This window comes from Mesoplodon bidens (assembly GCF_964165515.1).
Source record: "Mesoplodon bidens genome assembly, contig: HAP1_SCAFFOLD_116, whole genome shotgun sequence".
NCBI classification, from domain to species: domain Eukaryota; kingdom Metazoa; phylum Chordata; class Mammalia; order Artiodactyla; family Ziphiidae; genus Mesoplodon; species Mesoplodon bidens.
Window position 1 is genome coordinate 727,351 of NW_027672444.1, and position 288,358 is coordinate 1,015,708.

The following is a 288,358-nucleotide window of genomic DNA, read 5'->3' on the forward strand; positions in this document are numbered from 1 at the left end:
CCCTGCCCTCAAGTAGCTCACATTCTAGTGAAGATAAGACATGTGAGCACATAGAGTATATTCACAACACAGAAGAAGAAGAGCTATGCCATGGACACATATACACCAGCAAACATAAAATAGATAGCTAGTGGGAAGCAGCCGCACAGCACAGGGAGATCAGCTCGGCGCCCCGCGACCACCTAGAGGGGTGGAACAGGGAGGGCGGGAGGGAGGGAGACGCAAGAGGGAAGAGACATGGGAACACATGCACATGCATAACTGATTCACCCTGCCACAATGCAGAAACCGACACACCTTTGTAAAGCAACTACACTCCAACAAAGATGCAAAAAAAAAAACACAAGAGCTATGCCAGAGGGATGAAGCATGACTGTCTTCATAGACCTAGAATGCACAGATGCAATTATCCTGGTAGAGAGGGCCTGGGCAGAGAATCGCAGGTAGGTGAACCTGTGTGCACAGAGAACATGGTATGTATGAGAAGCTGCAAGTTTTCAACATCCGTGGAGCAAAAGAGTTCTTGAAAAAGTAGTGGGAGACGTGGCTGAAGAAATTGGTTGAGGATGAAGCATAAAAACCCCACTGAACTGTGATCTTTTTTTCCTGAGGAGGCATGGGGGAGCCATGGAAGATTTTTAAGCTGTTTGAGAACATGGTCAATGCTCTGGGTTTCAGAAAAGTCCCTCTGGAGTCTGGGATGTGGTGAAAGTTGGGCTGGACCTTTCACCACTGGGCATGCTCAGTCGCTCAGGAAAGGTTTTCGCTCTGCCTTGGGAAATTTTTCACGCCGCTCTGGCAGCGGAGCTCGCCCCGCCCACGGCTTCTCCTCACTGGATTGGTTGAACTCAGGGAGGCTACCAGGAGGCCCAGTTGACCTCCCAACTCCACACCCCCGCCCCCGCCCGTTAACGCTCTGCGCGCGCGCTGCCTTCAGCTTTAAATAACAGAAACCTGGATGTGGGTAGATGGTAAAAATTTGGAGCCCCTCCCAAATGAACTCTAGCCATGTGGCTTGCTTTGTCTGATGAGATGTTGGCAGACACATGGAAGGTGGAGACTTGAAAAGTGTGCTTTGCGGCTTTCTCTCTCCTGCTGCTCTTGGAAACCTGTACCCACCACACGTGGCCTGGTCTGGCCTGCTGGGTGATGAGGGACCACACCAGGCAGAATCAGACATCCCAGCTGAGGCCTTTCTAGACCAGGGCTTCTCATTCTCGGTACTATTGACATATTGGATCAAACAAGTCTTGGTTGTGGGCAGCTATTCTGTGCACTGCAGGATGTTTAGCAGCATCCCTGGCCTCTACCCCTAGAGGATAGGATCACCCCCACCCCAGTTTAACAACCAAAGTGTGTCCAGACATTGCCCAATGCCCCCTGGGTGGCAAAATCGCCCCCAGGTGAGAACCACTGTCCTAACCCAGCTTGCCTGGCAATGACCAGGCAGGCATGTACACGAAGCCACCCTAAACTAGCCCCAGCCAAACCAACCAGACCAGTACAAGGGGCCAGCTTGATGCCTGGAATCATGAGAACTAATAGTTGCCATTTTAAGTCACTAACTTTTGAGTGATTTGCTCCACAGCACAAACAGGTACATCTGACCACAGTGGCTTAAACTGATAGGATTGATTTATTTATACAACAGGATGTACAGAGGTAGGCAGTTCAGGTACAGTGCAGAGCACAGTGATGCCACTAGGCTCCCACCCAGGCTTTTCATGTCTTTCCACTCCACTGTCCTTTGAGGTGGGCTTTGGTCTCTTGCTTGTTACCTGGTGATCCCCAACATGGCTGCTCCAGCTCCAAGTCCGAGCTCCAGGAGAGGAAAAGGAGACAAGGCAAAGGGACAAAGAGAAAAACTTTCTCCTAGCAAAGCCTTGCCTTTAATTCCAGAAGGGAAGCCCTGCCCAGGGCCTTCACCTGCATGTCACTGGCCAGAACTGAACAACACAGCCAGGTCTAGCTGCAAGGGAGGCTGGGTAATGAGGGCATTTCACGTGCTGCTTATACAGTAGAGGGAGGCAATGACTAAGGGGCTTGTAGTGTCTGATGCACTGTCTCTCTGGGGGTCGTCTTGGTTTCTTCATCTTTATTTTTTTTTTTGCCACACAGTGTGGCTTATGGGATCCTAGCTCCCTGATCAGGGATTGAGTCCGGGCCCTTGGCAGTGAAAGCGCAGGGTGGACGGCCAGGGAATTCCCTGGGTCTTGGTTTCTTGTCTCTACCTGTTGCTTATCTATCCTGGCCATCTCTTTCTAAGACTGGCTTTGTTTCTCCAAACACAGTGGGAGAAATGGCCACCCCAGCTGGGAACTGCATCAAGACTTTCAGCTCCGGACCCTTAATGACCTGTGTGGTAACTCCGTGTCCCACTTCCAAATATCAAGGGCACAGGTGCTGATTGGCCCAGCTTGGGTTAGAAGAGAAACCTGATTGGTCTGGCTTGGGTAGAATATCTACTGATCAGCCAGTCAGGTGTGGCCAAGAGAGCAGCAGTAGGTAGGGTAAACCTGGTTGGGGAATGTGCATTCTCAGGGAAAGGGGTGTGTGGCTGAGGAGACACCTAAAGAACCATCTAGTTCAAGGAGTGAAGAAAGGACATTGCCATTGTGGGTTGCAATGTTGATACGATAAAGATTAACACGTCCTTTGAAAGACCTCAAATACAGTGGAGTCACATAGGCATTACATTTAACTTATGTAAATTCAAATATTTGTATTCAACCAAAGTATTTTTTTTCCCACACAATTTGGCTTCCAAACATGAGCCAGCTACTTAACTACTGCCTGACCAAGTGATCTTTTCTGGTGCTGGAGATTTTGGGGATATGGTACAGTATAAGTAATATGTTCTTTATGGAAAACTGCTGGGATTTTCAAGATTATTTTTAAGGTCAGGTGATTCTCACCCTTCTCACTGTGTAAGAAGCACCTTTAGAGGAAGATCATGCAAATCATTTTTCCCATTTCTTCTAGTTTTAATCAGTATAAAGAATGCATTTGGTTTTAAAATATCAAAATACTTTTATTGTGGCTATTTAAAAATAAAAAATAAATGATATTCATGGCTTCTGGCTCTTCCTCCTTTTTTTTTTTTTTTTTTTTGGTGGTCTCTGGCCGTACAAGAAAGGCAGGGAGAGAACAGATGGCTGGAGAGAAGGCAAAAATGAGGGTCTCTTCAAACACCACGGGAAAGGGGTGTGTCCACCTGGGCAGTGTGTGTTCTTTGATGACTGGGTACTTGGTCTGTCCTGATGGCCTGGGACTTGACCTACTGGGCTGTCTTGGTGCGGCAGAATGGGCAGCGTGAGATGGAGTTAGAAACCTGGGTTCCAGACCCAATTCTTGAATTTACTAGCTGTGTGACTTTAGACGGGCCATTTAACCTCTCTGGGCCTCAGCTTCCTCATTTGTAAAATGGGGAACATAATGCTATTTACCTCCCAGGGCTTGAGAGAGGATTAGATGAGAAGTGTTTTGAACACCGCAGAGCGCCATATAAACATGACTCACTGTTATGGAAGCGATAAAACTGGTGGCTGTTCACATTTATTAGAATCAATTCAGATATAAATGCACTATACCATGGCCCCAACAGCCCTGAGGTTACCATTCTGTCCTGTGGCCCCAGTACACGCCCTGGGTTTTCTCAACTGCGGGCTTCTCAGAGCTCCTTGGAGGTGTGACATTTGGGTTTGTCACTACCCAAACACATAATTGCATCGACCAGGCCTAGGAGTCTGAATTTCAAACTTATTCTTCATATGCCTGTGTATGTTTACATTCATAATATCTGTGAAAAGAACCCCTCTCCTCACACACTCCAAAATACAGTACTGTGCAAAATACCAGTCTAGGAAGCAACACACTAGGGTAGCAACCTTTAATGTCCTAAAAAAGCATCTTAGTAGTTTGACGCAGAAGAGTTACACCGACTCACAGAGGATCATGCGAGGCCCAGCGGGGCGACGTTTCTAGTTCCTTACACCAGGTTTAGAAAACAGAAGGCTCTGGCTGGATTTGCTGGACATTTCTCTCTTCAGCATCTCCCTTCCTTGGTCCATCTTTGGGGTGCCTTTTCTGGCTCCAACCTACAACAAGCAAGAGCAACAAATGCCCAAACTCTATAATTGTAGGGAGATCCCCAAATATTTCTCAAATGGCATTTTTTTTTACTGAAAATAAAATCTTTGTTGTAAAAAGTATTTATATACACACATAGACGTGAGCAAAACGAAGGTAAAATGATCCACCATTATCACACTACCCACAGGTAACCTTATTCACATTTTGGTGTACACTCTTCCAGATACACAGATAACGTTTTCTTCTGACATTTGCATCTTTTTTTGAACCAGGAGTTTCTGATGATAGGCAATTTCATTGGGATGGACTTTCTCTCGAAAAGCTGTTACTGAACTGAATGCCTTATGTCTCTGATGTCTTAGGAGGGTAAAATGCAGCATACTCTAGGGGGTCTGTCTAACCCTTTTCTGAGCACTACTCCTGGATCCAGGCAGCCATGTGTGTGACTCTGTCCCTGGTCATAGCTAATCGGGCACTTGGCACGGGCTGGGCTTTTAAGATCGTCACTCCCAGGATTTGGGCTTACGGGCTCTAAGATGCTACTTGCTTCCTGGGCTGGTCCTTTGAACTGGGGGACCATGAGGTCATTCCTTCCTGTCATATGACTGGAGAGAGCAGAGATCAGGGGAGCCACACAGAGACACAGAGAGGAGATACGGCCTGTGTGTGCGTGTGCGCATGCTTGTGCGTGTGAAAAAGAGATGATGCCTGAGATCTGATGGCTTACCAGTTCTATTTCGAGGCCAGGCTCTCTTTCAGCTCCCAGTTTTTATGAGGCACTCACCCCTATATCCTTAAAAAAGCCCCCTCCCCCTCCCTTTTTTTTTTTTGCGGTACGCGGGCCTCTCAGTGTTGTGGCCTCTCCCGGTGCAGAGCACAGGCTCCGGACGCGCAGGCTCAGCGGCCATGGCTCACAGGCCCAGCCGCTCCGTGGCATGTGGGATCTTCCCAGACCAGGGCACGAACCCGTGTCCCCTGCATCGGTAGGCAGACTGTCAACCACTGTGCCACCAGGGAAGCCCCAGGTGATTCTTATGGGCCAACTTGGGGAAAACCTTCTTCTAAGACTTTGTGGCTGAAAATGTAGTCTGCAGAGCTGTGCTATCGGTACCAGCTGGGAGCTGTTCAGAAATGCAGAATCCCAGGCTCCCCCCACCCGAGACCTGCTGAGTCAGAATCTGCATTTCAACAACATCCCCATATGATCCGTGGACACCTTTGAGTTGAGAGGCGCCACTGTAAACTATCCTCTAATTGGCTGGTTTCTGGAAAAGTAAGTAGCCGTTTTGGCCATGTGTTTCCCCTGATATGCATGAAGAGAAAGCAAAAGACTGAAATACTATTGGTTGGTCTTGCACTCACTTACACACAAACCAGGACCCGCAGTAACGACTGGGATTTGTATCAATAAAATCAGCTGCGGTATATAAACAAAGTACCATTTCTAGACATTTCAATAACCTTGCCTCTTCAAGTTGATCTTCAAGTTGATCTCTGAGTTTTAGGATTCAAGCTTCATGTTAATTCCTCCTACATCATTCACCCTCTTTAATTAATTTAGCTCCCAACAAGGAGTTGCTGAGATTCCTCCATCTAAGTACGCGCCCTCTGTTTCTCATAGGAAAGCCCATTTCATCAGTTTCCAGTAGTAAAGAGAAGGACGGGGAACACCTTACCGATTTCTCTGCCATTAGCCGCTTGACTCTGGCTTTCAGCTTCTCCTCTTGCTGTAGCCTTTCCTCGGTCAGCTTCTCCTTCTCTGCCAGATGCTGCCGTAACTCTTCTTGCAGCAAATACTGCTGAGTTTCCCAAGAACTGTTGATCTTCATCTGAAATGAGGGGAAGGGGAACTGCAGCTGATGGGGGACAGGACTAACGCAGGAGTCATTTCCACTACCTTTGGGGGCGGGACAAAGGTTCACGAAACTTTCTTCAAAACACAGAAAAACGATGCTTAGCTTAGTAACTAATAGCGAAGTAGTAGAGCATCGTGGTTAAGAGCTCAGACTCCAGATCTAGGTAGACTCTCAGCTCTAGTTCTTTCTAGACACTTCTTCATATAGAAAAGAAGCGGGTGAACTAAGGCAGGCCGTCTTCCTCCTCTTTCATCCCTGCCGGCCGCTTGGGTGCGGGATTCTGTGGAGAGCACGGGCCCGTGAAGGGGCTCTGCAGCACGCCTACCTGACCTACTGCCCTTTCCAAATTGGCTTTAATGAGGTTTTCTCTGTTCCTCATTTCTTGCAGCTGAAGCAATTTCCTTCTGGAATCCTCCCGAAGCTTCTCTTCCACCTGAAAGGATGATGAAACCGAGGGCTTGCTGCTAATGTGACCATCATGCCCTCTGGGGAAACTCTTCTGGGGGGGCTAATGGCAGTGGGGGAGTCCCTGAGGGGTAGGGACAGCTGCAGCCCAGCAGCAGGGGTCACAGGCATGCACAGGGTGGAGGCAAACTCACAGGGAGTTGCCCCCTACGGGAAAGGGCCGAGCTCTGCACCCGGGGCTCAACTATGTTCTACCGCACACTCCCATCCCAGCTCGGTCCCTAACAAGCCGTAAGACACTCGGAAAGTTATTTCACTGCTCCGTGACTCAGTGTCCTCATCTGTCAAATGGGGATGATGATACTAGTGTCACTGCATAGAGTTATTGTGGGCATTCAATGTTTGGAATAGTGCTTAAGGGCTCTGTGAGTGTGTTAAGTACTGTTGTAACCTATGAAAGGTGGACGGCAATGTCCGCCGTACAGTCTCGTTCTAATAACTCGTGATGGGTACTTGGAAATGTTATGATTGGGTTTATTATCATAACTGTTTGTCGTTACCACTTTGAGCACACTCACTGGTGGTAACCTCTCTGGAGGCTTGCTAAAGCAATGTCTATTAAGAATTGCAGCCTACCAAGGAAGGCATTTAAAGTGGAGAAGCTTGCCTAGTTTTCCCCCCTTGCTTGGGTAACAGTCAACGCATGGTAAGCTTGGGAGTGCTCCACGCTACCCTTGGCTGGCCAGTGTAGGCCTCGCAGCTGCTCAATTCTTGGATGCACCTGCTGAGCCCTGGGCTCTGGCACTAGCAGGAAATGAGGCAAACTCTCATAAATAAATGGAAAGTGTTTGTGCTGAAACAAATTCACAGGCTGTTTTTTTAGGGATCTGAAGAGGGGGATCACAGGGATGTAATAAAAGACCCAGAAAAGCCCTTAAGAGCTTTCTTCTGAGTAGTGTGGTCCAGTGGAAGAGCCTCTACCCAGCTCCGTTACCTTGGAAAAGTCATCTAAGCTCTCTGGGCCTTAGTTTTCTCCCAGGTCTAAACATGCTCTGACTTCTGTATCAGCAGCCTTTTTCATATGCTGCAAAAGCCAAGTCCAGCCTTGGGCTCTGCCCTTATCTGTGCTCTGCATGAACAGCCCCCGTTCCCGTCCCCAAGTCTCAGAGTCACCTTCAGCGGCCGCCCTGCTCCCTCTCTCACACTCAGTGGTCTCACGCCTGTCCTCCAGTCCCTCTCACATGCTAGCTGGACTGTGACAACTGGCCTCCTCGCCTCTAGTTTAGTTTCTTCCAGTGCAATCTTAACGGGACTGTGAGAGTTACCTTGCTGTAAGGCAGCTCTGTCCAACAGAACTTTCTGCAACGGTACAGGTACTCTGAGCGAGGCTGTGTTGTCTAATACGGCAGCCACCAGCCACATCTGGGGATCAAGCACTCGAAATGGGGCTGGTGTGACGGAGGAACTGAATTAAAAATTTTAGTTAATTTTTATTAATTTCAGTGAAAACAGTAGCATGTGGCTGTTTGCTATGCCAGGGTCACTGAAGTCAGACGAACCTGGAGTCAGACAAAACCGACTGTGCCATTGGGCTAGTTACTTTACTAGTAACTAGTAGCCTTGACTTTCTCATCTGTAAAATGGAGAGGATGATTTCTAGATCACAGCGCTGTTGTGAAGATGAAGAGATGAAATGTTCAGGGGAACGCCTAGTACCTGAGAAATTGTAACTATCATTTTCACCCTTATTACTGTCCACGAATGTCTTTCCATCAGTCACTTGTTTAGAAGCCTTAGTAGCTCCCCACTGCCTGTGTGGTACAGAGCCCAAGCGCCTGAACTAAGGCAAAACACCAAGCCAGGGATTCAAGAAGCCCCTACGAACTCTGAACGAGGTAAATAAAACTGAATCCACACCTAGATAAACCATAATAAAACGGCTGGAAATCAGGGGAAAAGACAATCTTAAAAGCAACCAGAGAAAAAGACAGGTTATGCAAAGGTACAACAGTTAGGCTTACAAATGACTTCTAAATAGAAATAATCGGAGCCACAAGACAATAGTGACATATCTAATGCTGTATCTAATGTGCTGAAAGAAAAGAATTGCCATTGTAGAATTCAATACACAGTCAAATGTGTTTTAAGAATGAAGGTGGGCTTCCCTGGTGGCGCAGTGGTTGAGAGTCCGCCTGCCGATGCAGGGGAAACGGGTTCGTGACCCAGTCTGGGAAGATCCCACATGCCGTGGAGCGGCTGGGCCCGTGAGCCATGGCCGCTGGGCCTGTGCATCCGGAGCCTGTGCTCCGCAACGGGAGAGGCCACAACAGTGAGAGGCCCACATACTGCAAAAAAAAAAAAAAAAAAAAAAAAAGAATGAAGGTTAAATATACATCTCCAGACAGACACACAGGCACATTTGAGAATTTGTCATCAGTAGAGTCACAATGAGGGAAAACATTAAAGGCTATTCTTCAGGCACAAGAAAAATGAACCCAGGTGGGTGATCAGAGATGCAGAAAAGACAAGCAACAGTAAGGGTAATGTGTGGATATGATACTGACTATAGAAAAACACTAGTAATGTCTTGTGGGGTTTTAACTATCAAGAGGAGTTTAGAAAATGACAGCAATGGCTTATAAATCTGGAGGGGGTAAGTGAAGTTAAGGTGTTTGAAACTCATTGCACTGTCAAGGAGAAGGGCATAATTATCAACTACTCTTGCCTCTTGGGAAGTTAAGAATGCAGGGCTTCCCTGGTGGCGCAGTGGTTGAGAGTCCGCCTGCCGATGCAGGGGACATGGGTTCGTGTTCCGGTCCGGGAGGATCCCACATGCCGCGGAACGGCTAGGCCCGTGGGCCATGGCCACTGAGCCTGTGCGTCCGGAGCCTGTGCTCCACAACGGGAGAGGCCACAACAGTGAGAGGCCCACGTACCGCAAAAAAAAAAAAAAAAAAAAAAAAAGAATGCATATTGTAGTCTTCAGGATGACTACTAAGAGAATAGTAGAAGAGTGAAAAACTTAATTAATGTGTGATTTTGGTGAGTCAAGGATGAATGCTATTGTCTTACTATTACTAAAAGAATAGTAAAAGAGTGAAATATTTCCAAGCTAATAGAGGGCGAAAGTGGAATAAGAGAAAACCATCCACTCAGAAGGAGGCAAGAAAGGAGAGAAAAAGGAACATAGCACAGATGGTACAACTGGTATTGAGCAAGAAGGTAGATTTAAACCCCAGTACACGAGTAATTACATAATATAAATGGACTAAAAGTCAAAGATTGTCAAACTGGATTTTGTAAAAATGATACGCTATTTAATGGCATATGTCTAAACCTTAAGACAAAAATTGACAGAGAACATATGAAAAAGATATGGTATGAAAACTCTAACCAACAGAAAGCCAGTGATGAAGCTAAATGACAAAGGAGACGTTAAGGGAGAAACACTACTAGAGATGAAAAGGGACATTTCATGATGATCTAAAGTTTTGCTCTACAGGAAGTATTAGGATTCTAAATTTATATGCACCTAGTAACACAGCCTCAAAATATATAAAGCAAAAATCGTTCATATTAAAAGAAGAAACACACAAATGACAAACATGTTGAGATTTTTAAAAACATTCTCAATGATGGAACAAAAAGACAAAAAAAATCAATATGAGAATTTAAGTTGGAACAACATCATTGGCAAACTTGATTTAATGGATCAATTCTTTCTTAGATAATTTCACAATTAAGATCTGAAGGCAGTCTAGGGTACTGGTTACACACAGGAGCTTTGGAGTCAGGCAGACCTGGATTCAAGTTCTGCCACAACTACTTTATGCAAGTGAACTTGGATAACTTCCTTCACCTCTGTGAGCCTCAGTTTTCCCGACTGTAAAGTGGGGTGAATACCAGTATAGACCGCATGGGGTCATTGTGAGGATGAACAGAGATGATGCAGGTGGAGTGCTTGCCCCAGAGTGGTTCCCAGGCCGACCTGTCCCTGCCATACCTTGCTCTTTTCCCACAGCGTCATAGAGATCAGGCTCTGCTCGGTACTGCTCCTTTTCAGCTCCACCCTGAGCTTCCTCATTTCTCTTTCCATGTCATGGATTTGCTGAAAGAGTTCCAACAACAGGGAAGTCAACTTCAGAACTCATTTCATCCGGTTCATTAAGGCAGAAACCGAGTCTGGGATTCGCTTAACTCCTTCCCTTGGGGGACAATTCCACATCTTTGAGGCAAAGTAGACTTTCTTTCAACGGATGCAATGAAAGGGCTGGGTGAGGGAAAATTTGAGTTTCTTTTGAAGATCAGCATGGATCCTGGATTAAACAGTACAAGATACCTATCCACTCATTAGAGTCTCTTTCCTTGGGGTATATTTTTGAGTTCAATCTAAATAAGGGCTGTTTGGAAGACACAATAGGCACAGTTTGGAAGAAAAGAACAATGATATTTTTCTTTTTTCTCATTTGAGGCAGAGAAGTGTGCTCCTGACAGAGAGAAGAACACACGTCTCCTCCCCCCGTCCCAGGCACCGTCCTTCCCAACGGATGGAAAACGTATGCCTGGTGATGTGCACGAGTGTTCGGGCTGGTACAGGGGGTGAACATTTACATTGAGTGGTCATCTTTTCATTGTATTCATTTTTATGTTCACCTTCCATACAAGGCCAGTGATACATTTGCTTTTTACTTTGTTTTTATGAATTGTTGTAAAATTGAATGTATTTAAGCAAAAATACTTCAAGAAGAGTTGTGTTAATAACAGTGTTCAGGGCTGTGATAAAACTTGTGACAGTGGATCATGAAAGTCTGGGCATCACAAGTCCAGGGGTAGGGACCACGGTGAATTTCTAGCAGCATACGGTGGCCACTTCCCGTCCCTTTCCCCAGGGGAAACCTGATGTGGGGCCTTGAGCCAACTGCCCAGAAAATCTGGGGAGAGTGTGTTTTCCATGGTCTTTTCACCCATCTCTTTGAGGCCAGCAAACCAATTAGGAGACTACATTAACAGACAAACACCCAGAAAGCCCCAGAGCTTGTGCTAGCTAATGGGCCAAGGAACCCCTCCAAAACCCTCAAGGCCACAATCTAGGCTTTCAGTGGACACCTAGGGGGCAGGAGGTTCAACGCACGGTTTTGCAGAGTTTTAACTCTTTCTCTTGGGCTTCCCACTTCTCCTTCTGGGCATCTTCCTTCTGTAACTCTTCTTTCAGCACTGAGCACTGTGGAGAAAAAGGACAAGGCCACGGGGGCTTGGCAGGGGTTCCCAGTACCTGTGTTCACGCCCAGGAGTGTTTCCTGCTGTATAACCCAATCACACCTCTGAATTCTGAGAGGCGAGACCATTTGTGTGATGGGAGCACGGGATCCTGCAGTCATTCCCAGTTCACCCCTCTCATGAGTTCTGAGGAATAGAGCATCTAAATTCCTCTTCAAGAGCCAGCAAACTTCACTGCAGGCGAAATCCAGCTTTGTAGAGTCTGGGTACTTAGGGTGAAGGAATTGGGATGTTTTCACGCTGTGACCGGTGAGGGTGGAGGGGGCCGAGCCAGTGAGCTGGGGTCCATCTTAGGGCTTTTGTGCAGGTTGCATCTCAAAGACACAACTGCCCTGACTGGTGTGGAGGGGAAAACGGAGCTGTCTTGCCCGAGGGCGGCTTGGCAACAGGCATTAAGGGCATAAGGATGGATGTGCCTTCTTTTGACCCAGCAATTCCCACTTTAGGAATGTACCTTAAGGACAATGACTGGAGAAATAAGTAAATTTGTAGTTTCAAGGATGCTCTTCACAGAATTGTCAGTAACAGTGGAAGAAAAAAAAAAAAAAAGAGGAAACAACCCAAGTGTTGTTTAGAACAGCAGACCACTTTATAACACTGGGTACATCCAGGAGAAAGTATGTAGCTTTTAAGACGAATGATAAGAGCGTTGATTTATTAGAATGGGAAAATAATAAGTATTTAAAAATTTAAAAAATGTGCATAGTATAAATTCACTATAAAATGATTGATTGATTGATTTCTAGGCAATATATAGAAACAAGACTGGAAAAACAGACATGAAAATATTAACACTGATTTCTCAAGGTAGCATTTCCTCTCCTCTCTTTTTATTTTTTCTTCTCAATGTCATCTACTTATTTTTCTAAAATTAACACACATGATGTATGTCATTAAAAAAAAAGGCATCTCAAATGTTCACAAGAGCAGTACCCTTGGTGGTGACGAGCCCTTGTGCTACTGGCCAGCACAGTCTAGAGGAGAAGGGACCTCACTCCAAGGTCAATGAGGAAGGGGAAACGGGGACATAAATCATCCAAATGCACTTCAGGAGGTAGAAGAGCCAAGCAGGTGCTGTCTTTGCAGATTCCTTCTACTTAGCACCAGCTCTGCATCCCCTTCCCGTCCCCAACACACACACACACACACACACACACACACACACACACACACACACACATACATAAAACAGCTATAGCACATGCCTGGGAAGACAGTCTGCTTGGGAGAAACGAATGCAGAGGGCTTGGCCAGGCAGCCAACCTCGGGCAGAGGCAGAAGAGCACAACGAAAACCAGCCCCCCACTTCTCAGAAAACGATTTTGTCATCCCCATTTCACAGATGGGGAAATGGAGGCCAAATAAGTTACAATAAAAGAAAGCTCTGGGATTGGACCCTGGTCTGTTTGATCCCAAAGCTCATGCAGTGCCTTTCACCAGTTCCAAACTGGGTATGGTACTACGTACCAGGTATTACCTACTGTGCCTTTTCCTTGGAACCTCAAGATCTGTTCTCATCCCACCCCCATGCAGACCTAGCTATCGGGTAGCCTCTGGGAATCTCTGAGTTGCCACCTGAGATGAAAGCTTTGAGGTTTTACCTTGACTCACAGAAACAGGCACATCATGCAAATACTGAGAAATCTTATCCTATAGAGTCAGGATTCTAAAGTTAGCATTGAAGGCAAGATTTGCAAATAGTCAAAGTTACATGTAAAAAGCTCTTTGCTTGCCTACCACGTTCATCTTCCATAGAGACATTCTACACACTAAAGTCTAAGGAAGAAATGAGAGTCTGCGTGTTTGCATCTGGACCTTCAAACGTTCTGCTTTGAAGACAATTATGAGAACCAGTGGTGCTGGGACCACGATGCAGCCGTGTGGTCATCCTTGCTCACAGAGAGATCGTATTCTGCCATCCTTGCTCACAGAGAGATCGTATTCTGCTTAATATTAAACTTTGCAATGGCAGTATATGCTCATAGGTGTGTTTGTTGCTGGGATTAAACAAACTCATTTATAATAGGGGTTAGAAAATGTTTGCTGGATTTGAAAATATATTATGCTTATTCTGAGCCACATACATGCTGTTCTTTGAAAGGCTTCAGAGAAGTTGGCCACCTGCCCAGCAGCTACCCTCCCTGGGTCCTTGGGCACTGGCCTCATCTCACCACCGTGTGTCATGTGACTCCACTGTGTCTGCTTTTCACAGCTACAATTTGCTGATGACCCGACACTCACTCTGGAGCTGAGGGCTTCGAGCTGGTGATCCTTTTCTTTGTTCTCACTTTTCAGTTGATTCACCTCCTGTTGTAGTTGTTGAACTTGACCATCCTTTACTAACACGTCTCTTTGCAAAGATGACACCATCTCTGTAAAAGAACCAAACCAAACCAAAACAAAAGACTCATGGAGGTCAAAGAGGCAGGAAGGATTGTTGGCAACACCATGGCTGTCAGCCAATGTTCGGACAAGACCTTCCAAGCCTGGGCCACCACCGGTGCCCGCCTAGAACTGGGGAGGCTTTTTCCAAGGGTCCCAGAGCAGGAATGGGAATGAGAGCAAAGTCCACGGAACAGGGTTTGAGGCTTCAGTGAGAATGAGGGGCAGTCAGCACCAGCGAGAGGAGAAACCTTTGGGGGCCCCTTGTGAGCACAGGCCAGGCAAAGCTGGGAGGAGAGGCCACACCATGGGCCTGGGGAACAAAGGCCCAGCACAGGGAAGGTCCAGGAATTCTTCTCCAGAGGCCAGGAGACGGGTGTGTGGCAGAGGGCACTGCTGGACGCTATTGATGGGGTGGTTGGTTTCACAGTCCTCTGAGTTTGGACCCCTCTCTACCACTTATTAGCTTCATGGTCTTGGACAAGCTATTTCACCTCCCACTGTCTGTCCCACACAGATTTATTGTAAGGGTCAAATGAGACGGTATGTCCCAAGAACACAAAGTGGCTAAATTATGTTTGTTCCATGGCGCCTATTATTATTCTCGGCAGCCAGCTTCCAAAATGGCCCCAATGATCCCTGCCGCCTAGAATTCATGCCCTGTGTAGCCCCTCCCACCCTGAATAGGGCTGCCATGGGTAACCAATATGATACTGTGGAAATGACGAACTGTTTCCTCTCAGGCTGAGTCATAAAAGACACTGTGGCCTCCTCTTTGCTCCCTCTTGAATCACTCACTCTGGGGGAAGCCAACTGCTGTGTTGTGAGGACACTCAAGCAGCCCAAGAGAGAAGCATGTGTGCTCAGGGACTAAGGCCTCCAGCCAATAGCCACATGAGCAGCCATTCGGAAGGGGGATCCTCCGGCTCCCCCTGAGGCTTTAGATGACATGACTGATGCCCCAGCCGACATCTTGGCTGCAACTCATGAGAACTAAGTCACCCCCCGCTCAAATTCCTGAACTACAGAAACTGGGGGAGATCATAAATATTGGTTGGGGTTTTATCCATTACATTTTGGGGTAACTTGTTATGCAGCAATAGATAACTACTCCATTACTGTAGTATCATTTTTTTTAAACATCTTTATTGGAGTATAATTGCTTTACAATGGTGTGTTAGTTTCTGCTTTATAACCAAGTGAATCAGTTATGCATATACATATCTCCCCATATCTCTTCCCTCTTGCATTGTAGTATCATTTTGAATAAAAGTGGGAAGAAGGGTGCATAAATGCAGTGGTATTGGGTTATCTCCTACGGTTCTTTTCTTGAAAGAACATCAGGCCCAGTTTTAGTGGTAGGTATCAATCAAGAATGTCTATGAAATAAAGCACAAAATGCTCCAGAATTTCAGTTTAAAAATGAGCTTTGCCTCCAGGACACAGTTCAGTTACTTGGAAATCCCTCTGGGGCTTGCCACACTTTGAGTGGGTCCAGCCCATCTCAAGCGTTATCCCAACCCAGGTCTGTCCGACTCCCTGATCGGAGAAGGTGGGATCTGAGACAGGCTTGATGCTTGGATGAGGTTTCACTGGCCGACATACGGGAGGAAGGTGAGGACCAGCGAGTTCATCCTTCCATTCCTGGTGCCCAGAACAGCACCTAGCCTGGGGGAGGTGCTCAGAAAATATCTGAGGACATCCCAAGTGAGGGAGGAGCATAAGCAGAGACCTGGGGGCAGCAGGGGGTGGGGCTGGGTGTGATTAAGTTGCAGAGTGAGGCAGAAGAAAAGCACGGATTCATACAGAGATGGGGATTCACGTGCGACTCAATGCTATGTCTGGCTTCTACAGCTGTGGGCATGTTTCCTGTTACGCGCTGGCTGCTTTCAGAGTGATGTGCCCCTCCGAGGCTCACTGCCTCCTCCCTGTCACCTGCTTCTCTCCCTCCCCTCGTCTGTGAGTGGTCCCATCCTCTTCAGGTCTCTAGGCATGTCAGTTTCTGCTTAAAAACCTCCACTGGATTCCCAACACCCTTGGAATAAAAACCCAGACCTCCCGACCCTGCCCAGCCCCACAATCCCCTGTTCACTCCATGCAGCCTCTCTTGCCCTTGGCTTGTCCTTGCTCACGTGAAACAGGTCCTCTCTAAAAGAAGGACATAGCCGTGGAGGATACAACATAAACTGGTTAGAATCAGCTAGGTCCAAGGGGGCGTAAGATACGACTTCCAGGGGGACTGGAGCCTCATTACAGACTCATTGTAATACATGAGCGAAATGACACACCCACCAGTACCAGGACAGTTCCGAGGCTGACCATAAAGGTCAAAAAGTGGGTGGTGGGGCTTCCCTGGTGGCGCGGTGGTTGAGAGTCCGCCTGCCGATTCAGGGGACACGGGTTCGTGCCCCTGTCCGGGAAGATCCCACATGCCGCGGAGCGACTGGGCCCATGAGCCATGGCCACTGAGCCTGTGCGTCCGGAGCCAGGGCTCCGCAACGGGAGAGGCCACAGCAGCGAGAGGCCCGTGTACAGGAAAAAAAAAAAAGTGGGTGGTGGCCCAATTCCTGGAAATCCCCGCCCCTTCCCCAAAATATTAGAGTTGTCACAATCCTCCCACTCATTAGCCAATAAAATTACCCACCCCGTAAAAACTAACCACCCCATATTTAGGGGCCTCTAGCCTTCTGAGATGGCCCACACTCTGTCTGTGGAGTGTGTTTCTCTCTAAAGAAATCCACTTCTTACTTTGTCTCTCACTGAATTCTTTCTGCATGAGACATAAAGAACCTGAGCTTTATTAAGTCCCGAGACCACATGCGTGATCTCGATTAAAAGATAGTGGGTTCTGACTGGGTTCGAGTCCCAGCCCACGGGTTCAAGTCCCACCTGAGTTCCATGGTTGCACACCCACTAAGCTGGTCCCCCTTGGCCTCCCCGCTTGAGGCGCTGGCCACCACGACACACAGTTTATTTTCTCCACAGCACCACTGCTCTCTGAAGTGGGCTTGTTTATTCATCCGTTTACTTTTATTGTCTGTCACCCCCTCCCGAATCTGTGAGTACAGGAATCTGACTGTCTTGCTTGGCTCTCCCTCCCCGGAGCCTGGAATGGGGCCTGACACCTAGTAGGAGCTCAAGAAACATGTTGAAGCAATGAAGGAATCCAGGGAATCAAAGCTCAGCCACAGCTGTGCGTTGGCTGCCCCTCTCCCAACCCAGGCCCTTTGTCAGGTAACCACCTCTGATCAAATTAGAAAATGGTTTCCCTTGGGCCCAAGTGCACTCGGCTGAAATGGGTGAGACCATGGGTGCCTTAAAGGAGTGACCCCATTTTGTCCACGCTCTAGTTTGCACTCAGGCTGCTTTGTGGAACCACCCAAGCCACAAGGCGACCTGTGTTCTCCCTGGTGGGGCCAGTGCTCAGGAGACCTTGTAGCCAAGAGATACCATTCTCTCAAATATTTACCTGGCCCTGCCCTCGGAACTGGGCGGCAAGAAACCTCCACTGAGGGAGAACTCTAATGCACCGACACGGGTGATCCCTGAGGCTGCACCCAGGTCACGGGCACAGGTGTGCTGGTTGACTGGTGATGTCTGCAGGGGGAGGGCAAAAGCTCTGAGGCCTGAATGCAGAAGGGCCTCACCTGACGTAATGGCGGTCTCCCTCCTTAAGTTCTCGGCCTCGTGCTTCAGGGAGGTGATTTCTAAGTTTCTCTCAGACAGGGTCTGGCACAGCACCTGGTTGTAGCCTTGCTGTAGGGCACTGATCTGTGGAAGGAGGCAACACACAGTCAGAGGGGGCCAGCCAGGCCTGCAGGACACGCCGGTACTTCTCCAACATTGGGCAAAGAGTCGGGTTGATCTTGGATCGGGGTGTTGGGGAAACCAAAGTTTTCAGTTGTCACTAGTGGAAGGGGCAGGAGGGGGCCTGTTCCTTCAGTGACCACCATGTCATCGGTCCTCGAGACATGGACCTTATCTTTGTGGCCACCCAGGGGCTCCGGTGCTGCTGTCTTCCTATGACCTGTGGGTTTTCAGCCATAAATAGACCAGCTGTTGGTTCCAGATCATCCAGCACTGACTGGATGCACAGCAAAGTTCAAGAGCCAGGAGCAGGTTATGAAATGAATTCCCTCTAATGAGAATAGAGGGTAGTTTATACCTCACAGAACACTCCAGAGTTTACAGAGCCCCTTCACACATGCTACGCTGTTACTCGTCACAGCGTTGCTGAAGGCTGACGTTCCCATTAAGGGAGCCAGGTTGAGACTCAGAGAGGCGAGGCCCCCTGCTCGGGATCACGTGGCTGGTCAGACGTGGAGTCTGATTCAAACCCAGTCTTTAGTTGCCTGGTTCCTCCTTCCCAGGTGGCTCTAGGAATGAGCGTGAGAAGTTGGAGGCTGTAAAGCATGGCATGGACTCGGGAGCCGGACTGTGGCCTTCAAGTCCTGTCTCTGCCAGTTAACGGGCTTTGTGAACACAAGGAGGACACCATATTCTGTTTCCTTTTGTTCAGTCTGTACGCAGGGTGATGGTAGTCCCAACCTGATAGGATTGTTAGAAGTATTTTAATAAGTAAGCATGTGTACAAGTGCTCAGATCATGCCTGGCACACGGCTCAGGGGGATGAGCTGTGACCGTCCTCTCCTCTGACTACCCACGGGGTGTTTTTTTTGTTTTGGTTTGGGTTTTTTTTTTTTTTTTTTTTTTTTTGCGGTTCGCGGGCCTCTCACTGTTGTGGCCTCTCCCATTGCGGAGCACAGGCTCCGGACGCACAGGCTCAGTGGCCATGGCCCACAGACCCAGCCAATCTGCGGCATGTGGGATCTTTTTGGACCAGGGCACGAACCCGTGTCCCCTGCATCGGCAGGCGGACTCTCAACCACTGCGCCACCAGGGAAGCCCTCACAGGGTGTTTTAGCTTCAGCTTCCCTCTTCCATCTCTGTGGAAGGTAGTTGGTAATCTTTATGTGTGCATTTGTAAGCCTAGCCAGGCTCACTTAAACGCCAGTGTGGTTGTTATTAAGAGGAAATACAGGTGCCCCAGTCCGGGAGGATCCCACATGCCACGGAACGGCTGGTCCCATGAGCCATGGCTGCTGGACCTGCGCATCTGGAGCCAGTGCTCCACAACAGGAGAGACCACAACAGTGAGAGGCCTGCATACCACACACACACACACAAAAAAATTAGGAAACTCCATTTTGCTGGTGTAGAGAGGAAGGCTCAGAGGGATCCAATTATTTGCTCACGATCATCCTTCTAGGAAGCAGCAGTGCTTGGATTAAAACAAAGTCCTCCCCAGTTGAAAGCCCATCTCTCGCCCTCTGTGCTTGCATACAGAACAGGGGCTGTCCTTTTGTACCTCCACACTTAAATACTCAGCACAATTTGTCCTAGGAGCTAAATGGGCCTGGCCAGGGCCCTTAAGGCAACAAATGAGACCAGTAATCCTCAGAAGGGCTCTTCGTGTACTGCCCATTTATGGCCTGTGGTTTGATTGATCCATCCATTTCCAGGGATAAGGCTGTGTCCCATTTTCAGTTTTGCTCCACAGTTGTGGGTTTAGTTTAGATTTCCCATCTCACACATGTTCATCCAGAGCCAAGGCGTCTCAGAACATTTGGCATCAAGCAACAGAAACCCACTGCAACTCGTTTAAGCATAAGATAGGACTTTATTGAAAGTAGCCTGGGGCATCCTATAGGACAGTGAGTGAGGCCAGGCTAAGGAGAGCCCAGAACTATCTCTTTCTATGAAGGACTGTTTTCTCCGTGAACCTCTGCTTCATGAGTCTCCTCTTGCAGACCAGCTTTCTCTGTGCACGTGGCTCCCTGGTGGCTTTCAAGTTGATTAGATCCAGGGCAAGTAGCCAGTCCAAAATGACCATGGTCATTGTCACCCAAGGCCACGGGACCCACTTTGGGAAACACTGTTCAAGCAAGGACCCTTCCCATGGAGAGAGGGGCTTCATGCTTTATCCCCAGAACCCAGAACAGTACCCTGGCACATATCTGTGGAGCTCCATACTTATCTGTGGGTGGATGCAGCTGACTTAGCTGCACACACACACCAGGCAGCGCTCTGCACTGCAGTCACAGTTGTGCTCCAACACGATCTTTTATCTCAATCATCTGCTTGTGGCTCCCCTTTTCAGAACTGTAACTGGTCTGAGAAAAGTGAAAATCAAAATTGAGACCAGGTGGAGTATCCACTGTGGGCCCAGCACTGCCTGATATGATGCAAAGGCAGGGCCCGCCTTCAAGGACATGGACTACATTTAGGATCCGACCTTAAAAGGGGAATTTATTGGGAGGACACAGCATTTCTTGTGGAACCCAGGGGCAGAAGTACAGCTGGGCTTTCCAAGGCATCAGGACCAAAGACCAGAAAGTCATCAGGACACAGCTATGTCTGAGGTCTCATCTTCATGTCGGCCTCTTTCAGCAGTCACCTTCTCTCTGTGCTGAGGTACGTCCCCTGCTTCACTCACCTGTGGCCCCTTAATCCCTGATACCACATTGCCCAACCCAGGACCTGGGAGAGATGAACCTAGCCCAGCCCAGCTTCTGATTGGTTCTCCTGGGTCAGGTGAACACATAACTATCAGCTGTGACTTGAGAGGGTGGAGGTCACATGGCACCAATATGGCTGCTGAGATTCCTCCTTTTGGGTGGGGTGGGAGTGCTGGGGGAATTTTCTTTGCTCTTTCATAGCCCTGGGGCCAGTTAGGGCCCAAGAACAGGTGAGGTGGGTGGCTTTTGATTTTTCTCCCCTGTCTCTGCCTTTCTTATATTTAGTCTAAGAACAAAAACACGGCGGAGAGGAAAGGAAGGGCCAGGGTCTTTCTTCTGGTTTTTACCTTTTTAGCTTTTTCTGTAGTGAAAAGAGAGAGAGCTCTGAGAAGTCTGAACCAGTGAACAAGCAGGATGAGTGTGCCTTCGGGAATTTTGAGGTGAAAGTGACCTCCTGCTTTGGTTTTAATTTACTCTTGCAGATAACTTCCTTGTCTTCCTAGGCACTATTCAGGGCTCCAGCCTATTGCTACCATTCCCAGCTAACATTCTCCCTGCCTTCCTTTTAGACGGAGGTGCATCCATGCTCCATAGTTTACGTACTAAACATCCATGAGCTATTCTCTGAACAACGTGAATAATTTTCTACTTGATTGTTTCCACACATACAAAACAACTAAGGTCCTTTGTGCAATTCCCACAGCACTCCTGCCGTATAGGAAGAGTCCAGAAGTGTTCAGATCAAAGTGGGGGGCTGGTCTCTAATGAGTTGAAGATTGAGCCCCGTGTTGGTTTGCTAAACACAGTGATGAATTCCCACAAGCTTAGTGGCCTAAAACAACAAACGTATTCTCTCATGGGTCTGGGGGCTGGAAGCCCCAAATCAGCATCAGCTGGGCTGCAATCAAGGTTTTTCAGAAGGACCAAACTCCCTTGGATGCTCTAGGGAGGAGTCCATCCCTTGCCTCTTCCAGCTCTGGTGGCTGCTGGCATCCAAGGAAGCCCCGCCCTTTCTTTTTTCCTCCTGTTTTTCCTCAACAGGGGGAAGCATTAAGAGTAAATGAGGGGCTTCCCTGGTGGTGCAGTGGTTAAGAAACCGCCTGCCAATGCAGGGGACACAGGCTCGAGCCCTGGTCCAGGAAGATCCCACATGCCGCGGAGCAACTAAGCCCGTGCGCCACAACTACTGAGCCTGCGAGCCACAACTACTGAAGCCTCCATGCCTAGAGCCTGTGCTCCGCAACAAGAGAAGGCCATGGAATGAGAAGCCTGCACAACGCAACAAAGAGTAGCCCCTGCTCGACACAACTAGAGAAAGCCCGGGCGCAGCAACGAAGACCCAATGCAGCCATAAATTTTAAAAATAATAATAATAATAAAAAAATAAATGCATTAGCAGATTTTGGGTTTCCTCTCATCGTTAGTGTAATGCTTTCATTCCTAAGACGCTAAAAAATTGGAAACCACTCCACTTACCAGGAACACACTTTGCAACATGGATCCAGGGGAAGCTGTTTTCTTCCGTAGACACTTCATGACCCCAGTTTCCACAACAGCAGGCACTGCTGGCTCTGCCAAGTTGCTGGAGAAGGGCACCTTATCTGCAAAGTCACGAATCCAAATGGGCCCCCATTGCCAAGGGTGGAAGGAAGTTGTTTGGCTTAGCTTCTTGGGGGATCAGAAAATTGGGAGTTCTGGTGGGGGGACTGCAGGTACCTTGCTGTCCCTTGGTACAACGTCAGGGGAAAGAAAGGTCGCTGGTAGCTTCAAAGAGCTACCAGTTGGGGCTGTGCAGAGCGTCTTAGTAAATGCCATTTTGGTTGCAAATAACAGAAACTCAAACCGGCTGAAGCAAAAAAGGGGACATCTACGGGGAAGAAAAGATGGCTCCTGCCTGTCCAGACTCCTCCGCTTTGCTTGCCCGTTGATTCTCTAACCTTCCGCATTTCCTTTCAGTAAACTCCTTTTCTCTTTAAGTTAGCCACAGGAGATTTCTGTTGGTTGCAACCAGAGAATCTTGAGTGATACAAAAAGTCCTAGTGGAACCCAAGGGCAGGCATTGGAATGGGCCTTTCCAAGGAAAGAAACCAAGAACCAGAAAGTCATCAGGAATCAGGGCAACTTTCTGCATCAGTTGGAATGCCTTCAGCTTTTTTTTTTTTTTTTCCTTCATGGAGCTCATAATCCATTCATTTATTCAATAAGCAATTATTGAGTGTCTATCCTGTGCCAGGCACCCTGCTAGGTCTTAGAGTTCCATACAGGTATAAAATATGCCAAGACCCCTGCCCTCAAGTAGCTCACATTCTAGTGAAGATAAGACATGTGAGCACATAGAGTATATTCACAACACAGAATAAGAAGAGCTATGCCATGGACACATATAAACCAGCAAACATAAAATAGATAGCTAGTGGGAAGCAGCCGCATAGCACAGGGAGATCAGCTGGGTGCCCCGTGACCACCTAGAGGGTTGGGACAGGGAGGGCGGGAGGGACGCAAGAGGGAAGAGACATGGGAACACATGCACATGCATAACTGATTCACCCTGCCACAAAGCAGAAACCAACACACCATTGTAAAGCAACTACACTCCAACAAAGATGCAAAAAAAAAGAAGAGCTATGCCAGAGGGATGAAGCATGACTGTCTTCATAGACCTAGAAAGCACAGATGCAATTATCCTGGTAGAGAGGGCCTGGGCAGAGAATCGCAGGTAGGTGAACCTGTGTGCACAGAGAACATGGTATGTATGAGAAGCTGCAAGTTTTCAACATCCGTGGAGCAAAAGAGTTCTTGAAAAAGTAGTGGGAGACGTGGCTGAAGAAATTGGTTGAGGATGAAGCATAAAAAACCCACTGAAGTGTGATCTTTTTTTCCTGAGGAGGCATGGGGGAGCCATGGAAGATTTTTAAGCTGCTTGAGGACATGGTCAATTCTCTGGGTTTCAGAAAAGTCTCTCTGGAGTCTGGGATGTGGTGAAAGTTGGGCTGGACCTTTCACCAGCGGGCATGCTCAGTGGCTCAGGAAAGGTTTTCGCTCTGCCTTGGGAAATTTTTCACGCCGCTCTGGCAGCGGAGCTCGCCCCGCCCACGGCTTCTCCTCACTGGATTGGTTGAACTCAGGGAGGCTACCAGGAGGCCCAGTTGACCTCCCAACTCCACACCCCCGCCCCCGCCCGTTAACGCTCTGGGCGCGCGCTGCCTTCAGCTTTAAATAACAGAAACCTGGATGTGGGTAGATGGTAAAAATTTGGAGCCCCTCCCAAATGAACTCTAGCCATGTGGCTTGCTTTGTCTGATGAGATGTTGGCAAACACATGGCAGGTGGAGACTTGAAAAGTGTGCTTTGGGGCTTTCTCTCTCCTGTTGCTCTTGGAAACCTGTACCCACCACACGTGGCCTGGTCTGGCCTGCTGGGTGATGAGGGACCACACCGGGCAGAATCAGACGTCCCAGCTGAGGCCTTTCTAGACCAGGGTTTCTCATTCTCGGTACTATTGACATATTGGATCAAATAAGTCTTGGTTGTGGGCAGCTGTTCTGTGCACTGCAGGATGTTTAGCAGCATCCCTGGCCTCTACCCCGAGATGATAGGATCACCCCCACCCCAGTTTAACAACCAAAGTGTGTCCAGACATTGCCCAATGACCCCTGGGTGGCAAAATCGCCCCCAGTTGAGAACCACTGTCCTAACCCAGCTTGCCTGGCAATGACCAGGCAGGCATGTACACGAAGCCACCCTAAACTAGCCCCAGCCAAACCAACCAGACCAGTACAAGGGGCCAGCTTGACGCCTGGAATCATGAGAACTAATAGTTGCCATTTTAAGTCACTAACTTTTGAGTGGTTGGCTCCACAGCACAAACAGGTACATCTGACTACAGTGGCTGAAACTGATAGGATTGATTTATTTATACAACAGGATGTACAGAGGTAGGCAGTTGAGGTACAGTGCAGAGCACAGTGATGCCACTAGGCTCCCACCCAGGCTTTTCATGTCTTTCCACTCCACTGTCCTTTGAGGTGGGCTTTGGTCTCTTGCTTGTTACCTGGTGATCCCCAACATGGCTGTTCCAGCTCCAAGACTGAGCTCCAGGAGAGGAAAAGGAGACAATGCAAAGGGACAAAGAGAAAAACTTTCTCCTAGCAAAGCCTTGTCTTTAATTCCAGAAGGGAAGCCCTGCCCAGGGCCTTCACCTGCATGTCACTGGCCAGAACTGAACAACACAGCCAGGTCTAGCTGCAAGGGAGGCTGGGAAATGAGGGCATTTCGCGTGCTGCTTATACAGTAGAGGGAGGCAATGACTAAGGGGCTTGTAGTGTCTGATGCACTGTCTCTCTGGGGGTCGTCTTGGTTTCTTCTTCTTCTTTTTTTTTTCTTTGCCACACGGTGTGGCTTATGCGATCCTAGCTAACTGACCAGGGATTGAGTCCGGGCCCTTGGCAGTGAAAGGGCAGGGCGGACTGCCAGGGAATTCCCTGGGTCTTGGTTTCTTGTCTCTACCTGTTGCTTATCTATCCTGGCCATGTCTTTCTAAGACTGGCTTTGTTTCTCCAAACACAGTGGGAGAAATGGCCACCCCAGCTGGGAACTGCATCAAGACTTTCAGCTCCGGACCCTTAATGACCTGTGTGGTAACTCCGTGTCCCACTTCCAAATATCAAGGGCACAGGTGCTGATTGGCCCAGCTTGGGTTAGAAGAGAAACCTGATTGGTCTGGCTTGGGTAGAATATCTACTGATCAGCCAGTCAGGTGTGGCCAAGAGAGCAGCAGTAGGTAGGGTAAACCTGGTTGGGGAATGTGCATTCTCAGAGAAAGGGGTGTGTGGCTGAGGAGACACCTAAAGAACCATCTAGTTCAAGGAGTGAAGAAAGGACATTGCCATTGTGGGTTGCAATGTTGATACGATAAAGATTAACACGTCCTTTGAAAGACCTCAAATACAGTGGAGTCACACAGGCATTACATTTAACTTATGCAAATTCAAATATTTGTATTCAACCAAAGTAGTTTTTTTCCCACACAATTTGGCTCCCAAACATGAGCCAGCTACTTAACTACTGCCTGACCAAGTGATCTTTTCTGGTGCTGGAGATGGCTGTTTTGGATTTGGGGGATATGGTACAGTATAAGTAATATGTTCTTTATGGAAAACTGCTGGGATTTTCAAGATTATTTTTAAGGTCAGGTGATGCTCACCCTTCTCACTGTGTAAGAAGTACCTTTAGTGGAAGATCATGCAAATCATTTTTCCCATTTCCTTCTAGTTTTAATCAGTATAAAGAATGCATTTGGTTTTAAAATATCAAAATACTTTTATTGTGGCTTTTTAAAAATAAAAAATAAATGATATTCATGGCTTCTGGCTCTTCTTCCTGTTTTATTTGGTGGTCTCTGGCCGTACAAGAAAGGCAGGGAGAGAACAGATGGCTGGAGAGAAGGCAAAAATGAGGGTCTCTTCAAACACCACGGGAAAGGGGTGTGTACACCTGGGCAGTGTGTGTTCTTTGATGACTGGGTACTTGGTCTGTCCTGATGGCCTGGGACTTGACCTACTGGGCTGTCTTGGTGCGGCAGAATGGGCAGCGTGAGATGGAGTTAGAAACCTGGGTTCCAGACCCAATTCTTGAATTTACTAGCTGTGTGACTTTAGACGGGCCATTTAACCTCTCGCGGCCTCAGCTTCCTCATTTGTAAAATGGGGAACATAATGCTATTTACCTCCCAGGGCTTGAGAGAGGATTAGACGAGAAGTGTTTTGAACACCGCAGAGCGCCATATAAACATGACTCACTGTTATGGAAGCGATAAAACTGGTTGCTGTTCACATTTATTATAATCAATTCAGATATAAATGCACTATACCATGGCCCCAACAGCCCTGAGGTTACCATTCTGTCCTGTGGCCCCAGTACACGCCCTGGGTTTTCTCAACTGCGGGCTTCTCAGAGCTCCTTGGAGGTGTGACATTTGGGTTTGTCACTACCCAAACACATAATTGCATCGACCAGGCCTAGGAGTCTGAATTTCAAACTTATTCTTCATATGCCTGCGTATGTTTACATTCATAATATCTGTGAAAAGAACCCCTCTCCTCACACACTCCAAAATACAGTATTGTGCAAAATACCAGTCTAGGAAGCAACACACTAGGGTAGCAACCTTTAATGTCCTAAAAAAGCATCTTAGTAGTTTGACGCAGAAGAGTTACACTGACTCACGGAGGATCACGCGAGGCCCAGCGGGACGACGTTTCTAGTTCCTTCCACCAGGTTTAGAAAACAGAAGGCTCTGGCTGGATTTGCTGGACATTTCTCTCTTCAGCATCTCCCTTCCTTGGTCCATCTTTGGGGTGCCTTTTCTGGCTCCAACCTACAACAAGCAAGAGCAACAAATGCCCAAACTCTATAATTGTAGGGAGATCCCCAAATATTTCTCAAATGGCATTTTTTTTTACTGAAAATAAAATCTTTGTTGTAAAAAGTATTTATATACACACATAGACGTGAGCAAAACGAAGGTAAAATGATCCACCATTATCACACTACCCACAGGTAACCTTATTCACATTTTGGTGTACACTCTTCCAGATACACAGATAACGTTTTCTTCTGACATTTGCATCTTTTTTTGAACCAGGAGTTTCTGATGATAGGCAATTTCATTGGGATGGACTTTCTCTCGAAAAGCTGTTACTGAACTGAATGCCTTATGTCTCTGATGTCTTAGGAGGGTAAAATGCAGCATACTCTAGGGGGTCTGTCTAACCCTTTTCTGAGCACTACTCCTGGATCCAGGCAGCCATGTGTGTGACTCTGTCCCTGGTCATAGCTGATCGGGCACATGGCACGGGCTGGGCTTTTAAGATGGTCACTCCCAGGATTTGGGGTTATGGGCTCTAAGATGCTACTTGCTTCCTGGGCTGGTCCTTTGAACTGGGGGACCATGAGGTCATTCCTTCCTGTCACATGACTGGAGAGAGCAGAGATCAGGGGAGCCACACAGAGACACAGAGAGGAGATACGGCCTGTGTGTGCATGTGCGCATGCTTGTGTGTGTGTAAAAGAGATGATGCCTGAGATCTGATGGCTTACCAGTTCTATTTCGAGGCCAGGCTCTCTTTCAGCTCCCAGTTTTTATGAGGCACTCACCCCTATATCCTTAAAAAAGCCCCCTCCACTCCCCTTTTTTTTTGCGGTACGCGGGCCTCTCAGTGTTGTGGCCTCTCCAGTTGCGGAGCACAGGCTCCGGACGCGCAGGCTCAGCGGCCATGGCTCACAGGCCCAGCCGCTCCGCGGCATGTGGGATCTTCCCAGACCGGGGCACGAACCCGTGTCCCCTGCATCAGCAGGCGGACTCTCAACTACTCTGCCACCAGAGAAGACCCAGGTGGTTCTTATCGGCCAACTTGGGGAAAACCTTCTTCTAAGACTTTGTGGCTAAAAATGTAGTCTGCAGAGCTGTGCTCTTGGTACCAGCTGGGAGCTGTTCAGAAATGCAGAATCCCAGGCTCCCCCCACCCGAGACCTGCTGAGTCAGAATCTGCATTTCAACAACATCCCCATATGATCCGTGGACACCTTTGAGTTGAGAGGCGCCACTGTAAACTATCCTCTAATTGGTTGGTTTCTGGAAAAGTAAGTTGCAGTTTTGGCCATGTGTTTCCCCTGATATGCATGAAGAGAAAGACTGAAATACTATTGGTTGGTCTTGCACACACTTAGACACAAACCAGGACCCGCAGTAACGACTGGGATTTGTATCAATAAAATCAGCTGCGGTATATAAACAAAGTACCATTTCTAGACATTTCAATAAGCTTGCCTCTTCAAGTTGATCTTCAAGTTGATCTCTGAGTTTTAGGATTCAAGCTTCATGTTAATTCCTCCTACACCATTCACCCTCTTTAATTAATTTAGCTCCCAACAAGGAGTTGCTGAGATTCCTCCATCTAAGTACGTGCCCTCTGTTTCTCATAGGAAAGCCCATTTCATCAGTTTCCAGTAGTAAAGAAAAGGACGGGGACCACCTTACCGATTTCTCTGCCATTAGCCGCTTGACTCTGGCTTTCAGCTTCTCCTCTTGCTGTAGCCTTTCCTCAGTCAGCTTCTCCTTCTCTGCCAGATGCTGCCGTAACTCTTCTCGCAGCAAATACTGCTGAGTTTCCCAAGAACTGTTGATCTTCATCTGAAATGAGGGGAAGGGGAACTGCAGCTGATGGGGGACAGGACTAACGCAGGAGTCATTTCCACTACCTTTGGGGGCGGGACAAAGGTTCACGAAACTTTCTTCAAAACACAGAAAAACGATGCTTAGCTTAGTAACTAATAGCGAAGTAGTAGAGCATCGTGGTTAAGAGCTCAGACTCCAGATCTAGGTAGACTCTCAGCTCTAGTTCTTTCTAGACACTTCTTCATATAGAAAAGAAGCGGGTGAACTAAGGCAGGCCGTCTTCCTCCTCTTTCATCCCTGCCGGCCGCTTGGGTGCGGGATTCTGTGGAGAGCACGGGCCCGTGAAGGGGCTCTGCAGCACGCCTACCTGACCTACTGCCCTTTCCAAATTGGCTTTAATGAGGTTTTCTCTGTTCCTCATTTCTTGCAGCTGAAGCAATTTCCTTCTGGAATCCTCCCGAAGCTTCTCTTCCACCTGAAAGGATGATGAAACCGAGGGCTTGCTGCTAATGTGACCATCATGCCCTCTGGGGAAACTCTTCTGGGGGGGCTAATGGCAGTGGGGGAGTCCCTGAGGGGTAGGGACAGCTGCAGCCCAGCAGCAGGGGTCACAGGCATGCACAGGGTGGAGGCAAACTCACAGGGAGTTGCCCCCTACGGGAAAGGGCCGAGCTCTGCACCCGGGGCTCAACTATGTTCTACCGCACACTCCCATCCCAGCTCGGTCCCTAACAAGCCGTAAGACACTCGGAAAGTTATTTCACTGCTCCGTGACTCAGTGTCCTCATCTGTCAAATGGGGATGATGATACTAGTGTCACTGCATAGAGTTATTGTGGGCATTCAATGTTTGGAATAGTGCTTAAGGGCTCTGTGAGTGTGTTAAGTACTGTTGTAACCTATGAAAGGTGGACGGCAATGTCCGCCGTACAGTCTCGTTCTAATAACTCGTGATGGGTACTTGGAAATGTTATGATTGGGTTTATTATCATAACTGTTTGTCGTTACCACTTTGAGCACACTCACTGGTGGTAACCTCTCTGGAGGCTTGCTAAAGCAATGTCTATTAAGAATTGCAGCCTACCAAGGAAGGCATTTAAAGTGGAGAAGCTTGCCTAGTTTTCCCCCCTTGCTTGGGTAACAGTCAACGCATGGTAAGCTTGGGAGTGCTCCACGCTACCCTTGGCTGGCCAGTGTAGGCCTCGCAGCTGCTCAATTCTTGGATGCACCTGCTGAGCCCTGGGCTCTGGCACTAGCAGGAAATGAGGCAAACTCTCATAAATAAATGGAAAGTGTTTGTGCTGAAACAAATTCACAGGCTGTTTTTTTAGGGATCTGAAGAGGGGGATCACAGGGATGTAATAAAAGACCCAGAAAAGCCCTTAAGAGCTTTCTTCTGAGTAGTGTGGTCCAGTGGAAGAGCCTCTACCCAGCTCCGTTACCTTGGAAAAGTCATCTAAGCTCTCTGGGCCTTAGTTTTCTCCCAGGTCTAAACATGCTCTGACTTCTGTATCAGCAGCCTTTTTCATATGCTGCAAAAGCCAAGTCCAGCCTTGGGCTCTGCCCTTATCTGTGCTCTGCATGAACAGCCCCCGTTCCCGTCCCCAAGTCTCAGAGTCACCTTCAGCGGCCGCCCTGCTCCCTCTCTCACACTCAGTGGTCTCACGCCTGTCCTCCAGTCCCTCTCACATGCTAGCTGGACTGTGACAACTGGCCTCCTCGCCTCTAGTTTAGTTTCTTCCAGTGCAATCTTAACGGGACTGTGAGAGTTACCTTGCTGTAAGGCAGCTCTGTCCAACAGAACTTTCTGCAACGGTACAGGTACTCTGAGCGAGGCTGTGTTGTCTAATACGGCAGCCACCAGCCACATCTGGGGATCAAGCACTCGAAATGGGGCTGGTGTGACGGAGGAACTGAATTAAAAATTTTAGTTAATTTTTATTAATTTCAGTGAAAACAGTAGCATGTGGCTGTTTGCTACGCCAGGGTCACTGAAGTCAGACGAACCTGGAGTCAGACAAAACCGACTGTGCCATTGGGCTAGTTACTTTACTAGTAACTAGTAGCCTTGACTTTCTCATCTGTAAAATGGAGAGGATGATTTCTAGATCACAGCGCTGTTGTGAAGATGAAGAGATGAAATGTTCAGGGGAACGCCTAGTACCTGAGAAATTGTAACTATCATTTTCACCCTTATTACTGTCCACGAATGTCTTTCCATCAGTCACTTGTTTAGAAGCCTTAGTAGCTCCCCACTGCCTGTGTGGTACAGAGCCCAAGCGCCTGAACTAAGGCAAAACACCAAGCCAGGGATTCAAGAAGCCCCTACGAACTCTGAACGAGGTAAATAAAACTGAATCCACACCTAGATAAACCATAATAAAACGGCTGGAAATCAGGGGAAAAGACAATCTTAAAAGCAACCAGAGAAAAAGACAGGTTATGGGCTTCCCTGGTGGCGCAGTGGTTGAGAGTCCGCCTGCCGATGCAGGGGATACGGGTTCGTGCCCCGGTCTGGGAGGATCCCACATGCCGCGGAGCGGCTGGGCCCGTGAGCCATGGCTGCTGGGCCTGCGCGTCCGGAGCCTGCGCTCCGCGACGGGGGAGGCCGCGGCAGTGAGAGGCCCGCGTACCGCAAAAAAAAAAAAAAAAAAAAAAAAAGACAGGTTATGCAAAGGTACAACAGTTAGGCTTACAAATGACTTCTAAATAGAAATAATCGGAGCCACAAGACAATAGTGACATATCTAATGCTGTATCTAATGTGCTGAAAGAAAAGAATTGCCATTGTAGAATTCAATACACAGTCAAATGTGTTTTAAGAATGAAGGTGGGCTTCCCTGGTGGCGCAGTGGTTGAGAGTCCGCCTGCCGATGCAGGGGAAACGGGTTCGTGACCCAGTCTGGGAAGATCCCACATGCCGTGGAGCGGCTGGGCCCGTGAGCCATGGCCGCTGGGCCTGTGCATCCGGAGCCTGTGCTCCGCAACGGGAGAGGCCACAACAGTGAGAGGCCCACATACTGCAAAAAAAAAAAAAAAAAAAAAAAAAGAATGAAGGTTAAATATACATCTCCAGACAGACACACAGGCACATTTGAGAATTTGTCATCAGTAGAGTCACAATGAGGGAAAACATTAAAGGCTATTCTTCAGGCACAAGAAAAATGAACCCAGGTGGGTGATCAGAGATGCAGAAAAGACAAGCAACAGTAAGGGTAATGTGTGGATATGATACTGACTATAGAAAAACACTAGTAATGTCTTGTGGGGTTTTAACTATCAAGAGGAGTTTAGAAAATGACAGCAATGGCTTATAAATCTGGAGGGGGTAAGTGAAGTTAAGGTGTTTGAAACTCATTGCACTGTCAAGGAGAAGGGCATAATTATCAACTACTATTGCCTCTTGGGAAGTTAAGAATGCAGGGCTTCCCTGGTGGCGCAGTGGTTGAGAGTCCGCCTGCCGATGCAGGGGACATGGGTTCGTGTTCCGGTCCGGGAGGATCCCACATGCCGCGGAACGGCTAGGCCCGTGGGCCATGGCCACTGAGCCTGTGCGTCCGGAGCCTGTGCTCCACAACGGGAGAGGCCACAACAGTGAGAGGCCCACGTACCGCAAAAAAAAAAAAAAAAAAAAAAAAGAATGCATATTGTAGTCTTCAGGATGACTACTAAGAGAATAGTAGAAGAGTGAAAAACTTAATTAATGTGTGATTTTGGTGAGTCAAGGATGAATGCTATTGTCTTACTATTACTAAAAGAATAGTAAAAAAGTGAAATATTTCCAAGCTAATAGAGGGGGAAAGTGGAATAAGAGAAAACCATCCACTCAGAAGGAGGCAAGAAAGGAGAGAAAAAGGAACATAGCACAGATGGTACAACTGGTATTGAGCAAGAAGGTAGATTTAAACCCCAGTACACGAGTAATTACATAATATAAATGGACTAAAAGTCAAAGATTGTCAAACTGGATTTTGTAAAAATGATACGCTATTTGAAGGCATATGTCTAAACCTTAAGACAAAAATTGACAGAGAACATATGAAAAAGATATGGTATGAAAACTCTAACCAACAGAAAGCCAGTGATGAAGCTAAATGACAAAGGAGACGTTAAGGGAGAAACACTACTAGAGATGAAAAGGGACATTTCATGATGATCTAAAGTTTTGCTCTACAGGAAGTATTAGGATTCTAAATTTATATGCACCTAGTAACACAGCCTCAAAATATATAAAGCAAAAATCGTTCATATTAAAAGAAGAAACACACAAATGACAAACATGTTGAGATTTTTAAAAACATTCTCAATGATGGAACAAAAAGACAAAAAAAATCAATATGAGAATTTAAGTTGGAACAACATCATTGGCAAACTTGATTTAATGGATCAATTCTTTCTTAGATAATTTCACAATTAAGATCTGAAGGCAGTCTAGGGTACTGGTTACACACAGGAGCTTTGGAGTCAGGCAGACCTGGATTCAAGTTCTGCCACAACTACTTTATGCAAGTGAACTTGGATAACTTCCTTCACCTCTGTGAGCCTCAGTTTTCCCGACTGTAAAGTGGGGTGAATACCAGTATAGACCGCATGGGGTCATTGTGAGGATGAACAGAGATGATGCAGGTGGAGTGCTTGCCCCAGAGTGGTTCCCAGGCCGACCTGTCCCTGCCATACCTTGCTCTTTTCCCACAGCGTCATAGAGATCAGGCTCTGCTCGGTACTGCTCCTTTTCAGCTCCACCCTGAGCTTCCTCATTTCTCTTTCCATGTCATGGATTTGCTGAAAGAGTTCCAACAACAGGGAAGTCAACTTCAGAACTCATTTCATCCGGTTCATTAAGGCAGAAACCGAGTCTGGGATTCGCTTAACTCCTTCCCTTGGGGGACAATTCCACATCTTTGAGGCAAAGTAGACTTTCTTTCAACGGATGCAATGAAAGGGCTGGGTGAGGGAAAATTTGAGTTTCTTTTGAAGATCAGCATGGATCCTGGATTAAACAGTACAAGATACCTATCCACTCATTAGAGTCTCTTTCCTTGGGGTATATTTTTGAGTTCAATCTAAATAAGGGCTGTTTGGAAGACACAATAGGCACAGTTTGGAAGAAAAGAACAATGATATTTTTCTTTTTTCTCATTTGAGGCAGAGAAGTGTGCTCCTGACAGAGAGAAGAACACACGTCTCCTCCCCCCGTCCCAGGCACCGTCCTTCCCAACGGATGGAAAACGTATGCCTGGTGATGTGCACGAGTGTTCGGGCTGGTACAGGGGGTGAACATTTACATTGAGTGGTCATCTTTTCATTGTATTCATTTTTATGTTCACCTTCCATACAAGGCCAGTGATACATTTGCTTTTTACTTTGTTTTTATGAATTGTTGTAAAATTGAATGTATTTAAGCAAAAATACTTCAAGAAGAGTTGTGTTAATAACAGTGTTCAGGGCTGTGATAAAACTTGTGACAGTGGATCATGAAAGTCTGGGCATCACAAGTCCAGGGGTAGGGACCACGGTGAATTTCTAGCAGCATACGGTGGCCACTTCCCGTCCCTTTCCCCAGGGGAAACCTGATGTGGGGCCTTGAGCCAACTGCCCAGAAAATCTGGGGAGAGTGTGTTTTCCATGGTCTTTTCACCCATCTCTTTGAGGCCAGCAAACCAATTAGGAGACTACATTAACAGACAAACACCCAGAAAGCCCCAGAGCTTGTGCTAGCTAATGGGCCAAGGAACCCCTCCAAAACCCTCAAGGCCACAATCTAGGCTTTCAGTGGACACCTAGGGGGCAGGAGGTTCAACGCACGGTTTTGCAGAGTTTTAACTCTTTCTCTTGGGCTTCCCACTTCTCCTTCTGGGCATCTTCCTTCTGTAACTCTTCTTTCAGCACTGAGCACTGTGGAGAAAAAGGACAAGGCCACGGGGGCTTGGCAGGGGTTCCCAGTACCTGTGTTCACGCCCAGGAGTGTTTCCTGCTGTATAACCCAATCACACCTCTGAATTCTGAGAGGCGAGACCATTTGTGTGATGGGAGCACGGGATCCTGCAGTCATTCCCAGTTCACCCCTCTCATGAGTTCTGAGGAATAGAGCATCTAAATTCCTCTTCAAGAGCCAGCAAACTTCACTGCAGGCGAAATCCAGCTTTGTAGAGTCTGGGTACTTAGGGTGAAGGAATTGGGATGTTTTCACGCTGTGACCGGTGAGGGTGGAGGGGGCCGAGCCAGTGAGCTGGGGTCCATCTTAGGGCTTTTGTGCAGGTTGCATCTCAAAGACACAACTGCCCTGACTGGTGTGGAGGGGAAAACGGAGCTGTCTTGCCCGAGGGCGGCTTGGCAACAGGCATTAAGGGCATAAGGATGGATGTGCCTTCTTTTGACCCAGCAATTCCCACTTTAGGAATGTACCTTAAGGACAATGACTGGAGAAATAAGTAAATTTGTAGTTTCAAGGATGCTCTTCACAGAATTGTCAGTAACAGTGGAAGAAAAAAAAAAAAAAGAGGAAACAACCCAAGTGTTGTTTAGAACAGCAGACCACTTTATAACACTGGGTACATCCAGGAGAAAGTATGTAGCTTTTAAGACGAATGATAAGAGCGTTGATTTATTAGAATGGGAAAATAATAAGTATTTAAAAATTTAAAAAATGTGCATAGTATAAATTCACTATAAAATGATTGATTGATTGATTTCTAGGCAATATATAGAAACAAGACTGGAAAAACAGACATGAAAATATTAACACTGATTTCTCAAGGTAGCATTTCCTCTCCTCTCTTTTTATTTTTTCTTCTCAATGTCATCTACTTATTTTTCTAAAATTAACACACATGATGTATGTCATTAAAAAAAAAGGCATCTCAAATGTTCACAAGAGCAGTACCCTTGGTGGTGACGAGCCCTTGTGCTACTGGCCAGCACAGTCTAGAGGAGAAGGGACCTCACTCCAAGGTCAATGAGGAAGGGGAAACGGGGACATAAATCATCCAAATGCACTTCAGGAGGTAGAAGAGCCAAGCAGGTGCTGTCTTTGCAGATTCCTTCTACTTAGCACCAGCTCTGCATCCCCTTCCCGTCCCCAACACACACACACACACACACACACACACACACACACACACACACACATACATAAAACAGCTATAGCACATGCCTGGGAAGACAGTCTGCTTGGGAGAAACGAATGCAGAGGGCTTGGCCAGGCAGCCAACCTCGGGCAGAGGCAGAAGAGCACAACGAAAACCAGCCCCCCACTTCTCAGAAAACGATTTTGTCATCCCCATTTCACAGATGGGGAAATGGAGGCCAAATAAGTTACAATAAAAGAAAGCTCTGGGATTGGACCCTGGTCTGTTTGATCCCAAAGCTCATGCAGTGCCTTTCACCAGTTCCAAACTGGGTATGGTACTACGTACCAGGTATTACCTACTGTGCCTTTTCCTTGGAACCTCAAGATCTGTTCTCATCCCACCCCCATGCAGACCTAGCTATCGGGTAGCCTCTGGGAATCTCTGAGTTGCCACCTGAGATGAAAGCTTTGAGGTTTTACCTTGACTCACAGAAACAGGCACATCATGCAAATACTGAGAAATCTTATCCTATAGAGTCAGGATTCTAAAGTTAGCATTGAAGGCAAGATTTGCAAATAGTCAAAGTTACATGTAAAAAGCTCTTTGCTTGCCTACCACGTTCATCTTCCATAGAGACATTCTACACACTAAAGTCTAAGGAAGAAATGAGAGTCTGCGTGTTTGCATCTGGACCTTCAAACGTTCTGCTTTGAAGACAATTATGAGAACCAGTGGTGCTGGGACCACGATGCAGCCGTGTGGTCATCCTTGCTCACAGAGAGATCGTATTCTGCCATCCTTGCTCACAGAGAGATCGTATTCTGCTTAATATTAAACTTTGCAATGGCAGTATATGCTCATAGGTGTGTTTGTTGCTGGGATTAAACAAACTCATTTATAATAGGGGTTAGAAAATGTTTGCTGGATTTGAAAATATATTATGCTTATTCTGAGCCACATACATGCTGTTCTTTGAAAGGCTTCAGAGAAGTTGGCCACCTGCCCAGCAGCTACCCTCCCTGGGTCCTTGGGCACTGGCCTCATCTCACCACCGTGTGTCATGTGACTCCACTGTGTCTGCTTTTCACAGCTACAATTTGCTGATGACCCGACACTCACTCTGGAGCTGAGGGCTTCGAGCTGGTGATCCTTTTCTTTGTTCTCACTTTTCAGTTGATTCACCTCCTGTTGTAGTTGTTGAACTTGACCATCCTTTACTAACACGTCTCTTTGCAAAGATGACACCATCTCTGTAAAAGAACCAAACCAAACCAAAACAAAAGACTCATGGAGGTCAAAGAGGCAGGAAGGATTGTTGGCAACACCATGGCTGTCAGCCAATGTTCGGACAAGACCTTCCAAGCCTGGGCCACCACCGGTGCCCGCCTAGAACTGGGGAGGCTTTTTCCAAGGGTCCCAGAGCAGGAATGGGAATGAGAGCAAAGTCCACGGAACAGGGTTTGAGGCTTCAGTGAGAATGAGGGGCAGTCAGCACCAGCGAGAGGAGAAACCTTTGGGGGCCCCTTGTGAGCACAGGCCAGGCAAAGCTGGGAGGAGAGGCCACACCATGGGCCTGGGGAACAAAGGCCCAGCACAGGGAAGGTCCAGGAATTCTTCTCCAGAGGCCAGGAGACGGGCGTGTGGCAGAGGGCACTGCTGGACGCTATTGATGGGGTGGTTGGTTTCACAGTCCTCTGAGTTTGGACCCCTCTCTACCACTTATTAGCTTCATGGTCTTGGACAAGCTATTTCACCTCCCACTGTCTGTCCCACACAGATTTATTGTAAGGGTCAAATGAGACGGTATGTCCCAAGAACACAAAGTGGCTAAATTATGTTTGTTCCATGGCGCCTATTATTATTCTCGGCAGCCAGCTTCCAAAATGGCCCCAATGATCCCTGCCGCCTAGAATTCATGCCCTGTGTAGCCCCTCCCACCCTGAATAGGGCTGCCATGGGTAACCAATATGATACTGTGGAAATGACGAACTGTTTCCTCTCAGGCTGAGTCATAAAAGACACTGTGGCCTCCTCTTTGCTCCCTCTTGAATCACTCACTCTGGGGGAAGCCAACTGCTGTGTTGTGAGGACACTCAAGCAGCCCAAGAGAGAAGCATGTGTGCTCAGGGACTAAGGCCTCCAGCCAATAGCCACATGAGCAGCCATTCGGAAGGGGGATCCTCCGGCTCCCCCTGAGGCTTTAGATGACATGACTGATGCCCCAGCCGACATCTTGGCTGCAACTCATGAGAACTAAGTCACCCCCCGCTCAAATTCCTGAACTACAGAAACTGGGGGAGATCATAAATATTGGTTGGGGTTTTATCCATTACATTTTGGGGTAACTTGTTATGCAGCAATAGATAACTACTCCATTACTGTAGTATCATTTTTTTTAAACATCTTTATTGGAGTATAATTGCTTTACAATGGTGTGTTAGTTTCTGCTTTATAACCAAGTGAATCAGTTATGCATATACATATCTCCCCATATCTCTTCCCTCTTGCATTGTAGTATCATTTTGAATAAAAGTGGGAAGAAGGGTGCATAAATGCAGTGGTATTGGGTTATCTCCTACGGTTCTTTTCTTGAAAGAACATCAGGCCCAGTTTTAGTGGTAGGTATCAATCAAGAATGTCTATGAAATAAAGCACAAAATGCTCCAGAATTTCAGTTTAAAAATGAGCTTTGCCTCCAGGACACAGTTCAGTTACTTGGAAATCCCTCTGGGGCTTGCCACACTTTGAATGGGTCCAGCCCATCTCAAGCGTTATCCCAACCCAGGTCTGTCCGACTCCCTGATCGGAGAAGGTGGGATCTGAGACAGGCTTGATGCTTGGATGAGGTTTCACTGGCCGACATACGGGAGGAAGGTGAGGACCAGCGAGTTCATCCTTCCATTCCTGGTGCCCAGAACAGCACCTAGCCTGGGGGAGGTGCTCAGAAAATATCTGAGGACATCCCAAGTGAGGGAGGAGCATAAGCAGAGACCTGGGGGCAGCAGGGGGTGGGGCTGGGTGTGATTAAGTTGCAGAGTGAGGCAGAAGAAAAGCACGGATTCATACAGAGATGGGGATTCACGTGCGACTCAATGCTATGTCTGGCTTCTACAGCTGTGGGCATGTTTCCTGTTACGCGCTGGCTGCTTTCAGAGTGATGTGCCCCTCCGAGGCTCACTGCCTCCTCCCTGTCACCTGCTTCTCTCCCTCCCCTCGTCTGTGAGTGGTCCCATCCTCTTCAGGTCTCTAGGCATGTCAGTTTCTGCTTAAAAACCTCCACTGGATTCCCAACACCCTTGGAATAAAAACCCAGACCTCCCGACCCTGCCCAGCCCCACAATCCCCTGTTCACTCCATGCAGCCTCTCTTGCCCTTGGCTTGTCCTTGCTCACGTGAAACAGGTCCTCTCTAAAAGAAGGACATAGCCGTGGAGGATACAACATAAACTGGTTAGAATCAGCTAGGTCCAAGGGGGCGTAAGATACGACTTCCAGGGGGACTGGAGCCTCATTACAGACTCATTGTAATACATGAGCGAAATGACACACCCACCAGTACCAGGACAGTTCCGAGGCTGACCATAAAGGTCAAAAAGTGGGTGGTGGGGCTTCCCTGGTGGCGCGGTGGTTGAGAGTCCGCCTGCCGATTCAGGGGACACGGGTTCGTGCCCCTGTCCGGGAAGATCCCACATGCCGCGGAGCGACTGGGCCCATGAGCCATGGCCACTGAGCCTGTGCGTCCGGAGCCAGGGCTCCGCAACGGGAGAGGCCACAGCAGCGAGAGGCCCGTGTACAGGAAAAAAAAAAAAGTGGGTGGTGGCCCAATTCCTGGAAATCCCCGCCCCTTCCCCAAAATATTAGAGTTGTCACAATCCTCCCACTCATTAGCCAATAAAATTACCCACCCCGTAAAAACTAACCACCCCATATTTAGGGGCCTCTAGCCTTCTGAGATGGCCCACACTCTGTCTGTGGAGTGTGTTTCTCTCTAAAGAAATCCACTTCTTACTTTGTCTCTCACTGAATTCTTTCTGCATGAGACATAAAGAACCTGAGCTTTATTAAGTCCCGAGACCACATGCGTGATCTCGATTAAAAGATAGTGGGTTCTGACTGGGTTCGAGTCCCAGCCCACGGGTTCAAGTCCCACCTGAGTTCCATGGTTGCACACCCACTAAGCTGGTCCCCCTTGGCCTCCCCGCTTGAGGCGCTGGCCACCACGACACACAGTTTATTTTCTCCACAGCACCACTGCTCTCTGAAGTGGGCTTGTTTATTCATCCGTTTACTTTTATTGTCTGTCACCCCCTCCCGAATCTGTGAGTACAGGAATCTGACTGTCTTGCTTGGCTCTCCCTCCCCGGAGCCTGGAATGGGGCCTGACACCTAGTAGGAGCTCAAGAAACATGTTGAAGCAATGAAGGAATCCAGGGAATCAAAGCTCAGCCACAGCTGTGCGTTGGCTGCCCCTCTCCCAACCCAGGCCCTTTGTCAGGTAACCACCTCTGATCAAATTAGAAAATGGTTTCCCTTGGGCCCAAGTGCACTCGGCTGAAATGGGTGAGACCATGGGTGCCTTAAAGGAGTGACCCCATTTTGTCCACGCTCTAGTTTGCACTCAGGCTGCTTTGTGGAACCACCCAAGCCACAAGGCGACCTGTGTTCTCCCTGGTGGGGCCAGTGCTCAGGAGACCTTGTAGCCAAGAGATACCATTCTCTCAAATATTTACCAGGCCCTGCCCTCGGAACTGGGCGGCAAGAAACCTCCACTGAGGGAGAACTCTAATGCACCGACACGGGTGATCCCTGAGGCTGCACCCAGGTCACGGGCACAGGTGTGCTGGTTGACTGGTGATGTCTGCAGGGGGAGGGCAAAAGCTCTGAGGCCTGAATGCAGAAGGGCCTCACCTGACGTAATGGCGGTCTCCCTCCTTAAGTTCTCGGCCTCGTGCTTCAGGGAGGTGATTTCTAAGTTTCTCTCAGACAGGGTCTGGCACAGCACCTGGTTGTAGCCTTGCTGTAGGGCACTGATCTGTGGAAGGAGGCAACACACAGTCAGAGGGGGCCAGCCAGGCCTGCAGGACACGCCGGTACTTCTCCAACATTGGGCAAAGAGTCGGGTTGATCTTGGATCGGGGTGTTGGGGAAACCAAAGTTTTCAGTTGTCACTAGTGGAAGGGGCAGGAGGGGGCCTGTTCCTTCAGTGACCACCATGTCATCGGTCCTCGAGACATGGACCTTATCTTTGTGGCCACCCAGGGGCTCCGGTGCTGCTGTCTTCCTATGACCTGTGGGTTTTCAGCCATAAATAGACCAGCTGTTGGTTCCAGATCATCCAGCACTGACTGGATGCACAGCAAAGTTCAAGAGCCAGGAGCAGGTTATGAAATGAATTCCCTCTAATGAGAATAGAGGGTAGTTTATACCTCACAGAACACTCCAGAGTTTACAGAGCCCCTTCACACATGCTACGCTGTTACTCGTCACAGCGTTGCTGAAGGCTGACGTTCCCATTAAGGGAGCCAGGTTGAGACTCAGAGAGGCGAGGCCCCCTGCTCGGGATCACGTGGCTGGTCAGACGTGGAGTCTGATTCAAACCCAGTCTTTAGTTGCCTGGTTCCTCCTTCCCAGGTGGCTCTAGGAATGAGCGTGAGAAGTTGGAGGCTGTAAAGCATGGCATGGACTCGGGAGCCGGACTGTGGCCTTCAAGTCCTGTCTCTGCCAGTTAACGGGCTTTGTGAACACAAGGAGGACACCATATTCTGTTTCCTTTTGTTCAGTCTGTACGCAGGGTGATGGTAGTCCCAACCTGATAGGATTGTTAGAAGTATTTTAATAAGTAAGCATGTGTACAAGTGCTCAGATCATGCCTGGCACACGGCTCAGGGGGATGAGCTGTGACCGTCCTCTCCTCTGACTACCCACGGGGTGTTTTTTTTGTTTTGGTTTGGGGTTTTTTTGTTTGTTTTTTTTTTTTGCGGTTCGCGGGCCTCTCACTGTTGTGGCCTCTCCCATTGCGGAGCACAGGCTCCGGACGCACAGGCTCAGTGGACATGGCCCACAGACCCAGCCAATCTGCGGCATGTGGGATCTTTTTGGACCAGGGCACGAACCCGTGTCCCCTGCATCGGCAGGCGGACTCTCAACCACTGCGCCACCAGGGAAGCCCTCACAGGGTGTTTTAGCTTCAGCTTCCCTCTTCCATCTCTGTGGAAGGTAGTTGGTAATCTTTATGTGTGCATTTGTAAGCCTAGCCAGGCTCACTTAAACGCCAGTGTGGTTGTTATTAAGAGGAAATACAGGTGCCCCAGTCCGGGAGGATCCCACATGCCACGGAACGGCTGGTCCCATGAGCCATGGCTGCTGGACCTGCGCATCTGGAGCCAGCGCTCCACAACAGGAGAGACCACAACAGTGAGAGGCCTGCATACCACACACACACACAAAAAAAAATTAGGAAACTCCATTTTGCTGGTGTAGAGAGGAAGGCTCAGAGGGATCCAATTATTTGCTCACGATCATCCTTCTAGGAAGCAGCAGTGCTTGGATTAAAACAAAGTCCTCCCCAGTTGAAAGCCCATCTCTCGCCCTCTGTGCTTGCATACAGAACAGGGGCTGTCCTTTTGTACCTCCACACTTAAATACTCAGCACAATTTGTCCTAGGAGCTAAATGGGCCTGGCCAGGGCCCTTAAGGCAACAAATGAGACCAGTAATCCTCAGAAGGGCTCTTCGTGTACTGCCCATTTATGGCCTGTGGTTTGATTGATCCATCCATTTCCAGGGATAAGGCTGTGTCCCATTTTCAGTTTTGCTCCACAGTTGTGGGTTTAGTTTAGATTTCCCATCTCACACATGTTCATCCAGAGCCAAGGCGTCTCAGAACATTTGGCATCAAGCAACAGAAACCCACTGCAACTCGTTTAAGCATAAGATAGGACTTTATTGAAAGTAGCCTGGGGCATCCTATAGGACAGTGAGTGAGGCCAGGCTAAGGAGAGCCCAGAACTATCTCTTTCTATGAAGGACTGTTTTCTCCGTGAACCTCTGCTTCATGAGTCTCCTCTTGCAGACCAGCTTTCTCTGTGCACGTGGCTCCCTGGTGGCTTTCAAGTTGATTAGATCCAGGGCAAGTAGCCAGTCCAAAATGACCATGGTCATTGTCACCCAAGGCCACGGGACCCACTTTGGGAAACACTGTTCAAGCAAGGACCCTTCCCATGGAGAGAGGGGCTTCATGCTTTATCCCCAGAACCCAGAACAGTACCCTGGCACATATCTGTGGAGCTCCATACTTATCTGTGGGTGGATGCAGCTGACTTAGCTGCACACACACACCAGGCAGCGCTCTGCACTGCAGTCACAGTTGTGCTCCAACACGATCTTTTATCTCAATCATCTGCTTGTGGCTCCCCTTTTCAGAACTGTAACTGGTCTGAGAAAAGTGAAAATCAAAATTGAGACCAGGTGGAGTATCCACTGTGGGCCCAGCACTGCCTGATATGATGCAAAGGCAGGGCCCGCCTTCAAGGACATGGACTACATTTAGGATCCGACCTTAAAAGGGGAATTTATTGGGAGGACACAGCATTTCTTGTGGAACCCAGGGGCAGAAGTACAGCTGGGCTTTCCAAGGCATCAGGACCAAAGACCAGAAAGTCATCAGGACACAGCTATGTCTGAGGTCTCATCTTCATGTCGGCCTCTTTCAGCAGTCACCTTCTCTCTGTGCTGAGGTACGTCCCCTGCTTCACTCACCTGTGGCCCCTTAATCCCTGATACCACATTGCCCAACCCAGGACCTGGGAGAGATGAACCTAGCCCAGCCCAGCTTCTGATTGGTTCTCCTGGGTCAGGTGAACACATAACTATCAGCTGTGACTTGAGAGGGTGGAGGTCACATGGCACCAATATGGCTGCTGAGATTCCTCCTTTTGGGTGGGGTGGGAGTGCTGGGGGAATTTTCTTTGCTCTTTCATAGCCCTGGGGCCAGTTAGGGCCCAAGAACAGGTGAGGTGGGTGGCTTTTGATTTTTCTCCCCTGTCTCTGCCTTTCTTATATTTAGTCTAAGAACAAAAACACGGCGGAGAGGAAAGGAAGGGCCAGGGTCTTTCTTCTGGTTTTTACCTTTTTAGCTTTTTCTGTAGTGAAAAGAGAGAGAGCTCTGAGAAGTCTGAACCAGTGAACAAGCAGGATGAGTGTGCCTTCGGGAATTTTGAGGTGAAAGTGACCTCCTGCTTTGGTTTTAATTTACTCTTGCAGATAACTTCCTTGTCTTCCTAGGCACTATTCAGGGCTCCAGCCTATTGCTACCATTCCCAGCTAACATTCTCCCTGCCTTCCTTTTAGACGGAGGTGCATCCATGCTCCATAGTTTACGTACTAAACATCCATGAGCTATTCTCTGAACAACGTGAATAATTTTCTACTTGATTGTTTCCACACATACAAAACAACTAAGGTCCTTTGTGCAATTCCCACAGCACTCCTGCCGTATAGGAAGAGTCCAGAAGTGTTCAGATCAAAGTGGGGGGCTGGTCTCTAATGAGTTGAAGATTGAGCCCCGTGTTGGTTTGCTAAACACAGTGATGAATTCCCACAAGCTTAGTGGCCTAAAACAACAAACGTATTCTCTCATGGGTCTGGGGGCTGGAAGCCCCAAATCAGCATCAGCTGGGCTGCAATCAAGGTTTTTCAGAAGGACCAAACTCCCTTGGATGCTCTAGGGAGGAGTCCATCCCTTGCCTCTTCCAGCTCTGGTGGCTGCTGGCATCCAAGGAAGCCCCGCCCTTTCTTTTTTCCTCCTGTTTTTCCTCAACAGGGGGAAGCATTAAGAGTAAATGAGGGGCTTCCCTGGTGGTGCAGTGGTTAAGAAACCGCCTGCCAATGCAGGGGACACAGGCTCGAGCCCTGGTCCAGGAAGATCCCACATGCCGCGGAGCAACTAAGCCCGTGCGCCACAACTACTGAGCCTGCGAGCCACAACTACTGAAGCCTCCATGCCTAGAGCCTGTGCTCCGCAACAAGAGAAGGCCATGGAATGAGAAGCCTGCACAACGCAACAAAGAGTAGCCCCTGCTCGACACAACTAGAGAAAGCCCGGGCGCAGCAACGAAGACCCAATGCAGCCATAAATTTTAAAAATAATAATAATAATAAAAAAATAAATGCATTAGCAGATTTTGGGTTTCCTCTCATCGTTAGTGTAATGCTTTCATTCCTAAGACGCTAAAAAATTGGAAACCACTCCACTTACCAGGAACACACTTTGCAACATGGATCCAGGGGAAGCTGTTTTCTTCCGTAGACACTTCATGACCCCACTTTCCACAACAGCAGGCACTGCTGGCTCTGCCAAGTTGCTGGAGAAGGGCACCTTATCTGCAAAGTCACGAATCCAAATGGGCCCCCATTGCCAAGGGTGGAAGGAAGTTGTTTGGCTTAGCTTCTTGGGGGATCAGAAAATTGGGAGTTCTGGTGGGGGGACTGCAGGTACCTTGCTGTCCCTTGGTACAACGTCAGGGGAAAGAAAGGTCGCTGGTAGCTTCAAAGAGCTACCAGTTGGGGCTGTGCAGAGCGTCTTAGTAAATGCCATTTTGGTTGCAAATAACAGAAACTCAAACCGGCTGAAGCAAAAAAGGGGACATCTACGGGGAAGAAAAGATGGCTCCTGCCTGTCCAGACTCCTCCGCTTTGCTTGCCCGTTGATTCTCTAACCTTCCGCATTTCCTTTCAGTAAACTCCTTTTCTCTTTAAGTTAGCCACAGGAGATTTCTGTTGGTTGCAACCAGAGAATCTTGAGTGATACAAAAAGTCCTAGTGGAACCCAAGGGCAGGCATTGGAATGGGCCTTTCCAAGGAAAGAAACCAAGAACCAGAAAGTCATCAGGAATCAGGGCAACTTTCTGCATCAGTTGGAATGCCTTCAGCTTTTTTTTTTTTTTTCCTTCATGGAGCTCATAATCCATTCATTTATTCAATAAGCAATTATTGAGTGTCTATCCTGTGCCAGGCACCCTGCTAGGTCTTAGAGTTCCATACAGGTATAAAATATGCCAAGACCCCTGCCCTCAAGTAGCTCACATTCTAGTGAAGATAAGACATGTGAGCACATAGAGTATATTCACAACACAGAATAAGAAGAGCTATGCCATGGACACATATAAACCAGCAAACATAAAATAGATAGCTAGTGGGAAGCAGCCGCATAGCACAGGGAGATCAGCTGGGTGCCCCGTGACCACCTAGAGGGTTGGGACAGGGAGGGCGGGAGGGACGCAAGAGGGAAGAGACATGGGAACACATGCACATGCATAACTGATTCACCCTGCCACAAAGCAGAAACCAACACACCATTGTAAAGCAACTACACTCCAACAAAGATGCAAAAAAAAAGAAGAGCTATGCCAGAGGGATGAAGCATGACTGTCTTCATAGACCTAGAAAGCACAGATGCAATTATCCTGGTAGAGAGGGCCTGGGCAGAGAATCGCAGGTAGGTGAACCTGTGTGCACAGAGAACATGGTATGTATGAGAAGCTGCAAGTTTTCAACATCCGTGGAGCAAAAGAGTTCTTGAAAAAGTAGTGGGAGACGTGGCTGAAGAAATTGGTTGAGGATGAAGCATAAAAAACCCACTGAAGTGTGATCTTTTTTTCCTGAGGAGGCATGGGGGAGCCATGGAAGATTTTTAAGCTGCTTGAGGACATGGTCAATTCTCTGGGTTTCAGAAAAGTCTCTCTGGAGTCTGGGATGTGGTGAAAGTTGGGCTGGACCTTTCACCAGCGGGCATGCTCAGTGGCTCAGGAAAGGTTTTCGCTCTGCCTTGGGAAATTTTTCACGCCGCTCTGGCAGCGGAGCTCGCCCCGCCCACGGCTTCTCCTCACTGGATTGGTTGAACTCAGGGAGGCTACCAGGAGGCCCAGTTGACCTCCCAACTCCACACCCCCGCCCCCGCCCGTTAACGCTCTGGGCGCGCGCTGCCTTCAGCTTTAAATAACAGAAACCTGGATGTGGGTAGATGGTAAAAATTTGGAGCCCCTCCCAAATGAACTCTAGCCATGTGGCTTGCTTTGTCTGATGAGATGTTGGCAAACACATGGCAGGTGGAGACTTGAAAAGTGTGCTTTGGGGCTTTCTCTCTCCTGTTGCTCTTGGAAACCTGTACCCACCACACGTGGCCTGGTCTGGCCTGCTGGGTGATGAGGGACCACACCGGGCAGAATCAGACGTCCCAGCTGAGGCCTTTCTAGACCAGGGTTTCTCATTCTCGGTACTATTGACATATTGGATCAAATAAGTCTTGGTTGTGGGCAGCTGTTCTGTGCACTGCAGGATGTTTAGCAGCATCCCTGGCCTCTACCCCGAGATGATAGGATCACCCCCACCCCAGTTTAACAACCAAAGTGTGTCCAGACATTGCCCAATGACCCCTGGGTGGCAAAATCGCCCCCAGTTGAGAACCACTGTCCTAACCCAGCTTGCCTGGCAATGACCAGGCAGGCATGTACACGAAGCCACCCTAAACTAGCCCCAGCCAAACCAACCAGACCAGTACAAGGGGCCAGCTTGACGCCTGGAATCATGAGAACTAATAGTTGCCATTTTAAGTCACTAACTTTTGAGTGGTTGGCTCCACAGCACAAACAGGTACATCTGACTACAGTGGCTGAAACTGATAGGATTGATTTATTTATACAACAGGATGTACAGAGGTAGGCAGTTGAGGTACAGTGCAGAGCACAGTGATGCCACTAGGCTCCCACCCAGGCTTTTCATGTCTTTCCACTCCACTGTCCTTTGAGGTGGGCTTTGGTCTCTTGCTTGTTACCTGGTGATCCCCAACATGGCTGTTCCAGCTCCAAGACTGAGCTCCAGGAGAGGAAAAGGAGACAATGCAAAGGGACAAAGAGAAAAACTTTCTCCTAGCAAAGCCTTGTCTTTAATTCCAGAAGGGAAGCCCTGCCCAGGGCCTTCACCTGCATGTCACTGGCCAGAACTGAACAACACAGCCAGGTCTAGCTGCAAGGGAGGCTGGGAAATGAGGGCATTTCGCGTGCTGCTTATACAGTAGAGGGAGGCAATGACTAAGGGGCTTGTAGTGTCTGATGCACTGTCTCTCTGGGGGTCGTCTTGGTTTCTTCTTCTTCTTTTTTTTTTCTTTGCCACACGGTGTGGCTTATGCGATCCTAGCTAACTGACCAGGGATTGAGTCCGGGCCCTTGGCAGTGAAAGGGCAGGGCGGACTGCCAGGGAATTCCCTGGGTCTTGGTTTCTTGTCTCTACCTGTTGCTTATCTATCCTGGCCATGTCTTTCTAAGACTGGCTTTGTTTCTCCAAACACAGTGGGAGAAATGGCCACCCCAGCTGGGAACTGCATCAAGACTTTCAGCTCCGGACCCTTAATGACCTGTGTGGTAACTCCGTGTCCCACTTCCAAATATCAAGGGCACAGGTGCTGATTGGCCCAGCTTGGGTTAGAAGAGAAACCTGATTGGTCTGGCTTGGGTAGAATATCTACTGATCAGCCAGTCAGGTGTGGCCAAGAGAGCAGCAGTAGGTAGGGTAAACCTGGTTGGGGAATGTGCATTCTCAGAGAAAGGGGTGTGTGGCTGAGGAGACACCTAAAGAACCATCTAGTTCAAGGAGTGAAGAAAGGACATTGCCATTGTGGGTTGCAATGTTGATACGATAAAGATTAACACGTCCTTTGAAAGACCTCAAATACAGTGGAGTCACACAGGCATTACATTTAACTTATGCAAATTCAAATATTTGTATTCAACCAAAGTAGTTTTTTTCCCACACAATTTGGCTCCCAAACATGAGCCAGCTACTTAACTACTGCCTGACCAAGTGATCTTTTCTGGTGCTGGAGATGGCTGTTTTGGATTTGGGGGATATGGTACAGTATAAGTAATATGTTCTTTATGGAAAACTGCTGGGATTTTCAAGATTATTTTTAAGGTCAGGTGATGCTCACCCTTCTCACTGTGTAAGAAGTACCTTTAGTGGAAGATCATGCAAATCATTTTTCCCATTTCCTTCTAGTTTTAATCAGTATAAAGAATGCATTTGGTTTTAAAATATCAAAATACTTTTATTGTGGCTTTTTAAAAATAAAAAATAAATGATATTCATGGCTTCTGGCTCTTCTTCCTGTTTTATTTGGTGGTCTCTGGCCGTACAAGAAAGGCAGGGAGAGAACAGATGGCTGGAGAGAAGGCAAAAATGAGGGTCTCTTCAAACACCACGGGAAAGGGGTGTGTCCACCTGGGCAGTGTGTGTTCTTTGATGACTGGGTACTTGGTCTGTCCTGATGGCCTGGGACTTGACCTACTGGGCTGTCTTGGTGCGGCAGAATGGGCAGCGTGAGATGGAGTTAGAAACCTGGGTTCCAGACCCAATTCTTGAATTTACTAGCTGTGTGACTTTAGACGGGCCATTTAACCTCTCTGGGCCTCAGCTTCCTCATTTGTAAAATGGGGAACATAATGCTATTTACCTCCCAGGGCTTGAGAGAGGATTAGACGAGAAGTGTTTTGAACACCGCAGAGCGCCATATAAACATGACTCACTGTTATGGAAGCGATAAAACTGGTTGCTGTTCACATTTATTATAATCAATTCAGATATAAATGCACTATACCATGGCCCCAACAGCCCTGAGGTTACCATTCTGTCCTGTGGCCCCAGTACACGCCCTGGGTTTTCTCAACTGCGGGCTTCTCAGAGCTCCTTGGAGGTGTGACATTTGGGTTTGTCACTACCCAAACACATAATTGCATCGACCAGGCCTAGGAGTCTGAATTTCAAACTTATTCTTCATATGCCTGCGTATGTTTACATTCATAATATCTGTGAAAAGAACCCCTCTCCTCACACACTCCAAAATACAGTATTGTGCAAAATACCAGTCTAGGAAGCAACACACTAGGGTAGCAACCTTTAATGTCCTAAAAAAGCATCTTAGTAGTTTGACGCAGAAGAGTTACACTGACTCACGGAGGATCACGCGAGGCCCAGCGGGACGACGTTTCTAGTTCCTTCCACCAGGTTTAGAAAACAGAAGGCTCTGGCTGGATTTGCTGGACATTTCTCTCTTCAGCATCTCCCTTCCTTGGTCCATCTTTGGGGTGCCTTTTCTGGCTCCAACCTACAACAAGCAAGAGCAACAAATGCCCAAACTCTATAATTGTAGGGAGATCCCCAAATATTTCTCAAATGGCATTTTTTTTTACTGAAAATAAAATCTTTGTTGTAAAAAGTATTTATATACACACATAGACGTGAGCAAAACGAAGGTAAAATGATCCACCATTATCACACTACCCACAGGTAACCTTATTCACATTTTGGTGTACACTCTTCCAGATACACAGATAACGTTTTCTTCTGACATTTGCATCTTTTTTTGAACCAGGAGTTTCTGATGATAGGCAATTTCATTGGGATGGACTTTCTCTCGAAAAGCTGTTACTGAACTGAATGCCTTATGTCTCTGATGTCTTAGGAGGGTAAAATGCAGCATACTCTAGGGGGTCTGTCTAACCCTTTTCTGAGCACTACTCCTGGATCCAGGCAGCCATGTGTGTGACTCTGTCCCTGGTCATAGCTGATCGGGCACATGGCACGGGCTGGGCTTTTAAGATGGTCACTCCCAGGATTTGGGGTTATGGGCTCTAAGATGCTACTTGCTTCCTGGGCTGGTCCTTTGAACTGGGGGACCATGAGGTCATTCCTTCCTGTCACATGACTGGAGAGAGCAGAGATCAGGGGAGCCACACAGAGACACAGAGAGGAGATACGGCCTGTGTGTGCATGTGCGCATGCTTGTGTGTGTGTAAAAGAGATGATGCCTGAGATCTGATGGCTTACCAGTTCTATTTCGAGGCCAGGCTCTCTTTCAGCTCCCAGTTTTTATGAGGCACTCACCCCTATATCCTTAAAAAAGCCCCCTCCACTCCCCTTTTTTTTTGCGGTACGCGGGCCTCTCAGTGTTGTGGCCTCTCCAGTTGCGGAGCACAGGCTCCGGACGCGCAGGCTCAGCGGCCATGGCTCACAGGCCCAGCCGCTCCGCGGCATGTGGGATCTTCCCAGACCGGGGCACGAACCCGTGTCCCCTGCATCGGCAGGCGGACTCTCAACTACTCTGCCACCAGAGAAGACCCAGGTGGTTCTTATCGGCCAACTTGGGGAAAACCTTCTTCTAAGACTTTGTGGCTAAAAATGTAGTCTGCAGAGCTGTGCTCTTGGTACCAGCTGGGAGCTGTTCAGAAATGCAGAATCCCAGGCTCCCCCCACCCGAGACCTGCTGAGTCAGAATCTGCATTTCAACAACATCCCCATATGATCCGTGGACACCTTTGAGTTGAGAGGCGCCACTGTAAACTATCCTCTAATTGGTTGGTTTCTGGAAAAGTAAGTTGCAGTTTTGGCCATGTGTTTCCCCTGATATGCATGAAGAGAAAGACTGAAATACTATTGGTTGGTCTTGCACACACTTAGACACAAACCAGGACCCGCAGTAACGACTGGGATTTGTATCAATAAAATCAGCTGCGGTATATAAACAAAGTACCATTTCTAGACATTTCAATAAGCTTGCCTCTTCAAGTTGATCTTCAAGTTGATCTCTGAGTTTTAGGATTCAAGCTTCATGTTAATTCCTCCTACACCATTCACCCTCTTTAATTAATTTAGCTCCCAACAAGGAGTTGCTGAGATTCCTCCATCTAAGTACGTGCCCTCTGTTTCTCATAGGAAAGCCCATTTCATCAGTTTCCAGTAGTAAAGAAAAGGACGGGGACCACCTTACCGATTTCTCTGCCATTAGCCGCTTGACTCTGGCTTTCAGCTTCTCCTCTTGCTGTAGCCTTTCCTCAGTCAGCTTCTCCTTCTCTGCCAGATGCTGCCGTAACTCTTCTCGCAGCAAATACTGCTGAGTTTCCCAAGAACTGTTGATCTTCATCTGAAATGAGGGGAAGGGGAACTGCAGCTGATGGGGGACAGGACTAACGCAGGAGTCATTTCCACTACCTTTGGGGGCGGGACAAAGGTTCACGAAACTTTCTTCAAAACACAGAAAAACGATGCTTAGCTTAGTAACTAATAGCGAAGTAGTAGAGCATCGTGGTTAAGAGCTCAGACTCCAGATCTAGGTAGACTCTCAGCTCTAGTTCTTTCTAGACACTTCTTCATATAGAAAAGAAGCGGGTGAACTAAGGCAGGCCGTCTTCCTCCTCTTTCATCCCTGCCGGCCGCTTGGGTGCGGGATTCTGTGGAGAGCACGGGCCCGTGAAGGGGCTCTGCAGCACGCCTACCTGACCTACTGCCCTTTCCAAATTGGCTTTAATGAGGTTTTCTCTGTTCCTCATTTCTTGCAGCTGAAGCAATTTCCTTCTGGAATCCTCCCGAAGCTTCTCTTCCACCTGAAAGGATGATGAAACCGAGGGCTTGCTGCTAATGTGACCATCATGCCCTCTGGGGAAACTCTTCTGGGGGGGCTAATGGCAGTGGGGGAGTCCCTGAGGGGTAGGGACAGCTGCAGCCCAGCAGCAGGGGTCACAGGCATGCACAGGGTGGAGGCAAACTCACAGGGAGTTGCCCCCTACGGGAAAGGGCCGAGCTCTGCACCCGGGGCTCAACTATGTTCTACCGCACACTCCCATCCCAGCTCGGTCCCTAACAAGCCGTACGACACTCGGAAAGTTATTTCACTGCTCCGTGACTCAGTGTCCTCATCTGTCAAATGGGGATGATGATACTAGTGTCACTGCATAGAGTTATTGTGGGCATTCAATGTTTGGAATAGTGCTTAAGGGCTCTGTGAGTGTGTTAAGTACTGTTGTAACCTATGAAAGGTGGACGGCAATGTCCGCCGTACAGTCTCGTTCTAATAACTCGTGATGGGTACTTGGAAATGTTATGATTGGGTTTATTATCATAACTGTTTGTCGTTACCACTTTGAGCACACTCACTGGTGGTAACCTCTCTGGAGGCTTGCTAAAGCAATGTCTATTAAGAATTGCAGCCTACCAAGGAAGGCATTTAAAGTGGAGAAGCTTGCCTAGTTTTCCCCCCTTGCTTGGGTAACAGTCAACGCATGGTAAGCTTGGGAGTGCTCCACGCTACCCTTGGCTGGCCAGTGTAGGCCTCGCAGCTGCTCAATTCTTGGATGCACCTGCTGAGCCCTGGGCTCTGGCACTAGCAGGAAATGAGGCAAACTCTCATAAATAAATGGAAAGTGTTTGTGCTGAAACAAATTCACAGGCTGTTTTTTTAGGGATCTGAAGAGGGGGATCACAGGGATGTAATAAAAGACCCAGAAAAGCCCTTAAGAGCTTTCTTCTGAGTAGTGTGGTCCAGTGGAAGAGCCTCTACCCAGCTCCGTTACCTTGGAAAAGTCATCTAAGCTCTCTGGGCCTTAGTTTTCTCCCAGGTCTAAACATGCTCTGACTTCTGTATCAGCAGCCTTTTTCATATGCTGCAAAAGCCAAGTCCAGCCTTGGGCTCTGCCCTTATCTGTGCTCTGCATGAACAGCCCCCGTTCCCGTCCCCAAGTCTCAGAGTCACCTTCAGCGGCCGCCCTGCTCCCTCTCTCACACTCAGTGGTCTCACGCCTGTCCTCCAGTCCCTCTCACATGCTAGCTGGACTGTGACAACTGGCCTCCTCGCCTCTAGTTTAGTTTCTTCCAGTGCAATCTTAACGGGACTGTGAGAGTTACCTTGCTGTAAGGCAGCTCTGTCCAACAGAACTTTCTGCAACGGTACAGGTACTCTGAGCGAGGCTGTGTTGTCTAATACGGCAGCCACCAGCCACATCTGGGGATCAAGCACTCGAAATGGGGCTGGTGTGACGGAGGAACTGAATTAAAAATTTTAGTTAATTTTTATTAATTTCAGTGAAAACAGTAGCATGTGGCTGTTTGCTACGCCAGGGTCACTGAAGTCAGATGAACCTGGAGTCAGACAAAACCGACTGTGCCATTGGGCTAGTTACTTTACTAGTAACTAGTAGCCTTGACTTTCTCATCTGTAAAATGGAGAGGATGATTTCTAGATCACAGCGCTGTTGTGAAGATGAAGAGATGAAATGTTCAGGGGAACGCCTAGTACCTGAGAAATTGTAACTATCATTTTCACCCTTATTACTGTCCACGAATGTCTTTCCATCAGTCACTTGTTTAGAAGCCTTAGTAGCTCCCCACTGCCTGTGTGGTACAGAGCCCAAGCGCCTGAACTAAGGCAAAACACCAAGCCAGGGATTCAAGAAGCCCCTACGAACTCTGAACGAGGTAAATAAAACTGAATCCACACCTAGATAAACCATAATAAAACGGCTGGAAATCAGGGGAAAAGACAATCTTAAAAGCAACCAGAGAAAAAGACAGGTTATGCAAAGGTACAACAGTTAGGCTTACAAATGACTTCTAAATAGAAATAATCGGAGCCACAAGACAATAGTGACATATCTAATGCTGTATCTAATGTGCTGAAAGAAAAGAATTGCCATTGTAGAATTCAATACACAGTCAAATGTGTTTTAAGAATGAAGGTGGGCTTCCCTGGTGGCGCAGTGGTTGAGAGTCCGCCTGCCGATGCAGGGGAAACGGGTTCGTGACCCAGTCTGGGAAGATCCCACATGCCGTGGAGCGGCTGGGCCCGTGAGCCATGGCCGCTGGGCCTGTGCATCCGGAGCCTGTGCTCCGCAACGGGAGAGGCCACAACAGTGAGAGGCCCACATACTGCAAAAAAAAAAAAAAAAAAAAAAAAAGAATGAAGGTTAAATATACATCTCCAGACAGACACACAGGCACATTTGAGAATTTGTCATCAGTAGAGTCACAATGAGGGAAAACATTAAAGGCTATTCTTCAGGCACAAGAAAAATGAACCCAGGTGGGTGATCAGAGATGCAGAAAAGACAAGCAACAGTAAGGGTAATGTGTGGATATGATACTGACTATAGAAAAACACTAGTAATGTCTTGTGGGGTTTTAACTATCAAGAGGAGTTTAGAAAATGACAGCAATGGCTTATAAATCTGGAGGGGGTAAGTGAAGTTAAGGTGTTTGAAACTCATTGCACTGTCAAGGAGAAGGGCATAATTATCAACTACTATTGCCTCTTGGGAAGTTAAGAATGCAGGGCTTCCCTGGTGGCGCAGTGGTTGAGAGTCCGCCTGCCGATGCAGGGGACATGGGTTCGTGTTCCGGTCCGGGAGGATCCCACATGCCGCGGAACGGCTAGGCCCGTGGGCCATGGCCACTGAGCCTGTGCGTCCGGAGCCTGTGCTCCACAACGGGAGAGGCCACAACAGTGAGAGGCCCACGTACCGCAAAAAAAAAAAAAAAAAAAAAAAAAAAGAATGCATATTGTAGTCTTCAGGATGACTACTAAGAGAATAGTAGAAGAGTGAAAAACTTAATTAATGTGTGATTTTGGTGAGTCAAGGATGAATGCTATTGTCTTACTATTACTAAAAGAATAGTAAAAAAGTGAAATATTTCCAAGCTAATAGAGGGCGAAAGTGGAATAAGAGAAAACCATCCACTCAGAAGGAGGCAAGAAAGGAGAGAAAAAGGAACATAGCACAGATGGTACAACTGGTATTGAGCAAGAAGGTAGATTTAAACCCCAGTACACGAGTAATTACATAATATAAATGGACTAAAAGTCAAAGATTGTCAAACTGGATTTTGTAAAAATGATACGCTATTTGAAGGCATATGTCTAAACCTTAAGACAAAAATTGACAGAGAACATATGAAAAAGATATGGTATGAAAACTCTAACCAACAGAAAGCCAGTGATGAAGCTAAATGACAAAGGAGACGTTAAGGGAGAAACACTACTAGAGATGAAAAGGGACATTTCATGATGATCTAAAGTTTTGCTCTACAGGAAGTATTAGGATTCTAAATTTATATGCACCTAGTAACACAGCCTCAAAATATATAAAGCAAAAATCGTTCATATTAAAAGAAGAAACACACAAATGACAAACATGTTGAGATTTTTAAAAACATTCTCAATGATGGAACAAAAAGACAAAAAAAATCAATATGAGAATTTAAGTTGGAACAACATCATTGGCAAACTTGATTTAATGGATCAATTCTTTCTTAGATAATTTCACAATTAAGATCTGAAGGCAGTCTAGGGTACTGGTTACACACAGGAGCTTTGGAGTCAGGCAGACCTGGATTCAAGTTCTGCCACAACTACTTTATGCAAGTGAACTTGGATAACTTCCTTCACCTCTGTGAGCCTCAGTTTTCCCGACTGTAAAGTGGGGTGAATACCAGTATAGACCGCATGGGGTCATTGTGAGGATGAACAGAGATGATGCAGGTGGAGTGCTTGCCCCAGAGTGGTTCCCAGGCCGACCTGTCCCTGCCATACCTTGCTCTTTTCCCACAGCGTCATAGAGATCAGGCTCTGCTCGGTACTGCTCCTTTTCAGCTCCACCCTGAGCTTCCTCATTTCTCTTTCCATGTCATGGATTTGCTGAAAGAGTTCCAACAACAGGGAAGTCAACTTCAGAACTCATTTCATCCGGTTCATTAAGGCAGAAACCGAGTCTGGGATTCGCTTAACTCCTTCCCTTGGGGGACAATTCCACATCTTTGAGGCAAAGTAGACTTTCTTTCAACGGATGCAATGAAAGGGCTGGGTGAGGGAAAATTTGAGTTTCTTTTGAAGATCAGCATGGATCCTGGATTAAACAGTACAAGATACCTATCCACTCATTAGAGTCTCTTTCCTTGGGGTATATTTTTGAGTTCAATCTAAATAAGGGCTGTTTGGAAGACACAATAGGCACAGTTTGGAAGAAAAGAACAATGATATTTTTCTTTTTTCTCATTTGAGGCAGAGAAGTGTGCTCCTGACAGAGAGAAGAACACACGTCTCCTCCCCCCGTCCCAGGCACCGTCCTTCCCAACGGATGGAAAACGTATGCCTGGTGATGTGCACGAGTGTTCGGGCTGGTACAGGGGGTGAACATTTACATTGAGTGGTCATCTTTTCATTGTATTCATTTTTATGTTCACCTTCCATACAAGGCCAGTGATACATTTGCTTTTTACTTTGTTTTTATGAATTGTTGTAAAATTGAATGTATTTAAGCAAAAATACTTCAAGAAGAGTTGTGTTAATAACAGTGTTCAGGGCTGTGATAAAACTTGTGACAGTGGATCATGAAAGTCTGGGCATCACAAGTCCAGGGGTAGGGACCACGGTGAATTTCTAGCAGCATACGGTGGCCACTTCCCGTCCCTTTCCCCAGGGGAAACCTGATGTGGGGCCTTGAGCCAACTGCCCAGAAAATCTGGGGAGAGTGTGTTTTCCATGGTCTTTTCACCCATCTCTTTGAGGCCAGCAAACCAATTAGGAGACTACATTAACAGACAAACACCCAGAAAGCCCCAGAGCTTGTGCTAGCTAATGGGCCAAGGAACCCCTCCAAAACCCTCAAGGCCACAATCTAGGCTTTCAGTGGACACCTAGGGGGCAGGAGGTTCAACGCACGGTTTTGCAGAGTTTTAACTCTTTCTCTTGGGCTTCCCACTTCTCCTTCTGGGCATCTTCCTTCTGTAACTCTTCTTTCAGCACTGAGCACTGTGGAGAAAAAGGACAAGGCCACGGGGGCTTGGCAGGGGTTCCCAGTACCTGTGTTCACGCCCAGGAGTGTTTCCTGCTGTATAACCCAATCACACCTCTGAATTCTGAGAGGCGAGACCATTTGTGTGATGGGAGCACGGGATCCTGCAGTCATTCCCAGTTCACCCCTCTCATGAGTTCTGAGGAATAGAGCATCTAAATTCCTCTTCAAGAGCCAGCAAACTTCACTGCAGGCGAAATCCAGCTTTGTAGAGTCTGGGTACTTAGGGTGAAGGAATTGGGATGTTTTCACGCTGTGACCGGTGAGGGTGGAGGGGGCCGAGCCAGTGAGCTGGGGTCCATCTTAGGGCTTTTGTGCAGGTTGCATCTCAAAGACACAACTGCCCTGACTGGTGTGGAGGGGAAAACGGAGCTGTCTTGCCCGAGGGCGGCTTGGCAACAGGCATTAAGGGCATAAGGATGGATGTGCCTTCTTTTGACCCAGCAATTCCCACTTTAGGAATGTACCTTAAGGACAATGACTGGAGAAATAAGTAAATTTGTAGTTTCAAGGATGCTCTTCACAGAATTGTCAGTAACAGTGGAAGAAAAAAAAAAAAAAAGAGGAAACAACCCAAGTGTTGTTTAGAACAGCAGACCACTTTATAACACTGGGTACATCCAGGAGAAAGTATGTAGCTTTTAAGACGAATGATAAGAGCGTTGATTTATTAGAATGGGAAAATAATAAGTATTTAAAAATTTAAAAAATGTGCATAGTATAAATTCACTATAAAATGATTGATTGATTGATTTCTAGGCAATATATAGAAACAAGACTGGAAAAACAGACATGAAAATATTAACACTGATTTCTCAAGGTAGCATTTCCTCTCCTCTCTTTTTATTTTTTCTTCTCAATGTCATCTACTTATTTTTCTAAAATTAACACACATGATGTATGTCATTAAAAAAAAAGGCATCTCAAATGTTCACAAGAGCAGTACCCTTGGTGGTGACGAGCCCTTGTGCTACTGGCCAGCACAGTCTAGAGGAGAAGGGACCTCACTCCAAGGTCAATGAGGAAGGGGAAACGGGGACATAAATCATCCAAATGCACTTCAGGAGGTAGAAGAGCCAAGCAGGTGCTGTCTTTGCAGATTCCTTCTACTTAGCACCAGCTCTGCATCCCCTTCCCGTCCCCAACACACACACACACACACACACACACACACACACACACAAACATAAAACAGCTATAGCACATGCCTGGGAAGACAGTCTGCTTGGGAGAAACGAATGAAGAGGGCTTGGCCAGGCAGCCAACCTCGGGCAGAGGCAGAAGAGCACAACGAAAACCAGCCTCCCACTTCTCTGAAAACGATTTTGTCATCCCCATTTCACAGATGGGGAAATGGAGGCCAAATAAGTTACAATAAAAGAAAGCTCTGGGATTGGACCCTGGTCTGTTTGATCCCAAAGCTCATGCAGTGCCTTTCACCAGTTCCAAACTGGGTATGGTACTACGTACCAGGTATTACCTACTGTGCCTTTTCCTTGGAACCTCAAGATCTGTTCTCATCCCACCCCCATGCAGACCTAGCTATCGGGTAGCCTCTGGGAATCTCTGAGTTGCCACCTGAGATGAAAGCTTTGAGGTTTTACCTTGACTCACAGAAACAGGCACATCATGCAAATACTGAGAAATCTTATCCTATAGAGTCAGGATTCTAAAGTTAGCATTGAAGGCAAGATTTGCAAATAGTCAAAGTTACATGTAAAAAGCTCTTTGCTTGCCTACCACATTCATCTTCCATAGAGACATTCTACACACTAAAGTCTAAGGAAGAAATGAGAGTCTGCGTGTTTGCATCTGGACCTTCAAACGTTCTGCTTTGAAGACAATTATGAGAACCAGTGGTGCTGGGACCACGATGCAGCCGTGTGGTCATCCTTGCTCACAGAGAGATCGTATTCTGCCATCCTTGCTCACAGAGAGATCGTATTCTGCTTAATATTAAACTTTGCAATGGCAGTATATGCTCATAGGTGTGTTTGTTGCTGGGATTAAACAAACTCATTTATAATAGGGGTTAGAAAATGTTTGCTGGATTTGAAAATATATTATGCTTATTCTGAGCCACATACATGCTGTTCTTTGAAAGGCTTCAGAGAAGTTGGCCACCTGCCCAGCAGCTACCCTCCCTGGGTCCTTGGGCACTGGCCTCATCTCACCACCGTGTGTCATGTGACTCCACTGTGTCTGCTTTTCACAGCTACAATTTGCTGATGACCCGACACTCACTCTGGAGCTGAGGGCTTCGAGCTGGTGATCCTTTTCTTTGTTCTCACTTTTCAGTTGATTCACCTCCTGTTGTAGTTGTTGAACTTGACCATCCTTTACTAACACGTCTCTTTGCAAAGATGACACCATCTCTGTAAAAGAACCAAACCAAACCAAAACAAAAGACTCATGGAGGTCAAAGAGGCAGGAAGGATTGTTGGCAACACCATGGCTGTCAGCCAATGTTCGGACAAGACCTTCCAAGCCTGGGCCACCACCGGTGCCCGCCTAGAACTGGGGAGGCTTTTTCCAAGGGTCCCAGAGCAGGAATGGGAATGAGAGCAAAGTCCACGGAACAGGGTTTGAGGCTTCAGTGAGAATGAGGGGCAGTCAGCACCAGCGAGAGGAGAAACCTTTGGGGGCCCCTTGTGAGCACAGGCCAGGCAAAGCTGGGAGGAGAGGCCACACCATGGGCCTGGGGAACAAAGGCCCAGCACAGGGAAGGTCCAGGAATTCTTCTCCAGAGGCCAGGAGACGGGTGTGTGGCAGAGGGCACTGCTGGACGCTATTGATGGGGTGGTTGGTTTCACAGTCCTCTGAGTTTGGACCCCTCTCTACCACTTATTAGCTTCATGGTCTTGGACAAGCTATTTCACCTCCCACTGTCTGTCCCACACAGATTTATTGTAAGAGTCAAATGAGACGGTATGTCCCAAGAACACAAAGTGGCTAAATTATGTTTGTTCCATGGCGCCTATTATTATTCTCGGCAGCCAGCTTCCAAAATGGCCCCAATGATCCCTGCCGCCTAGAATTCATGCCCTGTGTAGCCCCTCCCACCCTGAATAGGGCTGCCATGGGTAACCAATATGATACTGTGGAAATGACGAACTGTTTCCTCTCAGGCTGAGTCATAAAAGACACTGTGGCCTCCTCTTTGCTCCCTCTTGAATCACTCACTCTGGGGGAAGCCAACTGCTGTGTTGTGAGGACACTCAAGCAGCCCAAGAGAGAAGCATGTGTGCTCAGGGACTAAGGCCTCCAGCCAATAGCCACATGAGCAGCCATTCGGAAGGGGGATCCTCCGGCTCCCCCTGAGGCTTTAGATGACATGACTGATGCCCCAGCCGACATCTTGGCTGCAACTCATGAGAACTAAGTCACCCCCCGCTCAAATTCCTGAACTACAGAAACTGGGGGAGATCATAAATATTGGTTGGGGTTTTATCCATTACATTTTGGGGTAACTTGTTATGCAGCAATAGATAACTACTCCATTACTGTAGTATCATTTTTTTAAACATCTTTATTGGAGTATAATTGCTTTACAATGGTGTGTTAGTTTCTGCTTTATAACCAAGTGAATCAGTTATGCATATACATATCTCCCCATATCTCTTCCCTCTTGCATTGTAGTATCATTTTGAATAAAAGTGGGAAGAAGGGTGCATAAATGCAGTGGTATTGGGTTATCTCCTATGGTTCTTTTCTTGAAAGAACATCAGGCCCAGTTTTAGTGGTAGATATCAATCAAGAATGTCTATGAAATAAAGCACAAAATGCTCCAGAATTTCAGTTTAAAAATGAGCTTTGCCTCCAGGACACAGTTCAGTTACTTGGAAATCCCTCTGGGGCTTGCCACACTTTGAGTGGGTCCAGCCCATCTCAAGCGTTATCCCAACCCAGGTCTGTCCGACTCCCTGATCGGAGAAGGTGGGATCTGAGACAGGCTTGATGCTTGGATGAGGTTTCACTGGCCGACATACGGGAGGAAGGTGAGGACCAGCGAGTTCATCCTTCCATTCCTGGTGCCCAGAACAGCACCTAGCCTGGGGGAGGTGCTCAGAAAATATCTGAGGACATCCCAAGTGAGGGAGGAGCATAAGCAGAGACCTGGGGGCAGCAGGGGGTGGGGCTGGGTGTGATTAAGTTGCAGAGTGAGGCAGAAGAAAAGCACGGATTCATACAGAGATGGGGATTCACGTGCGACTCAATGCTATGTCTGGCTTCTACAGCTGTGGGCATGTTTCCTGTTACGCGCTGGCTGCTTTCAGAGTGATGTGCCCCTCCGAGGCTCACTGCCTCCTCCCTGTCACCTGCTTCTCTCCCTCCCCTCGTCTGTGAGTGGTCCCATCCTCTTCAGGTCTCTAGGCATGTCAGTTTCTGCTTAAAAACCTCCACTGGATTCCCAACACCCTTGGAATAAAAACCCAGACCTCCCGACCCTGCCCAGCCCCACAATCCCCTGTTCACTCCATGCAGCCTCTCTTGCCCTTGGCTTGTCCTTGCTCACGTGAAACAGGTCCTCTCTAAAAGAAGGACATAGCCGTGGAGGATACAACATAAACTGGTTAGAATCAGCTAGGTCCAAGGGGGCGTAAGATACGACTTCCAGGGGGACTGGAGCCTCATTACAGACTCATTGTAATACATGAGCGAAATGACACACCCACCAGTACCAGGACAGTTCCGAGGCTGACCATAAAGGTCAAAAAGTGGGTGGTGGGGCTTCCCTGGTGGCGCGGTGGTTGAGAGTCCGCCTGCCGATTCAGGGGACACGGGTTCGTGCCCCTGTCCGGGAAGATCCCACATGCCGCGGAGCGACTGGGCCCATGAGCCATGGCCACTGAGCCTGTGCGTCCGGAGCCAGGGCTCCGCAACGGGAGAGGCCACAGCAGCGAGAGGCCCGTGTACAGGAAAAAAAAAAAAGTGGGTGGTGGCCCAATTCCTGGAAATCCCCGCCCCTTCCCCAAAATATTAGAGTTGTCACAATCCTCCCACTCATTAGCCAATAAAATTACCCACCCCATAAAAACTAACCACCCCATATTTAGGGGCCTCTAGCCTTCTGAGATGGCCCACACTCTGTCTGTGGAGTGTGTTTCTCTCTAAAGAAATCCACTTCTTACTTTGTCTCTCACTGAATTCTTTCTGCATGAGACATAAAGAACCTGAGCTTTATTAAGTCCCGAGACCACATGCGTGATCTCGATTAAAAGATAGTGGGTTCTGACTGGGTTCGAGTCCCAGCCCACGGGTTCAAGTCCCACCTGAGTTCCATGGTTGCACACCCACTAAGCTGGTCCCCCTTGGCCTCCCCCCTTGAAGCGCTGGCCACCACGACACACAGTTTATTTTCTCCACAGCACCACTGCTCTCTGAAGTGGGCTTGTTTATTCATCCGTTTACTTTTATTGTCTGTCACCCCCTCCCGAATCTGTGAGTACAGGAATCTGACTGTCTTGCTTGGCTCTCCCTCCCCGGAGCCTGGAATGGGGCCTGACACCTAGTAGGAGCTCAAGAAACATGTTGAAGCAATGAAGGAATCCAGGGAATCAAAGCTCAGCCACAGCTGTGCGTTGGCTGCCCCTCTCCCAACCCAGGCCCTTTGTCAGGTAACCACCTCTGATCAAATTAGAAAATGGTTTCCCTTGGGCCCAAGTGCACTCGGCTGAAATGGGTGAGACCATGGGTGCCTTAAAGGAGTGACCCCATTTTGTCCACGCTCTAGTTTGCACTCAGGCTGCTTTGTGGAACCACCCAAGCCACAAGGCGACCTGTGTTCTCCCTGGTGGGGCCAGTGCTCAGGAGACCTTGTAGCCAAGAGATACCATTCTCTCAAATATTTACCAGGCCCTGCCCTCGGAACTGGGCGGCAAGAAACCTCCACTGAGGGAGAACTCTAATGCACCGACACGGGTGATCCCTGAGGCTGCACCCAGGTCACGGGCACAGGTGTGCTGGTTGACTGGTGATGTCTGCAGGGGGAGGGCAAAAGCTCTGAGGCCTGAATGCAGAAGGGCCTCACCTGACGTAATGGCGGTCTCCCTCCTTAAGTTCTCGGCCTCGTGCTTCAGGGAGGTGATTTCTAAGTTTCTCTCAGACAGGGTCTGGCACAGCACCTGGTTGTAGCCTTGCTGTAGGGCACTGATCTGTGGAAGGAGGCAACACACAGTCAGAGGGGGCCAGCCAGGCCTGCAGGACACGCCGGTACTTCTCCAACATTGGGCAAAGAGTCGGGTTGATCTTGGATCGGGGTGTTGGGGAAACCAAAGTTTTCAGTTGTCACTAGTGGAAGGGGCAGGAGGGGGCCTGTTCCTTCAGTGACCACCATGTCATCGGTCCTCGAGACATGGACCTTATCTTTGTGGCCACCCAGGGGCTCCGGTGCTGCTGTCTTCCTATGACCTGTGGGTTTTTCAGCCATAAATAGACCAGCTGTTGGTTCCAGATCATCCAGCACTGACTGGATGCACAGCAAAGTTCAAGAGCCGGGAGCAGGTTATGAAATGAATTCCCTCTAATGAGAATAGAGGGTAGTTTATACCTCACAGAACACTCCAGAGTTTACAGAGCCCGTTCACACATGCTACACTGTTACTCGTCACAGCGTTGCTGAAGGCTGACGTTTCCATTAAGGGAGCCAGGTTGAGACTCAGAGAGGCGAGGCCCCCTGCTCGGGATCACGTGGCTGGTCAGACGTGGAGTCTGATTCAAACCCAGTCTTTAGTTGCCTGGTTCCTCCTTCCCAGGTGGCTCTAGGAATGAGCGTGAGAAGTTGGAGGCTGTAAAGCATGGCATGGACTCGGGAGCCGGACTGTGGCCTTCAAGTCCTGTCTCTGCCAGTTAACGGGCTTTGTGAACACAAGGAGGACACCATATTCTGTTTCCTTTTGTTCAGTCTGTACGCAGGGTGATGGTAGTCCCAACCTGATAGGATTGTTAGAAGTATTTTAATAAGTAAGCATGTGTACAAGTGCTCAGATCATGCCTGGCACACGGCTCAGGGGGATGAGCTGTGACCGTCCTCTCCTCTGACTACCCACGGGGTGTTTTTTTTGTTTTGGTTTGGGGTTTTTTTTTTTTTTTTTTTGCGGTTCGCGGGCCTCTCACAGTTGTGGCCTCTCCCACTGTGGAGCACAGGCTCCGGACGCACAGGCTCAGTGGCCATGGCCCACAGACCCAGCCAATCTGCGGCATGTGGGATCTTTTTGGACCAGGGCACGAACCCGTGTCCCCTGCATCGGCAGGCGGACTCTCAACCACTGCGCCACCAGGGAAGCCCTCACAGGGTGTTTTAGCTTCAGCTTCCCTCTTCCATCTCTGTGGAAGGTAGTTGGTAATCTTTATGTGTGCATTTGTAAGCCTAGCCAGGCTCACTTAAACGCCAGTGTGGTTGTTATTAAGAGGAAATGCAGGTGCCCCAGTCCGGGAGGATCCCATATGCCACGGAGCGGCTGGTCCCATGAGCCATGGCTGCTGGACCTGCGCATCTGGAGCCAGCGCTCCACAACACGAGAGACCACAACAGTGAGAGGCCTGCATACCACACACACACACACAAAAATTAGGAAACTCCATTTTGCTGGTGTAGAGAGGAAGGCTCAGAGGGATCCAATTATTTGCTCACGATCATCCTTCTAGGAAGCAGCAGTGCTTGGATTAAAACAAAGTCCTCCCCAGTTGAAAGCCCATCTCTCGCCCTCTGTGCTTGCATACAGAACAGGGGCTGTCCTTTTGTACCTCCACACTTAAATACTCAGCACAATTTGTCCTAGGAGCTAAATGGGCCTGGCCAGGGCCCTTAAGGCAACAAATGAGACCAGTAATCCTCAGAAGGGCTCTTCGTGTACTGCCCATTTATGGCCTGTGGTTTGATTGATCCATCCATTTCCAGGGATAAGGCTGTGTCCCATTTTCAGTTTTGCTCCACAGTTGTGGGTTTAGTTTAGATTTCCCATCTCACACATGTTCATCCAGAGCCAAGGCGTCTCAGAACATTTGGCATCAAGCAACAGAAACCCACTGCAACTCGTTTAAGCATAAGATAGGACTTTATTGAAAGTAGCCTGGGGCATCCTATAGGACAGTGAGTGAGGCCAGGCTAAGGAGAGCCCAGAACTATCTCTTTCTATGAAGGACTGTTTTCTCCGTGAACCTCTGCTTCATGAGTCTCCTCTTGCAGACCAGCTTTCTCTGTGCACGTGGCTCCCTGGTGGCTTTCAAGTTGATTAGATCCAGGGCAAGTAGCCAGTCCAAAATGACCATGGTCATTGTCACCCAAGGCCACGGGACCCACTTTGGGAAACACTGTTCAAGCAAGGACCCTTCCCATGGAGAGAGGGGCTTCATGCTTTATCCCCAGAACCCAGAACAGTACCCTGGCACATATCTGTGGAGCTCCATACTTATCTGTGGGTGGATGCAGCTGACTTAGCTGCACACACACACCAGGCAGCGCTCTGCACTGCAGTCACAGTTGTGCTCCAACACGATCTTTTATCTCAATCATCTGCTTGTGGCTCCCCTTTTCAGAACTGTAACTGGTCTGAGAAAAGTGAAAATCAAAATTGAGACCAGGTGGAGTATCCACTGTGGGCCCAGCACTGCCTGATATGATGCAAAGGCAGGGCCCGCCTTCAAGGACATGGACTACATTTAGGATCCGACCTTAAAAGGGGAATTTATTGGGAGGACACAGCATTTCTTGTGGAACCCAGGGGCAGAAGTACAGCTGGGCTTTCCAAGGCATCAGGACCAAAGACCAGAAAGTCATCAGGACACAGCTATGTCTGAGGTCTCATCCTCATGTCGGCCTCTTTCAGCAGTCACCTTCTCTCTGTGCTGAGGTACGTCCCCTGCTTCACTCACCTGTGGCCCCTTAATCCCTGATACCACATTGCCCAACCCAGGACCTGGGAGAGATGAACCTAGCCCAGCCCAGCTTCTGATTGGTTCTCCTGGGTCAGGTGAACACATAACTATCAGCTGTGACTTGAGAGGGTGGAGGTCACATGGCACCAATATGGCTGCTGAGATTCCTCCTTTTGGGTGGGGTGGGAGTGCTGGGGGAATTTTCTTTGCTCTTTCATAGCCCTGGGGCCAGTTAGGGCCCAAGAACAGGTGAGGTGGGTGGCTTTTGATTTTTCTCCCCTGTCTCTGCCTTTCTTATATTTAGTCTAAGAACAAAAACACGGCGGAGAGGAAAGGAAGGGCCAGGGTCTTTCTTCTGGTTTTTACCTTTTTAGCTTTTTCTGTAGTGAAAAGAGAGAGGGCTCTGAGAAGTCTGAACCAGTGAACAAGCAGGATGAGTGTGCCTTCGGGAATTTTGAGGTGAAAGTGACCTCCTGCTTTGGTTTTAATTTACTCTTGCAGATAACTTCCTTGTCTTCCTAGGCACTATTCAGGGCTCCAGCCTATTGCTACCATTCCCAGCTAACATTCTCCCTGCCTTCCTTTTAGACGGAGGTGCATCCATGCTCCATAGTTTACGTACTAAACATCCATGAGCTATTCTCTGAACAACGTGAATAATTTTCTACTTGATTGTTTCCACACATACAAAACAACTAAGGTCCTTTGTGCAATTCCCACAGCACTCCTGCCGTATAGGAAGAGTCCAGAAGTGTTCAGATCAAAGTGGGGGGCTGGTCTCTAATGAGTTGAAGATTGAGCCCCGTGTTGGTTTGCTAAACACAGTGATGAATTCCCACAAGCTTAGTGGCCTAAAACAACAAACGTATTCTCTCATGGGTCTGGGGGCTGGAAGCCCCAAATCAGCATCAGCTGGGCTGCAATCAAGGTTTTTCAGAAGGACCAAACTCCCTTGGATGCTCTAGGGAGGAGTCCATCCCTTGCCTCTTCCAGCTCTGGTGGCTGCTGGCATCCAAGGAAGCCCCGCCCTTTCTTTTTTCCTCCTGTTTTTCCTCAACAGGGGGAAGCATTAAGAGTAAATGAGGGGCTTCCCTGGTGGTGCAGTGGTTAAGAAACCACCTGCCAATGCAGGGGACACAGGCTCGAGCCCTGGTCCAGGAAGATCCCACATGCCGCGGAGCAACTAAGCCCGTGCGCCACAACTACTGAGCCTGCGAGCCACAACTACTGAAGCCTCCATGCCTAGAGCCTGTGCTCCGCAACAAGAGAAGGCCATGGAATGAGAAGCCTGCACAACGCAACAAAGAGTAGCCCCTGCTCGACACAACTAGAGAAAGCCCGGGCGCAGCAACGAAGACCCAATGCAGCCATAAATTTTAAAAATAATAATAATAATAAAAAAATAAATGCATTAGCAGATTTTGGGTTTCCTCTCATCGTTAGTGTAATGCTTTCATTCCTAAGACGCTAAAAAATTGGAAACCACTCCACTTACCAGGAACACACTTTGCAACATGGATCCAGGGGAAGCTGTTTTCTTCCGTAGACACTTCATGACCCCAGTTTCCACAACAGCAAGCACTGCTGGCTCTGCCAAGTTGCTGGAGAAGGGCACCTTATCTGCAAAGCCACGAATCCAAATGGGCCCCCATTGCCAAGGGTGGAAGGAAGTTGTTTGGCTTAGCTTCTTGGGGGATCAGAAAATTGGGAGTTCTGGTGGGGGGACTGCAGGTACCTTGCTGTCCCTTGGTACAACGTCAGGGGAAAGAAAGGTCGCTGGTAGCTTCAAAGAGCTACCAGTTGGGGCTGTGCAGAGCGTCTTAGTAAATGCCATTTTGGTTGCAAATAACAGAAACTCAAACCGGCTGAAGCAAAAAAGGGGACATCTACGGGGAAGAAAAGATGGCTCCTGCCTGTCCAGACTCCTCCGCTTTGCTTGCCCGTTGATTCTCTAACCTTCCGCATTTCCTTTCAGTAAACTCCTTTTCTCTTTAAGTTAGCCACAGGAGATTTCTGTTGGTTGCAACCAGAGAATCTTGAGTGATACAAAAAGTCCTAGTGGAACCCAAGGGCAGGCATTGGAATGGGCCTTTCCAAGGAAAGAAACCAAGAACCAGAAAGTCATCAGGAATCAGGGCAACTTTCTGCATCAGTTGGAATGCCTTCAGCTTTTTTTTTTTTTTCCTTCATGGAGCTCATAATCCATTCATTTATTCAATAAGCAATTATTGAGTGTCTATCCTGTGCCAGGCACCCTGCTAGGTCTTAGAGTTCCATACAGGTATAAAATATGCCAAGACCCCTGCCCTCAGGTAGCTCACATTCTAGTGAAGATAAGACATGTGAGCACATAGAGTATATTCACAACACAGAATAAGAAGAGCTATGCCATGGACACATATAAACCAGCAAACATAAAATAGATAGCTAGTGGGAAGCAGCCGCATAGCACAGGGAGATCAGCTGGGTGCCCCGTGACCACCTAGAGGGTTGGGACAGGGAGGGCGGGAGGGACGCAAGAGGGAAGAGACATGGGAACACATGCACATGCATAACTGATTCACCCTGCCACAAAGCAGAAACCAACACACCATTGTAAAGCAACTACACTCCAACAAAGATGCAAAAAAAAAGAAGAGCTATGCCAGAGGGATGAAGCATGACTGTCTTCATAGACCTAGAAAGCACAGATGCAATTATCCTGGTAGAGAGGGCCTGGGCAGAGAATCGCAGGTAGGTGAACCTGTGTGCACAGAGAACATGGTATGTATGAGAAGCTGCAAGTTTTCAACATCCGTGGAGCAAAAGAGTTCTTGAAAAAGTAGTGGGAGACGTGGCTGAAGAAATTGGTTGAGGATGAAGCATAAAAAACCCACTGAAGTGTGATCTTTTTTTCCTGAGGAGGCATGGGGGAGCCATGGAAGATTTTTAAGCTGCTTGAGGACATGGTCAATTCTCTGGGTTTCAGAAAAGTCTCTCTGGAGTCTGGGATGTGGTGAAAGTTGGGCTGGACCTTTCACCAGCGGGCATGCTCAGTGGCTCAGGAAAGGTTTTCGCTCTGCCTTGGGAAATTTTTCACGCTGCTCTGGCAGAGGAGCTCGCCCCGCCCACGGCTTCTCCTCACTGGATTGGTTGAACTCAGGGAGGCTACCAGGAGGCCCAGTTGACCTCCCAACTCCACACCCCCGCCCCCGCCCGTTAACGCTCTGGGCGCACGCTGCCTTCAGCTTTTTTTTTTTTTTTTTTTTTTTTTTTTTTTTTTTTTTTTTTTTGGCTGTATGTGGGCCTCTCACTGTTGTGGCCTCTCCCCTTGTGGAGCACAGGCTCCGGACGCCAGGCTCAGCGGCCATGGCTCACGGGCCCAGCCGCTCCACAGCATGTGGGATCTTCCCGAACCGGGGCACGAACCCGTGTCCCCTGCATCGGCAGGCGGACTCTCAACCACTGCGCCACCAGGGAAGCCCTTCAGCTTTAAATAACAGAAACCTGGATGTGGGTAGATGGTAAAAATTTGGAGCCCCTCCCAAATGAACTCTAGCCATGTGGCTTGCTTTGTCTGATGAGATGTTGGCAGACACATGGCAGGTGGAGACTTGAAAAGTGTGCTTTGGGGCTTTCTCTCTCCTGTTGCTCTTGGAAACCTGTACCCACCACACGTGGCCTGGTCTGGCCTGCTGGGTGATGAGGGACCACACCAGGCAGAATCAGACGTCCCAGCTGAGGCCTTTCTAGACCAGGGTTTCTCATTCTCGGTACTATTGACATATTGGATCAAATAAGTCTTGGTTGTGGGCAGCTGTTCTGTGCACTGCAGGATGTTTAGCAGCATCCTTGGCCTCTACCCCTAGATGATAGGATCACCCCCACCCCAGTTTAACAACCAAAGTGTGTCCAGACATTGCCCAATGACCCCTGGGTGGCAAAATCGCCCCCAGTTGAGAACCACTGTCCTAACCCAGCTTGCCTGGCAATGACCAGGCAGGCATGTACACGAAGCCACCCTAAACTAGCCCCAGCCAAACCAACCAGACCAGTACAAGGGGCCAGCTTGACGCCTGGAATCATGAGAACTAATAGTTGCCATTTTAAGTCACTAACTTTTGAGTGGTTGGCTCCACAGCACAAACAGGTACATCTGACTACAGTGGCTGAAACTGATAGGATTGATTTATTTATACAACAGGATGTACAGAGGTAGGCAGTTGAGGTACAGTGCAGAGCACAGTGATGCCACTAGGCTCCCAACCAGGCTTTTCATGTCTTTCCACTCCACTGTCCTTTGAGATGGGCTTTGGTCTGTTGCTTGTTACCTGGTGATCCCCAACATGGCTGTTCCAGCTCCAAGTCCGAGCTCCTGGAGAGGAAAAGGAGACAAGGCAAAGGGACAAAGAGAAAAACTTTCTCCTAGCAAAGCCTTGCCTTTAATTCCAGAAGGGAAGCCCTGCCCAGGGCCTTCACCTGCATGTCACTGGCCAGAACTGAACAACACAGCCAGGTCTAGCTGCAAGGGAGGCTGGGAAATGAGGGCATTTCGCGTGCTGCTTATACAGTAGAGGGAGGCAATGACTAAGGGGCTTGTAGTGTCTGCTGCACTGTCTCTCTGGGGGTCGTCTTGGTTTCTTCTTCTTTTTTTTTTTTTTTGCCACACTGTTTGGCTTATGGGATCCTAGCTCCCTGATCAGGGATTGAGTCCGGGCCCTTGGCAGTGAAAGGGCAGGGTGGACTGCCAGGGAATTCCCTGGGTCTTGGTTTCTTGTCTCTACCTGTTGCTTATCTATCCTGGCCATGTCTTTCTAAGACTGGCTTTGTTTCTCCAAACACAGTGGGAGAAATGGCCACCCCAGCTGGGAACTGCATCAAGACTTTCAGCTCCAGGCCATTAATGACCTGTGTGGTAACTCCATGTCCCACTTCCAAATATCAAGGGCACAGGTGCTGATTGGCCCAGCTTGGGTTAGAAGAGAAACCTGATTGGTCTGGCTTGGGTAGAATATCTACTGATCAGCCAGTCAGGTGTGGCCAAGAGAGCAGCAGTAGGTAGGGTAAGCCTGGTTGGGGAATGTGCATTCTCAGAGAAAGGGGTGTGTGGCTAAGGAGACACCTAAAGAACCATCTAGTTCAAGGAGTGAAGAAAGGACATTGCCATTGTGGGTTGCAATGTTGATTCGGTAAAGATTAACACGTCCTTTGAAAGACCTCAAATACAGTGGAGTCACACAGGCATTACATTTAACTTATGCAAATTCAAATATTTGTATTCAACCAAAGTAGTTTTTTTCCCACACAATTTGGCTTCCAAACATGAGCCAGCTACTTAACTACTGCCTGACCAAGTGATCTTTTCTGGTGCTGGAGATGGCTGTTTTGGATTTTGGCTATATGGTACAGTATAAGTAATATGTTCTTTATGGAAAACTGCTGGGATTTTCAAGATTATTTTTAAGGTCAGGTGATGCTCACCCTTCTCACTGTGTAAGAAGCACCTTTAGTGGAAGATGATGCAAATCATTTTTCCCATTTCCTTCTAGTTTTAATCAGTATAAAGAATGCATTTGGTTTTAAAATATCAAAATACTTTTATTGTGGCTTTTTAAAAATAAAAAATAAATGATATTCATGGCTTCTGGCTCTTCTTCCTGTTTTATTTGGTGGTCTCTGGCCGTACAAGAAAGGCAGGGAGATAACAGATGGCTGGAGAGAAGGCAAAAATGAGGGTCTCTTCAAACACCACGGGAAAGGGGTGTGTCCACCTGGGCAGTGTGTGTTCTTTGATGACTGGGTACTTGGTCTGTCCTGATGGCCTGGGACTTGACCTACTGGGCTGTCTTGGTGCGGCAGAATGGGCAGCGTGAGATGGAGTTAGAAACCTGGGTTCCAGACCCAATTCTTGAATTTACTAGCTGTGTGACTTTAGACGGGCCATTTAACCTCTCTGGGCCTCAGCTTCCTCATTTGTAAAATGGGGAACATAATGCTATTTACCTCCCAGGGCTTGAGAGAGGATTAGACGAGAAGTGTTTTGAACACCGCAGAGCGCCATATAAACATGACTCACTGTTATGGAAGCGATAAAACTGGTTGCTGTTCACATTTATTATAATCAATTCAGATATAAATGCACTATACCATGGCCCCAACAGCCCTGAGGTTACCATTCTGTCCTGTGGCCCCAGTACACGCCCTGGGTTTTCTCAACTGCGGGCTTCTCAGAGCTCCTTGGAGGTGTGACATTTGGGTTTGTCACTACCCAAACACATAATTGCATCGACCAGGCCTAGGAGTCTGAATTTCAAACTTATTCTTCATATGCCTGCGTATGTTTACATTCATAATATCTGTGAAAAGAACCCCTCTCCTCACACACTCCAAAATACAGTATTGTGCAAAATACCAGTCTAGGAAGCAACACACTAGGGTAGCAACCTTTAATGTCCTAAAAAAGCATCTTAGTAGTTTGACGCAGAAGAGTTACACTGACTCATGGAGGATCACGCGAGGCCCAGCGGGACGACGTTTCTAGCTCCTTCCACCAGGTTTAGAAAACAGAAGGCTCTGGCTGGATTTGCTGGACATTTCTCTCTTCAGCATCTCCCTTCCTTGGTCCATCTTTGGGGTGGCTTTTCTGGCTCCAACCTACAACAAGCAAGAGCAACAAATGCCCAAACTCTATAATTGTAGGGAGATCCCCAAATATTTCTCAAATGGCATTTTTTTTTACTGAAAATAAAATCTTTGTTGTAAAAAGTATTTATATACATACATAGACGTGAGCAAAACGAAGGTAAAATGATCCACCATTATCACACTACCCACAGGTAACCTTATTCACATTTTGGTGTACACTCTTCCAGATACACAGATAACGTTTTCTTCTGACATTTGCATCTTTTTTTGAACCAGGAGTTTCTGATGATAGGCAATTTCATTGGGATGGACTTTCTCTCGAAAAGCTGTTACTGAACTGAATGCCTTATGTCTCTGATGTCTTAGGAGGGTAAAATGCAGCATACTCTAGGGGGTCTGTCTAACCCTTTTCTGAGCACTACTCCTGGATCCAGGCAGCCATGTGTGTGACTCTGTCCCTGGTCATAGCTGACTGGGCACTTGGCACGGGCTGGGCTTTCAAGATGGTCACTCCCATGATTTGGGTTATGGGTTCTAAGATGCTACTTGCTTCCTGGGCTTGTCCTTTGAACTGGGGGACCATGAGGTCATTCCTTCCTGTCACATGACTGGAGAGAGCAGAGATCAGGGGAGCCACACAGAGACACAGAGAGGAGATACGGCCTAGGTATGCGTGTGCGCATGCTTGTGTGTGTGTAAAAGAGATGATGCCTGAGATCTGATGGCTTACCAGTTCTATTTCGAGGCCAGGCTCTCTTTCAGCTCCCAGTTTTTATGAGGCACTCACCCCTATATCCTTAAAAAAGCCCACTCCACCCCCCTTTTTTTTTTGGTTGTACGCGGACCTCTCAGTGTTGTGGCCTCTCCCGTTGCGGAGCACAGGCTCCGGACACGTAGGCTCAGCGGCCATGGCTCACAGGCCCAGCCGCTCCGCGGCATGTGGGATCTTCCCAGACCGGGGCATGAACCCGTGTCCCCTGCATCGGCAGGCGGACTCTCTAAACTGCGCCACCAGGGAAGCCCAAGGCCCACTCTTGGGGAAGGAGTCGCCCAAGTTACACTTGGCAAGGAACCTGGAGGAAACCTTTCTGTACTGAGGAGATCCTAGACACCAAACTTCTAAGCTCAGGCTGGAGGGCAGGGAGAATGGGAAGCTGGCTCTTTGCTCTTAGCCGAAGCACCATCTGCCCCGCTTCTGTTAAAGCCAGAGGCAGCGTGAAGTTCCAGGGTGTCTCACATCTCAGAGAAGCACAATGTTCCCACAACATCCGGGGCCCATCCCAATATCTCCTCTGCCATTTCACATCCGCAGGTGGTCCTCAGACAAAACCTAGATGTAGGGCAGTTTCTGCCTCCTCCCAGCTCAGTCATATATGTGAGTGAATAAGTAACAAACTTCCAGTCGTTTCCACTTTGCAGGGTGGCAAACGTCTCAGATCAAGTGGGGCCCTCAGGATGCTCTCTATCCTCTTAACATCCTGCTCTGGGGAGTAACCACCTTCTGGTCTTAGCACAAGGATGCTGGTTGAGAAGCTTCTATTTTTCAAATATATCCCTCACCTAGAATATCTTCGTTTCTTCCCATGATAATTTGGTTGCCTCAGCATGACTGTGGCCTTTTATCAAACTTGAATGTCTCCTCTCTCATATTCAACCAAAATGTGTTTGGCTTTCTAGCTTCCTGAGAGCTCGCCTCTACTGTCTGCAAAGTGGGAACGTGGACTGGCTTAATTCCAGTTCCAGGGCTGATTTGTCAATGGCAATGTTTCAACATGTTCAAGATTTCATAGTCTTAATTCTCAACTTTGAAGAGAATTCTAGAGGATGCTTCCTTGAAATTTAAGAGAAATGCCACTGGAAATGTATCAGGTTTATTACCTGGAGGTTTATATCCTAAAGGAGGAAAAGCTAGCACTCACCTGGGTGTCAGATCTGCACTGATTCCCAGCTCTCCTACTGAGCTGTGTGGCTCTGGACAAAGAAAGTCTCTGAGCCTCAGACACCTCATCTGTAAATTGGGTATAATAACAACACCCACCCCATAGGGTTGTTGTGAAGCTTAAAACAGATACTGCACGTCGAGTGTTTGGCTCTGTGCCCGGCACATGCCAAATGCTCAGTACATAATAGATGTGGGATAACTGTCCACTGGGCTTCCTGCTGACGTTCTAGGGTTTTCTCTCTTCTCTCTTCTGGCTCACCTGGAAATGTGAGTTCTGCATCTTTGAGTTCTTCATCAGCTCTCCAAACATTCGTCTCTTCAACACAGAAAGAATATTGACAAAATTTAGCTTATGTTCTTCTTTGCCTTTTGCATCAGAGCAAAATGGATTTTTCTCAACTTTCAGATGCTACCCATTTGGATGGAATGTTGAGCCTTCCTAGGTGAGGAGGTGAGGATAGAGGTCTGCAAAAGCGGGTGTGGCTTTGGGGTAACGCTACACTGTCCTGCTGCACCTTTTAGGGAATCTCTGTTCCAGATTCCAGCAGACAAGGAGGTGGTCAACCAAGAAGGCTACGAAGGATACTGTATTCTTCTTGGAGGACAGATCTGCTTTAGCTGGAAGCAGAGCCTCCTAGATCAGTGGAAGAGGCTGTAGATGTCCAGTGGCTTTCCACCCAGTGGAAATGTTGAAAGCCCCAGTGGCTAACCTCCCTGGCAGGGACTACAGGGGCCTGTTGGCAAGCCAGCATCACTGAAAACCTGGAGCTTGCCGCTCCCCTGGGGTTTGATGACTATTGCTGACCCTGATCTGCTCAAGACCCTGCACCTCAGGGGCAGCTCATCAAAGAAAGAGCATCCCCTAGGCACTGGAGACACAAAAGTGAGAGGGAACTGGGGTCTCCCTTGCAGACTGACTCTCCGCAGGTGAATGTGCAGTGGTGTCAGGAAGGAGACGTTCTCCTAGAGCCCTGAGCATCCACTGGGGTCGCCAACCTGATTCCTACAGCGGCCAGGAAAGTAACAGAAGTGGGTGAAGTGAGCTGGGGTGGTGGTGGACAGCAGCAAACACACGAGCCCAGCGCCTTTCTAAGGGGCCTGGAAGATGGAGGCTTGTGATGGTGGCTTGTGGGTCTGTGGGCCTAGGGTCGCCAGATCTTCCAAGTTTCCCAGAGAAGCTGGAAATCCAGAATATTCCAGGAAACTGCCCTATTTTGAAATGTAACTTTAAAAAAAAAATCCCAAGAGACAAATGGAATATATCTGTGGGCTGCCATCTTGCGACACCTGGTTCAGAACCTCCCTGCTTGGTGTCTAGTTGGTGCTCAGTAAATGTTGGAGGGGTTGCCAGATAAAATACAGGATGCCCAGTTAAATCTGAATTCCAGAATGAAGCCAACAAATTTGTGAGTGTGAATATGCCCCGTGTAATACTTAGGACATTTATACTGAATAGCTTTTCTTGTTTATCTGATATTAAAATTTAACTGGGCGGGGCCTCCCTGGTGGCGCAGTGGTTGAGAGTCCGCCTGCCGATGCAGGGGATACGGGTTCGTGCCCCGGTCCGGGAGGATCCCATATGCCGCGGAGCGGCTGGGCCCGTGGGCCATGGCCGCTGAGCCTGCGCATCCGGAGCCTGTGCTCCGCAACGGGAGAGGCCACAACGGTGAGAGGCCCGCATACCGCAAAAAAAAAAAAAAAAAAAAAAAAAAATTTAACTGGGCATCGTGTTGTTTGTTTGTTTGTTTTCCCCTAAATCTGGCAACCCTACCAGGTAGTCACAAAACTCAGGGAGGAAATAAGGCTGTCTTTTGGGACAGGGCATAGGTGCTTACAAGACTCTTCCATTCTCCCAGAAGGATGCTAACTCTACCCTCAGAGGACTGTCCGTGAAGGCTGATGGGCCCGTATTGAACTGACAATTGCCCTCCACGCATTTTCCGTGGAGAAGGCCTCGAGCCTGCAGCCACTCAGTATTTATCACAAACTCCGTTGAGACAATCACTATCCAAATTCCCAGATATTATAAAGCAGGGGTTAGTTTTAAACCAACAGCCTTCTTCTCTCCCACCCCATCCCCCGCCTTTTTTTTTGCAGAACCGTTTATCCAAGCAAAATCCCATGAGGAACTTGGGGTATAAGATAATGGAGAGCTTCTCTGGCGGGAGAAAGGTGTGTGTGCTTTGAGAGTCACACCTTTCCATGGCACCCAAAGGCTCCAGGGAACCCCAGTTTGAACATTGCTGCAAAATTCCTTCCTGGATTAAGTTCCGTCAGTGGGCAACTGGGCACTGAAGGGCAGAGCCTGGCCCCTGTGCACCTGCTTTTCCTGAACTTTACTGAACACACTGGGATGTGATGAAGGGGGTGCGGGAGGGTCTTTTTCTTTAGCCTTCTTCTATCCGTATGCTGCATAGGCCTGGCCACATGGTTCTACTTCATCACTGTGGGCGGAAGAGCACCACCCCAAGCCCCTCCCATCCCACGCTCCTCCTACACAACATCTACCAATTGTGGGGCTTCCCTGGTGGCACAGAGGTTGAGAGTCCGCCTGCCGACGCAGGGTTCGTGTCCCGGTCCAGGAGGATGCCACATGCCACAGAGCGGCTGGGCCCGTGAGCCATGGCCGCTGAGCCTGCGCGTCCGGAGCCTGTGCTCCGCAACGGGAGAGGCCACAACAGTGAGAGCCCTGCGTACCGCAAAAACAAACAAACAAACAAACAAAACACACAAGTGGCACGGAGGAAGCCAGAATCTTGAGAATACCTGGGCCCAAGGAAATCTTGGAAGATAGTGAGTTAAAGAGAATAGTGAGGATAATGACGATGGTAGGAGAGGGTGAATGCTTTGTGGTCCTATGTGCTAAGGCTTTTGTATACAAGCTCCCATTGGGAAGGCTACGAGCTAGGTGCCATTTTTATTCTCATCTTAAAGAAGAGGGATCTGAGCTAATTAAGCAGAGGGAAGGTTAGGGGGTTTTCCTGGCTGAGACCACAAGGCAAAGCGGTGGTCACGCCCCCTAGCCAGGACTTGATTGGTTGGAGATTTGATTGGCAGGAGAGCTGAGCGGCTTCTCCTGCCAGAAGCAGCTGGTGCCCTTCAGCCTTTCTTATACTTCAAGCCCTAAGAAAGGGCTTGCGTGCTTCCCAAGTGGCAACTTCTGTGCATTTAAAAATTTCCTCTTGAAAATCCCAGCCTTAGCCCTTTCACAAAAGGTATCTGGGTCCTTTCTTGGCCGTGGCCCTAGTCGTATTCACCAAAGAGAAGAGCGCGTCCCATAAGAGCTGGCGGCTTTGGGAGGACCGGGGAAGGCGTCAGCTGGCAGGAAGCTCCCTGAAAAAAATAGAGGAATCCCCACCCATGCATGAGCTGCCTATTCTTCCCCCTTAGAAACAGGGCTTGTGATATGCCAGGCACTGTAGGCATTTTGCCATTTAACCCTCCCAATGCCCCACGGAGTAGGCCCCTTGCTAACAGTTTTGGTTGCTTTTGTTGAGGAACCTGCGATACAGAGGTCAAGCCACTTAGGGTCATTCGGGGCAGCGGTGGGGATTGACCCCTATTTGTTTGACTCCAAATCTGGCCTCTGAACTCTGAGAGACACTGCCGGCTTCTCAAGGGATGTGGGATGTGGATTCGAGTGAGCACGGCCTGGGCCGCGTTTCCCGTCCCTCTGCCACATGGACAGAGCCACAGGCCCAGTTCGCTGTGAAGGCCCAGCATCTTATACCAAGTCTCATTTTCACAGCCAAAGATATTAGTGTGGAAATAGGACTTTTGATTCTTGAAAGGTCTGCTTGGTGAAGAGATGATCAAACATTAAAACTACAAACTCCATTTTTTTGGGGGGGGCAATTCTGAAGCTTAAGATGTGTAATTTCATCTCAGTGCTTCAACCTTGCCACCTCTGTGAACGGGTGAAGAGTTTCAAAGTTTTATACAGGAGGCTAAAAAACTAAGGCTCCTTGTGAAAATACTAAGTGTAAAACTTAGAAAAGAGGAATTCTGCTTTCTGTTCATTTCTGCTTAAAGACAACGAAGATATACTCCCTGGAAGGAATGGATGCCAAGACAGATGTATACAAGTGACCTTTAGGATCCAGCAAAACTTTAAAATGTATTATTGTTTTCTTCCTGACAAACAGGCTGGCACGTCCCTTGCATTGTGTATGAATGAGGCAGCCCATGAATAATGCATGTGAAGCCTGATTATGTAAATCCTCAGGTTTTCAGTACATGACAATGGCTTTTTTTGGGCCCTCCTCTGTCCCATTCTGTGGTCTGGTGTCTCTGCTTTGGGGCCTAGTCTGCCAAGCCCTGTGGGCGGGGGGGGGCATTTCGGGGAGGGGTGAGCTCTCCACAGGGCACATCAAAGGGAAAGTCACAACTCTGTCACTGGCCCAGCTCTCCCTGGCATTGCTTGGTGTGAAAGGAAACTGTCCTCTGCCTGAGGCAGCCCCATGACACATGCAGACTAAGGCCTGTGATTTTTAATTCACAGCAGTGAGCACTGGAAACACCACATCCAGGCTCCCTCAGAGCAGGACAGCCACTTTTCATTTCTGGGGCTCTAAGTCAGAGAGCCTGCTGTCTGGAAACCTGTTGCCTGGAAGGTTCGCAGGATGGAGGGCAGGCTTCTGCAAGGAACTATCTGACCATCACCTCCTGCTTGAGGAGAAGGGCACCCTTCTATCACCTTGGCCTCCTTAGAGCTCATGCAGGCAACAAACACACACATGCAAATACACACACATGCAAACACACAGCACATACGCACATGTACACAGATACACGCAAGCATGCGTGTACAAATACACAGCCCCAAGTCAGAAAGACTGGAGTACTATTCTGGCTACTCAGAAGAGCAAACCCAAATCTTTATTCTCAGAGAGCTTATTCCTCGGTGTATACCTGGCACCTGGCAGAACAATGAAAATCAGAAGCGCCGCCTTTAAAAACACTCGGGCTGTTCACTCAACTGATTGTGGTCATCATTTCAGGAGGCAGGGAAGTCAGATCATGATGCTGGACACCCTTAAGCTCAGTACAGTGCTGTGTGTCAATTATGTCTCAATAAAACTGGTAGAAAAAATAGTTATCTGGATAGAAAAAACAAGATAAAATACACGAATTATCAAAAGTTAAAAAATACAGACGAGCTAGACTATGAGTCTCAGAAAGCACTGTTCACAACAGCCAGGACATGGAAGCAGCCTAAATGTCGATGGAGGAGTGGATAAAGAAGATGTGGTACAAATATACAGTGGAATACTACTCAGCCATAAAAAAGAGTGAAGTAATGCCATTTGCAGCAACATGGATGGACCTAGAGACTATCATACTATGTGAAGTAGGTCAGACAAAGACAAATATCATATGATATCACTTATATGTGGAATCTAAAAAAAATGATACAAATGAGCTTATTTACAAAACAGAAAGAGACTCACAGACTTTGAAAACAAACTTAGGGTTACCAAAGTGGAAATGTGGTGGGGAGGGATAAATTAGGATTTTGGGTTTAACATATACACACTATTATATATAATACATGTAATCAACAAGGCCCTACTGTATAGCACAGGGAACTCTACTCAATACTGTAATAACTTATATGGGAAAAGAATCTGAAAAAGAATAGATATATGTATATGTATAACTGAATCACTTTGCTGTACACGTGAAACTAACACAACTCTGTAAAACAACTATACTCCAATATAAAATAAAAATTAAATTAAAAAAAAGAAAGTTAAAAAAAATAGAGGCAAGCTAGACTATGAGTCTCAGAGAGGTTAAGCTAACACATATATATGGAATCTAAAAAAAAAAAAAAAAATAGAATGTTCTGATGAACCTAGGGGCAGCCAGGAATAAAGACACAGATGTAGAGAATGGACTTGAGGACATGGGGAGGGGGAAGGGTAAGATGGGACGAAGTGAGAGAGTGGCATGGACATATATACACTACGAAACATAAAATAGATAGCTAGTGGGAAGCAGCTGCATAGCACAGGGAGATCAGCTCAGTGCTTTGCGACCACCTAGAGGGGTGGGATAAGGAGGGTGGGAGGGAGACACAAGAGGGAGGGATCTGAGGATATACGTATGCATATAGCTGATTCACATTGTTACACAGCAGAAATGAACACAACACTGTAAAGCAATTATACTCCAATAAAGATGTTAAAAAAAAAAGCTGCCTTAAGTCACACAGTAAATGGCAGAACAAGAGTCTAAACCTAAGTCTGCCTAAAGCTAAAGCTATTCTGCCACCTTCCTTTGCAATGAGTGAATGCATTCTTTGCTGCCTGGATCCCACTGGGGCCTCAGTTGGCAGTTTCTAAAGGGAGCTGAGGGGCAGCCTCAGAGGCTCTGCTCCGAGCAGGGACCTCTCACCTTCTGCTGCCTGATCGCCCTGGTGACCCTCTTCTCCTGGTGCAGCCACTCTTCCATGTGCGCCAGGGCCTCCTTCAGCAGCGCCTTTTCTTCGGCCTCTCTGGAGATGTCCTTCAGCTTTGCCACCTGTGACTGGTACATCTGAACCGACACTTTGCTCTGCCTGAGCACACAGGAGAGACAAAGTCTCTTTTCTCCTCAGCTTTCTCACTCACCACCAATGCTCCCGACCTGGGAGATCCTCAGAACACTTCCATATATGCCTGGCTTCGCGGTTTCCTTACAAGTGGGGGGACGGCTGAAGATGTGGGGACTAGAGGGCAGAATAAATAGCCCATTGGCTGTGGACGTGCAGCACGAAGGGGGCAACGGTTATGCTACCAGCCCCTCCCAATTTCCCAGAGAGGGTGGGGGAACGGATACCACTGAAAATAGGGTGGAATTACGAAAAGCACACACATGGTGAAACATCAGACACATTTATAAAAGGTGCACCTTATTCCTTAACAGTAGGGTACTTTAACTGCTGCTTTCTTGCCCAGAGACTTGGGTCCATCAGGCCCTGAGTCACCATCCCGCCTGCCCCCCTCCACACCCAGGCCTCTGTCCTCTTGTCCTGGTCCCTACGGGTCTGCAGCTGCACCGAGGTTTAGCCTGGAGAACGGAGGCCTGTGCCTTTTGCCGGAGACATGGGCCACACATGAGCTGTTCAATGTCCTTCTCGTATCGTCTCAAAAGCTCTTCTTTTCTCTGCAGCTGGTTCTTGAGTAGGGTGATCTTATCAAACACCAGGTACAGGTCTCTTTGTCGAAGCTGGTAGACTCTCTCCCTCTCTTTTGGGGAGAGGTGTTTCATGGACACGTGACCTGACATACCTTTGATGTTCATCAAAGTCCCGAGGGTTTTGCTCATGTCCATGTACTACGAGAAAGCATTTCGCAGGTAAGAGGCCTGGCCCAAGACCGCTGGTGGCCACTTTGAGGAGGCAAACGTCTAATTCTGTTTCATTCATTTTCTGCAGTTGCAGAGATGAAACACATGCTTTGCAAATGAGTGCATTTGGGGCTTTTAGTACGACTTTCATTTTCCCCCGCATCCATTTACACTATGCCTTTTTGAGAATTGGGGGGAAGTGGGGAGGGGGAATGACAACAGACATAAACATTCATTCTTACTACCCAGTCTTGCAAGGAATTGGGCTCTGCAATTTCCAGCCCATGCTGGGATAGGAGATGGGTCTCGTGGAGCTACTGTAACAACTAAACATGTATGTAGAGTTGATGTTTAAACTATCTGCAGGGCACGCACGTTTGGACAGGAGGGGACTGATGCTGGGTATACCTACCAGTTTTTCACTAAGATCTAAAGCGTCAGCCACATCCATTTTCCTTAACTTCTCAGAGACCATGATGGACCCTGGGCTGGAAAGGCCATTTTGAGGCTGAAATAAAAAAAAGAAGAAAAACTCTCTTGGCATTCCGTTATGATTTTCTACATCCAGAAGAATAACCCAAAGAATAATGGAAGAACTGGAAAGATACTAAAGAATAATTTGAGAGAGTTAATTTTTTTAACATCTTTATTGGAGTATAATTGCTTTACAATGGTGTGTTAGTGTCTGCTGTATCAAAAAGTGAATCAGCTATACGTATCCATATATCCCCACATCCCCTGCCTCTTGCGTCTCCCTCCCACCCTCCCTATCCCACCCCACTAGGTAGACACACAGCACCAACCTGCTCTCCCTGTGCGATGCAGCTGCTTCCCACTAGCTATCTATTTTACCTTTGGTAGCGTGTGTGTGTATATATGTCCATGCCAAGAGAGTTGGTTTTAAATCCAGTCTGACTCTGTGAACTGCTTTCTTTATGACTGTGTTCCTACCCCTTCAGAGCACAACTGCCTTTGAAATGATGCATCACTTGTGCCATTCTTTGGCCACCGTCTCGTCTGTCTTCCCTTTAGGCCAGTGGTTCTCAACCGGGGGTGACTCTGGCCACCCTATCCCCTCCAGGACATTTAGCAATGCCTGGACACATTTGTGGGTGTCATAATTGCTGCTGGCGTCTAGTGGGTAGAGGACAAGGATGCTGCTAAACACCCCACGATGCATAGGGCAGTCTCCCAAACAAAGAGTTACCTGGCTCAAAAAATCAGTACCGCTGATGTTGAGAAGACAAGCTCCAGAAAAATGGGGACCATGTGGCTTTTGCTCACTATCTCCGTCCTTGTGCCCAGCATGGCACCTGGCACCGAGTGGTGCATAGTGGGCATGTTTGTTGAATGAACGAATGAAGGTTAAGTGGAAAATAGCCTCCCTCCATTTTATTAAAGGAATCTCATTTCTGTGCAGCAGAAACCATACCCTCACAAAATTTGGCCCAACCTTCTCCTAGCTCTGGAACCTGGTGGGTGGGCATCCCTTCAGACCCTTTCCAGAGACAATGCAGATAGTGTTTGCAGCTGCATCTCCCTAAGACCCCAACCAGCCAGCTGGCTGCTGGAAGCCCAAATGACTGCATGGAATGGCCACCAGTCTGAATAGGTTACCCGATCTGAATGACTACAAATAACCATAATAAGCCTCCTTAAAAAATAAATTGGCTTTTAATGCTTGCCATGAGCACCTCTTAGCCCTAGCATTTGTTGGCACTACCCTGAAAACCTCTGAGATTAAAAACAAAACAACTAAAAAACTATAATGGCCCCCAAAGTGACTGTGATAGATAAGAGTGGACATATTTGTCTATGTATCTATGGAGATGAGAATAAAAGAGGGTATCTGAAGATAACAATAAACCGGGCATATCTGCTGCAAAAAGAACCTGAGGGCTTCCCTGGTGGCGCAGTGGTTGAGAGTCCGCCTGTCGATGCAGGGGACACGGGTTCGTGCCCCGGTCCGGGAAGATCCCACATGCCACGGAGCAGCTGGGCCCGTGAGCCGTGGCCGCTGAGCCTGCGCGTCCGGAGCCTGTGCTCCACAACAGGAGAGGCCACAACAGTGAGAGGTCCGCGTACCGCAAAAAAAAAAAGAACCTGAGATGCTGCTCAGTGTCTTCAGCTACCCTGAGCTGCATCCTCTGTACCTCTCCAGACGCCCCCTCTTTTCCTGAGGGGAGGGTCACTAAGGAAGAGCCTGGGCTACAGGATTCAAGCACACAGTCCCCACACGGTCTCTGCAGGCTCGCAGACACACCACCAGGGACACACCCCTGGTGTGTCTTCAATCATTATTCTGTGACCTTGGGTGAGGTACTTGACCTCCTGAAGCCTTACTTTTTCTTATCTGTTAAATGGGGACAATAATAGTAACTATGACACAAGGCTGCTACGATGGTTAAATGACATAAGGCATGGAGCCGGCTGAGCTCAACGCCTGGCACACAGTAAGCAGTTCACAGATGTCAGCTATTCTTTCTCCTCCTCTTTCATTTAATTACTCCAACCTTGGAGGATTGAGAGTTAGGAGGTTTCCTGCTCTGTGGTGTCAGTGGTGGGATGAGGGCTTGTTGCCAAGGAGAAGGTCTTGGAAGCAGGACCATCAGGACGTGAGATCCAGCTGAGCTCCCCACCTGGAGACGGTCCCTCTACTCCCAACCTCAGAGAAGGAAGGTTCGATTTTATCAGGAAGACCAACAAGTTTCTGAAGACTCACATCTCTAGACGTGTGAGCAAATGTCTAGAAAAATTGTAGGAGAAAATGCTGGTACAGAGAGGATGGCTTTATTATGTTTTCCAAAAGCTGGTTTAGACCAGCTGCCGCAGCAAGCCACGCTGGCCTGAGCTGTCCATTGTCATGTGTCAGTCAAACACCCGATCAAACATCCATTTAGGATACAGGGCACTTTCAACCTAACAATCAAATTACTTCTGAAAATCCTGGAAAACACAAACTATGCTCCCTAAGAAAGGAAGGTTTTCTTGGATAATACTCTTTAAATACTGTTTGACAATAATAACTATCATCTATTAAAGTGCTCGCTATGAGCTAGGCACTGGGATAAGCACTTTACATAATGATCTCCTTTAATTTTTCCATCATCATTTTACAGCTGGGAAATTGAAGTCCCAGAAAGGTTAGGAGGCTGCCCAAGGTCACAGAGCTTGCAGAGCTGGGATTAGGACACAGGTCTCTGATTCTAGAACTTGTGTCTTCTTAATCATCATGGCTCCCTTCTGCTGCCCTTTATGTGTTCATGTTTTTCAGTTTATAGCAAAAAGCAAATGTTAGGCAAGCTCATGACATACTGTTGTACATTAGCTTGTTGGATATTTTCTGCAGAATATAACATGTGAAGTGAAAAGGAGGGCCCAGAGATTGACCTGGCCAGCATCAGTGCAATGCTATATCATGCTGTACATGATGGGAAGCCGCCTTTCTATTCAAACATTGGATCGCTGGTACGGCCAGGCACCGACCAGTCCATACAGGTGCCAGCCCATCAGGGAGGACCTGGCCTCGAACCAATGATGTATACAGTGGTGCCAGGGCACACGGCTAGTGTCTGTCCTCATGCCCACCCTCCCCACGTGTCAGTCAACGCAGAGACAAAGTTTCTTTGGTTACCGTTCCGATCTCTAGTCTTGAAAAAGTTGGCAAGTCAGGTTTTACATCCAATATTTTCCGAACATTTTTTTTCCATCCCGAGGGTCTTTAAGTCTAGAAATGATCCATCCATGTGGTCCTTGTGATCTATAAAAGAAAAAGTTTACACTCAAAAGAAAGGCTCAGGAAGAAGTTACTGCATGTAAAAGTCACAGCTGCTATTTACTGGACCCTTACCACAGGCCAGTACTAATTAGCTCACCATCCTCCCTTGGCAGGTGAGGCATCGAGGCCCAGAGAGGTGAAATGACTTGTCCAAGGCCACACAGCTCATATGAGGCTGCAGCCTCCCAGGGCGGGGGCACTGAGGGGGAACCTTCAGCCACAGGTGTGAGGATGGACTTGAACCCAGGCTTCTGTGTCCTAGCCCAGGGCTCCACCCAGCAGCAAGCTTGGTTTCTTGAAAGCCCTATTCCCTCTAAACAGGGTATTTATCCTGGGAAGTTCCCCAAGGTTGGTCCTTGCACAGCATCCGTCTATGAAATAGTCCCAGGGGAGGCGCCATCATTCACCTGGTGTGATCACTGCTTGGCTGAGGCCCCACTGGGCGTGGGCACGTGTGGGTGTGCAGAGTTGGAGGGGATGGCGTGTCAGAATGGAAGAGGTGGTTGGGTGAATGATGCCTCCCCCCCAAAGATGTCTGGGTCCTAATCCGTAGAGCCTATGAACATTACCTGACAGGGCAGAAGGACCTTTGCAGATGTGATGAAGGTAAGGATCTTGAGATGCGGGCTTATCCTGGATTAGCTGGGGGGACCCAACATAGGCGCATGGGTTCTTACAAGAAGCAGACACAGGGAGTCTGACTACAGACAGACAGAGACGGTGTTGTGACAGAAGCAGAGAGTTGAAGGTGCTCCTCTGCCGTGAGCCAAGGAAAGCGGGGAATTTTTATTTCCTCGCCTTTTCCAGTCTAGAGACTAGAAAAGGCAAGGAAACGGATTCTTTCCTAGAGCCTCCAGAAGGAAGCAGCCCCTTGCCTTTACCTTAGCGAAACTGATTTTGGACCTTTGGCCTCCAGAACTGTAAAAGAATAAATATGAGTTGTGTTAAGCCCCTAAGTTTGTGGTAATTTGTTAGAACAGCCATAGGAAACTAATATGGGGGGTGAAGGCAGGAGGTAGGATGAGAGGTGGGGAAATGCAGTGCATGTTCTGGAAGAGCTTAATTGGGGTAGAGCAGATGATGGGGGAGGGGAGGAGTAGAGGGAAGAGTCGGGATGGAAAGCTGAGCTCAGTTTGTGGCCAGCCTAGAACCGTAGCCTAAAGAGTATAAACTTGATTTAAACATCACTGAAATGTCACGAGTGTGACCTGTGTGCCCGGCCCTCTGCCAAGCAATCAACGCATCACCCCACTGTATTGTCCCACCATCGCCTCCTTTTACACACGAGGCGGTCGGGCTCTGAGACCTGTGGCTGCTGGACGCCACACAGCTGGCAAATGGCTGAGCCAGGGATTGGGATCACAGTGGTGTGACTCCAGGGTCTGAGTCACTGCTATTTCAGCTTCTGATGGAGCAGTGAGCTGACTTAATGAAGGGTGATTTTTTTTTTCAGAAAAATAACCGGGATGTATTAGAGACGAAGGAGCCAGCAGCATTTCTCAACTGCAGCATCTCGACGTGTTGGGCTGGACAGTCCTCGTTGTGGGAGCCGTCCTGGGCACCGTAGGACATTTAGCAGCATCCCTGGCCTCCACCTACTGGCTGCCAGGAGCATCACCCACCCAAGCTGTAATTATCAAAGATGAGAGGGTTTCAAGAAAGCAAACCGAGAGGGTTGGGTAGGCCAGAGAGAACATGGTGGTGGGAGGAAGCTGGGGCTTCAGTGCAGGGGGGCCACGTCAGTTGCCAAAGAGGCAAAGACAATGTGGGAAGTTGGTGGTGAGCACACAGGGTGTAATGCATTTCAAGGTCTTAGTGGGACAGGAGTACAAGCAGTAGAAAAGGAGCTAAAGAAGCAGTGGTCCCAGTGAAGATGCACCAGCTTGAAGCGCATGTTTGATGACGAAGGAGAAAGATGGAGTGGGAGGCTTTAGACGCTGAAGAAGGAGGTCGTGATTCAGGAGCTTGTGCACAAGGTGGTCTGGGAGGGAGAGAGAAGGGGAGACTCAGGGAGGGAAGAGCTGCATTTGGAAAGAGAACGTAGTGAGGGAAGATGGAGGGAAAGGAGGAAAGGTGGGTGCGGAGAGAGACAGGAGGGGAGCTGAACCGGCTCGTGCCTGGGCCCTTGACCTCTGACAATGCCACTTGCTGAGAATTTCCAGCTTGGAAGAGTGAGAATAATAATATTATAATAATAGCTATTCAGTATTAACCACTTGCCGTGTGCCAGGCACCATGCCAGAAGTTTACCACGTGATATTTTCTGATCATTACAAACAGCCCAGCAAGGAAATGTGTTTGCATTTATAGGTGAGACACAGACGCCCAGCAAGGTTAAGCTATGGAGCTGGTAAGCAGTAGGATCAGAATTCAGACCTAGGTCTGTCATTCTCTTTTCAGAGAGACTAGAGGCTGGAGAGTGAAGGGCTGGGCTGGCTGATGTGAAGGGTGCATGAGGAGCGGGGCGCTGGGCGGATCCCGAGATGGCAGAGATGGGTGATGCGGACTTGGGCTGTTGGAAAGAGGGATTTTCTTCTCTGGGAGAAGAAGCAATTCTTGATTATAGTTCTGGTTACAAAAGTTACATATGCCTGTTACACAAATCCAAACAGGGCAGAAACCCATAAAGTGGAAAGTGTCCCCCCGCTGTATCCTCAGTGGCCGGCACACAGTAGGGCTGCAATAAATAGTTGTTGAACGACTGCGGGAAAGTCAAGGCTCACGCAGTCTCATCATGCTGGGATAATACTCTCAACACTTTTATGTCTTTTCCTCCAGATTTCTCCTGTGGTTGGATATTGGCATTTGAAAAAAAAAAAAAAAAGAAAAAAAAAGGGGAGAACACTGTGCATATTGTATTACAACTTTCTTTTTTTTCACATAAAAATACTGTGTATCTTGGATATCTGAGAAAGAGCGATTTTCTATGTATGCAGGGAATCCTTTTATTTGCAACAAAGTCTTGCAGAAATTGACACAATCAACTGAGCTTGCAAAGATCAATGTAAAAAGTCCTTTCTTTCCCTTATCAAAAGAAGCTGAGAAACCAGGCAGGAGGAGAGGGGAGCTGACTTTTAAGGTCCTCCTTAGATGTTTCCTGTCTTCCAGTGGGACCACACAGTAATCCTTCAGCAATCAGATTTTTTTTTTTTTAGGTCGCAGCTTTTTTATTTTTTAATTGAGATATAGTCAATGTAAAATATTGTATGTTTCAGGTGTACAACATAGTGATTCACAATTTTTAAAGGTTATATTCCATTTATAGTTATTATAAAATATTGGCTATGGGCTTCCCTGGTGGCGCAGTGGTTGAGAGTCTGCCTGCTAATGCAGGGGACACGGGTTCGGGCCCTGGTCTGGGAGGATCCCAAATGCCGCGGAGCGACTAGGACCGTGAGCCGCAACTACTGAGCCTGCGCTTCTGGAGCCTGTGTTCCGCAACGAGAGAGGCCGCGACAGTGAGAGGCCAGTGCACCACAATGAGGAGTGGTCCCCGCTTGCCACAACTAGAGAAAGCCCTCGCACAGAAACGAAGACCCAAGACAGCCAAAAAAATAAATAAATAAACAAATGTGGGGTTTAAAAAAAAAAGAAAAGAATTAAAAAAAATTAGGAAAAACTGAAATTAAAAAAATATATATTGGCTATATTCCCTGTGCTGTAAAATATATCATTGTAGCTTATTTATTTTATACATAGTAGTTTGTACCTCTTTTTTTTAAATTGGAGTATAGCTGCTTTACGATGTTGTGTTAGTTTCAACTGTACAGCAACGTGAATCAGCTCTATGTATTCATATATCCCCTCTTTTTTGAATTTCCTTCCCATTCTGGTCACAAAAGGATGGAACGCTTCATGAATTTCCGTGTCATCCTTGCACAGGGGCCATGTTAATCTTCTCTGTATTGTTCCAATTTTATATATGTGCTGCTGAAGTGAGCACAGTAGTTTGTTCCTCTTATTTCCCTACCTCTAACTTGTCCCTCCCCCTTTCCTGCTCCCCACTGGTAACCACTAGTTTGTTTTCTATATCTGTGAGTCTATTTCTTTTTTTCTTATATTCACTAGTTTTATTTTTTAGATTCCACATAAAAGTCATATCATACAGTATTTGTCTTTCTCTGCCTGACTTATTTCACTAAGCATAGTACCCTCCAAGTCCATCCATGTTGCTGCAAATGGCAAAATTGCATTCTTTTTTATGGCTGTGTAGTATTCCACTGCATATATAGATATAGATATAGATATAGATATAGATATAGATATAGATATATCACATCTATTTTTGGGGGGTGGCCACACCATGTAGCTTGTGGGATCTTAGTTCCCCAACCAGGGACTGAACCTGGGCCATAGCAGTGAAAGCGTCAACTCCTATCCACTGGACCGCCAGGGAATTCCCTACTGCATCTTCTTTATCCACTCATCTGTTGATGGGCACTTAGGTTGCTTTCATGTGTTGGCTATCGTATATAATGCTGCTATGAACATTGGGGTGCATGTATCTTTTTGAATTAGTGGTTTTCATTTTAGGGGAATAAATACCCAGGAGTGGAATTGCTGGATCATATGATAGTTCTATTTCTAGTGTTTTGAGAAACCTTCAAACTGTTTTCCGTAGTGGCCACACCAATTTACATTTCCACCAACAGTGTACAAGGGTTCCCTTTTCTCCATATCCTCGCCAACACTTGTTATTTGTGTTCTTTTTGGTGACGGCCATTCTGACAGGTGTTAGGTGATATCTTAACCAATCAGATCTTTAGTAGTGACCCCAATCTCCTGGGCTGCTCATGACATGATCCAACAATAGTTACTCAACCTGGATTTCCCTGAGGGATTTATTTCAGGATTTTACAGACCTAGCTCGTTACGTGCGTTTTATCCCTTAGGACAATATTTTAAAAGGCAGGTAGTATGGTGGTTCAGAGCAGGGGCTTTGAGGTCAGAGGGACCTGGATGGAGTCCCAGCTTTACCACTCGGCAGCTAGGAAATGCAGCCCATTGTCAAGAGCCGAGGAAGAAGGCCTGGGAAGAGAACTGAGTGCTCATGGCTAAGAAAATCTGACTAGCTGTCAAATAGAGATGCGGCAGGGGTCACAGGTAAAGGCACCTCAGCGTGAGTAAATCAAGCTGCCCTGCCTGTGCGCATACCCATCTGCTTGCCATCCACATTTAGTTCACATTCAATCAACAAGTATTCAAGGCTGATGCGGATGGCAGCTACCATTTACTAAGGCTTATGTGTGACCCCATGATTTGGGTACCAAGTCGTTTAATCCTCACAACTACCTGGTGAGATCTTAACCCCATTTTATAACCAAGTAAACAGAGGCACACAGAAGTCGAGACTTGCTCACACAATGAGTAAGCGCACACTTGAGAGTCACACCTTAGCAGCTGGTCTCCAAAGCCTGAACTCAGAATTATTTGCTCTAATGCAAATGGGGCTTTGCTGGGGCGAGGCCCGCGGTGCGCATCAGACACCCTTCACTCCAGGGAATGAAACTCTCAGGTTTGTCTCTGTTCAAGTTAACGACAGAACCTGTCCTCTAGGAACTGGGCATGTACCTGGTACCCCTCTGGATCTTCGGAGGGCATGTGGGGTCACAGAAAAAGCACAAGTGCTAGGATCACAACAACCTCAGTTTGAGTCCTGACACTACCATGTACCAGCTGTGTGACTTTGAGCAAGTTCCTTAATGTTATTGATACTCAGTTTCCTTACTTGCAAAATAAAGACGACAATAGTACCTGGCTCGTTGGGCTGTTGGAAGATGAAAGTACACAGTACATGTACAACAACTAACACAGTGACAAGTACTGAGGAGGAATTAAACAAACCATGGTTCCTACCCTCCTCTTAGGAACTGTGAACACACAAGGCTCTTAGGACTGCTTGTGTATGGTGATGAGTGACTGGGGGATCCCCTGCTGGCCTCAGTAATGGGAAGTACCTTGAATCACTTATCATGGTGGTCTAACACATAAAAAGTTTTTGAGCCAGCTTCTTTTTTTTTTTTTTTTAGCGGTACGTGGGCCTCTCACTGTTGTGGCCTCTCCTGTTGCGGAGCACAGGCTCCGGACGCGCAGGCTCAGCAGCCATGGCTCACGGGCCCAGCCGCTCCGCGGCATGTGGGATCTTCCCGGACCGGGGCACGCACCCGTGTCCCCTGCATCAGCAGGTGGACTCTCAACCACTGCGCCACCAGGGAAGCCCCTGATGGCTTAATTTTGCAACCCATGTTTCTTTACGGTAATGTAAGACTAGATTTAGAGACAGAGGCTTCAGTGACTCTTAAAGCCTGGGGAGGGGACAGTGCACACATTGCTTGGCCCCGCTATTACTAGGATAGAGATCATGACCTTTCCTTGTTTTAGTTCTGATTTTGAAGAACAGCTAGAACTGTGGGCCACATCTCTCTTGGTTTCACGCACACTCAGACCCTGCCATGATTACAACAACAGTAATACAGTGGTTGGGGAGGGTCTGGGTTGCCGGGAGAAATGCAACGCCCCTCTTCTCTATGCTATCTGTGAGGGGCAGGCACTTACAGAAAAGTTAATCTTGATTTTGCCTCTCTTTTTTTTCTTAAACCCCACATTTGTTTATTCATTTATTTTTTTGGCTGTCTTGGGTCTTCGTTTCTGTGAGAGGGCTTCATCTAGTTGCAGCAAGCAGGGGCCACTCTTCATCGCGGTGCGCGGGCCTCTCACTATCACAGCGTCTCTTGTTGTGGAGCACAGGCTCCAGACGCGCAGGCTCAGTAGTTGTGGCTCACGGGCCTAGCTGCTCCGCGGCATGTGGGATCCTCCCAGACCAGGGCTCGAACCCGTGTCCCCCGCATTAGCAGGCAGACTCCCAACCACTGTGCCACCAGGGAAGCCTTGCCTTTCTTTTTAAACACATTTAAAAGAAATTCGCACCACCTTCTGGATTGCCTTAGACATATCCTGGCTGGGGTTGTTTAATCACCGGAGTTGAAAATCACTCCTCTATTCTCATTCATTATTGCAAGAATGTCAAGGTTGTGCAGCCTCCCTGGAGAGCGCTTTGGCAAGAAGGATCAACGATAAATGTTGGAGTTTCCCAGGTGTGGCCCTGGGCTCTCCCTTCTCATTCAATACTTTCTTCCTAGTGATACCATTCACACGTATGGCTTTAATCACCATCCATCCATCCACCCGTCCATCCATCCCATCTGACTAAGCACCCGCTATGTGGCACATGTTCTTCTGGGTTCCGGCGCCACATCACTGATATGGTTGGATATCCAGGGTGACAGCTGCGTCCTTGGCACCTCACTTTGGATGTCTACAGGCACCTCACACTCATCTTCTCTCTCAAACCTGGTCCTCCTGTTGCATTCCTTACTCTGGATTTTAGTGAAGGAACCACATCTGTACTTTTAACACAAGCCAGAAACCTGGAGATCTGTAGCCCCCTTTCTCTCCATCACTTCCCTTCTAGCCATATCTAACTCCATCACTGAGGCCTGTTGATTCATCTCTTAAATGCTCCTGGAATCTTCTCTCTTGCTCCATCCCCTCCATTGCCACAGTGAGGGCCACCATCGTGTCTTGTGACAGCCTCCTAACTGCTCTCCTGGGGTTCTGTGCTGGCCACCTTCCTGTACATTTTCCACTCGTGGCCAAGATGACTGTCTCCAAATGCAAGCCTGTTCCATCAGTTCCTTACTTAAAACCTTTCGTGGGCTTCTCTCTGCTCTCAGGTTAAAGCAGAGCTTCTTACCAGGGCTCTGCAAGCCCCCGGCCACAACATGATACAGCCCCTGTGGACCTCCTTCACCAGTCCCTGCCCTCCGCCTCCATTTCTTTAAGCCCCTTGAGTTCTCCATGCTTCCTGCGATCCCACCACGCTGCTCCCTCCACCCAGAATGCCCTCCCCTCCCCTCTTTGGCAAATAACTCCTATGCACCCTGCAGTTGCCCTGCTGTCCCTGACCAGGTCAGAGCCCTGCACTTCTTCAAAGCAACTGTCATGATTAAAGTTTTACATGTGAGTGATTTTTCAGTTAAGGCCCCACCCTATTCCTCCCTGAGACCCTAAGATCTACAAGCGCAAGGAGAGTGCCTGTTAGTTCCCCAATATTTTATAATGAAAGATTTCAAATGTACAGCGAACAGGGAGGAATTTTACAGCCAACATCCATATACCCCTTAACCTGGATTCTACCCGTTTCTGACCCCATTATATTTCCATCCTGCACTGTGCCTGGTATCTAGGAGGCCTGCGATAAATCTTTGTTGAATGAAAGTGGTTCATATCCTTCCACATCTAGGATGATAAAGATAAGATGAACAGGTATGTGTGAATAATATTTATGTCAGCCTCATCTATTAAGTGTGAAAAACTGGAAGCAACTTAAATGCCCATGATAGAGGACTGGCTAAATAAATTATGGTACATCCTTCAGAATGGGGTTCCTTGCCATCAGTGACAGCGATGATGTAGATCTGTGTGTATTGACATTGAAGGATGCTCCAGATGTACTGTTAGGAATGAAACTAAAGGAAATTGGGTATAATATGACATTATTCTTTTGTAAAGTTAAAAAATCAATACACGTGGATAGGTAGTGCCTATTTTATGCCAGGTAATATTCTAAGTACTTTACATATATCAATGCATTTTAATCCTCACAAAAATCCTACAGGGTGAGTATTCCCTATTATCCCCATTTTACAGGTAAAGAAACAGGCACAGAGAGGGGAAGTAACTTGCCTAGAATCACACAGCTCTTTCCATGGGAAAATGCCCTGGAAGTTCCACACAAAATATGATAGTAGTGACGATACCAAACGCTAGCGAGGATGTGAAGCAACAGGAACTCTCATTCATTGTTGGCGGGAACGCAAAACAGCCACTTTGGAAAAGAGTTTTGTGGTTTTCTTAAAAACTAAATGTACTCTACGGACTTCCCTGGTGGCCTAGTGGTTAAGAATCTGCCTGCCAATGCAAGGGACACAGGTTCAAGCCCTGGTCTGGGAAGATCCCGCATGTCGCAGAGCAACTAAGCCTGGGTGCCACAACTACTGAGCCTGTGCTCTAGAGCCTGTGAGCCACAACTACTGAGCCCGCGTGCCACAACTACTGAAGCCTGCGCACCTAGAGACCATGCAACGCAACAAGAGAAGCCATTGCAATGAGAAGCCCGTGCACCACAAGGAAGAGTAGCCCCCGCTTGCGGCAACTAGAGAAAGCCCGTGCGCAGCAATGAAGACCTAACGCAGCCAAAAATAAATAAAATAAAATAAATTAAAATTTAAAAAAACACCTAAATGTACTCTAACCACACAATTCAGCAACCGCGCCCTTGGTATTTACTCAAAGGAGTTGAAAACATGTCCACACAAAACTCTGCACGTGGACGTTTATGGCAGCTTTATTCATAACTGCCAAAACTTGGAAGCCACCAGGATGTCCTTCAGTAGGTGAATGGATAATGGAATATTATTGGGCACTTAAAAAGAAAAAAAGAGCTATCAAGCCATGAAAAGACTTGGAGGAAACGAAAATGCATATTACTAAATAAAAGAAACTAATCTGAAAAGTTGTATGATTCCAACTACATGATATCCTGGAAAAGGCAAAAACTATGGCGACGGTAAAAAGATCTGTGGTTGCCAGGGGCTGCGCGGGGGCTGGGAGGGAGCACAGAGGATTTTCAGGGCAGTGAAACTATTCTTTTTTTGGGGGGGGATAGGTTCTTTTATTTGAAATAAAAATGTCCAGTTTTGAAAAGAAAAGAAGGTTTCTTAAAAACATAAGTCGTCAAACCACAGGTTTCCCCATGACGAGTTGAATTCCTGAACACTGCAGAGGGATTACTGGAGATGTTGATTACTTAAGGCACTAATAGGAAGGCACTGAAGAACAGCAGGGCCAGGCTTCAATCAGACAAATGTGCGCTGCCCTGGAGGAATTGCAGAGGCTGGCTTTGAAGTTGGCTTCTCCTTTGCTTCTTTTTATTTTGTTAAACTTGTAGCTTTACTTTCCTCAATTTCTAGAATATCAGTTTCTAGATATTTGGGTTTATGGGTTATCATCATTTTGCTTTATTACCACGTCCCTGATCTGTAACTTCACCCACCCCACTTCCCCTCTATGGACTCCACAGGTGGCTTTTAATGAATTCTCTGTCCTTTCTGTTACTGTGTAGTTACAGAGTGACCTGAGAAGTGAAACTCATAAATCGAGTTGACCTAATACCAGGGCTTTGTGCACAGAATCCACCAATCTGCTCAGAGATGGCCTGATCTGAACCACATCACCCACCATGCTCCCTGGCTTCTGCTTAGGGCAGTAGATTTGGGATCCAAGGCACCTTCAGGACTGGACCATCTTCCCGGTGGAGCATCGTGATTTACAGGGCCTCTGGGTCCTCCCCGGGGTGGGCCTCATTATTGGTGGACCTGCTGGTCTCAGGACTTAATGAAGCTCAGGTTGTTGATGTCTCATCGCAGAAAGAATTCAGTGAGAGACAAAGTGATAGGTAAGACGTGGACTTATTTAGAGAGAAACACACTCCACAGACAGAGCGTGGGCCATCTCAGAAGGCGAGAAAGGCCAGGGCAGTGAAACGATTCTGTATGATATTATAATGGTGGATACATGTCATCACACATTTGTCCAAGCCCAAACCCATAGGATGTACAACAGCAAGAGTGACCCCTACACAGCACTGTAAATCAACTACACTCCAATAAAATTAAAATGAAAAAGAGTGAACCCTAATATAAACCATGGACTTTGGGTGATTAGGATGTGTCAATGTAGGTTCATCAGTCCTGACAACTGTACCTCTCTGGTGCTGATGCTGATACATGGGGGAGGCTGTGTATGAGTGGGGACAGGGGGTACCTGGGAAATCTCTGTATCATCCTCTCAATTTTGCCATGAACATAAAACTGCTCTGAAAACCGTCTCTGCTCTCTCTATGTATATATAGGGTTACTTCTGAGAGAGAAGATTGAGCATAATTTCGATTTTTCCTGTTGACTCTGTCACGTCTCCCTTTTCTCCAGTAATCACGTCGCACTTGTGTACTTGTTTCCAGGAACACTGCTTCTCAAGTGGTGAAGCAAAGTGAAGTCTGGAGAAGGGAACACTTGGCCACATACCTAAGAAGCCTCCCTCAACAGATGTCCCATCGTGATCAGATTCAACGCAATAGTTCAGTCATGTAACTATGTGAGAAAAGAGTTTCAATCACCTTTGTCGGAGCTGGAGAACTGGATCCCCACCTCGTGGAGGAGATGCTCCGTTTCCTCAGGCCAGGACAGTGACAGGCGCAAGATGTCCAGCGCCACCTTCTGGAGCCCTGAGACAGGTGGGCTGACCTGCAGGTGCTGCAGGAGGTCGACCTCCTTCTTCAGGTCATTGCTACAGCAAGACATTGTCATGCATGCCTGGAAAGAGATGAGGTCGTGAGGAGCCCGGGCACCATCGCCAGAAATACCACCTGATGGCTGTGACCCGCACAGAGCAGTGTTCTTGACGGGCCCGTGAAGCAGGCAGGGCCGTATGTTGGCCGCCCTGTGACGGCCCAGTTCTACTTCCATTTTTTGGGGGGCGGAAGGAAGGAGGCAGCTTTTATTTCACGTGCACTCTAATTGGGACTCTGGATGGTCAAAGAGACCCTTTGTTTAGGTATAGGCAATTCCAAAGCCAAATTGCCAAGGACGATTTGGCTGAAAGGGGAAGCAAATTTGGTTACAGAATTCCTGCTGAGATCAACACACAAGCTGGTCATAAAGTGCGGTTTCCTGATTTGAAAGAGTGCTGACAAGCCAACATTTGCCCAGACTCCCCAGATAGCAGCTGCATATTTCCAGAGAAAGCAGAAGCAGCTGCCTGATGTGATAAGCTGGATCCCTGCATGGGAGCCATGGAGTGGGGGCTCTGCCAGACCCTCTGGTCCAATAAGGGTAAGAGCAGCCTTCCACTGCTGGGACAGAAAAGAAAACTGCAAATAAAGAGCAGAATGTTTCTTTGGTTTCTCTGGAAATAACACGGGGCTGTTTTTTTTTTCCCCCGGGGTCTGGGGCCTCCCAAAGGCAGTACTTGGAGTGTGTCGGGCAGCTTCTCCTTGGCCACACCAAGTTCACCTGGGAGGCATTTCTGGAGGTCCTTTGTTTTCTGATCTCAAACAGATTTCTCCAACAAGAGAAAAGGTGGACTAAAAGCAGAGCTGGACAATTTCCTGAACAAGGAGCACAAAAATGAGACACAGGGGACATTTGAGGAATGGAGAAGGGGGCACCTGGCAACGGTCTAAGGATGTCTTCAGCTTCTTGATGTTCTGGGTGATTTCCTCCTCTTTGCAGCTGCTGAGCTGGGTCTCCTTCTGCAGGGTCTGCTTTTTCTGCCAAACGTTGATATTGTCCTCTGTGACCCTGCTGCTCTTCTCTAGTAACTGGTGAGAAAAAGAAAAAAAAAAAGATTTAAAATGCAGGGTGGGGCTTCCCTGGTGGCGCGGTGGTTGGGAGTCTGCCTGCCGATGCAGGGGATGCGGGTTCAAGCCCTGGTCGGGGAAGATCCCACATGCCGCGGAGCAACTGGGCCTGTGAGCCACAACTACTGAGCCTGCGCGTCTGGAGCCTGTGCTCCGCAACAAGAGAGGCCGCGATAGTGAGGCCCGCGCACCGCGATGAAGGGTGGCCCCTGCTCGCCGCAACTGGAGAAAGCCCTCGCACAGAAACGAAGACCCAACCCAGCAAAAATAAATTAATTAATTAATTAAAATGCAGGGTGGCTCTGGGGGGAGGGGACCTGGAGGGCTTCAGCTTAAGCTCAGAGGAGGGAGGTCCTGGCGTGTTTTGGGGATGGCTCTGGAGGGTGGATATTGGCTCTGTCACCGGGGCATGTTTCCCAGGATCAGAGATGGTTTTTTAAGAGCCAAAGGCCTGTCATGTGGCCACAAGTGTGTTCTAGATTCTTCTGCATTCTGGGAGGGATTCATCACGCTGAGCCTGATGCTGTGGGCTCCTAAAAAGGAGGTCGTCCGAGAGAAGCCCGTGGTGTGATCTTGTGACCCGCGCGCTGACACCCAGGATTGGAGAGGATAAACGGAAGGATAATAAGGCATCGTTACAGCCAGAGGCCCACCCTCACTGCCATCTGCCACTTCAGGAGGAACGAGCGAGCGAGGACGCACCGTCCATGCTGAGGCCGCCCCTTTCCTCGCGGGGCTAACGGAGGTTCACCGTGCGGGTCTGCCGACCAGACACAGTCCTGGGTGGTTTAATTTGATTTTCACAGAAACACTGCAAGGGAGTTTAACTGGCTTTTACTTTAAAAGCCAGGAAATCCCAGAAAATCAAAACAAATTTCATGGTGTAGCAACAGTGTGAAAAATATGTGCCACCAACAAAAAACAGGAACATATGCTCCCAGTGTCTGGAGCCCCGGGTCCCTGAAGGAGAAAGTGGGGAAGAGAGACGAGCCGTCTGATTGGAGACAGGTTTGTCCTGGAATGGTTTCACGCGTCCGCAAGTGGCCTTGAGGACCTGACCTCTGAAAAGCTCCAGCTGCAGCACAAAGAAAGGGAAGGGGATGAGGTGAGTGGCGCAGCTGCAGCTGCAAGGCTAGGGGAGGCACCTCCATCGCTGGGTCTGGGAGAAATCGGTGAGAAGGCTCTGCACGCCTTTAGTGGTCATTATGGGTAATTAACACCTTCACCTCTCACCGGAAGGGGCAGTGCCCACACAAGAGAGGGGGACAGCAGGTTTTAATGACTTTTCAGGTGTGCCCGCTTAACCTAGCCGACGCACACGGTCAGCACACACACGTCTCGGGCTCTCGGAAGAGCCACTTGCTGCCAATTATCCAGTGGGAAGTCCAGGGCCAGGAGTGCTCTTCCGTAATTGCTACGTTGGCACCAGGCTGTGAGATAAACATTGAGGCTGCCAGCCCGGGTAACTCGTGTCATCAGCAAGGGCTCCTGGGGAGAGAAGGTGGAGCTGCCTGCTGCCGTTTTGTGCCTTAGACCTTGTGTCCTGAAGACGACGTCTCCTGTATTCCTCTCCAGGTCCCCGGAGCCTGGTGCAGTGCCTGGCACACAGCAGGCACTCAATAAACGTTCATCGAATGCTTAGAACAGAAACACCTGTCAAGTCAGATGTTCAAAGTCCTCTCCTTCAGTTCAGCCAGTTTTTACTGAGTGCCTCCCTGATGCTGGTGTCTTCATATTATGGATGATGAAACAATGCAGTTAAATTAAATCAGGGCTTCTAGAATGACGAGTTCAAGATGCCCCAGGCTCATGAGACTTGAACGGCAAAGAAGCCCAAGATTCTCTGGAAATTTCCCAACGTGATGGCCCTTGGCCTGGGTTTTTGGCTCACTGGCAAAATGTGGTCATGAAAGGCTCTAAAACAGAGCCCTGAAGGACCACAAGGGCCACGGAATCAATGAGAACGTCAACAGGTCCTAAGACACAGGAGTCTGCTGCACACCAGGGAGCTCTGGGAAGCCAAGTAGAGGAATTGTGACTCTCCTAAGGACACCTCTGCAGTCATCCTGCCAGAAGCCAGCCGGGTGATTGGAGGGACTCTGGGTCGTCTGCTGGTTTCATGGCCAAGGGAGGGTCCTAGCTCGCCTGAGGAAGAGGTTATGTAGAGAGGGCCCTGTGGGCAATGGCCCGCGTTATCACCAGAGGCGCCCTACAGGACTGCTTGGTGGGGGGTGGGGGTGGGGAGGGACAGGTCCTGCTGGACGATGGGCTGAGTCCTGTGGTCACTGGCCTGGGGAAGGGCAGGACTTTAGGCCGGGAGTGGGCTGTGGAGACAAGGGGGTGAAGCAGGAAGGCCCAGGCAGCGCAGAGAAGCCTCGTTCGTCCTTTCTCTCTCGAGTCTAGACCTGGAGGAATCTCAGTGTCTTTGAGGGTCTTCCTGGATGACCCCTGACCAGAGCCATGACCAGGCGCTCGGCAAGTGGTGCAGATCATGCCCTCAAGGCGGGTGTGCGCCGTGAGTGCAGAGTGCCAGCAAGGTGAGGGGTAGCCCAGGTGCACGGAGGGAAGCCCAGGCTGGCGGGCTCTCTGCCTTGCTAAGGGGTCGGCACCCTGCAGGAGAAAGGACACCGGGGGTGATGGTGTGGAAGTTGGTTGAAGAGGCTTTAAAACCTACCTGAGGGTCAGCATCGTCCTTTAACTTGTGGGTGCCTCTGAAGTTTAGCGCGTGGGACAAATTCCGGTCACACTGATGGTTCAGGCTTGGATGCTACCAAACACAAGGGCTTTCGGAACTGGGCTGGGTGGGACGGAGGGCTCCTTTGAGGATTGTGGTTCTTAACCTTTTTTGGTGGTTTACAGATCCTTCTGAGCATCCAATGAGTGACGAGGTGGACTCACTCTCCCAGAAAAAGAAAAGCACAAACACATACATGCAAAACGTTCTTGGTCCCCCTGGAGCCGTGGCTGCCAGGAGAGGATGCCTCGTGGAGGGGGTCCAAGATGGGCTGCCCTCGGTGGGCTGTGTTCTGGAGGGCCAGTGCCCCGTCTTGGGTTCTCCTTTGCTCTCCCTTAGCCTTTGGTGAAGGCTCGTTTGCATGTTCTGGCCCTCATGTCTGTGCCACGTGTCAGAGGAAGGGCCACTGGGCCATCGTGGGTCAGAGTCCTGGGAAATGGCCCTCTCCCCACCCTGCCCACCTCCACCTGGCATAAGCTGTGGTATTCTGGGTTTTACTTTATTAAGAAAAGTGGCAGGACTTCCCTGGCGCTCCAGTGGTTAAGATTCCACGCAGCCACTGCAGGGGGCACGGGTTCCATCCCTGGTTGGGGAACTAAAATCCTGCAGGCCACGCGGTTCAGCCAAACAAAACAAACAAACAAACAAACCAACAAACAGAAATGTGGCATTTCCCTGGGGACACTGACTGTAGCATCTGTTTGGGGTCCCAGAGGAAGAAAGATCGCTGTAAATGTCAGGACAAAAAATGTGAAGGAGAAAGTGCTAGAAACACCACCGGGGTCAAGAGCTCAAACCCTTCCCAAGAGGGAACCGCACAGCTGGTTCCCTGGGGTGGGCCTTGAGCTGGGACTGGCTGCTTGGTCAGGGTCTCAGGCAGCAGCAAACACTGGAGTGGGCAGCTTCCCAGAAGGAAAAGCCTCTTTAGTGAAATCCACGGGGACGCCGAAGCCGCACAAAGCCCTGCCCCTGAGATAAGCGGGTGAACTAAGCCAGGCCGTCTTCCTCCTCATTCATCCCTGCCGGCCGCTTGGGTGCGGGATTCCGTGGAGAGCACGGGCCCGTGAAGGGGCTCTGCAGCACGCCTACCTGACCTACTGCCCTTTCCAAATTGGCTTTAATGAGGTTTTCTCTGTTCCTCATTTCTTGCAGCTGAAGCAATTTCCTTCTGGAATCCTGCCGAAGCTTCTCTTCCACCTGAAAGGATGATGAAAGCGTGGGCTTGCTGCTAATGTGATCATCATGCCCTCTGGGGAAACTCTTCTGGGGGGGCTGCTAATGGCAGTGGGGGAGTCCCTGAGGGGTAGGGACAGCTGCAGCCCAGCAGCAGGGGTCACAGGCATGCACAGGGTGGAGGCAAACTCACAGGGAGTTGCCCCCTACGGGAAAGGGCCGAGCTCTGCACCCGGGACTCAACTATGTTCTACCGCACACTCCCATCCCAGCTCGGTCCCTAACAAGCCGTACGACACTCGGAAAGTTATTTCACTGCTCCGTGACTCAGTGTCCTCATCTGTCAAATGGGGATGATGATACTAGTATCACTGCATAGAGTTATTGTGGGCATTCAATGTTTGGAATAGTGCTTAAGGGCTCTGTGAGTGTGTTAAGTACTGTTGTAACCTAGGAAAGGTGGACAGGAATGTCCGCCGTACAGTCTCGTTCTAATAACTCGTGATGGGTACTTGGAAATGTTATGATTGGGTTTATTATCATAACTGTTTGTCGTTACCACTTTGAGCACACTCACTGGTGGTAACCTCTCTGGAGGCTTGCTAAAGCAATGTCTATTAAGAACTGCAGCCTGCCAAGGAAGGTATTTAAAGTGGAGAAGCTTGCCTACTTTTCCCCCCTTGCTTGGGTAACAGTCAACGCACGGTAAGCTTGGGCGTGCTCCACGCTACCCTTGGCTGGCCAGTGTAGGCCTCGCAGCTGCTTAATTCTTGGATGCACCTGCTGAGCCCTGGGCCCTGGCACTAACAGGAAATGAGGCAAACTCTCATAAATAAATGGAAAGTTTTTGTGCTGAAACAAATTCACAGGCTGTTTTTTTAGGGATCTGAAGAGGGGGATCACAGGGATGTAATAAAAGACCCAGAAAAGCCCTTAAGAGCTTTCTTCTGAGTAGTGTGGTCCAGTGGAAGAGCCTCTACCCAGCTCCGTTACCTTGGAAAAGTCATCTAAGCTCTCTGGGCCTTAGTTTTCTCCCAGGTCTAAACATGCTCTGACTTCTATGTCAGCAGCCTTTTTCATGTGCTGCAAAAGCCAAGTCCAGCCTTGGACTCTGCCCTTATCTGTGTTCTGCATGAACAGCCCCCGTTCCCGTCCCCAAGCCTCAGAGTCACCTTCAGCGGCCGCCCTGCTCCCTCCCTCACACTTGGTGGTCTCACGCCTGTCCTCCAGTCCCTCTAACATGCAAGCTGGACTGTGACAACTGGCCTCCTCGCCTCGAGTTTAGATTCTTCCAGTGCAATCTTAACGGTACTCTGAGAGTTACCCAGCTGTAAGGCAGCTCTGTCCAACAGAAATTTCTCCAGCGGTACAGGTACTCTGAGCGAGGCTGTGTTGTCTAATACGGCAGCCACCAGCCACATCTGGGGATCGAGCACTCGAAATGGGGCTGGTGTGACGGAGGAACTGAACTAAAAATTTTAGTTAATTTTCATTAATTTCACTGTAAACAGTAGCATGTGGCTGTTTGCTACGCCAGCGTCACTGAAGTCAGACGAACCTGGAGTCAGACAAAACCGACTGTGCCATTGGGCTAGTTACTTTACTAGTAACTAGTAGCCTTGACTTTCTCATCTGTAAAATGGAGAGGATGATTTCTAGATCACAGCGCTGTTGTGAAGATGAAGAGATGAAATGTTCAAGGGAACGCCTAGTACGTGAGAAATTGTAACGATCATTTTCACCCTGATTACTGTCCACAAATGTCATTGCATCAGTCACTTGTTCAGAAGCCTTAGGAGCTCCCCACTGCCTGTGTGGTACAGAGCCCAAGTGCCTGAACTAAGGCAAAACACCAAGCTAGGGATTCAAGAAGACCCTACGAACTCTGAACGAGGTAAATAAAACTGAATCCACCCCTAGATAAACCATAATAAAACTGCTGGAAATCAAGGGAAAAGACAATCTTAAAAGCAACTGGAGAAAAAGACAGATTATGCAAAGGTACAACAGTTAGGCTTACAGATGACTTCTAAATAGAAATAATAGGAGCCACAAGACAATAGTGACATATCTAATGCTGTATCTAATGTGCTGAAAGAAAAGAATTGCCATTGTAGAATTCAATACGCAGTCAAATGTGTTTTAAGAATGGAGGTTAAATATACATCTCCAGACAGACAAACAGGCACATTTGAGAATTTGTCATCAGCAGAGCCACCATGAGGGAAAACATTAAAGGGTATTCTTCAGACACAAGAAAAATGAACCCAGGTGGGTGATCAGAGATGCAGAAAAGACAAGCAACAGTAAGGGTAATGTGTGGATATGATACTGACTATAGCAAAACACTACTAATGTCTTGGGGGTATTAACTATCAAGAGGAGTTTAGAAAATGACAGCAATGGCTTATAAATCTGGAGGGGGTAAGTGAAGTTAAGGTGTTTGAAACTCATTGCACTGTCAAGGAGAAGGGCATAATTATCAACTACTATTGCCTCTTGGGAAGTTAAGAATGCAGGGCTTCCCTGGTGGCGCAGTGGTTGAGAGTCCGCCTGCCGATGCAGGGGACATGGGTTCGTGTTCCGGTCTGGGAGGATCCCACATGCCACGGAACGGCTGGGCCCGTGGGCCATGGCCACTGAGCCTGTGCGTCCGGAGCCTGTGCTCCACAACGGGAGAGGCCACAACAGTGAGAGGCCCACGTACCGCAAAAAAAAAAAAAAAAAAAAAAAAGAATGCATATTGTAGTCTTCAGGATGACTACTAAGAGAATAGTAGAAGAGTGAAAAACTTAATTAATATGTGATTTTGGTGAGTCAAGGATGAATGCTATTGTCTTACTATTACTAAAAGAATAGTAAAAAAGTGAAATATTTCCAAGCTAATAGAGGGGGAAAGTGGAATAAGAGAAAACCATCCACTCAGAAGGAGGCAAGAAAGGAGAGAAAAAGGAACATAGCACAGATGGTACAACTGGTATTGAGCAAGAAGGTAGATTTAAACCCCAGTACACGAGTAATTACATAATATAAATGGACTAAAAGTCAAAGATTGTCAAACTGGATTTTGTAAAAATGATACGCTATTTGAAGGCATATGTCTAAACCTTAAGACAAAAATTGACAGAGAACATATGAAAAAGATATGGTATGAAAACTCTAACCAACAGAAAGCCAGTGAGGAAGCTAAATGACAAAGGAGACGTTAAGGGAGAAACACTACTAGAGATGAAAAGGGACATTTCATGATGATCTAAAGTTTTGCTCTACAGGAAGTGTTAGGATTCTAAATTTATATGCACCTAGTAACAGAGCCTCAAAACATATAAAGCAAACATCGTTCATATTAAAAGAAGAAACACACAAATGACAAACATGTTGAGATTTTTAAAAACATTCTCAATGATGGAACAAAAAGACAAAAAAAAATCAATATGAGAATTTAAGTTGGAACAACATCATTGGCAAACTTGATTTAATGGATCAATTCTTTCTTAGATAATTTCACAATTAAGATTTGAAGGCAGTCTAGGGTAGTGGTTACTCACAGGAGCTTTGGAGTCAGGCAGACCTGGATTCAAGTTCTGCCACAACTACTTTATGCAAGTGAACTTGGATAACTTCCTTCACCTCTGTGTCAGTTTTCCCGACTGTAAAGTGGGGTTAATACCAGTATAGACCGCATGGGGTCATTGTGAGGATGAACAGAGATGATGCAGGTGGAGTGCTGGCCCCAGAGTGGTTCCCAGGCCGACCTGTCCCTGCCATACCTTGCTCTTTTCCTGCAGCGTCATAGAGATCAGGCTCTGCTCGGTACTGCTCCTTTTCAGCTCCACCCTCAGCTTCCTCATTTCTTTTTCCATGTCATGGATTTGCTGAAAGAGTTCCAACAACAGGGAAGTCAACTTCAGAACTCATTTCATCCGGTTCATTAAGGCAGAAACCTAGTCTGGGATTCGCTTCATTCCTTCCCTTGGGGGACAATTCCACATCTTTGAGGCAAAGTAGACTTTCTTTCAACGGATGCAGAGAAAGGGCTGGGTGAGGGAAAATTTGAGTTTCTTTTGAAGATCAGCATGGATCCTGGATTAAACAGTATAAGATACCTATCCACTCATTAGAGTCTCTTTCCTTGGGGCACATTTTTGTGTTCAATCTAAATAAGGGCTGTTTGGAAGACACAATGGGCACAGTTTGGAAGCAAAGAACAATGACATTTTTCTTTTATCTCATTTGAGGCAGAGAAGTGTGCTCCTGACAGAGAGAAGAACACACGTCTCCTTTCCCCGTCCCAGGCACCGTCCTTCCCAACGGATGGAAAACGTATGCCTGGTGATGTGCACGAGGGTTCGGGCCGGTACAGGGGGTGAACATTTATATTGAGTTGTCATCTTTTCACTGTATTGATTTTTATGTTCACCTTCCATACAAGGCCAGTGATACATTTGCTTTTTATTTTGTTTTTATGAATTGTTGTAAAATTGAATGTATTTAAGCAAAAATAATTCAAGAAGAGTTGTGTTAATAACAGTGATCAGGGCCGTGATAAAACTTGTGACAGTGGATCATGAAAGTCTGGGCATCAAAGTCCAGGGGTAGGGACCACGTTGAATTTCTAGCAGCATACGGTGGCCACCTCCCGTCCCTTTCCCCAGGGGAATCCTGATGAGGGGCCTTGAGCCAACTGCCCAGAAAATCTGGGGAGAGTGTGTTTTCCATGGTCTTTTCACCCATCTCTTTGAGGCTAGCAAATCAAAGAATTAGGAGACTACATTAACAGACAAACACCCAGAAAGCCCCAGAGCTTGTGCTAGCTAATGAGCCAAGGAACCCCTCCAAAACACTCAAGGTCACAATCTAGGCTTTCAGTGGACACCTAGGGGTCAGGAGGTTCAACGCACGGTTTTGCAGAGTTTTAACTCTTTCTCTTGGGCTTCCCACTTCTCCTTCTGGGCATCTTCCTTCTGTAACTCTTCTTTCAGCACTGAGCACTGTGGAGAAAAAGGACAAGGCCACAGGGGCTTGGCTGGGGGTCCCAAGTACCTGTGTTCACGCCCAGGAGTGTTTCCTGCTGTATAACCCAATCACACCTCTGAATTCTGAGAGGTAAGACCATTTGTGTGATGGGAGCACGGGATCCTGCAGTCGTTCCCAGTTCACCCCTCTCATGAGTTCTGAGGAATAGAGCATCCAAATTCCTCTTCAAAGTTAGCAAACTTCACTGCAGGGGAAATCCAGCTTTGCAGAGTCTGGGTACTTAGGGTGCAGGAATTGGGATGTTTTCACGCTGTGACCGGTGAGGGTGGAGGGGCCCGAGCCAGTGAGCTCGGGTCCATCTTACGGCTTTTGTGCAGGTTGAGTCTCAAAGACACAACTGCGCCGACTGGTGTGGAGGGGTAAACGGAGCTGTCTTGCCCGAAGGCGGCTCGGCAACAGGAATTAACGGCATAAGAATGGATGTGCCTTCTTTTGACCCAGCAATTCCCACTTTAGGAATGTACCTTAAGGACAATGACTGGAGAAATAAGTAAATCTGTAGTTTCAAGGATGCTCTTCACAGAATTGTCAGTAACAGTGGAAGAAAAAAAAAAAAAGAGGAAACAACCCAAGTCTTGTTTAGAACAGCAGACCACTTTATAACACTGGGTACATCCAGGAGAAAGTATGTAGCTTTTAAGACGAATAATAAGAGCGTTGATTTATTAGCATGGGAAAATAGTAAGTATTTAAAATTTTTAAAAATGTGCATAGTATAAATTCACTATAAAATGATTGATTGATTGATTTCTAGGCAATATATAGAAATAAGACTGGAAGAACATACATGAAAATATTAACACTGATTTCTCAAGGTTGCATTTCCTCTCCTCTCTTTTCATTTTTTCTTCTCAATGTCATCTACTTATTTTTCTAAAATTAACACACATGATGTATGTCATTAAAAAAAAAGGCATATCAAATGTTCACAAGAGCAGAACCCTTGGTGGTGAGGAGCCCTTCTTCTACTGGCCAGCACAGTCTAGACGAGAAGGGACCTCATTCCGAGGTCAACGAGGAAGGGGAAACGGGGACATAAATCATCCAAATGCATTTCAGGAGGTAGAAGAGCCAAGCAGGTGCTGTCTTTGCAGATTCCTTCTACTTAGCACCACCTCTGCATCCCCTTCCCGTCCCCAACACACACACACACACACACACCCCACATAAAACAGCTATAGCACATGCCTGGGAAGACACTCTGCTTGGGAGAAACGAATGTAGAGGGCTTGGCCAGGCAGCCAACCCAGGGCAGAGGCAGAACAGCACAACTAAAACCAGCCTCCCACTTCTCGGAAAACGATTTTGTCATCCCCATTTCACAGATGGGGAAATGGAGGCCAAATAAGTTACAATAAAAGAAAGCTCTGGGATGGGACCCTGGTCTGTCTGATCCCAAAGCTCATGCAGTGCCTTTCACCAGCTCCAAACTGGATATGGTACTACGTACCAGGTATTACTTATTGTGCCTTTTCCTTGGAACCTCAAGATCTGTTCTCACCCCACCCCCATGCAGACCTAGCTATCGGGTAGCCTCTGGGAATCTCTGAGTTGCCACCTGAGATGAAAGCTTTGAGGTTTTACCTTGATTCACAGAAACAGGCACATCATACAAATACTGAGAAATCTTATCCTATAGAGGCAGGATTCTAAAGTTAGCATTGAAGGCAAGAGTTGCAAATAGTCAGTTACATGTAAAAAACTCTTTGCTTGCCTACCACGTTCATCTTCCATAGAGACATTCTACACACTAAAGTCTAAGGAAGAAATGAGAGTCTGCGTGTTTGCATCTGGATCTTCAGATATTCTGCTTTGAAGACAATTATGAGAACCAGTGGTGCTGGGACCATGATGCAGCCGTGTGGTCATCCTTGCTCACAGAGAGATCGTATTCTGCTTAATGTTAAACTTTGCAATGGCAGTATATGCTCATAGGTGTGTTTGTTGCTGGGATTAAACAAACTCATTTATAATAGGGGTTAGAAAATGTTTGCTGGATTTGAAAATATATATTGCTTATTCTGAGCCACATACACACTGTCCTTTGAAAGGCTTCAGAGAAGTTGGCCACCTGCCCAGCAGCTACCCTCCCTGGGTCCTTGGGCACTGGCCTCATCTCACCACCGTGTGTCATGTGACTCCACTGTGTCTGCTTTTTGCAGCTACAATTTGCTGATGACCCGACACTCACTCTGGAGCTGAGGGCTTTGAGCTGGTGATCCTTTTCTTTGTTCTCACTTTTCAGTTGATTCACCTCCTGTTGTAGTTGTTGAACTTGACCATCCTTTACTAACACGTCTCTTTGCAAAGATGACACCATCTCTGTAAAAGAACCAAACCAAACCAAAACAAAAGACTCATGGAGGTCAAAGAGGCAGGAAGGATTATTGGCAACACCATGGCTGTCAGCCAACGTTTGGACAAGACCTTCCAAGTCTGGCCCACCACCGGTGCCCTCCTAGAACTGGGGAGGCTTTTTCCAAGGGTCCCAGAGCAGGAATGGGAATGAGAGCGAAGTCCACGGAACAGGGTTTGAGGCTTCAGTGAGAATGAGGGGCAGTCAGCACCAGCGAGAGGAGAAGCCTTTGGGGGCCCCTTGTGGGCACAGGCCAGGCAAAGCTGGGAGGAGAGGCCACACCATGGGCCTGGGGAACAAAGGCCCAGCACAGGGAAGGTCCAGGAATTCTTCTCCAGAGGCCAGGAGACGGGCGTGTGGCAGAGGGCACTGCTGGACGCTATTGATGGGGTGGTGGTTTTCACACTCCTCTGAGTTTGGACCCCTCTCTACCACTTATTAGCTTGGTGGTCTTGGACAAGTTATTTCACCTCCCACTGTCTGTCCCACACAGAGTTATTGTAAGGGTCAAATGATGCGGTATGTCCCAAGAACTCAAAGTGGCTAAATTATGTTTGTTACAGGGCGCCTATTATTTTTCTCGGCAGCCAGCTTCCAAAATGGCCCCAATGATCCCTACCACCTAGAATTCATGCCCTGTGTAGCCCCTCCCACCCTGAATAGGGCTGCCATGGGTAACCAATATGATACTGTGGAAATGATGGAATGTTTCCTCCCAGGCTGTGTCATAAAAGACACTGTGGCCTCCTCTTTGCTCTCTCTCGAATCACTCACTCCGGGGGAAGCCAACTGCTGTGTCGTGAGGACACTCAAGCAGCCCTAGAGAGAAGCATGTGTGCTGAGGGACTAAGGCCTCCAGCCAATAGCCACATGAGCAGCCATTCGGAAGGGTGATCCTCCGGCTCCCCCAGAGGCTTTAGATGACATGACTGATGCCCCAGCTGACATCTTGACTGCAACTCATGAGAACTAAGTCACCCCCTGCTCAAATTCCTGAACTACAGAAACTGGGGCAGATAATAAATATTGGTTGGGGTTTTATCCATTACATTTTGGGGTAACTTGTTATGCAGCAATAGATAACTACTCCATTACTGTAGCATCATTTTTTTAAACATCTTTATTGGAGTATAATTGCTTTACAATGGTGTGTTAGTTTCTGCTTTATAACCAAGTGAATCAGTTATGCATATACATATATCCCCATATCTCTTCCCTCTTGCATTGTAGTATCATTTTGAATAAAAGTGGGAAGAAGGGTGCATAAATGCAGTGGTATTGGGTTATCTCCTACAGTTGTTTTCTTGAAAGAACATCAGGCCTAGTTTTAGTGGTAGGTATCAATCAAGAATGTCTATGAAATAAAGCACAAAATGCTCCAGAATTTCATTTTAAAAATGAGCTCTGCCTCCAGGACACAGTTCAGTTACTTGGAAATCCCTCTGGGGCTTGCCACACTTTGAGTGGGTCCAGCCCATCTCAAGCGTTATCCCAACCCAGGTCTGTCCGACTCCCTGATTGGAGAAGGTGGGATCTGAGACAGGCTTGATGCTTGGATGAGGTTTCACTGGGCGACATACGGGAGGAAGGTGAGGACCAGCGAGTTCATCCTTCCATTCCTGGTGCCCAGAACAGCACCTAGCCTGGGGGAGGTGCTCAGAAAATATCTGAGGACATCCCAAGTGAGGGAGGAGCATAAGCAGAGACCTGGGGGCAGCAGGGGGTGGGGCTGGGTGTGATTAAGTTGCAGAGTGAGGCACAAGAAAAGCACAGATTCATACAGAGATGGGGATTCACGTGCGACTCAATGCTATGCCTGCCTTCTACAGCTGTGGGCATGTTTCCTGCTATGCGCTGGCTGCTTTCAGAGTGATGTGCCCCTCCGAGGCTCACTGCCTCCTCCCTGTCACCTGCTTCTCTCCCTCCCCTCGTCTGTGAGTGGTCCCTCCTCTTCAGGTCTCTAGACATGTCAGTTTCTGCTTAAAAAACTCCACTGGATTCCCAACACCCTTGGAATAAAAACGCAGACCCCCCGACCCTGCCCAGCCTCACAATCCCCTGTTCACTCCACGCAGCCTCGCTTGCCCTTGGCTTGTCCTTGCCCACCTGAAACAGGTCCTCTCTAAAAGAAGGACATAGCCGTGGAGGATGCAGCATAAACTGGTTAGAATCGGCTAGGTCCAAGGGGGTGTATGATTCGACTTCCAGGGGAACTGGAGCCTCATTACAGGCTTATTGTAATACATGAGCAAAATGACACACGCACCAGCACCAGGACTCTTCCGAGGCTGACCATAAAGGTCAAAAAGTGGGTGGTGGGGCTTCCCTGGTGGCGCGGTGGTTGAGAGTCTGCCTGCCGATCCAGGGGACATGGGTTCGTGCCCTGGTCCGGGAAGATCCCACATGCTGCGGAACAGCTGGGCCCGTGAGCAATGGCCGTTGAGCCTGCGCGTCCAGAGCCTGTGCTCCGCAACGGGAGAGGCCACAACAGCGAGAGGCCCGCGTACAGAAAAAGAAAAAAAAAAAAGTGGGTGGTGGCCCAATGCCTGGAAATCCCCGCCCCTTCCCCAAACTATTAGAGTTGTCCCAATCCTCCCACTCATTAGCCTATAAAATTACCCAGCCCATAAAAACTAACCGCCCCATATTTGGGGGCCTCTAGCCTTCTGAGATGGCCCACACTCTGTCTGTGGAGTGTGTTTCTCTCTAAAGAAATCGACTTCTTACTTTGTCTTTCACTGAATTCTTTCTGCGATGAGACATAATGAACCTGAGCTTTAGTAAGTCCCGAGACCACATGCGTGATCTCGATTAAAAGATAGTGGGTTCTGACTGGGTTCGAGTCCCAGCCCACGGGTTCAAGTCCCACCTGAGTTCCATGGTTGCACACCCACTAAGCTGGTCCCCCTTGGCCTCCCCCCTTGAAGCGCTGGCCACCACGACACACAGTTTATTTTCTCCACAGCACCATTGCTCTGTGAAGTGGGCTTGTTTATTCATCCGTTTACTTTTATTGTCTGTCACCCCCTCCCGAATCTGTGAGTACAGGAATCTGACTGTCTTGCTTGGCTCTCCCTCCCCGGAGCCTGGAACGGGGCCTGACACCTAGTAGGAGCTCAAGAAACATGTGGAAGCAATGAAGGAATCCAGGGAATCAAAGCTCAGTCACAGCTGTGTGTTGGCTGCCCCTCTCCCAACCCAAGCCCTTTATCAGGGAACCACCTCTGATCAAATTAGAAAATGGTTTCCCTTGGGCCCAAGTGCACTCGGCTGAAATGGGTGAGACAATGGGTGCCTTAAAGGAGTGACCCCATTTTGTCCACGCTCTAGTTTGCACTCAGGCTGCTTTGTGGAACCACCCAAGCCACAAGGCGACCTGTGTTCTCCCTGGTGGGGCCAGTGCTCAGGAGACCTTGTAGCCAAGAGATACCATTCTCTCAAATATTTACCTGGCCTTGCCCTCGGAACTGGGTGGCAAGAAACCTCCACTGAGGGAGAACTCTAATGCACCGACACGGGTGATCCCTGAGGCTGCACCCAGGTCAAGGGCACAGGTGTGCTGGTTGACTGGTGATGTCTGCAGGGGGAGGGCAGAAGCTCTGGGGCCTGAATGCAGAAGGGCCTCACCTGACGTGATGGCGGCGTCCCTCCTTAAGTTCTCAACCTCGTGCTTCAGGGAGGTGATTTCTAATTTTCTCTCAGACAGGGTCTGGCACAGCACCTGGTTGTAGCCTTGCTGTAGGGCACTGATCTGTGGAAGGAGGCAACACACAGTCAGAGGGGGCCAGCCAGGCCTGCAGGACACGCCAGTACTTCTCCAACGTTGGGCAAAGAGTCGGGTTGACATTGGATCGGGGTGTTGGGGAAACCAAGGTTTTCAGTTGTCACTAGTGGAAGGGGCAGGAGGGGCCTGTTCCTTCAGTGACCACCATGTCATCGGTCCTCGAGACACGAACCTTATCTTTGTGGCCACCCAGGGGCTCCGGTGCTGCTGTCTTCCTATGACCTGTGGGTTTTCAGCCATAAATAGACCAGCTGTTGGTTCCAGATCATCCAGCACTGACTGGATGCACAGCAAAGTTCAAGAGCCGGGAGCAGGTTATGAAATGAATTCCCTCTAATGAGAATAGAGGGTAGTTTATACCTCACAGAACACTCCAGAGTTTACAGAGCCCGTTCACACATGCTACACTGATACTCGTCACAGCGTTGCTGAAGGCTGACGTTCCCATTAATGTGCCCATTTTGCAACGGAGCCAGGTTGAGACTCAAAGAGGCGAGGCCCCCTGCTCGGGATCATGTGGCTGGTCAGACGTGGTGTCTGATTCAAACCCAGTCTTTAGTTGCCTGGTTCCTCCTTCCCAGGTGGCTCTAGGAATGAGCGTGAGAAGTTGGAGGCTGTAAAGCATGGCATGGACTCGGGAGCCGGACTGTGGCCTTCAAGTCCTGTCTCTGCCAGTTAACGGGCTTTGTGAACACAAGGAGGACACCATATTCTGTTTCCTTTTGTTCAGTCTGTACGCGGGGTGATGGTAGTCCCAACCTGATAGGATTGTGAGAAGTATTTTAATAAGTTAACATGTGTACAAGTGCTCAGATCATGCCTGGCACACGGCACAGGGGGATGAGCTGTGACGGTCCTCTCCTCTGACTACCCACGGGGTGTTTTTTTTGTTTTGTTTCGGGGGATTTTTGTGTTTTTTTTTTTTGCGGTACGCGGGCCTCTCACAGTTGTGGCCTCTCCCATTGCGGAGCACAGGCTCCGGACGCGCAGGCTCAGCGGCCATGGCTCACGGGCCCAGCCGCTCCGCGGCATGTGGGATCTTCCCGGACCGGGGCACGAACCTGTGTCCCCTGCATCAGCATGCGGACTCTCAACCACTGCGCCACCAGGGAAGCCCTCACGGGGTGTTTTAGCTTCAGCTTCCCTCGTCCGTCTCTGGGGAAGGTAGTTGGTAATCTTTATGTGTGCATTTCTAAGCCTTGCCAGGCTCACTTAAACGCCAGTGTGGTTGTTATTAAGAGGAAATACAGGGGCTTCCCTGGTGGTGCAGTGGTTGAGAGTCCGCCTTCCGATGCAGGTGACGCGGGTTCGTGCCCCAGTCCGGGAAGATCCCACATGCGGCGGAGCAGCTGTGTCTGTGGGCCATGGCCACTGAGCCTGTGCGTCTGGAGCCTGTGCTCTGCACTGGGAGAGGCCACAACAGTGAGAGGCATGTGTACCACAAAAAAAAAAAAGAAAAAAAAGAGGAAATACAGGAATCGTGGGTGGGAGGACCACAGGTCGGCTCTATCTATGGCTGCTGTGAGCACCCTCTAAGTCCATGGCTCAGAGCCCCCTCAAGGGCGGGCCCCCCTCCAGGGGTCTAGGTCTACACGTGGGGTGTGGAAGGCTCTCCATCAAAGGCAACGTTGGTAAGGGCCCGAAAGTAGCTGCCAGGCCTCGGCCTCCACAGAGCAGGTACCCGAGAGGCCAGGAAAGAGAGCTGGGCCTGGAACCCCCTCCCTCTCGGTCTGATGTGGCCAGACTGCTTGTTCTGAGTGGCCAGGACTTTCCCACCTGAAGGTGCACTGTGGGCCTTTGCCCTGTGATTTTTCAGATGTGAGGCCTCAGTACTAACACAGGGACACGTTTATTGGGGCATAAATGCCACACAATCCGTAGACAGGACAAGAGCTAGCTTGTTTTGTTTTAGTATTTTTTTTTTTTTTTTGCTGTACGCGGGCCTCTCACTGTTGTGGCCTCTCCCGTTGCAGAGCACAGGCTCCGGACATGCAGGCTCAGTGGCCATGGCCCACGGGCCCAGCCGCTCCACGGCATGGGGGATCTTCCTGGACTGGGGCACGAACCTGCGTCCCCTGCATTGGCAGGTGGACTCTCAACCACTGCGCTACAGGGAAGCCCCACTAGCTTGTTTTGATAGATCAAAATGGAAGTGACAAGGAGAAGGGTGCAATTTCTTTTCTTTTCTTTAAAATAAATTTATTTATTTTATTTATTTATTTTTGGCTGTGTTGGGTCTTTGTTGCGGTGCACAGGTTTATTGCAGCGCCTTCTCTTGTTGCAGAGCATGGGCTCTAGGCGCACGGACTTCAGTAGTTGTGGCACGACGGCTCAATAGTTGTGGCACACGGGCTTAGATGTTCCGCGGCATGTGGGATCTTCCCAGACCAGGGCTCGAGCCCGTGTCCCCTGCACTGGCAGGCGGATTCCTAACCACTGTGCCACCAGGGAAGTTATGGGTGCAATTTCATTGTTCTCCTAAGGTAAGTTTGCCAGATTTAGGGGAGGAAAAATGGATGTTCACTTAAATTAGGATTTCAGATAATGAATAATATTTCAGTGCAAATGTGTCCCATGCAATATTTGGGACACACACTAAAACGAAATTCTAAAATTCAAATTTAACTGGGTGTCCTTACTTTATCTGGCAACCCCACCCGAAGAGAGTTCCTAAACTTCAGTCATTCATATACCACTTTCACCATTTTTCCCATGTCTCTTGGCTAGTCCCACTATAATTTCTTAGCATTTTTCGTAGAAGCAGCTCCCTTTTTAAACTTAAAAACGTGCATTAAATTAAATATAACTGTTATAAGAGTAAATAGAGACTCACTATCTTAAATAAAAATAATCCCTCCAAAAGAAGAAATACAGGAATTTCCCTGTTTACCATCAGACCAGGTTGCAGGCATCACACTAAAAAAAAAAAAAAAAAAAAAAAAAAAAGATTGGGGGGAGGTGGTGGGCATGCCCAGGTAATGGAGTTCGGGCGTGCTGATATGGCCACCAGATGGCGCGCACAGCCTTTGGTCTTGGTTTGTGTCCTGGGAAATCTTGTCATTATTACTCTGGTAGAATTAACAGAAGTGTCAAGGTCTCACAAGTTTTCTGACTCGTTTCATGCACCATCATGGTTCAGAGTCTAGGACATTTGGGGCAGTTACACTTACCTTTTCCCTGGGGCACCTGAGACATTATTGGGGGGGGGTCTATGATAGAAGTTGAGGGGACACAGGCCACTCTGACCCCCACTCTCCCCAAGGCTATACTTTTGCATGTTTGTGCTTTGGAAACTTTGAGTGAAACAATTCTTTCACATCTTACTTTTCTCTGTTGGGGGGAAATACAACTTTTCCATAAAAGGTCCTTGGAACACTGAAAGTGTTTGTAAGCTCTTCTCAGCTTGATGCTTTTATTTGCATGATACCAGAGATAGAACACACAGAGACAAACTTCCAGAAGGGAAAACATACGTTCCCCTCTAAGACTCCAGTGGTTTTGACAGATTTAAAATATTTCAATCTGAGTGTCAGAGTTTTAGGATTTCGGATTGCTGGAAAACTCCAACGAGTCTTCAAACCTCTTTGATACTTTTACTATCAAAGTAAATATCCATATTGTTTGTAATGGCATAAATTCCAAGATGTTTAATGTCTGTTAAGCTGTGTAACAAAATGGGCACTGAATCATAAGAAAGTTAAGAGTGCTAGGAGGAGTGATTGTTTCAGGATGATAATTTGGCTTCTAATTACCACAGGCGTATAAGAGCACATGGAGGTAAGAATTTTCTAGTGATATTGTAGCAGATCGAAGATCTGCGAGAGCAAATCATTATGCACACACCTTCGGGGACCAGGGAAAACACATAAAGTAATCAGAACCATAAATCAACCTGCCATGTGGCTTACACTTCTGGTGGAATGCCCTGCAGGCAGTAGAATAGTTAAGAAACTAAAATGTCAGTGGATGAAACTCGATTTGAGTTCAAACGAATCGAGCCTCTGGTTCACATATGCCTTGCTATAAAATATTCTTCTTCAGTTATAAGTGAAGCTCCAGGGGTAGGGGCGGCAACAGCATGATGCATCAGTGTAATTATTTCTAGATAATATCTTTGTAAAAAAACATTTTTCCCCCAGATATCGGCAGCCACTTTAAATAATACTCAAATTGGGACCGGCTGATATTCAAAGATACGTGGAAATTATATAATATTCTATGTCAAATATATTTCAATTATTTAAAAAAAGGTATGTGGGGAATTCCCTGGCAGTCCAGTGGTTAGGACTCTGTGCTTCCACTGCTGGAGGCCTGGGTTTGATCTCTGGTCAGGGAACTAAGATCCTGCAAGCCGCGTGGTACGGCCAAAAAAAAAAAAAAGGTATGTGGGAATAATTCAGCCTCATCCATGTACCTGAAAAAGACATGTCATTTTCTCAGGAAAGCTCTGAAATGGGAGAATAACTGAAAGGAATATTTCAGCAAAATTGGGTTCAGTTCAAGAAAAAGGTGCTCATTAATGTGTCAGCTACATGTCAAGGTAGCTGTTTGCACTAATAATCCCTACAGGACCTGTTACTTTCATTGTTTTTTCAAAACCAGGTTTGAAGGAGAGTCATTAGTTCCTTTAAATATTAGAGCATGTATTTGTTGACTTGTTTATTCTGTCTCCCTCACTAGAGCATAACAGGGGGAAGGATCATGTCTGTCTTGTTCTCTGCTGAATTCTCAGAGCCTGGAAGAGGGCATGGCACGGGATAGGCCCCCCAAAATATTTCTTTGGATTAATGGACGGATGGATGGATGGATGAATAAAGAACAAACAAACAGCCACAGTCCTAACAGAGTTCTAGAAGGTTACTGGGCCCAACCTTTGCCTTCATGGAGCCTACAGTATCCTGCTAGAATCTCCTAGGTTCACCATACACAATCTGTGCCCTTTCTAGAGCACCATTTCTAGGACTGAAACTGTGTACCTAGAATCGGTTACAGAGGGAAAGACAGTAAACAGAGCACAAGAGAACAAAGGCCCCCAAGCACTGACTACGGTTTTTTTTTTTCTATCTCTTTTTTTTAAATGTTTATTTATTTATTTATATTTTTCTTATTAGTCACCCATTTTATACACATCAGTGTATACATGTAAATCCCAATCTCTCAATTCATCATACCACCACCCCCACCCCCTGCCGCTTTCCCCCCTTGGTGTCCATACGTTTGTTCTCTACATGTGTGTCTCCATTTCTGCTCTGCAAACTGGTTCATCTTTACCATTTTTCTAGGTTCCACATATATGCGTTAATATATGATATTTGTTCTTCTCTTTCTGACTTACTTCACTCTGTATGGCAGTCTCTAGATGCATCCACGTCTCTACAAATGACCCAATTTTGTTCCTTTTCATGGCTGAGTAATATTCCATTGTATATATGTACCACTTCCTCTTTAACCATTCGTCCGCTGATGGGCATTTAGGTTGCTTCCATGATCTGGCTATTGTAAATAGTACTGCAATGAACATTGGGGTGCATGTGGCTTTTTGAATTATGGTTTTCTCTGGGTATATGCCCAGTAGTGGGATTGCTGGGTCCTATGGTAATTCTATTTTTAGTTTTTTAAGGAACCTCCATACTGTTCTCCATAGTGGCTGTATCAATTTATATTCCCACCAACAGTGCAAGAGGGTCCCCTTTTCTCCACACCTTCTCCAGCATTTGTTGTTTGTAGATTTTCTGATGATGCCCATTCTAACTGGTGTGAGCTGATACCTCATTGTAGTTTTGATTTGCATTTCTCTAATAATTAATGATGTTGAGCAGCTTTTCATGTGCTTCTTGGCTAGTGGTATATCTTCTTTGGAGAAATGTCTATTTAGGTTTTCTGCCCATTTTTGGATTGGGTTGTTTGTTTTTTAATATTGAGCTGCATGAGCTCTTTATATATTTTGGAAATTAATCATTTGTCAGTTGTTTCTTTGCAAATATTTTCCCCCATTCTGAGGGTTGTCTTTTCATCTTGTTTATGGTTTCCTTTGCTGTGCAAAAGCTTTGAAGTTTCATTAGGTCCCATTTGTTTATTTTTGTATTTATTTCCATTACTCTAGGAAGTGGATCAAAAAATATCTAGCTGTGATTTATGTCAAAGAGTGTTCTTCCTATGTTTTCCTCTAAGAATTTTAGAGTGTCTGGTCTTACATTTAGGTCTCTAATCCATTTTGAGATTATTTTTGTGTATGGCGTTAGGGAGTGTTCTAATTTCATTCTTTTACATGTAGCTGTCCAGTTTTCCCAGCACCACTTATTGAAGAGACTGTCTTTTCTCCATGGTATATCTTTGCCTCCTTTGTCATAGGTAAGTTGAGCATAGGTGCGTGGGTTTATCTCTGGGCTTTCTATCCTGTTCCATTGACCTATATTTCTGTTTTTGTGCCAGTACCATATTGTCTTGATTACTGTGGCTTTGTAGTATAGGCTGAAGTTAGGGAGTCTGATTCCTCCAGCTCCGTTTTTTTCCCTCAAGACTGCTTTGGCTATTCGGGGTCTTTTGTGTCTCCACACAAATTTTAAGCTTTTCGGTTCTAGTTCTCTAAAAAATGCCATTGGTAATTTGATAGGGATTGCATTGAATCTGTAGATTGCTTTGGGTAGTAGAGTCATTTTCACAATATTGATTCTTCCAATCCAAGAACATGGTATATCTCTTCATCTGTTGCTATCATCTTTAATTTCTTTCATCAGTGTCTTACAGTGTTCTGCATACAGGTCTTTGTCTCCCTAGGTAGGTTTATTCCTAGGTATTTTATTATTTTGTTGCAGTGGTACATGGGAGTGTTTCCTTAATTTCTCTTTCAGATTTTTCATCATTAGTGTATAGGAATGCAAGAGATTTCTGTGCATTCATTTTGTGTCCTGCAACTTTACCAAGTTCATTGATTAGCTCTAGCAGTTTTCTCGTGGCATCTTTAGGATTCTCTCTGTAGAGTATCCTGTCATCTGCAAACAGTGACAGTTTTACTTCTTCTTTTTCAATTTGGATTCCTTTTATTGCTTTTTCTTCACTGATTGCTGTGGCTAGGACTTCCAAAACTATGTTGAAGAATAGTAGTGAGAGTGGACATCCTTGTCTTGTTCCTGATCTTAGAGGAAATGTTTTCAGTTTTTCACCATTGAGAATGATGTTTGCTGTGGCTTTGTCATATATGGCCTTTACTATGGTGAAGTAGGTTCCCTCTATGCCCACTTTCTGGAGAGTTTTTATCATAAATCAGAGTTGAATTTTGTCAAAAGCTTTTTCTGCATCCATTGAGATGATCATATGGTTTTTCTTTTTCAATTTGTTAATATGATGTATCACATTGATTGATTTGCATATATTGAAGAATCCTTGCCTCTCTGGGGTAAATCCCACTTGATCATGGTGTATGATCCTTTTCATGTGTTGCTGGATTCTGTTTGCTAGTATTTTGTCGAGGATTTTTGCATCTATATTCATCAGTGATATTGGTCTGTAATTTTCTGTTTTTGTAGTGTCTTTGTCTGGTTTTGGTATCAGGGTGATGGTGGCCTCAGAGAATGAGTTTGGGAGTGTTCCTTCCTCTGCAATTTTTTGGAAGAGTTTGAGAAGGATGGGTGTTAGCTCGTCTCTAAATGTTTGATAGAATTCACCTGTGAAGCCTTCTGGTCCTGGACTTCTGTTTGTTGGAAGATTTTTAATCATAGTTTCAACTTCATTAGTTGTGATTGGTCTGTTCATATTTTCTATTTCTTTCTGCTTCAGTCTTGAAAGGTTATAACTTTCTAAGAATTTGTTCATGTCTTCCAGGTTGTCCATTTTATTGGCATAGTGTTGTTTGTAGTTGTCTCTTAGGATGCTTTGTATTTCTGCGTTGTCTGTTGTAACTTCTTTTTCCTTTCTAATTTTATTGATTTGAGTCCTCTCCCTCTTTTTCTTGATGAGTCTGGATAATGGTTTATCAATTTTGTTTAACTTCTCAAAGAACCAGCTTTTAGTTTTATTGATCTTTGCTATTGTTTTCTTTGTTTCTATTTCATTTATTTCTACTCTGGTCTTTATGATTTCTTTCCTTCTGCTCACTTTGGGTTTTCTTTGTTCTTCTTTCTCTAGTTCCTTTAGGTGTAACGTTAGATTGTTTATTTGAGATTTTTCTTGTTTCTTGAGGTGGGCTTGTATAGCTATAAACTTCCCTCTTAGAACTATGGGATGCTTTTGCTGCATCCCATAGGTTTTGGATCGTCGTGTTTTCATTGTCATTTGTCTCTAGGTATTTTTTGATTTCCTCTTTGATTTCTTCAGTGATCTCTTGGTTATTTAGTAACGTACTGTTTAGCCTCCATGTGTTTGTGTTTTTTACAGGTTTTTCCCTGTAATTCATTTCTAATCTCATAGCATTGTGGTCAGAAAAGATGCTTGATATGATTTTAATTTTCTTAAATTTACTGAGGCTTGATTTGTGACCCAAGATGTGATCTATCCTGGAAAATGTTCCGTGCGCACTTGAGAAGAAAGTGCAATCTGCTGTTTTTGGATGGAATGTCCTACAAATATCAATTAAATCTATCTGGTCTATTGTGTCATTTAAAGCTTGTGTTTCCTTATTAATTTTCTCTTTGGATGATCTCTCCATTGGTGTAAGTGAGGTGTTCAAGTCCCCCACTATTATTGTGTTACTGTTGATTTCCTCTTTTAGAGCTGTTAGCGATTGCCGTATGTATTGAGGTGCTCCTATGCTGGGTGCATATATATTTATAATTGTTATATCTTCTTCTTGGATTGATCCCTTGATCATTACGTAGTGTCCTTCCTTGTCTCTTGTAACATTCTTTATTTTAAAGTGTATTTTACCTGATATGAGTATTGCTACTCCAGCTTTCCTTTGATTTCCATTTGCATGGAATATCTTTTTCCATCCCCTCACTTTCAGTCTGTTATGTGTCCCTAGGTCTGAAGTGGGTCTCCTGTAGACAGCATATAGATGGGTCTTGTTTTTGTATCCATTCAGCAACCCTGTGTCTTTTGGTTGGAGCACTTAATCCATTCGCGTTTAAGGTAATTATCGATATGTGTGTTCCTATGACCATTTTCTTAATTGTTTTGGGTTTGTTTTTGTAGGTCCTTTTCTTCTCTTGTGTTTCCCACTTAGAGAAGTTCCTTTAACATTTGTTGTAGAGCTGCTTTGGTGGTGCTGAATTCTCTTTGCTTTTGCTTGTCTGTCAAGCTTTTGATTTCTCCATTGAATCTCAATGAGAACCTTGCTGGGTAGAGTAATCTTGGTTGTAGGTTCTTCCCTTTCATCACTTTAAGTATATCATGCCACTCCCTTCTGGCTTGTAGAGTTTCTGCTGAGAAATCAGCTGTTAACCTTCTGGGAGTTCCCTCGTATGTTATTTGTCATTTTTCCCTTGCTGCTGTCAATAATTTTTCTTTAATTCTTGCCAAGTTGATTACTATGTGTCTCAGTGTGTTTCTCCTTGGGTTTCTCCTGTATGGGACTCTCTCTGCTTCCTGGACTTGGGTGGCTATTTCCTTTCTGATATTAGGGAAGTTTTTGACTATAATCTCTTCAATATCTTCTCGGGTCCTTTCTCTCTCTCTTCTCCTTCTGGGACCCGTATAATGTGAACGTTGTTGTGTTTAATGTTGTCCCAGAGTTCTCTTAAGCTGTCTTCATTTCTTTTCATTCTTTTTTCTTTATTCTGTTCCGCAGCAGTGAATTCCACCATTCTGTCTTCCAGGTCACTTATCCGTTCTTTTGCCTCAGTTATTCTATTGATTCCTTCTAGTGTGTTGTTTTTTTGTTGTTGTTGTTATTGTATTGTCCATCTCTGTTTGTTTGTTCTTGAATTCTTCTAGATCTCTGTTAAACGTTTCTTGCATCTTCTCGATCTTTGCCTCCATTCTTTTTCTGACGTCCAGGATCATCTTCACTATCATTATTCTGAATTCTTTTTCTGGAAGGTTGCCTATCTCCATTACATTTAGTTGTTTTTCTGGGGTTTTATCTTGTTCCTTCATCTGCTACATAGCCCTCTGCCTTTTCATCTTGTCTGTCTTTCTGTGAATACGGTTTTTGTTCCACAGGCTGCACGCTTGTAGTTCTTCTTGCTGCTGCTCTCTGCCCTCTGGTGGATGAGGCTATCTAAGAGGCTTGTGGAAGTTTCCTGATGGGAGGGACTGGTGGTGGGTAGAGCTGGCTGTGGCATTGGTAGGCAGAGCTCAGTAAAACTTTAATCTGCTTGTCTGCTGATGGGTGGGTCTGGGTTCCCTCCCTGTTAGTTGTTTGGCCTGAAGTGACCCAACACTGGAGCCTACCCAGGCTCTTTGGTGGAGCTAATGGCAGACTCTGGGAGGGCTCATGCCAAGGAATACTTCCCAGAACTTCTGCTGCCAGTGTCCTTGTCCCTTGGTGAGCCACAGCTGTCCCCTGCCTCTGCAGGAGACCCACCAACACTAGCAGGTAGATCTGGTTCAGTCTCCTATGGGGGTCACTGCTCCTTCCCCTGGGTCCCAATGCACACACTACTTTGTGTGTGCCCTCCAATAGTGGAATCTCTCTTTCCCCCAGTCCTGCCAAAGTCCTGCAATCAAATCCCACTAGCCTTCAAAGTCTGAGTCTCTAGGAATTCCTCCTCCCATTGCTGGACCCCCAGGTTGGGAAGCCCGACGAGGGGCTCAGAACCTTCACTCCAGTGGGTGGACTTCTGTGGTATAAGCGTTCTCCAGTTTGTGAGTCACCCACTCAGCAGTGATGGGATTTGATTTTATTGGGATTGTGCCCCTCCTACTGTCTCAGTGCGCCTTCTCCTTTGTCTTTGCATGTGGGGTATCTTTTTTGGTGAGTTCCAGTGTCTTCCTGTCGAAGATTGTTCAGCAGTTAGTTGTGATTCCAGTGTTCTCGAAAGAGGGAGTGAGAGCATGTCCTTCTACTCCGTCATGTTGAACCAAACCTGACTACGGTTTTAAGCAGAATTATGCACTGAGGCCAAAATTCATCAATGACCAATTGCTTTTTTATCAACTTTGTTGAGATATAATTTATGTACAAGATCAGTGGCCAATTTTAAAGTAGTTCTTTAAAACTTAAAAAAAATTTTTTTTTTCTTTTGGATTTAGTTTCAGGAGGAAGGAAGTTGACTGGTAAATCCAGACATTCTGGGTGGAGATTTTTTGGTGACATTCCCTATAAATGAACCAGCAGCTGCCTTCAGGGTGTGATAAAGGCCTCAGTGTTTGGAACACTGTGGGGTTCCTCCTCCCCACCTCCAGCTCTTTCTGGCTGGGTCCGGGTGGGTGTGAGAAGTGGTCACTGAAGCGACAGGAGTTGGGTGGAAATGCAAAGCGGGTGTGAAAGCATGAGGTGTACAAGGTGGCAGAGCTGAGCCCAAGTCACATCACTGCCTCTCACTTGCTGTGCAAGCTGTAACAAGCTCCTGGGCATCTCTGAGCGTGCCTCAGTCTCCTCATCTGTAGAATGGCAAGTGTCAGAAGACTGAGGTTTAACTAGCTAATGAGGGGACTTCCCTCATGGTGCAGTGGTTAAGAATCCCCCTGCCAATGCAGGGGACAGGAGTTCGAGCCCTGGTCCAGGAAGATCCCACATGCTGTGGAGAAACTATGCCCGTGGGCCACAACTACTGAGCCTGCACTCTAGAGTCCGCGAGCCACAGCTACTGAAGCCCTCATGCTGCAACTACTGAAGCCCACGTGCCTAGAGCCCATGGTCTGCAACAAGAGAAGCCACTGCAATGAGAAGCCCATGCACCACAGTGAAGAGTAGACCCTGCTCACTGCAACTAGAGAAAGCCCGTGCACAGCAACGAAGACCCAATGCAGCCATAAATAAATAAATTAAATAAATAAAATAAATAAATAAATAAATAAATAAATAAGCTAATGCACCAAAAGCACCTGCACCGGGGCCTGAGCATGGTAGGCACTTAATGAAATCTAATATTGTTCTTACAAGGCTAGAAACTTGCCAACCCTGCACTCCCTGTACTCCTCACCATGCTGTGCTCACTGCCCATTTCTAACTACCCGGTTGGCTCCCCCCAGGCTCTACCTGAGAGCTGTCAACCTGTGTTGTGACCGCAAGGCCCCGACCCACTTGTCTCTGAGCCCTACCTGGTTTTTCAAGCTCTGGATCTCTCTCTGTTGGGCATCGTCCTCTTCATGCAGAACCTGAAACTTGGGTGGGCTCACCCTCTCCTTCTGCCTGGAGGCGGCTGTTTCCAACAGCTTCTGCCTCAGGTTGGCCACTTGGTTCTGCAGGCTTGCTATCACGGTGTCTTTGTATTTAGATTCAAGTTCAAAATCGGAGAGACGGCTGACTTCTTTTCCCAGCAGCAGAATTATTTCATCCTGGGTGGAGGCCAGATGGGAAATTTACTAGGTGTGGGTCTGGGTGTAAGGCTGAGCCCATTTAAAGAAAGACAGGAAAAATATGGTATCATTCTTTGGGAAGGTGAGGGCAGGCAGGGAGGGAAAAAGCAGACTTTCAAGGCTATCTCTGTCACTTGGAAAATCTCATAGAGACAAGAATTGGGTTAAAATGAGGTAATTGTATATAGACCCCTGTAATGGATGTCTATACCTCACAGGTACGGAAACTTTCCTTTCCCCGAGAATTAGACTTTCATATTAAGAACAACCATCCCACTTGGGAACTTTTGTTGCTAGAAAGTTTACTTAGAGTGTTTTCATTTATAATATTCAGCCTAGCACACTGGGGACCTAAAAAGGTACTTAGGAAAACAACATTCTGTTTGACCACATTCTGCCTATAATGAGGGTTATTTGTTTTAACTTAAAACATTCTGAACTATTTGTTTTCCCTTTCCTCTCTTCTAATATTTCCTGCCTCTTTTGGCTATTCATGTATGAATTTTTTCCAGGTAACTCAATCTGGAAAGTAAATGAGACAGGAATACTGATTTATTTGCATGGGCTCATGTAAACTTTTGGCTGGAAAAACAAAATTGCTGGTAGACTGTACCCACAGGTATAATTCACCCTGTCCTCCATCTCTCCAGTGATAAAGCTCTGCAGCCAAAGAATTGGTTAGGTTTTCCAAAAAAGGAAAAAAAATTCCCCCAAACTTCTCACCAGACGTTATCAATAAAATGTCAGAAAAACTGAAGAAGAAGAAGAAGAAAAAATTCCCCAGAGGCCTTTTCCAAAGCAGTCACGGGAGGAGGTAAACGGGCAATTTCTGGGCCAGCTCATTCCCAGGAGAGCCGTGCAGTCAGCCTCACGACCTGCTAGCTCCGAGACCTGGGGAAGGACAGGGTCTCGCTCATGAGAAAGCCTGTCTGACATTGCCAGCTGCTGCCAGGGGCCTTCCTTTGGGTCCTTGTGAAAGGTGGTGGCAAAACTTCAAGAGAGAGCATCAGACATATTCCCTACTCCTGGGCAGTTTCCCCTGTTTCACCCTGTTATGATCAGCCAGGTGCTTATTCATTTTTCATGCAACAAACATTCATCGGGCAGCAACTAAGTGCCAGGCCCCGTGCCAGTGCTGGAATATAAGAAGTTTGCAGAGGGCAGTGGACAGCTGTGGGTTCTGCTTTCCTGCTGAGGGTCCCCTTGCCCTTCTTGGAGGGAGTGTTCCTCCTTCCATTTGGTCTGGGTAGGACTGTCAGTCATGTGCCCTGCTCCTTCCTGTCCCACCTCCCCATGTGCATGTGGCCCAAGCTGGTCAATCAGAGATTTCACACATCGATTACAGAGGGAGAGGATCTTGCCTTCTTTTGGATCATGTAGGCTTGTTTGCCTGAGTTTGTCTTTTCTAACACACAAAGCCAGCCTTATGAAGAAAGCCAGACACTGAGGGAAACAGAGGGGAGAAGTTGGTAGTGGGGAGGTGTTCTGATGACATTATTCAAGCTCCTGGATCTAGCCATACCTGAAGCTAGTAGCCCTTTAAATTTTCCAATAAGATGAGCTAATCAATGCTCCCCCTCAAGCTAATTTGTTTATTGTCACTTGAAGGAGTCCTGGCAAGTCAGGGTATAAACGACTTATAAAGAGAAAGAATTATTTCTATTATAAATAGAAAAAATGATAAATGGCTTATAAAAATTTTCTATAAATAGAAAAAATTATAGTGGTTGCACTATATTTCCAAGTTAAAATTGAGGCAGGTTGAAAAATGGCTACAAATACTTTGCAGTTTTGCCATCCAGTCTATTTCCCCACCCTCTAGTCTGGGCTGGCCCCGTGACTAGCTTTAACCAACGGAATGGAGTGGAAGTGATGCTGCATGATCTCCAGGCAAGTTCTTACAGGCTGTGCAGCTTCTGCTCTGGCCCCCTGGGAACCCCGAGACCACCGTGCTGTGATGAAAAGGCACATGCACAAAGGGGCGCACCAGTCCAGGCGTCCTGGCTGAGGCCCTAGATGTGGGAAGGAGGCCAATGGAGACCGACCACCAGCCTGGCCAAGCCAGCAGCTTACTGAGGACGCATGAGTGAGGCCTGGGGACACGAGCAAAGGAACCTTCCAGGTCAACCCATAGATTCTGGGGAATAATGAATTGCTGTTGGAAGCCGCTAAGTTTTGGGATGGCTTGTTACACAGCGATAAATACAGAATCTGAGTGTGGCTTCTCGCCTTTCTGCAACATTTTTCAGAGTCTGGTCCCAGGATGTCTGGGTTGGAACCCCCTGCCTCCTGAAGGTTTGGATTTCCGTGTCTGACAAGAACCCCAGGTAGGTCTGCTCCTCACAAACTCTGAGAATTGCTGCAGGAGCAGGCCCTGGCCCTGAAGGAAAGCGAAATATTATAGACTCCTTCTTTTAGAGTAACTTTCGAGTTGTGTCTAAGTGGGGAGAAATTGACCTGGGCCCTTCCCAGGATGGCTTGAATCCACCTGTTCTGCTCGCATCCCTGCTTTAAGCCTCTCTGGTTCTTTAATGAGTCTCTCGGCCCACGCCTCCCTGACTTCAGGGCTCACGTCCTCCTGCAAGGAACGTGTTTTTGCATCACTGTTCCATCACTGAAGGTTGACCAAGTGATTACTGTGTGGGAGTTAGAAGTACCCGCTGAGAAGCTAACCAGACCTCGCTTTGAATCCTAACACTGCTCCTTGCACTGGGCAGCCTTGAACACATTACTGAACCTCTCTGAGATTCAGTTTCCTCATCTGCAAAGTGAGGGTGATGCAATCTTTTTTGAAGATGGTGAAGATTAACGAGCTAATAAATGTCAAGTGCACAGGACATGGCCCAGCACAGAGTAGGTGCTCAGTACCTTGTAGTTGTAGATGTTATTTGGGATAAAGTGAGCAGTGGCCAAACCTGGCTGAATGTCTTGGGAGGAAGAGGTGGTTTCTTGGAAGTAGGAAAAAGGGACAGTCCTTGAGACACAGAGAACAAGAGGCAGTGGCAATCTCTCCATGGTCCCTCTTGCTGCTGTAGCTCTGTGCTTCCCCAAGACCCCTCACCTTATCGTGCTGGGACAGGTCCTGGTCCACAAAAATTTCTCTGTAGGGCCCTGTCCCAGGACTTTCCTCGGCCACTGATTGTTCCGACAGTTCCGCCGCGTTGGTCCACACTAACACACAAGGTCAACAGAGAAGGCAGAGGAGACAGTGAGTTTCCCCAAAGTCTTAAAGAATATTTTCAGATTAACCTTCACATTCATGAGACTTATGCACTGAAAGCATTACAGGAGGACTGGAAAGGGTAAGAGCTGCCTCATTTCTCTTCCCCAGCGTTAACTGCACTGATGCACTGTGGTGTGTCTCTTTCCAGACTTTTTTCTATGCTGCATAAGAGCTGAGGACCTTGGGCAAGTCATTTGCTCTCTCTAAGCCTTCGTTTCCACATACATAATTCAGGATCCCTGATAGTCTCTGTTATAAAGGGCTATCTGGAGATTAAATAGAATAATGATATAGAGCAGGGCTTGGCAAACTATGGCCCTGCGGCCAAATCTGGAATTCTGCCTATGTTTGTAAATAAAGTTTTATTGCAACACAGCCACAGTGATTCATTTACATATTATTTATGGCTGCTTCCCAGCTACAAAGGCAGAGCTGAGTAGTTGCAGCAGAGACCATGTGACCCACAAGTACTAAAGTATTTACTCTCTGGCTCTTTACAGGAAAAGTTTGCTGACCCCTCACGTAGAGCATTTAGCACTAAACATTAGCTATATTTTTTTTTATTGCAGCCATATCTTTTCAATAAACAAAAATGCATTTACATGATAGAGATTCTTATCCAGCTTACTTTTCAGCTAACAATATCAAAAACATCTTCCCATGTCAGTATTTGTAGCTGTACTTGGTTCTTTTCCAGGGTAGCATTGTGGTCCATTGTACAAGTGTGCCAAATGTGTTTAACTAGGATCCACTTGATGGCCATTTAAGCTTTCCTATACTTTTTCTTATTTACCCCAGTATTACAAGGCCTTTTTATATGACTTTCAGGGATTATGGCATTGTGTTTGGGGACCCCACTCTGTATCACATCAGACATCTCGCAATTCACTCACATCAACACTGAATACATTTCTTTTTATTGGTGTAGAAACGTTTGTAAAGATTTCTATAATTCTACGTGTGAGATCACTTGGGCCCAAGCAGCATATTTTAAATTTCCAAGTGACTATGGTTTCTGGACAGTCACTGCACATTCTTATCTTCTTGTGAAGTGAGAAACTGAACAAATTGTTTTCAGTAGTGATGAAACTTTAATGAGTATTAACATTAATGATGAATGAAGCACTCACTGTCATGTTTGTGGACATTCATCATTTATTCATTTTGCTTCTGTATTTCTTATTTATGCATTTTAGAGTCAAAGATTCCTGCCCCCCAGCCAGGTCTCAAACCTCTTTGTGGACCCCAGAACCTCTAGTGGACATAGCTGATGGCCTGTGGTGCCCAGAGAATGCACAGCCTTGCGTGTTGAATGAGCAGCCCTGGCCACACTGTTTCCTGGGGCACGAGGAACAGAAGGGCCTGGAACTTCAGCAGCTGCCCATTTTCTCTCCCTCCACCTCCCCAACTAGGTCCATGATTAGAAAACTTTTATTTGAAGCTCACTGCCCCCATCTGACTCTCTTGGATCCTGAGCAGCAAAGTCCTAACTGACTACAGCAGCAGTGCCTGATAGAGAAATAATGGGAGCTACAGAATGCAATTTTCAATTTTCTAGTAGTCACATTAAAAAGGTAAAAAGAAGAGAGGATTTTTTAATGATCAATTTTATTTAACCCAATACATTAAAAAGCATCATTTCAACACGTAATCGACAAAAAATATGGAGATATTTTATATTCTTTTCCTTCGAGGCATGAAGCCTTTGAAATCTGGGGTTTATTTTACACTGATTGCGCATCGCAATTTGGAAACTGAGTTTTCAGGAGGAAGATTTCATCTGTTTTCATATTCCTCAAGAAATCGGCTCCCACTGGAGGAAGGTACTGCCTGGCCTGTGTCCCCAGGGAGGGCCTCGGGGTCTGACCCTAACTGGGCCCCTGTCCAGTCTCAGCTTAGAGTTCTGGCGTCTGATGCCATCTCTAGGGGTGACTCCGGCTGCCTCTGCGAACCTGTCGTGGCTGTCTTGAGGGACGCTTCCCTGCAAGATGATGGCCGGAGGGGGGACTTCATCAAACTTACAGAACAGGCTGATCGATGGGGTCCCTTTACTGGGGAAGGTGTGTTTACTCAAAGTCTTTGTGGGGATAGAATTTGCTCTGAGACTTGCTTTCCTTACACCCAGGCAGGGAGGTGCGTTACCCCAGGCAGTTACCCCTCACCTGCCCCAAACTTCTTTACCGGCTACTGTTATTTATCAGAAAGAACATAAGGGCCATGTATGACCAAACCGGCTTAACTCTAGATGCTGGATCCTTCGGAGGTCCCAGTGGGGAGAAGCCCCAGGGAGAGTCGGGAGGGCTGGGGCAGTGGGACGGCGGATATGGGGACGCAGGCACTTTAAGAATTTTCGGGCATGAGCTGTTGGCCAAAAGCCAGGGGAGTTACTTTAATATTTTAACAACCCCCAGCTGTCCTGGTGCGCTCCAATAATCACCAGTCTGCAGCAGGGGCAGTATGTGTGCACCTTAACTGTGCCTTTAAGACATTGTAAGTTGTAAATAAAAGTTAAATAACAATCATGGTTAGGTAATAACTTAATTTTTAAATTTTAATATTTAAAATTTAAATATTAAAATTTTAAAATATTTAAATTATTAAGATTGTAAAATTTAAAATTTAAATATTAAAATATTAAATATTTTAATATTTACTGAATGTTCGCTATGCACCAGGCGCCGTGCTCAGCACTTACAGGCAGGATACGATTTCGTCTTCATAACAACCCAGTGAGATAGGCATTATTATTCCCATCTCCATTTTATACGTGAGAGATATGAGGCACAGAGATGTCAAGTCACCTGCTCAAGGACACACAGCTGGTAAGTGGTAGAGTCAAGGGATGAACCTAAGTTTATTGGATTCAGAGCCTATGCTTTTAACCACTATGTAGTCAATGTATTGAAGTGGGAAGATGTTTATGACATATTATTGAATTTTAAAAATCAGGTAGGGAATTCCTTGGCAGTCCAGTGATTAGGATTCTGTGCTTCCACTGCAGGGGGCACAGGTTCCATCCCTGGCTGGGGAACAAAGATCCTGCAAGCTGAGCGGCACGGCCAAAAAAAGAAAAAAAAAGGTTACCTATGTTAGGTTCATATGATCCCATTATTGGGAAAAATATATATATATATATATGAATCAAGATGCTATTTTAATAAGTCACTCCACATATTTTCTTTTCTCAGTAATTCTTCCCCACCTCCCATGAGCTCTTGCCATTAAGATTTGGCCTTGGAGCTGACGTTTTATTGCCTTGTGGTAAAGGAAGGATGAGTATTAACTAGAACAGGGTGATTTCTCCCCCAGGCAAAATGATGTTTTGATTTTTGACAATGTCTGGAGACATTTTTGAGTACCACAGTTAGGGCGGTTGGTGGTGGTGGTGTTGCTACTGGTATCTCTGGTGGGTAGGAGTCAGGGATGCTGCTAAACATTCGACAGTGGACAGGACAGATCCTTCAACAAGGAGTTATGCGACCCACCTGTCACTGTGCCAAGATTGAGAAACCCTGACCTGATCTGCAGTAAATAAATCCTTGGCTTTGGGTTTTCAAATAGAATTTTTCAAGTCTAAAGCAAGGTGACAGTCTAACAGTAAGCCAATTTAATTGGAAGAGCCCAGCTTTGCTAAGAGAGGAAAGAGCTTTCTCGGAACCCTTAAAAAGAGGTGTTTTCTGTCAAGAGACATCATGGAGGACTGGAGCACAGAGTTTTCTCTAAAGCGTGGAGTAGAGAGGCCCAGACACAAAGGAACTCCCCATGACACGGGAAGATGAAAGTCCTTTTCTGAGGATGGCGAGAGTGTCAGGGGAACGAGGGCAAACGTTTGGAAACATGAGACCTAGCTGAGAGGCTGAGGAGATAGAGCCCAGGTAGATGTGAGGGACTCTAAGCCATACGACTCATCCTTCATTTCTCCAGGGGGAATCCAAGGCCTTCAGAGAAGCCCCAAGTTCAGCATGGCACTGGAGAAACCGGTGATTACAGTGGAAAAATTTAAATGGCGGAGTGAAAAAAAGAAAAGAAACAGCCCATGTGCCATGTGTCCAAAGGACACATTAAAAAAAAAAACTCAAAATCCCTGTATATATGTTCATAAGACAGAACATGATGCATACAACAAAATGAATGAATCTCAGAAATACTATGCTGAGTGAAAAAAGCCTTCCACAAAGGAACATGTACTACATGGTTCTGTGTACTTGAGATTCTAGAACAGGAATATCTAATCCATGGCGGGAAAAGAATTCAGAAGAGTGGGTGCCTCTGGGGCCTGGGGCTGGGAATTGACTGGGCAGGGACATGAGGGAACTTTCTGGGGTGATGATAATGTTCTATATCTTGATAGGAATTTGGGTTACATAGTTGTGCACGATTGGCACAACTCAGTGAACACATTCAAGGTCTACACCTTTCAGGGTGTGGTAGCCAGTCTCCAAGATGGCCCCACTGATTCTTGTCTCCTGGTATTCAGACCCTTGCATCATCCTCTCCAATACTGGATGGACTTTATATTAGTTAGCTGGGGCTGCCATAACAAAACACCACAGGAGGTCTTAACAAAAGAAATTCATTTTCTCACAGTTCTGGAGGCTGGAAGTCCAAGATCAAGGTGTGGGCAGGGTTAGGCCTCTCTCCTTGGCTTGTAGACGGCCACCTTCCTGCTGTGTCCTCACATGCCCTTTTCTCTGTGCACGTGCATCCCTGGCGTCTCTCTCTCTCTTCTTACAAGGACACCAGCCCTTGGATTAGGGCCCACCCAATCATCTCATTTTAACTTACTCATCTATTTCAATACACTATCTCCAAATAGGGTCACATTCTGCGATATTGGGATTGAGGCCTCAGCATATGCATTTTGGGGGAATGCAATTCAGTCCGTAACAAAGCTTCTCTATGTAACCAAGGATATTGCAGAAATGACACAGTTTGATTCCTGAGGTTAGATCCTAAAAGACATTGCAGCGTCTGCCTCACTCTCTAGGACTACTTGTCTGGAGGAGCTGGCAGCTTGAGGATGCTCAAGCAATGTATGGAGAGGTGCACTTAGTGAAGAACTGAGGCCTCTTACCAAAAGCCATGTGAGTGAACCATCCTAGAGGTGGGTCCTCCAGCCCCAGACAAGCCCCCAGAGGACCACAGCCCAGCCACCACCATTACTGCCACCTCATGGACAAGCCTGAGCAAGAATCCCCCAGCGAAGCCATTCCCAACTTCCTGACTCAGAGAAACTAGGAGATAACAAATGTTTACTGTTGTTTTAGGCCATTACATCCTGCAGTAATTTGTTATGCAACAATAAGTAGCAAATACAGGTTTGGGCACCAGGAGTGGTGCAAAATTTAACAAAAACCCTACAATGTGGAGTGGTTTGGGATGGAACAGTGGCCAGAAGCTGGAGGACTTTGGCCAAGAGTCCTTGAGAAAGCGTGAATAGTCTTAGTAGAAGCCCGATGGCCTTTGAGGAGGCAGTGAGGGAAGGGTTCCAGGAAAGTGAGGAAAATGTTACTGGGGTTAAGGGATCCTTGTCAGGTGGTGGCAGAAGGTTTCCTAACACGTTGCCTGTGGTCATGAGGAAGGTAGAAAATGTTTGTGATGAGGCTGAGTGGTCAAGCTAAAGAGAGTCCCAGACAGAGTCTTGGAAGGTGCTGCCTGGTTACTTCTTGCTACTTATAGTGAAATGTGAGGGGGAGAGACAGTTAAAGGAAGGGCTGTTAAATCAGGGCAATGTTCTGGGCTTGAAAATTCCCTGCCTCTCCCGGTGGCAAATGAAATGTAAGAAACAGGTTCTGGGCAAAGATCAAATCAAGGGCACTCTCAAGAAAACACAGTCCAGAGAAGAAGCTGAGGGTGTGGTTGTAAAATCCTTTGTTAAGAATACAGATCCAGGGCAGTGTCCAAGAGAACCCTTCGGTCAAAGAACTGGGCTTCTAAGAAGCTTCTGTCCTTTGTCAGTCTTTGCAGAAGCCCATGGTGGAAGGGCTTGTGACAAAAAAGTCTGTGGGCGTGGTTTTTGCCTGATAGGATGAACCCCAATAAGAAGCACTGCCAACTCACACTGACAGAGACCCACAAAAGTCAAAGAAGCGTCTGGACCCCCAAGCTTCTACAGGCAGGAAGCAGGCTATAAAACTATGCAGCCACATCCATGGGACACCTTTCATAGGAAAGGGAGGACGACTCAGAAGGCGGAACTCACGGACCAGGGGCAGAGCCAAGAGCCCTGGAAAGTCATTTCTGGGCAAGAGTTGGACTGAAGCCCAGTCAAGGAACTGCCGATATTTTCCCAGCTGGACTTCAGAACTGCTTTGGGCCAGGGACTCCTGTGTGTTTCCTGTTTTTCTTCTTTTGGAACAAGAGGAGTGTATGTAGCAGTGATGCTATGTCTGTCCCACCAATATGTGCTGGGTGTGTGAGGGACAGACCCTTTGTTCAGAGGTCTTCAGATATCTGGAAGTAGTACTTGATGAGCTGAACGTAACGTACTACACCCATGAGCCCCATCTGTACCTGGACTTGATTTAGACGAGATTCTGGAATTTGAGCCGATGCTGTTACTGGGGTGAGATTCTGGGGGGCCTCGGGAGAGAGGAGGAGGAGTGTGAATCATTGAGGACCCGAGGGCAGGCTGTGGTAGCCGGCCTCCAAGATGACTGCTGATAATCCCCGCCTCCTGGTCTTCAGGCCCGTGTGTAGTCTTCTCCCACACTGGAGGGTGACGCCCTGGGTAACCATCAGGATATTGCAACAATGACAGAGCATGACTTCTGAGGCTTAGTCACAAGAGATGTTGCCATTTCCATCTTGTCCTCCAGGATCACTTGCTCAGGAGGAGCAGCTGCCGTGTCATGAGAACGCTCGAGCCACTCTCTGGGGAGGCCCATGTGGTGAGGAACCGGGGCCTCCTGCTGACACCCATGTGAGCAGCCGTGTTCGAAGTGGATCCTCTGGCCCAGGTCAAGCCTTCAGATGACTGCAGCCTTACGAGGGACCCTGAGCCACAGCCGTCCTGCTAAGCTGCTGCCAAATTCCTGACCCCACAGAAACCGTATAGATGATAACACATGTTTGATTTTGCTTTAGGCTACTACGTTTGGGGAGAATTCGTTATGCATTCATGATAACTAATACACATTCTGTGTTCATTTTACATGAAGGAGACAAAAAATGTTGAGTTCTAGTTAATGGTATATGTGCTAAAACATTTAGGGGGAGGACTACAGATGTGTGCTATTTATTTTGAAATGCATCCAAAAAATAAGATGGATTAATGCAGGACAAGAAGGATGGGTAGACAGAAATGTAATAAAGAGTACAGCAAAGTGTTAGCGGTAGAATTAGGAGGAGAGCTGTCTCTGTAAAATTCTTTTTGCTTTGCTGTATGCTTGAAAGTTTTCACATTAAAATGCTGGGGGGGGGGCTTCCCTGGTGGCGCAGTGTTTGAGAGTCTGCCTGCCAATGCAGGGGACACAGGTTCGAACCCTGGTCTGGGAAGATCCCACATGCCACGGAGCAGCTGGACCCGTGAGCCACAACTACTGAGCCTGCGCGGCTGGAACTTGTGCTCCGCAACAAGAGAGGCCGCGATGGTTAGAGGCCCGCGCACCGCGATGAAGAGTGGCCCCTGCTCGCCGCAGCTGGAGAAAGCCCTCGCACAGAAGTGAAGACCCAACACAGCCATAAATAAAGAAATAAATAAAATTAAATTTAAAAAATGCTGGGGGGAAATGGCTGAGTAATTTCTTAACTTGGGTGGTTGGTACATGAGCGTTCCTTAGATGATGATGATGATGATGTAAACTGCAGAGATACCTTTCATTTGCTCCTTAGTCTGTTTATTTCAGAATAATAACTATTATTTGAATGGCTGAGGGAAGTGACTAGGTGAGTGGTCCTGAGTGAGACCAGGGAAGGGTGTGGAGGCATCGAGAGACCTGGGGACTCAGAGGGGTCTGGGGCTGGGACACAGAAAACAGAGAATGGGACCTCCACACCAGTGGCCACAGAAGAAACCTGGGAATCATGCCAGGGACTAAGTCGACCCAGCTACTCTGCCAGTAAGCCTGGCAAGGCCAAGAGGATGGTGACAGACAGGAAGTCTCCTCCCCAAGTGCCATGAGGCCTTCTGGGGGGGAGGGGGGGAGAAGGAAACCCTGATGGCTGTGTGTCCCCAAAGTGACCAGGCTGTGAGTGACAGTCACTGAGATAACCAGCCTTAAATTTGACTGAAAAGCGTTATTTTAGATTAGATTGAATACATAACCTCTGGAGAAGTAATTTTCTCCATAAGCCTCAGTCTCCTCTTACCTGTAAAATGGTAATAAAATATTTAAAAACCTCCTAAGGCAAGAGGGATTTCAGTTACCAATATGTCTGTACATCTGAGTTGAAGTATATAAATTTAGATTCTGATACAAATTCATATATATTCATATATATGTACAAACACACACACACACTCACCACACAGGTACTGACGTGTGCAGATGGGCAGAGCACAGTCTTGGAGGAGTTTGCACCAAAAAGTCAACAGGGAGAATTCTGGTGATAAGGGTGACAGCTTATCTTTTACTGTTTTCTAACTTTCTGCTTATCCCAATTTTTTCACATTTGATTATGTTCTACTTCAAAACCAGAGAACATAAGCAAAAGCCAGAGGAAGACAAACATCATACCATATTGCTTATATGTGGAATCTAAAAAAAGGTACAAATGAACTTATCTACAAAACAGAGATAGAGTTACAGATGTAGAAAATAAACTTATGGTTACCGGGAATAAGAGGGGGGAGGGATAAATTGGAAGAGAGGGATTGACATACACAATACTATACATAAAAGAGATAACTAAGAAGGACCTACTGGATAGCACAGGGAACTCTCCTCAATACTCTGTAATGGTCTATATGGGAAAAGAAGCTAAAAAAGAGTGGATACATGTATATGTTGAACAGATTCAGTGTGCTGCATACCTGAAACTAACACAACACTGTAAATCAACTGCACCTCAATAAAAATTTAAAAAAAAAGGGGAAAGCAGAAACTGAGACCCATCCTCCTAGCAAAAGCCCCTCCCCTAAGCCGCCAAGGAAGCACCCATGAGTACCTTGCCTGATGATGGGAACGCTGTGGGCGGCTCTGTCCACCTTGAAGGAGAACATCTTCTCGCTGGCACTCACGGGCCGCCTGTGGGAGGCTGGTGGGACCATGGGGGGCTCGGGGGACCCCTGCGACCAGCTCCTCTGCACTGGCGCTGTCCAGATGCCCGGGTAGAAGGGGGTCTGTGTTGGTGAGGGTGACTGGTTCAGTTCCTGGGTGGCCCAAGGTGGCTGTGGCCTTGGCCAAGGTGCTGGGCCCCTCACCCATGGGAAGGAGACCTGCAGGGGCAGACAAGAGGGTCAGGGGAGGTTACGAGCAGCTGGGGTGGTCTTCACCTTTCTGTCCCGGCGACATAATTGCTGCCCTAGATTTCGGCGTATAAGTCACTTCTCCCAAGAATCCCTCCCACACTCTCCCCAAATTTGGGATGGCGGTCCCCACCATGGGTCACCTTGCACACTATCGCACCACCATTTATTGGGTGCAGCCTTCGTGCCAGGCACCCAGTCAAGAGATTCACATGCATTACCTCATTTAATACCCCTGATGCTCTGTGATGAGCCCGAGGCTGAGCAAGACCTAGTGACTTTCCCAGGATCACAGATTTGGCAGTGAGCGTCTGAGCTGGTACAACGCCACCTCTGAGCTCTGAGAGGCTGACAGCTTTTTGTCTACCTTGCTCAGCACCGTATCCTCAGCTCCTAGAATAAACCCTTGGCACATACACAGTAGGTCCTTAAATATTGGTTGAAAGAATGAATGAACACATCTCCGAGATTCAAGCCCAGCTCTCCAGGACACACACATCCACACTGTGTGTCTCCCTGGCACTCCCATTCCACCTCTTCCCCCGAAGCCGAGAGCTCTGGGGTGGCAGGCACCCCAACTGGCTCGAAACCCAGCTGGCTCATTAGCCTGTGATCCTCAACATCTGCCACATCTGATTCTTGGCAGACGCTCCATAAATATCTATCGAGGGAACCTTTTTTCATCTGACCCGGCGGAAGATGTCTGTATCTACTTTCATTAGAGAGCACATCAAAATCCATCTACACCGGGAGAAGCAAATGCTGAGAGGTGCTGACACCTGGCTTTTTCTTGGTTAATGCTGTTGTGGCCGTCCCTCCCTGTGCCTAGTGGTTAAACCGTGACATCGTGAATGCTACCATTTACTGTAATTACTCACCGATTTCTCGCGATAGCCCTGAAGGGGAGGAGCTCTCCTTATTCCTAGCTTACAAATGAGGCTTGGAGAGGTTAAGGACTTCACCAAGCTCAGGTGGTGGTGGAGAGGGTGGTGGGACTGGGGTTCTGGAAAGCTCTTTCCCTCTCTGTCTCTCTCTCCCTTCTCTGCCCCAACCCCACCCCCAGTCGCTTGGCAGAAAAAAACACACTTTTCAAGGAAGAAGCTAAGTTCAAAGGTTTGCCGCCTGTGGCGGTCACGTTTCTCTTTCTGCAGACTGCAGACACATAATGAGAAACAGGACAGAATGCTTCCGAAATAGGAGCACTGGCAGACAGAACTTCCTATAGCTCCAGCTGGATTGTATTCAAGAGGAAGGTTCTCCACTCACTCAGGTTCCCAAACCAGTCTTTTAGCTACAGTCTTTCCCAGCCAAGTCAAGAATCCGGTGAATTCCCCTGAAGACTTTTTTGGAGTCAGGGAGAACACTGTTTGGGAAAATCAAACTCCAATTGCCTGGCGACACCTGGCCCAGCATTTATGATGACACTGGCCCCGTTGAAACCTGTTTCAGGAACGGACTTGGTAGTGTTCCAGAACTCTGTTACCTTATGTGAAGATCCGAATTTCTCTCCACTGTGGGCACCTCGGTCTCCACCTAAGCTTTCTTCCTTTCTCTCCTTTCAGAAGCTGAGGTGTCCTGCTCCTGCCTTGCACTCACTTCTCCATCCATCCTATCCCTTCCCGTCCTCTCCTCTGGGGCTGTCTTGCCTCAATCATTCCTACAACCTTTCCTCATCGATTTAATAAAGATTTATTGAATGAAAGGGCTGAAGGTGGGAAGGGGGAAATTTGAATATGTTTTACCCCCGCCTGATAGAAAACAAATCGAGAGACCACGGGTAGTGTGGAGGAATTCCCTTTTGTGCTGGGATGCTCAGGTAGATGTGCCTCACTGCCCACTAACTGCCAGGGTGCTAAAGGGAGTGCTCATATCTCATGCCTCAAGTGGTTCACTGCCGTAGTGGACAGGCCGCAACCCACCTGGCTCTTCTGGAAATTCCAGGAATCTCCCTCCCAATCTGTCGGCCCATTGCTGTGGGTGGGGCTAAGCAATCAACCAATCACACTCCCTGGACATACTGATTGGTTCAGTGGTGGGGCAAGTGATGCAATCAGAGCCAAGGAGACCCAAGAAGACTTGGCTGGACACCAGGATCTGGAGTGACCTGGTGGGACTTCAGAATGCAGCCAGCATGAGGGAGTGGAGCCCAGACATGGAGAGAGGGAAGCGTTTTATTTATTTTTCAAATTGTGGTAAATAACCTGCAACATAAAATTTATCATCTTAGCCATTCTAAAGTATACAGTTCAGTGGTGTTAAGTATAGTCACATTTCTGTGAGATGGATCTCCAGAACTTTTTCGTCTTGCAAAACGTAAACTCTATTAACCATTAGACAACAACTCCCCATTCCCTCCGCCACCCAGCCCGTGGTGACCAACATTGTGTCTCTATGAATTGGACTACTCTAAGTACCAAGTACCTCAAATAAGTGAAATCACATGGTACCTGTCTTTTTGTGACTGGCGTATTTCACTTAGCATAATGCCCTCAAGGTTCATCCATGTTGTAACATGTCAGAATTTCCTTCTTTTATTTTATTATTTGTGTGTGTGTGTGGTAGGCGGGCCTCTCACTGCTGTGGCCTCTCTCGTTGTGGAGCACAGGCTCCGGACGCGCAGGCTCAGCGGCCATGGCTCACGGGCCCGGCCGCTCCGCGGCATGCGGGATCCTCCCGGACTGGGGCATGAACCCGTGTCCCCTGCATCGGCAGGCGGACTCTCAACCACTGCGCCACCAGGGAAGCCCTTCCTTCATTTTTAAGGCTAAATAATATTCCACCATACAGTTTAGAGTGTATTTTTTTAATCCATTAAGCGTCATGGGCACTTGGGTGGTTTCTACCTCATGGCTATTAGAACTATGCTGCTGTGAACATGGTGGGGAAAATAAGGAAGCTGGTTTTGAGCACTGGCTGGGGTGCTACCCTGAAGTGCTCCATCCCTGAGGCTGGCTAGAGCTGGTTTCTGTTGCTTGCAGCACACAGAGCCCGAACGATAGGGCCCCTAGTGGGAAGGAGCCAAAGATGTATAAACGCAGCAGAGACTCCAAGCTCTTCGGGTTTAAACATTTAAAAATAAAGTTGTTTTTTTTTTTTTCTCTGAAGCATGTTGGTTGAGGGTAGCTTTAGTTGGATGGTTAAAGTTGGTTTTCTCTAGTTTCCCGGCTTGCTTTATCAAAGGGAAGGTCAAGGTTTTCTCAGAAATTGCTGCTGGCAACTACAACGATACAGGCAGGGAGAAAAGCAAACATAAGAAGAAGACTCACATTAAAAGCTAGCTCTGGGCTGTACAGGAAGCATGGGGTCAAGGTCAGTTATCAACAAGTTTGTTTTTATTATTTATTTATTTTAGATTTAATTCTATTTATTTTTGTCTGTGTTGGGTTTTCGTTGCTACGTGCAGGCTTTCTTTAGTTGCGGCGAGCGGGGGGCTACTCTTGTTGTGGTGCGCAGGCTTCTCCTTGTGGTGGCTTCTCTTGTTTCGGAGTGTGGGCTCTAGGCGCATGGGCTGCAGTAGCTGGGGCACATGGGCTCAGCAGTTGTGGCACGTGGGCTCTAGAGCGCAGGCTCAGTAGTTGTGGCGCATGGGCTTAGTTCCTCCACGACATATGGGATCTTCCCAGACCAGGGCTCGAACCTGTGTCCCCTGCACTGGCAGGTGGATTCTTATCCACTGTGTCACCAGGGAAGTCTTCAAGTCTGTTTTTAGAAACTTTAGTTTAAAAATACACGCTAATGCCTTTTCTCTTTCTTTGTGTCTGATCTCTGACCATATGGTATGTTGCCATGGTTGGGTTTTTTTGTTTTGTTTTTGAGGTAGCATATGTGATACTCCTGATTTCTTTTCCATACTACCTTTAAAATAGCAGGTTGGGGCTTCCCTGGTGGTGCAGTGGTTGAGAGTCCGCCTGCCGATGTAGGGAACACGGGTTCGTGCCCCGGTCCGGGAAGATCCCACATGCCACAGAGCGGCTAGGCCCGTGAGACATGGCCGTTGAACCTGCGGGTCTGGAGCCTGTGCTCCACAACGGGAGAGGCCACAACAGTGAGAGGCCCGTGTACAGAAAAAAAAAAAAAAAAAAAGCAGGTTGTCAACCACCTGGATTAACCATGACCGCATCCACGGCTGAATTTATATTAGCTTTAATAAACACAGGTCAATGATTTACTCAAGAAATCACTATCCATTTTTTTTCAAATTATCTATTTGTTCTTTGTGTTATTTCCCCAATATCTGCTTCTAACCCTGAAAAGAGTGTAAGCTGAATGGGACACCCTAAAAAAAATTCGAAGTAGTTTGCACATCGAGTGCCTACAGTACACATGAATTCTGCCAGGAAGCCCTGGAGCCTGCAGAGAAGGTGGAAACTTAGACCTTGCCCTTGGAGAGCTTGTTATGTGCTCTGCCATTTGTAAGTAATTGTGGACAATACAACGACTATGAGCCACTGTGTAGAGAAGCCACAGATGTGCCACAGACTGTGCTGGGCACTTAATGCATGTGGTCTCATCTGATCTCCAGAATAATCTTGCAGGAGGCATTTTACACCTCATTGTGTGGATTAAGAAACTGAAGCTCAGAGAGGTTAAATGACTTGCCCAACCTCTCACAGCCAGGAAGTGGTGACACAATTTGACTCCAATACCTGTGCTCTTAGGACTTCTAGGTTACTCGAAGTCATGATTTATTACCTGCTTTCCATACTCACAAATGGATCTTAGACGATTGGTTAGTGAATGATAGGATATTTTCCAAGTTAAAAAAAGGAAATGAACATTAGATGGTGTGAAAAAACACAAGACATCGCATGGGCTACTTAGAAATGGGATTTTCTAGGAACACTGACAACTGTCTTATGGAAGTGTTATTCTTTCTGGTACATGCCACGCCCTGGAAGCAGCTCAGAGGACCCCAGCCTCCATCCGGGAAGACCTGTGGTATGTTCACTGCTGTACCAGAGGAGTGCTGGGGCCAGCTGGTACCTGCCCACGAGAACTGATTGTTAAATGTCCAGGAATTTTGCCAACTGGTTGAGAAACACAGCCATTAATAAGAATTAACTTACATAAATTTACAATTAAATTATATCAGAAACAATTGGTATACAAACTTAAAAGTCACCCCTTCCTAATTATTTTACTCTATTTTATTATTACCTATGCTCTTGAGGTTATTTCACTCTACTATATGTTTCTGTTGGAAATGTTACATAGTAATGTGTTACCACACCTCTCTTTCCTTCTCTGTATTCAGGGATGCGTCATTGGGAGCTTGAAATTGACCGTGGAGTGTGTACTACACCATAGAAATCAGGAAATGTTATAAATGAGGGCTTGGTTTTTAAAAAGTTTTATAAATAGGTTTAATAATGGTGGTTCATGTAGAGCTTGATTTTGTTTGTTTGTTTGTTTTGTTGATTGCCTAGACTTAAGACGGTAATGGAGTAAATGTTAACAATGCAGATTATACAAAAGCATGTTGTGTCTTAGCCGTTATGTTATGAATAGAGCAAAAAATTGGGGAAACGTTCTTCCAGTATTTAAAAATTATTATCTGATGCAGCAACAAAGTCACTCATGTCACTGATGAACATGTGAAGTTCTAACGTCTTTCTTTTTTCACTTGTATTATTCATAAATCCAAAATATCCAAAAATACCCACCAGTGCTCAGGTTGGGAACTCTCTCATTCGTCAACTGCAATGAGAAATTGGCTATGGATACAAGAGTTCACCTAAAGTCAATGAAAGCATTCTGTGAGACTCAGCTGGCTATATAGAATTTACAAGAAAGAGTACTGTATATTTTGTTACATGGATAGACTGTGCTACACATTCTTTATATCAGTAAACCTTATGCTATGCATCCATGTACTTTACTTTTTCCAGAGAGCTGGTCATTAAATATTTACCAGCCAATCGCTGGCTGTGCTGGCACCCAGCAGAGTGCCTGCTACTCATGGTAGGTGTTCGCTGACTGAGCTGAACAGTTGGCAAATGGAGTGTAAATAAAAAGCACTTTGATTCTGGGGCTGGGATGGGGAAAACACATGCTAAGCCTGGTGCATCTTGTAACAGCAGAGAGTAAGCAAGTGCCCAAAACGAAAAGGTGGGGAGATGCTCAAGGACACAGCAAGCAATCTGAAAGAGCTCCCAGTGGCCAAGGCTGGAAGAATTTGAGCGATGAACAAGTTAATGAGTATTGGATTATAATTCAAAGTGTAAAATCAGTATACATGGATCCATACTGACATAGATACATTAGTGAGTAAATACATAAAGGAGGGAGAAGAGACCGGCTTCCTTACAGAAGAATTTAACATATATAGATGTGGAGCTTAATTCCCACAGTATGGAAGGGCCTGGGGGGTAGGGGTGATGGTGGCGAGCAGGCACACTGACCGCAGCATGGAGGAGCCATGGACCTGGAAAGACAGAATGGAGACTAGAAAACATGGCCAGTAGAACTCAGAAGCCAGGAGAGGGGGCTACATGGTGCCAGGACAAATGGCCTTTATCTCAACAGCTCCCGGGATGTCACCGTAACTCAGAGATGGATAATAATTCTATGTCCCCAAGAAAAGGGTAAATCATGTACGGGGTTTCAGTGTGAGAAATCAGGGTTATACATTTAGAACACAGAACCGCCAAGTTATACATCATTTTTAGGTTTTGGAACTTAAAAGAATTAAGTCCCTTTGAGCTGTTCAGAAAAGCCATTCGTTTGGGTTTTTCCCAGCTGTGTTAAAGGAGATCTGGCCCATCTAATTTTCCCATTTTCTTGTAAATCTTCAATCTTACGTTTTTTCCTTTCCTTTCAAGTTCTAATCAGCTTCCTGGTCAGTCCATAAAATGGGAAATAGAATCTAATGAGAAAACAGCTGGATTTTTGCAAATAGCTTTTGCTGCCCCTAGACTTGGCCTGCTTCAATTGGGTCTTGCCAGATAGAGAGACGGAATGAATGAATGAATGAATGAATGATCATCAACTAAGTTCAGAGAAGGAGCAATGTGGTTCTGATTTGGTAACAAAGGGTGTGGTCTGCCAGAGGAAGCAGGACGCGGCCCGGTTCCTGACCGAGTCTGGGTTCTGTCTCAGCAGGATGCTAAGGGTTCAGCCCGCGCTCCCGTCTCCACCTCCCCCGATGTCATCTGCATCGCCTGTAGACATCTGGTGACAACACAGCCTCAGGGGTCCTTTTGTGTGAGTTTCTGCTGCAGAGGCCGAGCCTGAGGCTGTCTGCTGCCCCGTGCCCTCCACTTCACTGCTCTCGGGAAATCGCCTTTGATATAAAACACCCAGCCTCAGGAGTTCTCATCACATAAGTAAGTCCCCACGGGACCTGTAAGAGCACAGGGTAGAGGAAATCCTACAAGGTCAGGTAGGAGATGACAAAGCTTGACCAGAAAGAGGCTTTGTTCTGAAGGGCACCATACTCTCTGGTCATTCACTCAGTTGCCGGCTTCTCAACCCCCGGTACAGTAAAGCCACATCCTCCTCAAGAACGAGCCCTATTCAGAGGTCCCAGGAACGTGGAAACACCACCCTTCTTGGGGATGGACAACTAAGGCCCAGACTCTGAGCTTCTCATCACACCAGTTCACCACAGGAGAGAAATGAGCAACTCTGCTTCCTTGGAGACTGGCCTGGGACTTTTCCAATGGAAAAGTGGATTATTCATCATTTTCCTCCCCCCAGATCCCTGGTGGCAAATCCCGTTAGGAAGGCTCCACTTAGGCAATAGGAATGCTTCCTAATGTCATGGACATCTTCTTTGTTTTTGCCTCCCCCGCATCCATTTCTTCCATCTTCTGGATGGGCACCTTAATTTTTTTGCAGGGAAGACACCCTTTCCCTGACAATCCTGAGTCCATAGAACTCTGACCCTTCCACCCCAGGGGTGAGACCATAACCCAGGTCTGGCCAATCAGAGCATTCCTGGCCCCTGGCCTCAGTGATTGGTTCAGGGGAAGCCACGTGATCCAAGCCACTGTCAATGAAGATGCTGGCTCTATCCCTGGAACTGCTACTTTGTAGGGTGCTGGGGCTGCTGGTGGCCACTTTCCTACAGGTGAGGCAAGAGTCTGTCTGAGATTGGGAAGCTAACAGGGAAGAAAGAGTCAGATTCCTGACCATGATTTGGGCGCCTGGATCCAGCTGGGCCTAAGCTGCAGCTTTTGGCCTTTTCAGTTCCATGAGCTTTTTTTGGGGGGCCTAGGCTAGTTTTAGTTGGTTTTCTGACACTTGCAAACAATCAAATTTCCTGGACAGTATGCTTATTGAGACTTTAGCATAAGCATCACTATGTACTCAGAGTGAAAGTTGTTTTAAAGGTTATGACATGCTCAAATAAAACCCACCAGACTGTCATCATGCACCAAATTTACCTTTCAACTTATAAAAGTAAAGCAGCATCTCCAGAGAAGAATGATTTAAGACCAAGGAACCAATCATAAGACAAGTAGTAAAATGCTGCTTAGAGAAACTTTGATAGATAAATAGTTCTCTAGCTACAGCAGGCTTCAGACTACAAACCCCAAATTTCTGCTTCAAAAGTGACTCAGGGAAGACATTCCATAGTTTCATTTATTTTGTTTTTTGGCCTCGCTGTGCACTTGTGGGATCTTAGTTACCTGACCGGGAATTGAACCCAGGCCCTCAGCAGTGAGAGCACTGAGAGCACTGAGTCCTAACCACTGGACCACCAGGGAATTCCCAACAGTCCACAGTTTTAAAAGAAAACTTTCCAGTTGAAGAAACAGGTAAAATTTATAATATGCATCTGTTGTATATATAATATGTTAATGTCTAGTACATTTATCAGATCCATGTCAATGTAATTATATTATTACTATATTTGCAAATGCATATATATGTGTATGTATATTTAGAACCACATATTTCCAGCTCTTTTTTAAAGAGGTATTGAAAAGCCTGTTCAAAATTTAGTTTTCCAGCTTGTCTGTTTTTTCTTATTCCTCAGTAAACTTAAGCAATTAACCAGCACATTTCCTGGCACACAGTAAGGCTCAATCTGAGTGAGTTCTTTCTCCCCAGCTCCCCCCTCTATTTTAAGTTCTTTTAGAAACCAAGTCAAATGAAAGAGGCAGGACTGCATAGTGTTACAGGCAGAGGCTGGTCAACGTTTTCTGTAGAGCCAGACAGTAAGCATTTCCAGCCCTGTGGGCCATAGGATCTGCCCCGCTTACTCTGCCATTGTAGCCGACAACACAGGCAATACTGAAATGAATGGGATGGCTGTGTTCCCAGGAAACTTTACAGAAACAGGCGATGGACCGCACTTGGCCCTGGGCCATAACGTGCCGACCTCAGGTTAAGACCTTGGGATCTGGCGTCACACAGACTCTGGTCCGGCTCCCGGCTCTGCTCCGTCTCTGGGACCCTGACGAGTGTGTCATTTCTGTGCCTTGTCTGTAAGACACAGGGATACCAACAGCCATTTCTTAGTCTGTGAGAAGTGGGTGAGATAGTGCACATGAAATGCTGTGAACACGTCCTGGTCCATAATAAATGAGCATAAAACATTAGCCACCAGGTGTGATCACCATCGTCAAAAAAGGAGAAGAAAGGGCGCAACTGAATTTGTCCAGGAACGGCAGCAATATCCCTGGTAAAGAGTTAGTGGGTGGACTTCCCTGGGGGTGCAGTGGTTAAGAATCCGCCTGCCAATGCAGGGGACAGGGATTCGAGCCCTGGTCCAGGAAGATCCCACATGCCGCGGAGCAACTAAGCCCATGGGCCACAACTACTGAGCCTGTGCTCTAGAGCCCGCGAGCCACAACTACTGAGCCCGCGTGACACAACTACTGAAGCCCACGCACCTAGAGCCCATGCTCCGCAACAAGAGAAGCGACCGCAATGAGAAACCCGCGCACTGCAACGAAGGGTAGCCCCCGCTCGCCGCAACTAGAGAAAGCCCGCGCGCATCAACGAAGACCCAACGCAGCCAAAAATAAATAAACAAAATAAATAAAATAATTAAAGAAAAAACAGTTAGTGGAGCCAAGGACTTCCCTGGCCGTCCAGTGGTTAAGACTCCACGCTTCCAATGCAGGTGGTGCAGGTTTGATCCCCGGTTGAGGAAGTAAGATCCGGCGTTAGTGCAGCCTAAAAATAAGTTAGTGGAGCCAAACAAGCAAGGAAGCCAGGTAACTGAAAATGCATTTTCTTCTATTATCAGTGGCTTTCGTTTTTACCCACATAATGAATCATCCCCTGTCAGCGTGTGAAATTACAGGTTGGACTGCAAATTGCAAGACCTTCCTTAACCGCTGGGCAGTGAAGGACCTGCCTGGGCTCTCACGGCCCCACGATGCTTCGTGCTATTAGGAAAAGCCTCCAAAAGACTCAGGAGAGCTGGCGTTTAATCCTGGCTCTGGATCTATAGGACTGATGCCTAACCTTGGGGAAGTCGCTGAAACTCTCTGAGCCTCAGTTTATGCCATGATAGGGGTGGTCCCAGGGACCTCTATAAAAACAACTGAAGGGGGAAAGGGGACCTGGGATTAGTGAGTAGCTCCTTGGCAGAAATTGGAAATTGAAGCTCAGAAAGGTAAAGTCAGTTGCAGCTGGCATTTCAACTTGGGTCCATCCAACTCCAAAGCCCTTGCTTTCTCGATTGTGTTCTGCAGAGCTTCCCCATTAAAGCAGCAAGGAATATTGGCCGACAGAGGGCGCGCTTCTCACAAGACAGAACGTCATGACATTGCAGGGACAGAAGACAGTATCCAGGAGCCAAGTGGGAGAGCCTGGCTGGACTGGGAACAGGGCAGAGCAGGCTACAGGGAAGGCCAGACACAGGCTGTCATGGGGATGGGGGCTGCCGACAAGGAGCTGTCAACCCCCTCATGGAACAACTTGGCACGTCATTTGTGGCCCCTGGCTTCCTGTTTCATTCTGGCCATTTCCATCTGTTTTGCCGTATTTCAGAACAGAGAGAGACATGATTGATACATATGAGTGACGTGGGTTTCCTTACTCAGCTGCCTTGTAAGAACGGCGCCACTGTGACTAGCACAACTTGTTTCCACACCTCCTTTCCCAGAGCTCAGAAAGCACGAGTAAAGGCAACAACCAACAAAACCCACAACACGGCGGCACCCCTGACTCTGGGACTTCAATTTCCCACGCCTGGTGCCAAGACTCTATGGGATTAATCAACGGTTGCTTCAGGGCATTGCAGATGGCCCTGCGGGTTATGTCCTGCACAACTTCAGTGGGCGCCATCCACATGGACTACGTTGTGAATGGTGACCCTGGAGTTGTGCAACATGGCAGCCCTAGGTAATACTTTGATGAGAGAGCTATAATTTACACAGTATGGTCCTGGGGGCTTCCCTGGTAGTGCAGTGGTTGAGAGTCCACCTGCCGATGCAGGGGACACGGGTTTGGGCCCCGGTCCGGAAAGATCCCACATGCCGCGGAGGGGCTGGGCCTGTGAGCCATGGCCGCTGAGCCTGCACGTCCGGAGCCTGTGCTCTGCAACGGGAGAGGCCACAACAGTGAGAGGCCCGCGACCACAAAAAAAAAAAAAGGATGGTCCTGGGCACAACCTGGCTGCCAATGCACTTTGTCAAACAAGAGTTTTTCTTTATATTTTTCCATCTTGTATGTTATTCTATGGGTAATTTATCTGCAAATGTATTTGTCTGCTAGCGGGGGCAGGTCTTTGGAGGTTTCCCTGTCCATAAGGACACTTACAAAGGAGGCATCTTGGCTGCTCCATGCTGGTTTGCTTGACTCTAAAGCTGAGGGTTATCATGTGCTTATTAGGTGCCAGACGCTGGACTAAGCAATTTACGCACTTTGCCCACTTAATTCCACAGTCACTCAAGGTGGTAGGAACTATTGTTACAGGAGTGGGGACCGAGGCCCTGAGAGGTAGATGATTTGGGCACGTCCAGTATAAAAGCCGGTCAAGAGCAGGGCTGGGACGGCGCTGGAGTCAGCCTGACCTCAGGGCACGTGCTCTAACCACTGAGACATCTGCAAACACATCTGGATTCCTAATCGCCCGCACCTCCCCCGCCTCCCCCAATAAAATGCCGTCACACCCTCCTCTACTGGTTAGGGTCACCACAAAGCCTGAAATAAATGCTTTCATTTGGGAACTCTTTGTCGGGAGAAGAACAGTTCTCATCATACTGAATCTGTATGATATCAGGGCAGTCCTCCGTGGAAACTCCATCCAAGGAGGAAACACAGCGCCCTCACCAGGGACCCCAAAATCAATTGGAAACAAGAATAGGCCGGAAGCAAGATGGCCACGAATTTTTTAGAAAAACTGGGCTTCAAAATATTTGATGAGAGATGCTCTTCAATACCTCTCCCTTTTCCCCTCTTCCTTTCTCTTCTTTTAAATAGCCAGCAGCTTGGGGTCATCAGGAAGTGGAATTTGTAGGAAGGTGTCAGTCAGTCCACAGGCCGCCCTCACACAGACGCTGCAAAGGACCCCTCCATGAATATGAGCATCATGGATGGAAGCTTCTCAAGCTGGGGACGCCCCGGCAGAGAGCACTTTTGAGAAGATGGGGCTGTGGAGAGTCCTGCAAAGTGCCCTGGGCACAGGCCAGGGGAACACTTGTGCAGCTGCCTGCAGTCAACCGAGGAATGAAGCAAGGTGCAAGTGCGTGTAGGAATAAGAATTGAAAAAATCCGTGCATATTCGAGTGACCGTGAGAGTATGCTTTCCTCGGTGTGAAAACCAGTCAAGGCTACTGCTCCAGCTAGCATCAGACTAAATGGTTTTCTCCCCTCCTTTTTCCGCAAGTGGGGATAGTGTTTAATTTGCACTGACTAGCTGTGTGGCCCTGGGGAAATTACTTAAACCTCTCTGAGTTTCGGATTCCTTTTCTGTAAAATGGGGATCATGGGAGAACCCATCTCATAGGTTGCTATGAGCGTGAAATAAGGGAGAGCAGGTGAATTGCTTAGCACAGTGCTGTTCACGTCAGTGATTCCTCCTGCTGCTCTCCTGGTTTCTCTTCTTACAAAGCATCTTCTTCCGTCTTATCTACTCAAGGTTAGAGGTCGTCATCACTTTTTCCCACAATTTTATAAGAAGCACCTTGTAAAATAAAGTCCCCATTCCATAGTTGTACACCCGTGTGCATAACAAACTTACTCAAAATGGCCAAAAGGTGGAAGCAACCCAAGTGGCCATGGAGGGATGAACAGGTAAACAAAATGTGGTGAATCCATACAATGAAATATTCAACTGGAATGAACCATGAGGATATCATACTAAGTGAAATAAGATGGTCACAAAAGGACAAACAATGTAAGATACCATTTATATGAGGAACCTAGAATAGTCCAATTCACAGACACAGAAAGCATGGTGGGAGGGGAGGAAGGAAGCAGGGGGTTTGATGTGATGGGCATAGAGTTTCAGTTTGGGAAGATGAACAAAGTTCTGAAGATGGATGGGGGTGATGGCTGCACAACAGTGTGAATAGATTTAATGCCACTGTGAACTGTACACTGAAACATGGTTAAGATGGTAAATTTTATGTGTATTTTACCATAATTTTGAAAATTAAAAGTTAAAAACAAACCCCAAAATGAAATACCTCCAAGGTTTCTCCGAGGTTTGGGGTGATAGAAATGGAGGAAAATGTTCTGAGAGCAGGTTGTGGTGATGGCTGCACAACTCCATCAATATATTCAAATTGATTGAATTGGACACTTCAAATGGGTGAAGTTTCTGTTATGTAAATTGTACTTCAGTGAAACTGTTAAGAGCAAGCAAGCAAACAAACACATGCTGTGATCCAGAGGAAACTTTGGAGGATGAAGGAGCTGTTCACTGTCTTGATTGTGGCTATGGTTTCACAGGTGTACCCATATGTCAAAGCCCATCCACTTACAGACTTTAAACATGTGCTGTTTATTGCATGTCAATTATATCTTAATAAAGCTGTGTTTTAAAAAGGCAGAAGAGTATTCCATATATAACGAACTCCTTATAACATATTAAACTCCTTAGAATATATTAAACAATATAATTTATTAAACAATGCCCCCTTTGGATGGAAATTTAGGTTTCAAATTTTATGCCCCTATCAATAATAGTTCAATAAATATCTTTGTAGGAAAAAAGAAGAAAAAAATGCAGATATTGTTTGCTGCTCCCCCTCTTCTTCTCCCCACGGGCAAGCCACAACGTCAGAATTTCCCAGGGAGGGGGCCTGGGAACCTGTAATTTGACTGAACATTCCTGAAAAATTCTTGGAATCAGACATGTTGGGGCACATTGAATCAAACTTCATGAACTTGGATTTTCAGGCTTGGGAGTGTGAAATCCCCTTTTCTTTGATCCCTAAAAAATTCTGTAAGTGTTCCATACAAATGATTCTAAATTTCGGTTTCCCTCCTATTGGCGGTGCATCAGAATCATCAGGGAGCTTGTGAGAATGCATATTCCCAGGCCCTACTCCCAGGGAGGATGTGTATGGTTGCCAGATTTCGCATAAATAAAGAAATGAATAAATCAATATATAATAAACTATAGGGTGTCCGTTAAATCTGAATTTCAGATAAACACCAAATAATTTTTTTAGCATAAATGGTTCCTTGCAATAGTTGAGCCACACCTGTACATAAAAATTATTTGTTGCTTATCTGAAATTCAGATTTAACTGGGTGTCCTGTATTTCATCTGGGAATCCTAAGTATGAGTCCTCAGGCCTGGGGTGAAGCCCAGATCTGCACTGTTGGTCTGCTCCCCACGTGCTTCGGACGAGGGGGATCCTTAGAACCCATGTTGAGAACCCCTGATCAGGTCAACACCTTCTATGTCAGGAGCCCCTCCTCAGGGCGGCCAGTGGATCCCAGTGCATCCCACAAGTGAGCACACTTTAATGTTGGTCCAAGGAGGAAAAGGGGGCTGAGAAGCAGCAGGAGAAAACTGTCCCAGGTTTTCAAAGCCAAACGTGGTGGATGCAGTGTCACGGGCCCTGCAGCCTGAGGGACGGTGCTCATCTTCTCTGAGTGAGTATTTAAGGCTGCCTAGTGGACCCACACCCCAGGATTCTGTCTAGATTCTCTAAACTTTATTTATTTATACCCAGCCTCGTCCCAGAAAGGACTTTAAGCCTCGGAGGTCTCAGTCCATGCAGGGTTCTTGGTGCTGGGGAGTGAGGTTAACACGCCGTCTCTCTGGGACACACACGACAGGTATTAATTGTGTGCTCACCACGAATGGGCATTATTCTGGGAGCTTTACAATGATAACCATCTCATTTAGCCCTCGAGATAAGCCTGCAAGGTCATTGCTGTCGTTGGCCCCATTTTGTAGATGAGGAAACCGAGGTTCCGAGGGGTCCAATGGTTTGTGCAAGAGCGCACCGAGTAGGCCAGTGGCAGAGCTGGGGTTCTGACCCAGGACTGTGTTGCTAACCAGCCCCCATCCTGCCTCCCTACTGAACCAGATACTTCTTGTCACTGAGCTTTGCTGGGCGAATTTTGGGTTACGTTCCGCTTAACCTGGGGCCATACTTTAGGTCCTGATCCCGGGAACATTTCTGATCCGGTGTGATAACAGCTGGCAGGCCTTGAGCGTCTACTCTGGCCAGAGACTTTGACTTTTTATACATAGATACTCTCTCAACGCCCTGCACCGCTGAGAAGACCCAGACCCAGGCATACAGAGAAGCCTGGCCGAGGTCACAAAGCTAGGAAGTTGCAGAGCACTGATCTGCCTAAAAAGGAAGCATCCATCTCTGCATCTTCAAAAGCACACACTTGCTTTCCACCTCCCCTCGCCAAGCTTCACTTTTCAGGAAAACGCTCTCGCTCCGGGCTAGTCGCTAGGCAACCCTTGCATGTAATTCCACGAAATGCCCAGAAGAGGGCGCGAGGACTCGCTCTCCCCGGGCACCCACGCGATGGGGCTGAACTTCGCAGAATCGCGAAAGGAAGAGTGACGCGCTCCAGACGAACTCCACCTGTGGCCGTACCCGAGCCCTAGGCTGCACAGAAGGTGACACAACACGGCACCTCTGCACCCCACCCCACCCCACCCCCGCAGGGGCCTGGACTCACCGAGGCTGGGTTTTCGATGACCAGTTCGTAGGTCAGCCCTCTGGACCCAAACCTCAGGATGTCTCCGGGTAGGAGCTTCACAGCCACGTTCTGAATGTGGCACTCATTGACGAACGTGCCGTTGCAGGAATTGAAGTCGTGGAGAACAAAGCTGCTTTCGGCCTCATTATATTCAATGAGTGCGTGATGGTTGTCGACGTCTGCAGACTGAAATGCAGAAGGGGGACAGTCAGAGCCAGCAATAACAGGAATAACAAGGAATAACTAGTGCCACTGACACTGGGGGCCCCAATGTGCTAACCACTTCATCTGGCTGGACAGTCACTGCAATCCTCATTTTAAGAGGAGGATGCTGAGGGTCAGAGAGGTTAAGTGACTTGCCTAAGGCCACACAGCTAGTGAGTGGAGGGTCACCAGACCCTGACAGCAGACCCAGAATAGATGCCCAGTTTTGGGGTAGGGCGTCAGGCAACACAGAGGCAAGAGGGAACTCGGGGGGAATTGGCCAGGAATGGCCACTTGATAGTTCTCTGATCCCATGCAAGGATCCTTTTGGTTGTCCCGAGTGGCAAGACAGCAGAAATGGCCCAACACAAACCAGAAAGGTCAGTTGGCAAGTGACAACTGTCCATTTACTGCAAGTGTTAAAGTTCAGGGGAGGTTTTGTAATAATTGTTGTTTGTTCTATTCATTTTTAAAATAACATGTTTTTTGTAATAATGCAGAAAATGAGAACTAGAGAAAAACACAAAGAAGACATAAAATCACTTAGACTCCCATCCCCCAGAGGCAGGCACCGAGAACACGGTGGTTCACATCCTTCCAGTCTTTTCTCTATGCTTACAATCTTTTAAAAAAGTTTAAACACAATTGAGCTCACACCACAAAACATAGTTTTATAACTACCTTTTAAAAGCCTTGGTGTACAATGAAGGTTTTTCCCATGTGCTTAATTATTACTGTTGCTTCTTAAAAGCTAATCAGAATTTATCTAACCAAAGATGATCTATTTTTCAATAGGGGCCCTGGTGTGACCACATTTCCCTCAAAAGAGAGAGACCCCAGGCAGTGATTTGTCAGTGGCGTCAGAAACCTCCTGTGTAACCACTTTAATAAGAAGAATGAGCAAAACTCAGCACCAAGGAGGAAATATCACATCCCCCCCGGCCCTGGCGCCCTGGACTATGGGCTGCAGGGCACGTGCGAAGTCCTCTGTCTTCTCAGGACACTGCCTATGAGCCATCCACTCCAGCCTGAGACTTTGCAACTATTTTCTAAGTCACTCTTCTCAGAGTGCCTCATCCAACTTTCATAGAGAGTACTTGGACTTAGAAATCTATACTAATGTCCCACAATATAATTATAACCAATAGCTTATATTAATAATAGCTTATAGTATATGAATAGATAATAATATAACTGCATATATTAGTAGAATATATTAATGACACATTATGTGTAATTACACAAATGCCAGGAAATTTGTGCTTTACTGCATTATCCCGTTTCATCTTCACAATAATTCAAAGGGATACTTCCTCATTTCAAAAAAATTTATTTTTTATTGAAGTCTAGTTGATTTACAATGTTGTGTTACTTTCAGGTGTACAGCAAAGTGATTCAGTTATACATATATATAATATCTATTCTTTTTCAGATTCTTTTCCATCACAGGTTACTGCAAGATATTGAATATAGTTCCCTGTGCTGTACAGTAGGTCCGATAGTTACTCATTTCTTAGATGAGGAAACTGAGGCATAGAACGATTAAGTGTGCCCACAGCCAGCCACTTTGACTCGCTTGGCTTGTTCCCAGGTTTGCCTGATTCAAATGACTGTGCCTTTACCCACTTTTCAAATTCCTACCAAACACTTTGGCACTTAAAATACTGAAACACAAGAAGAAAGCAGGAGTAGCTCTATTAATTTCAGGCAGAGCCAACTTCAGAGGAAGGAAAGTTATCAGGGATAAAGAGAGGCGATACATAGTGATAAAGGGGTCGATTCTCCAAGCAGACATAACAGTCCTTCATTGTATGTACCCAACAATAGAGCATCAAAGTATGGAAGGCAAAAACTGATAGGACTGCAAGGAGAAGCAGATGAATCCATCATGGTAGCTGGAGACCTCAACAGCCCTCTGTCAGTGACGGGCAGACCCACCAGGCAGAAAATTAGGAAGAATGAAGTTGAACTGAACAGCACTACCATCATCTGGATCTAACTGGCAACCACACAGCTTCATCCCACAGCAACAAAACACACATCCTTCTCAAGCTCCCATGGAACATTCATGAAGCAGACCACATTCCAGGCCACAAAATATACCTCAACAAATGTAAAAGGATAGAAATTATGCAAAGTACGTTTTCAGAACACAATGGAATTAGGCTAGAAACCAATACCAGAAAGACAGCTGGAAAATCCCCAAATATTTGGAGATTAAACAACACACCTCTAAATAACAGATGGGTCAAGGAGGGAGTCTCATGGGAAATAAAAATTTATCTTGAGCTAAATGAAAATGAAAATACAACCTATGAAAATTTGCAAGATGCAGTGAAAGCAGTGCTTGGAGGGAAGTTTATGGCATTGAAGGCATACATTTGAAAAGATCTAAGCTTCCACCTTATGAAACTAGAGAAAGAAGAGCAATATAAGCCTACCACAAGCACAAGAAAAGAAGCAATGAATGAAATAAAAAGCAGGAAAACAATAGAGAAAAGTCAGCAAAATAAAGAGCTGTTTGGTTTTTTTTTTTTTTTGTAAAGATCAATAAAATTGACAAACCTCTAGCAGGATAACCAAGAAAAAAAGAGAGAAGATACAAATTACTCAAATCAGAAATGAAAGCGATGGCATCACTACTGATCTCATGGACACTGAAGGGATAATAAAGGAATATTATGAATAATTCTATGCCCACAGATTTTATAAGTTAATGAAGTGGACCATTTCCTTGAAAGACACAATCTACTGAAACTCACACAAGGAGAAATAAATACTCTGAATAGACTCATATCTAGTAAAGAATTTGAATCAATAATGAATAACCTTCCAAAATGGAAAGCACCAGGCCTGGATGGGTTCACTGGTCAATTCTATCAAACATTAAGGAAAGAATGATATCAGTTCTAAATAATCTCTTCCAGAAAATAGAAGAAGAGAGAACACTTCCCAGCTCATTCTGTGAGGCCAAGCTTATTCTAATAGCAAAACCAGATAAAGATATTGCAAAACAGGAAAATTGCAGACCAATACCTCCCATGAACATAGATGCAAAATCCTCAACAAAATATTAGCAAATTGAATCCAGTGATGTATAAAAAGACTTCTACACCACAGTCAAGTGGGATTTATCCCAGGTATGCAAGGCTGGTTCAACATTTGGAAATCAATTAATGTAATCCATCACATCAACAGCGCAGAGAAGAGAAATCGCATTATCATAACAGTAGATGCAAAAAGAGCATTTGACAAAATTAAACACCATCCATGATAAACTAACAAACCACCAAACCACCACAACAACTCTTGGCAAATTAGGGATGGAGGGGAACTTCCTCAACCTGATAAAGTACATCTATAAAAACCCTAAAGCTAACGTCATATTTAATGGTGAGAACCTAGAAACTTTCCAATTAAGATCAGGAATAAGGTGAAGATGTCCCCTTTCACCACTCATTTTCAACATTGTACTGTATGTCCTAGCTAATGCAACAAGGCAAGAAAAGAGAATAAAAGATAGATTGGGAAGGAAAAAGAAATCTTCTTTGGTGAGGTGTTTGTTCAGATCTTTTGCCCATTTTGCAGATGGCATGATTGTCTATGCAGAAAATCCCAAAGAACCGACAGAAAGCCCTCCTGGAACTAATGAGCAATTGTACCCAGGTGGCAGAATACATGATTAATATACAAAAGTCAATTGCTTTCCTATATACCAACAATGAACAAGTGGAATATGAAATTAAAAACACAACACCATTTACATTAGCACCAAAAAAAAAATGAAGTACTTAGGAATAAATCTAACAAAATACTTAGCTATATGAAGAGGTATATGAAGAAAACTACAAAATGTTGATGAAAGAAATCAAAGTAGTCTAAATAAATGAAGAGATATTTCATGTTTATTTGAAATTCCTTAATGATATATGATGTTTAACATCTTTTCATATGCTTATTTGACATCTGTAGATTTTCTCTGGTGAGGTGTCTGTTGAGCTCTTTTGCCCATTTTTAAGTTGGGTTGTTTGGTTTCTTATTGATGATTTTTAAGACTCATTTATATTGTTTATTTATTTTATTGAAATGTAGTCGATTTACAATGTTGTATTAATTTCTGCTGTACAGCAAAGTGATTCAGTTATACATATATATACATTCTTTTTAAAATATTCTTTTCCATTATGGTTTATCACAGGATATTGAATATAGTTCCCTGTGCTATACAGTAGGACCTTGTTGTTTCTCCATCCTGGAGGTAACAGCTCACATCTGCTAACCTCAAACCCCCACTCCATCTCTCCCTCAACCCCCTCCCCCTTGGCAACAACAGTCTGTTCTCTATATCCATGAAGACTCATTTATTTTGGATACATGCTTACAGCATCTTTATTCATAACTGCCCAAAACTGGAAGCAACCAAGATGTCCTTTAAAAGGTAAATGGATAGACAAATTGTGGTACATCCATACAATGAAATACTAGTGATAAAAATAAACGAGTTATCAAATAACAAAAAAGACATGGAGGAATCTTAAATGCATATTGCTTAGTGAAAGAACCTAGTCTGAAAAGGTTACATACCGTATGATTCCAACTGTATGAAATTCTGGAAAAAGTAAAACTATAAGGAGAGTAAAAGATCAGTGCTTGCCAGGGGCACAGGGGCTCTGGGGCTCAGGATGAAGAGGAGGGGCACAGGGGATTTCAGGGCAGTGAAAATATTTTTTATGATACTGTAATGGTGAATACTTGTCACTATACATTTGTCAAAACGAAAGAACGTACAACGCAAAGAGTGAACCCTAATGTAACCTATGGACTTAGTTAATAATAGCATATCAATATTGGTTCATCAGTTGTAACGAATGTACCGCACTAATGCATGAGGTTAATAATAGGGGAAACTGTGTGTATTGGAGGGGTGGATATATGGGAACTCTCTGTATTCTCTGCTAAAATTCCTGTAAACCTAAAACTGTTCGAAAAAATAAAGTATTAAAAAAATGAAAACACATTAGCTCTTTGGAAAATGTCCCCCACATCATCTTCATCACCATTGCCATTGATCTTTGTGTCCTTTGAACCTTCGATAACCCAGGAATGAGAGAAATTCTGTCTGTGACATTTTGTTTGTCTCTTGCCAGGCTTCACTGCGTTCAGTTCCTCAAAAACTGTCAGGCCATTATTAAGACATCAAAGCAAGCAGGAAGTTTTCAATGACTCCACAAAGTTGGGTGAGCCTCTACCACATGTTAGGCCAGGAGACAGCCTCCTAGTTCGGCCCTATAATATCACTCGCTCCCTTTACTTGGAAAATTGCTAAGTGCTGCTCCTGGACAGACGCCCTGCTGCTAATACAGACTGAGTCTATAAGCCCCAGCCTACTGAGCTGTCCCACTATGAGATGAACTGTTATTTATTCATTATTATTTTTATTAGTATCCTTATCCTCCTCTAACATATTTTGAGGGCTTCCTGTGAACTGGGCCCTGCTGAAGCATTTTGTGTGCATTTTTATCATTTAATCTGCATGACGGCCCTAAACAGGGACTCTAGTGTTATCTCCACCTTAGAGAGGAAGAATCTGAGACTCAAAGGCTGAAGTGAGAGGACAGCATCACCTTGATCCCAAACCCAGACAAGGACACGACAGGACAACCACAGACCAGTATCTCTTGTGAACACTGACACCACAGTCCTCAACCAAACAGGAGGAAACCGAATGCAACAGCACAGTAAAAGGATCATACACTATGACCAAGTGGGATTTATTCTTGCAATGCAGACTTGATGGTTCAACATATGAAAATTAATCCACGTAATACATCACATTAACAGAAAGAAGGAAAAAAATGACCATCTCGATGGACGTACAAAAAGCATTTGACAAAATGCAACGCTCTTTCATGATAAAAGCACTCAACAAACAGGGAATAGAGGGAAATTACCTCAACATAATAAAGGTCAAATATGAAAGGCCCACAGGTAGCATCATACTCAAAGGTGAAAGACTGAAAGCTTTTCCTCTAAGATCAAGAAGAAGATAAGGATACCTGCTTTTGCCACTTCTATTCAACAAAGTACTGGAAGTCATAGCCAGAGCAATTAGGCAAGAAAAAGAAATAAAGACATCCAAATTCGAAAGGAAGAAGTCAAATTATCTCTGTTCACAGGCAACATGACCTTACATGTACAAAATCCTAAAGAGTCCATGAAAAACCACAACCCTCTTAGAACTAAAAAATACCATTCACTAGCAAAATCGTAGGACACAAAATCAACACACAAACATCAGTTGTGTTTCTATATGCTCACAATGAACAATCTGAAAAGGAAGTTAAGAAAATAATTTCATTTACAATAGCATCAAAATGAATAACATATTTTGGGATAAATTTAACCAAGGTGGTAAAAGATGTGTACACTGAAAACTACAAAGTGCTGCTGAAAGAAATTAAAGACACAAATAAATGGAAAGACATCCTGTATTCGTGGGTTGGAAGACTTAATATTGTTAAGATGTCATTACTACACAGCAGGATCTACAGATTCAAAATCCCAACAGCAGTTTTGGCAGAAATAGAAAAATCCATCCTAAAATTCATATGGAATCTCAGTGGACCCCAAATAGCCAAAATACTCTTGAGAAAGAAAAGCAAAGTTGGAGGTCTCACACTTCCTGATTTCAAAACTTACTGCATACAAAGGTACAGCAATCAAAACAGTGTGATACTGACATAAGGTCAGGCACATAGGCCAATAGAATAGAATAGAGAGCACAGAAATAAAACTTTGCATATATGGTCCAATGATTTTTGACAAGGGTGCCAAGATTATTCAATGGGGAAAGAGCAGTATTTTCAACAAATGATGCTGGGAGAGACTGCAAAAGAATTAAGTTGAACTCTTACCTTACACCATGTATAAAAATTAACTCAAAGTGGATCAAAGACTTAAACAGAGTCTAAAACTATAAAACTTTTAGAGGAAAGCACAGGAGGAAAGCTTTATGACATTGGATTTGGCAATGCATTTTTGGATCTGATACCAAAAGCATAGGCAGCAAAAGTAAAAATAGATAAATTCAACTATATCAAAAATTAAAACTTCTGTGAATCAAAGGACACAATAAACAGGGTGAAAGGCCATCTAGAGAATGGGAGAAAATAGTTGCAAATCACAAATCTGAAAAAGGGTTAATATGAAGAATATATAGAGAACTATAACTCAGCAACAACAACAAAAAAAAACCCCCAAATAACCTGATCAAATATGGGCAAAGAACTGGAATAGACATTTCTCCAAAGAAGATATACAAATGTCCAACAAGCATATAAAAAGATGCTCAACATTACTAGTCATTAGGGAAATGCATATCAAAACCACAGTGAGATACCACCTCATACCCATTAGGATGGCTACTATCAAAAACAAACAAACAGCAACAGAAAATAACAAGTGTTGGCAAGGATGTAGAGTAGGGGAACACTAATGCACTGTTGAGAACGTAAAATGGTGCAGCTGATAGGAAAAACAGTACAGCGGCTTCTCAAACAATTTAGAATAAAATTATCATATGATCCAGCAAGTCCACTTCCGGGTATATACCCCAAAGAATTGAAAGCAGGAACTTAAAAACGAGATATTTGTACACTCATGTTTATAGTAGCATTATTCACAATTGCCAAAAGGTGGAAGCCACCCAAGTGCCCACTGACCGATGATTGGATAAGCAAAATGTGGTCCATCCATACAGTGGAATATTATTCAGTGTAGGAGGAAGGAAATTCTGACACATGCTACAACATGGATGAACCGTGAGGACATGATGTGAAATAAGTGTCACAAAAAGGCAAATTTTGTATGATTCCACTTATGTGAGGTACATAGAGTAGTCAAGCTCATAGAAACAAAATAGAATGGGGGTTGCCAGGGGCTGGGGAAGGGGGAAACGGGGAGTTGTTGTTTAATGGGTACAGTTTCAGTTTTGCAAGATGAAAAATTCTGAGGCTGGTTGCACAACAATGTGAATAACTTACAACTACTGATCTGTACACTTAAAAGTGGTTAAGATGGTAAACTTTATATGTATTTTACCACGATTCAAAAAATGGCTAAGATGAAGGGACTCACTCAACATCAGGATGCTGGCACAGGGCAATGTCAGGGTTTGAACACAAGTCTAATTCCAAAACCTGTACCTTTGATTTGTACCCTGTGATTTTCAGAGTAGAGAGTGATTTAATAATGAGAGAGGAGACAGGCAGGACCTAATAGAGAAAACAAGTGCATTTCTTAAAGGCTCCTGCATTTTAAATGTTTAAAAATTATATAGTGAGTCCATAAAATATTGAGACGTTTAAACATCTCTTAACAATGACCATCTGCTCTGATGACTCCTGTGCTTTGAGGAAGCCTCCTCGGGAAGCTGACTTAGTTATGATGTTGCCCTGAGGTTCGCTGACGTTGTCCCTGAGGTTCGACGTGTACCTGGAACCGTCCTTTGAGCTAGGTTTCAACCTTGCATCACCTGGAACTGGGAAGCCCCATCTCAGACCATAACTTCCCGCTCCCAGCCTTCCTTATCCTCTGTCTCGTCCTCTCCTTGAGTCACGTAGCCTTTGCTCCCCGTCCCCTCCCTATGCGTAATGCCCTACGCTCACCCAGCCTGGGCCCTGCTCGAGCTCACCAGCTCCTTCAAGTCCATCCCGGCCCCCAAACCCTCCTGCCACCCTCACACTTCTGTCCTGAGGCTGTCCCAGTGCCCTCTGGGCCCCCCAGCCAGCAGGTTCCTGGTCTTAGGCTTTTAATTCTACTTTGACAACAGCCTCCTAGGTCTTCACCTCCTGCACCTGCCTGCATCCTCCGTCTGCTTCTCCAGACCCTCCTCCATCCCTTTCCACGGTGCCCTCTGCCCAGCAGGCCCACCTGTGCAGCTACATCCATGGGCTGATGGGCTCCTTGCCTCTGGTTTCTGGTTGGGTTTGGCCAATGGGGGGTTAGAGATCAGAGCAGGGAGGAGAGAGCTTGGGGTACTTACTCCCCTGGCTTCCATTCTCTGGGGCCACACAGCTTCCCTCAGAGGGACTCTACCCAGCCCTCGGGGTCTCCGTGTCCCAGGAAATGCCCCTGCCCCTCACCCCGCAGCTCTGGGGGTGGGAACAGTCCTCACTCATACTAGCTCTGGGCCCTGCACTATCCTTTGTGGTTTCTCTGAGCCCTGCCCACTCCCTATGGAGTCCCTTCAGGAAACTCCCCTCCATCACTCCACACCCCTGTGAATGTGCCTTCAGCTCCCTGCCAGGACCTGGACTTCCCAGGCTTGGAGAAGCTCCTAGATGGGACCTTCAAGGCTTCTCTTAGCTGCCAAGGGCCTCCGGGTGGTCCTGCCTTCATCCCAACCTGGTCTGGTCCCTCTCCTCAACCATCTCCTCTTCTGCATCCTCACCTTGACAGTGTAACTTCCGTCTAACCTGTGAATGTGCTCACCACCCCCTCGGCCTGGAAACACCGCCCCTTCCCCCTTCCTTTCCTTTATTGTCAAATGGCTTCAAGAGGTTCCTCTCCCGCTGGGTCCTCAACCCACTTCCATTGCCCTCAGGGGCCTCCTCGGGCTCTCGGCCTCCCTGTGACATGTGACACAGTTGTCAGAGAGAGGCACGTGGCCTGGTGGTTCAGGGGTTGGGGGAGCAGGGCAACGTGGTGGTTATTAGACTGGGCTCGAGCCCAGCTCTCCTACTTCCTAGCAGGGTGACCTTGGGCAAGTGATACCTCAGCTTCCTCATCTGTAAGGTAACAAAAGGACAGTCTTATAAGTTACTGGTGACGTATAAATGATATAATACATACTAAAGCACTTAAAAGAGAACATAGGGCAAATGGGAAATGTTCTCTATTATGAGCAAGAGGATGGGCTCTGGAGTTAGAAAGCCTTGAGTTCAAGTCCCACCTCTGCTACCTTCCAGCTGTGCAGCCTGGGGCACGGTTCTTTGCTTCTCTTTGGTTGCTCCCTGAGCAGCAAAAATGAGTTTGATAAGCTGGGCTTCGTAGGATTGACAAAAGGTACTGCTTGGTGACATGTTCAAAGGAGTGGGATAACATTTTTGAAATTAACTTGTGTGTGTGTGTGTGTGTGTGTGTGTGTGTGTTTTATCTATTTCTTTTAACCTTTTGGTTCTAGGCTATCCCAGCCCCCAGCCCCAACCCCCCACTGCCTCCGGAAAGGGATGTAGTGCAGAAATAGTAAAAAAAAAAAAAGGGGTTTTCAAAAGAATAAGGATATGAGGAAACGGCCAGGCGCTGGTGAGATGATGAGTCTGGGAGTGGAAGGAAAGAAGAAGCTTCTCTGCTTCCCCGTCAGCTGGATCCTTCCTCCCCGGTCTCCCCGGGAGAGCCCTGTGGACCGGCAAGTCCTCAGGAGAGGCTGGTCCTGAAATCAGACTGCCCGAGCGTGGTGCCCAGTGCCCCAGCCTCCCTCTGTGACCTCAGGCAGGATACTCGGCCTATCTGTGCCTCAACACCCTCATCTGTAATGTGGGGCAAACAACATTAACCTCCTAAGGATGAAATGAGTTAATACACTCGAGAGTGCCCAGAACAGTACCTGGCACAAAGCAAGCTGTCTCTGTGATGAATACCCTCAGCCTGGCAGCAGCTCTCTGGCTCCCTCACCTCTCTGACTGCTTCCAGGTCTCCACGTCGGGCTCCTCTCCCCTCAGATGTCCGTTTCCTCCACACTCTGTCCATGGGCTGGGGCCACTGTACCACCCCCTCGATTCGCAGGTGTGTATTTCCAACCCCTGGTTCATCTCCAGGCCCCAAACTGCCTGGCTGCTTCCGGGATGTTGAGGTGCTCACTCAACCCGTCCTGCTTCCTGCCCTCTTGGTAACGGTATTATCACCTGCCAGCTCATCCAGCCATCTTTCTCCATGGCCTGTGGCATTGATCCTACTGATTCTTCCAGAAAGCTCTCAGACCAGTCCCAAAGCAACGGTCCAGTCAGGTGGTAGTATTAATGTGGTGGGCAGAATGGTCTCCCAAAGATGCCCATGCCCTGATCCCCAGAACCTGGGAATATGCTCCATGAGGTGGCCAAAGGGACTGTGCCGATGTCAAGGTTACTAATCAGTGCTCTTAAAAGAGGGAGACTAAGGACTTCCCTGGTGTTGCAGTGGTTAAGAATCCGCCTGCCAATGCAGGGGACACGGGTTCGAGCCCTGGTCCGGGTAGATCCCACATGCCATGGAGCAACGAAGCCCGTGTGCCACAACTACTGAGCCTGCGCTCCAGACCCCACGAGCCACAACTACTGAGCCCACGTGCCACAACTACTGAATCTGCGTGCCTAGAGCCCATGCTCCACAACAAGAGAAGCCACTGCAATGAGAAGCCCGTGCACCGTAACAAAGAGTAACCCTCGCTCGCTGCAACTAGAGAAAGCCTGTGCTTAGCAACGAAGACCAAACCCAGCCAAAAACTTTTTAAAAATTTTTTAAAAAGTGGGAGACTATCCTGGGTTATCCAGGTGGGACTAATTGAACTCCACCAGTCCTTATAAGCAGAGAACTTACTCTGGCTGGATTGGAGAGATAAGTGGTGTTTCTTGCTGGGCCCCCACTTAACAGCCCCAATGCTCCTCTTCCTGGGAAAGCACCAGGTCAACGTTTCCTCTTTACCCAAATCCCCCCCTAGATGGCACCACCTCAGTCTGTTGCATGAATGAGGATCACGAGAACATTGATCTCACATTTCACTGACAACCCCCATTCTCCATTCCACAGGGTGGAATTTCCCTAGCTTAGTCAATTATCTTGTTATCTCAGTTAACTGAGAATTTCCAATTTAGATATTAGATGTTCCCAAAGCTAAATTTACACTCAAAAAGTGAAGCTTCTGTTTTTAGAAGCTTGAGTCAGCTCAGTCTGAAACTCAGCCCCACCTCCCCCGACTAGCTGTGTGATTTGGGCCAGTTCCTTAACCTTTCTGAGTCCCATGTCCATGTCATCAAATGAGGATAATAACGATAATAGTAGTTCTCACCCGCACAGGATTTGTTTTGTGGATATAATTCTATAAATATATATACAGAACATACATAGGTGATGTATAAAGCCATGTGAGATGCAGTAAGTAGTCCATAAATGTATGCTGTAGCTGTTTGCATTATGTATGCTATTCAAAAGATTATGATCTTTCTTTCATCTCACATCCATCAGAATGGCTAGTATAAAAAAAAAGGGAAATAACAAGTGTTGGTGAGGACGCAGGGAAAGTGGAACCCTTGTGCCCTGTTGTGAGAATGTAACTTGGTGCAGCCACTATGGAAAACAGCATGGCAGTTCCTGAAACAATTAAAAATAAAATTATCATATGATCCAGCAAGTCTACTTTTGGGTATATATCCCAAAGAACTGAAAGCAGGGCCTTGAAGAGATATTTATACACCCATGTTCATAGCATTGTTTGCAACAGCCAAAAGGTGGAAACAACCCAAGTGTCCATCAGTAGATGAATGAATAAACAAAATGTGGTGAATCCACACAATGGAATATTATTCAGCCTTAAAAAAGGAAGGAAATTCGGACACATGCTACAGCATGGATGAACATGGACATTATACTCAGTGAAAGGATATTATACTCAGTGAAAGAAGCCAGTCATGAAAAGACAAATACTGTTATGATTCTACTTATATGAGATACCCAGAGTAGCCAAGGTCATAGAGACAGAAAGCAGAATGGTGGTTGCTGGGGGCTGGGATGGGGGGACAAGGGGAGTTGTTGTTTCATGGGTGCAGTTTCAGTTCTGCAAGATTCAAAGAGTTCTGGAGATGGATGGGGGTGATGGCTGCACAACAGTGTGAATATATTTAATGCCACTAAACTGCACACTTAATAAAAGTGGTTAAGATGGTAAATTTTATGTTATGCATATCTTACCACAATAAAAAAAAAAAGAAAAATGAGATCACGATCTAGCCCTTTCCTCTGAACTTTTTCCTCTTGGAAGCCCTCCATCTGCTGGTGAGAAACTAGTCCCATCAATTGCTGTGCTGGGTACTGACCAATGAAATCAGCCGCCAGTTCCCAAACAGGGGACAAAACATTCCCTGAGGACTGGTGAGAGCTAACAGGTGAACCACCAGAGCAAGGAGCACTTGGGGAGAAGCCAGGGGTGAAGTAGGGGTGAGGGGGGAGGATGGGAGCACGACCCAGGCAGGAGGACAAGCGCGATGCAGATGGGGAGCCAGCAAGTGCACCCTCCCAGGCCTGTTTCATTCCGTGGATTTCCCCACAGAGAGTCCACCTGTCACCTTATGTCTCAAAATGCAGGTGTTCGCTTAGAATAACAGAAATGTGAATTAAAATGACACAGGTACCATACTTCACCCCGTAGATCAGTGAAGATCCAATGGGGGGTCAGCACCCTAGGCTGGGGAGGGAGTGGGAGACGGGCGTCCACTGCTGGCAGGACACCACATCCGGAAACCTCTGGTGGGAAATTTGGCCATGCTCATCAGAGCTACAGCTGTGTGTGTCCTTTGACAGAGCAGACATACCTGCATGTCCGTGAAATTATGCAAATAATAGGAGAATCCCAGCAGCCTTGTTTAATAATAATAAACAAGATTATGGTGTAGGCTTTGGTTCTTTCCTGAGAGGCAGCCCAGAACTGACAGGGGCCAGGAAAAGGGACGAGAGTCATCCGGCTGGATGGGATCTGGGGTATGTGTATGAGATCAGTCTGGCTTCATGACCCTCAGATCCCACGCGAGAAGGGCTGACACAGGCTGGAGAGATGGCTAAACCCATGAGAAAGGAGATGCCTGGCAGGACACTGACCACCGAGGGTGAGGTGTGGACACCAGCATTTCATCCCCCTGTCATGTCTGTTCTTTCTTTTTCTCTTCCATCTCCACCTTCCTAGCTGCAGCCCTGCACTGACTTGGGCTGTCCTAGAGCTCAGTCTTCTAGGGATCCTGGGACTTCCCCAGGGTGGGACTGGGGGAGTCCCTGGGGAGGGGGTAGGGTCAGTCAGCCCTTCATTGTTTACCCTTCGCTTCTCTTTTCCTCAAAACAAAGTTTATTGAAAGAATACACACACACACACACACACACACACACACACACACAAGCAGGAGCTCTGCTGATCAAGAAGGGAGAGGGAGGGAGCACTGATGGTGGGGTTCTCAAAGTGTGGTCCTGGAACCAACTCCAGGGACTCCATTCCCCCCACCTGAACCTGGGGAGCATACAAATGTGAAGATTCCTGGGCCTTACCCCAAACCCACTGGGTCAGAATGCCTAGGAGTTCTTGTTGAACAACCACTCTTAAACATGCAGAAAATCCAACAACCACTGGCTTTGGTGTTTCTTCATTCTGGAAGAACTGAGTCCCTTTCTCAGCAGAGTTTAAATAACAGCCATATCCAACTCTAAAAAATACAGTTTACAAGGCACATCAAATCATATAAATTATAACTTGCAAGGTTTAGCTGTGAAATGAGCAAGGCTGAGGCTTTTGAGCCGTGTAAACTGGGAGAGGGGAGATTGTGAATAGAGCTCCTGATGGCTCGTCTGCACACAGCAGCCGGGATGTTCACTGGCAGGTCTCCCCCTTGTTTACAATCCTTCAAGCCTTCTTCCCACTGCTTTTCAGATAAAGATCAAAACCCTTATGGTGACATGAAGGAGGCCGACTTGTCCCTTAGCCCTCCTCCTTCTCACTCTGACTTCTGGACGCCCTGGTTTTCTCTCAGTCCCTTGGGTTCACAATATGCTCTTCCACCCCAGGGCCTTTGCACATGCCATTCCCTTCTCCTTTTGTCTAGTTAAGTCCTCCTTGTCTTCCATATTCCTTTCCTTTACAGCCCAAATGTTGGAATGGAATTAGTCACACCTTTGTGGGATCATTTGACTTATTTCTCTCTCTCCTGGCAGCTTCCTGATGGCAGGGACCATGTCCAGTTCTGACATCACTGTACCCCTAGACTTGGCTCGGTGCTGAGGCTCTGGGTAAATACTGTGCAATGAATGAGTGATAGCAACAGTTATCACTGTTGACTATAAACAGTTCTCACTAGCCTGGCTATAAACAGGCTTCCTACTGCCTTAGGGAACCAAACTCCTTACAGGATATAGAAAAAAGTCTGGAGGGTAAAACCCTGCAAATATCAATATTGATTTTTCCCTGAGCCAAATGATTACAAGTGACTTTTATTTTCTTCCTTATATTTTCCTTTCTCCCAATTTTTAAAAACAAGAAGCATGTAACTACCTTCCATTATCGGAAAGAGTAAATGATGTTGAAATACTACGATACCAATAGTCAAAACAACATGTCAACCTTGCTGATGAGTAGAAATCTTTAGAAGCATGACTGCCTATTCTTTAGGATTGATCCAAGCAAATAAAACAATCTTTTTTATTTGCTAGATGTAACCTCTGGTAATTGCAAGGATGATTTTTAGTAATATAAATCCCTGACATTTTTTTTTTTTTTTTTTTTGCGGTACATGGGCCTCTCACTGTTGTGGCCTCTCCCGTTGCGGAGCTCAGGCTCCGGACACGCTGGCTCAGCGGCCATGGCTCATGGGCCCAGCTGCTCCGCGGCATGTGGGATATTCCCGGACCGGGGCACGAACCCGTGTCCCTTGTATCGGCAGGCGGACTCTCAACCACTTCGCCACCAGGGAAGCCTAGTGACGTATTTCTTTAGCTAAGTCCGAGGAGCAGTAAGCAGTCAATTATTTATATACAATGAATGCAACTCAATTTCTGTCTAGTTAATAACTGTCCTCATTAGTTCCCTTTTCCAAATGGCTTATTAATGTCAGTGGATCCTCATCTCAACCCTGTGCACCTCTGAGGATTCTTCTCAGTCTCTGTTTTAGGAGACCATAATAATGATCATTGTGACATTCACTGAGCACCACATGCCAGGCTCTTTATATGCATTTCTCACTTAATCCTCAGAATAACCCTGTGAGGTAAGAGGTTTACAGACAGGGAAAAGGAGCTCAGAGTGATTAAGTAATTTGGTTGAAGTCACTCAGCCACAAAGTAGCCTAATGAGATTCAAACCCAGCTCTGTCTATCTCCAAAGCCTGTGCTTTTAAAAATTACTACAGTTTTCTAATATCATAGTCCGGTTCAAAACAGAGATCTCTGTCTCTACTTTAGCCAGACAGGAAATAAAACGACCCCAAATCTATGCCTTGTTAGGATAAAGAAGAAACTACAGTTCTTCTTCTTCTTCTTTTTCCTCCCACTTTGCACACTGAACAGATGTTCTGTGTCCTTGAAGGGAGACCATATCATGGAGGAGAATCTCACGGGGAGGTTCATGGAGTTATCTTTAAATCTGTTGCGTTTACAATAAACATTCTCAGAAAACTAGGAATAAAGGGGGAAATTTCTCACTTGGTAAGAACATGTATAAAAACCCTACAGCTAACCTCCTACTTAACGGTGAAAGAGTAACTGCTTTCCCCTAAGGTCAGGAACAAGCGAATATAAGGATTTATACACTGCTCTTGTTCAGCAGAGTCCTGGAAGTCTTAACCAGGGAAATAAAGCAAGGAAAAGAAGATTAAAAGCATTCAGATCTCCTTTTCTGAAAGAAGAAATAAAATTGTTCTTATTTGCAGATGACATGATTGTTTATGTATAAAATCCCAAGAAATCTACAAAAGCCCTTATATAAGAAAGTGCAGTTAAGGTTGCAAGATCCCAAGAAGCATACAAAAATCAACTGTATTTCTATATACTGTCAATGAACATGTGGACACCAAAATTAAAAATATAATACCATTTACAATCACTCAAAAAAACAAAGAGAGACATACTTAAGTGTAAATCTAACAAAACATGTTCAGGACTCGTATGCTGAAAACTACAAAACACTCATGAGAGACACTGAATAAATGGAGAAATATACCATGTTCATGAATTGGAAGACAATGTAGGAGTATATCAATTATTCTCACATTGATATATAGGATAAAACACAATTCCAATCAAAATTACAGCATGATATTTTGTGTATACAGACAGGCTTACACTAAAATGTAAATGGAAAGGCAAAGCAACTAGAATAGGTTAAAAAATTTCTTTAAAGAAAAGTGGGAGGAATCACACTACCTGATTTAAGACTTACATAGCGACAGTAATCAAGGCTATCTCATAATGGTAGATCCATTATGACAAATAGATCCATGAAACATAATAGGGAACTAAGAAGTAGCCCCCATAGAAAGTATGGCCAGATTATTTTTGACAAACTTGCAAAAGCAATTCAATGGAGAAAGGATAGTCTTTTCAACAAATGGTTCTGGAACAACTAAATATCCACATGCAAGAAAAATGAACTTTGACCTAAATCTCACATCATAAACGACAGTGAACCCAAAATGGTTCAAAGATTTAAAAATAAAACTATAAAACACTTAGAAGAAAACATAAGAGAAAATCCTCAGGGTCAGGGACGTTGTGGCCTGTTCTTAGACATGACACTAAAAGCATGATCTATAAAAGAAAAAATAACTACCTGGACTTCATCAAGAGTTAAAGCTTTTGCTCTGTGAAATACTCTGCTAAGAGAATGAGAAGACAAGCTACGGATGGGAGAAAATATTTGCAAACCATCTATCTGACAAGGGACTCATATCTAAAATACATAAAGAATTCTCAAAACTCAATGGTAAAAAACTAAACAATTCGATTAGAGACACTTAAAAGATATGAAGAGATATTTCACTGAAGAGGATATGCAGAAGGCAAACACATACATGAAAAGACATTTAACATCACTATCGATTTGGAAAATGCAAGTTAAGACTATGATGAGATACCACTACACACTTACTAAAACAGCTAAAATGAAAAACAGTGTTTATGCTAATTGCTGGTGAGGATGTGTCTCATACATTGCTGGTGGAAATGAAAAATGGTACAGCAACGCTGGATAAGACTGGCAGTTTCTTTACAAACCGAATATATATAAACACATATGTTAATCCATGCAATCATACTCCTGAGCATTTATCACAGAGAAATAAAAACTTATGCTCACACAAAAACCTGTACACAAATGTTTATAGTACATTTATTTGTAATAGCCCCAAATGGAAACAAAATGTCCTTCAAAAAGTGAATGGTTAAACACAGGTGATACGTCCATACCGTGGACTATTACTCAGCAATAAAAGAACAAGCTAATAACCTAAATGGATGTCAAGGGCACTACACTGACTAAAAAAAAAAAATCAATCACAAAGGTCATACATACATGATGAAAATTATAGGGACGGAGAACAGATTAGTGGTTTTCGGAGCGTGGGGACGATGGTGGGAGGAGGAATTGTGACTATAAAAGGAGCATCACAAGGGACATCTCTGATAATGGAATACTCCTATATCCTGAGGGCCACACCCAAATCCACACGTGGTAAAATGGCACAGGACTCCACACATGCTTTGTGCCATTCCCTCTACTATTTGTGCATCTATAATTATTTCAAAATAAAGTTTAAAAAAATCTGTTGAGTGAAGTCTGAGAGTGGTCTGCCTTTCACAGTCCTAAAGGGATTCCATTGCATTTCTCTTTCTGCTTCAATATTTTAATCCCTTTCAAAATGTTAAAAGGCTCAAAGCCACTGTTTGTATAATTCCTTACTTACAATTTCTTCCAACTTCCTTGGCTGTCAATGAGCTGGGACTGTGGACCAAGCCACAGCTAATTCAGAGAATGGAATGAAATGAAGTGAGAGAGCGCTGAGGCCATGCGCAGGGCTTACCCTGATTTACTACTTGGAGGTACGGGGGCGGGGGAGGGCTCTGAGGGGCCCATAGTCTCCAGAAGCTCTGGAAAGGGCGAGAGGCCATTGCTCAAGCTGGGCACTTCAGGTGGCCGTGGCTGCCAGACGCGGAGCAGGTGAAGGTCAAGCATCAGCTCTATGCCCACCTTCCAAACCGCGCCATCAGGGTGGGACACTGCACACACAGTCAGCAAAGGACACAGGGCCCATCGCACTTTGCACTGTGCTCATTCTTACCACATGTGCCAGGGAGACCCAGCACATGCCGGGATTGGTTCTTGGTGGCACACCTAGGAAGGCTGGGACTGTTAGCCAGAGGCTGTGCTTTACAAGAGACTGGAGTCCACAGAACAGTAAGGACTTTTGGTGGTGTGAGGGGTAGGGAGGATCGGGGACTGGCTAGGAAGAGGTCTTACCTCTAAAACAAGGTCTGAATTTTCATGCCTTCCAATCGTAGTGCTTTTATTCAGGACAAAATAGCCTTCTGCACTCTTTAGATAGGCTTTCATATTCTCTGCTTTCCCTATAAAAGGTTTTCAGAAAACAATTTTGTTAGAAAAATACAGTCCTCTAATTATTCAATGTCATATTTAGAATGAATGGAATACACCATAATGTCCACAGGAGAAGTCAGCAGAGGTAGGAGTGGATAGCTGGATTTAACAACGATCACAATGATAATTCCGCACATATTTAAGACTGTCCTTTTAACAGTGATAGCCGGCATAGATGAGCTTGCTTCTGATCACAAGAGGACATCCTTTATGTAACTCAGAGCACAAACAAGCAATAGCAAAAAAAAAAAAACCCAAACAAATATGAATTCCACTGATAACCGCTCTCCACCTCCCATTAAGCTTAGTTTGGGGTTAGTTATCTGACAGAATCAAATACTCAGTGTTACTAACCCACCACTTACTAGCTCTGTGACTCTGAGTGAGTTACTTATTCTCTCTCTATGCCTCTGTTTCCTCATCTGTAAAATGGGGCTAATGATACTCTGTATCCCAAAGAGTTTTGTGAGGATTAAATGTGAAGCATCTAGAATGGTGAATGCTACACTAAACACCCATTTGTCCTACTGTGATTGTGACTGTTATTAATCTTGGGCTTCTGAACTTTGACTCAAGAAACTCCAACTTCTACAGAGCTTCTTAAAGTGTGGAAGAGTCAGTCATCAAGGAAATGGGCATTAGAAGATACTTTCTTTTTAAGTCACCGCATTCCTTCATATATTTAGGTTGAAAAAAAAATGATTTCCAAAGACAAAATATCAAGATTATAGCTTGGCTGTACGGTCAAGACTCTGTACGTATCTTTTCCTGGCATTTTATTATGAAAATGTCAAACACACAGAAAAGTTGAAAGAAGTGGATGGTGAACTTCTATAGAACAATCACCCAGATTCTACAATCAACATTTTGTTCTATTTGCTTTATCACATATCTACCCATCTATACATTTTATATTTTAATGCATTTCAAAGTAAACCCTATACATGTTTTTAAATTTTATTTATTTATTTTTGGCTGTGTTGGGTCTTCGTTTCTGTGCGAGGGCTTTCTCTAGTTGTGGCAAGCGGGGGCCACTCTTCATCACGGTGCACGGGCCTCTCACTATCACGGCCTCTCATGTTGTGGAGCACAGGCTCCAGATGCGCAGGCTCAGTAGTTGTGGCTCACGGGCCTAGTTGCTCCGCAGCACATGGGATCTTCCCAGACCAGGGCTCGAACCCATGTCCCCTGTATTAGAAGGCAGATTCTCAACCACTGCGCCACCAGGAAAGCCCTATACATGTTTTTTATTTTTTTTATTTTTATTTATTTATTATTTTTATTTTATTTTTTTTTGCGGTACGCGGGCCTCTCACTGTTGTGGCCTATCCCGTTGCGGAGCACAGGCTCCGGATGCACAGGCTCAGAGGCCATGGCTCACGGGCCCAGCCACTCCGCGGCATGTGGGATCCTCCCAGACCGGGGCACGAACCTGTGTCCCCTGCATTGGCAGGCGGACTCTCAACCACTGTGCCACCAGGGAAGCCCATATATACATGTGTTTTAAAACATAAAAATTTCAGTGACTTCAGCTGGTTCCAAGATGTTGATGATAATTCACATGATATTTGAATTCTGATCCATCTCAGTGCCATGTCAAAGATAGCCTCTTTTCTTTTTTTTCCTTTTTTTTTTTTGGCTGTGTTGGGTCTCCGTTGCTGCATGTGGGCTTTCTCTAGTTGCGGCGAGAGGAGGCTACTCTTTCTCACAGTGCGCAGGCTTCTCATTGTGGTGGCTTCTCCTGTTGTGGAGCATGGGCTCTAGGTGTGCAGGCTTCAGTAGTTGGAGCACGTGGGCTCAGTAGTTGCGGCACACGGGCCCTAGTTGTGGCTCGCAGGCTCTAGAGTGCAGGCTCAGTAGTTGTGGTGCACTGGCTTAGTTGCTCCGAGGCATGTGGGATCTTCCTGGACCAGGGCTCGAACCCGTGTCCCCTGCATTGGCAGGCGGATTCTTAACCGCTGAGCCACCAGGAAAGTCCCCAAAGTCTCTTTTCAACTGAAAGGTCACTGAAGTGTGAAGTTGTTAGACTGTGGATAAAAACAAAAGTCATCTAGGTCTGACCGTAGAGGGTCTCCGGTCTGGCTCTGCTTTCCATCAACATCTCCATCATCATTCCATCACTGAATCCCTACTAAGTGCCAGGCACTGGGCTATCCTTTTACACACATGGCCTCTTTTCATCCTCAGAACCACCCTGCGAGGCAGGTGTCAGTATTGTCCCGCTTTACAAATGAGGAAACTGAGACTCAGAGAAGTTAAGGTCACACAATAGTAAGTGTGTGACAACTCTGAGCCTTTGCATGTAACCAGTGTATAAACCTCTATTGCTGCTGGTGGGGCAGAGTAGGGGTGGGGGAATTGCACTGTCTGCTGACACTTGGCACATGTAGTAAAAGAAAGTCCTTGAAACCAGCATTCTATCCTCTGAAAGGAAGACGAGACCCTACCTGGGGGTAAGAGAAATAAAAATAAGCAGGATAGTTTATATTTGTAAACTTTGAGGCCTGTGGATGTCCCACAAATATTGATGCTTTCAGATAATGAGAAATACATTTGATTAAGTTCGCTGTCATGTATACAGGGGAAAAGACATTTCCTCTTCCCAAAGAACCATGCTCTGCTGCCTTCAGTTATTAATCTTCAATTGCAGAGGACCATGTTAGCACGCAACACATTCAAGTCTAATTAAGCTAAAATGGAAACTTCCAAGAAATGTCTCTTCTGCAGGAAAACCACAGGAAACGCCACTAATCTAAAACTTAAACTTGGATCATGTGCATATTTGTTTTTTAGCTCTCACCCCAGACGTCCCCAAGGCTGGGGTCTTCTCTCTGCTCAGACGTCCCCCCTCGGGGCAACCACCTGACTGACCACTCTGGCTAAAGGCACCCTCAGTCATGTTATTCCCCTGCTAGTTTTCCCCTGCTGTGTTTCCTTCCTTGTACTTATCATTCTCTGACATGTTCTTGTTCCTTTCTTTAGTTATGCTTGCTGTTGGTTTCTCTTTCACTAAGATATATGTTCCTGGAAAACCAGGACTGTGTTCATTTTGTTCAGCAGCGATTCTTCATGGGTATTTTGTGTTTGTACCCATCTTCAGAGCAAAGGCATTGAAAGATTTTGTCCTGCACTCACTTTCCGAGGCTGCTTGTATGGCAAACAGCCTGGGAGGATAGAGGTAATGTTTCTAATAAAGATAACGGCTCCTTCTGGGGCAAAAGTTGGGCAGGTTTGCTAGCAGCCCCTTTCAAAGATTGCAGTTTCCTGAGTTTGGAGTTCCTTACCTGGGACACAGACCCACTGTGCGCACAGCATCCACACTGGCTGCTCTGCAGCACCCCAAGGGACTTTCAGGGCAACAGGAACCAATGTGCATATGCAGCTCTGGCTGCCTGTTATGTCGGCTGTGCTGTGAGTAATCAAGTTCTTTGTTTCTGGCCCAGGAGTCTCTTGCCTTCTGCTAGGAACTATAAGCTGGGCAGGCTAATTTACTAACTTTCAAACAGGGTCAAATGTCAGACCCTTTGCAGTTCCTGCCAGTTCTGTGCATTACCCCTTCTCCAGGGCAGGGGGCGGCGGGGGGGCAGAACCTGACACATAGTAGGTGCTTGGGAAACACTTGCTGAGTGAATGAAAATACAAAGGACACCTCAAAGCAAGTCAGTACAGCCAGCTGGCTAGGAAGCTTTGATAGTAACTACCTTTCATTTTTCCTGTCAGTATCTAGCTTAGATGACTCCTTGGAAAACCTAAATTCTATCTTTTTAGCTTTTGGATTGGACAATATTTCTCCACCTTCATTTTGCCCTGTGCATCACTTCCTTGCGTGAAAACACTGTCAAAGTAATTTGAATGTGTGGAGCTCTGTGAATTCGTTCTTACTCAGCGCCATGGAGCACCAGCCACAGGAAAGAGCAAAAGGGCTTCAGTCATCTGCGTTCCCCCGACCACTTTGGATGGCTCAGAATTGGGCTATAGGAGCAAACTTTCTTTTGAGGTTTACAGTGGCCTCAAAGTTCCTTAAAGAAGGGGAGTTCAGGTAAGGGGCGGGTGTGTGTGTGTGTGTGTGTCTCTGACCATTGGGTGGGTGTTGTCCATAAACCATGGGAAACAGGGGTTCCTCTCTTAATCCCAGCTATACTCACAGGACATCCAAGAGCTAGTGCCCAGGAGAGGCTTAAAGCTCCCGTGCCGCCTCCCTTGGGGGGCGAGGTAGGGGCTGCACTTAGGAAGGAACGGCTGGTGTTGGGGCACCTTTTCTGGGGTGCTCCTGGCGACCCGAGCCTGGATCAGAGAGTTCGGACTCGGCTGGCGCCGGGTCCCCTGCCTACCCCAACGCCCTTGACCTCGCAGGGCTGGCCTCCTCCGGCCCAGGTTTCCGCCCGCCGCCTCCTCGCGCGCCGCTCTCACCTGGCCAGAGGAAGAAGCCCACGCCTCGTCCTCCGCCGAGAGCCCTGACCTCCGCTCTGCCGCCCTCCCGCGGAGTCTCCAGGCGAAGGCCCGCAGCCCGCGCGCCCGCCCGGCCTTTTTACAAACGTCGCCACGGCAACGCCATTCTGACGGCCGAGCTGGGGAGGGGCGTGGCGTGCGCGGTGCCCGAGGATGAGGGGGAGGTGCGCTGGCAGCACCCGGCCAATTACAGCCCGCTGCAGCGCTGCGAGCCCTCCCCGACCTGCCCCCTAGAGGTCCCCGGCCCCGTTTCAAGGATGGAGAAACAGGCTCAGTGTTCACAGAAGTAGCTCCAAGTCTTACAGCGGGGAAGGAGCAGACTCGAGAATCCTCCCTACTGACCTTAGCTCTAGGCTCGGTGCGTTGAGGAGGGGGTGGTCAGGCGTGGGAGGGTAATGGAGCTGAACCACGAGAAGCTTGGAGGTTAGTACCCCCCGTCCCACCCGAATCTCTAGTTCTCTCTGTTGTGGAGGAGAAAACAGAGTAAGCTGGGGGGACCATCACTTCTGGGGGTGGGGGTGGAGATGGGAGATGGGTGGGGTGGAAGGAACACTTCTGAAAGAATGGAAGATTCTCCCACGTGCTAGGGAAAGGGTATTTACAAGCCCACAGCCTTACTGTTCCTGTCCTTCCCTGTCAAAACTCGCGTTTATTCATTCATGTGTTCTTTACTTCTACAAACATCACCTGAGTCCCTATAAGGTCAGACGGTGGCCCCAGTGTTGACCTGGATCAGATCCTTAAGAAACACCCCCGCACTCCCCATGGGCACGGGGCTGGGGGGATGGAGCGTGTGGAGAAGACATGCAAATGCCAACTATCTCCCCTCAACCCATGTCACCTTTTTCAAATCAGCCCCTTCTGTCTGGGAGCAGAACAGACCTGCTGACTACCTACAGAATGCCTCATTTCCCTGGCAGGCAATGACGGACAAGGTGCCCCAAGACAAACTCAAAATATTCATCTGAGAAAGATGAAAGATGGCAGACTCCACTCTAGTCAATTAGAAGAAGATATAAGAGAGAAAAATCATGGAAATCGATATGGGATGGAATATATGGTAAAGATGCTCCCACATGCCTAGAGGCTCTTAGAAATGCACATTCCCTGGCACAGACCTCAGAGATTCTGATTAGGCAGCTCTGGAGCATGGTCCAGGAATGAATTTGTTGCATTCTTTCAAATTCCTTGTGCATTTGTTAAAAGCTTGGCAAAACCTCAGGACTTTTTCAACCCTGCAGTTGAATCGCAGAGCCCTCCCAGCACTTGTCCCTAGAAATCTCTTCCAGGCCCTCAGTCAGCCTGGAAGGTTCTGCCTGGGTTAGTTCCCTTCGACCAGAAAGACCTTAGGAATGTATGAGGAGTGACCACAGAGGCCGGGGCCCTGAGTGGTAACTTCAGAGGAACAGAGAGGGTCAGGCTCAACTCTCCAGGCACATTTCTGCCTCAGGGCCTTTGCAGTTACTGTTTCTTCTCCCTACCAGGCACTTCCCCCAGGGATCTCCTTCAGCTCCTTCAGATTTTTACTCAAATATCACCCTATTTAAAAGGGTCTTGGAATTCCCTGGCGGTCCAATGTTTAGGACTCGGTGCTTTCACTGCCCGGTTCGATCCCTGGTCGATCCTGCAAGCCCCATGATGCCACCCAAAAAAACAAAACAAAACAAAAGACACCCCCCCAAAAAAACATGAATAACAAAACAAACACCTCACTCTATTGCTCTTCCCTTCATCTTACCACTCCTCTAACATGCTATTTATTTAGTTTCCTTCTCTTATTTGCTGTCAGTCTCCCCACTCCCAACTCCCCCCTGCCCCCCAACTTAAGCTCCATGAGGGCAGGGTATTTTTTTTCTCTTTTGTTCACTGCTGTATCAGCAGTACATAGAACAGTGCCTGAATGAACGAATGAGTGAATGAACAGGGGCAGCCCTTGCCACCCGCCCACAGCCTTGCCTCCTACTCTTGAGCTGCTGAGCTGAACTGTCCTTACCCCAGGACCTAGGCTTCTGTAGCCTTGGCCCTCGCCAGCCCCATGCCCATCTCCATGCTTGTCTTCAGTGTCATCAACATGAGCACAGAACGCAACCCTGCTCATTGCCAGCCAGACCCTACAGAGCCCATCCAGGCCAGCCTGGAGCCGGTGCCGCCCTTGGCCCCCTGATAGGCTTGGGAGAGCCTATGTTGCCATTAGTCCATCTCTCGATGAGGAAATACTAAACGGAGAACAAAGCTGACATTCAGGCTCACTGGAGCAGAAATTGCCAAATCTTGATTGGACCCTGCCGCTCCCCACAGGATGCCACAGTCATCTCAAAGGGTGTGTGAAAGTCTTAAAACCCAGTTCCATGTCATCCACTTAAATTTCAAAAACAGAAACTAAAATACCCCAATAACTCATGGCTTTATCATAGCATGTCCTGGGCTGAGTGAGAGTTGTACTTTGCGATGATGGGGTGTTCAAAATACTGCACCTGGGGAATTCCCTGGCGGTCCACTGGTTCGGACTTGGTGCTTTCACTGCCAGGGCCCGGGTTCAATGCCTGGTGGGGAAATTAAGATCCCGCAAGCCACACGGCATGGCCAAAAAAAAAAAGATTTCTAGCTTATATGGGCTCCTTGGTGATGCCTGTAATCAATCAATCTTCTTGAGCTCTGGGTGTCTACCAAGGCTGTACTGTATCTCCATCAACATCAGGATGCTGGTGTCTGAAAGGACTGGGTCCAGGTTCCAGCTTTGTCATTCCCAGCTGTCCTCCTAATACTGGAGCGAGTGATGTTAACTCCGGGCTTTCCACCCGCAGGGCTCTGTCCCAGTCCTTCCTGTGGATCATCTCATTTAATCCTCAGCATAACCTGGGGCAGTAGGTGTGTGTGAAACACCTGGACCTCGGAGCTCTGCAGAGAAGCGCCCAAAAGTGTCGTGACGGGTGTTATTTCTATCACGTCACTCCCACTGGAACAGGAAAATAGGGCTCAAGAGCCATGGAGGTGTGTGACCAAGGTGACACAGCCAGAACAGGATTTGAATCTAGATGACTGTGATGGGACGGTATTTTCCCCGGGGACCACACGTGACAGGTGTCACAGCCACGAGACACCCATGCTCACCACCTGCTTTCCCTCAGCCCTGAACAATCTGGGCTTCCGGCTGTCCTGAAGTTTGGGCAGTGCCTGCAGCAAGAGGGGGAGGGAGCTGAGGCCAGGAGGGGGTAGCTGGGGCTTGCCAGGGACCTCTCCTGCCACCCACTGGGCTTCTTTCCTGCAGGACCTCTGCCCCATAAAATCTCTTTCGGCCACAGTTACCTTCCCTGGGCTGTCCTTGACTGGGAGAGCCCATCCACTGTGCCCCCTCCCCAGATCTGCTTGTTGTCCCCTGCATTCCAACAAGAAATGAATGCTGGCCTCCCGCCTGGAAGAGGTAGGGAGCTTGCCCAGCCTTTAAGGGGTAAGAGAGAGCCAGGGAAAGAGCTGGAACAGGAGAAAGGGAGAGTAAAAGAGAGAGAGAGCGCTGGAAGATCAGGAAGTAGCTAAGCTGTTGAGTAGGTGTCAGATGGGAGAGCAAAGGGCCACTGGAGGCTCCACAGTCCATTCATAACCTGACGCTATGGGCTAAGGAAATGCAGGTTTTTATACACACACACACACACACACACACACAGGTTCACAAAAATAAATTCAAACCACAAAATCACAGCTGGTCACTGAGGCCTTCTGCAGCCGTGCTCACCCCCTTCCCCTGTCAGAAAATGAGAAATCACCCAGGTGTTTTCTCAGATAGAGACAAGGCTGGTTGGGACATTCATCTCTTGCAAATCAGAGCTTTGCCAGCGGGCTTCCCTGGTGGCGCAGTGGTTGAGAATCTGCCTGCCAATGCAGGGGACGTGGGTTCGAGCCCTTGTCTGGGAGGATCCCACATGCCGCGGAGCAACTAGGCCCGTGAGCCACACCTATTGAGCCTGCGCGTCTGGAGCTTGTGCTCTGCAACAAGAGAGGCCGCGATAGTGAGAGGCCTGTGCACCGTGATGAAGAGTGACCCCCGCTTGCCACAACTGGAGAAAGCCCTCGCACAGAAACGAAGACCCAACACAGCCAAAAATAAATAAATTAATTAATTTTAAAAAATTAAAACAAAAACAAAAAACTACTCTCTCTAAAAAAAAACAACAACACAGAAAAAAAGCTTTGCCAGGGAGGTCAGTCTGTATGTTCTGTTTGAAAACTGCAGATGAAGGGTGCTGATCCCACCTCACCTCTGATCGGCCTGGTTTCGTTTGTTTGTTTGTTTTATTCTGTCTGTACCTCACTTCTCTCACCTGTAAAATGGAGGTAATAACAGCATTGACTGTAAAGACCAAATGGGTTAATATGTGTGAAGTAGTAAACTGTGCCTGATACCACAGACTCCTTCTGTGAATGTCCGCGTTGCTGTCTGTCTGTTTGCTTGTTTTTGTTGTTTTCTTGATGATGTGGGAGGACACCACCATCTCAACCCGATCACGGCCATCCTGGGGAGAGCTTTGATTTGCATCGTCTCAGTCCCAACCCAGAGCAAACTTGACCTCAGAACACTCGCATATCATCTTGCTTGTTGCCCAGGGACCTTTCTGGGTGTGGGTGTCAGAGGCAGGCTGAGCTCCCCTGATCACTGCTAGAGGGATTCTGAGAATCCAGCTGGTCTCTGTGGGGTGGCACCTGCAGGACAACTCCATAAATTCGACTTGCAGGCATCCAGGCAAATCAACCTCCACTACTTCTTTTTTTGAGATTAACAATGAACCATTATGAATGAGGTGAACCAAACTAGCTAATGTTTATTGAGGCTTGTTAGGTACCAGCCACTATGCCATGCACTGTTTTATTTAATTCTTAGCCCAACCCATTTTACAGAGGCGGGCTCAGAAAAGTCAAGTAACTTGCCCAGTTACAAATCTTGTAAGTGATAGGACCAAGATTCGAACCCTAGCTGTTGGACTCCAGCATATTGTCTTTTTTGTAAACTTTTGTTTTCAAAACATAATCTACATCTCGAAAAGAACACAACTGATAAGTGTACGCTTGAAGAATTTTCACAAAGTGTATGCACCCACCCTAACCAGAACCCAGAACAAGAAGCAGAACATCACCACCCGCCCCCGCCCCTCCGAGAAGACTCCCTGTGCTCACTTCTGGTTACCCCCTCCCGCTTGTCTGACTTCCAATCATAGATTAGTTCTGCTTGGTTTTGAACTTCATGGAAATGGAATCTTACAGATTCCATTTGCTGCCAGGTTTCTTTCACTCAACTATGTGAGGTTCGACCACGTTGTCTGATGTAGCTGTGGTTCATTCATTCTCACTGCTGCATTGCATTACACTCTGTTATCTATTCCTGCAGAAGAAATTATGGTAAACTTAACGGATCCAAAAAACACACACTTATGTCACAGTTTCTGTGGGTCAGGAATCCGGGCACTGCTTAGCTGGGTTCTCTGCTCAAGGCCTCTCCCAGGCTGCAATCAGGGAGGTGGCCAGGGCTGGGGTCTCATCTTAGGCTCAGCTGGGGAAGGATCCTCTTTCCAGTTCATGTGGTGGTTGGCAGGATACAGTTCCCTGAGGGTTGTTAGTTAGTCTGAGGGCCTCACCGCCTTGCTGCCTGTTAGCCAGAGATCCTGCACTGTTTCTTGCCATGTGGGCCTCTCCATAAGGTGGCTTGCTTCATCAAAGCCAGTGAGAGTCCATAGAGAGAGTCTCCAGGCAAGATGGAAGTTACAAACTTCTGTAACATAATCACAGAAATGACATGCCCATCACCTTTGCAGCATCTACTGATTAGAAATAAGGTACAGTTCTGCCTACTCTCAAGGGGAGGGGACACAGAGGTGTGAACACCAGGGATAATTGGGGGCCGTTGTGTATGCCTTTTGGTATGCACATGTGCACATATCTCTTGGGTATATATCTAGGAGTAGAATTTCTGGGTCACACATACGTCCCGCTTTACGAGATTCTGCCAAACAGTTTTCCAAAGTGCAGGTACCCTCTACACTCCCTCAGCAGGCTATGAGCTTCCCAGTTAGAGCACATGATTTCAATACACTCCTCCCCTCTCTCCTTACAGAAGGGGTGTTTGAGCTGGGGCTCTTTGGGACGACAGGTCCTAATTCTGGCCCCATGTCAGAATCACTGAATTCCCGGGCCGCTTCGCCAGACATTCTGATCATCTGAGGGCTCAGATACAAACTGGAAGGTCCACTCCATGAGGCGAGGATCCCTGTATCCTTGGTGCCCAGAGCAGTACCTGGCAGCAGTGCCTGGCAGGTACCAGGGAGCTGGCACTCAATAAATGTTTTTTTGATTAAGTGAATGAGTTTAGGAAATATTGTTCAAGAGATGGGCCCCAGGGCGGGTATAAGCTGCTTAAACGGGAAGGAAACTTTGTTGTGTCTGAGGCTGTGTGCATTTTTCTGGGAAGAGGGCTCAGAACCTCAACCAGGTATGTCTCCAACAAAGGTTAAAGGCCGCTGTGATTGGCTACTGTCCGGCTTAGGTATTTTATCACATGAAGAAAAAACTGGTCCCACGGTAGGAGGCATGGGAACTGTGGACAAGGTCCCATGGTCCTTAGAAGTAAAAAGCGAGACAGTGCTTGCCTGGGGTGGCTCATAAACTGAGACCTTGCTTGTTTTGTCCTTTGACCCATGGTAGTTCTTTTGGTACATCTAGCCACTGCATGGCCTCCTGGGACCCTCCCTGTGTCTGTCTGTTGAACAGAAAATTCCAGAAGGCCTCGGTGCCCTGAGTTTCCATCAGGGGCAAGCCAACATGAGCCCTAGCTTTTGAAAAACCCCTTTCAGTCCATAGAAAGCCTCCCAGTTTATCTGGTTTGAAATGACCTCATCCTTTGTCACCTTCTCTCTTGTTTTCTGGAGGTTGCTCAGCGTCTTGCTGCTGTCTGCATTCTTTACTCATGTGAACAGTGCACCTATTTTGGGCATTTTGTCGTTGTTGTTTTGGGTCATTCCCGTCACACATTTTTTGTATTCCTTTACAGTCAGATCAATCTCATGCCTCTCTAGACATTTCTTCTCAGGTTTCCTCTGAATCATTTCGTTTGGTCTAAATATGTCCAGTGTTTCCTCCTTCCTCACTGCACTCCACATAGACCCTCTCTTTTCCCCAGAACAACTGTTCTTTTCTTTCGAATCCCTGACCCAAATCCTCATCTTTCACCATGTTTTCTGACTTCTCCTAAGAACTGATTGTTTTTTGAAACTTAAGCCTCAAATATCATCCCTTCTAATCTGCGTCTGAATTTGGATCACGGTCAAGAAGCAGGGGAGACAGGAACGTGGATGCGTAATTAGGATCCTCAGCAGAAGGGCTGAGTGTTCATCGGTGGGGGGGGCGCGGTCAGAGGGGCATGGGGATGGAGGGAGAGGTATCTTCTTCTGCCTCAGGTAGGGCTTAGGGTGGGGTTGTCAGGAAAGCGCTAAGAAAAAAGGACCCATTTGACTTGAGTTCTGAAGGATGAGTAGGATTTCCGGAGGCAGAGCAGGGAGAGAAGAGGATGGTCCAGGGCAGGAGCAGTGGGAATGGAGGCTAGAAGATGAGTCATCAGAGAAGCTAGGGACAGGAGTACAGAAGGAGAGGGGCGGCCAGGTGCTGAGACCGCAGACTGAAGGTCCATGGTCAGCCCTCAGATATGTTTGTCTAGCTTTCCCAGCGTGTTAAAAGACTTTTAATTAGTTGCTGAATGGAGAGGCCTCTTTCTGTGGAGTGACAGAGAAACCTATTCAAATTGTCTTTAGCATGAATGCAAATTCACTGGTTACCCAAAATGAAAAGTCTAGAGGGAACCTCTGGGTTCAGGCTCAGATGATTTCATGAGGCCTTGGCCTCTCTCCAGCTCTCAGGGTATCTTTGAACCACGTGGATCCAACCTTAGACAGAATCTCTGTATAATGGTCACAAAAAGGCGGCCGAAGCTCCAGCCCTTACATCTTCTCAGCTTTGAATTCCATTGGGAAGGATAAGAGTCTTTTTCCTAAGCTTCCCCCAATGGCCTCACTGCTTCTCATTTTCTCTGGGTGGGTCACAAGCCCATTCCTCAGCCAATTATTGTGGCCCAGGAGACTGCTCTGATTGGCTGAGCTTGAGCCAACATGCCCATCCCTGAAGCCAGAGGTGGAATCAACACCATCTCTGAGAAACTGGACTGAGACTAGGAGAAAGGTGTTGTCCCCAAAGGGGGATCATAACACCATAATATTTTAGAAGAGAGGTGAATTGTTATCAGGTGACAAAAACCAGATGTCTACCACAGTAGCCAACATGTACAGCTCATTGACATCTGGATTTATGCCTTTTTTTGGGAAAATGGGAATATCTGGCAATACCTGGACTCTCTTCTTGTATATAGATCAACAATCTGCTGGGGTTGAGAAGAGGCTCCCTCTTTAGATACAGCCTATGTTCTGCCTGCCCAATGCACTGCTCATATTTCCTCTCTGGCTCCTGGAAGCACTTGAATATTTATTGCCAGCATAATTTGATTCTGTAAAGAAATCTGTTTTCCCCACCAGAATGGAAGAGCCAAATGTACAGGGGTCAAATAGCTCTCCTGTGCTCCCACAAACTCCTGAGGACAAATGTCTGGCCATTTTGATAGTCTCATTCCTTGCTCATTTTAAAAGCCTTCTTTAAAAAAAATATTGAATACATAGTGATTTTAGAATCTGTTATCTGATAATTCCAACATCTGAAGTCTTTGGGTGGGAGTGGCGGGGGGGGGGTCTCAATGTCTTGTTTGTTGTGTCTGCTTACTCTGGCTCATACTGACTTATTGCTTGGATGTTTAGTAATTTGACTGTGATCTCATTCTTGATTGAACTTAATCTGTGGGAACCCTGAGGGGTCTGATTCCTGGCTGCTTTTCTCTCGGAAGTCTTTTTTGTTTGTTTCAGCTGGATGCCAGGGATGCTAATAACCTCTGAACACTGACATTTATTTCCTCAACTTGGAGTTTTCCCACTGAATACATGGAGTGTAAACTTGAGCCCCAGACCCACGTGGTTACAAACCTTCAGGGTGATCATCATCATCATCAGTATTGTGGCCATTATTAGTTTTCCCCTCCAGAGCCACATTGAAAACTTCAGGTTTTCATAGGCTCCACTTTCTGAAAGACCAGAAAAAAAAAATTTTAAGCCCTCCTCTTGCCAGGGTGTGGAGCATCTTTGAGGGTGCCAGCTTAATACAGGCATCTTAGACTTGGTTAGCTCACTTTGCAAGGCCCAAGGCTTAATCTCCCGTTTCCTGCACTTATTAAACACCAATGGCTTCCTCATTTGCTTACGCTTTGGTTGTAGCTCACTCTGTTTGTGTTGTGTGTCTGTATGTTCCTTTGAGATTGCCTACATAAAAATTGTTTTTTATTATGGGATTTTGGAAACACACACAAAACTAGAGAAGCCTGCGATTAACTCCATGTATTCATCATCCAGCTTCAACATTTTCCCAGTGTTCTCTCATTCTTTTTTCTTCCTTTTTGAGTTTTTTTCTAGGTTAATTTAAAGCAAGTTGTGTCATTTCACCCATAAAGACATCCTAACTGAAAGGACTTTTTGTTCCTTTACATTATCCCTGCCTGGACATTATCACAGCTAAAAATACTTATAATCATTCCTGAATATCATCTAATATTCAGTCCATGCTCACATTTCCTTGATTCTCTCAGAAATATCTTTTTTACTGTTGGTTTGTTAGAATCAGGATCCAGACAATGTCCACACATTACACTTTGTTGTTATGTCTCTGACATGTCTTTAATTCTGTAACAGCAACTCCCCGCCCCTGACCTTTTTTATCCCCCAGCCACTGATTTGTTGGAGAAACTGGGTCTTGTGTCCTGTAGAATATTCACATCCTGGATTTGGCTGATCACTTCCTCTTGGTTTCAGTTAACTTGTTCTTCTTTTCCCCATGTTTCCTGTAAACTAATAGTTAGATCTAGAGGACTGAGGAGATCAAAGTCTTTTTGTTGTCCAGACGCCTTCATAGGCGGTACTGTGTGATCCATCCTGCATCACACAGTGAGCACATAATGTCTGGTCATCCTGTTTTTAACGATATTGAGATTGAATGGTAGGTCCAATGCTAACAGACTGAGCCATCCATTACAACGTCTCCAACGGCTTTTTTTCCCCCAATAATTAACATTTTTAATTTTTCATTATGGTAAAATATACATAACATAACATTTACCATCTTAACCATTTAAAAATATACAGTTCACTAATGTTAAGGATATTCACATTGTTGCTTAACCAACCTCCAAAAACTTTTCATCATGTAAAACCGAAACTGTGTACCCCTTAAACAACTACTCTCCATTTTCCCCTTACTGCAGCCCCTGGCAACCACCCATCTATTTTCTACTTCTATGAATCTGGCTATACTAGGGACCTCATATAAGTGGAATCATACGGTATTTGTCTTTTTAGTGACCGGCTTCTTTCACTTAGCATAATATCCTCAAGGTTCATCCATGTTGTAGCATGTGTCAGAATTTCCTTCCTTTTTAAAGCTGAATAATATTTCCTTGTGTGTATATACCTTGTTTTATCCATTCATTTGTAAATGGGCACTGGAGCTCATCCATCAACTTTTTACCTAATAGGTTTAGCATCCTTTGAGGATCATTCCCTGGATCCGTATTTCCTGTGGGGTCACAGAGTTGTGATTTTTTTCTGATTGTTATTCCTTTGGTAATTATTAGCTAGAATCCTTCATCAACCATTTGTTTATTTGTTTATCATAAACTACAGTTGGTTCAGGGAAGGCAGAATAAGAGATTGGTTCTTTCCTCCTATGTGTCATTATTCAAAGAAGCAACTGCCAAAGTGACCAGTGAGTTTTAAAAAATATCATTAGGAGTCTTTGATTTAAACAGTGTAGATGTGTTTTAATCCACTGAACTCATTATGTGGTTTGAGGCTCGTACTATGCCACCTCAGGGGTTCATGCAGGTTGGCTCCCGTGTTTTTGTTTTTCCAGGTGGAAACTACGCAGTATTTACTTGTAACCACCTATGTTTGTATTGCATTGGTGTGGTCTTTAGACAAACAACTCTGCCTCTCAGTTTTCCTTCGCTGTACAAGGAAGTTGGACAAAATGAGCTCGAGCACCATTCCTGTTCAAAACTCTCCCTTTTGTAGCATTTTCATTACATAGAACAGTATGGTTTAGTCATTGGATTCTTCCAGTCCTGTGACTGAATGCAGTTACCAACACCTTCCTTTCAGAAACATGAAAATTGCCACCCTGCTGATACTGTTTTTAGTCTACTTCTCCATACTGCATTTTCCCCCAGTAGACTTAAAGCTGTATCTCTCAGTTAGGGATATTTTGCCTCCCAGGGGACTTTTGACAATGTCTAGACACATGTTTGATTGTCACACCAGGGAGGAGCTACTGGTATCCAGTAGGTAGAGGCCAGGGATGCTGCTAAACATCCTACAGTGCACAGGACGGCCCCCCTCACATAAATGCTCTCCGGCACCAAATATCATTAGTGTCAAAACTGAGAAACCCTGACTTGAAGAAATCCATAGAGATAAAATCATATTCCTCTTACTTATATGTTTCAGTGAAAGGAAGTACATATAAAAATGTACACATCTGAGAATTCGGCTATACGTGACATAGGACAATGAGATCGTCTGTTTTTAACCTACCCATAGAATTTAGTCATTTGATGTGCATCTCCTTACTGTTTCCCATTCAATCTTATTTCTGGCTCCTATTCTACCCCTTGAGACCTTTCTATTATTGGCCTGAGGGAAGGTTAATGGACAATTTTTACTGTTTTCAGGTCAATGGAAAAATCTTAGGTCTTAAATTTTTTTTTTTAGACTCGGGAAATAAACATCAAAATCAACTTTTATCGTAAATAGCAGTTAGATATTTTTGGTCCCAATTCCTCTTTGCCATTTTAATTGATTGAGTGGATATTTTCAATAAACTTAGCATTACCTTTCAAATTATTGCTCTCTTCTGCTCACAGCATCTCCTGTGAGATGTGTATTCCTGAATCTTTCTCTCTCATGCTTTTGTGCTGATTTGAAAGAACCCACTTGGTGCTAAAATGAATTTATCATTGGCAACTGCTAGAATGATGCTTCCTTTCCTAATCAAAAAGTCAATTCGTGGGCTCATACTTTGAATCTGATTTTCAAAACAGACAACTAATTTGTCAGAAACAAAAAAAAATGCAGCTTTTATCTTTTTTGTGGTTGTTGTTCAGCTTTGAAAGAGGCAGCATTTAGATAAGGCAGGTACATTTATTTTTATTTTTGGCTGCGTTGGGTCTTTTTTGCTGCGCACTGGCTTTCTCTAGTTGTGGCGAGCGGGGGCTACTATTCGTTGTGGTGCGCAGGCTTCTCATTGCAGTGGCTTCTCTTGTTGCGAAGCACGGGCTCTAGGCACATGGGCTTCAGTAGTTGTGGCACGCGGGCTCAGTAGTTGTGGCTCACGGACTCTAGAGCACAGGCTCGGTAGTTGTCGCACATGGGCTTAGTTGCTCCGCGGCATGTGAGATCTTCCCAGACCAGGGCTCGAACCCATGCCCCCTGCATTGGCAGGCGGATTCTTAACCACCGTGCCACCAGGGAAGCCCAGGCAGGTACATTTATTCACTTGTTTATATCAAGTATTCACACAATTTCTCTTACCAACACATATTCACAGCTTGTCAAGTTTTACCCAAAAAGTGAAGGAAAAAGCTTGCTATCCCATTATTATATGATTTTTCTCTCTTTTGTGTTTTGTTAAAGTAGATGCTGATGATTTTTCTTGACTGGACATATCATCAAGGATGCTTTCCGAAATAAGTCATCTTGATGATAAACACTAAGGACATTTTCTTGCATTTAAAGTTCCCATGCACCTCTCCAATTTTATACAGTATTGAGCCTAGGTGATCTCTGAGATGCATGCTGTATTGTTTGACATTGGTTCTTTTTTCTGATAAGGAAGACCTATAGCCCAGAAGGCTTTTTGCCATAACTTTTGCTTCCCAAATTGTATTCTAGTTGGTTTTGTTGTGGTTATTCACCCTCCATTAGTTCCAAGTATGCTTTTAAATAATCTAAAATTTCTCCAAATCAATGTGAGTTTCTAACTACTACTGACTCTTTTCTTTCCCACATTTTTTATATTACAATTAAATTCCAGGTTTTAATGCACAGAATTGGGACTGGAGATAGAGAAAAGGAGAAAGGGAAGAGAAGTCTGTTTATATCATGCCATGGAGAATTTGATTTATAGTTCTGGACTGGGGAGGGATAGGAAAACAGTCTTTGTAAAAGACTGTTTCTTTAAAGGAAAATGGTAAGTACCACACTCAGACTGGTCTCCAAGGATGATTGTTTCCTGCTTCTTTCTTATGGAACTGACACCGGGTGTCCAGGCTCTCTGCTGGGAATCCTCACTGCCCAAGAGAATGGATTTTCCTTTGTTCAGGGCAGCGTTTTTCAAACTCGGCCCCATTGACTGTGGGGTAGAACAGTTCTTTGTTGTGGGGACTGTCCTATGCATTGGTGGGTGTTTAGCAGAATCCCTGCTCTCCTAGATGCCAGCAGCAGCTCCCCCTCCGGCCACTGTGACTTTGCCAAATGTCCACTGGGGGGCAAACCCAATCCTGGTTGAGAACCACTGATCTGAGGTGAGAACATTCAGTTCTGGCGTTGGCTTGAATCCTTAACAGTGTCACTGCAAGCTGAGAATGTTTTGTCACATGTTGCATCTGGGAGCTGGTCGGCTTGTATCAGCATGTCATCCACCTAACTGCCTTCCTGGAAAGTGCAGAGTTCCAGGGGTCTGATGAGACACATGGCAGTCAGGCGGGTTGGTCCCAAGGAAACTCCTGTTGCCAGGGCTACGTTTTAAAGGTGTCTGGTGCATGTGTATACATGTTCTCTCTAGTGGCTTTTCTGGAGAAATTTGCATCTGTGTATTGTATGCTCGTATTTCCCTATCTTTCCCTCCCTCTCTGGGTCAGCTTGCTTCGCAATGTCCAAGGAGAGCAGGTTTCCTGACCACTACTCTCCTTCAGTTATTGGAGGATCTGAGCCTGATGTGCTGTGGCTCGCTGTCACGTACCATCCCATCTTCAGGCACTCTGGGACATCGCTTCCTAGGCCAGCTGCATTGCTACAAAGACACCGGGGAATGGCTTTCTCCTGTCGGCTCAGCATGAAAGGTGCTTCTGAATGGTCTGACGGTGCCTTGCGAACCACCACCCACACAGGTGGCAAGAACTTTGGAAAGCATCCACCCCTCTGCCATGAGGCTGTCATGAGGGGGTGCAGGCTTCCCATCAGAGGCACACGCTTCTCTGTCGGGGAGTGGACACAGGGGGGTCTGAGCTGGAGGTTCCAGGCGCCTGTGCCTGGCTCATCCTGCACCCATGAACTTGGTTCTACCCCGTTGCCCACCGCCACCACTGCCAGGCGCTGCTGGGCCATCTTAGTGGCTTGCCCTTACTGGTGATCTGCGATCTGAATGCCACCTAGCGAGAAAGCTGATGGACGACTTCATCAATGAGCTGTAGGACTATGGGCAACCCTTGTCTGCTCTGGGCCCGTTTCTCCCCCTGCAGAATATCAGATGTGGCTCCATCACCATTCCCTGCAGGGTGTTCTGTGAAAGCTGACCCTGGAAGATGCTCTGTGGGGAAAAAGAGTTTTGTGGCCAAATGGGTTTGGGAAATGTGACGTCATACAGCATCTGTTTGGAGATTCATAATGTGCACAAACATTTGAGAGATTTTCCGGAATTCTCTGCACCCAGGTGTCCATGTGGCTCACTCGTCACTTTTCTGCAATGTGATTTCCCTCGAGACTTTTCCTGATCACCCAGATCTGGGATCCCTTCTCATCTGTCCTTTACCCTGCCTCATTTGTCTTCACAGCACTTCTCATTTTCTGACATTGCATCATATTTTTATTTATTGGTTTATTTTATGTCCCCCCTCCACCCAAGATGTGCCCTCTGTGTCAGCAGGGACTTGATCCATTTGTTTGCAGATTATCCCTAGCATGTGACCCATAGTAGGTGCTCAATAAAAATGTGTTGAATGAATAGACTGTTTAACTTGGAGATTCCCAAATGGAGCTCATCAGGGACGTTGTCCCATTAAAATCCTGGGAAATGTGCTTGGGGACTCACCAGGAAGAGGGTGGCTAAAATCCTGATGGCCATGGTTCCTAGTACCAGCCACTTAGTTCTGAGTACACAGACAACTCGGCGTTAGACTGAAAAGAAACAAAACGGATGTCATGAAAGTTGCCATCACGTGCGTTGAGGAACCAAGCCTTGTGCAAGGCTGACCCCAGGGCTGCCTCAACTGGTCTTACCTACGTGGCCCTGCTGCCGTTTTCCTGAAATGGCTTTATATGAAGATTCCTTGCAAACTATTGGTGGCGCCTGGTGAATTTTCCCAAAACACGGTTTCAGAAATGAGTGTGAGGCTCACACTTGGAGAAGTGCTTGAATCTTCAAGTTCTCCATCAGGAGACTGTGGTCTAGTCACAGCCACCACGTGGCAACTCCCCCCCACACCCCCCCCTCCACTCTGTCAGGTGTAGCTTTGGCACTTTGCCTGTGGTTTCCTCAGGTGCTCAAAAGTAGGAAACTCCAAGGCTTCCCTGGTGGCGCAGTGGTTGGGAGTCCGCCTGCCGATGCAGGGGATGCGGGTTCGTGCCCCGGTCCAGGAGGTTCCCACATGCCACGGAGCGGCTGGGCCCATGAGCCATGGCTGCTGGACCTGTGCATCTGGAGCCTGTGCTCCACAACGGGAGAGACCACAACAGTGAGAGGCCTGCGTACCACAAAAAAAAAAAAATTAGGAAACTCCATTTTGCTGGTGTAGAGAGGAAGGCTCAGAGGGATCCAATTATTTGCTCACGATCATCCTTCTAGGAAGCAGCAGTGCTTGGATTAAAACAAAGTCCTCCCCAGTTGAAAGCCCATCTCTCGCCCTCTGTGCTTGCATACAGAACAGGGGCTGTCCTTTTGTACCTCCACACTTAAATACTCAGTACAATTTGTCGTAGGAGCTAAATGGGCCTGGCCAGAGCCCTTAAGGCAACAAATGAGACCAGTAATCCTCAGAAGGGCTCTTCGTGTACTGCCCATTTATGGCCTGTGGTTTGATTGATCCATCCATTTCCAGGGATAAAGCTGTGTCCCATTTTCAGTTTTGCTCCACAGTTGTGGGTTTAGTTTAGATTTCCCATCTCACACGTGTTCATCCAGAGCCAAGGCGTCTCAGAACATTTGGCATCAAGCAACAGAAACCCACTGCAACTCGTTTAAGCATAAGATAGGACTTTATTGAAAGTAGCCTGGGGCATCCTATAGGACAGTGAGTGAGGCCAGGCTAAGGAGAGCCCAGAACTATCTCTTTCTATGAAGGACTGTTTTCTCCGTGAACCTCTGCTTCATGAGTCTCCTCTTGCAGACCAGCTTTCTCTGTGCACGTGGCTCCCTGGTGGCTTTCAAGTTGATTAGATCCAGGGCAAGTAGCCAGTCCAAAATGACCATGGTCATTGTCACCCAAGGCCACGGGACCCACTTTGGGAAACACTGTTCAAGCAAGGACCCTTCCCATGGAGAGCGGGGCTTCATGCTTTATCCCCAGAACCCAGAACAGTACCCTGGCACATATCTGTGGAGCTCCATACTTATCTGTGGGTGGATGCAGCTGACTTAGCTGCACACACACACCAGGCAGCGCTCTGCACTGCAGTCACAGTTGTGCTCCATCACGATCTTTTATCTCAATCATCTGCTTGTGGCTCCCCTTTTCAGAACTGTAACTGGTCTGAGAAAAGTGAAAATCAAAATTGAGACCAGGTGGAGTATCCACTGTGGGCCCAGCACTGCCTGATATGATGCAAAGGCAGGGCCCACCTTCAAGGACATGGACTAAATTTAGGATCCGACCTTAAAAGGGGAATTTATTGGGAGGACACAGCATTTCTTGTGGAACCCAGGGGCAGAAGTACAGCTGGGCTTTCCAAGGCATCAGGATCAAAGACCAGAAAGTCATCAGGACACAGCTATGTCTGAGGTCTCATCCTCATGTTGGCCTCTTTCAGCAATCAGCTTCTCTCTGTGCTGAGGTACATCCCCTGCTTCACTCACCTGTGGCCCCTTAATCCCTGATACCACATTGCCCAACCAGGACCTGGGAGAGATGAGCCTAGCACAGCCCAGCTTCTGATTGGTTCTCCTGGGTCAGGTGAACACATACCTATCAGCTGTGACTTGAGAGGGTGGAGGTCACATGGCACCAATATGGCTGCTGAGATTCCTCCTTTTGGGAGGGGTGGGAGTGCTGGGGGGAATTTTCTTTGCTCTTTCATAGCCCTGGGGCCAGTTAGGGCCCAAGAACAGGTGAGGTGGGTGGCTTTTGATTTTTCTCCCGTCTCTGCCTTTCTTATATTTAGTCTAAGAACAAAAACACGGCGGAGAGGAAAGGGCGGGCCAGGGTCTTCTGGTTTTTACCTTTTTAGCTTTTTCTGTAGTGAAAAGAGAGAGAGCTCTGAGAAGTCTGAACCAGTGAACAAGCAGGACGAGTGTGCCTTCGGGAATTTTGAGGTGAAAGTGACCTCCTGCTTTGGTTTTAATTTACTCTTGCAGATAACTTCCTTGTCTTCCTAGGCACTATTCAGGGCTCCAGCCTATTGCTACCATTCCCAGCTAACATTCTCCCTGCCTTCCTTTTAGACGGAGGTGCATCCATGCTCCATAGTTTACGTACTAAACATCCATGAGCTATTCTCTGAACAACGTGAATAATTTTCTACTTGATTGTTTCCACACATACAAAACAACTAAGGTCCTTTGTGCAATTCCCACAGCACTCCTGCCGTATAGGAAGAGTCCAGAAGTGTTCAGATCAAAGTGGGGGGCTGGTCTCTAATGAGTTGAAGATTGAGCCCCGTGTTGGTTTGCTAAACACAGTGATGAATTCCCACAAGCTTAGTGGCCTAAAACAACAAACGTATTCTCTCATGGGTCTGGGGGCTGGAAGCCCCAAATCAGCATCAGCTGGGCTGCAATCAAGGTTTTTCGGAAGGACCAAACTCCCTTGGATGCTCTAGGGAGGAGTCCATCCCTTGCCTCTTCCAGCTCTGGTGGCTGCTGGCATCCCTTTTTTCTTTTTCTTTTTTTTCTCGCTATGTAGGATTCCCATCTAGGGAAATACAATAATTTATATGTGCATTTTCCTGTTGATGGACATTTAAATTGTTTCCAATTTTCAATATGATTTCTTTTAAAAAAATTTTTATATACTTTTTCAAGGTTACTTTACATTTACAGTTATTACAAAATATTGGCTATATTCCCTGTGTTGTACAATACATCCTTGAGCCTATCGTACACCCAGAAGTTGACATCTCTCACCTCCCCACCCTGTATTGTACCCTCCTCCCCATCCGCGCTGGCAACCATTAGTTTGTTCTCTATATCTGTGACTCTCCTTCTTTTTTGGTATATTCGGTAGTTTGTTGTATTTTTTACATTCCATATATAGGTGATATCCTACAGTATTTGTTTTTGTTTGACTTATTTCACTTACCACAATGCCCTCCAAGTCCACCCATGTTGCTGCAAATGGCAAAATTTCGTTCTTTTTTAAGGCTGAGTAGTATTCCATTGGTTATATGTACCACATCTTTTTATCCATTCATCTCTTTTAAACTTTTGTTTTTGTTTTTGTTTTTTTTTTGCGGTACGCATGCCTCTCACTGTTGTGGCCTCCCCCGTTGCAGAGCACAGGCTCCAGATGCACAGGCTCAATGGCCATGGCTCACGGGCCCAGCCTCACCGCGGCATGTGGGATCTTCCTGGACCGGGGCACAAACCCGTGTCCCCTGCATCGGCAGGCGGACTCTCAACCACTGCGCCACCAAGGAAGCCCCTATCCATTCATCTCTTGATGACACTTAGGTTGCTTCCATATCTTGGTAATTGTAAATAATGATGCTCTGAACATTGGGGTGCATGTATCTTTTCAAATACATGTTTTTGAAAACACGTGTTTTTGTTTTTTTCGGATTTATACCCAGGAGTTGAGTTTCGAGGTCATATGGTAGTTCTATTTTTAGTTTTCTGAGAACCCTCCATACTGTTTTCCACAGTGGCTGTGCCAGTTTACATTCCTACCAACACTGTACCAGGGTTCCATTTTCTCTAAAAATTGTAAATTTTCTTCCTAGAGGTAATTGACATGGTAGTTCAGTAATAACATAAGATCAGGTGAAGTCTAAAGAAATTTTAGAAAACCTGGATAAAGTAAGAAAACATCTGTTCGCTGGCATCTGAATGTTAGAGAGACACCAAGACATGTGGGCCAAGTTCTGGAGAGAAGGGAAACACAGACGCAAGCTTGACATTTGGTGCAGCTTTTCTCCTTGGGGCATTTGCGGATTCAAATCTTACAGCCTAGGAGCTGAAAAGCCAAGGAGTTCAAAAGACTCTAACCACAGAAGCTGCTGGCATCCCTTGACTTGTAGGTGCAGCACTCTAGTCCTGCCTCTGTGGTCACTGCCTCCGCCTCTTCTTTGGATATAATCTCCTCCTGTCTCTCACTTATAAGTACACTTACAGATGGCACTTAGGGCGAGGATAGTCTCAGCTCAAAATCCTTATATCCGCAAAACTTTACCTTGTAAGGTAACATTCTCAGGTCCCAGGGATTAGAGCCTGAGATCTTTGGGGCCACCAGTCAGCCCACTGTAAGCCCTAAACGTCTTCTCTCCTGAGGAGGGTCTAGGCTGGGCAGAAACCCCGACAGACATCTACCAGAGGCCAGATTGAGAGCCCTTTTAGAAGGTCAATTCTCAGCTCATTTGGAACCTTGCTATTGCCCTTTTTTTTTTCTTTTCTTTTCGGTACGTGGGTCTCTCACTGTTGCGGCCTCTACAGCTGCGGAGCACAGGCTCTGGACGCACAGGCTCAGCAGCCATGGCTCACGGGCCCAGCCGCTCGGTGGCATGTGGGATCCTTCCGGACTGGAGCACGAACCCATGTCCCCTGCACTGGCAGGCAGACTCTCAACCACTGCGCCACCAAGGAAGCCCTGCCCTTTCTTTTTTCCTCCTGTTTGTCCTCAACAGGGGGAAGCATTAAGAGTAAATGAGGGGCTTCCCTGGTGGAGCAGTGGTTCAGAATCCGCCTGCCAATGCAGGGGACACAGGCTCGAGCCCTGGTCCAGGAAGATCCCACATGCCGCGGAGCAACTAAGCCCGTGCCCCACAACTACTGAGCCTGCGTTCTTGAGCCTGCGAGCCACAACTACTGAAGCCTCCATGCCTAGAGCCTGTGCTCCGCAACAAGAGAAGGCCATGGAATGAGAAGCCCGCGCAACACAACAAAGAGTAACCCCTGCTCGCCACAACTAGAGAAAGCCCGGGCACAGCAACGAAGACCCAATGCAGCCATAAATTTAAAAATAATAATAATAAAAAAAAATGCATTAGCAGATTTTGTGTTTCCTCTCATCGTTAGTGTATTGCTTTCATTCCTAAGACCCTAAAAAATTGGAAACCACTCCACTTACCAGGAACACACTTTGCAACACGGATCCAGGGGAAGCTGTTTTCTTCCGTAGACACTTCATGACCCCGGTTTCCACAAGAGCAGGCACTGCTGGCTCTGCCAAGTTGCTGGAGAAGGGCACCTTATCTGCAAAGTCACGAATCCAAATGGGCCCCCATTGCCAAGGGTGGAAGGAAGTTGTTTGGCTTAGCTTCTTGGGGGATCAGAAGATTGGGAGTTCTGGGGGGGAACTGCAGGTACCTTGCTGTCCCTTGGTACAACGTCAGGGGAAAGAAAGATCGCTGGTAGCTTCTCAGAGCTACCAGTTGGGGCTGTGCAGAGCGTCTTAGTAAATGCCATTTTGGTTGCAAATAACAGAAACTCAAACCGGCTGAAGCAAAAAAGGGGATATCTACGGGGAAGAAAAGATGGCTCCTGCCTGTCCAGACTCCTCCGCTTTGCTTGCCCTTTGATTCTCTAACCTTCCGCATTTCCTTTCAGTAAACTCCTTTTCTGTTTAAGTTAGCCACAGGAGATTTCTGTTGGTTGCAACCAGAGAATCTTGAGTGATACAAAAAGTCCTAGTGGAACCCAAGGGCAGGCATTGGAATGGGCCTTTCCAAGGAAAGAAACCAGGAACCAGAAAGTCATCAGGAATCAGGGCAACTTTCTGCATCAGTTGGAATGCCTTCAGCTTTTTTGTTTTTTCCTTCATGGAGCTCATAATCCATTCATTTATTCAATAAGCAATTATTGAGTATCTATCCTGTGCCAGGCAACCTGGTAGGTCTTAGAGTTCCATACAGGTATAAAATATGCCAAGACCCCTGCCCTCAAGTAGCTCACATTCTAGTGAAGATAAGACATGTGAGCACATAGAGTATATTCACAACACAGAATAAGAAGAGCTATGCCATGGACACATATACACCAGCAAACATAAAATAGATAGCTAGTGGGAAGCAGCCGCACAGCACAGGGAGATCAGCTCGGCGCCCCACGACCACCTAGAGGGGTGGGACAGGGAGGGCGGGAGGGAGGGAGACGCAAGAGGGAAGAGACATGGGAACACATGCACATGCATAACTGATTCACCCTGCCACAAAGCAGAAACCGACACACCATTGTAAAGCAACTACACTCCAACAAAGATTCAAAAAAACAAAAACAAAAACAAAAACAAAAAACAAGAACTATGCCAGAGGGATGAAGCATGACTGTCTTCATAGACCTAGAAAGCCCAGATGCAATTACCCTGGTAGAGAGGGCCTGGGCAGAGAATCGCAGGTAGGTGAACCTGTGTGCACAGAGAACATGGTATGTATGAGAAGCTGCAAGTTTGCAACATCCGTGGAGCAAAAGAGTTCTTGCAAAAGTAGTGGGAGACGTGGCTGAAGAAATTGGTTGAGGATGAAGCATAAAAAACCCACTGAAGTGTGATCTTTTTTTCCTGAGGAGGCATGGGGGAGCCCTGGAAGATTTTTAAGCTGTTTGAGGACATGGTCAATTCTCTGGGTTTCAGAAAAGTCCCTCTGGAGTCTGGGATGTGGTGAAAGCTGGGCTGGACCTTTCACCAGCGGGCATGCTCAGTCGCTCAGGAAAGGTTTTCGCTCTGCCTTGGGAAATTTTTCACGCTGCTCTGGCAGCGGAGCTCGGCCCGCCCACGGCTTCTCCTCACTGGATTGGTTGAACTCAGGGAGGCTACCAGGAGGCCCAGTTGACCTCCCAACTCCACACCCCCGCCCCCGCCCGTTAACGCTCTGGGCGCGCGCTGCCTTCAGCTTTAAATAACAGAAACCTGGATGTGGGTAGATGGTAAAAATTTGGAGCCCCTCCCAAATGAACTCTAGCCATGTGGCTTGCTTTGTCTGATGAGATGTTGGCAGACACATGGCAGGTGGAGACTTGAAAAGTGTGCTTTGGGGCTTTCTCTCTCCTGTTGCTCTTGGAAACCTGTACCCACCACACTTGACCTGGTCTGGCCTGCTGGGTGATGAGGGACCACACCAGGCAGAATCAGATGTCCCAGCTGAGGCCTTTCTAGACCAGGGTTTCTCATTCTCGGTACTATTGACATATTGGATCAAATAAGTCTTGGTTGTGGGCAGCTGTTCTGTGCACTGCAGGATGTTTAGCAGCATCCCTGGCCTCTACCCCGAGATGATAGGATCACCCCCACCCCAGTTTAACAACCAAAGTGTGTCCAGACATTGCCAAATGCCCCCTGGGTGGCAAAATCGCCCCCAGGTGAGAACCACTGTCCTAACCCAGCTTGCCTGGCAATGACCAGGCAGGCATGTACACGAAGCCACCCTAAACGAGCCCCAGCCAAACCCACCAGACCAGTACAAGGGGCCAGCTTGACGCCTGGAATCATGAGAACTAATAGTTGCCATTTTAAGTCACTAACTTTTGAGTGGTTGGCTCCACAGCACAAACAGGTACATCTGACTACAGTGGCTGAAACTGATAGGATTGATGTATTTATACAACAGGATGTACAGAGGTAGGCAGTTGAGGTACAGTGCAGAGCACAGTGATGCCACTAGGCTCCCACCCAGGCTTTTCATGTCGTTCCACTCCACTGTCCTTTGAGGTGGGCTTTGGTCTCTTGCTTGTTACCTGGTGATCCCCAACATGGCTGTTCCAGCTCCAAGTCCGAGCTCCAGGAGAGGAAAAGGAGACAAGGCAAAGGGACAAAGAGAAAAACTTTCTCCTAGCAAAGCCTTGCCTTTAATTCCAGAAGGGAAGCCCTGCCCAGGGCCTTCACCTGCATGTCACTGGCCAGAACTGAACAACACAGCCAGGTCTAGCTGCAAGGGAAGCTGGGAAATGAGGGCATTTCACATGCTGCTTATAAAGTAGAGGGAGGCAATGACTAAGGGGCTTGTAGTGTCTGCTGCACTGTCTCTCTGGGGGTCGTCTTGGTTTCTTCTTCTTTTTTTTTTTTTTTTTTGCCACACGGTGTGGCTTATGGGATCCTAGCTCCCTGATCAGGGATTGAGTCCGGGCCCTTGGCAGTGAAAGCGCAGGGTGGACGGACAGGGAATTCCCTGGGTCTTGGTTTCTTGTCTCTACCTGTTGCTTATCTATCCTGGCCATGTCTTTCTAAGACTGGCTTTGTTTCTCCAAACACAGTGGGAGAAATGGCCACCCCAGCTGGGAACTGCATCAAGACTTTCAGCTCCGGGCCATTAATGACCTGTGTGGTAACTCCGTGTCCCACTTCCAAATATCAAGGGCACAGGTGCTGATTGGCCCAGCTTGGGTTCGAAGAGAAACCTGATTGGTCTGGCTTGGGTAGACTATCTACTGATCAGCCAGTCAGGTGTGGCCAAGAGAGCAGCAGTAGGTAGGGTAAACCTGGTTGGGGAATGTGCATTCTCAGAGAAAGGGGTGTGTGGCTGAGGAGACACCTAAAGAACCATCTAGTTCAAGGAGTGAAGAAAGGACATTGCCATTGTGGGTTGCAATGTTGATACGATAAAGATTAACACGTCCTTTGAAAGACCTCAAATACAGTGGAGTCACATAGGCATTACATTTAAGTTATGTAAATTCAAATATTTGTATTCAACCAAAGTATTTTTTTTCCCACACAATTTGGCTTCCAAACATGAGCCAGCTACTTAACTACTGCCTGACCAAGTGATCTTTTCTGGTGCTGGAGATTGCCGTTTTGGATTTGGGGGATATGGTACAGTATAAGTAATATGTTCTTTATGGAAAACTGCTGGGATTTTCAAGATTATTTTTAAGGTCAGGTGATGCTCACCCTTCTCACTGTGTAAGAAGCACCTTTAGAGGAAGATCATGCAAATCATTTTTCCCATTTCCTTCTAGTTTTAATCAGTATAAAGAATGCATTTGGTTTCAAAATATCAAAATACTTTTATTGTGGCTTTTTAAAAATAAAAAATAAATGATATTCATGGCTTCTGGCTCTTCCTCCTGTTTTGTTTGGTGGTCTCTGGCTGTACAAGAAAGGCGGGGAGAGAACAGATGGCTGGAGAGAAGGCAAAAATGAGGGTCTCTTCAAACACCACAGGAAAGGGGTGTGTCCACCTGGGCAGTGTGTGTTCTTTGATGACTGGGTACTTGGTCTGTCCTGATGGCCTGGGACTTGACCTACTGGGCTGTCTTGGTGCGGCAGAATGGGCAGCGTGAGATGGAGTTAGAAACCTGGGTTCCAGACCCAATTCTTGAATTTACTAGCTGTGTGACTTTAGACGGGCCATTTAACCTCTCTGGGCCTCAGCTTCCTCATTTGTAAAATGGGGAACATAATGTTATTTACCTCCCAGGGCTTGAGAGAGGATTAGATGAGAAGTGTTTTGAACACCACAGAGTGCCATATAAACATGACTCACTGTTATGGAAGCGATAAAACTGGTTGCTGTTCACATTTATTATAATCAATTCAGATATAAATGCACTATACCATGGCCCCAACAGCCCTGAGGTTACCATTCTGTCCTGTGGCCTCAGTACACGTCCTCGGTTTTCTCAACTGCGGGCTTCTCAGAGCTCCTTGGAGGTGTGACATTTGGTTTTGTCACTACCCAAACACATAATTGCATCTACCAGGCCTAGGAGTCTGAATTTCAAACTTATTCTTCATATGCCTGCGTATGTTTACATTCATAATATCTGTGAAAAGAACCCCTCTCCTCACACACTCCAAAATACAGTATTGTGCAAAATACCAGTCTAGGAAGCAACATACTAGGGTAGCAACCTTTAATGTCCTAAAAAAGCATCTTAGTAGTTTGACGCAGAAGAGTTACACTGACTCAAGGAGGATCACGCGAGGCCCAGCGGGGCGACGTTTCTAGTTCCTTCCACCAGGTTTAGAAAACAGAAGGCTCTGGCTGGATTTGCTGGACATTTCTCTCTTCAGCATCTCCCTTCCTTGGTCCATCTTTGGGGTGCCTTTTCTGGCTCCAACCTACAACAAGCAAGAGCAACAAATGCCCAAACTCTATAATTGTAGGGAGATCCCCAAATATTTCTCAAATGGCATTTTTTGTTACTCAAAATAAAATCTTTGTTGTAAAAAATATTTATATACACACATAGACGTGAGCAAAATGAAGGTAAAATGATCCACCATTATCACACTACCCACAGGTAACCTTATTCACATTTTGGTGTACTCTCTTCCAGATACACAGATAACGTTTTCTTCTTACATTTGCATCTTTTTTTGAACCAGGAGTTTCTGATTATAGGCAATTTCATTGGGATGGACTTTCTCTCGAAAAGCTGTTACTGAACTGAATGCCTTATGTCTCTGATGTCTTAGGAGGGTAAAATGCAGCATACTCTAGGGGGTCTGTCTAACCCTTTTCTGAGCACTACTCCTGGATCCAGGCAGCCATGTGTGTGACTCTGTCCCTGGTCATAGCTGATCGGGCACTTGGCACGGGCTGGGCTTTTAAGATGGTCACTCCCAGGATTTGGGGTTATGGACTCTAAGATGCTACTTGCTTCCTGGGCTGGTCCTTTGAACTGGGGGACCATGAGGTCATTCCTTCCTGTCATATGACTGGAGAGAGCAGAGATCAGGGGAGCCACACAGAGACACAGAGAGGAGATACGGCCTGTGTGTGCGTGTGCGCATGCTTGTGCGTGTGAAAAAGAGATGATGCCTGAGATCTGATGGCTTACCAGTTCTATTTCGAGGCCAGGCTCTCTTTCAGCTCCCAGTTTTTATGAGGCACTCACCCCTATATCCTTAAAAAAGCCCCCTCCCCCTCCCTTTTTTTTTTTTTGCGGTACGCGGGCCTCTCAGTGTTGTGGCCTCTCCCGGTGCAGAGCACAGGCTCCGGACGCGCAGGCTCAGCGGCCATGGCTCACAGGCCCAGCCGCTCCGTGGCATGTGGGATCTTCCCAGACCAGGGCACTAACCCGTGTCCCCTGCATCGGCAGGCGGACTCTCAACCACTGCGCCACCAGGGAAGCCCCAGGTGGTTCTTATCAGCCAACTTGGGGTAAACCTTCTTCTAAGACTTTGTGGCTGAAAATGTAGTCTGCAGAGCTGTGCTATCGGTACCAGCTGGGAGCTGTTCAGAAATGCAGAATCCCAGGCTCCCCCCACCCAAGACCTGCTGAGTCAGAATCTGCATTTCAACAACATCCCCATATGATCCGTGGACACCTTTGAGTTGAGAGGCGCCACTGTAAACTATCCTCTAATTGGCTGGTTTCTGGAAAAGTAAGTAGCCGTTTTGGCCATGTGTTTCCCCTGATATGCATGAAGAGAATGACTGAAATACTATTGGTCGGTCTTGCACTCACTTAGACACAAACCAGGACCCGCAGTAACGACTGGGATTTGTATCAATAAAATCAGCTGCGGTATATAAACAAAGTACCATTTCTAGACATTTCAATAAGCTTGCCTCTTCAAGTTGATCTTCAAGTTGATCTCTGAGTTTTAGGATTCAAGCTTCATGTTAATTCCTCCTACATCATTCACCCTCTTTAATTAATTTAGCTCCCAACAAGGAGTTGCTGAGATTCCTCCATCTAAGTACGCGCCCTCTGTTTCTCATAGGAAAGCCCATTTCATCAGTTTCCAGTAGTAAAGAGAAGGATGGGGACCACCTTACCGATTTCTCTTCCATTAGCCGCTTGACTCTGGCTTTCAGCTTCTCCTCTTGCTGTAGCCTTTCCTCGGTCAGCTTCTCCTTCTCTGCCAGATGCTGCCGTAACTCTTCTTGCAGCAAATACTGCTGAGTTTCCCGAGAACTGTTGATCTTCATCTGAAATGAGGGGAAGGGGAACTGCAGCTGATGGGGGACAGGACTAACGCAGGAGTCATTTCCACTACCTTTGGGGGGGGGGACAAAGGTTCACGAAACTTTCTTCAAAACACAGAAAAATGATGCTTAGCTTAGTAACTAATAGCGAAGTAGTAGAGCATCGTGGTTAAGAGCTCAGACTCCAGATCTAGATAGAATCTCAGCTCTAGTTCTTTCTAGACACTTCTTCGTATAGAAAATAAGCAGGTGAACTAAGGCAGGCCGTCTTCCTCCTCATTCATCCCTGCCGGCCGCTTGGGTGCGGGATTCCGTGGAGAGCACGGGCCCGTGAAGGGGCTCTGCAGCACGCCTACCTGACCTACTGCCCTTTCCAAATTGGCTTTAATGAGGTTTTCTCTGTTCCTCATTTCTTGCAGCTGAAGCAATTTCCTTCTGGAATCCTGCCGAAGCTTCTCTTCCACCTGAAAGGATGATGAAAGCGTGGGCTTGCTGCTAATGTGATCATCATGCCCTCTGGGGAAACTCTTCTGGGGGGGCTGCTAATGGCAGTGGAGGAGTCCCTGAGGGGTAGGGACAGCTGCAGCCCAGCAGCAGGGGTCACAGGCATGCACAGGGTGGAGGCAAACTCACAGGGAGTTGCCCCCTACGGGAAAGGGCCGAGCTCTGCACCCGGGGCTCAACTATGTTCTACCGCACACTCCCATCCCAGCTCGGTCCCTAACAAGCCGTACGACACTCGGAAAGTTATTTCACTGCTCCGTGACTCAGTGTCCTCATCTGTCAAAGGGGGATGATGATACTAGTATCACTGCATAGAGTTATTGTGGGGATTCAATGTTTGGAATAGTGCTTAAGGGCTCTGTGAGTGTGTTAAGTACTGTTGTAACCTATGAAAGGTGGACGGGAATGTCCGCCGTACAGTCTCGTTCTAATAACTAGTGATGGGTACTTGGAAATGTTATGATTGGGTTTATTATCATAACTGTTTGTCGTTACCACTTTGAGCACACTCACTGGTGGTAACCTCTCTGGAGGCTTGCTAAAGCAATGTCTATTAAGAATTGCAGCCTGCCAAGGAAGGCATTTAAAGTGGAGAAGCTTGCCTACTTTTCCCCCCTTGCTTAGGTAACAGTCAACGCACGGTAAGCTTGGGAGTGCTCCACGCTACCCTTGGCTGGCCAGTGTAGGCCTCGCAGCTGCTCAATTCTTGGATGCACCTGCTGAGCCCTGGGCCCTGGCACTAACAGGAAATGAGGCAAACTCTCGTAAATAAATGGAAAGTTTTTGTGCTGAAACAAATTCACAGGCTGTGTTTTTAGGGATCTGAAGAGGGGGATCACAGGGATGTAATAAAAGACCCAGAAAAGCCCTTAAGAGCTTTCTTCTGAGTAGTGTGGTCCAGTGGAAGAGCCTCTACCCAGCTCCGTTACCTTGGAAAAGTCATCTAAGCTCTCTGGGCCTTAGTTTTCTCCCAGGTCTAAACATGCTCTGACTTCTATGTCAGCAGCCTTCTTCATGTGCTGCAAAAGCCAAGTCCAGCCTTGGACTCTGCACCTGTCTGTGTTCTGCATGAACAGCCCCCGTTCCCGTCCCCAAGCCTCAGAGTCACCCTCAGCGTCCGCCCTGCTCCCTCTCTCACACTCGGGGGTCTCACGCCTGTCCACCAACCCCTCTCACATGCAAGCTGGACTGTGACAAGTGGCCTCCTCGCCTCGAGTTTAGTTTCTTCCAGTGCAATCTTAACGGTACTGTGAGAGTTACCCAGCTGTAAGGCAGCTCTGTCCAACAGAAATTTCTCCAGCGGTACAGGTACTCTGAGCGAGGCTGTGTTGTCTAATATGGCAGCCATCAGCCACATCTGGGGATCGAGCACTCGAAATGGGGCTGGTGTGACGGAGGAACTGAACTAAAAATTTTAGTTAATTTTCATTAATTTCAGTGTAAACAGTAGCATGTGGCTGTTTGCTACGCCAGCGTCACTGAAGTCAGACGAACCTGGAGTCAGACAAAACCGACTGTGCCATTGGGCTAGTTACTTTACTAGTAACTAGTAGCCTTGACTTTCTCCTCTGTAAAATGGAGAGGATGATTTCTAGATCACAGCGCTGTTGTGAAGATGAAAAGATGAAATGTTCAAGGTAACGCCTAGTACGTGAGAAATTGTAACTATCATTTTCACCCTGATTACTGTCCACGAATGTCATTGCATCAGTCACTTGTTCAGAAGCCTTAGTAGCTCCCCACTGCCTGTGTGGTACAGAGCCCAAGCACCTGAACTAAGGCAAAACACCAAACCAGGGATTTAAGAAGCCCCTACGAACTCTGAACGAGGTAAATAAAACTGAATCCACACCTAGATAAACCATAATAAAACTGCTGGAAATCAAGGGAAAAGACAATCTTAAAAGCAACCGGAGAAAAAGACAGATTATGCAAAGGTACAACAGTTAGGCTTACAGATGACTTCTAAATAGGAATAATAGGAGCCACAAGACAATAGTGACATATCTAAAGCTGTATCTAATGTGCTGAAAGAAAAGAATTGCCATTGTAGAATTCAATACGCAGTCAAATGTGTTTTAAGAATGAAGGTTAAATATACATCTCCAGACAGACACACAGGCACATCTGAAAATTTGTCATCAGCAGAGCCACAATGAGGGAAAACATTAAAGGGTATTCTTCAGACACAAGAAAAATGAACCCAGGTGGGTGATCAGAGATGCAGAAAAGATAAGCAACAGTAAGGGTAATGTGTGGATATGATACTGACTATAGCAAAACACTACTAATGTCTTGTGGGGTATTAACTATCAAGAGGAGTTTAGAAAATGACAGCAATGGCTTATAAATCTGGAGGGGGTAAGTGAAGTTAAGGTGTTTGAAACTCATTGCACTGTCAAGGAGAAGGGCATAATTATCAACTACTATTGCCTCTTGGGAAGTTAAGAATGCAGGGCTTCCCTGGTGGCGCAGTGGTTGAGAGTCCGCCTGCCGATGCAGGGGACATGGGTTCGTGTTCCGGTCCGGGAGGATCCCACATGCCGCGGAGCAGCTGGGCCCGTGAGCCATGGCCGCTGAGCCTGTGCATCCGGAGCCTGTGCTCCACAACGGGAGAGGCCACAACATTGAGAGGCCCACGTACCACAAAAAAAAAAAAAAAAAAAAAAAAGAATGCATATTGTAGTCTTCAGGATGACTACTAAGAGAATAGTAGAAGAGTGAAAAACTTAATTAATGTGTGATTTTGGTGAGTCAAGGATGAATGCTATTGTCTAACTATTACTAAGAGAATAGTAAAAAAGTGAAATATTTCCAAGCTAATAGAGGGGGAAAGTGGAATAAGAGAAAACCATCCACTCAGAAGGAGGCAAGAAAGGACAGAAAAAGGAACATAGCACAGATGGTACAACTGGTATTGAGCAAGTAGATTTAAACCCCAGTACACGAGTAATTACATAATATAAATGGACTAAAAGTCAAAGATTGTCAAACTGGATTTTGTAAAAATGATACGTTATTTGAAGGCATATGTCTAAACCTTAAGACAAAAATTGACAGAGAACATATGAAAAAGATATGGTATGAAAACTCTAACCAACAGAAAGCCAGTGATGAAGCTAAATGACAAAGGAGACGTTAAGGGAGAATCACTACTAGAGATGAAAAGGGACATTTCATGATGATCTAAAGTTTTGCTCTACAGGAAGTATTAGGATTCTAAATTTATATGCACCTAGTAACACAGCCTCAAAATATATAAAGCAAACATCGTTCATATTAAAAGAAGAAACACACAAATGACAAACATGTTGAGATTTTTAAAAACATTCTCAATGATGGAACAAAAAGACAAAAAAAAATCAATATGAGAATTTAAGTTGGAACAACATCATTGGCAAACTTGGTTTAATGGATCAATTCTTTCTTAGATAATTTCACAATTAAGATCTAAAGGCAGTCTAGGGTAGTGGTTACACACAGGAGCTTTGGAGTCAGGCAGACCTGGATTCAAGTTCTGCCACAACTACTTTATGCAAGTGAACTTGGATAACTTCCTTCACCTCTGTGAGCCTCAGTTTTCCCAACTGTAAAGTGGGGTGAATACCAGTATAGACCGCATGGGGTCATTGTGAGGATGAACAGAGATGATGCAGGTGGAGTGCTTGCCCCAGAGTGGTTCCCAGGCCGACCTGTCCCTGCCATACCTTGCTCTTTTCCCGCAGCATCATAGAGATCAGGCTCTGCTCGGTACTGCTCCTTTTCAGCTCCACCCTGAGCTTCCTCATTTCTTTTTCCATGTCATGGATTTGCTGAAAGAGTTCCAACAACAGGGAAGTCAACTTCAGAACTCATTTCATCCGGTTCATTAAGGCAGAAACCGAGTCTGGGATTCGCTTCATTCCTTCCCTTGGGGGACAATTCCACATCTTTGAGGCAAAGTAGACTTTCTTTCAACGGATGCAATGAAAGGGCTGGGTGAGGGAAAATTTGAGTTTCTTTTGAAGATCAGCATGGATCCTGGATTAAACAGTACAAGATACCTATCCACTCATTAGAATCTCTTTCCTTGGGGTATATTTTTGAGTTCAATCTAAATAAGGGCTGTTTGGAAGACACAATAGGCACAGTTTGGAAGAAAAGAACAATGAAATTTTTCTTTTTTCTCATTTGAGGCAGAGAAGTGTGCTCCTGACAGAGAGAAGAACACACGTCTCCTGCCCCCGTCCCAGGCACCGTCCTTCCCAACGGATGGAAAACGTATGCCTGGTGATGTGCACGAGGGTTCGGGCCGGTACAGGGGGTGAACATTTACATTGAGTGGTCATCTTTTCTTTGTATTCATTTTTATGTTCACCTTCCATAGAAGGCCAGTGATACATTTGCTTTTTATTTTGTTTTTATGAATTGTTGTAAAATTGAATGTATTTAAGCAAAAATACTTCAAGAAGAGTTGTGTTAATAGCAGTGCTCAGGGCTGTGATAAAACTTGTGACAGTGGATCATGAAAGTCTGGGCATCACAAGTCCAGGGGTAGGGACCACGGTGAATTTCTAGCAGCATATGGTGGCCACCTCCCATCCCTTTCCCCAGGGGAAACCTGATGAGGGACCTTGAGCCAACTGCCCAGAAAATCTGGGGAGAGTGTGTTTTCCATGGTCTTTTCACCCATCTCTTTGAGGCCAGCAAATCAAAGAATTAGGAGACTACATTAACAGACAAACACCCAGAAAGCCCCAGAGCTTGTGCTAGCTAATGGGCCAAGGAACCACTCCAAAACCCTCAAGGCCACAACCTAGGCTTTCAGTGGACACCGAGGGGTCAGGAGGTTCAACGCACGGTTTTGCAGAGTTTTAACTCTTTCTCTTGGGCTTCCCACTTCTCCTTCTGGGCATCTTCCTTCTGTAAATCTTCTTTCAGCACTGAGCACTATGGAGAAAAAGGACAAGGCCACGGGGGCTTGGCTGGGGGTCCCAAGTACCTGTGTTCACACCCATGAGTGTTTCCTGCTGTATAACCCAATCACACCTCTGAATTCTGAGAGGCGAGACCATTTGTGTGATGGGAGCACGGGATCCTGCAGTGGTTCCCAGTTCATGCCTCTCATGAGTTCTGAGGAATAGAGCGTCTAAATTCCTCTTCAAAAGCCAGCAAACTTCACTGCAGGGGAAATCCAGCTTTGTAGACTCTGGGTACTTAGGGTGCAGGAATTGGGATGTTTTCACGCTGTGACTGGTGAGGGTGGAGGGGGCCGAGCCAGTGAGCTGGGGTCCATCTTAGGGCTTTTGTGCAGGTTGCATCTGAAAGACACAACTGCCCCGACTGGTGTGGAGGGGTAAAAGGAGCTGTCTTGCCCGAGGGCGGCTTGGCAACAGGCATTAACGGCATAAGGATGGATGTGCCTTCTTTTGACCCAGCAATTCCCACTTTAGGAATGTACCTTAAGGACAATGACTGGAGAAATAAGTAAATCTGTAGTTTCAAGGATGCTCTTCACAGAATTGTAACAGTGGAAGAAAAAAAAAAAAAAGAGGAAACAACCCAAGTGTTGTTTAGAACAGCAGACCACTTATAACACTGGGTACATCCAGGAGAAAGTATGTAGATTTTAAGACGAATGATAAGAGCGTTGATTTATTAGAATGGGAAAATAATAAGTATTTAAAAATTTTAAAAATGTGCATAGTATAAATTCACTATAAAATGATTGATTGATTGATTTCTAGGCAATATATAGAAACAAGACTGGAAAAACAGACATGAACATATTAACACTGATTTCTCAAGGTAGCATTTTCCTCTCCTCTCTTTTTATTTTTTCTTCTCAATGTCATCTACTTATTTTTGTAAAATTAACACACATGATGTATGTCATTAAAAAAAAGGCATCTCAAATGTTCACAAGAGCAGTACCCTTGGTGGTGACAAACCCTTGTGCTATTGGCCAGCACAGTCTAGAGGAGAAGGGACCTCATTCCAAGGTCAACGAGGAAGGGGAAACGGGGACATAAATCATCCAAATGCATTTCAGGAGGTAGAAGAGCCAAGAAAGTGCTGTCTTTGCAGACTCCTTCTACTTAGCACCAGCTCTGCATCCCCTTCCCATCAACAACACACACACACACACACACACACACACACACACCCCACATTAAACAGCTATAGCACATGCCTGGGAAGACACTCTGCTTGGGAGAAATGAATGCAGAGGGCTTGGCCAGGCAGCCGACCTCAGGCAGAGGCAGAAGAGCACAACTAAAACCAGCCTCCCACTTCTCGGAAAATGATTTTGTCATCCCCATTTCACAGATGGGGAAATGGAGGCCAAATAAGTTACAATAAAATAAAGCTCTGGGATGGGACCCTGGTCTGTCTGATCCCAAAGCTCATGCAGTGCCTTTCACCAGCTCCAAACTGGATATGGTACTACGTACCAGGTATTACTTACTGTGCCTTTTCCTTGGAACCTCAAGATCTGTTCTCACCCCACCCCCATGCAGACCTAGCTATCGGGTAGCCTCTGGGAATCTCTGAGTTGCCACCTGAGATGAAAGCTTTGAGGTTTTACCTTGACTCACAGAAACAGGCACATCATGCAAATACTGAGAAATCTTATCCTATAGAGTCAGGATTCTAAAGTTAGCATTGAAGGCAAGATTTGCAAATAGTCAAAGTTACATGTAAAAAGCTCTTTGCTTGCCTACCACGTTCATCTTCCATAGAGGCATTCTACACACTAAAGTCTAAGGAAGAAATGAGAGTCTGCGTGTTTGCATCTGGATCTTCAAACGTTCTGCTTTGAAGACAATTATGAGAACCAGTGGTGCTGGGACCACGATGCAGCCGTGTGGTCATCCTTGCTCACAGAGAGATCGTATTCTGCTTAATATTAAACTTTGCAATGGCAGTATATGCTCATAGGTGTGTTTGTTGCTGGGATTAAACAAACTCATTTATAATAGGGGTTAGAAAATGTTTGCTGGATTTGAAAATATATTATGCTTCTTCTGAGCCACATACACACTGTCCTTTGAAAGGCTTCAGAGAAGTTGGCCACCTGCCCAGCAGCTACCCTCCCTGTGTCCTTGGGCACTGGCCTCATCTCACCACCGTGTGTCATGTGACTCCACTGTGTCTGCTTTTTGCAGCTACAATTTGCTGATGACCCGACACTCACTCTGGAGCTGAGGGCTTCGAGCTGGTGATCCTTTTCTTTGTTCTCACTTTTCAGTTGATTCACCTCCTGTTGTAGTTGTTGAACTTGACCATCCTTTACTAACACGTCTCTTTGCAAAGATGACACCATCTCTGTAAAAGAACCAAACAAACCAAAACAAAAGACTCATGGAGGTCAAAGAGACAGGAAGGATTATTGGCAACACTGTGGCTGTCAGCCAACGTTCGGACAAGACCTTGCAAGCCTGGGCCACCACCGGTGCCCGCTTAGAACTGGGGAGGCTTTTTCCAAGGGTCCCAGAGCAGGAATGGGAATGAGAGCAAAGTCCACGGAACAGGGTTTGAGGCTTCAGTGAGAATGAGGGGCAGTCAGCACCAGCGAGAGGAGAAACCTTTGGGGGCCCCTTGTGGGCACAGGCCAGGCAAAGCTGGGAGGAGAGGCCACACCATGGGCCTGGGAAACAGAGGCCCAGCACACGGAAGGTCCAGGAATTCTTCTCCAGAGGCCAGGAGACGGGCGTGTGGCAGAGGGCACTGCTGGACGCTATTGATGGGGTGGCTGTTTTCACAGTCCTCTGAGTTTGGACCCCTCTCTACCACTTATTAGCTTGGTGGTCTTGGACAAGCTATTTCACCTCCCACTGTCTGTCCCACACAGAGTTATTGTAAGGGTCAAATGAGACGGTATGTCCCAAGAACACAAAGTGGCTAAATTATGTTTGTTCCATGGCGCCTATGATTTTTCTCGGCAGCCAGCTTCCAAAATGGCCCCAATGATTCCTGCCGCCTAGAATTCATGCCCTGTGTAGCCCCTCCCACCCTGAATAGGGCTGCCATGGGTAACCAATATGATACTGTGGAAATGACGGACTGTTTCCTCTCAGGCTGGGTCATAAAAGACACTGTGGCCAACTCTTTGCTCGCTCTTGAATCACTCACTCTGGGGGAAGCCAACTGCTGTGTTGTGAGGACACTCAAGCAGCCCTAGAGAGAAGCATGTGTGCTGAGGGACTAAGGCCTCCAGCCAATAGCCACATGAGCAGCCATTCTGAAGGGGGATCCTCCGGCTCCCCCCGAGGCTTTAGATGACATGACTGATGCCCCAGCCGACATCTTGACTGCAACTCATGAGAACTAAGTCACCCCCCGCTCAAATTCCTGAACTACAGAAACTGGGGGAGATAATAAATATTGGTTGGGGTTTTATCCATTACATTTTGGGGTAACTTGTTATGCAGCAATAGATAACTACTCCATTACTGTAGCATCATTTTTTAACATCTTTATTGGAGTATAATTGCTTTACAATGGTGTGTTAGTTTCTGCTTTATAACCAAGTGAATCAGTTATGCATATACATATCTCCCCATATCTCTTCCCTCTTGCATTGTAGTATCATTTTGAATAAAAGTGGGAAGAAGGGTGCATAAATGCAGTGGTATTGGGTTATCTCCTACGGTTCTTTTCTTGAAAGAACATCAGGCCCAGTTTTAGTGGTAGGTATCAATCAAGAATGTCTATGAAATAAAGCACAAAATGCTCCAGAATTTCATTTTAAAAATGAGCTTTGCCTCCAGGACACAGTTCAGTTACTTGGAAATCCCTCTGGGGCTTGCCACACTTTGAGTGGGTCCAGCCCATCTCAAGCGTTATCCCAACCCAGGTCTGTCCGACTCCCTGATTGGAGAGGGAGGGATCTGAGACAGGCTCGATGCTTGGATGAGGTTTCACTGGCCGACATACGGGAGGAAGGTGAGGACCAGCGAGTTCATCCTTCCATTCCTGGTGCCCAGAACAGCACCTAGCCTGGGGGAGGTGCTCAGAAAATATCTGAGGACATCCCAAGTGAGGGAGGAGCTTAAGTAGAGACCTGGGGGCAGCAGGGGGTGGGTGTGGGTGTCATTAAGTTGCAGAGTGAGGCAGAAGAAAAGCACAGATTCATACAGAGATGGGGATTCACGTGCGACTCAATGCTATGCCTGCCTTCTACAGCTGTGGGCATGTTTCCTGCTACGCGCTGGCTGCTTTCAGAGTGATGTGCCCCTCCGAGGCTCACTGCCTCCTCCCTGTCACCTGCTTCTCTCCCTCCCCTCGTCTGTGAGTGGTCCCATCCTCTTCAGGTCTCTAGACATGTCAGTTCCTGCTTAAAAACCTCCACTGGATTCCCAACACCCTTGCAATAAAAACCCAGACCCCCCGACCCTGCCCAGCCCCACAATCCCCTGTTCACTCCATGCAGCCTCTCTTGCCCTTGGCTTGTCCTTGCCCACCTGAAACAGGTCCACTCTAAAAGAAGGACATAGCGGTGGAGGATACAACATGAACTGGTTAGAATCGGCTAGGTCCCAGGGGGCATAAGATTCGACTTCCAGGGGAACTGGAGCTTCATTACAGGCTCATTGTAATACATGAGCGAAATGACACACCCACCAGCACCAGGACAGTTCGGAGGATGACCATAAAGGTCAAAAAGAGGATGGTGGGGCTTCCCTGGTGGCGCGGTGGTTGAGAGTCCGCCTGCCGATGCAGGGGACACGGGTTTGTGCCCCGGTCCGGGAAGATCCCACGTGCCGCGGAGCGGCTGGGCCTGTGAGCCATGGCCGCTGAGCCTGCGCGTCCGGAGCCTGTGCTCCGCAACGGGAGAGGGCACAACAGTGAGAGGCCCGCGTACAGAAAAAAAAAACAAAACTGGGTGTTGGCCCAATTCCTGGAAATCCCCGCCCCTTTCCCAAAATATTAGAGTTGTCACAATCCTCCCACTCATTAGCCTATAAAATTACCCAGCCCATAAAAACTAACTGCCCCATATTTGGGGGCCTCTAGCCTTCTGAAATGGCCCACACTCTGTCTGTGGAGTGTGTTTCTCTCTAAAGAAATCCACTTCTTACTTTGTCTCTCCCTGAATTCTTTCTGCGATGAGACATAAAGAACCTGAGCTTTATTAAGTCCCGAGACCAGATGCGTGATCTCGATTAAAAGATAGTGGGTTCTGACTGGGTTCGAGTCCCAGTCCACGGGTTCAAGTCCCACCTGAGTTCCATGGTTGCACACCCACTAAGCTGGTCCCCCTTGGCCTCCCCCCTTGAAGCGCTGGCCACCACGACACACAGTTTATTTTCTCCACAGCACCACTGCTCTCTGAAGTGGACTTGTTTATTCATCCGTTTACTTTTATTGTCTGTCACCCCCTCCCGAATCTGTGAGTACAGGAATCTGACTGTCTTGCTTGGCTCTCCCTCCCCGGAGCCTGGAACGGGGCCTGACACCTAGTAGGAGCTCAAGAAACATGTTGAAGCAATGAAGGAATCCAGGGAATCAAAGCTCAGCCACAGCTGTGCGTTGGCTGCCCCTCTCCCAAACCAAGCCCTTTATCAGGCAACCACCTCTGATAAAATTAGAAAATGGTTTTCCTTAGGCCCAAGTGCACTCGGGTGAAATGGGTGAGACCATGGGTGCCTTAAAGGAGTGACCCCAGTTTGTCCACGCTCTAGTTTGCACTCAGGCTGCTTTGTGGAACCACCCAAGCCACAAGGTGACCTGTGTTCTCCCTGGTGGGGCCAGTGCTCAGGAGACCTTGTAGCCAAGAGATACCATTCTCTCAAATATTTACCTGGTCCTGCCCTCGGAACTGGGTGGCAAGAAACCTCCACTGAGGGAGAACTCTAATGCACCGACACGGGTGATCCCTGAGGCTGCACCCAGGTCACGGGCACAGGTGTGCTGGTTGACTGGTGATGTCTGCAGGGGGAGGGCAGAAGCTCTGGGGCCTGAAGGCAGAAGGGCCTCACCTGACGTGATGGCGGCCTCCCTCCTTAAGTTCTCGGCCTCGTGCTTCAGGGAGGTGATTTCTAAGTTTCTCTCAGACAGGGTCTGGCACAGCACCTGGTTGTAGCCTTGCTGTAGGGCACTGATCTGTGGAAAGAGGCAACACACAGTCAGAGGGGGCCAGCCAGGACTGCAGGACACGCCGGTACTTCTCCAACATTGGGCAGAGTCAGGTTGATCTTGGATCGGGGTGTTGGGGAAACCAAGGTTTTCAGTTGTCACTAGTGGAAGGGGCAGGAGGGGGCCTGTTCCTTCAGTGACCACCATGTCATCGGTCCTCGAGACACGGACCTTATCTTTGTGGCCACCCAGGGGCTCGGGTGCTGCTGTCTTCCTATGACCTGTGGGTTTTCAGCCATAAATAGACCAGCTGTTGGTTCCAGATCATCCAGCACTGACTGGATGCACAGCAAAGTTCAAGAGCCGGGAGCAGGTTATGAAATGAATTCCCTCTAATGAGAATAGAGGGTAGTTTATACCTCACAGAACACTCCAGAGTTTACAAAGCCCGTTCACACATGCTACACTGATACTCATCACAGCGTTGCTGAAGGCTGACATTCCCATTAATGTGCCCATTTTGTAAGGGAGCCAGGTTGAGACTCAGAGAGGTGAGGCCCCCTGCTTGGGATCACGTGGCTGGTCAGACGTGGAGTCTGATTCAAACCCAGTCTTTAGTTGCCTGGTTCCTCCTTCCCAGGTGGCTCTAGGAATGAGCGTGAGAAGTTGGAGGCTGTAAAGCATGGCATGGACTCGGGAGCCGGACTGTGGCCTTCAAGTCCTGCCTCTGCCAGTTAACGAGCTTTGTGAACACAAGGAGGACACCATGTACTGTTTCCTTTTGTTCAGTCTGTACGCGGGGTGATGGTAGTCCCAACCTGATAGGATTGTTAGAAGTATTTTAATAAGTTAGCATGTGTACAAGTGCTCAGATCATGCCTGGCACACGGCACAGGGGGATGAGCTATGACGGTCCTCTCCTCTGACTACCCACGGGGTGTTTTTTAGTTTTGTTTTGGGGTTTTTGTGTGTTTTTTTTGCGGTACGCGGGCCTCTCACAGTTGTGGCCTCTCCCGTTGCGGAGCACAGGCTTCGGACGTGCAGGCTCAGTGGCCATGGCTCACGGGCAGAGCCGCTCCGTGGCATGTGGGATCTTCCTGGACCGGGGCACAAACCCGTGTCTCCTGCATCGGCAGGCGGACTGTCACCCACTGCGCCACCAGGGAAGCCCCTATCCATTCATCTCTTGATGACACTTAGGTTGCTTCTATATCTTGGTAATTGCAAATAATGATGCTCTGAACATTGGGGTGCATGTATCTTTTCAAATACATGTTTATGAAAACACGTGTTTTTGTTTTTTTCGGATTTATACCCAGGAGTTGAGTTTCGAGGTCATATGGTAGTTCTATTTTTAGTTTTCTGAGAACCCTCCATACTGTTTTCCACAGTGGCTGTGCCAGTTTACATTCCTACCAACACTGTGCCAGGGTTCCATTTTCTCTAAAAGTTGTAAATTTTCTTCCTAGGGGTAATTGAGATGGTAGTTCAATAATAACATAAGATCAGGTGAAGTCTAAAGAAATTTTAGAAAACCTGGATAAAGTAAGAAAACATCTGTTCGCTGGCATCTGAATGTTAGAGAGACACCAAGACATGTGGGCCAAGTTCTGGAGAGAAGGGAAACACAGACGCAAGCTTGACATTTGGTGCAGCTTTTCTCCTTGGGGCATTTGCGGATTCAAATCTAACAGCCTAGGAGCTGAAAAGCCAAGGAGTTCAAAAGACTCTAACCACAGAAGCTGCTGGCATCCCTTGACTTGTAGGTGCAGCACTCTAGTCCTGCCTCTGTGGTCACTGCCTCCGCCTCTTCTTTGTATATAATCTCCTCCTGTCTCTCACTTATAAGTACACTTACAGATGGCACTTAGGGCGAGGATAGTCTCAGCTCAAAATCCTTATATCCGCAAAACTTTACCTTGTAAGGTAACATTCTCAGGTCCCAGGGATTAGAGCCTGAGATCTTTGGGGCCACCAGTCAGCCCACTGTAAGCCCTAAACGTCTTCTCTCCTGAGGAAGGTCTAGGCTGGGCAGAAACCCTGACAGACATCTACCAGAGGCCAGATTGAGAGCCCTTTTAGAAGGTCAATTCTCAGCTCATTTGGAACCTTGCTATTGCCTTTTTTTTTTCTTTCCTTTTCGGTACGTGGGTCTCTCACTGTTGCGGCCTCTACTGCTGCGGAGCACAGGCTCTGGACGCACAGGCTCAGCAGCCATGGCTCACGGGCCCAGCCACTCGGTGGCATGTGGGATCCTCCCGGACCGGAGCACGAACCCGTGTCCCCTGAACTGGCAGGCAGACTCTCAACCACCGCCACCAAGGAAGCCCTGCCCTTTCTTTTTTCCTCCTGTTTGTCCTCAACAGGGGGAAGCATTAAGAGTAAATGAGGGGCTTCCCTGGTGGTGCAGTGGTTAAGAATCCGCCTGCCAATGCAGGGGACACAGGCTCGAGTCCTGGTCCAGGAAGATCCCACATGCCGCGGAGCAACTAAGCCCGTGCCCCACAACTACTGAGCCTGCGTTCTTGAGCCTGCGAGCCACAACTACATTAGATATCCTTGACTTATTACACTCTATGCCCATTACTATTTTCAACACCTCCCTCCTAATGCTTGAACCTTGGCTATGACCCATTGTCACCTCTGGACAAATAGTTTCTGCTCTATTTTCTGTCTTCTGTCCTTCTGGGCCACTTCTATCTACCATCATTACCCAAAGAACTGACTTTACAGGTTCTATATGCCAGTGTGTAAGACTTGCAGTGTTTTAAGAAGTATCCCAACTTCATGATGGTGATTTGGGGTCATTACTAAAGCACTCGGGATCATACATATTCTTTTAAGGTAGTTTTACAGGACAACGCACATTGGTATTTTTCTCCTATTAACAGAGTAGGAAATTGTGGGTTGATGTGCAGTTATTTTGATTAAGAAAGCAAGATATGAACACTGCTTCTTTGCTGGGGTACTTGGCACTGCTCTTTCTCGTGCTGGGACATATTTTGCGCCTTTACAGCCTTGCATCTAGGCGTACTGATCAGACTAATGTTTGGCTTTATTGGATACGTTGACCAGTCTGATTGATATTCTGGTACATACAGGGTACTTGGTCATGGTTGCTCACCTCTGAACCTCAGCTTCATCACCTGCAAACTTCAACTAATAGCATATCCGCTTTGTGGGGTTTTTAGGGATTTGGCAAGCGTCATAGTGCCTGGTACATGCTAGAGACTCAGGTGATGCAGTAATTACTCAAATGTGCATTTTCAGTGGATCCTTCCCACCTGGACAGGGTGACAACATAACAGCCTTGGGAGAGTAAGAGCAGGACAAACAGCAAGGGCAGCGTGGGCCAAGGGAAGGAGGTGAGAACTGACATGCAGGGAGCCCTCTTGCTGGTATCACCAGAGGGCCCATAGTGAGCCAGGATGTGGGGAGAGACTGGCCGCTCAGTAAGACCAGGCCAAGAAAGGCCGTGTGAGGGGGCTTAGCTTTTACCTTGTGGTAGAGGCCATCCAAAGGAGAAAGTGGAAGATGGGTAGGTATAGACTTCTCCCTTAGGAATTGTCCTCAGGGTCTGTTTATCTCCTGGCAGGGTGCGTTCAACGAGTTGGCCGCTCCAGCACATTCTAGAGAGGACTGGCCAGGTCTGACTGTCTGGAGATACAGCCCTGACCTCCTGGCCACCTCACTGAGGAGAGGGCTCATGGGGGAATCAGCTTCACTCTGCATCTGTCCACCAGTCCTGCACCCTGGACTCCAGGACCACTCACTTGCAAGAGGCACATCCAGCTGCCAGAGGAAGTGACATTTCCTGACTCATCTGGCTAAGAATGAGCAGAGTATCGCTGACCACTCCAGGGGAGTAGATGCCACAGAAGATCAGGATGCGGACAAGCCAGAGAAGATCAGAAGGAACAAAGTTCAGTCCACGTGGGAGTTCACATGGGTGCCTCACAGTCCCCAACAGGCCCTCGAGTTTCCCTTCCAGCCCAACACACACTCCACCTGCCCACAGTCACCTGTGCCACCATCACAGAGCCCCACAGAGCTCCAAACATCCTCAAACACACAAACTCCCTACTTATGAGCAAATGCCTGACTGTGTGCCCAGAACCCTCCTGCTCCAATATACATGCACTACAAACCCCAATAAAATCACAGCCACAGTCTTGAATACAAAGTCACACCCCCAACGGCCCCTGATAATCAAACACCTAAATCCTCATACCCCACAAAAATCCACCCAACCCCATATAACCCCTCAATGCAAACACACAAACCCTTGAACAATAGCCAAATATATTCAAATCAAACTCACATACTTCTTAATATAGGACACAACCCCCCAAATCCAAATAGAACACATACAGTCCGCACACAGCTGTCAACATCCACGTATGTACAATGCCTCAGAAGCTGAGACAAACACAAAATACCATTAGAGAGACACAATATTTCCAACCTTCTCCTATATACTCCGCCCAGAACACATCATGACCTCACACCCCCAATACAAACATACACCCATCTCCCTCTTGAGATGCTATAAACAGCCTCTGACACATCCCCTGATTATACACACACAGCTAGCAGCCCCAATTTACACTGACAACCCCAATCTCTGCAAATTCCTCCACATCAAAAATACACTCCCTGAACTCTTACCCTACAGGATGAGCATGTGTATAACCCCTGCACTCTGAATACACACAGATCCAACACACAAAGCATTAAAATGCATACCCCTACCTCTTCTCAAATGCCTGCACACATAGCCTCAAAACACCCAGAAGCAGCCCACCACCCAGCCACACCATGCTACACCAACCGTACACTCACAAAGGCACTCATGCCCCTCATCTCTCCCCAGATCACACATACACAGTCTCTACACAGCTTTACTATTACCCCAAACCATCCTATGCCCTAAACATACATCCAAGAGTTCCCCACACAGCCCTAACCGATGATAGAGGCAGCTGTACCAGGGGCATCACGGTACCCTGAACGGGCAAATGCCGCTGAGGTAAGTGCCTCCTATGTTGCTGCATTTCTTGCTGCTGTTGCAAGTCATCCCTTGACCCCACCCAGGCTGACTGGGACACCCTAAACAGGAAGTGGCAGCGTATGAGTCAGGAAGAGGAAACTCCATTCTAGGTGTTCCCTGTCACCATCCATTGCACCAAAACATCAGATGACCAGCATGAACAAGAAACAGAGACATGTAACTATACCATGGTTGAAAGGCAAATTTTTCTAGAAAAAATGTGTCCAAGGGAAGGGGGAGAAGGGTGCTCCCCCTAATTGTAGAGCCACGTGGTTACGATTCAAAGAAACGGCAGATACAGTCCAACAGGCGTGGGACTGCATCCATGTTGTAGCTGGATACGAAAAAGATAAGTTTTCGGAAGCCCCAAATCTCGCTTGCCAGTAAAGGCACATGGGCCCCGCTGCCCCATTGGCCAGGAACCCAGCAGAGGACCCTTAAGGGATATAAGGACTTCTGGGACCCTTACTGAGCTCCACCAAGGGGTGGTGCCATCACACAGCTCCATCCTTCATGAGATGACTAACAGACCTCCCTGTATTGGCAGCTCTGGAGATGGGGGTCCCTAATGATGTCAACTTGAGACCGCCCAAGCACAAGTTAGAAATTTTTGCTCAGGCGCTGCAGACTCTTCCGGAGACTGGAGTGATGGGTAGCCGTCACCTCTCCGAATCCTCTACCCTGACCTCTGCCAACGCCTCTGCCTTAGGGACCTGGCAGATCCCTGGAGCGTGGCCCTCCTCTGGGACACTTGCCCATATACTTCTCTAATTTTCCTTGGGACACACATAAACAAATTTTCTTATGGCTCTCATTGACCACGGGAGCTCAAATTACAGTGCCTCCTGGGAACCCCTCCAATTATAAGCAAGGGCCACACTTTAGATTACAAGGCATAGTAGTCAGGGGAGTAGAAAGCATTCAACTTCCATTGAATGTCACTATTGAAACAATCTTTATTAAAAATCTTTTAGTGGTGGTAGCCCCTTTGGCCCTACCCTTTCCCATTACAGCTATGGATGCCTTGATGTACTGCAACGCCATTTGGAACAAACCCAAATTCCTGGCCTTCCTGGTGGAAGCTGAAACTGGGAGCCCATAAGACTGCCACCTAAGACAGTAAATATCTCCCAATAACATGTATGACAGGGGGCTGTGGGATTGCAGCCCATAATTCAGATTTTATGAAAAGAAGAAGTCATTAAACACACCATTTCTCCTTTTCAATTTCCCCATTTGGCTGCTATTAAAGCCTGCTATTAATGAGTGGTGACTTATAATCAACTACTGAAATATAAATGCTGATCCCCACTATTAAGGCTCCCATTTCCAAAACTGTCCAGTTCATTAAGGATATCCAAAGGGCTCCAGGGAATTACTTTGCTGTGACAATCTAGCTGTTATGTTCTATTCAGTACCAGTTATTAAGGAGTCCCAGCTGCAGTCTACTTTTACTTCAGAAGGCACCCAGTATGTTTTAACCTGTCTGCCTACTGGCTATCTTAACAGCCCAGCTATTGCCCACAGTCTTTGCTGGCAAGACCTGGTGTCCCCTTGCACCGTCTGGCACTATACTGAGGTTCTAAGCCACAGCCCCTCAGGAGACTGGTGCACAAGGCCCTAACATGGTTGGTGACCCATCTATAACATACAGGTGGGCTATTTATTGCCCCACATAAAATTCAAGGGCTGTCCACAACTATTAAATTTCTGGGCATTAACTGATCCTCTAAAAGCCAGGAAATTCCTTTTGCAGCTAAACCTCAGCTGTTAACTATTCAGCACCCCAACACACTATAGCAAGCCCAACACATCTTACTTAGGTCTCTCCACACTTTGGAGGCAACGAATACCACACTTGTCCATCATTCTTAGACCCATTTATGCAGCCACGTACAAACCCTCCATAGTTTACTGGCAAAGAGCTAAACAATAAGCTTTATAGCAGGCACAAAGCTCAATTAGTCAAGCCCTCCCACTGGATCCCCCTGGCTGCTCCTTCTGGGCTGAGAATGGACTATGTGTCCCGGACCCTTTGGACTAACACAGCTCCTCCTAGCTGCCTGTGGGCTTCTGCACCAGACGGCTGCTCTCTACACCACTACACCCCCTCAGAACCGATTTGGGAACTGGTTCCTTGGTTTTGGTCTTGGTTTTGTGTGCCCTGATGCCAGAATTTGTTTGCGTCTTTTGCGTTTGGGTGTACAAAATGGGAAATACTCCATCAACCCTGAAGGAGAGCCCTTTGGGGCCTATAGTAGATAAATGGGTGTAACATAGCCCTGAGCCTATGACTAAGAAAGACATGTATACTATTGTAATAGGGTGTGGACCCAAAATATAGGATCAGAAGGGCGGTAGCCCCTAAATGGCTCACTCAATTTTTATAGGATCTCACAGTTCGAAGTGTTTTGCAAAACAGCAAGCTGCACCGGCAGTTGTTCCACCTGCCCACCCTCCCCCCATGCCGCCATCATATTCACCACCTCCTGTTTCCCCTACCCACGGGGATCAAATAGAAGTTTCTGTGTTAACCCCCAGAGGACAGGAGCCTGATTTAGTATCACCATCTAAGACTCCACAAGCCACCCAATTTGGACTGGGAGCCACATCCACAGCAGGGCAAGTTCCCTTGTGCGGACATCCTATAAGAGGCCAGGGGGACTCCCTTGGACTTGAGGCGTCCGATTCTAATTTCCCCACAGGAGCCCCAGGGAACTTTGACAGTGGGGAACGAGTTGATTGACTCTCCAATAGATACCACTCCCCAAACCCTCCCTGTTTATCTTAAGAGGCTTGTAAATATTAAACAAAGGGGAAACAAAGTCATCCTAGGAAAAACTTGCCTGTATCTTTGAGATGCAAATGTCCTTTCTGGTCTTCTCAGGAACTCTCATCTCTGCCATCTTTCTAAAATGCACCTTTTTGAAAGAGGGTAAAGTAATTTAGAAACTGACTTATCAAGGATAAATAAAAAACCTAAGTGTCTTTTCTGTAAAAATTCAGCCATATAGACAAGTGAGTTGGATTTGTTCCATCTGCCAGAAACCTAATTTGAATCCAACCTCTTTTTCTAAACTGATGGGCTTCACATGGCTGTACCTGACTCAGTGCTGAAATTCTGAAATGACAACCATGACGTCTCTGTATGTTTGTGTCCTTGTATGTGTCTTTGTCTTTGGATAACATTGCTGAGGTTGATTTGTGGATGAGCTCTATTTAATTGGCTTAAAGAAAAGTAAGCACTTACACACCAAACTATTCTAAATACAAGAGAAACTGAGCTACATGAGCTTCAGGTTCATGTGAACTGGGAAATAGTCAGTATTAATTAAGACCTGGTATTAACGTTCGTTTGTTGATCTAATTAATATAGACATGCTGTTAGAGTCATCAACATTAAGTATAATATTTTATTGTGCCTAGGTTTAATATAAGCTAAATAAAATCTTGTTATATCTGTTGCAAATTTGTCAGCAAGGAAATAACTTGATGTGAAGAAACTTTTAAGGAAAGAAAATGCAAATGAGGTAAGAGCTTTAGGTGAACTTTTTAAAATACTTATCTTTTAGGAAGGTCTATCTAAAATTAATCTCTCCAGATATTTGACCACTTGAAAGTCAGAATTGTGCTAAGGTAAGTGACAGAAGGTTTATGGAAAGTGGACCCTGAAAAAAAGAGTTCTGTACGTGGTCAGGACTAAGTTTAAAATAAGTTTAATTGAGTAAATACATTTTAAAAGTAAGCTGGTGCACAACTTGAATTTCGCTTTTCTCTCTGTTAAGAAGACAAGGTTTCTTAAGATTTTGGACTGCCTTTGATACCAGATTTTAAGTTTTTCTACCTTTTAAGAGATCTGTTCTGTACTTGCCTTTGAAATCTTTTATTGTTACTTTGGTTAAGTGAATAACTATTGTTTCACAGTGACATGGGATCCTATCTGACTGTTTTAAACCCTTTTCTTATTTTTTTGACAAAACTTCCCAAATCAAATTATAATGAAGTTCCTTTGACCTCTAGCTAACTTTGGGGTGCTTCAAAGGGCCCCTGAAACACCCCAAAGAGAGATATTAACTAATTAGGTTGAATGACATGGGAAGTGTTGTCAAATAAGCAATAAATCTTCTTAGGTTCTATTGTATGCCAAATGACACAGGTATTCTACAGATTATATGGAGTTCCTAAAATTTGGTATGTCCTGGTAAAATGCTACCAGTCAGAATTCTCTTTATTATCTGAAAGTGTTGCATGTCACTGCAGTAACCACGTTACTTTCTCAATTGCACTGTAATCAGATTTAAACGTGCCTTCTTAAGTCTTTCACCATTGTACACAGTCATGGTTTCACTCTGATGCCTTTGCAAAAATGTTTCCTCTTCAACAAGATTTACAGAAAGGACCTTTGGATAAATACAAGTTTCTGATTTTCAAACCATAAAGGTGAACTGAGTAAGAACTTGAAGAATTCTAATGGGAAACCTGATGGCTTCATAAAGCTGTTAACAAAAAGGATTAGTTGCACATGCCTGGGTAAAAGGGTTATAATTATGGTTATAATTTTGGTTATAATTATGGTTATAATTTTTATGGTTTCTATCTGAAAAATGACTGTTTTAAATCTGTGTTTTCCAGGTGTAAGCAAAACGATCCCTTTAAACTAATTATGATTTACAGTCATTTGTTAAATTATACCCTTGTAAGCAGAATTGAAACATTTATCTTTTTCTCTCTACCTGGGTGATCCTGCCAGTAGCATATGCTTGTCTCAAAGATTAAGTCATGCACGTCTAAGTACGCACCGCTGGTACACTGAAACAGCAGATGGCTCACTAAATCAGTTATGGTACCTCTGGTCGCTTGCTATTGCAATTGGTTTACAAGTAGTTAATACTGATCATTGTTCTTTGTTTCCAGTTTGTTTGTTCTTTGTGTCTCCCTGCTGTACTGTGTCTTTGTTAACGTTACTAGCTGCATTACTTATATCCTGTCTACTTTATAAGATTGGTGTCTCTTACAGTACCCAGTATGGAACCAGGCCTCCAACAATACTTCAATGGCTAAACATCTTGAGGAAATAGACCACATTTATAACATGAAATAATTGTAATAGTGTGATTCTAGGTACAGGAGGAAGCAACAAGGGAAAATGTCTCCTGGATCATAATTAGATAGAGGATCCAGAAGATCTTTAATTAGCAATAGGGCCTAATCCAAAAACTAGCACCTGGAGTGGCATATCAAAAATTCTCCCCTGACCTGGGAGGAGCCTCCCAGCGCCGGGGGACAAAATTTGATCCTGAAACGTCTCCCAAATATTGGTCAAAATCCTGACCAAGAGGAGAGGATCTGAAAAATGGAATATTTCCTGACACATCAGTAATTAGCGACTGCAGCCCCCCAACGTGAGACGGTGAGCCCTGACGAAACTCAGGATATGAGAATATAGGATACAGGCCCCGGAGAGCTGAGGTACATATCAAATGAATGATTTCAGTGAGCCCAGATTCTTGCATCTTCCCATACATAGAAAAGTGCAATGTCTTTCAGTCAGCCTTGAGGCCGCCACTATCTACCTTCCAAATGGGGAAAACACTGCCTTTTTCCAGGCTTCTCAATTACAACCTGCCTCACCCAGCACATGTACCTCTCTTTTCTGACAACCCAAAGGAGACCCTTGGAACACAATTCGGCCTTCTGCGATGAAACTTTTGGATGCAGTGTGTTCTGCATGTGGTGAATGGCATAATCCTCTAAAAGCCCTCAGGAGGCCTAGGTGACTTTGGATGTTCCAGATGCATAGGAATGCTCAGGGTGACTCTCCACTCTCTTTCGGGCTGGACCTAAAGTCTAGTTTTCCGTATCACTTAGAGGGCCGTTGAGCAGGAGTCCCCAAACTGAAATGGAGCCCCGGTGGTTTCTTTCAGGGCAGCGTAGCAGACCGGCATGGAAAGAAAGGCTGCCAAGAACCGTGTTCCTGAGGCTGTTTACAAGCTGTGGAACGCTAGCCATAGGAGAACAACTCAGTTCCCGGCCCTTCCAACTGCATAGTGAGGGATGTTTCCAGAGCTGGGTAGCCTTTGACTGCGCTCAGAAGGCTTTTGGTACACAGTGTACTTCCTTGGAGAGAAGTGTCCACGTGAGAGTCTTGAGCGCTGTGAGGCATACTAAAGCTAAAGCCATCCATTGACTAAGACTTCCTGCACACTGGTGCACCCCTTTCTCTGGTCGTGGGAAAAGGTGCACATTACCTCGAGACTAGAGGTCACATTTAGTTGGCACTCTAGCTACACTATGCCCTGGGGTGAGCGCCCAGGAGGGAGTCACAAGCACCTGGTTTTTTTTGGAAAATCTCACTGCTCGTCAGAGGCATCTGTGGAATGAATAGTATCCTGGTGGTGTGGTTTTCAGGCAGCTTGGTAGCTGCACCGAAGTTGCTTTCCAAAGGGGGAAGGTCGGGCTTCTCCCGCATGCTTCTGTTTCCAACGTGACCCCACAGCGCATTTACCGGCAATGTCTGACTGACGACTGGAGACTTTGAGCCACACTGGGCCTTTGTATGATCACACCTGTTTGCACGCGGGGTGTTTTGCATGCTATGAGTAGCATTACCAGCTTAATGACTAAGTCAGGCCTAGGTGACTTTGGATAGTCCAAATGCCTCCCAATTTTACCGGTTTTCCTGTATTTTCTGTCAGGCTGGACCTACAGTGTACCTTGGTCACAACAGAGAGATGACAGGTAAGAGTTGCCAGATGCACTTTAGGCTCAGGGATTCTTTCAGTGCAGTTCAGAGGGCCTCCACAGAGGGAGAGCCACGTTGAATGTAATACTGGCAGAAACGTTGTCCTGGGGCTGCCTTACAGCTGTAGAAATCAAGCTATGCAAGCGAGAAGCAGTTCATTGCCCTTCCCTCTGCATAGAAAGAGATGACCCCAACCGTCTGTGCTGTGTTATGTGGCTCGGAAAACACAAAGGGGACTCACAGCACACACGCTCTCCCTCAGAAGGGAATTCATACGCGAGTCTCTCAGGACTATGGAAAGCCATAGAGGAGTTAAAGCCCTCTCTCGAGTCAGGGTTCATGGAGATGGCTGCACACCAACCTTTGCTCCTGGGAGACACTCGTGCTCACCTTGAGGCTAGGGGTCACGTTTACTTCACACTTTAGCTAGGGCAAGCGTGGGATGAGCTCCTAGCAAGGCCCTGGAGACCGCCTGGATTCGTAGGAGAAAACGCACTTTCTTCACCGAGGCATTCCTACAAGTGACTAGCAGACGGGTAACAGCGATGTCTTTCAGTCAGCCTTGAGGCCGCCACTATCTACCTTCCAAATGGGGAAAACACTGCCTTTTTCCAGGCTTCTCCATCACAACCTGGCTCACCCAGCACATGTACCTCTCTTCTCTGACAACCCAAAGGAGACCCTTGGAACACAATTCGGCCTTCTGCGATGAAACTTTTGGATGCAGTGTGTTCTGCATGTGGTGAATGGCATAATCGTCTAAAAGCCCTCAGCAGGCCTAGGTGACTTGGGATGTTCCAGGTGCATAGGAATGCTCAGGGTGCATCTCCACTTTCTTTCGGGCTGGACCTAAAGTCTAGTTTTCGGCATCCCTTGGAGGGCCGTCGAGCAGGAGTCCCCAAACTGAATTGGAGCCCCGGTGGTATCTTTCAGGGCAGCGTAGGTTTCCTCAACGTGGCAGACCCGCATGGAAAGAAAGGCTGCCAAGAACCGTGTTCCTGAGGCTGTTTCCAAGCTGTGGAACGCTAGCCATAGGAGAACAACTCAGTTCCCGGCCCTTCCAACTGCATAGTGAGGGATGTTCCCAGAGCTGTGTAGCCTTTGACTGTGCTCAGAAGGCTTTTGGTACACAGTGTACTTCCTTGGAGAGAAGTGTCCACGTGAGAGTCTTGAGCGCTGTGAGGCATACTAAAGCTAAAGCCGTCCATTGACTAAGACATCCTGCACACTGGTGCACCCCTATCTCTGGTCGTGGGAAAAGGTGCACATTACCTCGAGACTAGAGGTCACATTTAGTTGGCACTCTAGCTACACTATGCCCTGGGGTGAGCGCCCAGGAGGGAGTCACAAGCACCTGGTTTTTTTTGGAAAATCTCACTGCTCGTCAGAGGCATCTGTGGAATGAATAGTATCCTGGTGGTGTGGTTTTCAGGCAGCTTGGTAGCTGCACCGAAGTTGCTTTCCAAAGGGGGAAGGTCGGGCTTCTCCCGCATGCTTCTGTTTCAAAAGTGACCCCACAGCGCATTTACCGGCAATGTCTGACTGACGACTGGAGACTTTGAGCCACACTGGGCCTTTGTATGATCACACCTGTTTGCACGCGGGGTGTTTTGCATGCCACGAGTAGCATTACCCGCTTGATGACTAAGTCAGGCCTAGGTGACTTTGGATAGTCCAAATGCCTCCCAATTTTACCGGTTTTCCTGTATTTTCTGTCAGGCTGGACCTACAGTGTACCTTGGTCACAACAGAGAGATGACAGGTAAGAGTTGCCAGATGCACTTTAGGCTCAGGGATTCTTTCAGTGCAGTTCAGGGGGCCTCCACAGAGGGAGAGCCACGTTGAATGTAATACTGGCAGAAACGTTGTCCTGGGGCTGCCTTACAGCGGTAGAAATCAAGCTTTGCAAGCGAGCAGCAGTTCATTGCCCTTCCCTCTGCACAGAGTTTAGCCCATCCGTCTGTGCTGTGTTATGTGGCTCAGAAAACAAAAAGGGGACTCCCAGTACACACGCTCTCCCTCAGAAGGGAATTCATACGCGACTCTCTTAGGCCTCCGGAGAGCCGTAGAGGAGTTAAAGCCGTCTCTCGAGTCAGGGTTCATGGAGATGGCTGCACACCAATCTTTGTTGCTGGGAGACAATCGTGCTTACCTTGAGGCTAGGGGTCACGTTTATTTCGCACTTTAGCTAGGGCAAGCGTGGGATAAACTCCTAGCAAGGCCCTGGAGACCGCCTGGATTCGTAGGAGAAAACGCACTTTCTTCACTGAGGCATTCCTACAAGTGACTAGCAGACGGGTAACAGCAATGTCTTTCAGTCAGCCTTGAGGCCGCCACTATCTACCTTCCAAATGGGGAAAACACTGCCTTTTTCCAGGCTTCTCCATTACAACCTGGCTCACCCAGCACATGTACCTCTCTTCTCTGACAGCCCAAAGGAGACCCTTGGAACACAATTCGGTCTTCTGCGATGAAACTTTTGGATGCAGTGTGTTCTGCATGTCGTGAATGGCCTAATCTTCTAAAAGCCCTCAGCAGGCCTAGGTGACTTTGGATGTTCCAGGTGCATAGGAATGCTCAGGGTGCATCTCCACTTTCTTTTGGGCTGGACCTAAAGTCTAGTTTTCCGTATCCCTTAGAGGGCCGTCGAGCAGGAGTCCCCAAACTGAATTGGAGTCCCGGTGGTTTCTTTCAGGGCAGCGTAGGTTTCCTCAACGTGGGAGACCCGCATGGAAAGAAAGGCTGCCAAGAACCGTGTTCCTGGGGCTGTTTCCAAGCTGTGGAACGCTAGCCATAGGAGAACAACTTAGTCCCCGGCCCTTTCAACTGCATAGTGAGGGATGTTCCCAGAGCTGTGTAGCCCTTGACTGTGCTCAGAAGGTTTTGGTACACAGTGTACTTCCTTGGAGAGAAGTGCCCACGTGAGAGTCTTGAGTGCTGTGAGGCATACTAAAGCTAAAGCCGATCATTGACTAAGACTTCCTGGAAACGGGTGCAGCCCTGCCTCTGGTAATGGGCAAATGTGCCCCTTACTTCGAGACTAGAGGCCGCATTTAGTTGGCACTTTAGCTACAGTATGCTCTGGGCTGAGCTCCCAGGAAGGAAGTGCAAGCGCCCGGTTTCTTTGGCAAAAGCTCACTGCTCCTCAGAGGCATCTGTGGAGTGAACAGTGTCCTGGTGGTGCGGTGTTCAGGCAGCTTGGATGCTGCACCGAAGTTGCTTTCCAAAGGGGGAGAGTCAGGCTTCTCCCACGTGCTCCAGTTCCCAACTTGACCCCACAGCGCATTTACCAGTAGTCTCTGACTGTCTAATGGAGACTTCCGGCCACCCGGGGCCTTTCTATGATCACACTTCGTTGCAGGCGGGGTCTTTTGCATGCCGTGCCTAGCATTACCCGCTTAATGACTTAGTCAGGCCTAGGTGACTTTGGATCGTCCAAATGTCTCACAAGTTGACGGGTTTCTCTGTTCTATCTGTCAGGCTGGACCTACAGTGTACCTTGCGTCACAATAGAGAGATGACAGGTAAGAGTTGCCAGGGGGCTCTGTAGGCTCAGGGATTCTCTCAGTGCAGTTCAGAGGGCTTCTGCAGAGGGAGAGCCACGTGGAATGTAATACTGGCAAAAACGTTGTCCTGGGGCTGCTTTACAGCGGTAGAAATCAAGCTATGCAAGCGAGGATCCGTTCATTGCCCTTCCCTCTGCATAGAAAGGGTTGACCCCAACAGCCGGTTCTGCGCTGTGTTGCTCGGGAAACAAAAAGGAGACTCACGGCACCCACCCGCTCCCTCAGAAGGGAATTCATACGCGACACTCTGAGGCCTCTGGAGAGCCGTAGAGGAGTTAAAGCACTCTATCGAGTCAGGGTTCATGGAGATGGCTACACAGCAAACTTTGCTGATAGGAAACGCTCGTGCTTACCTTGAGGCCTGGGGTCACGTTTACTGCGCACTTTAGCTAGGGCAAGACGTGGGATGAGCTCCTAGCAAGGCACTGGCGACCACCTGGTTTCGTAGAAGAAAACTCAATTTCTTCCCTGAGGCATTCCTGGCAGTGAGTAGAAGACGGGTAACGGCACTGTCTTTCAGTCAGCCTTGAGGCCGCCTCTATCTACCTTTCAAATGGGGGAAAATACTGCCTTTTTCCAGGCTTCTCAATCACACACCGCAACACCCAGCACATATGCCTCTCTTCTCTGACAAGCTAAAGGAGGCCCTTGGAACACAATTCGGCCTTCTGTGATGAAACTTGGAGATGCAGTGTGTTCTGCATGTGCTGAATGGCATAATCCTCCAAATGCCCGCAGGAGGCCGAGGTGACTTTGCATGTTCCAAATGCCTAGCAAGCTCAGGGTCAATCTCTACTTTATTTCGGGCTGGACCTAAAGTCTACTTTCTGCCTCACTTAGAGAGACATCGAGCAGGAGACCCCAAAGTGGATTGGAGCCCCGGTGGTTTCTATCAGGGCAGCTTAGGTGTCCTCAACGTGGCAGACCCGCATGGAAAGAAAGTCTGCCCAAGAACCGTGCTCCTGGGGCTCTTTCAAAGCTGTGGAACGCTAGCCATAGAGAACAGATTAGCTGCCGGCCCTTTCACCTGCATAGTGAGGGGTGGTCCCAGAACGGTGTATCCCTTGATTGTGCTCAGAAGGCTTCTGGTACACGGTGCACTTCCTTGGAAAGAAGTGCCCCCGTGAGAGGCTTGAGCGCTGTGAGGCATACTAAAGCTAAAGCCGATCATTGACTAAGACTTCCTGGAAACGGGTGCAGCCCTGCCTCTGGTAATGGGCAAATGTGCCCCTTACTTCGAGACTAGAGGCCGCATTGTTGGCACTTTAGCTACAGTATGCTCTGGGCTGAGCTCCCAGGAAGGAAGTGCAAGCGCCCGGTTTCTTAGGCAAAAGCTCACTGCTCCTCAGAGGCATCTGTGGAGTGAACAGGGTACTGGAGGTGCGGTGTACAGGCAGCTTGGATGCTGCACCGAAGGTGCTTTCCAAAGGGGGAGAGTCGGGCTTCTCCCACGTGCTCCAGTTCCCAACTTGACCCCACAGCGCATTTACCAGTAGTCTCTGACTGTCTACTGGAGACTTCCGGCCACACGGGGCCTTTCTATGATCACACTTCGTTGCAGGCGGGGTCTTTTGCATGCCGTGCCTAGCATTACCCGCTTAATGACTTAGTCAGGCCTAGGTGACTTTGGATCGTCCAAATGTCTCACAAGTTGACGGGTTTCTCTGTTCTTTCTGTCAGGCTGGACCTACAGTGTACCTTGCGTCACAATAGAGAGATGACAGGTAAGAGTTGCCAGGGGGCTCTGTAGGCTCAGGGATTCTCTCAGTGCAGTTCAGAGGGCCTCCGCAGAGGGAGAGCCACGTGGAATGTAATACTGGCAAAAACGTTGTCCTGGGGCTGCTTTACAGCGGTAGAAATCAAGCTATGCAAGCGAGGATCCGTTCATTGCCCTTCCCTCTGCATAGAAAGCGTTGACCCCAACAGCCGGTTCTGCGCTGTGTTGCTCGGAAAACAAAAAGGAGACTCACGGCACCCACCCGCTCCCTCAGAAGGGAATTCATACGCGACACTCTGAGGCCTCTGGAGAGCCGTAGAGGAGTTAAAGCACTCTATCGAGTCAGGGTTCATGGAGATGGCTGCACAGCAAACTTTGCTGATAGGAAACGTTCGTGCTTACCTTGAGGCCTGGGGTCACGTTTTCTGCGCACTTTAGCTAGGGCAAGACGTGGGATGAGCTCCTAGCAAGGCACTGGCGACCACCTGGTTTCGTAGGAGAAAACTCACTTTCTTCCCTGAGGCATTCCTGGCAGTGAGTAGAAGACGGGTAACGGCACTGTCTTTCAGTCAGCCTTGAGGCCGCCACTATCTACCTTTCAAATGGGGGAAAATACTGCCTTTTTCCAGGCTTCTCAATCACACACCGCAACACCCAGCACATATACCTCTCTTCTCTGACAAGCTAAAGGAGGCCCTTGGAACACAATTCGGCCTTCTGTGATGAAACTTGGAGATGCAGTGTGTTCTGCATGTGCTGAATGGCATAATCCTCTAAATGCCCTCAGGAGGCCGAGGTGACTTTGCATGTTCCAAATGCCTAGCAAGGCTCAGGGTCAATCTCTACTTTCTTTTGGGCTGGACCTAAAGTCTACTTTCTGCCTCACTTAGAGAGACATCGAGCAGGAGACCCCAAAGTGGATTGGAGCCCCGGTGGTTTCTATCAGGGCAGCTTAGGTGTCCTCAACGTGGCAGACCCGCATGGAAAGAAAGCCGGCCCAAGACCGTGCTCCTGGGGCTCTTTCAAAGCTGTGGAACGCTAGCCATAGAGAACAGATTAGCGGCCGGCCCTTTCACCTGCATAGTGAGGGATGGTCCCAGAGCCGTGTATCCCTTGATTGTGCTCAGAAGGCTTCTGGTACACGGTGCACTTCCTTGGAAAGAAGTGCTCCCGTGAGAGGCTTGAGCGCTGTGAGGCACACAAAAGCTAAAGCCGATCATTGACTAAGACTTCCTGGAAACGGGTGCAGCCCTGCCTCTGGTAATGGGCAAATGTGCCCCTTACTTCGAGACTAGAGGCCGCATTTAGTTGGCACTTTAGCTACAGTATGCTCTGGGCTGAGCTCCCAGGAAGGAAGTGCAAGCGCCCGGTTTCTTTGGCAAAAGCTCACTGCTCCTCAGAGGCATCTGTGGAGTGAACAGGGTCCTGGTGGTGCGGTGTTCAGGCAGCTTGGATGCTGCACCGAAGTTGCTTTCCAAAGGGGGAGAGTCGGGCTTCTCCCACGTGCTCCAGTTTCCAACTTGACCCCACAGCGCATTTACCAGTAGTCTCTGACTGTCTACTGGAGACTTCCGGCCCCACGGGGCCTTTCTATGATCACACTTCGTTGCAGGCGGGGTCTTTTGCATGCCGTGCCTAGCATTACCCGCTTAATGACTTAGTCAGGCCTAGGTGATATTGGATCGTCCAAATGTCTCACAAGTTGACGGGTTTCTCTGTTCTATCTGTCAGGCTGGACCTACAGTGTACCTTGCGTCACAATAGAGAGATGACAGGTAAGAGTTGCCAGGGGGCTCTGTAGGCTCAGGGATTCTCTCAGTGCAGTTCAGAGGGCCTCCGCAGAGGGAGAGCCACGTGGAATGTAATACTGGCAAAAACGTTGTCCTGGGGCTGCTTTACAGCGGTAGAAATCAAGCTATGCAAGCGAGGATCCGTTCATTGCCCTTCCCTCTGCATAGAAAGCGTTGACCCCAACAGCCGGTTCTGCGCTGTGTTGCTCGGAAAACAAAAAGGAGACTCACGGCACCCACCCGCTCCCTCAGAAGGGAATTCATACGCGACACTCTGAGGCCTCTGGAGAGCCGTAGAGGAGTTAAAGCACTCTATCGAGTCAGGGTTCATGGAGATGGCTGCACAGCAAACTTTGCTGATAGGAAACGCTCGTGCTTACCTTGAGGCCTGGGGTCACGTTTACTGCGCACTTTAGCTAGGGCAAGACGTGGGATGAGCTCCTAGCAAGGCACTGGCGACCACCTGGTTTCGTAGAAGAAAACTCACTTTCTTCCCTGAGGCATTCCTGGCAGTGAGTAGAAGACGGGTAACGGCACTGTCTTTCAGTCAGCCTTGAGGCCGCCACTATCTACCTTTCAAATGGGGGAAAATACTGCCTTTTTCCAGGCTTCTCAATCACACACCGCAACACCCAGCACATATACCTCTCTTCTCTGACAAGCTAAAGGAGGCCCTTGGAACACAATTCGGCCTTCTGTGATGAAACTTGGAGATGCAGTGTGTTCTGCATGTGCTGAATGGCATAATCCTCCAAATGCCCGCAGGAGGCCGAGGTGACTTTGCATGTTCCAAATGCCTAGCAAGGCTCAGGGTCAATCTCTACTTTCTTTCGGGCTGGACCTAAAGTCTACTTTCTGCCTCACTTAGAGAGACATCGAGCAGGAGACCCCAAAGTGGATTGGAGCCCCGGTGGTTTCTATCAGGGCAGCTTAGGTGTCCTCAACGTGGCAGACCCGCATGGAAAGAAAGCCGGACCAAGAACCGTGCTCCTGGGGCTCTTTCAAAGCTGTGGAACGCTAGCCATAGAGAACAGATTAGCGGCCGGCCCTTTCACCTGCATAGTGAGGGATGGTCCCAGAGCCGTGTATCCCTTGATTGTGCTCAGAAGGCTTCTGGTACACGGTGCACTTCCTTGGAAAGAAGTGCCCCCGTGAGAGGCTTGAGCGCTGTGAGGCATACTAAAGCTAAAGCCGATCATTGACTAAGACTTCCTGGAAACGGGTGCAGCCCTGCCTCTGGTAATGGGCAAATGTGCCCCTTACTTCGAGACTAGAGGCCGCATTTAGTTGGCACTTTAGCTACAGTATGCTCTGGGCTGAGCTCCCAGGAAGGAAGTGCAAGCGCCCGGTTTCTTTGGCAAAAGCTCACTGCTCCTCAGAGGCATCTGTGGAGTGAACAGGGTCCTGGTGGTGCGGTGTTCAGGCAGCTTGGATGCTGCACCGAAGTTGCTTTCCAAAGGGGGAGAGTCGGGCTTCTCCCACGTGCTCCAGTTCCCAACTTGACCCCACAGCGCATTTACCAGTAGTCTCTGACTGTCTACTGGAGACTTCCGGCCACCCGGGGCCTTTCTATGATCACACTTCGTTGCAGGCGGGGTCTTTTGCATGCCGTGCCTAGCATTACCCGCTTAATGACTTAGTCAGGCCTAGGTGACTTTGGATCGTCCAAATGTCTCACAAGTTGACGGGTTTCTCTGTTCTTTCTGTCAGGCTGGACCTACAGTGTACCTTGCGTCACAATAGAGAGATGACAGGTAAGAGTTGCCAGGGGGCTCTGTAGGCTCAGGGATTCTCTCAGTGCAGTTCAGAGGGCCTCCGCAGACGGAGAGCCACGTGGAATGTAATACTGGCAAAAACGTTGTCCTGGGGCTGCTTTACAGCGGTAGAAATCAAGCTATGCAAGCGAGGATCCGTTCATTGCCCTTCCCTCTGCATAGAAAGCGTTGACCCCAACAGCCGGTTCTGCGCTGTGTTGCTCGGGAAACAAAAAGGAGACTCACGGCACCCACCCTCTCCCTCAGAAGGGAATTCATACGCGACACTCTGAGGCCTCTCGAGAGCCGTAGAGGAGTTAAAGCACTCTATCGAGTCAGGGTTCATGGAGATGGCTGCACAGCAAACTTTGCTGATAGGAAACGCTCGTGCTTACCTTGAGGCCTGGGGTCACGTTTACTGCGCACTTTAGCTAGGGCAAGACGTGGGATGAGCTCCTAGCAAGGCACTGGCGACCACCTGGTTTCGTAGGAGAAAACTGACTTTCTTCCCTGAGGCATTCCTGGCAGTGAGTAGAAGACGGGTAACGGCACTGTCTTTCAGTCAGCCTTGAGGCCGCCACTATCTACCTTTCAAATGGGGGAAAATACTGCCTTTTTCCAGGCTTCTCAATCACACACCGCAACACCCAGCACATATACCTCTCTTCTCTGACAAGCTAAAGGAGGCCCTTGGAACACAATTCGGCCTTCTGTGATGAAACTTGGAGATGCAGTGTGTTCTGCATGTGCTGAATGGCATAATCCTCCAAATGCCCGCAGGAGGCCGAGGTGACTTTGCATGTTCCAAATGCCTAGCAAGGCTCAGGGTCAATCTCTACTTTCTTTCGGGCTGGACCTAAAGTCTACTTTCTGCCTCACTTAGAGAGACATCGAGCAGGAGACCCCAAAGTGGATTGGAGCCCCGGTGGTTTCTATCAGGGCAGCTTAGGTGTCCTCAACGTGGCAGACCCGCATGGAAAGAAAGCCGGACCAAGAACCGTGCTCCTGGGGCTCTTTCAAAGCTGTGGAACGCTAGCCATAGAGAACAGATTAGCGGCCGGCCCTTTCACCTGCATAGTGAGGGATGGTCCCAGAGCCGTGTATCCCTTGATTGTGCTCAGAAGGCTTCTGGTACACGGTGCACTTCCTTGGAAAGAAGTGCCCCCGTGAGAGGCTTGAGCGCTGTGAGGCATACTAAAGCTAAAGCCGATCATTGACTAAGACTTCCTGGAAACGGGTGCAGCCCTGCCTCTGGTAATGGGCAAATGTGTCCCTTACTTCGAGACTAGAGGCCGCATTTAGTTGGCACTTTAGCTACAGTATGCTCTGGGCTGAGCTCCCAGGAAGGAAGTGCAAGCGCCCGGTTTCTTTGGCAAAAGCTCACTGCTCCTCAGAGGCATCTGTGGAGTGAACAGGGTCCTGGTGGTGCGGTGTTCAGGCAGCTTGGATGCTGCACCGAAGTTGCTTTCCAAAGGGGGAGAGTCGGGCTTCTCCCACGTGCTCCAGTTCCCAACTTGACCCCACAGCGCATTTACCAGTAGTCTCTGACTGTCTACTGGAGACTTCCGGCCCCACGGGGCCTTTCTATGATCACACTTCGTTGCAGGTGGGGTCTTTTGCATGCCGTGCCTAGCATTACCCGCTTAATGACTTAGTCAGGCCTAGGTGACTTTGGATCGTCCAAATGTCTCACAAGTTGACGGGTTTCTCTGTTCTTTCTGTCAGGCTGGACCTACAGTGTACCTTGCGTCACAATAGAGAGATGACAGGTAAGAGTTGCCAGGGGGCTCTGTAGGCTCAGGGATTCTCTCAGTGCAGTTCAGAGGGCCTCCGCAGACGGAGAGCCACGTGGAATGTAATACTGGCAAAAACGTTGTCCTGGGGCTGCTTTACAGCGGTAGAAATCAAGCTATGCAAGCGAGGATCCGTTCATTGCCCTTCCCTCTGCATAGAAAGCGTTGACCCCAACAGCCGGTTCTGCGCTGAGTTGCTCGGAAAACAAAAAGGAGACTCACGGCACCCACCCGCTCCCTCAGAAGGGAATTCATACGCGACACTCTGAGGCCTCTGGAGAGCCGTAGAGGAGTTAAAGCACTCTATCGAGTCAGGGTTCATGGAGATGGCTGCACAGCAAACTTTGCTGGTAGGAAACGCTGGTGCTTACCTTGAGGCCTGGGGTCACGTTTACTGCGCACTTTAGCTAGGGCAAGACGTGGGATGAGCTCCTAGCAAGGCACTGGCGACCACCTGGTTTCGTAGGAGAAAACTCACTTTCTTCCCTGAGGCATTCCTGGCAGTGAGTAGAAGACGGGTAACGGCACTGTCTTTCAGTCAGCCTTGAGGCCGCCACTATCTACCTTTCAAATGGGGGAAAATACTGCCTTTTTCCAGGCTTCTCAATCACACACCGCAACACCCAGCACATATACCTCTCTTCTCTGACAAGCTAAAGGAGGCCCTTGGAACACAATTCGGCCTTCTGTGATGAAACTTGGAGATGCAGTGTGTTCTGCATGTGCTGAATGGCATAATCCTCTAAATGCCCGCAGGAGGCCGAGGTGACTTTGCATGTTCCAAATGCCTAGCAAGGCTCAGGGTCAATCTCTACTTTCTTTCGGGCTGGACCTAAAGTCTACTTTCTGCCTCACTTAGAGAGACATCGAGCAGGAGACCCCAAAGTGCATTGGAACCCCGGTGGTTTCTATCAGGGCAGCTTAGGTGTCCTCAACGTGGCAGACCCGCATGGAAAGAAAGCCTGCCCAAGAACCGTGCTCCTGGGGCTCTTTCAAAGCTGTGGAACGCTAGCCATAGAGAACAGATTAGCGGCCGGCCCTTTCACCTGCATAGTGAGGGATGGTCCCAGAGCCGTGTATCCCTTGATTGTGCTCAGAAGGCTTCTGGTACACGGTGCACTTCCTTGGAAAGAAGTGCCCCCGTGAGAGGCTTGAGCGCTGTGAGGCATACTAAAGCTAAAGCCGATCATTGACTAAGACTTCCTGGAAACGGGTGCAGCCCTGCCTCTGGTAATGGGCAAATGTGCCCCTTACTTCGAGACTAGAGGCCGCATTTAGTTGGCACTTTAGCTACAGTATGCTCTGGGCTGAGCTCCCAGGAAGGAAGTGCAAGCGCCCGGTTTCTTTGGCAAAAGCTCACTGCTCCTCAGAGGCATCTGTGGAGTGAACAGTGTCCTGGTGGTGCGGTGTTCAGGCAGCTTGGATGCTGCACCGAAGTTGCTTTCCAAAGGGGGAGAGTCAGGCTTCTCCCACGTGCTCCAGTTCCCAACTTGACCCCACAGCGCATTTACCAGTCGTCTCTGACTGTCTACTGGAGACTTCCGGCCACACGGGGCCTTTCTATGATCACACTTCGTTGCAGGCGGGGTCTTTTGCATGCCGTGCCTAGCATTACCCGCTTAATGACTTAGTCAGGCCTAGGTGACTTTGGATCGTCCAAATGTCTCACAAGTTGACGGGTTTCTCTGTTCTTTCTGTCAGGCTGGACCTACAGTGTACCTTGCGTCACAATAGAGAGATGACAGGTAAGAGTTGCCAGGGGGCTCTGTAGGCTCAGGGATTCTCTCAGTGCAGTTCAGAGGGCCTCCGCAGAGGGAGAGCCACTTGGAACGTAATAGTGGCAAAAACGTTGTCCTGGGGCTGCTTTACAGCGGTAGAAATCAAGCTATGCAAGCGAGGATCCGTTCATTGCCCTTCCCTCTGAATAGAAAGGGTTGACCCCAACAGCCTGTTCTGCGCTGTGTTGCTCGGGAAACAAAAAGGAGACTCACGGCACCCACCCGCTCCCTCAGAAGGGAATTCATACGCGACACTCTGAGGCCTCTCGAGAGCCGTAGAGGAGTTAAAGCACTCTATCGAGTCAGGGTTCATGGAGATGGCTGCACAGCAAACTTTGCTGATAGGAAACGCTCGTGCTTACCTTGAGGCCTGGGGTCACGTTTACTGCGCACTTTAGCTAGGGCAAGACGTGGGATGAGCTCCTAGCAAGGCACTGGCGACCACCTGGTTTCGTAGAAGAAAACTCACTTTCTTCCCTGAGGCATTCCTGGCAGTGAGTAGAAGACGGGTAACGGCACTGTCTTTCAGTCAGCCTTGAGGCCGCCACTATCTACCTTTCAAATGGCGGAAAATACTGCCTTTTTCCAGGCTTCTCAATCACACACCGCAACACCCAGCACATATACCTCTCTTCTCTGACAAGCTAAAGGAGGCCCTTGGAACACAATTCGGCCTTCTGTGATGAAACTTGGAGATGCAGTGTGTTCTGCATGTGCTGAATGGCATAATCCTCTAAATGCCCTCAGGAGGCCGAGGTGACTTTGCATGTTCCAAATGCCTAGCAAGGCTCAGGGTCAATCTCTACTTTATTTCGGGCTGGACCTAAAGTCTACTTTCTGCCTTACTTAGAGAGACATCGAGCAGGAGATCCCAAAGTGGATTGGAGCCCCGGTGGTTTCTATCAGGGCAGCTTAGGTGTCTTCAACGTGGCAGACCCGCATGGAAAGAAAGCCTGCCCAAGAACCGTGCTCCTGGGGGTCTTTCAAAGCTGTGGAACGCTTGCCATAGAGAACAGATTAGCTGCCGGCCCTTTCACCTGCATAGTGTGGGATGGTCCCAGAACCGTGTATCCCTTGATTGTGCTCAGAAGGCTTCTGGTACACGGTGCACTTCCTTGGAAAGAAGTGCCCCCGTGAGAGGCTTGAGCGCTGTGAGGCACACAAAAGCTAAAGCCGATCATTGACTAAGACTTCCTGGAAACGGGTGCAGCCCTGCCTCTGGTAATGGGCAAATGTGCCCCTTACTTCGAGACTAGAGGCCGCATTTAGTTGGCACTTTAGCTACAGTATGCTCTGGGCTGAGCTCCCAGGAAGGAAGTGCAAGCGCCCGGTTTCTTTGGCAAAAGCTCACTGCTCCTCAGAGGCATCTGTGGAGTGAACAGGGTCCTGGTGGTGCGGTGTTCAGGCAGCTTGGATGCTGCACCGAAGTTGCTTTCCAAAGGGGGAGATTCGGGCTTCTCCCACGTGCTCCAGTTCCCAACTTGACCCCACAGCGCATTTACCAGTAGTCTCTGTCTACTGGAGACTTCCGGCCACCCGGGGCCTTTCTATGATCACACTTCGTTGCAGGCGGGGTCTTTTGCATGCCGTGCCTAGCATTACCCGCTTAATGACTTAGTCAGGCCTAGGTGACTTTGGATCGTCCAAATGTCTCACAAGTTGACGGGTTTCTCTGTTCTTTCTGTCAGGCTGGACCTACAGTGTACCTTGCGTCACAATAGAGAGATGACAGGTAAGAGTTGCCAGGGGGCTCTGTAGGCTCAGGGATTCTCTCAGTGCAGTTCAGAGGGCCTCCGCAGACGGAGAGCCACGTGGAATGTAATACTGGCAAAAACGTTGTCCTGGGGCTGCTTTACAGCGGTAGAAATCAAGCTATGCAAGCGAGGATCCGTTCATTGCCCTTCCCTCTGCATAGAAAGCGTTGACCCCAACAGCCGGTTCTGCGCTGTGTTGCTCGGAAAACAAAAAGGAGACTCACGGCACCCACCCGCTCCCTCAGAAGGGAATTCATACGCGACACTCTGAGGCCTCTGGAGAGCCGTAGAGGAGTTAAAGCACTCTATCGAGTCAGGGTTCATGGAGATGGCTGCACACCAATCTTTGTTGCTGGGAGACAATCGTGCTTACCTTGAGGCTAGGGGTCACGTTTATTTCGCACTTTAGCTAGGGCAAGCGTGGGATAAACTCCTAGCAAGGCCCTGGAGACCGCCTGGATTCGTAGGAGATACGCACTTTCTTCACTGAGGCATTCCTACAAGTGACTAGCAGACGGGTAACAGCGATGTCTTTCAGTCAGCCTTGAGGCCGCCACTATCTACCTTCCAAATGGGGGAAACACTGCCTTTTTCCAGGCTTCTCCATCACAACCTGGCTCACCCAGCACATGTACCTCTCTTCTCTGACAACCCAAAGGATACCCTTGGAACACAATTCGGTCTTCTGCGATGAAACTTTTGGATGCAGTGTGTTCTGCATGTCGTGAATGGCCTAATCTTCTAAAAGCCCTCAGGAGGCCTAGGTGACTTTGGATGTTCCAGATGCGTAGGAATGCTCCGGGTGCATCTCCACTTTCTTTTGGGCTGGACCTAAAGTCTAGTTTTCCGTATCCCATAGAGGGCCGTCGAGCAGGAGTCCCCAAACTGAATTGGAGTCCCGGTGGTTTCTTTCAGGGCAGCGTAGTTTCCTCAACGTGGCAGACCCGCATGGAAAGAAAGCCGGACCAAGAACCGTGCTCCTGGGGCTCTTTCAAAGCTGTGGAACGCTAGCCATAGAGAACAGATTAGCTGCCGGCCCTTTCACCTGCATAGTGAGGGATGGTCCCAGAACCGTGTATCCCTTGATTGTGCTCAGAAGGCTTCTGGTACACGGTGCACTTCCTTGGAAAGAAGTGCCCCCGTGAGAGGCTTGAGCGCTGTGAGGCACACAAAAGCTAAAGCCGATCATTGACTAAGACTTCCTGGAAATGGGTGCAGCCCTGCCTCTGGTAATGGGCAAATGTGCCCCTTACTTCGAGACTAGAGGCCGCATTTAGTTGGCACTTTAGCTACAGTATGCTCTGGGCTGAGCTCCCAGGAAGGAAGTGCAAGCGCCCGGTTTCTTTGGCAAAAGCTCACTGCTCCTCAGAGGCATCTGTGGAGTGAACAGGGTCCTGGTGGTGCGGTGTTCAGGCAGCTTGGATGCTGCACCGAAGTTGCTTTCCAAAGGGGGAGAGTCGGGCTTCTCCCACGTGCTCCAGTTTCCAACTTGACCCCACAGCGCATTTACCAGTAGTCTCTGACTGTCTACTGGAGACTTCCGGCCACACGGGGCCTTTCTATGATCACACTTCGTTGCAGGCGGGGTCTTTTGCATGCCGTGCCTAGCATTACCCGCTTAATGACTTAGTCAGGCCTAGGTGACTTTGGATCGTCCAAATGTCTCACAAGTTGACGGGTTTCTCTGTTCTTTCTGTCAGGCTGGACCTACAGTGTACCTTGCGTCACAATAGAGAGATGACAGGTAAGAGTTGCCAGGGGGCTCTGTAGGCTCAGGGATTCTCTCAGTGCAGTTCAGAGGGCCTCCGCAGACGGAGAGCCACGTGGAATGTAATACTGGCAAAAACGTTGTCCTGGGGCTGCTTTACAGCGGTAGAAATCAAGCTATGCAAGCGAGGATCCGTTCATTGCCCTTCCCTCTGCATAGAAAGCGTTGACCCCAACAGCCGGTTCTGCGCTGGGTTGCTCGGGTAACAAAAAGGAGACTCACGGCACCCACCCGCTCCCTCAGAAGGGAATTCATACGCGACACTCTGAGGCCTCTGGAGAGCCGTAGAGGAGTTAAAGCACTCTATCGAGTCAGGGTTCATGGAGATGGCTGCACACCAATCTTTGTTGCTGGGAGACAATCGTGCTTACCTTGAGGCTAGGGGTCACGTTTATTTCACACTTTAGCTAGGGCAAGCGTGGGATAAACTCCTAGCAAGGCCCTGGAGACCGCCTGGATTCGTAGGAGAAAACGCACTTTCTTCACTGAGGCATTCCTACAAGTGACTAGCAGACGGGTAACAGCGATGTCATTCAGTCAGCCTTGAGGCCGCCACTATCTACCTTCCAAATGGGGGAAACACTGCCTTTTTCCAGGCTTCTCCATCACAACCTGGCTCACCCAGCACATGTACCTCTCTTCTCTGACAACCCAAAGGAGACCCTTGGAACACAATTCGGCCTTCTGCGATGAAACTTTTGGATGCAGTGTGTTCTGCATGTCGTGAATGGCCTAATCTTCTAAAAGCCCTCAGGAGGCCTAGGTGACTTTGGATGTTCCAGATGCGTAGGAATGCTCCGGGTGCATTTCCACTTTCTTTTGGGCTGGACCTAAAGTCTAGTTTTCCGTATCCCATAGAGGGCCGTCGAGCAGGAGTCCCCAAACTGAATTGGAGTCCCGGTGGTTTCTTTCAGGGCAGCTTAGGTGTCCTCAACGTGGCAGACCCGCATGGAAAGAAAGCCTGCACAAGAACCGTACTCCTGGGGCTCTTTCAAAGCTGTGGAACGCTAGCCATAGAGAACAGATTAGCTGCCGGCCCTTTCACCTCCATAGTGAGGGATGGTCCCAGAGCCATGTATCCCTTGATTGTGCTCAGAAGGCTTCTGGTACACGGTGCACTTCCTTGGAAAGAAGTGCCCCCGTGAGAGGCTTGAGCGCTGTGAGGCACACAAAAGCTAAAGCCGTCCATTGACTAAGCCTTCCTGGAAACTGGTGCACCCCTGCCTCTGGTAAAGGGAAAATGTGCACCCTACCTCGAGACTAGAGGTCACATTTAGTTGGCACTTTAGCTACAGTATGCTCTGGGCTGAGCTCCCAGGAAGGAACCGCAAGCGTTTGGTTTCTTTGGCAAAAGCTCACAGCTCCTTAGAGGCATCTGTGGAGTGAACAGTGTCCTGGTGGTGTGGTGTCCAGGCAGCTTGGAAGCTGCATCGAAGTGGCTTTCCAAAGGGGGAGAGTCGGGCTTCTCTCACATGCTCCAGTTTCCAACTTGACCCCACAGCGCAATTACCATCACTCACTGACTGTCTACTGGAGACTTTCGGCCACACGGGGCCTTTCTATGATCACACTTCGTTGCAGGCGGGGACTTTTGCATGCCGTGCATAGTATTACCTGCTTAATGACTTAGTCAGGCCTAGGTGGCTTTGGATCGTCCAAAAGTCTCACAAGTTGACCGGTTTTTCTGTTCTTTCTGTCAGGCTGGACCTACAGTGGACCTTGCGTCACAATAGAGAGATGACAGGTAAGAGTTGCCAGGGGGCTCTGTAGGCTCAGGGATTCTCTCAGTGCAGTTCAGAGGGCCTCCGCAGACGGAGAGCCACGTGGAATGTAATACTGGCAAAAACGTTGTCCTGGGGCTGCTTTACAGCGGTAGAAATCAAGCTATGCAAGCGAGGATCCGTTCATTGCCCTTCCCTCTGCATAGAAAGCGTTGACCCCAACAGCCGGTTCTGCGCTGTGTTGCTCGGGAAACAAAAAGGAGACTCACGGCACCCACCCTCTCCCTCAGAAGGGAATTCATACGCGACACTCTGAGGCCTCTCGAGAGCCGTAGAGGAGTTAAAGCACTCTATCGAGTCAGGGTTCATGGAGATGGCTGCACAGCAAACTTTGCTGATAGGAAACGCTCGTGCTTACCTTGAGGCCTGGGGTCACGTTTACTGCGCACTTTAGCTAGGGCAAGACGTGGGATGAGCTCCTAGCAAGGCACTGGCGACCACCTGGTTTCGTAGGAGAAAACTCACTTTCTTCCCTGAGGCATTCCTGGCAGTGAGTAGAAGACGGGTAACGGCACTGTCTTTCAGTCAGCCTTGAGGCCGCCACTATCTACCTTTCAAATGGGGGAAAATACTGCCTTTTTCCAGGCTTCTCAATCACACACCGCAACACCCAGCACATATACCTCTCTTCTCTGACAAGCTAAAGGAGGCCCTTGGAACACAATTCGGCCTTCTGTGATGAAACTTGGAGATGCAGTGTGTTCTGCATGTGCTGAATGGCATAATCCTCCAAATGCCCGCAGGAGGCCGAGGTGACTTTGCATGTTCCAAATGCCTAGCAAGGCTCAGGGTCAATCTCTACTTTCTTTCGGGCTGGACCTAAAGTCTACTTTCTGCCTCACTTAGAGAGACATCGAGCAGGAGACCCCAAAGTGGATTGGAGCCCCGGTGGTTTCTATCAGGGCAGCTTAGGTGTCCTCAACGTGGCAGACCCGCATGGAAAGAAAGCCGGACCAAGAACCGTGCTCCTGGGGCTCTTTCAAAGCTGTGGAACGCTAGCCATAGAGAACAGATTAGCGGCCGGCCCTTTCACCTGCATAGTGAGGGATGGTCCCAGAGCCGTGTATCCCTTGATTGTGCTCAGAAGGCTTCTGGTACACGGTGCACTTCCTTGGAAAGAAGTGCCCCCGTGAGAGGCTTGAGCGCTGTGAGGCATACTAAAGCTAAAGCCGATCATTGACTAAGACTTCCTGGAAACGGGTGCAGCCCTGCCTCTGGTAATGGGCAAATGTGTCCCTTACTTCGAGACTAGAGGCCGCATTTAGTTGGCACTTTAGCTACAGTATGCTCTGGGCTGAGCTCCCAGGAAGGAAGTGCAAGCGCCCGGTTTCTTTGGCAAAAGCTCACTGCTCCTCAGAGGCATCTGTGGAGTGAACAGGGTCCTGGTGGTGCGGTGTTCAGGCAGCTTGGATGCTGCACCGAAGGTGCTTTCCAAAGGGGGAGAGTCGGGCTTCTCCCACGTGCTCCAGTTTCCAACTTGACCCCACAGCGCATTTACCAGTAGTCTCTGACTGTCTACTGGAGACTTCCGGCCACACGGGGCCTTTCTATGATCACACTTCGTTGCAGGCGGGGTCTTTTGCATGCCGTGCCTAGCATTACCCGCTTAATGACTTAGTCAGGCCTAGGTGACTTTGGATCGTCCAAATGTCTCACAAGTTGACGGGTTTCTCTGTTCTTTCTGTCAGGCTGGACCTACAGTGTACCTTGCGTCACAATAGAGAGATGACAGGTAAGAGTTGCCAGGGGGCTCTGTAGGCTCAGGGATTCTCTCAGTGCAGTTCAGAGGGCCTCCGCAGACGGAGAGCCACGTGGAATGTAATACTGGCAAAAACGTTGTCCTGGGGCTGCTTTACAGCGGTAGAAATCAAGCTATGCAAGCGAGGATCCGTTCATTGCCCTTCCCTCTGCATAGAAAGCGTTGACCCCAACAGCCGGTTCTGCGCTGGGTTGCTCGGGTAACAAAAAGGAGACTCACGGCACCCACCCGCTCCCTCAGAAGGGAATTCATACGCGACACTCTGAGGCCTCTGGAGAGCCGTAGAGGAGTTAAAGCACTCTATCGAGTCAGGGTTCATGGAGATGGCTGCACACCAATCTTTGTTGCTGGGAGACAATCGTGCTTACCTTGAGGCTAGGGGTCACGTTTATTTCACACTTTAGCTAGGGCAAGCGTGGGATAAACTCCTAGCAAGGCCCTGGAGACCGCCTGGATTCGTAGGAGAAAACGCACTTTCTTCACTGAGGCATTCCTACAAGTGACTAGCAGACGGGTAACAGCGATGTCATTCAGTCAGCCTTGAGGCCGCCACTATCTACCTTCCAAATGGGGGAAACACTGCCTTTTTCCAGGCTTCTCCATCACAACCTGGCTCACCCAGCACATGTACCTCTCTTCTCTGACAACCCAAAGGAGACCCTTGGAACACAATTCGGCCTTCTGCGATGAAACTTTTGGATGCAGTGTGTTCTGCATGTCGTGAATGGCCTAATCTTCTAAAAGCCCTCAGGAGGCCTAGGTGACTTTGGATGTTCCAGATGCGTAGGAATGCTCCGGGTGCATTTCCACTTTCTTTTGGGCTGGACCTAAAGTCTAGTTTTCCGTATCCCATAGAGGGCCGTCGAGCAGGAGTCCCCAAACTGAATTGGAGTCCCGGTGGTTTCTTTCAGGGCAGCTTAGGTGTCCTCAACGTGGCAGACCCGCATGGAAAGAAAGCCTGCACAAGAACCGTGCTCCTGGGGCTCTTTCAAAGCTGTGGAACGCTAGCCATAGAGAACAGATTAGCTGCCGGCCCTTTCACCTCCATAGTGAGGGATGGTCCCAGAGCCGTGTATCCCTTGATTGTGCTCAGAAGGCTTCTGGTACACGGTGCACTTCCTTGGAAAGAAGTGCCCCCGTGAGAGGCTTGAGCGCTGTGAGGCACACAAAAGCTAAAGCCGTCCATTGACTAAGCCTTCCTGGAAACTGGTGCACCCCTGCCTCTGGTAAAGGGAAAATGTGCACCCTACCTCGAGACTAGAGGTCACATATAGTTGGCACTTTAGCTACAGTATGCTCTGGGCTGAGCTCCCAGGAAGGAAGCCCAAGCATTCGGTTTCTTTGGCAAAAGCTCACTGCTCCTCAGAGGCATCTGTGCAGTGAACAGTGTCCTGGTGGTGTGGTGTTCAGGCAGCTTGGAAGCTGCATCGAAGTTGCTTTCCAAAGGGGGAGAGTCGGGCTTCTCTCACATGCTCCAGTTTCCAACTTGACCCCACAGCGCAATTACCATCACTCACTGACTGTCTACTGGAGACTTTCGGCCACACGGGGCCTTTCTATGATCACACTTCGTTGCAGGAGGGGACTTTTGCATGCCGTGCATAGCATTACCTGCTTAATGACTTAGTCAGGCCTAGGTGACTTTGGATCGTCCAAAAGTCTCACAAGTTGACCGGTTTTTCTGTTCTTTCTGTCAGGCTGGACCCACAGTGGACCTTGCGTCACAATAGAGAGATGACAGGTAAGAGTTGCCAGGGGGCTCTGTAGGCTCAGGGATTCTTTCAGTGCAGTTCAGAGGGCCTCCGCAGAGGGAGAGCCACGTTGAATGTAATACTGGCAAAAACGTTGTCCTGGGGCTGCTTTACAGCGGTAGAAATCAAGCTATGCAAGCGAGGATCAGTTCATTGCCCTTCCCTCTGCATAGAAAGGGTTGACCCCAACAGCCTGTTCTGCGCTGTGTTGCTCGGAAAACAAAAAGGGGACTCACGGCACCCACCCGCTCCCTCAGAAGGGAATTCATACGCGTCTCTCTGAGGCCTCCGGAGAGCCGTAGAGGATTTAAAGCACTCTATCGAGTCAGGGTTCATGGAGATGGCTGCACAGCAAACTTTGCTGATAGGAAACGCTCGTGCTTACCTTGAGGCCTGGGGGTCACGTTTACTTCGCACTTTAGCTAGGGCAAGCGGTGGGGTGAACTCCTAGCAAGGCACAGGCGACCACCTGGATTCATAGGAGAAAACTCACTTTCTTCCCTGAGGCATTCTTAGCAGTGACTAGAAGACCGGTAACAGCACTGTCTTTCAGTCAGCCTTGAGGCCGCCACTATGTACCTTTTAAATGGGGGAAAATACTGCCTTTTTCCAGGCTTCTCAATTATACACCGGATCACCCAGCACATATACCTCTCTTCTCTGACAAGCCAAATGAGGCCCTTGGAACACAATTCGGCCTTCTGCGATGAAACTTTGGGATGCAGTGTGTTCTGCATGTGCTGAATGGCATAATCCTCTAAATGCCCTCAGGGGGCCTAGGTGACTTTGCATGTTCCAAATGCCTAGCAAGGCTCACGGTCAATCTCTACTTTATTTCGGGCTCGACCTAAAGTCTACTTTCTGCCTCACTTAGAGAGACGTCGAGCAGGAGACCCCAAAGTGGATTGGAGCCCCGGTGGTTTCTTTCAGGGCAGCTTAGGTGTCCTCAACGTGGCAGACCCGCATGGAAAGAAAGCCGGCCCAAGAACCGTGCTCCTGGGGCTGTTTCAAAGCTGTGGAACGCTAGCCATAGAGAACAGATTAGTTGCCGGCCCTTTCACCTGCATAGTGAGGGATGGTCCCAGAGCCGTGTATCCCTTGATTGTGCTCAGAAGGCTTCTGGTACACGGTGCACTTCCTTGGAAAGAAATGCCCCCGTGAGAGGCTTGAGCGCTGTGAGGCACACTAAAGCTAAAGCCGTCCATTGACTAAGCCTTCCTGGAAACTGGTGCACCCCTGCCTCTGGTAAAGGGAAAATGTGCACCTTACCTCGAGACTAGAGGTCACATTTAGTTGGCACTTAGGCTAGAGTATGCTCTGGACTGAGCTCCCAGGAAGGAAGCGCAAGCGTTCGGTTTCTTTGGCAAAAGCTCACTGCTCCTCAGAGGCATGTGTGGAGTGAACAGTGTCCTGGTGGTGTGGTGTTCAGGCAGCTTGGAAGCTGCATCGAAGTGGCTTTCCAAAGGGGGAGAGTCGGGCTTCTCTCACATGCTCCAGTTTCCAACTTGACCCCACAGCGCAATTACCATCACTCACTGACTGTCTACTGGAGACTTTCGGCCACACGGGGCCTTTCTATGATCACACTTCGTTGCAGGAGGGGACTTTTGCATGCCGTGCATAGCATTACCTTCTTAATGACTTAGTCAGGCCTAGGTGACTTTGGATCGTCCAAAAGTCTCACAAGTTGACCGGATTTTCTGTTCTTTCTGTCAGGCTGGACCTACAGTGGACCTTGCGTCACAATAGAGAGATGACAGGTAAGAGTTGCCAAGGGGCACTGTAGGCTCAGGGATTCTTTCAGTGCAGTTCAGAGGGCCTCCACAGAGGGAGAGCCACGTTGAATGTAATACGGGCAAAAACGTTGTCCTGGGGCTGCTTTACAGCGGTAGAAATCAAGCTATGCAAGCGAGGATCAGTTCATTGCCCTTCCCTCTGCATAGAAAGTGTTGACCCCAACAGCCTGTTCTGCGCTGTGTTGCTCGGAAAACAAAAAGGGGACTCACGGCACCCAGGCTCTCCCTCAGAAGGGAATTCTTACGCGTCTCTCTGAGGCCTCCGGAGAGCCGTAGAGGATTTAAAGCGCTCTATCGAGTCAGGGTTCATGGAGATGGCTGCACAGCAAACTTTGCTGATAGGAAACGCTCGTGCTTACCTTGAGGCCTGGGGGTCACGTTTACTTCGCACTTTAGCTAGGGCAAGCGGTGGGGTGAACTCCTAGCAAGGCACAGGCGACCACATGGATTCATAGGAGAAAACTCACTTTCTTCCCTGAGGCATTCTTAGCAGTGACTAGAATACGGGTAACAGCACTGTCTTTCAGTCAGCCTTGAGGCCGCCACTATGTACCTTTCAAATGGGGGAAAATACTGCCTTTTTCCAGGCTTCTCAATTATACACCGGATCACTCAGCACATATACCTCTCTTCTCTGACAAGCCAAAGGAGGCCCTTGGAACACAATTCGGCCTTCTGTGATGAAACTTGGAGATGCAGTGTGTTCTGCATGTGCTGAATGGCATAATCCTCTAAATGCCCTCAGGAGGCCGAGGTGACTTTGCATGTTCCAAATGCCTAGCAAGGCTCAGGGTCAATCTCTACTTTATTTCGGGCTGGACCTAAAGTCTACTTTCTGCCTCACTTAGAGAGACATCGAGCAGGAGACCCCAAAGTGGATTGGAGCCCCGGTGGTTTCTATCAGGGCAGCTTAGGTGTCCTCAACGTGGCAGACCCGCATGGAAAGAAAGCCTTTCCAAGAACCGTGCCCCTGGGGCTCTTTCAAAGCTGTGGAACGCTAGCCATAGAGAACAGATTAGCTGCCGGCCCTTTCACCTGCATAGTGAGGGATGGTCCCAGAGCCGTGTATCCCTTGATTGTGCTCAGAAGGCTTCTGGTACACGGTGCACTTCCTTGGAAAGAAGTGCCCCCGTGAGAGGCTTGAGCGCTGTGAGGCGTACTAAAGCTAAAGCCGATCATTGACTAAGACTTCCTGGAAACGGGTGCAGCCCTGCCTCTGGTAATGGGCAAATGTGCCCCTTACTTCGAGACTAGAGGCCGCATTTAGTTGGCACTTTAGCTACAGTATGCTCTGGGCTGAGCTCCCAGGAAGGAAGTGCAAGCGCCCGGTTTCTTTGGCCAAAGCTCACTGCTCCTCAGAGGCATCTGTGGAGTGAACAGTGTCCTGGTGGTGCGGTGTTCAGGCAGCTTGGATGCTGCACCGAAGTTGCTTTCCAAAGGGGGAGAGTCGGGCTTCTCCCACGTGCTCCAGTTCCCAACTTGACCCCACAGCGCATTTACCAGTCGTCTCTGACTGTCTACTGGAGACTTCCGGCCCCACGGGGCCTTTCTATGATCACACTTCGTTGCAGGCGGGGTCTTTTGCATGCCGTGCCTAGCATTACCCGCTTAATGACTTAGTCAGGCCTAGGTGACTTTGGATCGTCCAAATGTCTCACAAGTTGACAGGTTTCTCTGTTGTTTCTGTCAGGCTGGACCTACAGTGTACCTTGCGTCACAATAGAGAGATGACAGGTAAGAGTTGCCAGGGGGCTCTGTAGGCTCAGTGATTCTCTCAGTGCAGTTCAGAGGGCCTCCGCAGACGGAGAGCCACGTGGAATGTAATACTGGCAAAAACGTTGTCCTGGGGCTGCTTTACAGCGGTAGAAATCAAGCTATGCAAGCGAGGATCCGTTCATTGCCCTTCCCTCTGCATAGAAAGCGTTGACCCCAACAGCCGGTTCTGCGCTGTGTTGCTCGGAAAACAAAAAGGAGACTCACGGCACCCACCCGCTCCCTCAGAAGGGAATTCATACGCGACACTCTGAGGCCTCTGGAGAGCCGTAGAGGAGTTAAAGCACTCTATCGAGTCAGGGTTCATGGAGATGGCTGCACAGCAAACTTTGCTGATAGGAAACGCTCGTGCTTACCTTGAGGCCTGGGGTCACGTTTACTGCGCACTTTAGCTAGGGCAAGACGTGGGATGAGCTCCTAGCAAGGCACTGGCGACAACCTGGTTTCGTAGGAGAAAACTCACTTTCTTCCCTGAGGCATTCCTGGCAGTGAGTAGAAGACGGGTAACGGCACTGTGTTTCAGTCAGCCTTGAGGCCGCCACTATCTACCTTTCAAATGGGGGAAAATACTGCCTTTTTCCAGGCTTCTCAATTACACAACGCAACACCCAGCACATATACCTCTCTTCTCTGACAAGCTAAAGGAGGCCCTTGGAACACAATTCGGCCTTTTGTGATGAAACGTGGAGATGCAGTGTGTTCTGCATGTGCTGAATGGCATAATCCTCCAAATGCCCGCAGGAGGCCGAGGTGACTTTGCATGTTCCAAATGCCTAGCAAGGCTCAGGGTCAATCTCTACTTTATTTCGGGCTGGACCTAAATAAAGTCTACTTTCTGCCTCACTTAGAGAGACATCGAGCAGGAGACCCCAAAGTGGATTGGAGCCCCGGTGGTTTCTATCAGGGCAGCTTAGGTGTCCTCAACGTGGCAGACCCGCATGGAAAGAAAGCCTGCACAAGAACCGTACTCCTGGGGCTCTTTCAAAGCTGTGGAACGCTAGCCATAGAGAACAGATTAGCTGCCGGCCCTTTCACCTGCATAGTGAGGGATGGTCCCAGAGCCGTGTATCCCTTGATTGTGCTCAGAAGGCTTCTGGTACACGGTGCACTTCCTTGGAAAGAAGTGCCCCCGTGAGAGGCTTGAGCGCTGTGAGGCACACAAAAGCTAAAGCCGTCCATTGACTAAGCCTTCCTGGAAACTGGTGCACCCCTGCCTCTGGTAAAGGGAAAATGTGCACCCTACCTTGAGACTAGAGGTCACATTTAGTTGGCACTTTAGCTACAGTATGCTCTGGGCTGAGCTCCCAGGAAGGAACCGCAAGCGTTTGGTTTCTTTGGCAAAAGCTCACAGCTCCTTAGAGGCATCTGTGGAGTGAACAGTGTCCTGGTGGTGTGGTGTTCAGGCAGCTTGGAAGCTGCATCGAAGTGGCTTTCCAAAGGGGGAGAGTCGGGCTTCTCTCACATGCTCCAGTTTCCAACTTGACCCCACAGCGCAATTACCATCACTCACTGACTGTCTACTGGAGACTTTCGGCCACACGGGGCCTTTCTATGATCACACTTCGTTGCAGGCGGGGACTTTTGCATGCCGTGCATAGCATTACCTGCTTAATGACTTAGTCAGGCCTAGGTGGCTTTGGATCATCCAAAAGTCTCACAAGTTGACCGGTTTTTCTGTTCTTTCTGTCAGGCTGGACCTACAGTGGACCTTGCGTCACAATAGAGAGATGACAGGTAAGAGTTGCCAGGGGGCTCTGTAGGCTCAGGGATTCTTTCAGTGCAGTTCAGAGGGCCTCCGCAGAGGGAGAGCCACGTTGAATGTAATACTGGCAAAAACGTTGTCCTGGGGCTGCTTTACAGCGGTAGAAATCAAGCTATGCAAGCGAGGATCAGTTCATTGGCCTTCCCTCTGCATAGAAAGGATTAACCCCAACAGCCTGTTCTGCGCTGTGTTGCTCGGAAAACAAAAAGGGGACTCACGGCACCCACCCGCTCCCTCAGAAGGGAATTCATACGCGTCTCTCTGAGGCCTCCGGAGAGCCGTAGAGGATTTAAAGCACTCTATCGAGTCAGGGTTCATGGAGATGGCTGCACAGCAAACTTTGCTGATAGGAAACGCTCGTGCTTACCTTGAGGCCTGGGGGTCACGTTTACTTCGCACTTTAGCTAGGGCAAGCGGTGGGGTGAACTCCTAGCAAGGCACAGGCGACCACCTGGATTCATAGGAGAAAACTCACTTTCTTCCCTGAGGCATTCTTAGCAGTGACTAGAAGACCGGTAACAGCACTGTCTTTCAGTCAGCCTTGAGGCCGCCACTATGTACCTTTCAAATGGGGGAAAATACTGCCTTTTTCCAGGCTTCTCAATTATACACCGGATCACCCAGCACATATACCTCTCTTCTCTGACAAGCCAAAGGAGGCCCTTGGAACACAATTCGGCCTTCTGCGATGAAACTTTGGGATGCAGTGTGTTCTGCATGTGCTGAATGGCATAATCCTCTAAATGCCCTCAGGGGGCCTAGGTGACTTTGCATGTTCCAAATGCCTAGCAAGGCTCACGGTCAATCTCTACTTTATTTCGGGCTGGACCTAAAGTCTACTTTCTGCCTCACTTAGAGAGACGTCGAGCAGGAGACCCCAAAGTGGATTGGATCCCCGGTGGTTTCTTTCAGGGCAGCTTAGGTGTCCTCAACGTGGCAGACCCGCATGGAAAGAAAGCCGGCCCAAGAACCGTGCTCCTGGGGCTGTTTCAAAGCTGTGGAACGCTAGCCATAGAGAACAGATTAGTTGCCGGCCCTTTCACCTGCATAGTGAGGGATGGTCCCAGAGCCGTGTATCCCTTGATTGTGCTCAGAAGGCTTCTGGTACACGGTGCACTTCCTTGGAAAGAAATGCCCCCGTGAGAGGCTTGAGCGCTGTGAGGCACACTAAAGCTAAAGCCGTCCATTGACTAAGCCTTCCTGGAAACTGGTGCACCCCTGCCTCTGGTAAAGGGAAAATGTGCACCTTACCTCGAGACTAGAGGTCACATTTAGTTGGCACTTAGGCTAGAGTATGCTCTGGACTGAGCTCCCAGGAAGGAAGCGCAAGCGTTCGGTTTCTTTGGCAAAAGCTCACTGCTCCTCAGAGGCATGTGTGGAGTGAACAGTGTCCTGGTGGTGTGGTGTTCAGGCAGCTTGGAAGCTGCATCGAAGTGGCTTTCCAAAGGGGGAGAGTCGGGCTTCTCTCACATGCTCCAGTTTCCAACTTGACCCCACAGCGCAATTACCATCACTCACTGACTGTCTACTGGAGACTTTCGGCCACACGGGGCCTTTCTATGATCACACTTCGTTGCAGGCGGGGACTTTTGCATGCCGTGCATAGCATTACCTTCTTAATGACTTAGTCAGGCCTAGGTGACTTTGGATCGTCCAAAAGTCTCACAAGTTGACCGGATTTTCTGTTCTTTCTGTCAGGCTGGACCTACAGTGGACCTTGCGTCACAATAGAGAGATGACAGGTAAGAGTTGCCAGGGGGCACTGTAGGCTCAGGGATTCTTTCAGTGCAGTTCAGAGGGCCTCCACAGAGGGAGAGCCACGTTGAATGTAATACTGGCAAAAACGTTGTCCTGGGGCTGCTTTACAGCGGTAGAAATCAAGCTATGCAAGCGAGGATCAGTTCATTGCCCTTCCCTCTGCATAGAAAGTGTTGACCCCAACAGCCTGTTCTGCGCTGTGTTGCTCGGAAAACAAAAAGGGGACTCACGGCACCCAGGCTCTCCCTCAGAAGGGAATTCTTACGCGTCTCTCTGTGGCCTCCGGAGAGCCGTAGAGGATTTAAAGCGCTCTATCGAGTCAGGGTTCATGGAGATGGCTGCACAGCAAACTTTGCTGATAGGAAACGCTCGTGCTTACCTTGAGGCCTGGGGGTCACGTTTACTTCGCACTTTAGCTAGGGCAAGCGGTGGGGTGAACTCCTAGCAAGGCACAGGCGACCACATGGATTCATAGGAGAAAACTCACTTTCTTCCCTGAGGCATTCTTAGCAGTGACTAGAATACGGGTAACAGCACTGTCTTTCAGTCAGCCTTGAGGCCGCCACTATGTACCTTTCAAATGGGGGAAAATACTGCCTTTTTCCAGGCTTCTCAATTATACACCGGATCACTCAGCACATATACCTCTCTTCTCTGACAAGCCAAAGGAGGCCCTTGGAACACAATTCGGCCTTCTGTGATGAAACTTGGAGATGCAGTGTGTTCTGCATGTGCTGAATGGCATAATCCTCTAAATGCCCTCAGGAGGCCGAGGTGACTTTGCATGTTCCAAATGCCTAGCAAGGCTCAGGGTCAATCTCTACTTTATTTCGGGCTGGACCTAAAGTCTACTTTCTGCCTCACTTAGAGAGACATCGAGCAGGAGACCCCAAAGTGGATTGGAGCCCCGGTGGTTTCTATCAGGGCAGCTTAGGTGTCCTCAACGTGGCAGACCCGCATGGAAAGAAAGCCTTTCCAAGAACCGTGCCCCTGGGGCTCTTTCAAAGCTGTGGAACGCTAGCCATAGAGAACAGATTAGCTGCCGGCCCTTTCACCTGCATAGTGAGGGATGGTCCCAGAGCCGTGTATCCCTTGATTGTGCTCAGAAGGCTTCTGGTACACGGTGCACTTCCTTGGAAAGAAGTGCCCCCGTGAGAGGCTTGAGCGCTGTGAGGCGTACTAAAGCTAAAGCCGATCATTGACTAAGACTTCCTGGAAACGGGTGCAGCCCTGCCTCTGGTAATGGGCAAATGTGCCCCTTACTTCGAGACTAGAGGCCGCATTTAGTTGGCACTTTAGCTACAGTATGCTCTGGGCTGAGCTCCCAGGAAGGAAGTGCAAGCGCCCGGTTTCTTTGGCCAAAGCTCACTGCTCCTCAGAGGCATCTGTGGAGTGAACAGGGTCCTGGTGGTGCGGTGTTCAGGCAGCTTGGATGCTGCACCGAAGTTGCTTTCCAAAGGGGGAGAGTCGGGCTTCTCCCACGTGCTCCAGTTCCCAACTTGACCCCACAGCGCATTTACCAGTCGTCTCTGACTGTCTACTGGAGACTTCCGGCCCCACGGGGCCTTTCTATGATCACACTTCGTTGCAGGCGGGGTCTTTTGCATGCCGTGCCTAGCATTACCCGCTTAATGACTTAGTCAGGCCTAGGTGACTTTGGATCGTCCAAATGTCTCACAAGTTGACAGGTTTCTCTGTTGTTTCTGTCAGGCTGGACCTACAGTGTACCTTGCGTCACAATAGAGAGATGACAGGTAAGAGTTGCCAGGGGGCTCTGTAGGCTCAGGGATTCTCTCAGTGCAGTTCAGAGGGCCTCCGCAGACGGAGAGCCACGTGGAATGTAATACTGGCAAAAACGTTGTCCTGGGGCTGCTTTACAGCGGTAGAAATCAAGCTATGCAAGCGAGGATCCGTTCATTGCCCTTCCCTCTGCATAGAAAGCGTTGACCCCAACAGCCGGTTCTGCGCTGTGTTGCTCGGAAAACAAAAAGGAGACTCACAGCACCCACCCGCTCCCTCAGAAGGGAATTCATACGCGACACTCTGAGGCCTCTGGAGAGCCGTAGAGGAGTTAAAGCACTCTATCGAGTCAGGGTTCATGGAGATGGCTGCACAGCAAACTTTGCTGATAGGAAACGCTCGTGCTTACCTTGAGGCCTGGGGTCACGTTTACTGCGCACTTTAGCTAGGGCAAGACGTGGGATGAGCTCCTAGCAAGGCACTGGCGACAACCTGGTTTCGTAGGAGAAAACTCACTTTCTTCCCTGAGGCATTCCTGGCAGTGAGTAGAAGACGGGTAACGGCACTGTCTTTCAGTCAGCCTTGAGGCCGCCACTATCTACCTTTCAAATGGGGGAAAATACTGCCTTTTTCCAGGCTTCTCAATTACACAACGCAACACCCAGCACATATACCTCTCTTCTCTGACAAGCTAAAGGAGGCCCTTGGAACACAATTCGGCCTTTTGTGATGAAACGTGGAGATGCAGTGTGTTCTGCATGTGCTGAATGGCATAATCCTCCAAATGCCCGCAGGAGGCCGAGGTGACTTTGCATGTTCCAAATGCCTAGCAAGGCTCAGGGTCAATCTCTACTTTATTTCGGGCTGGACCTAAATAAAGTCTACTTTCTGCCTCACTTAGAGAGACATCGAGCAGGAGACCCCAAAGTGGATTGGAGCCCCGGTGGTTTCTATCAGGGCAGCTTAGGTGTCCTCAACGTGGCAGACCCGCATGGAAAGAAAGCCTGCACAAGAACCGTACTCCTGGGGCTCTTTCAAAGCTGTGGAACGCTAGCCATAGAGAACAGATTAGCTGCCGGCCCTTTCACCTGCATAGTGAGGGATGGTCCCAGAGCCGTGTATCCCTTGATTGTGCTCAGAAGGCTTCTGGTACACGGTGCACTTCCTTGGAAAGAAGTGCCCCCGTGAGAGGCTTGAGCGCTGTGAGGCACACAAAAGCTAAAGCCGTCCATTGACTAAGCCTTCCTGGAAACTGGTGCACCCCTGCCTCTGGTAAAGGGAAAATGTGCACCCTACCTCGAGACTAGAGGTCACATTTAGTTGGCACTTTAGCTACAGTATGCTCTGGGCTGAGCTCCCAGGAAGGAACCGCAAGCGTTTGGTTTCTTTGGCAAAAGCTCACAGCTCCTTAGAGGCATCTGTGGAGTGAACAGTGTCCTGGTGGTGTGGTGTTCAGGCAGCTTGGAAGCTGCATCGAAGTGGCTTTCCAAAGGGGGAGAGTCGGGCTTCTCTCACATGCTCCAGTTTCCAACTTGACCCCACAGCGCAATTACCATCACTCACTGACTGTCTACTGGAGACTTTCGGCCACACGGGGCCTTTCTATGATCACACTTCGTTGCAGGCGGGGACTTTTGCATGCCGTGCATAGCATTACCTGCTTAATGACTTAGTCAGGCCTAGGTGGCTTTGGATCATCCAAAAGTCTCACAAGTTGACCGGTTTTTCTGTTCTTTCTGTCAGGCTGGACCTACAGTGGACCTTGCGTCACAATAGAGAGATGACAGGTAAGAGTTGCCAGGGGGCTCTGTAGGCTCAGGGATTCTTTCAGTGCAGTTCAGAGGGCCTCCGCAGAGGGAGAGCCACGTTGAATGTAATACTGGCAAAAACGTTGTCCTGGGGCTGCTTTACAGCGGTAGAAATCAAGCTATGCAAGCGAGGATCAGTTCATTGGCCTTCCCTCTGCATAGAAAGGATTAACCCCAACAGCCTGTTCTGCGCTGTGTTGCTCGGAAAACAAAAAGGGGACTCACGGCACCCACCCGCTCCCTCAGAAGGGAATTCATACGCGTCTCTCTGAGGCCTCCGGGGAGCCGTAGAGGATTTAAAGCACTCTATCGAGTCAGGGTTCATGGAGATGGCTGCACAGCAAACTTTGCTGATAGGAAACGCTCGTGCTTACCTTGAGGCCTGGGGGTCACGTTTACTTCGCACTTTAGCTAGGGCAAGCGGTGGGGTGAACTCCTAGCAAGGCACAGGCGACCACCTGGATTCATAGGAGAAAACTCACTTTCTTCCCTGAGGCATTCTTAGCAGTGACTAGAAGACCGGTAACAGCACTGTCTTTCAGTCAGCCTTGAGGCCGCCACTATGTACCTTTCAAATGGGGGAAAATACTGCCTTTTTCCAGGCTTCTCAATTATACACCGGATCACCCAGCACATATACCTCTCTTCTCTGACAAGCCAAAGGAGGCCCTTGGAACACAATTCGGCCTTCTGCGATGAAACATTGGGATGCAGTGTGTTCTGCATGTGCTGAATGGCATCATCCTCTAAATGCCCTCAGGAGGCCTAGGTGACTTTGCATGTTCCAAATGCCTAGCAAGGCTCACGGTCAATCTCTACTTTATTTCGGGCTGGACCTAAAGTCTACTTTCTGCCTCACTTAGAGAGACATCGAGCAGGAGACCCCAAAGTGGATTGGAGCCCCGGTGGTTTCTATCAGGGCAGCTTAGGTGTCCTCAACGTGGCAGACCCGCATGGAAAGAAAGCCTTTCCAAGAACCGTGCCCCTGGGGCTCTTTCAAAGCTGTGGAACGCTAGCCATAGAGAACAGATTAGCTGCCGGCCCTTTCACCTGCATAGTGAGGGATGGTCCCAGAGCCGTGTATCCCTTGATTGTGCTCAGAAGGCTTCTGGTACACGGTGCACTTCCTTGGAAAGAAGTGCCCCCGTGAGAGGCTTGAGCGCTGTGAGGCATACTAAAGCTAAAGCCGATCATTGACTAAGACTTCCTGGAAACGGGTGCAGCCCTGCCTCTGGTAAAGGGAAAATGTGCCCCTTACTTCGAGACTAGAGGCCGCATTTAGTTGGCACTTTAGCTACAGTATGCTCTGGGCTGAGCTCCCAGGAAGGAAGTGCAAGCGCCCGGTTTCTTTGGCCAAAGCTCACTGCTCCTCAGAGGCATCTGTGGAGTGAACAGTGTCCTGGTGGTGCGGTGTTCAGGCAGCTTGGATGCTGCACCGAAGTTGCTTTCCAAAGGGGGATAGTCGGGCTTCTCCCACGTGCTCCAGTTCCCAACTTGACCCCACAGCGCATTTACCAGTCGTCTCTGACTGTCTACTGGAGACTTCCGGCCACACGGGGCCTTTCTATGATCACACTTCGTGGCAGGCGGGGTCTTTTGCATGCCGTGCCTAGCATTACCCGCTTAATGACTTGGTCAGGCCTAGGTGACTTTGGATCGTCCAAATGTCTCACAAGTTGACAGGTTTCTCTGTTGTTTCTGTCAGGCTGGACCTACAGTGTACCTTGCGTCACAATAGAGAGATGACAGGTAAGAGTTGCCAGGGGGCTCTGTAGGCTCAGGGATTCTCTCAGTGCAGTTCAGAGGGCCTCCGCAGACGGAGAGCCACGTGGAATGTAATACTGGCAAAAACGTTGTCCTGGGGCTGCTTTACAGCGGTAGAAATCAAGCTATGCAAGCGAGGATCCGTTCATTGCCCTTCCCTCTGCATAGAAAGCGTTGACCCCAACAGCCGGTTCTGCGCTGTGTTGCTCGGAAAACAAAAAGGAGACTCACGGCACCCACCCGCTCCCTCAGAAGGGAATTCATACGCGACACTCTGAGGCCTCTGGAGAGCCGTAGAGGAGTTAAAGCACTCTATCGAGTCAGGGTTCATGGAGATGGCTGCACAGCAAACTTTGCTGATAGGAAACGCTCGTGCTTACCTTGAGGCCTGGGGTCACGTTTACTGCGCACTTTAGCTAGGGCAAGACGTGGGATGAGCTCCTAGCAAGGCACTGGCGACCACCTGGTTTCGTAGGAGAAAACTCACTTTCTTCCCTGAGGCATTCCTGGCAGTGAGTAGAAGACGGGTAACGGCACTGTCTTTCAGTCAGCCTTGAGGCCGCCACTATCTACCTTTCAAATGGGGGAAAATACTGCCTTTTTCCAGGCTTCTCAATTACACAACGCAACACCCAGCACATATACCTCTCTTCTCTGACAAGCCAAAGGAGGCCCTTGGAACACAATTCGGCCTTTTGTGATGAAACTTGGAGATGCAGTGTGTTCTGCATGTGCTGAATGGCATAATCCTCTAAATGCCCGCAGGAGGCCGAGGTGACTTTGCATGTTCCAAATGCCTAGCAAGGCTCAGGGTCAATCTCTACTTTCTTTCGGGCTGGACCTAAATAAAGTCTACTTTCTGCCTCACTTAGAGAGACATCGAGCAGGAGACCCCAAAGTGGATTGGAGCCCCGGTGGTTTCTATCAGGGCAGCTTAGGTGTCCTCAACGTGGCAGACCCGCATGGAAAGAAAGCCTGCACAAGAACCGTGCTCCTGGGGCTCTTTCAAAGCTGTGGAACGCTAGCCATAGAGAACAGATTAGCTGCCGGCCCTTTCACCTGCATAGTGAGGGATGGTCCCAGAGCCGTGTATCCCTTGATTGTGCTCAGAAGGCTTCTGGTACACGGTGCACTTCCTTGGAAAGAAGTGCCCCCGTGAGAGGCTTGAGCGCTGTGAGGCACACAAAAGCTAAAGCCGTCCATTGACTAAGCCTTCCTGGAAACTGGTGCACCCCTGCCTCTGGTAAAGGGAAAATGTGCACCCTACCTCGAGACTAGAGGTCACATTTAGTTGGCACTTTAGCTACAGTATGCTCTGGGCTGAGCTCCCAGGAAGGAAGCCCAAGCATTCGGTTTCTTTGGCAAAAGCTCACTGCTCCTCAGAGGCATCTGTGCAGTGAACAGTGTCCTGGTGGTGTGGTGTTCAGGCAGCTTGGAAGCTGCATCGAAGTTGCTTTCCAAAGGGGGAGAGTCGGGCTTCTCTCACATGCTCCAGTTTCCAACTTGACCCCACAGCGCAATTACCATCACTCACTGACTGTCTACTGGAGACTTTCGGCCACACGGGGCCTTTCTATGATCACACTTCGTTGCAGGAGGGGACTTTTGCATGCCGTGCATAGCATTACCTGCTTAATGACTTAGTCAGGCCTAGGTGACTTTGGATCGTCCAAAAGTCTCACAAGTTGACCGGTTTTTCTGTTCTTTCTGTCAGGCTGGACCTACAGTGGACCTTGCGTCACAATAGAGAGATGACAGGTAAGAGTTGCCAGGGGGCTCTGTAGGCTCAGGGATTCTCTCAGTGCAGTTCAGAGGGCCTCCACAGAGGGAGAGCCACGTTGAATGTAATACTGGCAAAAACGTTGTCCTGGGGCTGCTTTACAGCGGTAGAAATCAAGCTATGCAAGCGAGGATCAGTTCATTGCCCTTCCCTCTGCATAGAAAGCGTTGACCCCAACAGCCGGTTCTGCGCTGTGTTGCTCGGAAAACAAAAAGGAGACTCACGGCACCCACCCGCTCCCTCAGAAGGGAATTCATACGCGACACTCTGAGGCCTCTGGAGAGCCGTAGAGGAGTTAAAGCACTCTATCGAGTCAGGGTTCATGGAGATGGCTGCACAGCAAACTTTGCTGATAGGAAACGCTCGTGCTTACCTTGAGGCCTGGGGTCACGTTTACTGCGCACTTTAGCTAGGGTAAGACGTGGGATGAGCTCCTAGCAAGGCACTGGCGACCACCTGGTTTCGTAGGAGAAAACTCACTTTCTTCCCTGAGGCATTCCTGGCAGTGAGTAGAAGACGGGTAACGGCACTGTGTTTCAGTCAGCCTTGAGGCCGCCACTATCTACCTTTCAAATGGGGGAAAATACTGCCTTTTTCCAGGCTTCTCAATTACACACCGCAACACCCAGCACATATACCTCTCTTCTCTGACAAGCTAAAGGAGGCCCTTGGAACACAATTCGGCCTTCTGTGATGAAACTTGGAGATGCAGTGTGTTCTGCATGTGCTGAATGGCATAATCCACTAAATGCCCGCAGGAGGCCGAGGTGACTTTGCATGTTCCAAATGCCTAGCAAGGCTCAGGGTCAATCTCTACTTTATTTCGGGCTGGACCTAAATAAAGTCTACTTTCTGCCTCACTTAGAGAGACATCGAGCAGGAGACCCCAAAGTGGATTGGAGCCCCGGTGGTTTCTATCAGGGCAGCTTAGGTGTCCTCAACGTGGCAGACCCGCATGGAAAGAAAGCCTGCCCAAGAACCGTGCTCCTGGGGCTCTTTCAAAGCTGTGGAACGCTAGCCATAGAGAACAGATTAGCTGCCGGCCCTTTCACCTGCATAGTGAGGGATGGTCCCAGAGCCGTGTATCCCTTGATTGTGCTCAGAAGGCTTCTGGTACATGGTGCACTTCCTTGGAAAGAAGTGCCCCCGTGAGAGGCTTGAGCGCTGTGAGGCACACAAAAGCTAAAGCCGTCCCTTGACTAACCCTTCCTGGAAACTGGTGCACCCCTGCCTCTGGTAAAGGAAAAAGGTGCACCCTACCTCGAGACTAGAGGTCACATTTAGTTGGCACTTTAGCTACAGTATGCTCTGGGCTGAGCTCCCAGGAAGGAAGCGCAAGCATTCGGTTTCTTTGGCAAAATCTCACTGCTCCTCAGAGGCATCTGTTGAGTGAACAGTGTCCTGGTGGTGTGGTGTCCAGGCAGCTTGGAAGCTGCATCGAAGTTGCTTTCCAAAGGGGGAGAGTCGGGCTTCTCTCACATACTCCAGTTTCCAACTTGACCACACAGCACAATTACCATCACTCACTGACTGTCTACTGGAGACTTTCGGCCACACGGGGCCTTTCTATGATCACACTTCGTTGCAGGCGGGGACTTTTGCATGCCGTGCATAGCATTACCTGCTTAATGACTTAGTCAGGCCTAGGTGACTTTGGATCGTCCAAAAGTCTCACAAGTTGACCGGTTTTTCTGTTCTTTCTGTCAGGCTGGACCCACAGTGGACCTTGCGTCACAATAGAGAGATGACAGGTAAGAGTTGCCAAAGGGCACTGTAGGCTCAGGGATTCTTTCAGTGCAGTTCAGAGGGCCTCCACAGAGGGAGAGCCACGTTGAATGTAATACTGGGAAAAACGTTGTCCTGGGGCTGCTTTACAGCGGTAGAAATCAAGCTATGCAAGCGAGGATCAGTTCATTGCCCTTCCCTCTGCATAGAAACGGTTGACCCAAACAGCCTGTTCTGCGCTGTGTTGCTCAGAAAACAAAAAGGGGACTCACGGCACCCACCCGCTCCCTCAGAAGGGAATTCATACGTGTCTCTCTGAGGCCTCCGGAGAGCCGTAGAGGATTTAAAGCACTCTATCGAGTCAGGGTTCATGGAGATGGCTGCACAGCAAACTTTGCTGATAGGAAACGCTCGTGCTTACCTTGAGGCCTGGGGGTCACGTTTACTTCGCACTTTAGCTAGGGCAAGCGGTGGGGTGAACTCCTAGCAAGGCACAGGCGACCACCTGGATTCATAGGAGAAAACTCACTTTCTTCCCTGAGGCATTCTTAGCAGTGACTAGAAGACGGGTAACAGCACTGTCTTTCAGTCAGCCTTGAGGCCGCCACTATGTACCTTTCAAATGGGGGAAAATACTGCCGTTTTCCAGGCTTCTCAATTATACACCGGATCACCCAGCACATATACCTCTCTTCTCTGACAAGCCAAAGGAGGCCCTTGGAACACAATTCGGCCTTCTGCGATGAAACTTTGGGATGCAGTGTGTTCTGCATGTGCTGAATGGCATAATCCTCTAAATGCCCTCAGGAGGCCTAGGTGACTTTGCATGTTCCAAATGCCTAGCAAGGCTCAGGGTCAATCTCTACTTTATTTCGGGCTGGACCTAAAGTCTACTTTCTGCCTCACTTAGAGAGACATCGAGCAGGAGACCCCAAAGTGCATTGGAGCCCCGGTGGTTTCTTTCAGGGCAGCTTAGGTGTCCTCAACGTGGCAGACCCGCATGGAACGAAAGCCACCCAAGAACCGTGCTCCTGGGGCTGTTTCAAAGCTGTGGAACGCTAGCCATAGAGAACAGATTAGCTGGCGGCCCTTTCACCTGCATAGTGAGGGATGGTCCCAGAGCCGTGTATCCCTTGATTGTGCTCAGAAGGCTTCTGGTACACGGTGCATTTCCTTGGAAAGAAATGCCCCCGTGAGAGGCTTAAGCGCTGTGAGGCACACTAAAGCTAAAGCCGTCCATTGACTAAGCCTTCCTGGAAACTGGTGCACCCCTGCCTCTGGTAAAGGGAAAATGTGCACCTTACCTCGAGACTAGAGGTCACATTTAGTTGGCACTTTAGCTACAGTATGCTCTGGGCTGAGCTCCCAGGAAGGAAGCGCAAGCGTTTGGTTTCTTTGGCAAAAGCTCACTGCTCCTCAGAGGCATCTGTGCAGTGAACAGTGTCCTGGTGGTGTGGTGTTCAGGCAGCTTGGAAACTGCATCGAAGTTGCTTTCCAAAGGGGGAGAGTCGGGCTTCTCTCACATGCTCCAGTTTCCAACTTGACCCCACAGCGCAATTACCATCACTCCCTGACTGTCTACTGGAGACTTTCGGCCACACGGGGCCTTTCTATGATCACACTTCGTTGCAGGCGGGGACTTTTGCATGCCGTGCATAGCATTACCTGCTTAATGACTTAGTCAGGCCTAGGTGTCTTTGGATCGTCCAAAGTCTCACAAGTTGACCGGTTTTTCTGTTCTTTCTGTCAGGCTGGACCTACAGTGGTCCTTGCGTCACAATAGAGAGATGACAGGTAAGAGTTGCCAGGGGGCTCTGTAGGCTCAGGGATTCTTTCAGTGCAGTTCAGAGGGCCTCCACAGAGGGAGAGCCACGTTGAATGTAATACTGGCCAAAACGTTGTCCTGGGGCTGCTTTACAGCGGTAGAAATCAAGCTATGCAAGCGAGGATCAGTTCATTGCCTTTCCCTCTGCATAGAAAGGGTTGAACCCAACAGCCTGTTCTGCGCTGTGTTGCTCGGAAAACAAAAAGGGGACTCAAGGCACCCACCCGCTCCCTCAGAAGGGAATTCATACGTGTCTCTCTGAGACCTCCGTAGAGCCGTAGAGGATTTAAAGCACTCTATCGAGTCAGGTTTCATGGAGATGGCTGCCCAGCAAACTTTGCTGATAGGAAACGCTCGTGCTTACCTTGAGGCCTGGGGGTCACGTTTACTTCGCACTTTAGCTAGGGCAAGCGGTGGGGTGAACTCCTAGCAAGGCACAGGCGACCACCTGGATTCATAAGAGAAAACTCACTTTCTACCCTGAGGCATTCCTAGCAGTGACTAGAAGACGGGTAACAGCACTGTCTTTCAGTCAGCCTTGAGGCCGCCACTATGTACCTTTCAAATGGGGGAAAATACTGCCTTTTTCCAGGCTTCTCAATTATACACCGGATCACCCAGCACATATACCTCTCTTCTCTGACAAGCCAAAGGAGGCCCTTGGAACACAATTCGGCCTTCTGCGATGAAACTTTGGGATGCAGTGTGTTCTGCATGTGCTGAATGGCATAATCCTCTAAATGCCCTCAGGAGGCCTAGGTGACTTTGCATGTTCCAAATGCCTAGCAAGGCTCACGGTCAATCTCTACTTTATTTCGGGCTGGACCTAAAGTCTACTTTCTGCCTCACTTAGAGAGACATCGAGCAGGAGACCCCAAAGTGGATTGGAGCCCCGGTGGTTTCTATCAGGGCAGCTTAGGTGTCCTCAACGTGGCAGACCCGCATGGAAAGAAAGCCTTTCCAAGAACCGTGCCCCTGGGGCTCTTTCAAAGCTGTGGAACGCTAGCCATAGAGAACAGATTAGCTGCCGGCCCTTTCACCTGCATAGTGAGGGATGGTCCCAGAGCCGTGTATCCCTTGATTGTGCTCAGAAGGCTTCTGGTACACGGTGCACTTCCTTGGAAAGAAATGCCCCCGTGAGAGGCTTGAGCGCTGTGAGGCATACTAAAGCTAAAGCCGATCATTGACTAAGACTTCCTGGAAACGGGTGCAGCCCTGCCTCTGGTAATGGGCAAATGTTCCCCTTACTTCGAGACTAGAGGCCGCATTTAGTTGGCACTTTAGCTACAGTATGCTCTGGGCTGAGCTCCCAGGAAGGAAGTGCAAGCGCCCGGTTTCTTTGGCCAAAGCTCACTGCTCCTCAGAGGCATCTGTGGAGTGAACAGTGTCCTGGTGGTGCGGTGTTCAGGCAGCTTGGATGCTGCACCGAAGTTGCTTTCCAAAGGGGGATAGTCGGGCTTCTCCCACGTGCTCCAGTTCCCAACTTGACCCCACAGCGCATTTACCAGTCGTCTCTGACTGTCTACTGGAGACTTCCGGCCACACGGGGCCTTTCTATGATCACACTTCGTGGCAGGCGGGGTCTTTTGCATGCCGTGCCTAGCATTACCCGCTTAATGACTTAGTCAGGCCTAGGTGACTTTGGATCGTCCAAATGTCTCACAAGTTGACAGGTTTCTCTGTTGTTTCTGTCAGGCTGGACCTACAGTGTACCTTGCGTCACAATAGAGAGATGACAGGTAAGAGTTGCCAGGGGGCTCTGTAGGCTCAGGGATTCTCTCAGTGCAGTTCAGAGGGCCTCCGCAGACGGAGAGCCACGTGGAATGTAATACTGGCAAAAACGTTGTCCTGGGGCTGCTTTACAGCGGTAGAAATCAAGCTATGCAAGCGAGGATCCGTTCATTGCCCTTCCCTCTGCATAGAAAGCGTTGACCCCAACAGCCGGTTCTGCGCTGTGTTGCTCGGAAAACAAAAAGGAGACTCACGGCACCCACCCGCTCCCTCAGAAGGGAATTCATACGCGACACTCTGAGGCCTCTGGAGAGCCGTAGAGGAGTTAAAGCACTCTATCGAGTCAGGGTTCATGGAGATGGCTGCACAGCAAACTTTGCTGATAGGAAACGCTCGTGCTTACCTTGAGGCCTGGGGTCACGTTTACTGCGCACTTTAGCTAGGGCAAGACGTGGGATGAGCTCCTAGCAAGGCACTGGCGACCACCTGGTTTCGTAGGAGAAAACTCACTTTCTTCCCTGAGGCATTCCTGGCAGTGAGTAGAAGACGGGTAACGGCACTGTCTTTCAGTCAGCCTTGAGGCCGCCACTATCTACCTTTCAAATGGGGGAAAATACTGCCTTTTTCCAGGCTTCTCAATTACACAACGCAACACCCAGCACATATACCTCTCTTCTCTGACAAGCCAAAGGAGGCCCTTGGAACACAATTCGGCCTTTTGTGATGAAACTTGGAGATGCAGTGTGTTCTGCATGTGCTGAATGGCATAATCCTCCAAATGCCCGCAGGAGGCCGAGGTGACTTTGCATGTTCCAAATGCCTAGCAAGGCTCAGGGTCAATCTCTACTTTATTTCGGGCTGGACCTAAATAAAGTCTACTTTCTGCCTCACTTAGAGAGACATCGAGCAGGAGACCCCAAAGTGGATTGGAGCCCCGGTGGTTTCTATCAGGGCAGCTTAGGTGTCCTCAACGTGGCAGACCCGCATGGAAAGAAAGCCTGCACAAGAACCGTACTCCTGGGGCTCTTTCAAAGCTGTGGAACGCTAGCCATAGAGAACAGATTAGCTGCCGGCCCTTTCACCTGCATAGTGAGGGATGGTCCCAGAGCCGTGTATCCCTTGATTGTGCTCAGAAGGCTTCTGGTACACGGTGCACTTCCTTGGAAAGAAGTGCCCCCGTGAGAGGCTTGAGCGCTGTGAGGCACACAAAAGCTAAAGCCGTCCATTGACTAAGCCTTCCTGGAAACTGGTGCACCCCTGCCTCTGGTAAAGGGAAAATGTGCACCCTACCTCGAGACTAGAGGTCACATTTAGTTGGCACTTTAGCTACAGTATGCTCTGGGCTGAGCTCCCAGGAAGGAACCGCAAGCGTTTGGTTTCTTTGGCAAAAGCTCACAGCTCCTTAGAGGCATCTGTGGAGTGAACAGTGTCCTGGTGGTGTGGTGTTCAGGCAGCTTGGAAGCTGCATCGAAGTGGCTTTCCAAAGGGGGAGAGTCGGGCTTCTCTCACATGCTCCAGTTTCCAACTTGACCCCACAGCGCAATTACCATCACTCACTGACTGTCTACTGGAGACTTTCGGCCACACGGGGCCTTTCTATGATCACACTTCGTTGCAGGCGGGGACTTTTGCATGCCGTGCATAGCATTACCTGCTTAATGACTTAGTCAGGCCTAGGTGGCTTTGGATCATCCAAAAGTCTCACAAGTTGACCGGTTTTTCTGTTCTTTCTGTCAGGCTGGACCTACAGTGGACCTTGCGTCACAATAGAGAGATGACAGGTAAGAGTTGCCAGGGGGCTCTGTAGGCTCAGGGATTCTTTCAGTGCAGTTCAGAGGGCCTCCGCAGAGGGAGAGCCACGTTGAATGTAATACTGGCAAAAACGTTGTCCTGGGGCTGCTTTACAGCGGTAGAAATCAAGCTATGCAAGCGAGGATCAGTTCATTGGCCTTCCCTCTGCATAGAAAGGATTAACCCCAACAGCCTGTTCTGCGCTGTGTTGCTCGGAAAACAAAAAGGGGACTCACGGCACCCACCCGCTCCCTTAGAAGGGAATTCATACGCGTCTCTCTGAGGCCTCCGGAGAGCCGTAGAGGATTTAAAGCACTCTATCGAGTCAGGGTTCATGGAGATGGCTGCACAGCAAACTTTGCTGATAGGAAACGCTCGTGCTTACCTTGAGGCCTGGGGGTCACGTTTACTTCGCACTTTAGCTAGGGCAAGCGGTGGGGTGAACTCCTAGCAAGGCACAGGCGACCACCTGGATTCATAGGAGAAAACTCACTTTCTTCCCTGAGGCATTCTTAGCAGTGACTAGAATACGGGTAACAGCACTGTCTTTCAGTCAGCCTTGAGGCCGCCACTATGTACCTTTCAAATGGGGGAAAATACTGCCTTTTTCCAGGCTTCTCAATTATACACCGGATCACCCAGCACATATACCTCTCTTCTCTGACAAGCCAAAGGAGGCCCTTGGAACACAATTCGGCCTTCTGCGATGAAACTTTGGGATGCAGTGTGTTCTGCATGTGCTGAATGGCATAATCCTCTAAATGCCCTCAGGAGGCCTAGGTGACTTTGCATGTTCCAAATGCCTAGCAAGGCTCACGGTCAATCTCTACTTTATTTCGGGCTGGACCTAAAGTCTACTTTCTGCCTCACTTAGAGAGACATCGAGCAGGAGACCCCAAAGTGGATTGGAGCCCCGGTGGTTTCTATCAGGGCAGCTTAGGTGTCCTCAACGTGGCAGACCCGCATGGAAAGAAAGCCTGCACAAGAACCGTGCCCCTGGGGCTCTTTCAAAGCTGTGGAACGCTAGCCATAGAGAACAGATTAGCTGCCGGCCCTTTCACCTGCATAGTGAGGGATGGTCCCAGAGCCGTGTATCCCTTGATTGTGCTCAGAAGGCTTCTGGTACACGGTGCACTTCCTTGGAAAGAAGTGCCCCCGTGAGAGGCTTGAGCGCTGTGAGGCATACTAAAGCTAAAGCCGATCATTGACTAAGACTTCCTGGAAACGGGTGCAGCCCTGCCTCTGGTAATGGGCAAATGTGCCCCTTACTTCGAGACTAGAGGCCGCATTTAGTTGGCACTTTAGCTACAGTATGCTCTGGGCTGAGCTCCCAGGAAGGAAGTGCAAGCGCCCGGTTTCTTTGGCCAAAGCTCACTGCTCCTCAGAGGCATCTGTGGAGTGAACAGTGTCCTGGTGGTGCGGTGTTCAGGCAGCTTGGATGCTGCACCGAAGTTGCTTTCCAAAGGGGGATAGTCGGGCTTCTCCCACGTGCTCCAGTTCCCAACTTGACCCCACAGCGCATTTACCAGTCGTCTCTGACTGTCTACTGGAGACTTCCGGCCACACGGGGCCTTTCTATGATCACACTTCGTGGCAGGCGGGGTCTTTTGCATGCCGTGCCTAGCATTACCCGCTTAATGACTTAGTCAGGCCTAGGTGACTTTGGATCGTCCAAATGTCTCACAAGTTGACAGGTTTCTCTGTTGTTTCTGTCAGGCTGGACCTACAGTGTACCTTGCGTCACAATAGAGAGATGACAGGTAAGAGTTGCCAGGGGGCTCTGTAGGCTCAGGGATTCTCTCAGTGCAGTTCAGAGGACCTCCGCAGACGGAGAGCCACGTGGAATGTAATACTGGCAAAAACGTTGTCCTGGGGCTGCTTTACAGCGGTAGAAATCAAGCTATGCAAGCGAGGATCCGTTCATTGCCCTTCCCTCTGCATAGAAAGCGTTGACCCCAACAGCCGGTTCTGCGCTGTGTTGCTCGGAAAACAAAAAGGAGACTCACGGCACCCACCCGCTCCCTCAGAAGGGAATTCATACGCGACACTCTGAGGCCTCTGGAGAGCCGTAGAGGAGTTAAAGCACTCTATCGAGTCAGGGTTCATGGAGATGGCTGCACAGCAAACTTTGCTGATAGGAAACGCTCGTGCTTACCTTGAGGCCTGGGGTCACGTTTACTGCGCACTTTAGCTAGGGCAAGACGTGGGATGAGCTCCTAGCAAGGCACTGGCGACCACCTGGTTTCGTAGGAGAAAACTCACTTTCTTCCCTGAGGCATTCCTGGCAGTGAGTAGAAGACGGGTAACGGCACTGTCTTTCAGTCAGCCTTGAGGCCGCCACTATCTACCTTTCAAATGGGGGAAAATGCTGCCTTTTTCCAGGCTTCTCAATTACACAACGCAACACCCAGCACATATACCTCTCTTCTCTGACAAGCCAAAGGAGGCCCTTGGAACACAATTCGGCCTTCTGTGATGAAACTTGGAGATGCAGTGTGTTCTGCATGTGCTGAATGGCATAATCCACTAAATGCCCGCAGGAGGCCGAGGTGACTTTGCATGTTCCAAATGCCTAGCAAGGCTCAGGGTCAATCTCTACTTTCTTTCGGGCTGGACCTAAATAAAGTCTACTTTCTGCCTCACTTAGAGAGACATCGAGCAGGAGACCCCAAAGTGGATTGGAGCCCCGGTGGTTTCTATCAGGGCAGCTTAGGTGTCCTCAACGTGGCAGACCCGCATGGAAAGAAAGCCTGCACAAGAACCGTGCTCCTGGGGCTCTTTCAAAGCTGTGGAACGCTAGCCATAGAGAACAGATTAGCTGCCGGCCCTTTCACCTGCATAGTGAGGGATGGTCCCAGAGCCGTGTATCCCTTGATTGTGCTCAGAAGGCTTCTGGTACACGGTGCACTTCCTTGGAAAGAAGTGCCCCCGTGAGAGGCTTGAGCGCTGTGAGGCACACAAAAGCTAAAGCCGTCCATTGACTAAGCCTTCCTGGAAACTGGTGCACCCCTGCCTCTGGTAAAGGGAAAATGTGCACCCTACCTCGAGACTAGAGGTCACATTTAGTTGGCACTTTAGCTACAGTATGCTCTGGGCTGAGCTCCCAGGAAGGAAGCCCAAGCATTCGGTTTCTTTGGCAAAAGCTCACTGCTCCTCAGAGGCATCTGTGCAGTGAACAGTGTCCTGGTGGTGTGGTGTTCAGGCAGCTTGGAAGCTGCATCGAAGTTGCTTTCCAAAGGGGGAGAGTCGGGCTTCTCTCACATGCTCCAGTTTCCAACTTGACCCCACAGCGCAATTACCATCACTCACTGACTGTCTACTGGAGACTTTCGGCCACACGGGGCCTTTCTATGATCACACTTCGTTGCAGGAGGGGACTTTTGCATGCCGTGCATAGCATTACCTGCTTAATGACTTAGTCAGGCCTAGGTGACTTTGGATCGTCCAAAAGTCTCACAAGTTGACCGGTTTTTCTGTTCTTTCTGTCAGGCTGGACCCACAGTGGACCTTGCGTCACAATAGAGAGATGACAGGTAAGAGTTGCCAGGGGGCTCTGTAGGCTCAGGGATTCTTTCAGTGCAGTTCAGAGGGCCTCCGCAGAGGGAGAGCCACGTTGAATGTAATACTGGCAAAAACGTTGTCCTGGGGCTGCTTTACAGCGGTAGAAATCAAGCTATGCAAGCGAGGATCAGTTCATTGCCCTTCCCTCTGCATAGAAAGGGTTGACCCCAACAGCCTGTTCTGCGCTGTGTTGCTCGGAAAACAAAAAGGGGACTCACGGCACCCACCCGCTCCCTCAGAAGGGAATTCATACGCGTCTCTCTGAGGCCTCCGGAGAGCCGTAGAGGATTTAAAGCACTCTATCGAGTCAGGGTTCATGGAGATGGCTGCACAGCAAACTTTGCTGATAGGAAACGCTCGTGCTTACCTTGAGGCCTGGGGGTCACGTTTACTTCGCACTTTAGCTAGGGCAAGCGGTGGGGTGAACTCCTAGCAAGGCACAGGCGACCACCTGGATTCATAGGAGAAAACTCACTTTCTTCCCTGAGGCATTCTTAGCAGTGACTAGAAGACCGGTAACAGCACTGTCTTTCAGTCAGCCTTGAGGCCGCCACTATGTACCTTTTAAATGGGGGAAAATACTGCCTTTTTCCAGGCTTCTCAATTATACACCGGATCACCCAGCACATATACCTCTCTTCTCTGACAAGCCAAATGAGGCCCTTGGAACACAATTCGGCCTTCTGCGATGAAACTTTGGGATGCAGTGTGTTCTGCATGTGCTGAATGGCATAATCCTCTAAATGCCCTCAGGGGGCCTAGGTGACTTTGCATGTTCCAAATGCCTAGCAAGGCTCACGGTCAATCTCTACTTTATTTCGGGCTCGACCTAAAGTCTACTTTCTGCCTCACTTAGAGAGACGTCGAGCAGGAGACCCCAAAGTGGATTGGAGCCCTGGTGGTTTCTTTCAGGGCAGCTTAGGTGTCCTCAACGTGGCAGACCCGCATGGAAAGAAAGCCGGCCCAAGAACCGTGCTCCTGGGGCTGTTTCAAAGCTGTGGAACGCTAGCCATAGAGAACAGATTAGTTGCCGGCCCTTTCACCTGCATAGTGAGGGATGGTCCCAGAGCCGTGTATCCCTTGATTGTGCTCAGAAGGCTTCTGGTACACGGTGCACTTCCTTGGAAAGAAATGCCCCCGTGAGAGGCTTGAGCGCTGTGAGGCACACTAAAGCTAAAGCCGTCCATTGACTAAGCCTTCCTGGAAACTGGTGCACCCCTGCCTCTGGTAAAGGGAAAATGTGCACCTTACCTCGAGACTAGAGGTCACATTTAGTTGGCACTTAGGCTAGAGTATGCTCTGGACTGAGCTCCCAGGAAGGAAGCGCAAGCGTTCGGTTTCTTTGGCAAAAGCTCACTGCTCCTCAGAGGCATGTGTGGAGTGAACAGTGTCCTGGTGGTGTGGTGTTCAGGCAGCTTGGAAGCTGCATCGAAGTGGCTTTCCAAAGGGGGAGAGTCGGGCTTCTCTCACATGCTCCAGTTTCCAACTTGACCCCACAGCGCAATTACCATCACTCACTGACTGTCTACTGGAGACTTTCGGCCACACGGGGCCTTTCTATGATCACACTTCGTTGCAGGCGGGGACTTTTGCATGCCGTGCATAGCATTACCTTCTTAATGACTTAGTCAGGCCTAGGTGACTTTGGATCGTCCAAAAGTCTCACAAGTTGACCGGATTTTCTGTTCTTTCTGTCAGGCTGGACCTACAGTGGACCTTGCGTCACAATAGAGAGATGACAGGTAAGAGTTGCCAGGGGGCACTGTAGGCTCAGGGATTCTTTCAGTGCAGTTCAGAGGGCCTCCACAGAGGGAGAGCCACGTTGAATGTAATACGGGCAAAAACGTTGTCCTGGGGCTGCTTTACAGCGGTAGAAATCAAGCTATGCAAGCGAGGATCAGTTCATTGCCCTTCCCTCTGCATAGAAAGTGTTGACCCCAACAGCCTGTTCTGCGCTGTGTTGCTCGGAAAACAAAAAGGGGACTCACGGCACCCAGGCTCTCCCTCAGAAGGGAATTCTTACGCGTCTCTCTGAGGCCTCCGGAGAGCCGTAGAGGATTTAAAGCGCTCTATCGAGTCAGGGTTCATGGAGATGGCTGCACAGCAAACTTTGCTGATAGGAAACGCTCGTGCTTACCTTGAGGCCTGGGGGTCACGTTTACTTCGCACTTTAGCTAGGGCAAGCGGTGGGGTGAACTCCTAGCAAGGCACAGGCGACCTCATGGATTCATAGGAGAAAACTCACTTTCTTCCCTGAGGCATTCTTAGCAGTGACTAGAATACGGGTAACAGCACTGTCTTTCAGTCAGCCTTGAGGCCGCCACTATGTACCTTTCAAATGGGGGAAAATACTGCCTTTTTCCAGGCTTCTCAATTATACACCGGATCACTCAGCACATATACCTCTCTTCTCTGACAAGCCAAAGGAGGCCCTTGGAACACAATTCGGCCTTCTGTGATGAAACTTGGAGATGCAGTGTGTTCTGCATGTGCTGAATGGCATAATCCTCTAAATGCCCTCAGGAGGCCGAGGTGACTTTGCATGTTCCAAATGCCTAGCAAGGCTCAGGGTCAATCTCTACTTTATTTCGGGCTGGACCTAAAGTCTACTTTCTGCCTCACTTAGAGAGACATCGAGCAGGAGACCCCAAAGTGGATTGGAGCCCCGGTGGTTTCTATCAGGGCAGCTTAGGTGTCCTCAACGTGGCAGACCCGCATGGAAAGAAAGCCGGCCCAAGAACCGTGCCCCTGGGGCTCTTTCAAAGCTGTGGAACGCTAGCCATAGAGAACAGATTAGCTGCCGGCCCTTTCACCTGCATAGTGAGGGATGGTCCCAGAGCCGTGTATCCCTTGATTGTGCTCAGAAGGCTTCTGGTACACGGTGCACTTCCTTGGAAAGAAGTGCCCCCGTGAGAGGCTTGAGCGCTGTGAGGCGTACTAAAGCTAAAGCCGATCATTGACTAAGACTTCCTGGAAACGGGTGCAGCCCTGCCTCTGGTAATGGGCAAATGTGCCCCTTACTTCGAGACTAGAGGCCGCATTTAGTTGGCACTTTAGCTACAGTATGCTCTGGGCTGAGCTCCCAGGAAGGAAGTGCAAGCGCCCGGTTTCTTTGGCCAAAGCTCACTGCTCCTCAGAGGCATCTGTGGAGTGAACAGTGTCCTGGTGGTGCGGTGTTCAGGCAGCTTGGATGCTGCACCGAAGTTGCTTTCCAAAGGGGGAGAGTCGGGCTTCTCCCACGTGCTCCAGTTCCCAACTTGACCCCACAGCGCATTTACCAGTCGTCTCTGACTGTCTACTGGAGACTTCCGGCCCCACGGGGCCTTTCTATGATCACACTTCGTTGCAGGCGGGGTCTTTTGCATGCCGTGCCTAGCATTACCCGCTTAATGACTTAGTCAGGCCTAGGTGACTTTGGATCGTCCAAATGTCTCACAAGTTGACAGGTTTCTCTGTTGTTTCTGTCAGGCTGGACCTACAGTGTACCTTGCGTCACAATAGAGAGATGACAGGTAAGAGTTGCCAGGGGGCTCTGTAGGCTCAGGGATTCTCTCAGTGCAGTTCAGAGGGCCTCCGCAGACGGAGAGCCACGTGGAATGTAATACTGGCAAAAACGTTGTCCTGGGGCTGCTTTACAGCGGTAGAAATCAAGCTATGCAAGCGAGGATCCGTTCATTGCCCTTCCCTCTGCATAGAAAGCGTTGACCCCAACAGCCGGTTCTGCGCTGTGTTGCTCGGAAAACAAAAAGGAGACTCACAGCACCCACCCGCTCCCTCAGAAGGGAATTCATACGCGACACTCTGAGGCCTCTGGAGAGCCGTAGAGGAGTTAAAGCACTCTATCGAGTCAGGGTTCATGGAGATGGCTGCACAGCAAACTTTGCTGATAGGAAACGCTCGTGCTTACCTTGAGGCCTGGGGTCACGTTTACTGCGCACTTTAGCTAGGGCAAGACGTGGGATGAGCTCCTAGCAAGGCACTGGCGACAACCTGGTTTCGTAGGAGAAAACTCACTTTCTTCCCTGAGGCATTCCTGGCAGTGAGTAGAAGACGGGTAACGGCACTGTGTTTCAGTCAGCCTTGAGGCCGCCACTATCTACCTTTCAAATGGGGGAAAATACTGCCTTTTTCCAGGCTTCTCAATTACACAACGCAACACCCAGCACATATACCTCTCTTCTCTGACAAGCTAAAGGAGGCCCTTGGAACACAATTCGGCCTTTTGTGATGAAACTTGGAGATGCAGTGTGTTCTGCATGTGCTGAATGGCATAATCCTCCAAATGCCCGCAGGAGGCCGAGGTGACTTTGCATGTTCCAAATGCCTAGCAAGGCTCAGGGTCAATCTCTACTTTATTTCGGGCTGGACCTAAATAAAGTCTACTTTCTGCCTCACTTAGAGAGACATCGAGCAGGAGACCCCAAAGTGGATTGGAGCCCCGGTGGTTTCTATCAGGGCAGCTTAGGTGTCCTCAACGTGGCAGACCCGCATGGAAAGAAAGCCTGCACAAGAACCGTACTCCTGGGGCTCTTTCAAAGCTGTGGAACGCTAGCCATAGAGAACAGATTAGCTGCCGGCCCTTTCACCTGCATAGTGAGGGATGGTCCCAGAGCCGTGTATCCCTTGATTGTGCTCAGAAGGCTTCTGGTACACGGTGCACTTCCTTGGAAAGAAGTGCCCCCGTGAGAGGCTTGAGCGCTGTGAGGCACACAAAAGCTAAAGCCGTCCATTGACTAAGCCTTCCTGGAAACTGGTGCACCCCTGCCTCTGGTAAAGGGAAAATGTGCACCCTACCTCGAGACTAGAGGTCACATTTAGTTGGCACTTTAGCTACAGTATGCTCTGGGCTGAGCTCCCAGGAAGGAAGCCCAAGCATTCGGTTTCTTTGGCAAAAGCTCACTGCTCCTCAGAGGCATCTGTGCAGTGAACAGTGTCCTGGTGGTGTGGTGTTCAGGCAGCTTGGAAGCTGCATCGAAGTTGCTTTCCAAAGGGGGAGAGTCGGGCTTCTCTCACATGCTCCAGTTTCCAACTTGACCCCACAGCGCAATTACCATCACTCACTGACTGTCTACTGGAGACTTTCGGCCACACGGGGCCTTTCTATGATCACACTTCGTTGCAGGAGGGGACTTTTGCATGCCGTGCATAGCATTACCTGCTTAATGACTTAGTCAGGCCTAGGTGACTTTGGATCGTCCAAAAGTCTCACAAGTTGACCGGTTTTTCTGTTCTTTCTGTCAGGCTGGACCCACAGTGGACCTTGCGTCACAATAGAGAGATGACAGGTAAGAGTTGCCAGGGGGCTCTGTAGGCTCAGGGATTCTTTCAGTGCAGTTCAGAGGGCCTCCGCAGAGGGAGAGCCACGTTGAATGTAATACTGGCAAAAACGTTGTCCTGGGGCTGCTTTACAGCGGTAGAAATCAAGCTATGCAAGCGAGGATCAGTTCATTGCCCTTCCCTCTGCATAGAAAGGGTTGACCCCAACAGCCTGTTCTGCGCTGTGTTGCTCGGAAAACAAAAAGGGGACTCACGGCACCCACCCGCTCCCTCAGAAGGGAATTCATACGCGTCTCTCTGAGGCCTCCGGAGAGCCGTAGAGGATTTAAAGCACTCTATCGAGTCAGGGTTCATGGAGATGGCTGCACAGCAAACTTTGCTGATAGGAAACGCTCGTGCTTACCTTGAGGCCTGGGGGTCACGTTTACTTCGCACTTTAGCTAGGGCAAGCGGTGGGGTGAACTCCTAGCAAGGCACAGGCGACCACCTGGATTCATAGGAGAAAACTCACTTTCTTCCCTGAGGCATTCTTAGCAGTGACTAGAAGACCGGTAACAGCACTGTCTTTCAGTCAGCCTTGAGGCCGCCACTATGTACCTTTTAAATGGGGGAAAATACTGCCTTTTTCCAGGCTTCTCAATTATACACCGGATCACCCAGCACATATACCTCTCTTCTCTGACAAGCCAAATGAGGCCCTTGGAACACAATTCGGCCTTCTGCGATGAAACTTTGGGATGCAGTGTGTTCTGCATGTGCTGAATGGCATAATCCTCTAAATGCCCTCAGGGGGCCTAGGTGACTTTGCATGTTCCAAATGCCTAGCAAGGCTCACGGTCAATCTCTACTTTATTTCGGGCTCGACCTAAAGTCTACTTTCTGCCTCACTTAGAGAGACGTCGAGCAGGAGACCCCAAAGTGGATTGGAGCCCCGGTGGTTTCTTTCAGGGCAGCTTAGGTGTCCTCAACGTGGCAGACCCGCATGGAAAGAAAGCCGGCCCAAGAACCGTGCTCCTGGGGCTGTTTCAAAGCTGTGGAACGCTAGCCATAGAGAACAGATTAGTTGCCGGCCCTTTCACCTGCATAGTGAGGGATGGTCCCAGAGCCGTGTATCCCTTGATTGTGCTCAGAAGGCTTCTGGTACACGGTGCACTTCCTTGGAAAGAAATGCCCCCGTGAGAGGCTTGAGCGCTGTGAGGCACACTAAAGCTAAAGCCGTCCATTGACTAAGCCTTCCTGGAAACTGGTGCACCCCTGCCTCTGGTAAAGGGAAAATGTGCACCTTACCTCGAGACTAGAGGTCACATTTAGTTGGCACTTAGGCTAGAGTATGCTCTGGACTGAGCTCCCAGGAAGGAAGCGCAAGCGTTCGGTTTCTTTGGCAAAAGCTCACTGCTCCTCAGAGGCATGTGTGGAGTGAACAGTGTCCTGGTGGTGTGGTGTTCAGGCAGCTTGGAAGCTGCATCGAAGTGGCTTTCCAAAGGGGGAGAGTCGGGCTTCTCTCACATGCTCCAGTTTCCAACTTGACCCCACAGCGCAATTACCATCACTCACTGACTGTCTACTGGAGACTTTCGGCCACACGGGGCCTTTCTATGATCACACTTCGTTGCAGGCGGGGACTTTTGCATGCCGTGCATAGCATTACCTTCTTAATGACTTAGTCAGGCCTAGGTGACTTTGGATCGTCCAAAAGTCTCACAAGTTGACCGGATTTTCTGTTCTTTCTGTCAGGCTGGACCTACAGTGGACCTTGCGTCACAATAGAGAGATGACAGGTAAGAGTTGCCAGGGGGCACTGTAGGCTCAGGGATTCTTTCAGTGCAGTTCAGAGGGCCTCCACAGAGGGAGAGCCACGTTGAATGTAATACGGGCAAAAACGTTGTCCTGGGGCTGCTTTACAGCGGTAGAAATCAAGCTATGCAAGCGAGGATCAGTTCATTGCCCTTCCCTCTGCATAGAAAGTGTTGACCCCAACAGCCTGTTCTGCGCTGTGTTGCTCGGAAAACAAAAAGGGGACTCACGGCACCCAGGCTCTCCCTCAGAAGGGAATTCTTACGCGTCTCTCTGAGGCCTCCGGAGAGCCGTAGAGGATTTAAAGCGCTCTATCGAGTCAGGGTTCATGGAGATGGCTGCACAGCAAACTTTGCTGATAGGAAACGCTCGTGCTTACCTTGAGGCCTGGGGGTCACGTTTACTTCGCACTTTAGCTAGGGCAAGCGGTGGGGTGAACTCCTAGCAAGGCACAGGCGACCTCATGGATTCATAGGAGAAAACTCACTTTCTTCCCTGAGGCATTCTTAGCAGTGACTAGAATACGGGTAACAGCACTGTCTTTCAGTCAGCCTTGAGGCCGCCACTATGTACCTTTCAAATGGGGGAAAATACTGCCTTTTTCCAGGCTTCTCAATTATACACCGGATCACTCAGCACATATACCTCTCTTCTCTGACAAGCCAAAGGAGGCCCTTGGAACACAATTCGGCCTTCTGTGATGAAACTTGGAGATGCAGTGTGTTCTGCATGTGCTGAATGGCATAATCCTCTAAATGCCCTCAGGAGGCCGAGGTGACTTTGCATGTTCCAAATGCCTAGCAAGGCTCAGGGTCAATCTCTACTTTATTTCGGGCTGGACCTAAAGTCTACTTTCTGCCTCACTTAGAGAGACATCGAGCAGGAGACCCCAAAGTGGATTGGAGCCCCGGTGGTTTCTATCAGGGCAGCTTAGGTGTCCTCAACGTGGCAGACCCGCATGGAAAGAAAGCCGGCCCAAGAACCGTGCCCCTGGGGCTCTTTCAAAGCTGTGGAACGCTAGCCATAGAGAACAGATTAGCTGCCGGCCCTTTCACCTGCATAGTGAGGGATGGTCCCAGAGCCGTGTATCCCTTGATTGTGCTCAGAAGGCTTCTGGTACACGGTGCACTTCCTTGGAAAGAAGTGCCCCCGTGAGAGGCTTGAGCGCTGTGAGGCGTACTAAAGCTAAAGCCGATCATTGACTAAGACTTCCTGGAAACGGGTGCAGCCCTGCCTCTGGTAATGGGCAAATGTGCCCCTTACTTCGAGACTAGAGGCCGCATTTAGTTGGCACTTTAGCTACAGTATGCTCTGGGCTGAGCTCCCAGGAAGGAAGTGCAAGCGCCCGGTTTCTTTGGCCAAAGCTCACTGCTCCTCAGAGGCATCTGTGGAGTGAACAGTGTCCTGGTGGTGCGGTGTTCAGGCAGCTTGGATGCTGCACCGAAGTTGCTTTCCAAAGGGGGAGAGTCGGGCTTCTCCCACGTGCTCCAGTTCCCAACTTGACCCCACAGCGCATTTACCAGTCGTCTCTGACTGTCTACTGGAGACTTCCGGCCCCACGGGGCCTTTCTATGATCACACTTCGTTGCAGGCGGGGTCTTTTGCATGCCGTGCCTAGCATTACCCGCTTAATGACTTAGTCAGGCCTAGGTGACTTTGGATCGTCCAAATGTCTCACAAGTTGACAGGTTTCTCTGTTGTTTCTGTCAGGCTGGACCTACAGTGTACCTTGCGTCACAATAGAGAGATGACAGGTAAGAGTTGCCAGGGGGCTCTGTAGGCTCAGGGATTCTCTCAGTGCAGTTCAGAGGGCCTCCGCAGACGGAGAGCCACGTGGAATGTAATACTGGCAAAAACGTTGTCCTGGGGCTGCTTTACAGCGGTAGAAATCAAGCTATGCAAGCGAGGATCCGTTCATTGCCCTTCCCTCTGCATAGAAAGCGTTGACCCCAACAGCCGGTTCTGCGCTGTGTTGCTCGGAAAACAAAAAGGAGACTCACAGCACCCACCCGCTCCCTCAGAAGGGAATTCATACGCGACACTCTGAGGCCTCTGGAGAGCCGTAGAGGAGTTAAAGCACTCTATCGAGTCAGGGTTCATGGAGATGGCTGCACAGCAAACTTTGCTGATAGGAAACGCTCGTGCTTACCTTGAGGCCTGGGGTCACGTTTACTGCGCACTTTAGCTAGGGCAAGACGTGGGATGAGCTCCTAGCAAGGCACTGGCGACAACCTGGTTTCGTAGGAGAAAACTCACTTTCTTCCCTGAGGCATTCCTGGCAGTGAGTAGAAGACGGGTAACGGCACTGTGTTTCAGTCAGCCTTGAGGCCGCCACTATCTACCTTTCAAATGGGGGAAAATACTGCCTTTTTCCAGGCTTCTCAATTACACAACGCAACACCCAGCACATATACCTCTCTTCTCTGACAAGCTAAAGGAGGCCCTTGGAACACAATTCGGCCTTTTGTGATGAAACTTGGAGATGCAGTGTGTTCTGCATGTGCTGAATGGCATAATCCTCCAAATGCCCGCAGGAGGCCGAGGTGACTTTGCATGTTCCAAATGCCTAGCAAGGCTCAGGGTCAATCTCTACTTTATTTCGGGCTGGACCTAAATAAAGTCTACTTTCTGCCTCACTTAGAGAGACATCGAGCAGGAGACCCCAAAGTGGATTGGAGCCCCGGTGGTTTCTATCAGGGCAGCTTAGGTGTCCTCAACGTGGCAGACCCGCATGGAAAGAAAGCCTGCACAAGAACCGTACTCCTGGGGCTCTTTCAAAGCTGTGGAACGCTAGCCATAGAGAACAGATTAGCTGCCGGCCCTTTCACCTGCATAGTGAGGGATGGTCCCAGAGCCGTGTATCCCTTGATTGTGCTCAGAAGGCTTCTGGTACACGGTGCACTTCCTTGGAAAGAAGTGCCCCCGTGAGAGGCTTGAGCGCTGTGAGGCACACAAAAGCTAAAGCCGTCCATTGACTAAGCCTTCCTGGAAACTGGTGCACCCCTGCCTCTGGTAAAGGGAAAATGTGCACCCTACCTCGAGACTAGAGGTCACATTTAGTTGGCACTTTAGCTACAGTATGCTCTGGGCTGAGCTCCCAGGAAGGAACCGCAAGCGTTTGGTTTCTTTGGCAAAAGCTCACAGCTCCTTAGAGGCATCTGTGGAGTGAACAGTGTCCTGGTGGTGTGGTGTTCAGGCAGCTTGGAAGCTGCATCGAAGTGGCTTTCCAAAGGGGGAGAGTCGGGCTTCTCTCACATGCTCCAGTTTCCAACTTGACCCCACAGCGCAATTACCATCACTCACTGACTGTCTACTGGAGACTTTCGGCCACACGGGGCCTTTCTATGATCACACTTCGTTGCAGGCGGGGACTTTTGCATGCCGTGCATAGCATTACCTGCTTAATGACTTAGTCAGGCCTAGGTGGCTTTGGATCATCCAAAAGTCTCACAAGTTGACCGGATTTTCTGTTCTTTCTGTCAGGCTGGACCTACAGTGGACCTTGCGTCACAATAGAGAGATGACAGGTAAGAGTTGCCAGGGGGCTCTGTAGGCTCAGGGATTCTTTCAGTGCAGTTCAGAGGGCCTCCGCAGAGGGAGAGCCACGTTGAATGTAATACTGGCAAAAACGTTGTCCTGGGGCTGCTTTACAGCGGTAGAAATCAAGCTATGCAAGCGAGGATCAGTTCATTGGCCTTCCCTCTGCATAGAAAGGATTAACCCCAACAGCCTGTTCTGCGCTGTGTTGCTCGGAAAACAAAAAGGGGACTCACGGCACCCACCCGCTCCCTCAGAAGGGAATTCATACGCGTCTCTCTGAGGCCTCCGGAGAGCCGTAGAGGATTTAAAGCACTCTATCGAGTCAGGGTTCATGGAGATGGCTGCACAGCAAACTTTGCTGATAGGAAACGCTCGTGCTTACCTTGAGGCCTGGGGGTCACGTTTACTTCGCACTTTAGCTAGGGCAAGCGGTGGGGTGAACTCCTAGCAAGGCACAGGCGACCACCTGGATTCATAGGAGAAAACTCACTTTCTTCCCTGAGGCATTCTTAGCAGTGACTAGAAGACCGGTAACAGCACTGTCTTTCAGTCAGCCTTGAGGCCGCCACTATGTACCTTTCAAATGGGGGAAAATACTGCCTTTTTCCAGGCTTCTCAATTATACACCGGATCACCCAGCACATATACCTCTCTTCTCTGACAAGCCAAAGGAGGCCCTTGGAACACAATTCGGCCTTCTGCGATGAAACTTTGGGATGCAGTGTGTTCTGCATGTGCTGAATGGCATAATCCTCTAAATGCCCTCAGGGGGCCTAGGTGACTTTGCATGTTCCAAATGCCTAGCAAGGCTCACGGTCAATCTCTACTTTATTTCGGGCTCGACCTAAAGTCTACTTTCTGCCTCACTTAGAGAGACGTCGAGCAGGAGACCCCAAAGTGGATTGGATCCCCGGTGGTTTCTTTCAGGGCAGCTTAGGTGTCCTCAACGTGGCAGACCCGCATGGAAAGAAAGCCGGCCCAAGAACCGTGCTCCTGGGGCTGTTTCAAAGCTGTGGAACGCTAGCCATAGAGAACAGATTAGCTGCCGGCCCTTTCACCTGCATAGTGAGGGATGGTCCCAGAGCCGTGTATCCCTTGATTGTGCTCAGAAGGCTTCTGGTACACGGTGCACTTCCTTGGAAAGAAGTGCCCCCGTGAGAGGCTTGAGCGCTGTGAGGCATACTAAAGCTAAAGCCGATCATTGACTAAGACTTCCTGGAAACGGGTGCAGCCCTGCCTCTGGTAATGGGCAAATGTGCCCCTTACTTCGAGACTAGAGGCCGCATTTAGTTGGCACTTTAGCTACAGTATGCTCTGGGCTGAGCTCCCAGGAAGGAAGTGCAAGCGCCCGGTTTCTTTGGCCAAAGCTCACTGCTCCTCAGAGGCATCTGTGGAGTGAACAGTGTCCTGGTGGTGCGGTGTTCAGGCAGCTTGGATGCTGCACCGAAGTTGCTTTCCAAAGGGGGATAGTCGGGCTTCTCCCACGTGCTCCAGTTCCCAACTTGACCCCACAGCGCATTTACCAGTCGTCTCTGACTGTCTACTGGAGACTTCCGGCCACACGGGGCCTTTCTATGATCACACTTCGTGGCAGGCGGGGTCTTTTGCATGCCGTGCCTAGCATTACCCGCTTAATGACTTAGTCAGGCCTAGGTGACTTTGGATCGTCCAAATGTCTCACAAGTTGACAGGTTTCTCTGTTGTTTCTGTCAGGCTGGACCTACAGTGTACCTTGCGTCACAATAGAGAGATGACAGGTAAGAGTTGACAGGGGGCTCTGTAGGCTCAGGGATTCTCTCAGTGCAGTTCAGAGGACCTCCGCAGACGGAGAGCCACGTGGAATGTAATACTGGCAAAAACGTTGTCCTGGGGCTGCTTTACAGCGGTAGAAATCAAGCTATGCAAGCGAGGATCCGTTCATTGCCCTTCCCTCTGCATAGAAAGCGTTGACCCCAACAGCCGGTTCTGCGCTGTGTTGCTCGGAAAACAAAAAGGAGACTCACGGCACCCACCCGCTCCCTCAGAAGGGAATTCATACGCGACACTCTGAGGCCTCTGGAGAGCCGTAGAGGAGTTAAAGCACTCTATCGAGTCAGGGTTCATGGAGATGGCTGCACAGCAAACTTTGCTGATAGGAAACGCTCGTGCTTACCTTGAGGCCTGGGGTCACGTTTACTGCGCACTTTAGCTAGGGCAAGACGTGGGATGAGCTCCTAGCAAGGCACTGGCGACCACCTGGTTTCGTAGGAGAAAACTCACTTTCTTCCCTGAGGCATTCCTGGCAGTGAGTAGAAGACGGGTAACGGCA

General features: G+C 48.0%; 4 protein-coding genes across 4 annotated transcripts; all 4 read right to left on the reverse strand.

Moving 5' to 3' along the window:
- Window positions 1–3,980: 3,980 nt before the first annotated feature.
- LOC308610203 (uncharacterized protein) lies at window positions 3,981–10,449 on the reverse strand (the record flags this gene model as incomplete). Its single annotated transcript, XM_081259435.1, has 4 exons — window positions 3,981–4,097; window positions 5,769–5,921; window positions 6,274–6,381; window positions 10,357–10,449. The coding sequence occupies 4 exons, from the start codon at window positions 10,447–10,449 to the stop codon at window positions 3,981–3,983; spliced, it is 471 nt and encodes a 156-aa protein (XP_081115561.1).
- A 38,969-nt stretch (window positions 10,450–49,418) lies between these two features.
- LOC308610204 (forkhead-associated domain-containing protein 1-like) lies at window positions 49,419–174,375 on the reverse strand. The gene is given in 20 exon segments (XM_081259436.1): window positions 49,419–49,928; window positions 81,284–81,446; window positions 81,984–82,204; window positions 82,629–82,724; window positions 85,851–85,919; window positions 85,921–85,968; window positions 87,878–87,975; window positions 97,231–97,426; window positions 98,281–98,433; window positions 99,464–99,547; window positions 102,296–102,403; window positions 106,150–106,254; window positions 107,281–107,370; window positions 109,608–109,738; window positions 113,400–113,523; window positions 125,698–125,934; window positions 129,017–129,126; window positions 138,287–138,557; window positions 154,653–154,859; window positions 174,115–174,375. Coding segments are annotated over 20 exon segments (2,721 nt in total). The 5' UTR covers window positions 174,208–174,375; the 3' UTR covers window positions 49,419–49,811.
- LOC308610198 (forkhead-associated domain-containing protein 1-like) lies at window positions 50,916–56,273 on the reverse strand (the record flags this gene model as incomplete). The annotated part of the gene is made up of 4 exons (XM_081259431.1): window positions 50,916–50,924; window positions 51,591–51,743; window positions 52,096–52,203; window positions 56,181–56,273. The coding sequence occupies 4 exons, from the start codon at window positions 56,271–56,273 to the stop codon at window positions 50,916–50,918; spliced, it is 363 nt and encodes a 120-aa protein (XP_081115557.1).
- Window positions 174,376–204,092: 29,717 nt separating the features above from the next.
- LOC308610195 (uncharacterized protein) lies at window positions 204,093–211,971 on the reverse strand. The gene is made up of 5 exons (XM_081259428.1): window positions 211,401–211,971; window positions 210,269–210,373; window positions 206,414–206,521; window positions 205,908–206,060; window positions 204,093–204,241 (listed from the first exon to the last, which is right to left on the reverse strand). The coding sequence occupies exons 2-5, from the start codon at window positions 210,359–210,361 to the stop codon at window positions 204,125–204,127; spliced, it is 471 nt and encodes a 156-aa protein (XP_081115554.1). The 5' UTR covers window positions 210,362–210,373; window positions 211,401–211,971; the 3' UTR covers window positions 204,093–204,124.
- Window positions 211,972–288,358: the final 76,387 nt, after the last annotated feature.

Coding starts and splice junctions, on each gene's coding strand:
- LOC308610195 (XM_081259428.1), bottom strand. CDS start 210,361: ATGGAAAAAGAAATGAGGAAGCTCAGGGTGGAGCTGAAAAGGAGCAGT. Junction 206,522..210,268: donor TGCTGCGGGAAAAGAGCAAG/GTATGGCAGGGA, acceptor TCATCCTTTCAG/GTGGAAGAGAAGCTTCGGCA. Junction 204,242..205,907: donor GGCTAATGGAAGAGAAATCG/GTAAGGTGGTCC, acceptor TGCTTGTTGTAG/GTTGGAGCCAGAAAAGGCAC.